Source organism: Bos javanicus, chromosome 17 (genome assembly GCF_032452875.1).
Source record: "Bos javanicus breed banteng chromosome 17, ARS-OSU_banteng_1.0, whole genome shotgun sequence".
Taxonomy (NCBI): domain Eukaryota; kingdom Metazoa; phylum Chordata; class Mammalia; order Artiodactyla; family Bovidae; genus Bos; species Bos javanicus.
In genome coordinates this window covers 23,537,438-23,825,795 of record NC_083884.1, presented here as the reverse complement: position 1 = coordinate 23,825,795, position 288,358 = coordinate 23,537,438, and positions in this window count along the sequence as shown.

Genomic DNA, 288,358 nt, shown 5'->3' with positions numbered 1-288,358 from the left:
GTTTTATTCTGTTAGCTTTTAAAAAGAAAGCATTAATGGCAAAATATACATTAATAGGTATTTGGAATTTAACCATAAAATATTATAGTTTATGTCACTGGTAAACATGCCATGAAGAAAAATTAAAGGCATTCACAAGAATTTTATTAAGTTAAATATCTGTTATAGAAAGGAAACACTATATATTGTACATCAGAATGATGAAAGTTCAGTCCTAGGCCAACTCTGTACTAAATTTTTAACTCTAAATCAACTTCAGTCTTATTTTAAGCATCATGTAATATATGTGAAACTATCTTATACAAAATAAAACACTATAAAATGTGCCAGAATTGCTCAGCCATCCACAAAGATTCATATTTTCTCTTTCATAGAACGGAATGCCTGTATTGCATGTCTTTCTTTCTTGTTCATCTAGTGTCGAATTCTCAACAATGATGAATGAAGTTTATAATGCCACCAGGGAAATCCATTAGGTTGGGCAAAGATACATCAAAATCCATAAAAAAATAAATTGGTTAAAACTTATGAAAATTAAAAACTTTCCATTTTCAAAATTAAGAAAATGAAAAGACAAGTCACCCTTTGGTGATAATGACATGTCAATGTAGGCTCATCAGTTGTAATTAACATACCACTCTTGGAGGATGTTGACTGTGGGAGAGAGAGGCTGGGCATGTGTGGGCAGAGGGGGCCTAGGGGTCTCTCTGTACTTTCTGCTCAAATTTGCTATGAACCTAAAACTGCTCTAAAAAGTAAAATAGTGTGTAGCTCCTCCATAAGTTGCACACTAAAAGAAAATATTTGCAAATCATATATGACAAAGGATTTGTACCTAAAACATATAAAGAAAGTTTACAGTCAATCCAGTATTTAAAATATACCCCCAAAATGAGCAAAAGATTTAAATAGATATTTCACTGAAGAGGATATAGGAATGGTTAATTAAGCACATGAAAAGATGCTGAACATCACTAGTCACTAGGGAAATGGAAATTTAAATCACAATGAGACACTACTATACATCCACCAGAATAGCTATAATAAAAAGACTAGACAATAGCAAGCACTGCTTACAATGTGGTGCAAAGGGATCTCATACAATGCTACTGGGAAGGTTAAGTAGTACAGACACTGGAAAACTATTTAGTAGTTTCTTAAGTTAAACACAAACTTAACATATGACCTAGAAATTTCTCTCCTAAGAACACACCCAAGAGATGAAAACATATATACCCACAAAGATTTATATATGAATGTTCATAGCATTATTCATAATAGTTAATACTGGAAACAATCCAAATGTCTAACAACCAAGCACTGGATAAACAAATTTGTGTATGTACTCAATGGGACACCATTTAGCACTAAAAAGGAATAAACTTATTCATGTGCCAACATGGAGGGATCTCAAAAGCACTAAGCTAAATGAAATTAAGCAGACTCAAAAGACAATACTGTATGATTCTATTTACATGCAATGTCTAGAAAAGGCAAATTTGTAAAGGCAAAAGCTGATCAATGTGGAGGTCCAAAGGTGAGACTGAGGATTAATCTGCAAATGGCAAAAGGAAAACTTTGGGTGACAAAAATGTTCTAAAGTAGGATTGTGGTAATGGTTGCATAATTGTATAAGTTTACTAAAACCACTTAATTCACTTAGAATGGGCAAATTTTATAGTATGTAAATTATGCCTTAATAAAGCTGTGAAAAAAGTTTCAAGAAATTCAAACAGCCTATCTACCTTCTACTCTTGACAAACGAAATCCTTAAAAATGACTAAACAAATAATTGCAGAGAATTATACCTACTACTTCAGACTTCAACTTATAAAAGTATCAGATCACTGTTCCACTGAGTGACTAATAACCTCAACCCCGCCTCCTGCCACACACACAAACATACCACAGCTAAAGATCACAAATCAGGCCATTGTGCCAAGTTAAAATACTGGAGTATTTGAAATGGAAACGGAAAACACAGCCAAGTTCAAGTTTTGTTTCCCTGTCACTGACTACAATCTTTTTAAATGATATAAAAATTCTGCCTCAGAAAAAAGAGGTCTCATACAGTATAGCAATTTAAGTCATCTAATATTATACCAATATTATACACCTACACTTACATATAGTCAAAGTTATCTGGCTTCTGCCTTGCTTATTTTTGCTGAAGGAAGATGTACACTGGTTTTAGTCATCTAGAAAATGTCTTTAACATTTTATTTTGTAAGTATTTTTAACAAAATATTTTTGCATATATCTATGAAACAGCCCTCAAATATGTGCTTTTACAGTTCAGAAACAAACTTCTAAAGTACTGAAAAGCCCTCTCTAATTGGCAAAGTAAATGCTTAAGAAAACATTTGGCTACTGAGATAAACACACATATGCACATTGTATATAAGCAAAAATACATACATTTTTTTCTCCTTCCTTAAAAGTTTACTTCAAATGTGTATGCTACCCAGAATGTATACTCTTCAAAATGCTTTTGTGATATAGAGATAACAAAATTCTGTATATCACACAAAGCATCATTTTAGAAGTTGTCTTACCTATTTCAATTTTATAATCATAAAATAAAGAAGTTTGAAAATATAAGGGAACATATTTCAGATGAATAAGAAGGCTCTATGCAGACACAGGAATAAATATTGTCACATTAATAGGACTCCCTAATTTTAGCTCTTGCCCTGTACATATTGACTTGATATTAAGCATGTATCAAGTTTTCATGTCCTTGTAGTGCTGGGTAAATCAATGAATAATTTATTCCTATCCATACTACTTTGGTGGATTCCTATACAACTCCTAGGCCTTCTATTTTCCAATAGCATCCATCAGGCATGAATTTGCAAACATCCTTGGTAACTTAACTGGGACTCTCCAATGGCAGCCTTTAGAGTGCCAAGATCTGCCTCTGCAAACTGAGTTGTATTTCAGGCAACAGACAAGCTGAGTTTCAGTATTCTGATGCCTTGCATAACAACACTCTTACAGAGTGAGAACTGGTTTCCTTTCCATCTATGTTCTAAGCAGTAAAGTGATCAAAGAATGCTGTTTTCTAGTCTACTTAAGAGTTCATAGAAATTTAGCTTAGATCCTGCAAAAATACAGAAATAAAAATATTGCTGAAAATTGCATATCAACACTTTGTTGTTCTGCTGCTGCTTTTTAAAAGAACCATATGTATTTCCAGCCTGGTTGGGTCTCTAAAGAGCCAAGGAATAGCCAGATGGTAAACCCATGCAGAGTGCCCCCCTTTAGATTGTTTAGCAGTGTTGCTAGATACTAATACTGGCTTTCATTCCGTATTTTTCTTATTTAAGGGGCCTCATTGTCTGTTCATGAAAAACATTCAGTTCTTTATTTCAGATCTTCATGTGTCTGAATCTTATATGTGAAATAGAATTTACATGTCTTCCCTCCTCCCACCTACCAAGGAGCCTTTTTGGAAAACTACTTTCACAGATAGTTAGCCAAAGGATGCTGCCTCTCTTCACTTGATGGATGAATCCAGTCTGGCCCAATCTGTATAATGTGTTATAAACATGGACATTACTATCTGCATTTGTTTTCCTGTTTCTTCTGAAAATATTTTAATATTTCATTGTTTTTTTTTTTTTTAAAGAAAGCTTATTTTCAGCTAATTTTCTTGAAATAGCTCATCCATCCCTAATGTTAGCTCTAATTTCATGGAGGGTGAGGATGAAATATGCACATCTCATGTGGAAATAATCTTTTTTCAGGAGTGAAACAAAATTAAAAGAAAAAAAAAAAGTATTTAAGTAACTACCCATGAGTGATAATCCTTTAATGCATTAACTAGCTGACAGTCACTCATGAGACACTACATCCTGCAAATCTTAAAAAGAGAATTTTTCCTTGTTTCTGTATTTTCCTTTTATCTTTATCCTGAATTTCAGTCTTTAGAAATTGATTTTAAAAGATACAAAGTGATACCTGAAGTCTAGAAGTTCAACATTTGAAAGGTTACTTTCTAATTATTAATGAACTGTGGTGCTTCTAAATATACAGATATAGAATAAAAATAGCAAAGAAGCAAAAAAGAAAATGCATTCAATTCTCAGGATTATCATCGTTTCAAATATATTGACATGCAAAAAAAATTCTCAGAGCATTCAGATAAAAAAACAACAACAATTTTTAAGTAGCAGTTCATTGAAAGGCCAGTTTTAGTTACTCAGTTTCACATTTTCAAAAACTCTTGACATTTATATATTGCCATAGTGGCAGCACGGTAAGTATCTCCAAAGGGAGACAGTGTCTCTTGTGATGCACTAAGTGTTATAAAGGACAGTCATTTCACAATTCCAGATTAAGTCAATAAGTATATTACCATGTAAGCAGTTTTCATGACAGAAACTCAATAATCACTTGCTAACCTGGAGTGCAGACTGTGGAATTGTCCAAGCCATATAACCTGTCTAGTAGGATGAGTAAGTTAAAATACATATCTAATATCCTTGTTTTTTATGGGAAATAATTCAGTTAGGAAATAATCCATATCTTATATCTGTTCAAATGAGAAAATATCTAGTAACCTTTTATGAGAAACAATACAGATAATATTTATTCTGATTGTGTATACAGAAGTAGATATTAAGGAAATTGGTAATTTTGTCAAGGATTTGCTACAGAGAAATGCTCAAGAAGGAAGACTTTTGTCCTATTACCAATAAATTGAATCTCCGGGAAATAAACTTTCTATACAAGATATCCTTACCTTTTATAAATGTTTATTGTCTTTTAAGTACACATCTGTATCTATTACCTCATTTACTTCTCACAGAAACCCTGTGAATTATTTTTGAAACAGCTTTATGGGGTTAAATCAGCAAGTCAAATTGTGGAGAAGTGGAATATTGTTTCTCAGGACTTGTTTTCCTCTGAAAGTGGATGTTTCTGTTGATAGGATGTTGTGCAGAAATGAGTACACACTCTAAATTTGGTCTGACAGATGAATTAAAGGAAAGTAAGGGTTTCTATCTTGCATGAGAATAAATTAAGACATTCTGTATCTTTTTGGGCTCCAAAATCCCTGCAGAAGGTGACTGCAGCCATGAAATTAAAAGACACTTAGTCCTTGGAAGAAAAGTTATGACCAATCTAGATAGCATATTGAAAAGCAGAGACATTACTTTGCCAACAAAGGTCCGTCTAGTCAAGGCTATGGTTTTTCCAGTGGTCATGTATGGATGCGAGAGTTGGACTGTGAAGAAAGCTGAGTGCCGAAGAATTGATACTTTTGAACTGTGGTGTTGGAGAAGACTCTTGAGAGTCCCTTGGACTGCAAGGAGATCCACCCAGTCCATTCTAAAGGAGATCAGCCCTGGGATTTCTTTGGAAGGAATGATGCTAAAGCTGAAACTCCAGTACTTTGGCCACCTCATGCGAAGAGTTGACTCATTGGAAAAGACTCTGATGCTGGGAGGGATTGGGGGCAGGAGGAGAAGGGGACGACAGAGGATGAGGTGGCTGGATAGCATCACTGACTCGATGGACGTGAGTCTGAGTGAACTCCGGGAGATGCTGATGGACAGGGAGGCCTGGTGTGCTGCAATTCATGGGGTTGCAAAGAGTCAGACAGGACTGAGTGACTGAACTGAACTGAACTGAACTGATGATTGCCCAACATATGTTGAGATGAGGTCTTTCAATGATAAATAGAGCATTTAAATGTAGACCAAATATCCTCTAATCACAAAAGTTATTTGGAATATTATCATGTTCCAAATTATCCAAAACATAACATTATTATATTCCAAATTATCAAAAAGAGGATATTCTCTCAAAAAAGCAATATGTTGGAAAATTTAACACATTATTTAATATTGGACATTTTTCCTAAGAGTTTTGAGGCTATTTTGATAAAAACAAACATTTTAAAAAGAACATTGTAAAAAATATTTTGAAACTGGGTATTAGAATCAATATCTAGTTTATTTCTACATTTTTTAAAATTTATTTTTTAATTGGAAGAAAATTGCTTTACAGTGTTGGGTTCTGTCATACAAATCTTGCCATAATCTATCTGTTTTACACATGATAGTATATATATATATATATCTCAATGCTACAAAAAGATGAGTCAAACTCTAATTTTTATTATGGTTGTTTAGAACCAAGAAAACACTGGTTCTGGCACATAGTCATAGAAAATTATTGTTATTTTTCGTAACTCACTTAAAATGTATATAAAAATTTAAATACTAATTAAAATACCTGAAAGAATGCTAGAACATGTTTAATTTTAGAGAAGATATTGATCATATTCAATAACTACTTCCATCCCTTGCATAATCATTGAAGTAAGAAAGCAAATCAAACTATAGACAACTATGAAACTATATGTAATGTGATTTTACCATTATAGGAGTTGCTGACAATTCCTATAATGACAATTACTATGATGATATTATGGAAAAAGAGTTATATAAACTATATTTATTTTATTTAATTACAAATGTATTGTACAATTTAATTCACCTGTTAAAGCTTGGGTCTAAAACAAAACACAACCATTAAGTTTTAGATCAATGATATTTATAAAATAATTTAAAATATATATAAAGAAAGGAGAAGCCATATTCTAAGAAATGTAACTATAGTAGAATTTAATATATTTATGAAATTCAGTGCAATATCTATCTAATGGAATATAGGCCATGTTAGTGTGTGTATTATTCTCAATGGTGGTAAAAATTTTAAGTAGCTAAATATACTTAGATGTTGAAATTTGAATCAAATAACCTATAACAAAAATATTAGCAAAACACCCTTTTAATGTGTGAGGCAAATTCAAAAACTTTGTGGAAATCTGCATACTTCAAACTATTCGTTCATCAAAGTCACTTCTAAGATACAGCCTGAAAGAATTAAACACATCCCTAATCACATCATTTTTGACAAAAGAATGACTTAAGCACCAGGTAGAAAATGTCCACCATTAATTTTCTATTTCCTTCAAGCAAAGTGTGGATATTTAAATGACATAAGTGTTGGCGATATAATTTTGGTGTCTTATCCTGTAATAAAAATACAAAAATCAATACCTTTAAGATTGAGAGACCCCTATCTTAAAATTTTATTGCCCATTAACCACTAATGTTTGCTTGTCAGTACATTTTAACATCTTGCCCTTGAACTCCTCTTTCATTTCTATTTCCTTTCCTATACACTCTGCTGCACCTAAATCCACCTCTAGTGTGACCTCATTGTTTTTCCTTGCTCTTGGTCACAGCATTATTGTCTTCCATGACTTTGCTCCCTTGAGAACATTTATTCACCCACTGTAATAACTCTCTTTTGGGTTAATATGGTTTACTAGTGATAAATAGATGAGTGAATAACTTTCAACTATTTTAACATACAGGGAAAACATGTTAAACCCTAAGCCTTGTTATTATGCCTTATCATCACACTACAAAAGTTAATATTTGTGGCTATGCACCAAGAGTTTGTGAAACTAATTTTATCCTTATGGTGATTACTAGAGTTATTGATTGATTTTTAAGTAACTTATGACAAAATATATTAATGACTATGGAAGCCAAAACATTTATAAATAAAACTGAAAATTACCTACAAGTAAAAAAGTAGACTCAGTCAAGAGACTGAGCCAGACATGCCTTGGAGTGTTTGAGTGTCTCCTGCGGAGGCACTGGGTCAGCAATGATGTGCTGCAGGGACAGGGGCTCTGGCTGTTGCAAACCTCGGGGTGCAGCTTGTGGCATAAGTCCTCTTGGAGGAGGTCGCCTTTAGTACCACCATAGAGCCACTGTGAAGATGACCAACAAACTGAAGAACAATTATACCAAAGAAGTTCTTGCATTGTTGCAAAAGTTCTAGGGCCAACAACAGATTTCCCAACCTGGGGATCCGGCAAAGGGACTGAGAACACCCAGGGAATTTGACTTTGGAGACCAGTGGGATTTGATTATAGAACTTCCGCAGGACTGGGAAAATGGACTCTTAGAGGGCACAAACAAAACCTTGTGTGCAACAGGACCCAGGAGAAAGGAGCAGTGACCTCTCAAAAGACTGAGCCAAACTTGCCTGTGAGTGTCCAGGAGTCCCTGGCAGAGGCATGGGTTGCAAGTGGTCTGCCACAGGGTTGGGGCACTGAATACAATAGTCCTGGAAGCTACAGGGTGTGCTGTCATAAGTCCTTTTGAAGGAGGCCAAACTACAAGGAGGGAACACAGCCTCACCCATCAGCAGAAAATTGGATTAAAGATTTATTGAGCATGGCCCTACCCATCAGAGCAAGACCAGGATATCCCCACAGTCAGTGCCTCCCATCAGGAAGCTTTCACAAACTTCTTATCCATCAGAGGGCTGTGGGTGTGCTTAGCCGCTTATTTGTGTCCAGCTATTTGCCACCCCATGGACTGTAGCCCACCAAGCTCCTCTGTCCATGGGGATTCTCCAGGAAAGAATACTGGAGTAGCTTGCAATATCCTTCTCCAGTGGATCTTCCCAACCTAGGGATTGAACCCAGGTCTGCTGCATTGATCCAGATACCTTACCATCTGAGCCTCCATCCATGAGAGGGCAGACAGAATGAAAACCACAATCACAGAACATTAAATAAACTGATCACATGGATCACAGCCTTGTCTAACTCAATGAAACTATGAGCCTTGCTATATAGGGCTACCCAAAATGGACGGGCCATGGTGGACAAAATGTGGCCCACTGGAGAAGGGAATGAAAACCACTTCAGTATTCTTGCCTTGAGGACCTCATGAACATAATGAAGAGGCAAAAAGATATGACACTGAAAGATGAACTCCCCAGGTCAGTAGCTGCCCAATATGCCACTGCAGAAAAGTGGAGAAATAACTCCAGAAAGAATGAAGAGGCTGAGCCTAAGCGAAAACAATGCCCAGCTGTGGATACATCTGATGATGAAAGTAAAGTCTGATGCTGTTAAGAATAAAATTGCATAGGGACCTGGAACAAAATTGCATAAGAACCTATGAAAATTTCATAGGAACCATGAATCAAGGTAAGTTGGGAGTGGTCAAACAGGAGATGGCTAGACTGAATACTGACATTTTAACAATCAGTGAACTAAAATGTACAAGAATGAGCGAATTTAATTCATATGACCATTATATCTACTAGTGTGGGCAAGAATCCCTTAGAAGAAATGGAGTAGCCCTCATAGTCAATTCACAGCCCTCAATTCATAGCCCTCAGAGTCTGAAATGCAGTACTTGGGTGCAATCTCAAAAACAACAGAAAGATTTCTGTTCATTTCCAATGAAACCATTCAGTATCACAGTAATCCAAGTCTATGCCTCAACCAATAATGCCAAAGAAGCTGAAGTTCAACAGCTCTATGAAGACATACAAGACATTCTAGAACTAACACCAAAAAAAAAAAAAAAAAGAGGTCTGTTTCATCATAGGGGACTGTAATGCAAAGGTAGCAAGTCATGAGGTAGCTGGAGTAAGAGGCAAGTGTGCTCTTGGTATACAAAATGAAGCAGGGCAAAGGCTAAAAGAGTTTTGCCAAGAAACACAATGGTCAGAGCAAATACCCTCTTTCAACAACACAAGAGATGATTCTACACATGGACATCCCCAGATCAAAATCAGATTGGTTATATTCTTTGCAGCCAAAGATGGAGAAGCTCTATACAGAGAGCAAAAAGAAGACTGGGATCTGACTGTGGCTCAAATCATGAAATCCTTGTTGTAAAATTCAGACTTAAGACAAAAGGGAAACCACTAGGCCATTCAGGATGACCTAAATCAAATCCCTTATGATAATACAGTGGAAGTGACAAATAGATTCAAGGGAGAGATATGATAGAAAGAATGCCAGAAGAACTATGGATGGAGGTTTGTAACATTGTACAGGAGGCTGTGATCAAAACCACCCCCAAGAAAAAGAAATGGAAAAAGCCAAAACTGCTGTCTGAGGAGGCCTTACAAATAGCTGTGCAAAGAAGAGAAGTGAAAAGCAAGGAGAAAAGGAAAGATATAAGCATCTGAATCCAAAGAATAGCAAGAAGGGATAAGAAAGCCTTCCTCAGCAATCATTGCAAAGAAATAGAGGAAAACAATACAATGGGAAAGACTAGAGAGCTCTTCAAGAAAATTAGAGATACCAAGGGAACATTTCATTCAAAGATGGGCACAATAAAGGACAAAAATGGTATGCAACTAAAAGAAGCAGAAAATATTAAGAGGTGGCAAGAATACACAGAAGAACTATACAAAAGTGATCTTCATGACCCAGATAACCACAATGAATGATCAATCACCTAGAGTCAGACATCCTGTAGTGCAAAGTCAAGTGGGTCTTAGGAAGCATCACTGTGACTAAAGCTAGTGGAGGTCTTGGAATTCCAGCTGAGGTATTTCAAATCCTAAAAGATGATGCTGTTAAAGTGATGCACTCAATAAGTCAGCAATTTTAAATACTCAGCAGTGGCCACAGGACTGGAAAAGGTGTTTTCATTCCAATCTCAAAGAAAGGCAAAGTCAAAGAATGTTCAAACTGCCACACAATTGCACTCATCTCACACGCTAGCAAAGTAATGCTCAAAATTCTCCAAAGTAGGCTTCAACAGTACATGAACCATAAACTTGCAGATGCTCAAGCTGGATTTATAAAAGACAGAGGAATCAGAAATCAAATTTCCAACATACGTTGGATCATAGAAAAAACAAGAGTTATAGAAAAGCATATACTTCTGCTTCATTGATTATGCTAAAGCCCTTGTGCATATCACAACAAACTTGAAAATTCTTAAAGAGATTGGGATACCAGACCACCTTACCTGCCTCCTGAGAAACCTGTATGCAGTTCAAGAAGCAATAGTTAGAACTGGACATGGAATAACAAACTGCTTCCAAATTGCAAAAGGAATATGTCAAGACTGTGTATTGTCACCCTGTTTATTTAACTTATATGCACAGTATATCATGCGAAATGCTGGGCTGGATGAAGCACAAGCTGGAATCAAGATTGCCAGGAGAAATATTAATAATCGCAGATATGCAGATGACACCACCCTTATGGCAGAAAGCAAAGAGGAACTAAAGCACCGCTTGATGAAAGTGAAAGAGGAGAGTGAAAAAGCTGGCTTAAAACTCAACATTCAAAAAACAAAGATCATTGCATCCAGTACATCAATTCATAACAAACAGATGGGGAAACAATGGAAACAGTGACAGATTTTATTTTCTTGGGCTCCAAAATCACTGTAGGTAGTGACTTCAGCAATGAAATTAAAAGACACGTAGCCCTTGGAAGAAAAACTATGACCAACCTAGATATATTAAATGACCAATCTCTGCATATTAAAAAGTAGAGACATTACTTTGGCAACAAAGGTCCATAAATAAAGTCTTTTGTTTTTCCCGTAGTCATGTATGGATGTGAGATCAACCATAAAGAAAACTGAGTGCAGAAGAATTGATGTTTTTGAACTGTGGTTTTGAAGAAGACTCTTGAGAGTCCTTTGGACTGCAAGATCAAACCAGTGAATCCTAAAGGAAATCAGTTCTGACTACTCATTGGAAGGACTGATGCTGAGGGTGAAATTCCAATACTTTGTGATGTGAACAGCTGACTCATTGGAAAAACCCTGGTGCTGGGAATGATTGAAGGTGGAATGAGAGGGGTCTGGCAGAGGATGAGATGGTCTGATGGTATCATCGAATGAATGGACGAAAGTTTGAGCAAGCTGTGGGGATTTGGTGGTGGACAGGGAAACATGGCATGCTGCAGTCCATGGGGTCACAAAGAGTTGGACACGACTTAGCGACAGAATTGAACAGAACTTTAAAAAGTGAAAACAGATTATAGAATTGACATTAACCCAAACTTTATTTTAGAAAAAGTGCTCAAAAATTTCCATCAACCTTCAGATTTTTAGATACCTTTTAAAACCAGTTTGAATCAGAGTTATTATCTCATCTATCTTTCACAATTATATAATTTACTTTTTATAATTATATGCTTTTACTTCCTAGTAAGACAGATCAATTGAAACAAAAGAACCACCTTAGAATAGGTGGTTCTAACCAACCTTAGAATAGGTTGAACACTACTCACTATGCTACTTAGAAAACACACAGCGTAACCCTTGTGGTGTTTTGAAGTATTTTCCTTCCTTCATAAATATTCTTTGTAGTAATTTGTTCCTATTTCAGTTTCCATTTTCATCAACATATATCCTTAAATAATGCATTCTCAAATCTGTTCTTGTTCACTATGTATCAGTTAGTTCCAAATACTCATAAAGAGAAGGGAGATTTTTTCAAATACAGTTATTTTTTAAAAATGGAACTTCTAAAGATTGCAGCCAGTTATTTTGGGTTTATTGTGAGCCCTATCTGATCTAGAAATTATTGCAGTAAAAAATCAATCTCAGTTTTTATGATGTTAAAATTAATCATGGTAGAAGCCAAAAAATAAGTTTTTTTTCCTATAATGAACATTTATTCATTCAATTTTGACAATTACTAGTTATGTATTCTATATTTTTATTAAAATAATATCAATCAGCTTAACTAATGCTATCAACTTGTTTATTCTACAAAATATCTGTCCTACTTATAAAAGGATGCTTTAAAGTCATGGGATTTGAATTCTTATATTTTAAATTATGGTTGTACGCACAGGTCAAGAAGCCTTGTCACTGGAAATCTCTCTTGTTGTCACCAAAGTTCTGTTACATCCTAAGACTTTTATAACGAAAACCTATACTGACAAGATAGAGAAGTGCATGATGTTTTCTAGTTAGAGCTGCTATACAGAACTGTGATCTATTATCCACCTGAGAGCCATAAAAATGCTCAAACAACTTTACCCCGCCATGTCCGATAATTATGTAATAAAAAAGCCAGGTTATTTCAGCACATAAAATGGTTTAACGTGATTAATTTTCTGAAAGCTTAAATTGAAAGTGCATGAGAATCATTAAGACCATGCTTGGCCTGGATTGTGAAAATCCATTACTGCCCTTCTCTGATACATCTCTTAAAATCTAGCACTTTTGTGCACTTTCTTTTTAATTATTAAGAACCATAGGTATGCCTATATATCCACATGAATATCCAACTCATCACATGAAATATATTTTTCCGTACAAATTTTTTTTCATAAATTCTGTTCTCTCAGAGCTACTCATACCTTTCTATGTATTTCCTCATTAGAAAGTAAGAAAAATGTTTCTTCAATGGTAAGTATAATGTTAAATCATCATGATTTATTTAACATTGCTGATATCACTAGACACTGTCTGAGATATTGTTAGAATATATCATCTGGGGTTTTTATTCTTCAACTTTTAGTTAGTTAAAAAGATTTATTGAGCCTGGAAGGTGGTGCTACTACCTGTTTCTCAACAGTAAACAGACTCTCAATCAATACACTGAGCTGTTGATGCCTGGCCTCTAGTCATACAGTTCTAAACGTTATCAGAACCTCCAGGCCTACATTCTCACGTTCTTCATTGCCCAAGGCAGCATTACTGGAAAGTATTGCTGTCTATACAGGTCATTACCAAATTTTGACTATTAAAGAAAACAATTACAACACACACAGAAAAAAATAAAAAAAACCTTCAAACTAAAAGTCTCATTTCTAAAGTCTTGCTGATCACACCATGATGGAAAATGGAAGGAGGCCCAAATGTCCACCAGGAGTGATCGTCCTTTGCTCTGACCTAACCCCACTTCCTGCCTGCCTTGCCTCACCTCAGCCTTCTCATCCTTACTTCTACTCTGTTTCCAAAGCATCAGCTGTCAAGCACCAATGTCCCACTTATATAATTTTACAGAGTAATTTAATTCTTATTTACCTATCTCCCATGTGCATGCCTGCTAGCTAATTTGCTTCAGTCGTGTCCAATTCTTTGTGACCCTATGGGCTGTAGCCCACCAGGTTTCTCTGTCCATGGGATTCTCCAGGCAGGAACACCGGAGTGAGTTGCCATGTACTCCTCCAGGGGGTCTTCCTGACCCTAGGGATTGAATCTGCATCTCCTGTGACTCCTGCACTGGAGGCAGATTCTTGACCACTGAGCCACCAGGGAAGCCCATCTCCCATGTAGATAATAGCAAAGGTGCCATGTGTCTCATCTTTGATCACCAAAGAGGCCAATCAAGATTATTTTCCTCCAGTAAAGATTAGAATGATGCTGCCACCCTCTCAGAGTGAGTCATTTCAATCATTTCAACTGCAAGCAACTTTTTAAAATAACTTTTTTTTTCTTTTCACTAACCTAGTCAGAGAGGAGCATTCATTCAATACCTGATATACACATTCATTAATATTGCATTGTCATGACACTGTACACCCTTTTCATACAATGAAAAGAATGATCTCATTAAAATGTGTCATTAGTTTTCTCTCAAAGCCACCCTTAAATGCTGCCTTTTTCTATTTTGGTAGAGGTACAAAGTCAATCTAAATGAAGTATTTCCACTATTTTAATATTATATATTCAGGGATATCACCATTTATATTTATATTGACATGTTACTTTAACTAGATCTATCAGTGAATTATAACTGATTTTGTGTGTGTTTGGTTAATAATATGAACTAACATTAAAATGAGACTTGAAATACATATTTAATAACACCTTAATAACATTTATATATAAAGTATTTTTTCTATAAAACAGATACTATCAGTTCAGTTCAGTTGCTCAGTTGTGTCTGACTCTTTGCAACCCCATTAATTGCAGCACACCAGGCCTCCCTGTCCAGCACCAACTCCCGGAGTTTACTCAAAACCATGTCCATTGAGTTGGTGATGCCATCCAGCCATCTCATCCTCTGTTGTCTCCTTCTCCTCCTGTCCCTAATCCCTCCCAGCATCAGGGTCTTTTCCAATGAGTCAACTCTTCGCATGAGGTAGCCAAAGTATTGGAGTTTCAGCTTCAGCATCAGTCCTTCCAAAGAACACTCAGGACTGAACTTCTTTAGAATGGACTGGTTGGATCTCCTTGCAGTCCAAGGGATTCTCAAGAGTCTTCTCCAACACCACAGTTCAAAAGCATTAATTCTTTGGCACTCAGCTTTCTTCACAGTCCAACTCTCACATCCATACTTGACCACTAGAAAAACCATAGCCTTGACTAGACGGACCTTTGTTGGCAAAGTAATGTCTCTGTTTTTAATATGCCATCTAGGTTGGTCATAACTTTCCTTCCAAGGAGTAAGCATCTTTTAATTTCATGGCTGCAGTCACCATCTACAGTGATTTTGGAGCACAGAAAAATAAAGTCTGCCACTGTTTCCAAGTTTCCCCATCTATTTCCCATGAAGTGATGGGACCAAACGCCATGATCTTAGTTTTCTGAATGTTGAGCTTTAAGCCAACTTTTTCACTCTCCTCTTTTACTTTCATCAAGAGGCTTTTGAGTTCCTCTTCACTTTCTGCCATAAGGGTGGTGTCATCTGCATATCTGAGGTTATTGATATTTCTCCGAGCAATCTTGATTCGAGCTTGTGCTTCTTCCAGCCCAGCGTTTCTCATGATGTACTCTGCATAGAAGTTAAATAAGCAAGGCGACAGTATATAGCCTTGATGTACTCCCTTTCCTATTTGGAACCAGTCTGTTCCATGTCCAGCTCTAACTATTGCTTCCTGACCTGCATAGAGATTTCTCAAGAGGCAGGTCAGGTGGTCTGGTATTCCCATCTCTTTCAGAATTTTCCACAGTTTATTGTGATCCACACAGTCAAAGGCTTTGGCATAGTCAATAAAGCAGAAATAGATGTTTTTTTATGGAACTCTCTTCCTTTGTCCATGATCTCTGGTTCCTCTGCCTTGTCTAAAACCAGCTTGAACATCAGGAAGTTCATGGTTTGCCTACTGCTGAAGCCTGGCTTGAAGAATTTTGAGCATTACTTTACTAGCGTGTGAGACAAGTGCAATTGTGTGCTAGTTTGAGCATTCCTTGGCATTGGCTTTCTTTGGGATTGGAATAAAACCTGATCTTTTCCGGTCCTGTGACCACTGCTGAGTTTTCCAAATTTGCTGATATATTGAGTGCAGCACTTTCACAGCATCATCCTTTAGGATTTGAAATAGCTCAACTGGAATTCCATCACCTCCACTAGCTTTGTTCATAGTGATGCTTTCTAAGGCCCACTTGACTTCACATTCCAGGATGTCTGGCTATAGGTGAGTGATCACACCATCATGATTATCTGGGTCGTGAAGATCTTTTTTGTACAGTTTTTCTGTGTATTCTTGCTACCTCTTCTTAATATCTTCTGCTTCTGTTAGATCCATACCATTTCTGTTCTTTATCGAGCCCATATTTGCCTGAAATGTCCCCTTGGTATCTCTAATTTTCTTGAAGAGATCTCTAGTCTTTCCCATTCTGTTGTTTTCCTCTATTTCTTTGCATTGATAGCTGAGGAAGGCTTTCTTATCTCTCCTTGCTCTTTTTTGGAACTCTGCATTCAGATGCTTATATCTTTCCTTTTCTCCCTTGCTTTTCGCTTCTCTTCTTTTCACAGCTATTTGTAAGGCCTCCTCAGACAGCTATTTTGCTTTTTTGCATTTCTTTTCCATGGGGATGGTCTTGATCCCTGTTTCCTGCAAAATGTCATGAACCTCCGTCCATAGTTTATCAGGCACTCTGTCTATCAGGTCTAGTCCCTTAAATCTATTTCTCACTTCCATTGTATAATCATAAGGGGTAAGAATTGATGCTTTTGATCTGTGGTGTTGGAGAAGACTCTTGAGAGGTCCTTGGACTGCAGGGAGATCCATCCAGTTCATTCTAAAGGAGATCAGCCCTGGGTATTCTTTGGAAGGAATGATGCTAAAGCTGAAACTCCAGTACTTTGGCCACCTCATGCAAAGAGTTGACTCACTGGAAAAGACGCTGATGCTGGGAGGGATTGGGGGCAGGAGGAGAAAGGGACGACAGAGGATGAGATGGCTGGATGGCATCACCGACTTTATGGACGTGTGTTTGAGTGAACTCCGGGAGATGGTGATGGACAGGGAGGCCTGGCGTGCTGTGATTCATGGGGTCGCACAGAGTCGGACATGACTCAGTGACTGAACTGAACTGAACTGAATGGTCTAGTTATTTTCCCTACTTTCTTCAATTTCAGTCTGAATTTGGCAATAAGGAGTTCATGGTCTGAGCCACAGTCAGCTCCCAGTCTCATTTTTGCTGACTGTACAGAGCTTGTCCACCTTTGCCTGCAAAGAATATAATCAATCTGACTTCGGTGTTGACCATCTGGTTATGTCCATGTGTAGAGTCTTCTCTTTTGTTGTTGGAAGAGGGTGTGCTATGACCAGTGTGTTCTCTTGGCAAAACTCTCTTAGCCTGTGCCCTTCTTCAGCCTGTAATCCAAGGAAATTTGCCTGTTACCCCAGGTGTTTCTTGACTTCCTTCTTGCATTCCAGTCCCCTCTAATGAAAACGACATCTTTTTTGGATGTTAGTTCTATAAGGTCTTGTAGTGCTGGGAACCGGCATATTGCATATTGAGTGCATATTGCATATTGCATATTGAGTGCAGCACTTTCCACAGCATCATCTTTCAGGATCTGGAATAGCTCAACTGGAATTCTATCACTGCCAGGAGCCAGCGTGAGGAGCTCCGCCCATGACAAAGGTCATGAGGAAGGAGGCTCGGCATATGCAAAGGCTGGATCGAGCTTCAGGAGTCCCCCTGGAAATTCTGGAGCATCTACCCCCAAAACCAGAGTCTGCCTACTTTCTGCTTTGTGCTTTCACCTACACCTCTGACTTTACGGGGGGCTGTCCCCCACTACCTCTCTGAAAAAAGAGTTAGCTTACAGCTCCAGTTAATAATTCCTGGGTGTGACAGTGTTTCAACCTACAAACTCCTTTGGAAATCCTCTAGCCTGCCTGAATAGGTTTTTCCAGCCACATGTGATTGCTCAGAGCCTCCCAACTGTGAGAGGCATGAGATGTTCTAAACTGTCTAAACACAGATTCCTTTGAGCAGTTAAAAGATTGATTAGAAATTGTATTGGTGAAGGATTTTCACTTGTTGGGCCAATGTTTGCTGCTAAGTTTCCATATCCCTTACCTGCTGTGTCCCTGGCAGTGGATTGATTAATATAATTGGTGTAAATAGTAGCTTTAATGTTTGTAACCTGGGACCCTTGAGTTAATTCTTTTTCTTGTTATAGCCCACCACACCTTTGCCCTATAGGAATGCAACTTTATCTAATGCTTTTGGAGGGTGGCGCTTGACTTATCACCTTTAGAGAAAAATAAGTTTTCTGAAGAAAGGGTCTTAAAATGTTAACAGGCCTCCAGGCCAGAAGATGATGCAAATCACCTAAGCTTTTGCATATGATAAGTTTGCAGGAAGAAAGCCTGGCTTGCTGCATGACTCTACCCCTTCCCCCATTATCCTCTATGCATAACTTAAGGTATAAAAACTACTTTGGAAAATAAAGTGTGGGCCTTGTTCACCGAAACTTGGTCTCCCCATGTCTTTCTTTCTCTTACCTTCTGGCTGAATTATTCAGCCTCTTTTCTTCACTGAATTTTCCTACTGAGCTATCCTTATTTCAGCCTCTTTTCTCCACTGAATTTCCTCACTGAGCTATCCTCATTCTATTACTCTTTATACCCTTAATTAAAGTTTAATTAAGCAGTTGTTTCCTGATCCTCGCTGACGCCGTTCCTGCTTCGAATTCCCTGGACCCACCGGGGCTGGACCCCGGCATTGTAGGTCTTCATAGAACCGTTCAATGTCAGATTCTTTAGCGTTATTGGTTAGTGCATAATGGGCTTGGATTACCATGATATTGAATGGTTTGCCTTGGGAATGAACAGAGATCATTCTGTCGTTTTTGAGACTCCATCCAAGTACTGCATTTCTGACTTTTAATATTTATCATAAATTTCATATGGGGGTTTTATTTGTTTATTCAGTCACAAATGTCAAGCACATTCCTAGCTTTCTTTTCTTCAGCTGAACTATTTAAGTGTTTGCAGAATAGTAGGATACTGTTAATGAAAATTCAGATAGCTTCATCATAACTTTAGTCTCCCATCTCTGGTTGTTGATTTTTGTCAATTTGTAGTTCTTTTTTAGTCTAACACTTGTGTTACTGATTGGAATCATCATATTCCAGTCAAATTTGAATTAAAATAAAGAGAGAATTATTCATAACAAATATCACAGAGATCATTAATTAATCCTGTTTTTAATAAACAAGCCAGACAAACAAGCAAGTTCACAGAAGATTGTACTAGTGGAGAGGTGTTAATTGAAAGATAACTCAAGGGATGGCAAATTTTAAGCATCAAAACTGAAAGAAGCAAAAAGTAATAGAATTCATGAAAAGAGTCATTATAGTTGAAGAGAAAAAGTATTTCATATATCAGAATCAAGTCAAATAATTGGAAAGAACAAATAAGTAGAAATGAGTCTTGAGAAAACAGATGTTCACTAATTTGCTACATAAAACTTTCCACATGGTTAAAATGTTTGTTGGGCTTCCTGGGTGGCACTGCTCAGAGGCTCAGCGAGTCCGACGCTGTGAATCCATGGACTATAGCCTGCCATGCTCCTCTGTCTGTGAGATTTACCAGGCAAAAATCCTGGAGTGGGTTGCCTTGTCCTTCTTCAGGGAATCTTCCCAAATCAGGAAACAAACCTGGGTCCCCTGAATTGCAGACAGATACTCTACCAACTGAGCCACCAAGGAAAAATCCACCTGCCAATGCAGAAAATTCAAGATCTTTGGGTCAGAAAGATCCCTTGGTGTAGGAGATGGCAATCCACTCCAGTATTCTTGCTTGGAAAATTCCATGGACAGAGGAGCCTGGCAGGCTACAGTTCAGGGGCTGCACAGTTGGACATGACTGAGTGACTAAACATGCATACACAGAATGTTTGATTCGAAGGATTCCTGTAAACCCAACTTTCCATTCAGTGTTCAAAATTTATATTGACACCATAAGTCTACACTTACTAGCATAGGGTTTAGTCATAACTAATACTCGGAATGAGTAAATTACAGTACTCCCCCCCCCCCTCCGTTTTCCCAGATAATTATAATACACTAAAGAGTTACACTAATTCATTAAGACATCGTGGGCTTTCCCCTGATCTAAGAAAACTGTCATTGTCCAAGAATATCATCTAAACTTTTATTTTCAAGTACAACAAAAGGAATTTCTGGTACCAGTAAAGGCTCCATCCTTCATCTATTAATATAAATAACATCAAGCCTTCTAATTATTAAGTAAAATTAAAAGGGAGAATTGGACATGTATTATGTGGCAAAGTTCCATGACCATTGTTTAGTCTTTGATTTTCTTTTATAAGAAAAGCAGGAGAATTTTTTCTATCTTGGGGAAAAAAAATCACATTTGAAGCAATAACCATATCTGGGGCAAAAATCTAGCATACATTTTAAATTTAAAAAGAGTGAAACCACGTTTATTGATATCATATTGAGTCCTAGCAAATATAAAATGTTGACACAGGTGGAATTATTTTACAAGTGAAAGTTTCAGTTTTCCCCCCTAAATGAGGGCAGTTAATTAACATTCTACCAAGCTGGTTTCAGTGATCTTCATTAGCTAACTTTCAATTGTCTGTATCAAGCCGGTCTTTCTGCTAAAGTTCTCTGTCAGCTGAGTAAGCCACTTAAAATAATTAGTATTCTGTTGGTGTAGAGCAAAGTGTGTAAAACAGAGATATAACTAGAGACTCATCAGCTAGATTGGGACTCTTTAAAAGTGAGTTTACCTGGTGTTCTCTGTTCAATGTATTTTGCATTTCAAACATTTCAGGTTAATAAATATAGTCACAGAGGCACAATATTATTTCTACATTCCCTATAAATGATTATATTTTTGTCTTGGTCATCCCACACTTTTAAAAAAGTACAGTCAAGTATCTTTTTTTTTTTTAGCTTCATAAGCCTTAAAAGAAATTCCCCAATAATTATATTTAAAGGACAATTTCTCTCATTTCTTCTATTTAGGAAATAGAAGTTTATTGAATGCCCATAGTGGATAAGATGCTGCTTTGTACCTTCATGCATGATCTCCTTTAACTGTGACAACAAATCCATGAGGTAGATATTGTTTATCTTCTTATTTCAAATTTCAAACTGTGTATGCAGCATGTCTCATTTAGTAAGTGAAGCATTTGTGATTTTGAATGATATTGTCTATTCAACAATTCAGAGATCTAGAAACTGTCATATATTATCTTTCTTTCTGTTATCTGATTTTACTGATTACTCAAAGTCCCACTGAAGAAAATGAAGGTATGACCTTCAGGGTTCTTTATACTCATTCAGTATTACCTTGTAAGATCCCAGAGGACTGAATCAGAAAGAGGCAATTCAGCATGTATTAATTCAACAAACATTTATTCAATTTCTATGTTATGCTCACTGTTCCTGACTGACTCTTGGGGAAATTAGTAACAAGAGCAAAAATTCAGGCCCTCATGAGCCTTACAATTTAAAGGAGGAGCCATTTTCCCTGCCTTTACTTGATCAGTCACCATATAGATTCAGTTGTACACATATCAGACATTTTGGGAGTGCTAATGATCAAGTGGCAAAGGTTTCTTCTCTCAAATTATAATCTAGTGGGATGAGAAAATAAAAAAAATAATCAAATTACTGGGGTAGGAAATCTGTTCATCTTGTTCATCATTGTATATTCAATGTCTAGATTAGGAAAAGAAAAGAACTAACCTACTGCAAATGATGTTTTAAAATTAGAAATTCTTATTAGATATTTTTATTCTCAGAAGTTTCTCTTCATTGTCATATGTCAAGTATTTCACCAAATAGATCTCTCACTCTTACTTTCTAATCATTTTTACTTCATATCACTAAGCTGGCATAATCATGTCTTAAAAAATAAACTGGTATAACACAGGTAAGAGAAGAGAACACATGGGAATTTCAGCTTCCAAGATAAACACCTGACAATTGTATTCACAGTGAAACTCTTTTTTGGGGGTGAGTGCTAGATGAGAAGAGGTATCGTTGTGACTGAAAAATATTTTGGTTATTCCAAAAAAAAGAAAAATATAGAACACGTATCTGGCACCTAAATCTCTTTTGACTCAGAAACCAATCTATTGCAATCTCATATTGGTGTTCTCAAAATTTTTGACCTCCAGGTCCCCTTTACAGTTTAAAAAAATTGCTAAACCAAAAGTTTTTTTTTTTTTAATTTGGTTATATTTATTGGCATTTATCAAATTAGAAATTAAAATTAAGAGACATTTAATACACAGTAATATGCAGACATTTCAAAACCTTCTGAGAAAAGACATTATTTCATGTTGTGCAGAATCTAAAGTCAGTAGTATATACTTTTAACATAAAAAGCTTAATTACTAAAATTAATCTAGAAATTTGATATTTCTTCCAGAATTAAATAGTCATCCAGCTTTGTAGTCCTTTCATATTTCTATGCCTATTATTGGTCCATTTTATTTCCATACACATTATTAAAACACATTGTTAATTTCTACAGAAAAAAAATCCTACTGGATTTAAAATTTAATATGTTCAATCTATAAATAAATTGATCCTTAACAATTCTGAATCTTCAAAGTCCTGAAGATTATTTAATCTATTTGTTTATGTTTAATTTAGTTTTTCCTACATATGCATTTCCAATGTAGAGCCATTATACATATTCCATTAGATTTATTCCTATAAATGTTTACTGCTATAGTAAAGAGTAAATTATTAGTATAATTTCTATGTTATCTATAATTGTTTAAAAATAACTGATTTGTATACGTTGATCATGAGAAATGCTGGACTGGAGGAAGCACAAGCTGAAGTCAAGATTGCCAGGAGAAATATCAATAACCTCAGGTATGCAGATGACACCACCCTTATGGCAGAAAGTGAAGAGGAACTAAAAAGCCTCTTAATGAAAGTGAAAGTGGAGAGTGAAAAAGCTGGCTTAAAGCTCAACATTCAGAAAACGAAGATCATGGCATCTGGTCCCATCACTTCATGGGAAATGGATGGGGAAACAGTGGAAACAGGAGCAGACTTTATTTTGGGGGGCTCCAAAATCACTACCGATGGTGACTGCAGCCATGAAATTAAAAGACGCTTACTCCTTGGAAGGAAAGTTATGACCAACCTAGATAGCATATTCAAAAGCAGAGACGTTACTTTGCCAACAAAGGTTCGTCTAGTCAAGGCTATGGTTTTTCCTGTGGTCATGTATGGATGTGAGAGTTGAACTGTGAAGAAAGCTGAGTGCCAAAGAATTGATGCTTTTGAACTGTGGTGTTGGAGAAGACTCTTGAGAGTCCCTTGACTGCAAGGAGATCCAACCAGTCCATTCTGAAGGAGATCAGCCCTGGGATTTCTTTGGAAGGAATGATGCTAAAGCTGAAACTCCAGTACTTTGGCCACCTCATGCGAAGAGTTGACTCGTTGGAAAAGACTCTGATGCTGGGAGGGATTGGGGGCAAGAGGAGAAGGGGACGACAGAGGATGAGATGGCTGGATAGCATCACTGACTTGATGGACGTGAGTCTGAGTGAACTCCGGGAGTTGGTGATGGACAGGGAGGCCTGGCGTGCTGTGATTTATGGGGTTGCAAAGAGTCGGACGTGACTGAGTGACTGATCTGATCTCATCTCATCTGATACGTTGAAATTGTATCCAGAAACTTTGCTAAAGTCACTCATTAATTCTATTAGTTTGTGTGATTTTTTTATGCCTTATAGTTATACAATCATGTTTTCAAGTAATAACATTTTTTTTCTCTTTTGATTCTTTTCAATTTTCTCACTTTTTTTTTTTAAGTGCCCTTGCTATTTTCATCAAGTTTGTTTGCTGTTCTTTTATAAACATCAATTTTCAACTTAAAAAAAAATATATGCACTAATACTACAGATTACTTTCTAAGCACATCTTAGGTACATGTCAAATGTTTAATACATTCTATTTTCGACCATCCAATGCCATTGCAGTCTTTATTTTGAAACTAGTCTGCTCATACATTTTGCAATGTCAAATCTATGCAGATTTTCCATTGATTTAATTTTCTTCCAGTTTTTGACAATCTATCTTTAAGTATGAAATAGAGAATATTTATGCCTGTTTCAGTGCAAATATATTTGCATTACTTTTGCCATCTTACTGAAGTGTTATTTACTCTGCTCATATTGTGCTTCTTTTTCATCTTCGTCCTTCTTTGCAATCTGTTGAAGTATTAAGTTTCCCTTTGTTGGGACTGTCTATTCCCCTTAACAAAACTCTAACAGAAATCAATATGTCTCTTTTCTTCCCCTAGAAATAATATTCCTAAAATTTTAAGTCATCTCACTTTCCCATCGTACTATCTTTGCTATCCACTATTTTTACTTCCTTGTTACTTTAAGCCCAATAATATATTATTATTATTTTACACGGTTGTTTAGGGAAGCATATTTAAATTTTTTCTAATTATCCATTCTTCTTGCTTCTTCTTTATCATCTTCCTGAAACACATTCCTCAAAAGGCCCTTTGATGGGTCTGTCAGTAGTAAAATCTTTCCATTTTTACATTTGAAATATATTTTCATTTATCCCTCATCCTTAAATCTTAGGCTATTGTACTTACAATTATAAACTTTATCACTTACAAGCCATTATTCCTTTGTGTATGGCTTAAATTGCTGCTGTTGGTAAATCAAAATAACTCACTTCTTTGGAAATAAACTCTTCATTCTCAATGTGTTTAGTGATTAAAAAGGTTGCTATGGTATTTCTTGATGTTGATTAATTTTTCTATAGCCACTGTGGGATTAATTGTACTTTCCAAGCCTGAAATTGTATGCTTTCATGTTGTCTTTAAATTCTCCAATGTTCTCAGCAAGTATCTTTGAAATATTATCTCTCCCATACTCTCTATTCCTTCCTTTGGAAAACTGGATTATTAACAGATATACATACAATGTCTTATCATGATTGTTTGTATCTTGATGCCTCTTTAATATACTTAAATTATATTACACATTTTATGTTTAAAATTTTTATTTTGTTTTTGTAAGAATACAACATGAGATTTACCCTGCATCTTAATTGCCATGTTGATTCCTCCTTTTTTCTCGCACACAACATAAAATCAACAATTAACCCTTTTCTTTATTGTCTCCTCTTACCACCCACTAATCCACCAACATCTCTCACCTGAACATTAGTAGTTTCCTGGTTGGGATTTCTGTTAACATTCTAAATCACTCCTCCCCCAAACTGTTTTCATCGTGATTATGTTGTTTACAATGAGTATGTCACTCATCTTAAAAATCCATCAATACCATTCACTTGTTCCCAGGACATAGTTGAGCATAACTCAAATGTGATATTAGAACGCAAATAATAACACTGTACTTTTACCTACCTCTTGGATATCTCCTCGTACTCTGGCTTTCTCGTATCCTGGGATGTGACAAGCTACTTCCTGCTCAGTGATTTTATAGACTCTGTTTCTTATGTCTGATTTAACCTTTTTTTTTTTTTTTAGTCTGGTAGACTCCTGCTTTCATTTTTATTCCTCTAAATATCACATAGTCTTCCTTGTTACACTCTATTTAGTTAGTCATTCCCTTTTCCCCATAATATTCATTGATTGAATCATAACTTTGATTTGTATTTCAATCATTATAGTGAATTTTGTATTTATTTGCTTAATGTTTGCCTGTCCTACAAAATTGTAAAGCTCCATGAAGAAAGAGTGATATTCATATATATCTATCTCTCTGCTTAAATCCCAGGTCTCAGCTAAATGACTCTTTTTTTTTTTATAAAACTAATCTTTATATTTTTGGACTTATAAATTTATATTGTCAATTATATGTTGAAGAATTGATGCTTAGAGACTCATAATCAACTATTTTAGTATGAGTTGGGAAACTAAAAGTAGCCTATTTCATGAGCAACTTAATCCTGTGAAAGATCAGTCTTCCCTTTGTTTAACAAATTAATTTCAGCTATTCATTGTAAATTTAACTATATTTACAAATGGCTGTTTCAATATGCTCACATAAAGAAACATTAATATTTAGCAATTTTCATTCTTAAGGGGATAAGCTTGAATTGTATCCTTATTTGATAGTATTAGTATTTTTTGGATTTTCATGTTTGTTTGGTTTTTTTTTTGCAGGGGGCAGGAGATGGTAAGTGTTATTCATTAGTATTTTTCTCATGTTTTTAATTCTTTTTTATAAATGACCATAAGCTTGAGGGAGGTCAATCATAAAACTCAAGTGAAAGAAATCAAGTCTAATTCTAAAGTACTTGCTTTTAGTATTTCTTTGATTTTATTATATACAATAAGGAGATTTGGAATGTGTACAGCAGGTACAAGGTCTAACTACAAGAAACAACTAGGGGAAAAAACATGCTTAAAGCAGTTATTAATACATTTACATGAATTTTCTCAAGAATGGCATGAAAATTTCTTCAATAAAATAAGCTTACTTAATTGTGTTTCCCATTTGTTGTTCAGTCACTTGGTCACTTGACACACTTGGTCGTGTCCAACTCTTTGGGATGCCATGGATTGCAGCACACCAGGATCTTCTGTTCTTCACTATCTCCTGTATTTTGCTCAAATTTATGCCCATTGAGTCAGCAGTGTTATCTAACCATCTCTTCCTCAGCTGACCCCTTCTCCTCCTGCCATCAATCTTTCCAGCATGAAGGTCTTGTCTAATAGGTTAGCTCTTTGCATCAGATGACCTAAGTATTGGAGCTTCAGCTTCAGCATCAATCCTTCCAATAAATATTCAGAGTTGATTTCCTTTAAGGTTAACTGGTTTGATCACAATGCAGTCCAAGGGATCTCAGGAGTCTTTTCTAGCACCACAATTCAAAAGCACTAATTCTTCAGCCATCAGCCATAAAGAAGTTATGGTCCAACCGTTCTCACATCCATACATGACTACTGGAAAACCCATGGCTTTAACTATACAGACCTTTGTTGGTAAAGTGATATCTGTGCTTTTTAATCTGTCCAGGTTTGTCATAGCTTTCCTTCCAAAGGAGCAAGCACCTTTCAATTTTATGGCTGCAGACACCAACGCAGTGATTTTGGAATCCAAGAAAATAAAATCTGTCACTCTCACCTGTTTCCTCTTATGTTTGACATGAAATCATGGGATCAGATGCCATGATCTTAGTTTCTTGAATGCTGAGTTTTAAGCCAGACTTTTCACTCTCCTCTTTCACCTTCATCAAGAGGCTCTTTAGTTTGTCTTTACTTTCTGCTATTAGAATGGTATCATCTGCACATCTGAGGTTGTTGTTATTTCTTCCAGCAATCTTGATTTCAGCTTGTGACTCATACAACCCAGCATTTTGCATGATGTATTCTGCATACAAGTTAAATCAGAAGGGTGACAATATACAGCCTTTCATACTCCTTTCCCAGTTTTGATCCAGTCAGTTGTTCCATGCCCAGTTCTAACTACTGCTTCTTGAGCTGCATACAGGTTTCTTAGGAGGTAGGTAAGGTATTCTGGTATTACAATCTCTTTAAGAATTCTCCAGTTCGTTGTGATCCTTACAGTCAAAGGCTTTAGTATAATCAATGAAGCAGAAGTAGATTGTTTTTTTCTGGAATTTCCTTGCTTTCTTCGTGATTCAACGAATGTTGTCAATTTGATCTCTGGGTCTTCTGACTCTCTGAAACCTAGCTTGTACATCTGGAAGTTTTTAGTTCACATACATTTGAAGCATGTCTTGAAGGATTTTGAGCATTACATCACAAGCACGTGAAATGAGTGCAACTGTGTGGTAGTTCAAACATTCTTTGTCATTGCCCTTCTTTGGAATTGAAAACTTCTCCAGTCCTGTGGCCACTGCTGAGTTTTCCAACTTCGCTGGCATATTGAGTGCAGCACTTTAACAGCATCATACTTGGGGATTTGAAAAAGCTCAGCTGGAATTCCATCACCTCCACTAGTTTTGTTCATAGAAATGCTTCCTAAGGCCCACTTGACTTCACACTCCAGGATATCTGGCTCTAGGTGATTGACCACACCATCATGGTTATCTGGGTCATTAAGATCTTTTTTGAATAGTTTTTCTGTGAATTCTTGATACCTACTCTTAATTTCCTCTGCTTCTGTCTGCTTCCGTACCATTTCTGTCCTTTATCTGCCATCTTTGCATGAAATATTCCATTGATATCTCCAATTTTCTTGAGGATATCTCTAGTCTTTCCCATCCAATTTTCTTTTTCCTCTATTTCTTTGCATTGTTCACTTAAGAAGGCTTTCTTATCTCTCCTTGCTATTCTCTGGAACTTTGCATTCAGTTGGGTATATCTTTCCCTTTCTCGCATGCCTTTTTTCCCTCAGCTATTTGTAAAACCTCCTCAGAAAACTACTGTGCCTTCTGGCATTTCTACTTTATGGGAAGATTTTGGTCACTGCCTCCTGTAGAGTGGTACAAACCTCTGTCAGTCACTCTGTCCACCAGATCTAATCCCTTGAGTCTATTTGTCACCTCCACTGTATGATCAGAAGGGATTTGATTTAGAATATACCTGAATGGTCTAGTGATTTTCCCTACTTTCTCAATTTAACCTCAGTTTTGCTATAAGGAGCTCATGATTGGAGCCACTGTCAGCTGCAGGTCTTGCTTTTGCTGACTGCATAGAGTTTCTCCATCTTTGCTGCAAAAAAATATAATCAGTCTTATTTTGGTGTTGACAATTTGATGATGTCTGGGTGTAGTGTAACCTCTTGTGTTATTGGAAGAGGGTGTTTGCTATTACCAGGGGGTTCCCTTGAAAAAAAACTCTGTTAGTCTTTGCCCTGCTTCATTCTGTATTCCAAGGTCAAACTTGCCTGTTACTCTGGGTATCTCTTGACTTCCTACTTTTGCATTCCAATCCATTATTGATGAAAAGGGCATCTTTTCTGATGTTAGTTCTAGAAGTTCTTACAGGTCTTCACAGAACCATTCAACTTCAGCTTGTTTGGCATTAGTGATTGGGGCATAGACTTGGATTACTGTGGTGTTGAATGATTTGCCTTTTAAACAAACTAAAATCATTCTGCTGTTTTTGAGACTGCACCCAAGTACTGTATTTGGACTGTTTTGTTGATGATAAGGGCTACTCCATTTCTTCTGAGAGATTCTTGTACATAGAGGTAGATCTGAATTAAGTTCTCCCTTTCCCATCCATTTTTGCTCACTGATTCCTAAGATGTAAATGTTTACTCTTGCCATCTCCTGCTTGACCACATCCAATTTACCTTGATTCATGTACCTAACATCCCAGATTCATATGCAATATTGTTCTTTACAGCATCAGACTTTACTTTCACCATGAGGCACTTCCACACCTAGGTAACATTTCTGCCTTGGCCCAGCCACTTCATTCTTTCTGGAGCTGTTAGTAATTGCCTTCCACTCTTTCCCAGTAGCATATTTCACACCTTCTAACCTATGGGGCTCATCTTTTGGTGCTATATCTTTCTCTCACTAGCAGCTGCCAAATTTTAGGTTGGGTTTCCCAGGTACCTCAGTGATAAAGAATCTGTCTGCCAAGCAGGAAACAGGGGCCTGATGGGTTACAGTCCATGGGGTTGCAAAGAGTCAGAGACAACTTAGTGACAAAACAAGAACAATTTTAGGCTACAATATATTGGGTATATCTATGTCTGCTGCTGCTGCTGCTAAGTCGCTTCAGTCGTGTCCGATTCTGGAAGACCCCATGGACTGCAGCCTACCAGGCTCCTCCGTGCATGGGATTTTCCAGGCAAGAGTACTGGAGTGGGGTGTCATTACCTTCTCCATATCTATGTCTATATAATTTCATATTACTGGACATAGGTTTTATCATATTTATTAATTTTTTGGTTTTTAAGTGTGATGGCTTGTTAACTTAGGGTACCACTTCATAAAATTAAAAATTAAAAATTTCCAATACAGTATAAGAAAATGGAAATTATTATGATTTTTTCCAATAAGATATTTAATATTTTCAAGAAAGATGTTAACATTATAAAGCAAATGCTTACTCAAAACAATGAAAATTTGAAAAATAAACCAAAATGGCAATGGTAACTTTGGATATCAGTCGCAGAATAATGGAATGACAAATACATGCAGAGACACGTGTGCTTAGTCACTAGGTGGTGCCTGACTCTTTGTGACCCCATGGACTGCAGTCCATCAGACTCCTGTTATCATGGCATTTTCCAGGCAAGAATGCTGTAGTGGGCTGCCATTTAAAAAAAAAAAGAAAAAGATCATTTTAAAACATAAAATAACTTTGATATACATACATTTTAGAGTAACAGACAATGAGCATAATAACATAGAATAATTTTATTAGTGCAAGCTATATGAGTGAAAAAATAAGTATACTTTACTAAACAGTGCCAACTGAGGAAATGGTTGGGATTATAATCTCAAATATGTTGTCAAAGGCTAAAATTTTTCATAAATTGCATTATATTCATTTAAATTATTTCAAGGAATATTTTTTTTTTCTTTTGGGGAGGAAAAAATTTTTGCCACTGCTTATTATAAAAACCACATAATAATACAAGTATCCCAGTTACAAATGATTTGTGTCCAGGAATTTTGAGCTAAATTTATGTGAATATTTTATGAGAAAGTTAAGGAAGACTTAGTTACTTACAGAAAAAATATAAGTGAAACATTTTTCTTTCTTGTTTAGATAGCTAGTTGACTACTTTGTCTGCAAATATTTATCTAAATACTTTTACACTTTTATAAAGTTTACCATATTTATTTTCATGTGTCAGCACAATACAGTTTTAAATCATTTAACCATCCAAAGATTAGTTAAAAATTTAGAAATGTAGAGTTAAGAAAGTATTTCTTCTTGCTACTTCTTTTATTAAAATTGTATCATAAGGATTTCTGAGCATTTCAAGCACATGTTGAAAATACCATTTAAGAGTTTGTAAACTTGTGGAAGCAAAGCGAAATAAATTTGGCCAGTCACAAATTATACAAATATATCCATTTCTAAGTGATAATTATAATACTGCAATTATGTCCTACAATCTGCTGAAACTGTACTATATATTCATTTATAACTGTTAGGATGATTATTATTCATATGAATAGCTAAAAAGAAGTCATAGGAGGAACTCAAAAAAGTATTTAGATGTAGCTATTGTCCGGAGGGTTTTTAAACTGTATAAAAAGGTGGTACTACAGAGGGAAACTCATGGACTGACATACATTTCTTGTGCAAACAAAAGGAATTTTCAGCACCTCTCAAGTTCACTTTTCTTAGTAGGCTCATCCTCCCAGTTTCTTGCCAAAACCAGAGAGTTCATGGTCCCATTAAACCTTGGGATATAGTCCTCAATGTTTCACTATGGTTTGCTTAGCATTGTCTAGGCTTCTGATTTCCTTGAGGGAAAAAAATAGCCATACAAAACACTAGTAAATTAAAACTCCCCAAACAATCTGCTTACTTGTATTGGCTTCAAAACTCTCACAGCAAGTAGCTTTAGAACTGTTTGTTGAATTAGTAGAAATCATTTATGTCTTATTTTCCACTTCAAAGATCTGCAAAGTTTTAGAAGCAATCATTTTCAGAAACAATCATTTTACCTAATAATATCCTCTCAACACAATCTTTAGGGAGTAAGATATACAATGAAAATTTGGCATACTGTCATGGAGAGGCATACCTTAGAGGTATTGAGAGTTCAGTTTCAAACCACAGCAATGAAGGTAAAGTAGCAATGAAGTGAGTCAGCTGAATTTTTTGGTTTCCCAATTTATATAAAATTTATATCCACATTCTACTGTAACTTATTAAATGTGTGATGCCATTACGTCTAAAAAGAGAATGTACTCTTTAAATGACTTTATTGCTAAATAACACTAGCCATCATGTAAGCCTTCTGCTGCTGCTGCTAAGTCGCTTCAGTCGTGTCCAACTCTGTGCGACCCCATAGACAGTAGCTCACCAGGCTCCCCCGTCCCTGGGATTCTCCAGGCAAGAACACTGGAGTGGGTTGCCATTTCCTTCTCCAATGCATGAAAGTGAAAAGTGAAAGTGAAGTCGCTCAGTCGTGTCCAACTCCCAGCGACCCCATGGACTGCAGCCCACCAGGCTTCTCCGTCCATGGGACCTTCCAGGCAAGAGTACTGGAGTGGGGTGCCATGTAAGCCTTCAGTGAGTCATAAACTTTTTGCAGGTTGTTGCTGTTGCTTAGTCAGTCAGTTGTGTCTGACTCTTTGCAACACGGTGGATTGCAGCCCACCTGATTCTTCATGGGGATTCTCCAGGCAACAATACTGGAGTGGGTGCCATGCCAGGCCACCTTTCCCAGGAGTCTAAAAACCTGGCCCACAGGTGGAGGGTCTTATTTTAATGTTGTTGACCGCTTACTAACTGGGCTGGTGGTTGCTGAAGGTGAGAGTGGCTGTGGCAATTTTTAAAAATAAGATAATAATGAAGTTGCCACATTGACTGATTCCTCATTTCACTAACAGTTTCTTTGTAGCGTGTGACACTGTTTAATGCTGTTTTACCCACAGAGTTTCTAAATTGGAGCCAATTCTCTCACACCCTGCCATTGCTTTATTAACTAAATTTATGTGATCTCTAAATCCTTTGTTGTCATTTCAAAAATATTCACAGCATCTTCACCAGGAGTAGATTCCATCTTAAAAAAACACTTTCCCCATCCTGGCAGATTCATGCTGATATATGGCAAAACCAACACAATATTGTAAAGTTAAAAAAAAAACAAAAAACACATTATTTGGCCATCCATATCTAAAATTCTAACATAAATTGGTATTCTGATTTATCCCCATGGTTTAAATTTCAGTACTAACCCTACATTTCAGATTGACAAATAGTACAGATAAATATTTTTTGAATTAAAAAAAAAGTGTCTTCAAATGTCAAAAGAAAATCTTAGAGAGATAGAGAATTTGAATTAATTATTTCAAACTGTCTTAAAAATTGGGCATATGTAGTTACACTATGTTATATAAAAAACAGACTAAGTTTGGGTGAAATTTAAAAAATTTTTAAATATCTTTATAATATATTTCATAAATAACATAAGAAACTAAAACAGTCTGTTGCAATAAAAAAAATAGACAGCACTTTAATAGTGAAAGTAAATTTTGAATCTCAATTAGAAAATATTTTGATACATTTAAAATTATAATTTTGAAGATTTAAAGCAATTAAAATAGCAAATTTCCATACTTTAAACAATAATTTTCTTTTAAAATCTCTTATATGACATTGTAGCAGGTATTATTCTTTTGTTCATTCAATACTTATTTCAGTGACTAATAATAGAGTCTCTCTTATGTTTCAAACAGTATTCTGGGGTCTGGAAAAAAAGGAGTGGGGATAAAATATCTCCTTAAGGTCTGGAACCTATATTTTTGTGATTCACTTAGATCAGTGACTCTTTAACATATTTATTTATCTGTATATATGTGCAAAAGACAGTATAAGTAATTTCCAAATAGTGATAACATCTTGACCTTTTATGAATGAAGTGTTATTATGGTTTTATTCTCTCGTTTATATGCTCTATAATACTTTGCTTTGTAGATATCTATTGGGTTGGTTAAAAAGTTCATTCAGGTTTTTCTGTAACATCTTTTGGAAAATCCAAACAAATTTTTTGGCAAACCCAATGCCTATTCAACTTGTATTTGGAGACATCATCTCAGACACAGAGTTGAGAGTAGTATTCTTGATGACAATATTAGAGCATTTGTCTGATGTGTGGAGATTGTCCCCAGAGCCTTGTAGTTGTAGGACTCACTTTTTTAACTTGTATGTTAGAGGATCAGCATTACCATCACCTTTTGCTCTCACTGTAGTTCATAGTTGATCTCACTACTCTAGTTATGACTCTACTCTTTAGTAGTTTATTCTCAACGCAAAATCCAGGGATCCTTTAAAAATACAACTGTCTTGCCCAAACCTCCAAAACATACTCCATTTTATTCAGAGTTAATGTCTATATCCTTAGAAGAGTCTACAATGACCTACCTGGGTCAAATTACATTGTACCCTGTTATGCCCTCATACTTATCTCTGATTTGCTCTACTATCCTCCCTCTCTCCCTACATTCCAGTCACACTGACCTCTTCATTTTCCTTGATTACAGGCAATGTTGGTATTCTACCCTTTCCCATTTCTTGGAAGGTTTTCCAAGATACAACTAACTGAGTGTTTACCTTCAAGTCTTTGCTGAAATCATCTACTTTCTCATAAAGGCTGCACTAACCAACTTATTGAATCTTGCAACCTTCCTTTCCAGTTCAAATGCCCACATTCTCTTTGTCCTGTTCTACATTTTTACTTTTCCATAGAATTGTTCAAAGTAATTTACTTATGCATGTGTCCTTGAATGCTCAATCGTTTCAATTTGTGTCCTCCTGTTTGCAACCACATGGAATATAGCCTGCCAGGCTTCTCTGTCCACGGGATTTCCAGTCAGAGGAAATCTGTTTTTTCTAGCAATCTATTTTTTCTAGCAAAAATACTAGAGTGGATTGCCATGACATCCTCCAGGGGCTCTTCCCGACCCAGGGATTGAACTCAGATCTCCTGCAATGCAGGAGATCTGAGCCAGTCAGTCGGTTCAGTCACTCAGTTTTGTCCGACTGTTTGCAACCCCATGAAATGCAGCACACCAGGCTTTCCTGTCCATCAGCAACTCTTGGACCTTGCTCAAACTCATATCCAGAGAGTCAGCAATGCCATCCAACCATCTTATCCTCTATAAGTTTATTAGTTGAATGTTCACATCAAAATACTCTCTAGCTCAAATTTATGAAAAACATAGAATTTCATATGAAAAGGCAAAATAGAAATAGGTAGATAAATAGGTAATAAGTAGGTAGGTACCTAGATGATAGATATTACAGATAGATGTGTACAGAATAAGTATATTAAAATATCATACCTTTGATCTTTGGTAGCTTTTCTGAATATGCATCAGCAAAGATGTATAATTTATGTCAATCTACCTTGACCTTACTATACATATTTCAAATGAATCTTGAATACAGCCTTTGGTATAAATCAATCCAATAATTATCTCAGTCATGCTTTAATCTTATTGACTTTAAAATGAATCATATTGCTCTTGTTTCTAATCTGTTAATCCTATCCAGTCTATTTTTCATCAAAGTCAAAACAATACAGTAGCTGTTATGTCTCCAAATAATCATTCCCAAATCCTTCAGTATATTCTTAAATGTCCTCAATAACCAGTTGTCCTTGTGAACAAGTTTGCTTCATCTTGCTTATCTTCAGCGTTACTGTAGTTGCTCTCTACCTTGCACTCCTTTCACTTTCTTGCCCCACTCCTCCAGGTGAACCCTTTCTGAGTCTTTAGCTTTTTCAAAATACGTTTATGTGTTTTAGAATACATATGTTTCTAAAAGAGTTTTTTTTTAAACTTTTGGAAATGATACATATTTTCTATATTTTGTCAACATTATATCACTAATAGGTGCATTTAGCTATCGTTCACTTGTAATATTTTATCATGTGGCTTTTCTACTGTTTGTCTCCATTTTCCATTGTGCAGAAATAAAGACTATTTCTATGGCATTTGAGTTAGCATTAAGTTTTTGGTATTATATATAGTACTACCATGAAATTTCTCAAACATATCTCATGGTGAATATGTCCAAGAGTTTCTTTCAGGTTTATTTATGAGTATGCTGAGTCGTATGGAATAGGCGTGATGAACTCTATACAATGCTGCCAAAGTATTTAATACAAATTTTACAAAGGTAAATTTAAAAAGGTTGTAAAGCATGAACAGAATGTTAATAGAAGAGACTCCAGTGGAAAAGAAGATAGTTCAGAAGAGTGTCCATGTATGAAGTATACATATAATAAATCTGTTTCAGGTAGATGCCTCCCATATCTGTCCAACAGACAGTGTTTTATTTCTTAAATCTTGCTCTGTGTTTCCCAATGCTGAAAATTAGATCTTGCTCAACCATCCCATCATTGTATCAGAGATTTAGTAGAGATGTCATTAGCTTTACTATATATTAAAAAATGTATACACTTGTGTTATGTGTATATATATACACATATCAATAAATAAATAATTATATATATATGCATATATACACATAAGTGTATATATACACGTAAATAAATATGTATATATATACATAAATAAATAATTGACTTATTTAATCCATCATGAGCAATACTAGTCTCATGCTAGTAAAATTAATAGATGAAATTATGGTTTAAAAATGTTATATCCCAAAGGCTGCAATTTTTCTATTCAAAAAGTAAATGTAGCGAAACTATAGTTTAAAGATAATGAAAAATATACTTTGTTAGAAAAGTTTGAGTAATATACAACAATTTAAAAATATTATTAAGTCTGCTTCGATTTACTGACAAAATAATATTAATTTGACATAAAATCAGATTATATGTCAAACAAAATTTAGGACAAGGCACCTTTTTTTGAATTTACTACAGGACTTTTTAATATATTTTGAGGCATTGATACATTATTAGGAGGCTTAACTAAGGTATATGTGCAATTATAATTGATAGTATGCAACTTAAATAGATGATTAATAACTTGTAAACTCATAACATTTTATTAAGATTATTGCAAGAGTAACACATTTTAATAAATTACTATAGTTACTATTTTTACAACATGTATAGAACATTCTTATTATTTCAGTTGCTCAAATTCTGGCTACAATAGCATCTTCATTGATGTTACAAAAATCTTTGGATATGAAGCACACAGTAAATTGTATTTTAAGAACAATTTTCCAAGAGCCATTTTCCATTACGAGAGTCAAACAAACCATAAAGAACACACAAAAACCAAAAATAATCAGTACGTAAATCTAATTTAAACTAAAGAATTTAAGAATAAATTCTGACCTGTGAATCAAAAACTAATTGCAAGAATTGATGCAAATGTCATTGTGCAGGGAAAAAAATTCAGATTCTGGTCCAAAGGAACTGTAAAAGTAACCTTTGACAATGATTTATTCCTGTATTTTAAATGGTCATGCTTTAAGGTTTTGAATTTAGTTTACAGTTACCGTATCAGCCAGGAAACTGAATACATGGTAAATATTTAAACAGAAGGCATTTCATTTGACAATAGGTTATGTGCCTATTACAGTACTGAGACCAGAACAAAAACAGAGTGAAGCCAGAGGTAGTTGCAGGGAGTAGCTATGAGCCCTTTTCCCCTTACAAGAGTCAAAACAAGCCATAAAGAACACAAAACCAACAAAAACAATCAGCACATAAAGCTAATTTAAACTGAAGAATTTTGTGTTCATCAGATTTCATAGGCTGCAGGTCACCGTGCTGCTGGCCTTTCTAGGTGGTGCAGTAACGCTGCTTCTAGGAATGCCAAAAGAAGCCAGAAGCTGAGGCCACCAAACTGCTGAGGAGATTTGTTGTGGGAGCAACAGCAAGCAAATAAGAAAGAGAACGTGTCTTCTATTATCCTTCCACTTTGTAGTCATTCTGTAAATCCCTTGTGTAAGCACAATTTAACCAGAAGTCAGCTTTCAAAGGAGATGTGTAGTTTGTAGAATCTCAGCCTCCAGCATTCACACAGCAGATCACAGAGATGAAATTGTGATTTAGAAGCAATAGTTAATCTATAATTTCAAGTAGGTTTCCATTGTATTATATTCCCATAGTTTATTTTCATCCAAATAAGGAGAAATTTATTGCTTCTTAAGGTTTGGTCTTTGTAGGTATTTGAATATTTGACTCCTCCAGACAAGTGTATCTCTACATTCTCATGTCTTGCCAATATCTCTCTTCTTTCTTCCACCCAACCATGTCCTTCACTATTTTCCAGGTAGGTTAAGTTCCAGAACCTGTCCTTTTGTTTTTCACATTGGTGCATTTGCACATCCTGCCTTTTCTGTGTGGCATTCTCCTCCCTCTTCTGCAGCTGGTAAACTCCTATATGTCCTTCAGAACTCTGCTTAGCTATCAGTATACTTGGCTTTGAAACAGGAGCCCCTCTTGACTATGATGACACTGTTGCCTTTCCTGTACTGTAGAATGAGTACACATACTATAATGGACTCATTTCCTAATGCTCTTTTTCAATAAACCATAAGCTGCTTGAATGCTGTGACCTCCTTCTATTCATCCTGCTTCTGGAAAACACAATATATTTAATATATATTTATTTGTTTTGAATCAGGAAATCATATGCACACCATAAGGACTAATATGGCCTCTGTGTTTGAGCACTAAATTTGTTTATAAGTTTTATGGAAAGGAAGGAAGAAAAGGCACCAAAATAAATTGAAGCTGGACTTTTATGTTTATTGTGAAGGGTAAGAAGTGTACCAATAAATATAAAGGCTTGAAAAATGTATTAAATATCAATGAGCAAGCTTATCAGAGTGCACAGGAATGCAGGAGCAAAAACAGAATCATAACTAAAATATATTATTAATGTCTATTTTTTTCTGTTTAATAGAACAGCTGTCAATTAAAAGTAATAAGAACAAAACATAAAGGGGAGTCAACCAAATGATCTCATAAGAAGAAATTACCAGCTGATTGTATAGCATACTTCTTTTAATATCTGAAACAAATGGCAATTAGTTTTGCATTTAGCTAAAAGAGAAATAAAAGATTGGGAAAATAAAAGAGCATAAGAAAGAAAGATGTAAAGTCAAAAGGGATCCTAAACATTAGAAAAAATAATGAAATATTGAAAGAAAGGAAAGGATGACCTGGCCTGTTTCAGATGGACCATAGTTTGTACAAATGCCAACTTGTGTGCTAAGTCCTTTCAGATTCTGGAGCATCTGAACAAATATGTCGTATCTGATTTTTATAAGTTCAACTTTAGCCAAATTGCCTTTTAGCCAATATTAGCTGTTACAGTATAATTATTTCTTAAACCATTTCACTTACCTTTTGCAAATGTCATATAAAATTTTAACTGCTAATAGTCTTTCATCTTGATTTACAACCTTCATTCCTCATGCAAAACAATAGACTTTACATTTAAAGAAATGTGTGATACCATTTTATTGACATAGGTCATAAAAAGAGCTCGTTTTTTCTATCCTAACAAAGAGAAAGGGAAGTAAAATTCTGTATCTGAGGAAGACTTATAAAAATTAGGATGACAGGCAGGTCCTATTCCTTGGAGACTAAGTAAGGATTTTTAGAGATAAGAACATTCTCAGGAACCTTGACCCTCTTTTTCTCTCTCTCATCTCTAATCCCAAACTGGCTATTTCACTTTCAAATATCCTGAGGCTAATTATTTCCTGATTGATCTTCTTAAATGAGCTTTTCACTGCCTCATCTATTGAATGTATGCCCCTCCTTAAATCTTTTGTCAAACTTGCTTATAGAAAGATCTATCCCCCAGATGTGACTTCAGTTTTCTGTTATATAGGTCAGCCTGAAACAGAATTGAGACCAAAAATTCAAAACTTCTATAGAATTAAAATTTGATGTTATATCTCTGTTACTATGATGTGTGTTTCAGAGAATGTGAATGAATATGAATATGGATTCCAGGGAAAAAGCAATACCAAATTACCTTAGGAGTTACTCTTGACAACAAGCAGGTTACTCAGGAATATAAATTTTGTAAGCAACAACATTTGAAATGGAATTTCTATACTAGTCATTAAATTAATGCAATGACCTTCAGTTACATAATGTATATATGCCTTTCTGAGCTTCATCTATTGATATTCTATCATTCATATTTCAAGACTGAGTTCAGAGAAAAAGTTTATAATATCCCACTTTCTGCTGAATTCTATTATACATTTGCATAAAGTTTTAATTTTATTCTTGGTTAGATACGGAAACTTTATTTCTAATTGTTGTATTAACCAATATGGAACACTGGACACGAGTACATGGTTTGCTAGACAAATACTACTTGAATTACATTGTGGAGATTCAATTCTCTCTCTTTTTGGCGGTGGTGGGGAGGGTGGATTTTTAGTGGAGTATAGTTGATGTACAATGTTTTGTTAGTTTCAGATGTGCAGCAAAGGGAATATATTTATTCACTGGTGGTTTTTTTAGACATTTTTTTCCCCATATAGGTCATTACTCAGTATTGAGTAGAGTTCCATGTGCTATATAGTAGGTCCTTATTAGTAATCCATTTTTATATGTAACAATGTGTATATGTCAACCCCAATCTCCCAATTTATCCATCCCATACCCCCGCTAGCCATAAGTTTGTTGTCTACATCGATGACTCTTCAATTGTGTTTAGTAAATAAGTTGGTTTGTACCTTTTTTTTTAGATTCCACATATAAGAGATATTATATGATAGTTGTCTTTCTGTGTCTGACTTCATTCAATATAGCAATCTCTAGATCCATTCATGTTGCTGCAAATGGCATTATTTTTTCTTTGTTGTGGCTGATTGATATTCCAAAACTAGATAAAGAGAAGTGTCAACCCCATACATGTAGAAATCAGGCTGGCTTTATAGGTATATGATCAATGCAGTTGCACAGGGTCCCATGCTCAAAAGGACTTCCATGTTTGGAATTAAATTCTCTGTTCACTATCTTAAAACTGTTAACAAATTTACCTATGAATTTGTTTTTCAAGTAAATTCCAATAGGATAATTAAATGTGTGCTAGGAGTTTGGCCACTTGGTTCACCATAGTCTCACCCACCTTCCAGCTCCTCATGTTGTCTTCCCAGGATGTGTACTTGGTATATTTCTTTACATCCCTTGATGTCCCAAGCCCTGCTTCCCCTCCACCCCATATTCTCTCTGTCCCATGATCGCTGTTACCCTGTACTCTTGACTTGTTTCTGCAAGGAAGAGGTAGAGGATTAGAGTAATTCTGTGGTCTACAATTCCTCAAAGAGACTTGTTAGACATAGTTAAACTATGGGGTGGGGAGATATTGTACTTACATATTCCATAGAATCTCAGGGAGGAGGTAGTATTATCCTTCCCCCAGACTGGCGGTGTTATAGTATGTTTGATGAACAATTTGAACTCTAGCCAACCATGATTCAAGTGTTGACAGGGAAGTTCCTGCACGAAGGTTACAATCACTTGGAGGTTACCCTTGCACTAAGGATTAAGGTGGAAAGAGAAAATTGATTCTTTAGCCCTCAAATAAGGCACTATTCTTCAGTCCAGAAGCTGGTAGGAAGAGGAGCCTAGCCACTGGTAGGTTACATGCATGCTTGGGTGAGTATTTCTGTAACTGAAGGACCATAGCATTAAATATTGAATAAACACTGCAAATACTACAAATAGACATGTAACGCTTTATTGTTGATGATCAAATGCAGTAGAAATCTGAATTCAATGTGAAAGACATATGTTACAAATACAAACAGTATTACAGTACTATTAATGTCAGAGCAATACCTTCTTATGGAAATTTCAAAGTAGGTGGCCAACAGTGTTAAGGTTTGAATAGAAAAGTGGAACCAGTATTATGAGCTATATATAATTTTTGAATGTATAAAATATGTATGAATTATATATATGTCATACATATTTTTTGAATTATTATAAAGATTAGACTTTATATAGTTGTGGAAGCTGGTAATGAAGTCTTTTTTTAATTTCACCTTTATTATTTTTAATTAATTAATTTGTTTTAATTGGAAGCTAATTATTTTACAGTATTGTAGTGGTTTTTGCCATAAATTGACATGGGTGTACATGAGTCCCCCATCCTGAACCCCCTTCCCACCTCCCTCCCCATTCCATCCGTCAAGGTCGTCCCAGTGCACTGATCCTGAGTACTCTGTCTCATGCATCAAACCTGGACCAGCAATCTATTTCACATATGGTAATATACATGTTTCAATGGTATTCTCTCAAATCATCCCATCCTCGCCTTCTCCCACAGAGTCCAAAAGACTGTTTTTTGCATCTGTGTATCTTTTGCTGTCTTGCATATAGGGTCATTGTTACTATCTTTCTAAATTCCATATATATGCATTAATATACTATATTTGTGTTTTTCTTTCTGGCTTACTTCACTCTGTATAATAGGATCCAGTTTCATCTGCCTCATTAGAACTGATTCAAATGCATTCTTTTTAATAGCTGAGTAATATTCCATTGTGTATATGTACCATAGCTTTCTTATCCATTTGTCTGCTGATGGACATCTAGGTTGCTTCCATGTCCCAGCTATTGTAAACAGTGCTGTGATGAACACTGAGGGTACACATGTCTCTTTCAATTCTGGTTTCCTCAGTGTGTATGCCCAGCAGTGGGATTGCTAGGTCATATGGCAGTTCTATTTCCATCTTTTTAAGGAATCTCCACAGTGTTCTCCATAGTGGCTGTACTAGTTTGCATTCCCATAAACAGTGTAAGAGGGTTCCTTTTTCTCTGCACCCTCTCCAGCATTTATTGTTTGTATACTTTTTGATAGCAGCCATTCTGAAATGTAAATTTGCTTTTGTCTAGAAACTTATTGTGGAAAGGCCTAACAAGAATGTCTCTAAAAATCTACATGCATTATCCTAAATGTAAGCTAAGTTTGTGCTAAGAAGAGGACGGAGGCCTAGTTTAGTGGAGCTAGTTGAACTATTCCCTTCCTTCCATATTCTTCAACTTGAGAGATTATCAAGAAATATGGTTACCAAGTGAAAAATAAAAACTGTTAATATGACTTCTGGCTATGAGTATTGATTACGTGTTCTGTAAACTTTACTTACTAAATTGAGAATATATTTGTAATTTAAATTGACTAGGACTCTGAACTGCTTACAGGTGACCAGAAAAGACATGAGCATGTCAAAGATTTTATGAATTGTGAGGGGAAGAACTACCAACTATGGTCCCCAGGAGTCTTATTTAGTTCACAATATTGACTGCATAAGTATGTCCCACAAATTAGAAATGAGTGACGACACTCCTGAAAATGAAAAGAAAAAGCATAAGATGTAAGTGCTTTTCTTAGGCAGAGTCTAAAATGGCACAGACTAAACACTAGACAAGACGAAACCAAGAAATATTTGACCTCAGATTGCACCTAGACCTGATCTCAGTAGGATTACTAGGAAAAGTTAAAAAAGTTGGCATAAAGAACATTAAAATTAAATTTTTGTCAAGAGGGTTTAATTCTTGGTCCCATTTTAGGGAAAAGGTGATGCATAAGCCTTATTTTTTCTTATAAATTCTTTTTTTCCTATAAAGAGAATAATATTTGACACATAACATATAAGATTTATAGCAGCTCCTTTTACCACTTATCCTACACACAATTTTCAGTCCATGACTTCTTTTGTTCTTTTATGTTTTCACAAGATACAGAGCTTTTAATTTGTTTTTATTTCTGTGAATAACATTCTGTATCCAAAGTACTTTGAGAAAAGCTGCTGTTTAGCAGGATTATAGCTTCAACATAAGAATTGATAAATAGACAACTCTTTTTTTTCCCCCACATTTGTGTCCAAATCTTCTTATATATTTTGATTCTCAGTTTTAAAATGCTTTTGTGTCCAAGTTTTTGCGATGCCATGGACTATACAGTCCATGGAATTCTCCAGGCCAGAATATTGGGTGGATAGCCTTTCCTTCTTCAGAGGATCTTCCCAACCCAGGGATTGAACCCAGGTCTCCCACATTGCAGGAGGATTCTTTACCAGGTGAGCCATAAGGGAAGCCCCAAAATACTGGAGTGGGTAGCATATCCTTTCTCCAGCAGATCTTTTCCACCCAGGAACTGAACCAGGGTCTCCTGCATTGCAGGCAGATTCTTTACCAACTGAGCTATCAGGGAAGCCCCTATACTGCTTATAATTTTTTTTATTTTTAAACTTTACAATATTGTATTAGTTTTGCCCAACATCGAAATGAATCCACCACAGGTATACCCGTGCTCCCCATCCTGAACCCTCCTCCCTCCCCATACCCTCCCTCTGGGCCATCCCAGTGCACCAGCCCCAAGCATCCAGCATCGTGCATCGAACCTGGACTGGCGACTCATCTCATACATGATATTATACATGCTTCAATGCCATTCTCCCAAATCTCCCCACCCTCTCCCTCTCCCACAGAGTCCACAAGACTGATCTATACATCAGTGTCTCTTTTGCTGTCTCGTACACAGGGTTATTGTTACCATCTTTCTAAATTCCATATATATGCGTTAGTATACTGTATTGGTGTTTTTCTTTCTGGCTTACTTCACTCTGTATAATAGGCTCCAGTTTCATCCACCTCATTAGAACTGATTCAAATGTATTCTTTTTAATGGCTGAGTAATACTACATTGTGTATATGTACCACTGCTTTCTTATCCATTCATCTGCTGATGGACATCTAGGTTGCTTCCATGTCCTGGCTATTATAAACAGTGCTGCGATGAACATTGGGGTACACGTGTCTCTTTCCCTTCTGGTTTCCTCAGCGTGTATGCCCAGCAGTGGGATTGCTGGATCATAAGGCAGTTCTATTTCCAGTATTTTAAGGAATCTTCACACTGTTCTCCATAGTGGCTGTACTAGTTTGCATTCCCACCAACAGTGTAAGAGGGTTCCCTTTTCTCCACACCCTCTCCAGTATTTATTGCTTGTAGACTTTTGGATCGCAGCCATTCTGACTGGCATGAAATGGTACCTCATAGTGGTTTTGATTTGCATTTCTCTGATAATGAGTGATGTTAAGCATCTTTTCATGTGTTTGTTAGCCATCTGTATGTAACCAGGCTTCTTTGCTAACTAAAACTTCTTGGGGGTCTGGACGGTCAACATCTGCCTGAGAAGGTGTGCTGGTGCTTATAATTTTTTAAAAATGGATTTTATGACTTAAAAGCAAAGCAGTGTTATAATATTTTTCAATTAGTATCAAATATTTCTCAAATCTTATTTTCACAAAGTGTGTGGTATGAGTAACCAAGACATGGCTGGTCACTTGACAGAAACACAGCTTAACTATAAACAAAGAGTCAGGACTGATCTGAAGGCCAGCTTCATAATCCTGGTCATGAACTGATAATAATGTCACCCAAGAAAATAAATTATTTGAATAGACATTTATTTCTTTAAGAACTACAGCTTATATTTTTGAGTTATCCAAGTTTAATACAGGGAATTATTCATGAAGATAAAGATAACATTTTTTTCAGGTTGAACGTATGATTATTATCCTTGATTATACTTTGGTCATATAGTTAAATTAATACATGTTTCTAGCAATTAATTTATAGTGTCATAAATTAACTTTTACATCACCAGTTTATGCCCTAAAGAGTAAGAAACCAAATGAAAACTCTTCTGAAGGCTATTAATAATAAAAAGGCAAAAAACAAAAGTAAATATTTAATTATGTCTTTTGCCAAAGAATAAGACTCATGTCTATATATTCTATCTTCCATATTACCAACCACTTCCTATTATAAACTCCCACACAAATGTAGGTCTGACTTTGCTTTTGCTATGAGAGAGAAAGAGCATAAAATGATCCTATTATTTTTAATATTCAATAAAAAGTGACATCAATTAAAAATATCTGGTAATATTTTACTATAATATACATAAAGGAGAAGAAAAAAGATCTTATACAGAGATATGTTTTTGTATTTGACACTGAGGTAATTTTTATTTTTAAAGTTTTATTTTTCAGAGCTGATTGTCAAAAATGTTTAAAGCCTTTTTCATTCTCTATGCAATCACTTATACTACCTTTGTTATACCTAAAATGAATATTTAATTTCTAATAATAATTAGTATATTTATAAATTCTGTTAAAATTTTTTCCTATTTATTCTGCCAGAAAATCCAGAATATAAAGATAAATAATCCACTGCTACATAATTTTGTGATCATGAATTTAAATATAGGAGAAATTATAATATGAGGAAACTGCAAATCACTTTGAAAATTATATCATTCTGTAGGATTTCAGAAGATAATCATTTTCCAAAGTGGAATTATGGGTGAATATTTGACTTTAAAGTTGCTCTATGAGTGATGCATAAAACAATGGACCAGATTTTACTAAATGGATACTGAGCATGCAGGGTAGAACAGATAGGATGTATAAAGCTGCAGAACGTTAACAAGTTAAAATTTATTGTATCATGAAAATCAAAAAGTCCAACTCTTTTAATCTTTATAATAAGTTTCAGGGAGTAGGGATGTAAGAGTCAGAAGATAGTTGGATAGGATTGTGAAGGTTTTAATTCATCAGGAAAAAGACATATATACTCATATACATAGATTAAAATTAATTATATATAATATATATTGATGGTATATATTTATATATATATATATAATCATCTAAGTAGGAGTATATAAAATGGATTTAGAGAAGAAAAGAAATCTACTGGGTAAGGAAACAAATTTGCCATTTATAGGCTACAGAAATATTTTTATATTAACTGGCTGTAGGGTAGGAGGAGGGGCGAATCCTACTAGAAGAGGAAGCATCTTTTTCTGCTCTGATTGCTGTGGCCAAAACTTCCAAAACTATGTTGAATAGTAATGGTGAAAGTGGGCACCCTTGTCTTGTTCCTGACTTTAGAGGAAATGCTTTCAATTTTTCACCATTGAGGATAATGTTTGCTGTGGGTTTGTCATACATAGCTTTTATTATGTTGAGGTATGTTCCTTCTATTCCTGCTTTCTGGAGAGTTTTTATCATAAATGGGTGTTGAATTTTGTCAAAGGCTTTCTCTGCATCTATTGAGATAATCATATGGTTTTTATTTTTCAATTTGTTAATGTGGTGTATTACATTGATTGATTTGCGGATATTGAAGAATCCTTGCATCCCTGGGATAAAGCCCACTTGGTCATGGTGTATGATCTTTTTAATGTGTTTTTGGATTCTGATTGCTAGAATTTTGTTAAGGATTTTTGCATCTATGTTCATCAGAGATATTGGCCTCTAGTTTTCTTTTTTTGTGGCATCTTTGTCAGGTTTTGGTATTAGGGTGACGGTGGCCTCATAGAATGAGTTTGGAAGTTTACCTTCCTCTGCAATTTTCTGGAAGAGTTTGAGCAGGATAGGTGTTAGCTCTTCTCTAAATTTTGGTAGAAATAAAAGGAATCCAAATTGGAAAAGAAGAAGTAAAACTCTCACTATTTGCAGATGACATGATCCTCTACATAGAAAACCTTAAAGACTCCACCAGAAAATTACTAGAACTAATCAATGACTATAGTAAAGTTGCAGGATATAAAATCAACACACAGAAATCCCTTGCATTCCTATACACTAATAATGAGAAAACAGAAAGAGAAATTAAGGAAACAATTCCATTCACCATTGCAACGGAAAGAATAAAATACTTAGGAATATATCTACCTAAAGAAACTAAAGACCTATATATAGAAAACTATAAAACACTGGTGAAAGAAATCAAAGAGGACACTAATAGATGGAGAAATATACCATGTTCATGGATTGGAAGAATCAATATAGTGAAAATGAGTATACTACCCAAAGCAATTTATAGATTCAATGCAATTCCTATCAAGCTACCAACAGTATTCTTCACAGAGCTAGAACAAATAATTTCACAATTTGTATGGAAATACAAAAAACCTCGAATAGCCAAAGTGATCCTGAGAAAGAAGAATGGAACTGGAAGAATCAACCTACCTGACTTCAGGCTCTACTACAAAGCCACAGTTATCAAGACAGTATGGTACTGGCACAAAGACAGAAATATAGATCAATGGAACAAAATAGAAAGCCCAGAGATAAATCCACACACATATGGACAGCTTATCTTTGACAAAGGAGGCAAAAATATACAATGGATTAAAGACAATCTCTTTAACAAGTGGTGCTGGGAAATCTGGTCAACCACTTGTAAAAGAAGGAAACTAGGACACTTTCTAACACCATACACAAAAATAAATTCAAAATGGATTAAAGATCTAAATGTAAGACCAGAAACTATAAAACTCCTAGAGAAGAACATAGGCAAAACACTCTCTAACATACATCACAGCAGGATCCTCTATGACCCACCTCCCAGAATATTGGAAATAAAAGCAAAAATAAACAAATGGGACCTAATTAACCTTAAAAGTTTCTGCACATCAAAGGAAACTATTAGCAAGGTGAAAAGACAGCCTTCAGAATGGGAGAAAATAATAGCAAATGAAGCAACTGACAAACAACTAATCTCAAAAATATACAAGCAACTCCTACAGCTCAACTCCAGAAAAATAAATGACCCAATCAAAAAATGGGCCAAAGAACTAAATAGACATTTCTCCAAAGAAGACATACAGATGGCTAACAAACACATGAAAAGATGCTCAACATCACTCATTATCAGAGAAATGCAAATCAAAACCACTATGAGGTACCATTTCACACCAGTCAGAATGGCTGCGATCCAAAAGTCTACAAATAGTAAATGCTGGAGAGGGTGTGGAGAAAAGGGAACCCTCTTACACTGTTGGTGGGAATGCAAACTAGTACAGCCACTATGGAGAACAGTGTGAAGATTCCTTAAAAAACTGGAAATAGAACTGCCTTATGATCCAGCAATCCCACTGCTGGGCATACACACTGAGGAAACCAGAAGGGAAAGAGACATGTGTACCCCAATGTTCATTGCAGTACTGTTTACAATAGCTGGGATATGGAAGCAACCTAGATGTCCATCAGTGGACAAATGGATAAGAAAGCAGTGGTACATATACACAATGGAGTATTACTCAGCCATTAAAAAGAATACATTTGAATCAGTTCTAATGAGGTGGATGAAACTGGAGCCTATTGTACAGAGTGAAGTAAGCCAGAAGGAAAAACACCAATATAGTATACTAACGCATATATATGGAATTTAGAAAGATGGTAACAATAACCCTGTGTACGAGACAGCAAAAGAGACACTGATGTATAGAACAGTCTTATGGACTCTGTAGGAGAGGGAGAGGGTGGGAAGATTTGGGAGAATGGCATTGAAACATGTAAAATATCATGTATGAAACGAGATGCCAGTCCAGGTTCGATGCACTATACTGGATGCTTGGGGCTAGTGCACTGGGATGACCCAGAGGGATGGTATGGGGAGGGAGGAGGGAGGAGGGTTCAGGATGGGGAATACATGTATACCTGTGGTGGATTCATTTTCATATTTGGCAAAACTAATACAATTGTGTAAAGTTTAAAAATATAATAAAATTTAAAAAAAAGAAGAGGAAGCATCTTATTTATGAAAATAGAAGATGATGATAAAGAGGTCATTTAATGTTGAAAGATCAGAGTTATGCTAGATTGAAAGCAAATGAGGATGGCCGAAAGATTGTTTTGCTGTAATCAAATTTCCCTTTTAATAATGACACAGTCTTTATAAGCATTTATGTGTATGGAAAGGTAGTTGCATGGGTCTTATGTTTGTTGTTTGTTGCTATTTCTGATGTTGCCGAAGATAAGTTGTAGAGAATGTACATTTAAAGACTATTGGGGGAAAATAAAAAAAGAAAGGAAGGAAAAAAGGAAGAAAAGGAAAAAGACTATTGGGATTAGATAACTGGTCAAAGTGATAGGATTTCATGGAAGTTTTGTTGAGAATAATTAGTTCTTATATGAAAATAGGGGCTTCTCAGGTCGCATTAGTTATAAAGAACCTGCCTGTCAATGCAGGAGACAGGGACGGATTCATCTCTAGATTGGGAAGATCACTTCAGAAATGACTGAAGCAACTTAGCATGCACACATATGAAGATATATTAACATTTAGTTCCTAAATATTGCTTTTTGTTGGTCACTTTTTACATGATTTGATGGCTTAATAAATAAGTTGTTTCTTAGAAGTTCATAATATTAAAAACATATACTCTTTATACTACTCTATATTTTCTCTACTTTTCGTGTGTGTGTGCCTACATGCTAAGTTGCTTCAGTCGTGTCCAACTCTTTGTGACCCTAGGCACTTTTTCTACCAGACTCCTCTCTCCATGGGATTTTCCAGGCAAGAATACTGGAGTGGGTTGCCATGCCTTCCTCCAGGGGATCTTCCCAACCTGGGGATTGAACCTGTGTCTCTTAAGACTGCATTGGCAGGCAGGTTCTTTAACCTAGCACCACCTGGGAAGTCTTTTTTAAGCCTCCATGAATCCTGCCTCTGCAAACTGAGATGTGACAAGAAATAGGTGGAAAGGAAGAAGTTCTATATTGTCCTGCCAACCCTCCCTTGTCAACCTGAGAACATCTGATTTCATATATTTCTGTAGTAAGTTTCTCTAAGTTTTCCTTGAACACAAGGATGTGTGAGCTAAAAAATAAACAGGCAAAACAAACTTTGAAAATTACTGCTTATATGGTTTCTTTATAGTAAAATTTTGAACCCCTCAAATATATTAGATAACAATCACTCTAGTAATATTGGGTACACATCATCCACATGAATGAGAGATGTTCAGAAAATAGGATAGTTTGAACCAAAAGAGGAGCAGAATAACTGAAAATTACTGATTGTTGGAACTGTTAGTAGAATTATGTCTGATCATTCTTTCATCCTAATCCAACAGTACTTTGGCACAAAGTTAGTACAAGGTGAGGACTATACAGAGGCACCCTGCCCATCAAGATAACTTAGAATGGCCAACACAGGTTGCTGTCTTTGGTGGTCTGCTCTCAAACTGCCCCCCAGAGCCGGTTACGCAACGGAGCTGATTCATGTGCACATCACTTCAAGGAGGCACTTGCTCATGATTACTCCTGGGCTCATAGTTTTATGCCACATTATAGAGTGAAAGCACAGCAGCTTCATAAAGAGATTTCTAAACTTGCTTCTACTGAGGCCTAATTAAAGATCACTGGCTGTACACAGGATATACCATAATATATATATATATATATATATATATATATATATATATATATATATGACTAGTGCCATGCACCCATGCATGAAAGCACTAAACTCACCACTCTAAATCTACATGTAAACTAATACCCCATGTCCAAGGGCAGTGAAGCCCCAGCAAGATGGTAGGCTCTGGAGTGTGGCTGTGCAGCACTGGAGTGACTTTGAGGTGATACCCCACATCCAAGGGCAAAGGAGAAGCCCTGGCAAGATGGCAGGATGGGTGAAATCACATTTAGAATCAAACCCCATACCCTCCAGAGACGCTCAGAGGGCTCAAACAAACCTTGTGCATACCAGGACCCAGAGACCACACAGAGCCTGAGACAGAAGTGTGTTTGAGTGTCTCCTGTGGAAGTATGGGCCAGCAGTGGACTGCTGCAGGGACAGGGGCTCTGGGTGCAGCAGACCTGGGTATGGCATAAGTCCTCTTGGAGGAGGTCGCCATGAACCCCAGCACAGAGCCGCCAGAACTTACACAGGACGGGGGAAACAGACTTTTGGAGGGCATAAACAGAACCTTGTGCACACCAGGACCCATGATAAAGGAGCAGTGACCCCACAAGAGACTGACCCAGACTTGCCTGGGAGTGTCCAGGAGTCTCCAGCTGAGGAGCGGGTCAACAGTGGCCTGCTGCAGGGTTGGGGGCACTTAGTGTAGCAGTCCCTGCATGGGACCTTTTATCTGCATTACCTCTACCATAGTTTGGCCTCAGGTAAATAACAGGGACGAAATAGAGCCCCACCCATCAACAGAAAATTGGATTAAAGATTTACTGAGCATGGTCCCACCGATCAGAACAATACCCAGTTTCCCCATCAGTCAGTCTCTCCCATCAGGAAGCTTCCATAAACCTCTTATCCTTCTACATCAGAGGGTAAACAGACTGAAAACCATAATCACAGAAAACTAACCAATTTAACCACATGGACCACTGCTGCTGCTAAGTCGCGTCAGTCGTGTCCAACTCTGTGCGACCCCATAGACGGCAGCCCACCAGGCTCTCCCGTCCCTGGAATTCTCCAGGCAAGAACACTGGAGTGGGTTGCCATTTCCTTCTCCAGTGCATGAAAGTGAAAAGTGAAAGAGAAGTCGCTCAGTCGTGCCTGACTCTTAGCGACCCCATGGACTGCAGCCTACCAGGCTCCTCTGTCCATGGGATTTTCCAGGCAAGAGTACCGGAGTGGGTTGCCATTGCCTTCTCCTTACAATATATAAATGTATCCAATTAGCACGTTACACACCTTAAATTTACACAATGTTGTTATGTCAAATATTTTAATAAAAACAAAAGTAAGAGAACCAACACTGGCACTTGTCGGTGTGAAAACCCTCAGCCAAGTTCAGCCTGTCCAGAGCCTGTCTCTGTAAAGCTCTATGAACCACAGCCAGCCCTGCTCGTTCACAAGCTGCGCGGCCGCTCTCACAGGGTGACAGCGGGGCAGAGGAGCTTCAACACGGAACACAACCCGCACAACCCCAGCTATTTCCTATTTTATAGGAAAGCTTTGTACACGCCTGGCTCTGGCTACACAGCTACATCACCCTATTTCTTGGGAGTAATGAAAGGCAGTATTAGAGGCCAAAAAACAACTTCATCACTGCCACCCAAGAAAATGTATTAAGCTATGAAAGTCCTTCAGCTGTCTACACAGGGCCAATCCACGTTACAGCTATTTAACACAAATTACTATGCAAAACGTCTGAAGGGGTCTTGATCTCAAAAATTCAAATCTATACCAGGGTAACACGTAGTTAATTCCTCCGTATCTTTACTTCTCTTTGAAAAACTGGCAATGCATTTGGATTAGTGATAAAATGAGTTTTTGCTATGTTTCAATACATGCTCAAACTGTGAGACTAAGAAACACAAGGCAGGCTCACTTTAAACAGTTGGAACCCCAGTGGCACTGCTAACTGCTTTCTGGGCAGCCTCTTTTGCTTGGTGGGCTTGGAATACAACTATAGCTTCATCAACTTTAGAACGAAGAGACCTCAATGAAACTATGAGACATGCCAACCAAGACGGACAGGTCATGGTGGAGAGTTCTGACAAAATGTGGCTCACTGGAGAGGGGAATGGCAAACCACTTCAGTATTCTTGCCTTGAGAACCCCATGGAAAGTATGAAGAGGCAAAAAGATAAGACACTGAAAGATGAACTCCCCAGGTCAGTAGGTGCCCAATATGCTACTGGAGATCAGTGGAGAAATAACTCCAGAAAGAATGAAGGGATGGAGACAAAGCAAAAATGTTACCCAGTTGTGGATGTGACTGGTGATGGAAGGAAAGTCTGAAGCTGTAAAGAGCAATATTGCATCGGAACCTGGAATGTTAGGTCCATGAATCAAGGCAAATTGAAAGTGGTCAAACAGGAGATGGCAAGAGTGAATGTCGACATTATAGGAATCAGCAAATTAAAATGGACTGGAATGGGTGAATTTAACTCAGATGGTCATTATATCTATTACTGTGGGCAAGAATCCCTTAGAAAAAATGGGATTAGCCATCATAGTCAACAAAATAGTCTGAAATGCAGTACCTGGATACAATCTCAAAAACGACAGAATGATCTCTGTCATTTCCAAGGCAAACCATTCAATATCATAGTAATCCAGTATGCCCCAAAGAGTAATGCTGAAGAAGCTGAAGTTGAAAGATTCTATGAAGACTTACAAGACCTTCTAGAATTAAAACCCCCAAAATATGTGCCTTTCATTATAGGGAACTGGAATGCAGAAGTAGGAAGTCAAGAAACACCTGGAGTAACAGGCTAATTTGGCCTTGGAGTACAGAATGAGGCAGGGCAAAGGCTAATAGAATTTTGCCAAGAGAACACACTAGTGATAGCAGACACCCTCTTCCAACAACACAAAAGAAGACTCTACACATGGACATTACCAGATGGTCAATACTGAAATCAGAGTGATTATATTCTTTGCAGTCAGAGGTGGACAAGCTGTATACAGTCAGTCAAAAAAGACCAGCAGCTGACTGTGGCTCAGATCATGATCTCCTCATTGCCAAATTCAGATTTAAATTGAAGAAAGTAGGGAAAACCACTAGACCATTCAGGTATGACCTAAATCAAATCCCTTATGATTATACAGTGGAAGTGAGAAAGAGATTAAAGGGATGAGATCTGATAGACAGAGTGCCTGAAAAACTCTGGAAGTAGGTTCGTGACATCATAGGAGGCAGGGATCAAGACCATCCCCCCAAAAAAAGAAATGCAAAAAGGCAAAATTGTTGTCTAGGGAGGCCTTACAAATAGCTGTGAAAAGAAGAGAAGTGAAAGGCAAAGGAGAAAAGGAAAGATATACACATTTGAATGCAGAGTACCAAAGCATAGCAAGGAAACATAAGAAAGCCTTCTTCAGTAATCAATGAAAAGAAATAGAGTAAAACAGTAGAATGGAAAAGACTAGAGATCTCTTCAAGAAAATTAGAGATACCGAGGGAATATTTCATGAAAAGATGGGCACAATAAAGTACACAATAAAGAAAACTAAAGTACAGATATGGCATGGACCTACCTGAAGTAGAAGATATTAAGAAAAGGCTGCAAGAATACACAGAAGAGCTATGCAAAAAAGATCTTCATGACCCAGATAATCACGATGGTGTGATCACTCACCTAGAGCCGGACATCCTGGAATGTGAAGTCAAATGGGCCTTAGGAAGCATCACTACGAACAAAGCTAGTGGAGGTGATGGAATTCCAGCTGAGCTATTTCAAATCCTAAAATATGATGCTGTGAAAGTGCTGCACTCAATATACTAGCAAATTTGGAAAACTCAGCAGTGGCCACAGGACTGGAAAGGGTGTTTTCATTCCAATCCCAAAGAAAGGCAATGCCAAGGAATGCTCAAACTACCTCACAATTGCACTCATCTCACACACTAGTAAAGTAATCCTCAAAATTCTCCAATCAGGCTTCAACAGTACATGAACCATGAAATTCCAGATGTTCAAGCTGGTTTTAGAAAAGGCAGGGGAACCAGAGATCAAATTTCCAATATCTGTTGGATCATCAAAAAAGCAAGAGAGTTCCAGAAAAACATCTATTTCTGCTTTATTGATTATGCCAAAGCCTTTGACTGTGTGGATCACAACATAATGTGGGAAATTCTTAAAAAGATGGGAACACCAGACCACGTCACCTGCCTCTTAAGAGATCTGTATTCAGGTTAGGAAGCAACAATTAGAACTGGACATGGAACAACAGACTGGTTCCAAAGAGGGAAAGGAATAGGTCAAGGCTGTATATTGTCACCCTGCTTACTTAAGTTATATGCAGAGTACATCATGAGAAATGCTGGGCTGAAAGAAGCACAAGCTGGAATCAAGATTGCCGGGAGAAATATCAATATCCTCAGATATGCAGATGACACCACTCATATAGCAGAAAGTGAAGAAGAACTAAAGAGCCTCTTGGTGAAAGTGAAAGAGGAGAGTGAAAAAGTTGGCTTAAAACTCAACATTCAGAAAACGAAGATTATGGTATCTTATCCCATCACTCCATGGCAAATAGATGGGGAAACAGTGGAAGCAGTAACAGACTTTATTTTTAGGTCTCCAAAAGCACTGCAGATGGTGATTGCAGCCATGGAATTAAAAGATGCTTGCTCTTTGGAAGAAAAGTTTTGACCAACCTGCTGCTAAGTCACTTCAGTCGTGTCCCACTCTGCATGACCCCATAGAAGGCAGCCCACCAGGCTCCGCCGTCCCTGGGATTCTCCAGGCAAGAACACTGGAGTGGGTTGCCATTTCCTTTTCCAATGCATGAAAGTGAAAAGTGAAAGTGAAATTGCTCAGTCGTGTCCGACTCTGTGCGACCCCATAGACAGCAGCCCACCAGGCTCCTCCGTCCATGGGATTTTCCAGGCAAGAGTACTGGAATGGGGTGCCATTGCCTTCTCCGTTGACCAACCTAGACATCATATTAAAAAGCAGAGACACTACTTTGCCATCAAAGGTCCGTCTAGTCAAACAAAGCTATGGTTTTTCCAGTAGTCATGTATGGATGTGAGAGTTGGATTATAAAGAAAGCCGAGCACTGAAGAATTGATGCTTTTGAACTGTGATGTTGGAGAAGACTCTTGAGAGTCCCTTGGACTGTAAGGATGTCCCACCAGTCCATCCTAAAGGAAATCAGTCCTGAATATTCATTGGAAGGACTGATGTTGAAGCTGAAACCAATACTTTGGCCACCTGATGTGAAGAGCTGACTCATTTGAAAAGACCCTGATGCTGGGAAAGTTTGAAGGCAGGAGAAGGCGACGACAGAGGATGAGATGGTTGGATGGTATCACCGACTCAATGGATATGAGTTTGAGTAAACTCCTGCAGTTGGTGATGGACAGACAGGCCTGGCATGCTGCAGCCCATTGGGTGGCAAAGAGTTAGACACAACTCAACAGTTGAACTTAACTGAGGGTTTTCTTATGAACCACCCCAAGGCTTTATGATTTTCAAAATTGATAAAAAATTATTTCTTCCTGTAACCTGTTCAAACATTTTTTGGCATTAAAATTATTTTCACAAATATACCAACTGTTATTTCTTCTTCTTTTTTAAAATAAGCTACCTAATGATTTTGGAATATTTTATCCTTTCTGAATTACCAATTTGGAATATATATTAAATCAATAATATATCTGGGAATCCTATAATTATCAGCAAAACTAAAGAGAAAGAAATGTTTGCATTGGAAAATCTAGAGAGACAAAGGATATCAATGTTATTTTATTAATGATGACTAGAAATTGGAGATATATGATTTAAGAATATGTTGAATATGAGACATAAAATCAAATGTAAGGGTTAGTTGCTCAGTCGTGTCCTACTCTTTGTGACCCCATGGACTGCAGCCCACGAGACTCCTCTGTCCATGGGATTTTCCAGTCAAGAATGCTGGAGTGGGTTGCCATTTCCTTCTCCAGGGATCTTCCTGACCCAGTGATCAAAACTCGGTCTCCAGCACTGCAGGCAAATTCTTTACTGACTGAGCTACAAATGGGCTTTTTGAAATATCAATATTTGGATTTACAGTGATAAGCATATGTCCACATTAGAAATTGATGTTCTGGTTTTGGTACTATTTTTTAAAGCTTATTTTGCTTAGAAGCAATACACCCCCCCACCTCCCCCACACACACTAAGCATCATTTTTAAATATAGTTTTAGACTAAATACATCTGTTCTTATAATTCTCCCATTACTCATAATTTATATAATATTTAGCACCATTTGTTTATTACACTATTTTCAAATTTGAAAATATCCCTCTCCTTTCAAATATGTACTACTGAATGTTCTCTTATGAACATCTGCACTACCATCTACTGGAAAGGTAAGTATATATCAGGAAGCATGTTCTTATCAGCCATTCAAAACAGAATATAACTAATTTGAAAAAATGTAAAACAATATTATTTTTGATAATCAAATTCTACCAGTTAATAATAATAATAATAGTAAAAATGGGGATTATGTAGCATACTGAAACATATATATGTACATTGTATTTATACTTTGTATTAGTTGCATGTGCATCCTGACAATACAATTTTTCGTTAAATTGAATGATTATTTAGTATTTATTGGTCACTAAATCTTTTTTATTAACTTCATAATTTCACTGTTATATTTTTATTTACTTTCTGATTTTACAAGTCAAATGAAGTTTCACCTGTCAACATTTATAGACTTTTCTTTCCTTAATGGCATTTTTTTTTTTCAAAGAAATAATACTCAAATTGTCCATAAGTGTCACATAAAGCATCTAGGTGAAACTCAGAAGTGTAAAACAGAGCACTATATTTGCAAGTAAGGCTAGGCAGAGGAAAGGCTCATTTTCATGGCCATTTAAGCTGCATGAATTCATGTTTGTGCACTATGATGGCTGCATGTCCATATGGGGAGAATAAGAAATGATGTGAAAGTGTGACATGTGCACAGATGTTGTGTTGTAAGAAGTCTGGGCTCATATTCTGACTCCTCCACTTGAAAACTGTTAAAATGAGTCATTTAAGTAGCGTTTCTGGTACTCAGAATCATATATACCAGGACTCTTGAGAACTTTAGAGATAATCAATATATGGTTCCCATTATTTTCTTTTATAATACACAAAAATTAGTATAAATGCTGGATGATAACAGTACAAATATTTCTCAAATACCTTTGGATTTACTTTACACTTGTTATGCTACCCCTTGGCCAGTACTCATCAGTCAGCCAACATATGCCAATAATCATGATAAAGTTCATAGTAGTACCTAAGTCAGCAATGAATTGGTTCGTTTGTTTGAAATAGAAAAAAAATCCAAATTTATCTTTTGTTCTCAATAAATGCATTCAGTGAGACCACGTACGTGCATTTTGTATACTCTGATGGTTTTGACAATAGGTAGTTTGAATAACATATTTAAATACAGAATCCACAAAAAAACCAGAGTGGATTTTACATACTTGGGAATTAATTTTAATAATTAAGAATTATATCCAATTAAGTGACAGAGCCACCAAGTCATATACAATATCACTGTTATTATTGTTAGTGTTTGTCTTTACTGTTTATTGTTAAATAAGATTTAGTACAATTCAAACATGCATTTGAATTTAGAATCAGCTGGCAAGACATTATTTCTTCTGGGCAAGTAGAAATGGATAGTTATTAGAATTGGCAAAATGGTAAAAGCAGCTATTTACTGTCAGGAGTATTTAAGCAGTTCATTATTTCTACTCAAGTACTTGCTAAGTATAGTTGGAAATCAACATCTAATGATTTTGGTTAAACATCAGAGTAAAACAGTGCACTCTCAAACTATAGAATCTGTATTTTGTTTTGCCAAGAGTGAAAATATGGGTAATAGAAAACAAAAACTTATTTTGCTATAAGGTTTAGCTACTGAGGTTTGCAAGTAATAAAATAAATATGTTGATTTAGAATGATTTACTAAAATAATGACATCCATATATCTACAGTCAGTATAATTTAATGAGCTTTTCTGATTGGTAGTGAAGGCTTTAAATGTGTTCTAATAAATTAAACAATCATGTTTATGTGTTATTCACAGTTATTTTATTATAATTTATAATAAATAAATCTTGAGAATACAAACTCTAAAAGGCAATTTTTATGACATTCCAAGAATCAATCAAGTTTTCAATTCATGTAAAACATTAAAGCAGTGTGAGATACATTACAAAAGAAAATGTAGAAAAATAAAATAAATATAAAATAATTAAATTTACAACAGTGTTTTAAACCTTGAAATAATCCTCCAAAAACCAGGGTTTATATAAGTGAAAATAAGAAATTATGTTTTTGAGAAAATTTATACATTACCTCCTGGGGTGTATGTTATTATAATGAATGACAAAATTTAGTAAGTACACTTTTGTAAAGCATGAGTCACCCAATTTTTATAATATCATTTATTTAAGAAGTACTATTTTAAGGACTCATGTGCTTTGTAAATATCCTTCTATAAGTCATTTAGTCATACATTTTGTGGTTGCCTGTAATCTGTCTTTTTTCTCTAATTCCTAATCATCTTTAACTTACATATCTAAAGGATGAAGAACAGCCATGATCAAGTGTGAGTAGCATGTCCATACAACATACTAATTGCCTTTCAATAATTCTAAACTTCACTTCCAAAGGGATACATGTGTGGGTTACATTTAGTTCTAAGCAGCTTTACAACTAAATAATATATCACATGCAAATAACTGAGCTGAGTTCCTATCTAACAGTAATTATGTTATTCATGTTACTTCTAGCCTGTCCATCCTAGCAGGAAATTATCTGTACATCTTGTTAAATTATTTAGGCAACTGTTATCTCCTCAAATTTGTCAGCACAACCCTGCCCCGCTTGTGGGTATACAAAAAGTATATTAAAAGAATGACAAATAGCCTGACATTTGGGAATCCTCTCAGGAAAATCAATGAAGAAATATGACAAACAGTAGGATTATAGTGAGACAGACATATACATACTTCCAGTGTTAAAATTATTCTTTCAGTTACAAAACCTCTTCATTTGGAAAATCAAAATCATATTGGTCCAGTTGTCATTGTTCAGCCACTCGGTTGTGTCTGACTCTTTGCGACCCTGTGGACTGCAGCACGCCAAGCTTCCCTGTCCTTTACCATTCCCCGAAGCTTGCTCAACTCATGTCCACTGAGTAAGTGACGCCATCCAAACATCATGTCCTCTGTTGTCTCCATCTCCTATGACTTCAATCTTTTCCAACATCAGGGTCTTTTCTAGTGAGTCAACTCTTTGCATTAGTTGACCAAAGTATTGGAGCTACAGTTTCAGCATCAGCCCTTCCAATGAATATTTAAGATTGATTTCCTTTAAGATTGACTGGTTTGATGTCTTTGCACTACAAGGGACCCTCAAGAGCCTTCTCTGACACCACAGTTTGAAGGCATCAACTCTTTCGTGTTCAGCCTTCTTTATGTTCCAACTCTCACATCCATACATGACAACTGGAAAAACCATAGCTTTGTGGGCAAAGTAATGTCTTCTTTTCAATATGCTCGCTATGTAGACCATAGCTTTTGTTCCAAGGAGCAAGTATTCCCAGTTAAACTAAGATTATCCTTGAATTTATATATACATCCCCAAGTTCAGTTCAGTTCAGTCGCTCAATCGTGTCTGATTCTTTGCGACCCCGTTAATCGCAGCACGCCAGGCCACCCTGTCCATCACCAACTCCTAGAATTCACTCAGACTCATGTTCATAGAGCCAGTGATGCCATCCAGCCATCTCATCCTCTGTCATCCCCTTCTCCTCTTGCCTCCAATCCCTCCCAGCATCAGAAACTTTTCCAATGAGTCAACTCTTCGCATGAGGTGGCCAAAGTACTGGAGTTTCAGGTTTAGCATCAGTACCTCCAATGAACACCCAGGACTGATCTCCTTTAGAATGGACCAGTTAGATCTCCTTGCAGTCCAAGGGACTCTTAAGAGTCGCTCCAACACCACAGTTCAAAAGCATCAAGTCTTTGGCACACAGCTTTCTTGACAGTCCAACTCTCACATCCATACATGACTACTAGAAAAACCATAGCCTTGACTAGACGGACCTTTGTTGACAATGTCTCTGCTTTTTAATATGCTGTCTATGTTGCTCATACTTTCCTTCCAAGGAGTAAACGTCTTTTAATTTCATGGCTGCAATCACCATTTGCAAATAACAAATAAAGTCTGCCACTGTTGCCACTGTTTCCCCATCTATTTCCCATGAAGTGATGGGACCAGATGCCACGATCTTAGTTTTCTGAATGTTGAGCTTTGAGCCAACTTTTCCACTCTCCTCTTTCACTTTCATCAAGAGGCTTTTTAGTTCCTCTTCACTTTCTGCCATAAGGGTGGTGTCATCTGAATATCTGAGGTGATTGATATTTCTCCCGGCAATCTTGATTCCAGCTTGTGCTTCTTTAGCATTTCTCATGATGTACTCTGCATATAAGTTAAATAAGCAGGGTGACAATATACAGCCTTAACGTACTCCTTTTCCTATTTGGAACCAGTCTGTTGTTCCATGTTCAGTTCTAACTGTTGCTTCCTGACCTGCATATAGGTTTCTTAAGAGGCAGGTCAGGTGGCCTGATATTCCCATCTCTTCCAGAATTTTCCACAGTTTATTGTGATCCACACAGTCAAAGGCTTTGGCATAGTCAATAAAGAAGAAATACAAGTTTTTCTGGAACTCTCTTGCTTTTTCCATGATCCAGTGGATGTTGGCAATTTGATCTCTGGTTCCTCTGCCTTTTCTAAAACCAGCTTAAACATCTGGAAGTTCACAGTTCACGTACTGCTGAAGCCTGGCTTGGAGAATTTTGAGCATTACTTTACTAGCATGTGAGATGAGTGCAATTGTGCGGTAGTTTGAGCATTGTTTGGCATTGCCTTTCTTTGGGATTGGAATGAAAACTGACCTTTTCCAGTCCTGTGGCGACTGCTGAGTTTTCCAAATTTGCTGGCATATTGTGTGCAGCACTTTCACAGCATCATCTCTCAGGATTTGAAATAGCTTTACTGGAATTCTATCATCTCCACTAGCTTTGTTCTTAGTGATGATTTCTTAAAGCCCACTTGACTTCACATTCCAAGATGTCTGGCTCTAGAGGAGTGATCACACCACCGTGATTATCTTGGTCATGAAGATTTTTTTGTACAGTTCTTCTCTGTATTCTTGCCACCTCTTCTTAATATCTTCAGCTTCTGTTAGGTCCATACCATTTCTGTCCTTTATCGAGCCCATCTTTGCATGAAATGTTCCCTTGATATCTCTTTTTTTCTTGAAGAGACCTCTAGTCTTTTCCATTGTGTTGTTTCCTCTATTTCTTTGCATTGATCACTGAGGAAGGCTTTCTTATCTCTCCTTGCTCTTCTTTGGAATTCTGCATTCAGATGCTTATATCTTTCCTTTTCTCCTTTGCTTTTTGCCTCTCTTCTATGAAGACCTACAAGACCTTTTAGAACTAACACCCCAAAAAAGATGTCCTTTTCATTATAGGGGACTGGAATGCAAAAGTAGGAAGTCAAGAAACACCTGGGGTAACAGGCAAATTTGGCCTTGGAATATGGAATGAAGCAGGACAAAGGCTAATAGAGTTTTGCCAAGATAACGCACTGGTCATAGCAAAGAACCTCTTCCAACAACACAAGAGAAGACTCTACACATGGACATCACCAGATGTTCAACACCAAAATCAGATTGATTATATTCTTTGCAGCCAAAGATGGTGAAGCTCTATACAGTCAGCAAAAACAAGACCAGGAGTTGACTGTAGCTCAGATCATGAACTCCTTACTTCCAAATTCAGACTTAAATTGAAGAAAGTAGGGAAAACCACTAGACCATTCAGGTATGACCTAAATCAAATCCCTTATGAATATACGGTGGAAGTGAGAAATAGATTTAAGGGACTAGATCTGATAGACAGAGTGCCTGATGAACTATGGACTGAGGTTTGTGACACTGTACAGGAATCAGGGATCAAAACCATCCCCATGGAAAAGAAATGCAGATAAATAAATAAAAAAATACATCCTCAAATTCAAGTAGGTTACAGAGTCCTGTCATATATTTACAGTCTTCTTTTTTGGGGGGAACCCAAGAAGGACTGACTCCTCAACCCATATAATTTTAATATATGTTCCATATTTTTCTAACACTGAAATCAAAGTAAAATAATCATAATAGCACTAAATCTGGTGCTTGATCATCTGTTTAGAATGATTAGCATGTGTTAGTGAGGATATATAACTTTTGTTTTCTTTTTATATTTGAATATTATCTTTGTTTTTTTCCAGTATGTAAATGGTAGTTTTATAACCAAGCATCCTTAATAAAAAGGATGTAAAGACAAAACAGCCACAAGTATTATCAAGTCCTTCTGTGAGCAAGTTATTTTCTGGTGATCACTTGTGAGAGGCAACGTCTTCTTCCAGAACACTAGGGTTCTCTATCAGTTACCTCCTATGATACCGTAAGAAACACTTAGATGTCTGATAGAGTTCATTTGTCTCTTGGGTACACCATAGTCAATGAAGCATCCTATAATATTATTAACCTGGGTTATAAATTCAGTAAAGCAGGACGCATCATCCCCAGTTCTATGTGACAAGTTCAGTTCAGTTCAGTTCAGTCGCTCAGTCATGTCCAACTCTTTGATGCCCCATGGACTGCAGCACACCAGGCCTCCCTGGTCATCACCAATTCCAGGAATTTCATGCCTATTGAGTTGGTGATGCCATCCAACCATCTCATCCTCTGTTGTCCCCTTCTCCTCCTGCCCTCAATCTTTCCCAGAATCAGGGTCTTTTCAAATGAGTACCCTCTTCACATCAGGTGGCCATAGTATTGAGTTTCAGCTTCAACATCAGTCCTTCCAATGAATATTCAGGGGTGGTTTCCTTTAGGATGGACTGGTTGGATCTTCTTGCTATTCAAGGGAATCCCAAGAGTCTTCTCCAACACCACAGCTCAAAAGCATCAATTCTTTGGGGCTCAGTTTTCTTTATAGTCCAACTCTCACATCCATACATGACTACTGGAAAAACCATAGCTTTGACTAGACAGAGCTTTGTTGGGAAAATACTGTCTCTGCTTTTTAGTATGCTCTCTAGGTTGGTCATAACTTTTCTTCCAAGGAGTAAGGGTATTTTAATTTTAAGGTTGCAGTCACCATCTGAAGTGATTTTGGAGCCCCCCAAAATAAAGTCTACCACTGTTTCCAATGTTTCCCCGTCTATTTGCTATGAAGTGATGGGACTGGATGCCGTGATCTTAGTTTTCTGAATGTTGAGTTTTAAGTTAACTTTCTCACTCTACTATTTCACTTTCATCAAGAGGCTCTTTTGTTCTTCTTTGCTTTTTGCCATAAAGGTGGTATTATCTACATATCTGAGGATATTGATATTTCTCCCAGGAAACTTGATTCCAGCTTGTGCTTCTTCAAGACCAGCATTTCTCATGATGTACTCTATATAAGTTAAATAAACAGGTAACAGTATATAGCCTTGACCTATTCCTTTCCCTCTTTGGAGCCACTATGTTGTTCCATGTCCAGTTCTAACTTTTGCTTCCTGACCTGCATACAGATTTCTCAAGAGTCAGGTCAGGTGGTCTTGTATTCCCATCTCTTTCAGAATTCTCCACAGTTTATTGTGAGCCACACAGTCAAAGACTTTGGCATAGTCAATAAAGCAGAAATAGATGTTTTCCTGGGACTCTCTTCCTTTTTCATTGATTCCGTGGATGTTGGCAATTTGATCTCTGGTTCCTCTGCCTTTTCTAAAACCAGCTTGAACATCTGGAAGTTCACGGTTCACCTATTGTTGAAACCTGGCTTGGAGAATTTTGAGCATTACTTTACTAGCATGTGAGATGAGTGCAATTGTGCAGTAGTTTGAGCATTCTTTGGCATCACCTTTCTTTGGGATTGAATGAACAGTGACTTTTTCCAAACCTGTGGCCACTGTTGAGTTTTCCAAATTTACTTTCATAGTGAGTGCAGCCCTTTCACAGCATCATCTTTCAGGATTTGAAATAGCTCAACTGGAATTCCATCACCTCCACTAGCTGTGCTCCTAGTTATGATTCCTAAGGTCCACATGACTTCACTTTCCAGGATGTCTGACTCTAGGTGAGTGATCACACCATCGTGATTATCTAGGTCATGAAGATCTTTTCTGTACATTTCTTTTCTGTATTCTTGCCACCTCTTCTTAATATCTTCTGCTTCTGTTAGGTCCATACCTTTTCTATCCTGTATCGAGCCCATCTTTGCATGATACGTTCCCTTGGTATCTCTAATTTTCTTGAAGAGCTCTCTAGTCTTTCCCATTCTATTGCTTTCCTCTATTTCTTTGCACTGATCAGTGAGAAATGCTTTCTTATCTCTCCTTTCTATTCTTTGGAACTCTGCATTCAAATGGCATATCTTTCCTTTTCTCCTTTACTTTTGTCTTCTCTTCTTTTCGCAGCTATTTTAAGGCCTCCTCAGACAGCCATTTTGCCCTTTTGCATTTCTTTTTCTATACTATGCATACCACCTAATTCACTGTAAAAAACTGTGCTTTTTGTGAGAATATTGTCCAAAAATATAACTTTGCAAGAACAAAGAAAATTATGAGTAATAATATTCAAAATTAAGGAATATATTAAAGTTTAAAAAGATCAATTTTATGTTATTCATTATTCATTTTTCTAGAACTTAATTTTATATACTTAGTTATTATATTTCTTTCTGTAAGCATTTGTTTCTGCTTTTTCTTAACTTGATAGCTTTTTCTTCTTTTTAAAAAATATATATTGTTGTTTTTACACTCCCTATAGCTGATTTTGTTTCCAACTGTCATTCACTTTTAATTCTTAGTTACAAAACAGGTAGAAAAACAGAAGAAAAACATTTTTTGGACCTGAATGCAGAGGAATAAAAGGCAATTAAAAAATTTCACATGAAGTGATTTTATTCATCAATTTCAAAAATATGTAATAAGTGGTACTTCCAAAGTATTTCTATGTATTGCAAGTTATTGTGGGGTCTTATCATGGATATCTGCATTTCCAACAAGCTCCCAGGTGAAGTTGCCACCTGAGGAGTAAATGGTGATTAAGAATCATGGAAATGAAAAAGAAGAAATTAGGTACTTAGAGACAGAGAAGAAGGAAAGGAATAAAGGAAAAGACAGGAGGAAGAGGAAGGCATTTGGAACACGGTTGTCGCTAGTTTTCCTTTGAGGTATAATTCCCAGGTTGTCTTAACACTGGTGTCTTCCACAACTTCATCAATAATATTGATAGTTTATTTTAGCTTTCATAAATATCTATAAATAATAAATTCTAGAACGAGTATGAACAAAAGGGAACTCTCTTTTGATGAGAATGCAAATTTGTGCAAACACTATGGAGAACAGTATAGAGTTTCCTTAAAAAGCTAAAAATAGAGCTAGCATTTGATCTAGCAATCCCAATCCTGGAGAAAACCATACTTCTAAATAATACATGTACCCCAACGTTCATAGCAGCACTATTTACAATAATCAAGATATGGAAGAAATCTAAATGTTCATCAATAGATTAATAGATAAAGAAGATAATAAATAAATAAAACTCTTTAAAAAGATTAAAAAAAAAATTAGGATTATACTAGAACACACTGTCCAGAGAAGCTGGAGGGCTTAATGAACATGAAAGACCCAGGATAGCCTGTTGGAAGCTGATCACAACAAGCAGTGTAATTCATGCTTCCATATGAGAACATTTGAAAAAGTGTTAATCAATACTTTATTGGAGAGGTAAGGAATCACCCATCATGCTACATCTTTTGTGTATCATATAGCAGTACACTGGACCACAAACACAGTTTAGATATTAACATGCTTTTGTTGAGCCCTAATTGGAGTTTTAAGGAAATAGATGAAACAATTAAATCTTTAGGCAGCAGTTTGTTAAAATTGATATCTATCTTTTGTTTGTGGATTATTGTGGGGTGGGATAAAGGGTGGGGTGTTTGGAGGGTACTCTTGCTTGGAGAATCCCATGGATGGAGGAGCCTAGAAGGCAGCAGTCCATGGGGTCACTGAGGGTTGGATACGACTCAGCGACTTCACTTTCACTTTTCACTTTCATGCATTGGAGAAGGAAATGGCAACCCACTCCAGTGTTCTTGCCTGGAGAATCCCAGGGATGGGGGAGCCTGGTGGGCTGCCGTCTATGGGGTCGCACAGTCGGACACGACTGAAGCGACTTAGCAGAAGCAGCATCAGCAGGGGAAGGAAATGAAAAAAGGAATATGGAGTTTTCTAAACCTTCATTACCATTAAGGCGCTATTCTAGGCTCTCAAGGACAGATGGATGAGGGGTTTTGTTTTTGTTTTTTCTTTCACAAATCCATTGTGAAGTTTAGCACCATTGAATATTGACTCTCAAAATGTCATCAAAGCAAACTATTAGTAACACAAAGCTAAGTTTATTGCTTAAATGGTAAGGGAATAAAGATATGTTCATATTTTATTTTATCCTGACAGTAAATACAAGGTTTCTGGATCAGAGGCAAATTGATTATTTCCTTAAAAACAGATCCTAGTATTAGTTGTCCATGCTGCATGTTCCTCCATGGGGCAGTCTGGTGAGGGCCAGTTGAACCCTGCGTATGGAGGGAAGGAGTAGAAAGGAATCCATACTATAGGAGAGGAAATCAACATTATAAACTAGAAACTTAATGTATAAATGTTGGCATATTACCCACCACTCCCCTCTAGGCATAGAGTTATTACTTTTATTCTGGAATGTAAACAAACCTCCTTATGGGAGAGAAGATGAGTGTCACCTAGGTTTTCAGAACCATTTGGAATATAATAAATAATTCTGGGTTTTATTGTCATTTGAAATGAAAACACAGGGTTCCAAAAAACTATCATCTTAGAAAATGAGAGGTATATGATTTTAGAAAAAAAGGAGAGGCTGTTTATCACTAGAGCATTGCTATTGTCTTTCAGTTCAGTTCAGTTGCTCAGTCGTGTCCGCCTCTTTGCAACCCCATGGACCACAGCACTACAGGCATCCCTGACCATCACCAACTCCCAGAGTTTACTCAAACTCAAGCCCATTGACTCCATGATGCCACCCAACCATCTCATCCTCTGTCTTTCCCTTCTCCTCCCGCCTTCAATCTTGCCCAGCATCATGGTCTTTTCAAATGAGTCAGCTCTGCACATTAAGTGGCCCAAGTATTGGAGTTTCAGTTTCAATTTTCTTTATCAGAAGGTAAATCTTTGATTGTACAGAAAAATAAAAGTAGTCTTAATAAGAGAACACTACCTTGACAGACACTGTGTTTCTGTGAATGAAGGGCAAACTCAGAGTATTTATTTAGATTCTGAAGTCTTGTTAGGTTGGGTCTTTTGGTGGAGGGGTTCAGTTAGGTTAGGGTAAGAATCATGATGTAACAGTTTAGGACTGGTTAAGAACAGCAATGCAAGGATTGGAGGCAAGGGATTTAAAATGTTCTAAGGCGTAAACTATGGTTGACACTTTTTATTGAAGTGTTCATGTACCTTTCAGGAAGTTCTTGGAATGAAATTATTTGTAACTTTTATCTTCCATGGCAAGAGTTTTCTAGCATTATAAAGTTACATCAATGAAGATAACAGATTAAAGTTATGTTCGTGTAAGTTGTAAGGTGTGTAACTGGCTTTGAATCTTACAGTGCTCTGTGTATTTTGGTAAGTGTGTGTGTGTGTGTGTTAGTAGCTCATATTGAACTTAGGTCTCCTGCATTGCAGGCATATTCTTACCATCTGAGCCACCAGAGAAGCCCAGAGTTAGCCACTTATACCTCAGGTCCCTCTTTCCCTTCACACTCAAGCATGATCCACCTATTGACAGTGTCTCTTAACTGGCTCTCTGCCTCTGGTAGAGCAGCTGATAGGTGGGATGGACAAGAAATCTGGATATGGAGGTTGGAACAGAAAATATAGGAGCTCAAGTATTCAGGAGACTTAACCGCACATGGGGAAGTTTCAAAATATTTAAGGTCAGTGCTGTAGGGGATGTCAGGGAACATTCTGAAGTCCTACATGACGTGGCAGAAACTAAAGCCTATCGTGATTTGAGAATTAATGTAAAATGATCTTATGCTTACCTATGGGCTATTGAGTCCTGGCATGTTTGGGTTTCATCACTGGTTTCTGAAGAAGAAATTAATTGTATCAGAATTCATATCTACATAAAACTGATCTAATTATTAACAAAATTTACAAAAGTTATTTTTTCTGCTAGTGAAACCTCAGTGTAATTTTGTGGAAATAATATTTTCTTATATATTTCCCAAATATTAGTAAGTAGAAATATGTCAACAAACAATATGCTATGAAATTATGCAAACAAATAGTAAGAAAATGTGTGTGTAGAAATGCTGTAGAAGAGAAAAGAAATACTTGTCAAGTATTTTTAAGTATAAACAAAAGAATCATATGAACATGTACAACATAATCACTTCATAATTCAGAGCATGATTAATTAGTTTTTTGTAAAACCTATTTGATTTGTAAATAAATTAGAATCATCAAGTTGTGAATCAGATTAGGATAATGAAAACAAATCAGTTAAATAGATGTTTCAGTAAAATTTTAAGCTTTTAAAAAAGTAGAAAGGATTTTTTTGAAGATAGCTCAACCTCTGTATTAGTACAGGATAGTGGGTTTTGCAAATCCCTAATCCTATAATATGCTCCTGAAAATAGGATTCAGGAAGACATAACTGTGAAAATCCTGCAATAAAGAAACCTCTCTCTAACCTTGTTTAACTCACTGTTTGCCAAACTTAATTAACCATTGAATGTTTTAGTTCATACATCTTTTAATACAGAAGAACTAAGGCAAATGCTTTACACAGTATGTCAAATTAATCTGTACTGTGAAAAAGCTCTATCATGAATATGAATAGCAGTTCCTTCCTGTGCAAAATGTGGACCAGCGGCATTAGAATCACCTGAGACATTGTTAGAAATACAAAGTTTATCACCTCGAAAAGCTGAATAAGAATTTGAATTTTATAAGGTCCCTAAGTGATCCACAAGCATATTAAAATGAGAAGCCATAAGTACAGAGCACTGGTACTCAAACATGGCTGAACATTAGTATAATGTGGAAATCTTTTTCTAATACCAAAGTCCTGGTGCCACACTAAAAAAAAAAGCTTCATCTGTAAGTTTTCAGAAAAGAAATATAAGCATTTTGTGGAAAGCTCACTAGATGGTTCTAATTTGCAGCCAGATTTTAACTGTATGTAAAGAATAACCTTGCCTCTTAAGAAATTCTGTCTCAGTTATAGCAGCTGCGTATTTATAATACTTCAAGTCAAAAATTTGGAGTCTTTCATATATTTTTCACACACTGCATTCAATCCATTAGAAATCATAAGCAGTGGACTTCCACTTTTAGCCAAGGTAGAGTGTCAGGAACCAGGTTTAACCTCACACTCATAAAAACCAAATTACACCCCCCAAAAAAGAACCAAAACATGAAACAGATTTCAAGACACTAAACATCAAGTAAATAAGGACAATAATCCCTGAGAAATGGGAAACAAATGAAGTAAAACCTGCAATTACCCTGAATGACTTATGGATGTTTCCAGGTGTCATCTCAGGGAGTCAAACTCTTTTGTTGCTGTTATTATTGATATATAACTAAAATATAACAATACAATTGGCCTTTGGACAGCATGGATTTGAACTTTACAAGTCCATTTATACAAGGATTTTTTTCAGTAGTGACTATTACAGTACTACATGATCCAAGATTGAATCCACAGATGTAGAAATGGGAATATGGAGGTCTGATTAGAAGCAATACTCAAATATTTTACTTCAAAGAGTGTAGGGGCTTCCACTCCTTTTAAAAATTTATTTATTTATTCTTGCTGTAGACTGTCTATTAGTTCCAAGATTATAATGTGAAGATTTGATATTTGTACGTACTGAGAAATGAGCATCAAAATTACTCCACTTAATGTACATCACTACACAGTTACAACTTTTTTTTTCTTGTAAAAAGATTGTAACAAGGACTTTGAAGATTTAGTCCCTTAACATCTTTCAAATATGCAAAACAGTATTATTAACTAGTCATCATTCTCTACATTATATCCCCTGGGTTTACTTTATAACTGGAAGTTGGTACATTTCATCCACTTTCACCCATTTCACCAACCCATACCCACCCCCTGCTGGCAACCATCAATCTCTTCTCTGTATGTATGAGTTCTGTTTCATCTGTTTTTTAGATTTTATTATAAATATATATGAAATCATATGGCATCTGTCTTTCTCTGACTGATTCATAATCTTGTATTGAGTTTTCTAAAATTTTGATCTGCTGCTGCTAAGTAGCTTCAGTCGTGTCCAACTCTGTGCGACCCCATAGACGGCAGCCCACCAGGCTGCCCCGTCTCTGGGATTCTCTAGGCAAGAACATTGGACTGGGTTGCCATTTCTTTCTCCAATGCATGAAAGTGAAAAGTCAAAGTGAAGTCGCTCAGTTGTGTCCAACTCTTAGCAACCCCATGGACTGCAGCCTACCAGGCTCCTCCATCCATGGGATTTTCCAGGCAAGAGTATTGGAATGGGGTGCCATTGCCTTCTCCAAAAATTTTGATCTAGACTTGCTTAATTTTCTTTCACATATCAACCTTTTGTAAAACAAGTTCTGGTTCTATTATAGAAATCTCATCTCACTTCCATGTATCCAAATCCATCAGAAATGCTTCCTCCTTGTACTTAACTCTGGACGCTTTCCACATTTCTGTATGCTTCCCTTTCTTTAATCTGTCTTCTCTCAGCTTTCTTGATATCAGAAACTTTGACAATTTTTTTTCTCATGACTTCTCTTTGAAGGCTCAAATAAAATACTTAAAATCTCTATCCAACCATTCAACTAAACTGAACTGATCCAACCTTTCAAACTAGTGATCCTCACTTTTATTGATGACTTCAGTTCTACATATCCAGAGATGATTGTCTAATGTATATTTCCAGCCTAGTTCTGCCTTTTTTTAAAATTTCATACTAGATTTTAGATATTTCAAGCTTACCATGTTTATAAGCAAAAATAAAACTCTTTTCCAAACATGACGTTTTCATTGTTTTCATGAAGGGAACTCACATATATCCACTTAACTGTATAACTTATAAATCATGATTGATTTCTGTTGGCTTTACTTCTTAATTATTTTAAAAATTCATCTTCATGAAGAGATTCTTCAGAAAAGTAAGAAAAGTTAAACATTATTTTATTACATTTAGATGACACTACAAAAGTTCAAAGTGTTATCACTTACTGTCAATTTACCAGTTTGAAATTTTAACACTAACTAGTCTCAAATTCATATTTCTTCCATCCCTACAGAGTCCATGTTCTTAACTTCTAAATAAATATAGCTTTATTCTTGGGTAAATACTTACTTTTCAAAAAGAAGTATGATTCATATCTGCATTTCTCATACCACTTAACACACTGTATCATTCAGCAAGTGCTAAATATTTAAATTACTGCTTGAAATTAATATAAATAGCAAGATTAGGCCCCAAAATAAATTAAATATTGTTTAAGCCAGATACTACTTTTTAAAAACTGCTGTTATGCTTTTATTAAATTGCAATATGCTCTCTGTGTGCATGCGTGCTCAGCCACTCCAGTCCTGTCCAACTCTGTCACCCCATGGATCGTAGCCCACCAGGCTACTCTGTCCATGGGATTTTCCAGGTGAGAATACTGGAATGCATTGCCATGCCCTTCTACAGGGGATCTTCCCAACCCTGGGATTGAACCCACATCTCCTGCATTGGCAGATGGGTTCTTAATCACTGAGCCACCAGGGAAGCCCGATATACTATCTACATCTATGTATTTATGGAGGAATCATTTCTATTAATATTTTTACTAATGTTTTCAGTGCTATTTTACAAAATAAGTACAAGAATTATCAGCCTTGCTGTGATTTAAAAACATTAGTTTTAAAACATATTTATCAGACATGTTTCTAGAAACTATCAATTTCAGAAAATGGACACAGTCTAATGTTTTAAAATATTTTCCAACTTTATTATTATTTCTAAAATTTGTCTCTCTTCAAATTGACCAAACTTCTTCCGTTAACAAAACTGCATCTAGAATAAATAAAATCATTGAAACTTGTAAGTATTATATTTCTAAACCAGCATAGGTGAGCACTTCTTCAATTAGATTAAGAATATAGTGCTAATTTTCTAGGGGGAAAATGCCGCTTGTCAGTAATTGTCAAAACAAAATTAATGATCTCAAGTCAATCTCAGTCTGCAATAAATATGTAGATATTGATAACAACAAATTGGGTCAGTCTTTTCATGTAAATAGTTCTTGTTCATTTCTTAATTAGAAATACTAGTCCATGTACCAGTTGTGGTAATCCTTGTGCTGTTGATACTAAAAGAAAAACTTGAAGACTAATAGATTCCCTGTTTTTCATGTTACCCTGTTATAGGTCTTCTTTCCTGGACACTAGTATCCACCTGGTAATGTTGCTGCCAAAGTTAACTAAATTGCAAGTCTCTCAGGGATGTGCTTTAGTTTGACTCTTCTTTTGCTCTGAAAAACTGACTTTAAAGAGTTTGAATGACAATGTGACCTCTCCAGCCTATGGATATATCCCATGGTGATAACAAGGAGAAAAATGTTTGTTTGTATTTTAACAATAGTATTTTTTTCAAAGGAAAACTTGAACTTTTTAGGTCCTATTGCTGGTCACAGAGACAGCAATATTGCTGTATCAGGGACACAATACCATAGATTTGCAGTGTCAGAACTCAGAACTTTTCCTGTGGCAGGAGTAAAAGTCCATGAGAGGCCAATCATTGCATTTTTGTTTAGACACAGACGATATAAAGCCATCTCTTTATATTGACTATTCTCAATTTATATCATACACAATGCATTCTTGCATCATTGCACATAACTTATACTGAATTTAATTTAAAGGAGAGAATTGCATGACATAATCTTAGAGTTATCCCGAAGGTCTTTGAAGAAGTTCTAAATTATGAAGTACCATAGCTCATGGGCTAATTTTCATTTTAACCAAGCATGACATGAAATAAACATGCAAATGGCAAACAGAAAGCTGCTAATTTGTGTGAGAAGTTAAAATGAAGAAAATCAGAGGATAAAAGCAGTTAGTTCGTGCTACTACAACATAGAATCTACAATTCACATCCTGGGGGAGTGACAAACCAGTCATTTAATGCTATGTCAACACATGTATCTTGTCTTTCATTAGTAAACTCTCCTGCTGGTTTGCACACTGTCAGAAGTAGACCTCCTACTGACATTCATAGAGGTGTGGAGACTGGGATGGTTTAATAATTCTGTTTTGTTTAGCTTTCTTCCTTATCCTATTTGAAACCAATTTTTCCCTTCACTTTTAGAACAAGTACATATTAGTTTCACTTATGAAGGAAATGTTTAAAATGTTTATGATTCAAATGACCTACTTTCCTCTTAATTCCTTCGAGCACTTTGAATATCCTAGCCAATTGAGGGTTACATCTGCTTGTAAATTACCCATGCTTTCTCTCTGCACACAGTCTGCCCGCATCATCTGTGAATAAATAACCATAAAAAATAAATGGAGAGGAAAGACGACAACATCCATCTCCCTTTCCTTCAGAAAACTGTTCTATAGAGATATTGGTTAATGATCTAAGCAGTACTATCGATTCTAAATATTTTCTATTCCTCCAGTCTATGTCTGTTTCCATAAACCTGTTCAATTTAACTCATCTGTTTTTAAATAATATTCTTCATTGACTGTGGATAAGCAAGTAAATGTTTAAATAGCTATCTATAAAATTCATGTAGAACAATCATATAAATCTAGGAAATTCAAAGATAACTAGATTAAGAGTTTTTAAATATAATTTCTTCAAATATTTCCCAAGCACAGTCAAGAGTCAGAGAGTTTCATTTTAACTAACAACACCATATTTAAGTAATGTTATTTATAAAATTAATTTCTGGGATAATTTTGCAATAACATAAATCATCATGACTTTTTTTTACACTTAGAAACAGAATGCTTAACTATTGTTGTAAGGCCATTTGTGTTGTAAATAATAATGTCCATCAGCTAAAAATTCAAATGACTATTTCACACAAATGTATTATACTTACTTAAATTGATAATCCATCTTTTTAATCAGTGTTTATTTAAGCTACTGTGTTGCCTTCTTGGAATTACCTCAAAATTCTCGAATTTTTTACCTGCAACATTTAATACATGTGAGAATGTTCACTTCTAAAGCACCACTACTCTAGTTTTGTCATTAATTCTTATTAACACTGAATCTGTAAAAATGCATTTTAACAAATTTAGTCACGGTTTTTTTCACAATTTTATTTTACAGATTTTAAACATACACTTTTTGGGAGTTTTTTTTTTGTATATTTGTTTTGTTTGTTTTTCTTCCTGCTTTTTTTTTTTTTTTTTTATCATGGGAAGTTTTGTCTTTTTTTGCAGAGATTATTTAAATTGATTTTTGACTTCCCATCAGAAACATATTGTATAAAGTCATGATGATAATAGTTTAGGGTGATCATGTTTCTTCAGCAAGAAGTAATACAACTATGTGACTGTGACTGTGTGTGTGTGCGTGTATTGATTTCAGCCCTTAAAAGACTAGGAAGTATCAAATACCTTTAAAAATTGCCATCAGAAGACCTGTCAAAATGCACCCAGGAACATTTCTTAGAGGACCACAACTCGATTTTTCACTTAATATATCTGGTTTTGGTTGACTAGAAGATGTCTATAACAGAGCATTAACAAACACTGTAATTTGCTGGGGTCAGCCAGGTCTGTAGCTTTGAGATTGAAAGTCATCTTAAATTATGCTATCAGCTTTCCAAACCTCATTAGGCTTAACCCATTTAGGCGCCACTGACTTCTCGGAATCACCAATAGAACCCTAATCAGAAAACCACAGAGCAGCCAGGCTTCTGCTATCAGAAACCTCAGTACAATTTTGTATATTAATATTTCAGAAAGTTTGTAGGAATACATGCTCCCTGCTGAGCACTACAAGCAGTGCGGACACTGCTACAGTCAGTCAAGCTGGCCAGAGTGCCTGGCAGCTCCCTGTCTGTCTATGGCCCTGACAACCAGAGAAAGAAAAGGCAGAGGAAAACGAAATGAACTAAATGCCTCCATTTGATTTACGATTAATAAATTCCTATTATTGGAGAGTCAGGTAGCCAGTAAATAGAATAATATATGGTTACAGGAAAATGCTGATCTTATTCTGTAATGAAGCCATAGAATTTTGAATACAATATTACTAATTTTTCCAGGAGAAGCAATCATTGAAAAGATTTTGAGAACATTAGTTTTATCTAATGTTCTTCAAAACATTTAATCTAATTTTCACGATGTATTGGTCAAAATAAAGTCTAAGAGATATCCAACAAAGAAGTGCAATTAAAAATGAAACATAGAAAAATCAATTTAGTAATGAAAACCCATGTGGAGTTTAAGACTTTTAGAAATGTATGCAACAGAGAGAAATATAATTTCTTTGATGACAAGCAGTGACCAAAGTTCAATATAATACAGTAAAGCTAAGTTTAAAAAACATAAACCTAACAGTAAATACAACTTTAAAGAATGCCTGAATAAAAAAAAAAGTACTATAAATAATGAGAATTATATACATAATTGATTTGTTTGTATATAAACAGGAAATACCTGATGATATTTAAATTTACTTTCTATACAATGACACATATTTACAGGTGCCCCAGAGAGAAAATATTTACAGAAACTACTAACTGAACTGAACTGAACTAACATGTTAGGGTTTCTTAAGTTTAAATCAAACAAAAGGTTTAGAAATGAAATTACACTAAAACAAAAATGTATGCTTTTTAAACTAATATTTTAAAAAATATCTTATTATCTAAAGTGAACGACTAGGTCACTGAAATGGTGAGCAGGATATGTTCTTTTTTCATTTCATTTTTCTTTAACAAATTATTATGACAAATATATTTTCCACACTGCATGAACCTGAATATGGTACTTTCCTAAATTTATGTAATTAGAAGTAGAAAGATTTAAAACATCTGTCACATTGTATGAAACAGTCCTTTGGTACTTGAATAATATGTATAATTTAGCTGTTTATAACAGCCTGGAAACACATAGTCCCTATTAAGGAGTGAAAGTCTGTAATAATGCCAGGTCTGCAATGAGCTATATATGGATAGTATATATATATCCATATGTACATGGATATATGTATATATAAATATATATATGGACAGTATTGACAAGTAGTAAGCTTCTCACCTTTAGTGTGAACTTATATCTGTGATTCCTCACAATCCTAGTGTTGCATGACTACATCAAAATCTTACAAGTGCAGGCTCATACACATTGATATAATATTTTCTACTATCCAAATCTATGTGTATATAATTCATGTAAATCTTCAAAGGCATTTTATTTTAAATGCTATGGTTTCTATAAGAATATGATCACATGACAATCTTTGTCAGTTCTGATTTTATTTTAGTATATTTTGTTTTATTTGTTTTACTGTATTGTGGTAAGAACAGTTATGGAGATCTATCCTCTTAGCAGATTTTAAGTGTGCATTATATTTTTACTATAGGTGAGCCTTCCCAGGTGGTGCTAGTAATAAAGAACACACCTGCCAAAGCAGGAGGCATAAGAGATGCAGATTCAATCCCTGGGTTGAGAAGATCCCCTGGAGGAAAGCATGGCAACCCACTCCAGAATTCTTACCTAGAGAATTCCATGGACAGAGGAGCCTGGCATGCTGCAGTCCATGGGGCACAAAGAGTCAGACACCACTGAAGCGACTTGGCATGCACACATACACAGTGCTGTACAGCAGATCTCTAGAGCTTATTAATTTCATTTAACTGAAATGTGCCTCTTGATTAATAACTCCCCATTTCCTACTACTCCCAAAACCCTGGTAACCACTATTCTAGTAATTGATTTTATGAATTTGACTACTTTAGGTAATTAGGTACCTCACTTAGGTGGAATTATTCAGTACTTTATTTGTCTGGTTTATTTCACTAGGTATAATATTCTCCAGGTACATCCATGCTGTTATATGTTGCCCAATTTTTTTTTTAAAGCTGAATAATATCCCATTGTATGTGCATGTTTGAGTGCTCAGTCGCTTCAGTTGTGTCCAACTCTTTGCAACCCCATGGACTGTAGCCCCACAGACTCCTCTGTCCATGGGATTCTCCAGGCAAGAATAGTGGCGTGGTTTGCCATTTCATCCTTCAGGACATCTTCCCAACCCAGAGATTAAACCCATGTCTCCTGTGTCTCCTGCATTGGGAGGTGGATTCTTTACCCACTAAGCAATCTGGGAACCCCTTGGATGTGCATACATTTTCTTTATCCATTCACATGTTTTTAAGTTATTTGCATATCTTGGTTCTTGTGAATACTGCTTCAATGAATGGAGTGCTATTATCTTTGAGGTTCTGATTTTACTTCTTTTGAATGTATATACAAAAGTGAAATTGCTGGATCAATTATTCTATTTTTAGTTTAATGAGGAAACTCAGTACTGTCTTTCAGAGTGCCTGCCTCATTTTTCATCCTTAAAAGGAGTGTTCAAGAGTTTTAATTTCTTCACATCCTCACCAACAATTGTTGTCTATGTTGCTTTGATAAGAGCCATCCTGACAGATGCGAGGTGATATTTCTTTGTGGTTTTGATTTTCATTTCTCTGAAAATTAGTGATGATGAATATTTTTAAATATAGCTGTTGGTATTTTGTATGTCCTCTTTGGAAAAATGTCTATTTAAGTTCTTAGCTTATCTTTAATTGGGTTACTAGTTTTTCTCTTATTAAGCTGTATGGGTTTCTTACGTATTTTGGATATTAACCTTTTATCAAATAGATTGTTTACAACATTTCCTCCCATTCTGTAGATTGCATTTACACAGTGTTGAATGTTTCCTTCCATGTGCAAAAACATAAAGTTTGATACAATCCCAAGTGTTTATTTTTACTTTTGTTGCATTTGATTTTGGTGTCATACCATGAAATCACTGCCAAGACCACTGCTATGAAGCTATTCCCTATGTTGTCTTCTGAGAGTTTTACAGTTTCAGATCCTACATTTAAGTCTTTAATCCATCTTGGGTTGGTTTTTGTGTATGGTGTAAAATGAAAGCCCAATTTCGTTCTTTTGCATGTGGATTTCCAGTTTCCCAACATCATTTATTGAAGATCAGTTCACAATACATGCCTGAATTTATTACTCCCCTCTTCATTCTGTTCAGCAGTTAATATGCCTACCTTTATGCCAGTCACATTGAGTTTCAATTACTGTAGTTTTATAATATATTTAGAAATCAGGAAGTGTAATGCCTCCTTCTTTATTTTTTCCTCTTAAAATTACATTCAGCTATTCATGAGCTTTTGTGATTTTTTAAATATATAAATTGTAGAATTATGTTTTCTATATATGTAAAAATGTCTTTGGAATTTTGATAAAATTGCATCAAATCTCTAGATTACTAAAAGAAATAGGATGAAATAAATTACTTCTAATGCTTACTGATAATCTCCATCTTGCCATAAAAATATGTAGCAAATATGTTCTTCAGTAATAATGTACTTTCAATGTAACTCTGCAAAAATAGCTACATGTATAGACATAAGGTTATTTTTAGGTTATATAAGGTTATTTTTAGCTTTGGTACTTGCTATGTGAAAGTGAAAGTGTTCATCACTCAGTCAGGTTCGATTCTTCATGATCCCATGGACTGTAGCCTGCCAGGCTTCTCTGTCCATTCTCCAGGCAAGAATACTGGACTGGGTTTCCCTTCCCTTCTCCAATAGAAGGCAGTACAGAATCTGCCTCAATATCAATTGTATGTGTAAAAGAACTGAGTACATGGGGTTAACTTGGGATATATTGAGAACATTTCACTGAATGAGAATGAAAATGATCACTAAGGAAAAAAGATGCTCTAAAAAAGGTGTACATGGAACTTCATATTGTAACTTCTCAATGCTGAATTTTAAGTAAAAAAGACTGAAATTTCTCAGAGAAACAAATATATGAATTCAGTCTACAAATTTTTCAGTCTAGTCTCTCAATTTTAGTTTTTTTGAAATGAGCAGAAAAGTATAAGACCTAAATACATTCTGTAGTATTTTGGAAAATATGACTCTTTTGAAAGTAAAAAGGAGAGTGAAAAAGTTGGCTTAAAACTCAATATTCAGAAAACGAAGATCATGGCATCTGGTCCCATCACTTCATGGCAAATAGATGGGGAAACAGTGCAAACAGTGGCTGATTTTATTTTTCTATATTCCAAAATTACTGCAGATGGTGATTTCAGCCATGAAATTAAAAGATGCTTACTCCTTGGAAGGAAAGTTATGACCAACCTAGACAGCGTATTGAAAAGCAGAGACATTACTTTGTCAGCTAAGGTCTGTCTAGTCAAGGCTATGGTTTTTCCAGTGGTCATGAATGGATGAAAGAGTTGGACTTTAAAGAAAGCTGAACGCTGAAGAATTGATGCTTTTGAACTGTGGTGTTGGAGAAGACTCTTGAGAGTCCCTTGGGCTGCAAGGAGATCCAACTGGTCCATCCTAAACGAGATCAGTCCTGGGTGTTCATTGGAAGGACTGATGTTGAAGCTCCAATACTTTGGCCACCTGATGCGAAGAGCTGACTCATTTGAAAAGACCCTGATGCTGGGAAAGATTGAGGGCAGGAGGAGAAGGGGACGACAGAGGATGAGATGGTTGGATGGCATCACTGACTCAATGGACATGGGTTTGGGTGCACTCTGGGAGTTGGTGATGGACAGGGAGGCCTGTCGTGCTGCAGTTCTTGGGGCCTCACAGAGTCGGACATGACTGAGTGACTGAACTGAACTGAAAGAGTACATGTTATAAATTCAAATACCAGATATTATAATGATAGACCACTAAATTATTGTTCCCTGAGTGCTTAAAGGTGTAATATTTTCATGGCAATAGCTTTTCTTTTTGATATATACTTATTATCTTTCTATATTTCTCAAACCAAGTTGTTTCTGTTTAAGACAGTTTTATTTCCTTTAGAAAATGCATCTGTAAAATGTTAACATTTGCCTAACTTTCCACAACAGATGTACCTCAGAGAAGTTGTGAAAAAAATGTTATCCTGTTTTGCCATAAAATTGCATTATGATTATAGAAGCATGTTACCTTCATTTACGATATATCTTCAGTTAACAGCACTTCCTAACATTTTGTATGTATTTTCTGTTGCTATAGTAGGATAATCAAGTAGTTTATTATCTAAACTAGGCATTCTCAAATCTGTCTGAACTGTTACCAGGAGGTGCTTTTAAAAATTACTGATAACAAGTCTCCAAGAAAATTCACTTCTTTATAGTGAAATTCATGTATTTGTATATATGAAACACTTTCCAGTTCTTTCCAATCTTCAGATGAGATCTAAAATAATTAAAGAAACACGGGTATAAATAAAATTATTTTTTTAATTCATAAATAGAAATTACTTGGAAACAGATGGTTAAATTTTTTGCATTAAGTATAGAGTTTTCATATTGACTCTCTTCCTCCTTCCCTTCCTTCCTTCCTTTCTTTCCTCTTTCCCTCTTTCTTTCTGAAATGGTTTTAGACTTAGTGAAGTTGTAAAAAGTGATCCCCACATTCCTTTCGCTTGTGCTTAGTCACGCAGTCATGTCCGACCCTGTGTAACCCCATAGACTGTAGCCCACTAGGCTCCTCTCTCCATGGGATTCTCCAGGCAAGAATACTGGAGTGGGTTGCCATGCCATGCCAATACTGGAGTGAGTTTCCTCCTCCTCCTTTTGTCTAGCTTCTAGTAATGTTAACATCTTGTACAACCACAGTACAATGATCAAAACTAAGAACTTAATACTGGTACAGTACTCTAAGCCAAAGTTCAGACTTTATGTTTTTCTGTTTATATCCTTTTTCTATTCCAGTATCCAATCCAATCCAATATCCCACATTTCAATTAGTCATTATATTTCCTTCGGTTTCTCCATTTGTGCCAACTCTCTAGTCTTTCCTTATTTTTTATGACCTTGAAATTTTAGAATAGTTCTGATTAGTTGTTGGTAGAATATTTCTCAATTTCAGTTTTGCCTAATGTTTCCTCATGACTATATGAAGGTTACATGTTTTTTTAGAAGGAAACACAGAAGTGATGCTGTTCCTTGTCCTAAATCCAATGTAGAATATTGGTGGCAGGGAAAGGGGAACTGGTTCATGTGATGTTACTATGTCTTAGTATTACTGATATAACCTTGACTCTCTTTGTTTAGGTTTCTCCAATTATTATTTTTCCTTTTATAATTAATAAATACTTGATTGAGGGACTTTAAAATATCCAATTTGAAACTGTATGAAAATACCCAATTTCTTTGGAACTTTCACCACAAACTTTTCATCCCCTGAAATGTTAGAGGAAATATAGTCTATAAGACTACCGTTACTTCTAATACCAACTGCAAGTTTGGGGGTCCCAAGATTATCCTTACATTTCATAATTTTCTATAAGGACTCACAGAACTTACTGGAAATAATATATATTACTCTTATAATGAACTTTGTTACAGCTGAAAAAATGTACAGATTAAATTCAGCCAGAAAAAAGTACATAGAGCAGAATTCAGGAAAGTTTCAAGTGCTGGGCTATTTGTCCAGTCATTGTACAGTCATGGACAGCTTTAGTTTCCTGCATTAATGTGTGACAATACACATGGAGCATTGCTCACCAGGGAAACTCGCCTACATGTTGTACCCAGAGTCATTACTGTGACTCCATCACGTAACCCCAGTCAGCCATCTGAATGGACTGCCTCACTCTCCAGCCTCTCCAGAGGTCAAACTATCAGGATGTGACCTCAAACTCCCCTCTAAGTTGTATTGTTAGGTTCTCTGGCTGGCTTGACTAGCTCCCACTCTAAATCATTTTGTTAGAACTATCAGTTACGATAGAGTGAGGCACTCTCCGTCCCCCTTCTAATGTCTATGTCAGAAGCTTTCTCTGTCTTTTTTCCCTGCAATTCATCAAGATGGTGGAGTGGAAGGCCGTGTGCTCATCTTCTACTGTAAGAATTCCAAAATTGCAACTCAGTACTGAACAACCATCAACAGGAGGATGTTGGATCCAAACAAAAAAAGATACCCCATGTCCAAGGGCAAAGGAGAAGTTCCAATAAGATGGTAAGAGGGGCGAAACTGCATCTAGAAACAAACCCCATACCCACCAGAGATGCTCACAGGCCTCAAACAAATCCTTGTATGCACCAGGATGCAGAGACCCCACAAGAGACTGAGAAAAACCTACAGTTGAGTGTTTGCATGTCCCCTGCAGAGGCACAGGTCAACAGAGGGGGGCAGGGGCTCTGGCTGCAACAGACCTAGGAAGAGTGGCTTGTTGCATAAATCCTCTTGGAAGACGTCTCCATTAGCCCCACCATACAGCTGCTGAGCAGACAACCCACAAACTGGAGAACAATTATATCAAAGAAGTTCTCACACTGTTCCAAAAGTTCTAGGGCCCACAACAGATTCCCCAACCTGGGGATCTGGCAAAGGGACTGAGAACCTCCAGGGAATTTAATTTTGAAGACCAGTGGGATGTGATTACAGAACTTTCACAGGACTGGGGAAACAGACTCTTGCAGGGCAAAGTCAAAACCCTGTGTGCACCAGGACCCAGGAGAAAGAAACAGTGACACCAAAAGAAATTGATCCCAAATGGCCTGTGAGACTCTGGGAGTCTCTGGCAGAGGCATGTGTTGATAGTGGCCTGCTGTGGGATCAGGGGCACTGACTACAACAGTCGTGGGAACCCCTGGCATAAGTCCTTTTGAACGAGGTCACCATTACCACCATTACCCCTACCACAGTTTCAGTTCAGTTCAGTCGCTCAGTTGTGTCTGATTCTTTGCAACCCCATGGACTGAAGCACGCCTGGCTTCCCTGTCCACTACCAACTCCCAGAGCCTACTCAAACATATGCCCATTGAGTCAGTGATGCCATACAACCATCTCATCCTCTGTCTTCCCCTTTTCCTCCTGGCTTCAATCTTTCCAAACATCTCCTTAAGAATTTTCCAAGGTTTGTTGTGATCTGCACAGTCAAACACTTTGACGTAGTCAATAAAGCAGAAGTAGATGTTATTGTGGAACTCTCTTGCTTTTCTGATGATCCAATAAAAGTTGACAGTTTGATCTCTGGTTCCTCTGCATTTTCTAAATCCAGCGTGAACATCTTGAAGTTCACGGTTCATGTACTGTTGAAGCTGTGCTTGGAGAATTTTGAGCATTACTTTACTAGTGTGTGTTCACTTCAGTTCATACCAGTTCATACCAGTGGTCTGGTGTTCCCATCTCTTTCAGTCACTCTCATGTCCGACTCTGTGACCCCATGAACTGCAGCATGTCAAGCCTCCCTGTCCATCACCAAATCTTGGAGTCCACCCAAACCCATGTCCTTTGAGTTGGTGATGCCGTCCAGCCATCTCATCCTCTGTCATCCACTTCTCCTCTTGCCCTCAAATCTTTCCCAGTATCAGGGTCTTTTCAAATGAGTCAGCTCTTCACATCAAGTGGCCAAAATATTGGAGTTTCAGCCTCAAAACCAGTCTGACCAGTGAAGAGTCAGGACTGACCTCCTTTAGGATGGACTGGTTTGTATCTCCTTGCAGCCTAAGGGACTCTCAAGAGTCTTCTACAACACCACAGTTCAAAAGCATCAATTCTTTGGCGCTCAGCTTTCTTTATAATCCAAATCTCACATCCATACATGACCACTGGAAAAACCATAGCCTTGACTAGACGGACCTTCGTTGGCAAAGTAATGTCTCTGCTTTTCAATATGCTGTCTAGGTTGGTCATAACTTTCCTTCCAAGGAGTAAGCGTCTTTTAATTTCATGGCTGCAGTCACCATCTGCAGTGATTCGGAGGCCCAGAAAAATAAAGTCAGCCACTGTTTGCACTGTTTCCCCATCTATTTGCCATAAAGTGATGGGACCAGATGCCATGATCTTCGTTTTCTGAATGTTGAGCTTTAAGCCAACTTTTCCACTCTCCTCTTTCACTTTCATCAAGAGGATCTTTAGTTCCTTTTCACTTTCTGCCTTAAGGGTGGTGTCATCTGCATATCTGAGGTTATTGATATTTCTCCCAGCAATCTTGATTCCAGCTTGTGCTTCTTCCAGCCCAGCGTTTCTCATGATGTACTCTGCATAGAAGTTAAATAAGCAGGATGACAATATACAGCCTTGACGTACTCCTTTTCCTATTTGGAACCAGTCTGTTGTTCCATGTCCAGTTCTAACTGTTGCTTCCTGACCTGCATACAGATTTCTCAAGAGGCAGGTCAGGTGGTCTTGTACTCCCATCTCTTTCAGAATTTTCCACATTTTATTGTGATCCATATGGTCAACAGCTTTGGCATAGCCAGTAAAGCAGAAATAGATATTTTTCTGGAACTCTCTTGCTTTTTCTATGATCCAGCGGATGTTGGCAATTTGATATGTGGTTCCCCTGCCTTTTCTAAAACCAGCTTGAACATGTGTAAACTCATGGTTCAAAATGGGCTCAATAAAGGACAGAAATGGTACGGACCTAACAGAAGCAGAAGATATTAAGAAGAGGTGGCAAGAATACACAGAAGAACTGTACAAAAAAGATCTTCATGACCCAGATAATCACAATAGTGTGATCACTCACCTAGAGCCAGACATTCTAGAATGTGAAGTCAAGTGGGCCTTAGGAAGTGGGCCTACTTCATACAGTAGTAAAGTAATGCTCAAAATTCTCCAAGCCAGGCTTCAGCAATATGTGAACCTTGAACTAGTGTGTGAGATGAGTGCAGTTGTGTGGTAATTTGAACATTCTTTAGCATTGCCTTTCTTTGGGACTAGAATGAAAACTGACCTTTTTTAGTCCTGTGGCCACTGCTGAGTTTTCCAAATTTACTGGCATATTGAGTGGAACACTTTCATAGCATCGTCCATTAGGATTTGAAATAGCTCAACTGGAATTCCATCACCTCCACTAGCTTTGTTCCTAGTGATGCTTCCTAAGGCCCATATGACTGCACAGTCCAGAATGTCTGGCTCTACATGAGTGACCACACCATCGTGGTTATATGGGTCATGAAGATCTTTTTGTATAGTTCTCCTGTGTATTCTTGCCACCTCTTCTTAATATCTTCTTCTTCTGTTAAAACTACAGAGAGGGAAAGCAGCCCTATCCATCAGTAGAAAATTGTATTAATTTACTGATCATGGCCCTTCCCTTCAGAGCAAGACCCAGATTACCCCACAACCAGTCCCTCCCATCAGGAAGCTTCAACAAGCCTCTCCTCCTTATCCATCAGAGGACAGACAGAATGGAAACCACAATCACAGAAAACTAATCAAACTGATAACATGGACCACAGCCTTGTCTAACTCAATGAAACTATGAGCCATGCTGCATAGGGTCACTCAAGATGGATGGGTCATGTTGGAGAGTTCTGACAAAACATGGTTACCTGGAGAAGGGAATGGCAAACCACTTCAGTATTCTTGATTTGAGAACCCCGTGAACAGTATGAAAAGGCAAAAAGATAGGACACTGAAAAATGAACTTCCCAGATTGGTAGATGCCCAATATGCTCCTTGAGAAAAGCAGGGAAATAGCTCCAGAAGGAATGAAGAGGCTCAGCCAAAGCAAAAACAATGCCCTGTTGTGGATGTGACTGGTGATGGAAGTAAATGCTATACTGTAAAGAACAATAAAGCATAGGAACCTGGAATGTTAGGTCCATGAATCAAGGTAAATTTGAAGTGGTTGAACAGGAGATGGCTAGAGTTAACACTGACAATATAGGAATCAGTGAAGTAAAATGGACCAGCATGGGTAAATTTAAATCAGATGACCATTATACCTACTACTGTGGGCAAGAATCCCTTGGAAGAAATACGGTAGCACTCATAGTCAACAAAAGAGTCTGACATGTATTACTTGGGTGCAATCTCAAAAAGGACAAAAATATCTCTGTTTGTTTCCAAGGAAAACCACTCAGTATTGCAGTAATCCAAGTCTATGCCCTGACCAGTAATGCTGAAGAAGCTGAAGTTGAACAGTTCTATGAAGACCTACAAGAGCTTCTAGAACTAACATCAATAAAGATGTTCTTTTCATCATAGGGGACTGGAATGCAAAAGTAGGAAGTCAAGAGGTACCTGGTGTAACAGGCAAGTTTGCTCTTGGAGTACAAAATGAAACAGGGGAAAAGTCAACAGAATTTTGCTAAGAGAACTCACTAGTCATAGCAAACACCCTCTTCCAACAACACCAGAGATGACTCTACACATGGACATCACCAGTTGATAAATACTGAAATCAGAGAGATTATATTCTTTGCAGCCAAAGATGCAGAAGCTCTGTACAGTCAGCAAAACAAGAGTGGGAGCTAACTGTAGCTCAGATCATGAGTTCTAATTGCCAAATTCAGACTTAAAGAAAGTAGGGAAAACCACTAGACCATTCAGGTATGACCTAAATCAAATTTCTTATGGTTATAAAGTGGAAGTGGCAATAGATTCAAGGGAGTGGATCTGCTAGACAGATTGCCTAAAGAACTATGGATGGGGGTTCATATCCTTGTACAGGAGGTGGTGATCAAAACTATCCCTAAGAAAAAGAAATGCAAAAATGCAAAATGGTTGTCTGAGGAGACATTACAAGTAGCTGAAGAAATAAGAGAAGCAAAAGGTACAGGAGAAAAGGAAAAATATACCATCTGAATGCAGAGTTACAAAAAAATAGCAAGTAGAGATAAGACAGCCTTCCTAAGTGATCAATGTAAAGAAATAGAGAAAATAATAGGATGGGAAAGACTAGACATCTCTTCAAGTAAATTAGAGCTACCAAGGAAAATTTCATGCAAATATGGGCACAATTAAGGACATAAATGGTGTGGACTTAACAGAAGCAACAGATATTAAGAAAATGTGGCAAGAATACACAGAAGAACTATACTAAAAAGATCTTCATGAACCACATAGCTATGATGGTCTGATCACTCACCAGAGCCACACACCCTGGAGTGCAAAGTCAAGTGGGTTTTAGGAAGTATCACTATGATCAAAGCTAGTGGAGGTGATGGAATTCCAGCTGAGCTACTTCAAATCCTAAAAGATGATGCTGTGAAAGTGCTGTACTCAATATCCCAGCAAATTTGAAAAACACAATAGTGGCCACAGGATTGGAAAAGGTCGGTTTTCATTCCAATCCCAAAGAAAGGCATTGCCAAAGAATGATCAAACTACTGCACAATTGCACTCACTTCACATGCTAGTAAAGTAATGCTCAAAATTCTCCAAGCTGGGCTTCAACAGTACATGAACCAAGAACATCCAGATATTCAAGCTGGGTTTAGAAAAAGCAGAGGAACCAGAGGTCAAATTGCCAACATCAGTAGGATCATTGGAAAAAAAAAAAAAAAGAGAGAGTTCCAGAAAAAACATCTACTTCTGTTTCATTGATTGTGCTAAAGCCTTTGATTTTATGGATCACAACAAACTGAAAAATTATTAAAGAGATGGGAATACCAGACCACCTTACCTGTCTCTTGAGAAATCTATTTGCAGGTCAAGAAGCGAACAGTTAGAATGAGACATGGAACAACAGACTGGTTCCACGCTGGGGAAAGAGTATGTCAAGGCTGTATATTGTCACCCTCCTTATTTAACCTATATGCGGAGTATATCAAGTGAAATCAGGGCTGAGTGAAGCACAAGCTGGAATCAAGATTGCTGGGAGAAATCTCAATAACCTCAGATATGCAAATGACACCACCCTTATGCCAGAAATTGAAGAGAAACTAAAGAGCTTTTTGATGAAAATGAAAGAAGAGTGTGAAGAGATAGCCTAAAACTCAACAATCAGAAAACTAAGATCATGGCATACGTTTTCTTCACTTCATGGCAAATAGAAGGGGAGACAATGGAAACAGTGACACTTTATTTTCTTGGGCTCCAAAATCACTTGCAGATGGTGACTGTTGTCATGAAATTAAAGGAGGCTCCTTGTAAGAAAATCTATGACCAACATAGACAGCATATGAAAAAGCAGAGGCATTATTTTGTTGACAAAGGTCCATATAGTAAAAGCTAGGGTTTTACCAGTAGTTATGTATAGATATGAGATTGACCATAATGAAAGCTGAGTGCAGAAGAATTGATGCTTTTGAACTGTGGTGTTAGAGAAGACTCTTGAGAGTCCCTTGGACTGCAAGGAGATCCAGCCAGTCAATCCTAAAAGAAATCAGTCCTGAATATTCATTGAAAGGACTAATTCTGAAGCTGAAACTCCAATACTTTGGCCACCTGATGCAAAGAAGCTGACTCATTTGAAAAGACCCTGATGCTGAGAAAGACCGAAGGCAGGAGGAGAAGGGGACAACAGAGCATGAGACGGTTGGATGGCATCACCGACTTTATGTACATGAGTTTGAGCAAGCTCCAGGAGTTGGTGATGCACAGGGAAGTCTAGTGTGTTACAGTCTATGAGGTTTCAAGGAGTCAGACAAAACTCTCAACTGAACTGAACTTATATCTTGAATCTAGGCTCCTGGGCAAACATAGACATTCCTATCAGGGATGACATTTTAAAGGGTTAGAGATTTCCTTCCAGAAGCCAAGGGCAATGGCCAGACCTCTCTGGTTAAAATTAAGTTATTCACTACAAGTCCTTGTTTGAACCCAACTCCTGTAGTTAAACAATCTCTCTTTTCTCTTCCTATACTTTTTTCATGCAAATGGCCAGATACTATGTATCAGTATTTTCTTAAACCTAATATCTTTCATAATTGGTAGGATAGTGGGGTTTACAAAAGGGTTGCTTTTGAAGCTGAACAACAGTAATGCAGGACAGAAAGCTCCAGCACACACTGTATTTCTGAAAATCATTCTGTATCATTTCATATATAGAAATCTTTCTCCTCTGGTTTTTACTGCTGCATAGTTCTTCATTGTATGAATGCCCTGCATCTTACCATTTTTAGCTGGAAAATATGGAAGATAACCTATGTGATCATACAGGGAGGAGCAGCTGAATAAATTATGGTACATCATAACCTTGCGTGGATGCATACTAAGTCGCTTCAGTAGCGTCTGACTCTTTTCAACCCTGTGGACTCTAGCCCACCAGGCTCCTCTGTCCACAGGATTCTCCAGGCAAGAATACTGGAATAGTTTGCCATTCCCTTTTCCAGGGGATTTCCCTGACCCAGGGATCGAACTCATGTCTCCTGAGGTTCCTATATTGCATGCAGATTCTTCACCACTGAGCTACCAGGAAAGCCCTTTAATAATAAACTTAAGTATCTGTATATTGCTACTTTTGGTGTTATATCTTCCAAGCTGATGCCTGGAATGGGATTTGAGGATAAATATATGTGTCTATGCAGGTTACGTTTTGCTCAGTATTGTGAAACTCGAGAATGAAAAACTACAGAAAACACCAGAAAATGCAAAATAATAATGTAGAATTTGTTACTTAATGCAAATATGAGGTTGCATTGAGTGTGAACATGATAGGAAAAGACATTTCAGGAGATGCTGAAAGCAATGACATGCAGAGTCTTTGTGATATGACAGAGAGGAAAATTAAGGTACCTGATAGAAAGGAATTAGATGCCGATTAAGAAGGCTGTGGGCCTTCTTTGGAGGCTCAGATAGTAAGAATCTACTCCAGTATCCTTGCCTGGAGAATTCCACGGACAGACAAGCCTGGTGGGCTATAGCCTGGGGGGTCACAAGGAGTCAGACAAAACAACTGAGCCACTAACACTTTCACTTTATTATGCTTTCCTGGTGGCTCAGATGGTGAAGAATCTGCCTGAAATGTGGGAAACCTGGGTTCAATCCTGGGGTCGGAAAGATCCCCTGAAGAAGGGAATGGCAACCCACTCCAGTATTCTTGCCTGGAGAATTCCATGGGCAGAGGAGCTTGGTGGGCTTAGTTCATGCGGTCACAAAGAGTGAGACCTGACTGAGCAACTAACATGCAAGAAGGCTATTAAGATCAGAGAGGAATGAGTTCTAGAAGCAAAGGATGAAGATCCAATCTCAAAGACCAGTGTGAAGAAATAGAATGTGCAACCCTAAAAAGACTATGTATGGATGTAAGGAGAGGCTCCTTCCTCAGAGAAAGTTAGGCCAAGAAGTAAGGATTTGAGACACAGATTTAAATGGAGAGAAAGCAAATGTCTAGTAGATTCTAAAACTGGAGTAGAAAATGAAATACTGGTTAGAAACAAGAAAAAATAAATGTCAAGTTTAAATAGAGTTAAAAATACATTGCAGAGACAGCAGCAACATAGATATCTAAATGTTGAATATATTCTTAGGAATTATCTAGTTTTTCATCTTCATTTTTCAAAGGTTAGATCCAGAAATGTGCTTGAACCTGAAAGTTGAAGTTTAACTTTCTCTAGTTTGCAGTTATGAAAAATAACAAGCCATGGCAGGCAAGGGACTAACGTTCATCTATATTAATACTGTGATTAAAATAATACTGATTATTAATGGAAACTTTTACTTAGATATATAAAACATACAACCTATTATTTTAGTATATCAATTACTATCACTCAAAGCTCTGTATTTATCTCTATTTACTGAACTGTTTTCCATTTTCAGTAAAACTAGATGTCTGTGGATATACCAACATCACAATTTCAGGAATTTATAGAATCCCTGTTGTTACTTATCATCTACAAATAACTGTAAAGCAAAAAAACCCACTGGAAGTTTTTAGTTTAAAATTTTCTCACTAGAAGCAAAAATATCTGGGAATCATTTTCTTCTAGAAATACTTAGCATACTGTATGATATTCTACACAAATTTGGGGTGTCAGAACAACTATAGTTCATTTATTTTTTTCTGCTAAGCCAAGGCTAGATTTCTTTTTTTTTTAATATATATTTATTTTATTTTTTAAATTTTATTTTATTTTTAAACTTTACAATATTGTATTAGTTTTGCCAAATATCAAAATGAATCCGCCACAGGTATACCTGTGTTCCCCATCCTGAACCCTCCTCCCTCCTCCCTCCCCATACCCTCCCTCTGGGTCATCCCAGTGCACCAGCCCCAAGCATCCAGTATCGTGCATCGAATCTGGACTGGCAACTCGTTTCATACATGATATTATACATGTTTCAGTGCCATTCTCCCAAATCTCCCCACCCTCTCTCTCTCTTCCACAGAGTCCATAAGACTGATCTATACATCAATGTCTCTTTTGCTGTCTCGTACACAGGGTTATTGTTACCATCTTTCTAAATTCCATATATATGCGTTAGTATACTGTATTGGTGTTTTTCTTTCTGGCTTACTTCAGTCTGTATAATAGGTTCCAGTTTCATCCATCTCATTAGAACTGATTCAAATGTATTCTTTTTAATGGCTGAGTAATACTCCATTGTGTATATGTACCACAGCTGTCTTATCCATTCATCTGCTGATGGGCATCTAGGTTGCTTCCATGTCCTGGCTATTATAAACAGTGCTGCGATGAACATTGGGGTACACGTGTCTCTTTCCCTTCTGGTTTCCTCAGCGTGTATGCCCAGCAGTGGGATTGCTGGATCATAAGGCAGTTCTATTTCCAGTTTTTTAAGGAATCTCCACACTGTTCTCCATAGTGGCTGTACTAATTTGCATTCCCACCAACAGTGTAAGAGACTTCCCTTTCCTCCACACCCTCTCCAGCATTTATTGCTTGTAGACTTTTGGATCACAGCCATTCTGACTGGTGTGAAATGGTACCTCATAGTGGTTTTGATTTGCATTTCTCTGATAATGAGTGATGTTAAGCATCTTTTCATGTGTTTGTTAGCCATCTGTACGTCTTCTTTGGAGAAATGTCTATAGTTCTTTGGGCCATTTTTTGATTGGGTCATTTATTTTTCTGGAGTTGAGCTGTAGGAGTTGCTTGTATATTTTTGAGATTAGTTGTTTGTCAGTTGCTTCATTTGCTATTATTTTCTCCCATTCTGAAGGCTGCCTTTTCACCTTGCTAATAGTTTCCTTTGTTGTGCAGAAGCTTTTAAATTTAATTAGGTCCCATTTGTTTATTTTTGCTTTTATTTCCAATATTCTGGGAGGTGGTGGTGACAAGACAGCCCAGTTCAGTTCAGTCATGTCCAACTCAGTTGTGTCCAATTCTTTGCGACCCCATGGACTGCAGCAGGCCAGGCTTCCCTTTCCATCACGACTCCAGGAGTTTATTCAAACTCACGTCCATTGATTCGGTGAGGCCATCCAACCATCCTCTGTCGTCCCCTCTCCTCCAGCCTTCTATCTTCCCCAGCATCAGGGTTTTTTCAAATCAGTCAGTGCTTCGCATTGGGTGGCCAAAGTACTAGAGTTTCAGCTTCAGCATTGGTCCTTCCTTCCAATGAACACCCAGGACTGATCTCCTTCAGAATGGACTGGTTGGATCTCCTTGCAGTCCAAGGGACTCTCAAGAGTCTTCTCGAACACCACAGTTCAAAAGCATCGATTCTTTGGCACTCAGCTTTCTTTATAGTCCAACTCTCACATTCATACATGACCACTGGAAAAACCATAGCTTTGTTGGCAAAGACAGACCTTTGTTGGCAAAGTAATGCTTCTGCTTTCTAATATGCTGTCTAGGTTGGTCACAACTTTTCTTCCAAGGAGCAAGTGTCTTTTAATTTCACGGATGCAATCACCATCTGCAGTGATTTTGGAGCCCCCAAAAATAAAGTCTGTCCCTGTTTCTATTTGCCATGAAATGATGAGAACAGATGCCACATTCTTGGTTTTCTGACTGTTGAGCTTTAAATCAACTTTTCATTGTCCTCTTTTACTTTCATCAAGAGGCTCTTTAGTTCTTCTTTGCTTTCTACCATAAGGGTGGTGTCATCTGCGTATCTGAGGTTATTGATATTTCTCCTGGCAATTTTGATTCCAGCTTGTGCTTCTTCCAGCCCAGCATTTCTCATGATGTACTCTGCATAGAAGTTAAATGAGCAGGGTGACAATATACAGCCTTGACATACTCCTTTTCCTATTTGGAATCAGTCTGTTGTTCCATGTCCAGTTCTAACTGTTGCTTCCTGACCTGCATACAGATTTCTCAGGTGGTCTAGTATTCCCATCTCTTTCAGAATTTTCCACATTTTATTGTGATCCACACAGTCAAAGATTTTGGCATAGTCAATAAAGCAGAAATACATATATTTCTAGAATTCTCTTGCTTTTTCGATGAGCCAGCGAATGTTGGCAATTTGATCTCTGGTTCCTCTGCCTTTTCTAAAACCAGCTTGAACATCTGGAATTTCATGGTTCATGTATTGCTGAAGCCTGGGCTTGGAGAATTTTGAGCATTACTTTACTAGCGTGTGAGATGAGTGCAGTTGTGCGATAGTTTAAGCATTCTTTGGCATTGCCTTTCTTTGGGATTGCAATGAAAACTGACCTTTTCCAGTCCTGTGGCCACTGCTGAGTTTTCCAAATTTGCTGGGATATTGAGTGCAGCACTTTCACAGCATCATCTTTTAGGATTTGAAAGAGCGCATCTGGAATTCCATCACCTCCGTTGGCTTTGTTTGTAGTGATGCTTCCTAAGGCCCACTTGACGTCTCACTCCATATGTTCCCAGCATCTCCCTTTTCAGATTTCTGAAATTCAGGGTATAGCTCTATTTATGCCATATATATATATATATATATATATATATATATATATATACACACACACACATATATATATATATGCTGCTGCTAAGTCGCTTCAGTCGTGTCCGACTCTGTGCGACCCCATAGACGGCAGCCCACCAGGCTTCCCCTTCCCTGGGATTATCCAGGCAAGAACACTGGAGTGGGTTGCCATTTCCTTCTCCAATGCATGAAAGTGAAAAGTGAAAGTGAAGTCGCTGAGTCATGTTCGACTCCCAGCGACCCCATGGACTGCAGCCCACCAGGCTCCTCCTTCCATGGGATTTTCCAGGCAAGAGTACTGGAGCGGGGTGCCATTGCCTTCTCCATATATATGGCTTCCCTGGTGGCTCAGAGGTTAAAGCGTCTGCCTGCAATGCGGGAGACCTGGTTCGATCCCTGGGTCGGGAAGATCCCCTGAAGAAGGAAATGGCAACCCACTCCGGTATTGTTGCCTGGAGAATCCAATGGACGGAGGAGCCCGGTGGGTTACAGTCCACGGGGTCACAAAGAGTTGGACACGACTGAGCGACTTCACTTTCACTTTCTTTCATATATATATAGAAATATATATATATATATATATATTTTTTTTTTTTTCTGTGAGTGGACACCTGAAGATAGAGTAACATTCTGAAATTCACCTCTTTCTTCTCCTTGTTCTCTTTCTTGCATTAAATACATATATTTCTCTTTGCATCTTCAAGTGTTGAAGAATCAGATCTAGAGTTTGTGAAAAGCCGAATATGTCTGTTTAAATCAGGACTGCAATATAAAAAATTTGATTTAGTACTGGTGTGTCTATTAATACCAGATGAAGTAGATTATATTCAATGTATTTTAATTAGGTATTTTAATAGGAAGTAACGAGGGAAAACTCCCAATGATAAAATAGCAACTTTTATAGGAAATTCACCAGTTCTTTCATTCCTTCAACAAACTATTTGGTTTTATACATATGTGTATGGCTTTTGAGGATCAAGAAATGAAGAACTAGCCTTACCAGCCCTAGATGATGTAGCACAGGCCACCTGTGTCATTAGCAAGCACATTTAGAGATTATGAACATTCTTTGGCTAATTGAGCCAGGTCCATTCTTTGGCTATTTGATCCAGATGTCTTCATGGAAAAGATGACGTCTTGGTTTTGCTGCCCACTGAATATTAGTGAAAATCTTGAATTAAATTTCTAGAACTAGGTGTGGTAGGAAAAAAAAATCACAATGCCAAATTTGTATTTTTTATCTCTTTTTTCCCTTAATTAGTGTATCTAGAAGTTAATCAACTTTATTGATCTTATCAAACAAACAACTTTGGTTTTTTTTTATCTATTGTTCCTAGGATTTTATTTTTAGATTTCTACTATTATTATTTATTATTGTAATAACTAGTAATATTATTAATTGCTATTTCCTTCCTTCTGACACTCCATGTTTAGTTATTTTCCTTTATTTGGCTTCTAAAGGTAAAACCTTTTATAATTGAGTTTAAATATGTCCCTCGACACAGTAATATAAAGCTATACTCTTTCACCTAAGGACTGTTTTACTGTATCTCATAGGTTTTGAAACATTTTTATTATCATTTTCTGATTTTCTTCATGGTTTCTTTCCTTGGGCTTTGGGTCTTTTAATTTTCTGAGTCATTTAGGAGGGTGTGGGTGTGATTAATTTCTGAATATTGAGGAGATTACAGAAATCTTGATGTCTCATATCTTTAAAACTCATTGGTATTTGTTTTTATATTCCAATATATGGTCTGCTTTATCAGTGTTTAATGTGCCATTGACAAAGAATGTGCATTCTTTAGTTCTTGGATGTAATATTCAATAAATATCAGGTCAAGGTGTTTTTTGTAGTTAAACTTCATACATTATTGAGAGAGGGATATTAAAATATTCACTTATGACTTGAATATGTCTGTTTCTACTAAAGCTTTCATTAGTCTTGGCTATTTATAGTTTGAAACCATTATTAAGTATATTTATGTATTTAGACTGTTTTCATCTCCTGATAAATTCACAATTTAATCATTAGGAAATTACCTGTTTATACCCTATAATACTCTTTGTATCTGCTATTAATGCTCTTATGCTTTCTGTTTGTATAGTATATGTATTTCTATTTACTTTTAACTTATCTGTGTTTTTACATTTGAAATGTACCTCTTAAAGAGAACAAAAAGATGAGTATTTTTTTTAATCTAGTCTAAAAACCTGTGCACTATTAGTCCATTTAAACTTAAATTTATTTATATGGTATGTTTGAGTTTATCATTTTGCTAAAATTTTCACTTTTTCATTTACTTCCATCACTCCTTTTTTCCTTTCCCTGTATTCTACCTCTCTTTTAAAATGATTTCTATAATTAAAAAAAAATATATATATATATATATGCATTGAGATAAATGTCATGATCCAGTAGATTTTAAAAGTTCTTACCACTCCCCACACCCAAGAAACTATTTGAGATTTTGGCTATATTAACTAACATTATTGTGGTAATCATTTTGGAATATATACACCTATCAAATCATTATACTGTACACCATAAATATGCACAATGTTATATGTTAATTATATTTCAGTATAGCTTGAAAGAGAAAGAAACCACAGAAACTGACCACGGAGAAATCCTCAATAAATCTCTAAAAGAAAACAGTACTGATGACATTGATTTCAATGTGATGAAACTAGAATTTAAAGACCGCATTGGAAAACAAACAAATAAGTAAAAAAAGAAATAAAAGTATTTAAATAGAATTTAGTGCATAAGGGAGAGAAGTGAGGGGAGACATTAAAATGGAACCTTTTTTTACTACTAGAAACATGTCATAAGAATATTTTTAGGCACGCTTCTGCCTGACATTATCAAAAAAACCAGGGAAAAATATTATATTGATTTAAATTATTTGATAACGTCATTATGTTTCATAAAATGTGTTTGATTCACTAGAGTCCATTATATGTGTTCATGATGCAAAATCTAATTTTAAATTCTGTTATATTAAATCTCTATATCATTGTAGGATCCTGGAAATAGTGACAAATATGATCTCTTTATACAGCAGTCAACTTTAAGAGATAGTTCACATAAATGTGAAGACTAAAGACTGAATAACAGGTGCTGTAAATTACTCCAGAAAATTAGAAAAAAAAGAAAGAAAAAATAGGAATGGGTGTGTAGTTATGATTTCCATACATCAATGTATTCATTTATGTTCCAGCTGATAATTTAAAGGCTAGTTTCAGGCTTGATTTGAAAGAGTGAGAACTTTCCTAAGCAATTCATTAGTTTGTGAAATTATAATAAGATTTATTTAAAATCACATTCCTATCTGAACTAATACTCTGTATTACAGACAGAGAATATGGTAATATGTTATCTGCCATGAATTGCATTTACAATGTAGACCTCACTAAATGTGGCCATCTTTTTTTTTTTTCACCTCTCCCTGATTAATTCATTGCAAGTTGTGGAACCTAAATAAGAATCTTAGAAAACTGTAATAAGTGGTTGGTTTGGTGTGAGATTAGTTAGTGACATTTTATGAAATATTTTCTTCTCTTGCTTGATGAAACTTTGACTCCAGTTTGAATTATAGCACAAAAAGGATTTCAAGACTCATACTTTAATGTAAAAGAAAATCACCTGGATTATTTGTCTTATTCAAATTTGACAGATAAATTCAAATGTTGACTTTCTTAATTCATATAAGTAAAGCAATTTATTTTCTTCTACTTTGGAGTAATTTACTCATTTCAGATGTTGAAACACTACAGAAATATACTATAATATATTGGTATGTAGCTTTTTTTTTTTTTTAACCTATGCTCTGATTTATAGCACAGACTATAAGTCTCCAAAAAGATTGCTTACTTGAGAGCTAGCACTTTTTCATTTTCTTTGCTGGTCTATATTCTTGTTTGATTTTTGGGTCCATGGAAAGGACATGGTACCCTCCACAAAGATCAGGCCCAATCAGTGATGCTGAAATTACAATAAAGCAGTGGTGTTGGCTTGATAAAGGAATGCTGTTTTATGTCAGGTGCACATGCTCTATCCTTGCTATCACACGTCCTCTCTCCTCTTCCACTGTTTACTATGTAAGACTGAAACATAGTCAACTTATGGACTTCAGCAGGAAGACTGTGAGGCCGCCTTATTACTGGACATCCATACACACCATTATCCTATGTGGATCTACTCTTCATCTTACCCATAGCTCCTTGGTCCACCAATTACCTAAACTTGTGTATAGCTTCAAAATATTTTATTGGTTCTTCCCTCAAACCCAGTCAATTGATTCTCCTCATATAAACTAAATGTTTTTCTTTTAAAAAACAAATCAGAGTATGTCTTTTATGCATAAAAGTTTCCACTATCTCTAATTATACTCAGAATAAAATCCAAACTTCTCCAGGTGCCAGGCTCTATAGAAAAGGCTCCTGTCTAACTTTTACATCTTGCTTTGAACTCCACTCCTCCTTGCTAATTATTCCTGAGCCATTGTGGTCTTTGTTTTCACTCAGTGTTCCAAATTTCTTCCCATATTAGGCTTTGAACTTGTTATCATTTCTGCCTGAAACATCCATCTTTGAGCATTGCATGCCTGGTTCTCTTTCTTTTCAGATCTGAGCACAATTACTCCACCCTCACCAAGTAACCTCAAATATTCTGTTGTATCACCTTGTTTGTGTCTGTTTTTAAAAAGCACTTTAAAATTCTTGGAAATATTTTATTTATTTTATAGGATTACATTCTTTATCAGCTTACTAGAATATAAATTACAATAGGCATGAGACATAATTTTTCTTTTGTGCTATACTCCAAAACACTGCAGATGGTGACTGCAGCCATGAAATTAAAAGACACTTGCTCCTTGGAAGACAAGTTATGACCAACCTAGACAGCATATTAAAAAGCAGAGACACTCTTTTGCCAACAAAGGTCCATCTAGTCAAAGCTATGGTTTTTCCAGTAGTCATGTATGGATCTGAGAGTTGGACTATAAAGAAAGCTGAGTGCTGAAGAATTGATGCTTTTAAACTGTGGTGTTGGAGAAGACTCTTGAGAGTCCCTTGGACAGCAAGGAGATCCAACCAGTCCATCCTAAAGGAAACCAGTCCTGAATATTCATTGGAAGGAATGATGCTGAAGCTGAAACTCCAATACTTTAGCCACCTGATGCAGAGAACTGACTGATTTGAAAAGACCCTGATGCTGAGAAGGATTGAAGGTGGGAGGAGAAGGGGACGACAGGATGAGATGATTGGATGGAATCACTGACTCAATGGACATGAGTTTGAGTAAATTCTCTGAGTTTTTGATGCACAGGAAGGCCTGGCGTGCTGCAGTCCATGGGATCATAATGAGTCTGACATGACTGAGTGACTGAACTGAACTGATACTCTCTCCTTAGCCTACTAAATCAAAAAATATTGAATGAAAAGTTAAATTGAAAAATAGAGGTGCTCCTTTGTTTTATTCTTAATGATTTACTTTCATGTGGTAAGGGAACTAGTTACAAGGGTCCTTCTCTCAGTTGTGTTATTCTGTTTTTGCTGCTGCTGCTGCTAAGTCACATCAGTCGTGTCCGACTCTGTGCAACCCCACAGACGGGTGCCCACCAGGCTCCCCCATCCCTGGGATTCTCCAGGCAAGAACACTGGATTGGGTTGCCATTTTCTTCTCCAATGCATGAAAGTGAAAAGTCAAAGTGAAATCGCTCAGTCGTGTCTGACTCTTAGCGATCCCATGGACTGCAGCCCACCAGGCTCCTCCATCCATGGGAGTTTCCAGTCAAGAGTACTGCAGTGGGTTGCCAGTGCCTTCTCTGATTCTGTTCTTACCAACAGCTTAAACTATCTACTTGTGAATGTGGAGTAGATTCTCCACGTGAGTGAGTGACTTAATTAAAATGAGAAATACCTGAGTACAAAACTGAGCCTTACCCTCTACCAGTGTGGAAATCAAAACTGAATCATCTGAGAAACTTAGAGAGTTAAGACAGTATATTTTCTCAGATTCAAGAATTAAACCGTCTGGGTTTATGTAAGCTATTTGCTAGTGCTGTTACTTTGAACACATTGTTACAGCATCTTCTCTGCATGCTTATGTTTTTGTACACTTGGGTGAACACAATGATAGCTACCTCATAGAGTGGTTATAATAAAATGAGATACCTTATGTCAGACTCCAAGAACGGGATTTGAAGAATTCATTAAGGTTTAGCTATTATTGCTTTGCTGCTCCATATACCCCTACAATCTGGGCTGTGAATAGCTAAATTGAAAGGGCCATGCAGAGCAGAAACAGTACAAGCTACCAGTTCAGTTGCTCAATATGGAAATCCAGCTCTACAGTGGAGGAACTCCCCATTCTTAAGTACTGATATACTTTGATAGAAGTGTATCTTGTATCCATTAAGAAGAGAAAGTAAACAGCTCTTCAGGATGTCAGTATGTGTTAGTTTCGTCTGTGCATAGAAAGATCGAGGACAAGGACATGATTACTGGTAGATTATTTGGAATGTGCAGGAATTTCCAGCAAGAGGTGGGGAAGTAAGGCAGGTAAGGGAAGGTGACCAATGGACACACTCGTAATTCAACCAAAATGGCAGACAAATGGAGCTCACTGTCACAGAGAAATTCTGAGACTTTGTGTAAAATATCTCAGAAATATATCCCTGAAGAGGATAGGGAGCTGGGATATTTATACTCATTGACATAAGGATCCTGGAGTAGGAAATGGCAACCTACTCCAGTATTCTTTCCTGGAGAATTCCATGAACTTAGGAGCTTAGTGGGCTATGGTTCATGGGGTTGCAAAGAGTCAGACCTGACTGAGCACACCCACCCACTGAAGGGTACTCCTGGGGAAATGTTGATTTCCTGGCATTAAAGGTCTTATCATGTGGGAGTCAGAGTAGCTTTATATAGCTCCAGGGGAAAAAAAAATAAAAACAAGGGATGCAGATAAGAGAGGGAGTGATTAGCTGTAGGATACATAAAGGTCCAAGGAATAGGGGCAGTCATTATGGGGAAAAAATGCTACAAAGACGTAGAAAAGCATATATTGTCAGAGCTGGGCTCTAGAGGACTCTCTTAATGGTTCCAAAGGACCTGAATGGGGAGGAGTTTCCAGTGATCGCTTGCCACAGTGCAAGTGTTGGACTGGAATGAGGCTCTCCCATCTCAGCACTAGCAAACTAGTCTTAGGTACCGTGACAGGAATCTCTCTGACTACACATTTGGGAATGAGTAGTTTATTAGTAGGTCCCAATCAAGCCAAGACAAAAACATTTATGCCTTTTGGAGCCAGCACTTGCCTCTGATGCACCTGTATTAGTCAGCTCAGACTACTGTAACAAAACCCCACGTATTGGGCTGCTTGAAAAATAGACACATTTTTCTCATGATTCTTGAGGCTGGGAAATCCTACATTGACTTTAGCTTTTTCAGTTGAGGTGAAGGCCTTCTCCTGGCTTGCAGACAGCTAGCTACCCTCTTGCTGTGGCCTCACCTGGCAGAAAGAGATCAATCTCTCACTCTTCCTTTCTTATAAAGCCACTCATTCCATCATGAAGACCTTACCCTCATGCTTCCATCTCACCCTAATTACATCCCAAAGGCCCCATCTCCAAATATAGTCACACTGAGGGTTAAGGTTTCAATATATGAGTTTCTGGGATTCAATCCATAGCAGTCCCTGGAAGGGAATATTCCCCCACGAGCTGTTCAATCATTAGTTGATGAAAGGCTTACAACCCTTTTGTATCTCTAGATAGCAAGGTTATTGATGCTGTTGAGGGTCTTATTGCATACAAGTGGCTCTTTACTCATAATCAAGTATGCAAGGGCAGCTTAAAATAATCACCCATTCCATTGTGTACTAGAAATAAATCCATATGTACAGTTCAGTTCAGTTCAGTTGCTCAGTTGTGTCTGACTCTTTGCAACCCCACAGCACTCCAGGCCTCCCTGTCCATCACCAACTCCTGGAGTCCACCCAAACCATGTTCATCGAGTCGGTGATGCCATCCAACCATCTCATTCTCTGTCGTCTCCTTCTCCTCCTGACCTCAATCTTTCCCAGCATCAGGGTCTTTTCAAATGAGTCAGGTCTTCCCATCAAGTGGCCAAAGTATTGGAGTTTCAGCTTCAACATCAGTCCTTCCAATGAACATCCAGGACTGATCTCCTTTAGGATGAACTGCTTGGATTTCCTTGCAGTCCAAGGGACTCTCAAGAGTCTTCTCCAACACCACAGTTTAAAAGCATCAACTCTTCAGCACTCAGCTTTCTTTATAGTCCAACTCTCAATCCACACATGACTACTGGAAAAACTGTAGCCTTGACTAGATGAACCTTTGTTGGCAAAGTAATGTCTCTGCTTTTTAATATGCTGTCTAGGTTGGTCATAACTTTTCTTCCAAGGAGAAAGAGTCTTTTAATTTCATGGCTGCAATCACCATCTGCAGTGATTTTGGAGCCCAGAAAAATAAAGTCAGCCACTGTTTCCATTGTTTCCCCATCTATATGCCATGAAGTGATGGGACCAGATGCCACGATCTTAGTTTTCTGAACTTAGTTTTTTTCAACATTTTTACTCTCCTCTGTCACCTTCATCAAGAGGCTTTTTAGTTCTTATTCACTTTCTGCCATGAGGGTGGTGTCATCTGCATATCTGAGGGTATTGATATTTCTCCCAGCAATCTTGATTCCAGCTTGTGCTTCTTCCAGACCAGCGTTTCTCATGATGTACTCTGCATATAAGTTAAATAAGCAGGGTGACAATATACCGCCTTGATGTACTCCTTTTCCCATTTGGTACCAGTCTGTTGTTTCATGTCCAGTTCTAACTGTTGCTTCCTGATCTGCATACAGTTTTCTCAAGAGGCAGGTCAAGTGGTCTGATATTCCCATCTCTTTCAGAATTTTCCACAGTTTGTTGTGATCCACACAGTCAAAAGCTTTGGCATAGTCAATAAAGCAGAAATAGATGTTTTTCTGGAACTCTCTTGCTTTTTCCATGATCCATCGGATATTGGCAGTTTGATCTCTGGTTCCTCTGCCTTTTCTAAATCCAGCTTGAACATCTGGAATTTCATGGTTCACTTATTGTTGAAGCCTGGCTTGGAGAATTTTGAGCATTACTTTACTAGCGTGTGAGATGAGTGCAATTGTGTGGTAGTTTGAGCATTCTTTGGCATTGCCTTTCTTTGGGATTGGAATGAAAACTGACCTTTTCTAGTCCTGTGGCCACTGATGAGTTTTCCAAATTTGCTGGCCTATTGAGTGCAGCACTTTCACAGCATCATCCTTTAGGATTTGAAATAGTTCAATTGGAATTCCATCTCCTTCACTGGCTTTGTTCGTACTGATGCTTCCTAAGGCCCACTTGACTTCACATTCCAGGATGTCTGACTCTAGATGAGTGATCACACCATTGTGATTATCTGGTTCGTGAAGATCTTTTTTGTACAGTTCTGCTGTGTATTCTTGCTACCTCTTCTTAATATCTTCTGTTTCTGTTAGGTCCCTACCATTTCTATCCTTTATTGAGCCCATCTTTGCATAAAATGTTTCCTTGGTATCTCTAATTTTCTTGAGGAGATCTCTAATCTTTCCCATTCTATTGTTTTCCTCCATTTTTTTTTGCATTGATTGCTGAGGAAGGCTTTCTTATCTCTTGCTATTCTTTGGAACTCTGCATTCAGATGCTTATATCTTTCATTTTCTCCTTTGCTTTTCACTTCCCTTCTTTTCATAGCTATTTGTAAGGCCTCCTCAGACAGCCATTTTGCTTTTTTGCATTTCTTTTTCTTGGTGATGGTCTTGATTCCTGACTCCTGTACAATGTCATGAATCCATCCATAATTCATCCATAATTCATCAGGCACTCTATCAGATCTAGTCCCTTAAATCTATTTCTCACTTTCACTGTATAATCATATGCACAGTGATTAGAATAAATAAATTCCTATTATCACTTCAGTATTTTCCCTTTGTAATAATATTTCTGACTTTTCATAAAATTAATTGTGCTTTTATTACTATTTTACAGCATTTTATTTTATTAACTTTTTGGACATTTGTTTATTGCTTCATTCAATAACTTTGTTTAGTTTCCAGTGGGTTTAAATTTATAAGCAGAATATTAATTAACAAATATGGTATGGAAAGAGTCCCAGCACCATCACAAGCAATCAAAATCCATGTGTAGGTGTTTAAATTTGGCAGATTAGTATGACTGAGATAATGTTTGTGCTCTATTATATGCTGAAACAACTGCAAAGAGTTGAACTTTAATTGGCTAAAAAGTCTTAAATCTTAAACATTTCTAACAGTATTGAAATTATTTGTCTATGTAAGTACATGTGAAGTTAATTCATCACAAAGTTATAAAGAGAATTTATTTTTATTCCAGCAGCACGAGTAACATTCTTAATATTTGTAACATAAATGTAATGGATTGATATGTCTTATGGTCTATATAAAGACATGGAATCATTCTTACTTAGGCATGTTAAGCTAGAGATGCATGTTAGTAAGACAGTGGGTTTTATATTTTATCTCCCTAAAACGTTTAGAAACCAGTTGAGCACTGAAAGTATTCTGATGGCCATGGGTTTATACTGAGGACATTTCACAAGGAATCTAAAGACTGAAGTAGAATCTACACATTAAAACTAATGGATTAGTTGACACCACTTTTCAGCCATACCAGTGCTCATATATTTCATGTGCTCAGTCACTGGCTGTGTTTGACTTTTGCAGCCCCATGAACTGCAGCCCACCATACTCCTCTGCCCATGGAATTCTTGGGGCAAGAATACTGGAGTGGGTTGCCATTTCCTTCTCCAGGGGATCTTCCAGACCCAGGGATCAAATCAGTGTTTCTTGCATCAGCAGGTGGATTCTTTACCAGTAGTGCCACCTAGGAAGTCCACACACATGCTCTTGTGATTTTAAACATACAAACCATGGGCACCTCAGATTTTCTAGTTTTTTGGTGAATAAGTGGTAGAAAATATCCAGATGCCTATAAATTTGAAACACAAGTTTTACAGTGAAAAGTTTACTGCCAGAATGAGGTGTGAGGAGAGAAAGAGGAAGTAGCTTTTTGGCCAGGCCCCTTTCTTGTAACTTGTAATCAAACTTTGTTAAGTTCTAGATAAAGGTCTTCTTTTCTTTTTCTCTAAATTTTATGGTTATTGTGTTAAGAACACTTAACATGAGACCTACCCTCTTGACAAATTCTGAGAGTACAATCCAATATTGTTAACTGTGGCCACAATGTTGTACAGCAGATCTCCTGAACTTATTCATCTTGCATACTGAAACTTTTTGCCTGGTGATGAATAACTCCCCATTTTCACCTCCCCCAGCCCTTGGCAACCGCAACCACTCCACTCTCAGATTCTATGAGTTTAACTATTTTGACTATTTTAGATACCTCTTATATAAGGGGAAGCAGGCTGTATTTGTTTTTCTGTGAATGAATTATTTCATTTAGCCTCAAGGTTCATCAGTGTTAACACTTATTGCAGAACATCCTTCTTTTGAAAAGCTGAAGAATACGCCATTGTGTTCATATACCACAGACATTCTTCAGACATTCATCTGTCGGTGGGTATTTGGGCTGTTCCACACCTTGGCTATTGTGAACAGTGCTGCAATAGAGAAAAGCAACCCAGCAGCTAAAGAGGACTGCTTTTCTCTTCTCCTTTTAACAGCTGTGATTCGATGTTTATTTGAGAGTGGAACTAGAGAATTCTTTCTCTTAGACTACTGATTTTAGATATAAGATTTTTTTTTTTTAATTTCATAAGCAGTGTCAACCCTTCAGGAAATCCCACTTGTTTTCACTAAAAGATAAATTGTTTTAAACAAGTCTTTTTCTACCAGAACTATTCTCTAAATAGCTAATTAGGAAAAAGTAATGAATCCATGTCACAGTAAAACTTTCATTTATTTAAAAATTCCAATTGTAAACAAAATGAGATTATGATCTGCTTTAGTGAGTCTTGAGCCATCATTTTTAAGGGAGCAGACATGTTTGTAAAATGTAAAACCTGAGTTCTGTTCACAGAGCCGAAGATTGACTTCTACAAACTCACAAACACTCGCATGGGCAGAATTTACTTTAGAGGATAGAGATACAAAACTCTCAGCATAGAAACTGAAAGGGGGTGAAGTTAGGGATTACAGCAGTCTTTACTAGTATTGATTTTTACATTTTTGGTTGGCTCATGACTTTAATATTGACCAATCAATTTGAATGTTGCAATTTACAGTTTGTTATTTTTAGGGCTTTCTTTTGGTTCCAAGTTTCTCAGTTTCCTCAGACATCATGACGCCATCCTTCAACTCTTTGTCAAGACCCCAGACCATTATTTAGGGACCAGGTGTATGTTTAAGAGTTAATGGTCCACCTGGAATTCCTCTCCTTGATAAACTGTACAGAAGTTAATGATTGTCCTGTCCTGGGACTGAATGTTTTATGACTTACCAGACCAGTAAGGGATTCCTCTGAATGCCTGTAAATTAGAACCAAGACTTTAGCTTTAGGTTAAATAAGTGAGATGCTTATTTGACAAGAAAAAAAAAATTGAAATTAAAAAAAAGAAATTGAGATCTCAGAGTCCTATACTATCTAAAAATTTCTGCCTCATTTGGATATAGATATTGAAGTGAGAAATTACTTCTTACTACAAAGTGATATTCTTAAATATAACCTCAATGCTCTAATAAGACATTTTTTCTTTTTGTCTCAGGGAAAAATTTCAACCAGAAAAATCACATATGCCTATAGAAAAATCCTGAAATTTTTACTAGATGTCTGCTTTCCAGGAAGCTTTTATGGATTACTGTGTGGGAGGCTGACAGACACAAGTATGTTCATGTCAATCAGACACTCCCTTAGAAACTCTTGACATTTCTAGGATCGAACAGCTGCCTCACAGGCTGATCAACTGAGGGCAAGTGTAGGGTTCATGGCCATGCCCAGAGGCCTGCCTCCAAGTTCCCAGGGTTACCAAGCTATCCTTGTGATGTAAAGGGACCAAGCCATGCCTCACATGCTTCCTACTCTCTATATGCTCCAGAGAGGAAAGTGTTGGAATGTGTATGCATGTAAAGGTGTATAGAGTGGGGATTGAAAAAAAAAAAAAGTAGAATATTTGTTTGAATTACTATACCTCCTCGTGATTTAGTGTAAACTTCCTTAGGTTCAAAACACAGATATCTTAAATTTCAAATTTTAAATTCAGATGTTAGTATAAGATTTCAATGGGAATCCTAAACTCAATTGTCCATCATGTTTCATATGTAGTTCAATTTTAGCCTTTGTTACTGACAAAGTTAGTTCTAAAAGGTCTTGTAGGTCTTCATAGACCGCTCCACTTCAGCTTCTTCCAGTTACTGGTTGGGGCATAGACTTGGATTATTGTGCTATTGAATGGTTTGCCTTGGAAATTAACAGAGATCATTCTGTCGTTTTTGAGATTGAATCTAAGTACTGCATTTTGGACTCTTTTGTTGACCATAATGGCTACTCCATTTCTTCTAAGGGATTCCTGCCTGCAGCAGTAGATATAATGGTCATCTGAGTTAAATTCACCCATTCCAGTCCATTTTAGTTAGCTGATTCCTAGAATGTCGATGTTCACTCTTGCCATCTCCTGTTTGACCACTTCCAATTTGCCTTGACTCATGGACCTAACATTCCAGGTTCCTATGCAATATTGCTCTTTACAGCATCGGATCTTGCTTCTATCACCAGTCACATCCACAACTGGGTATTGTTTTTGCTTTGGCGCCATCCCTTCATTCTTTCTGGAGTTATTTCTCCACTGTTCTCAAGTAGCATATTGGGCACCTGCTGACCTGGGGAGTTCCTCTTTCAGTATCCTATCATTTTGCCTTTTCATACTGTTCATGGGGTTCTCGAGGCAAGAATACTGAAGTAGTTTGCCATTCCCTTCTCCAGTGGACCACATTCCGTCAGACCTCTCCATCATGACCCGCCTGTCTTGGGTGGCCCCACATGGCATGGCTTAGTTTCATTGAGTTAGACAAGGCTGTGGTCTGTGTGATTAAATTGACTAGTTTTCTGTGATTATGGTTTCAGTGTGTCTGCCCTCTGATGCCCTCTCACAGCACCTAACGTCTTACTTGGGTTTCTCTTACCTTGGACGTGGGACATCTCTTCATGGCTGCTCCAGCAAAGCGCAGCCACTGCTCCTTACCTTGGACGAGGGGTATCTCCTCACTACCGCCCCTCCTGACCTTGAATGTGGAGTAGCTCCTCTCAGCCCTCCTGCGCCCGTGCAGCTGCCACTCCTTGGACGTGGAGTTGCTCCTCTTGGCTGCTGCCCTTGGCCTCAGGTGTGGAGTAGCTCCTCCCTGCCGTCACCCCTGACCTTGGACGTGGGGTAGCTCCTCTCCGCCACTGAAGTTGAACAGTTCTATGAAGACCTACAAGACCTTTTAGAATTAACACCCCCAAAAGATGTCCTTTTCATTATAGGGGACTGGAATGCAAAAGTAGGAAGTCAAGAAATACCTGGAGTAACAGGCAAATTTAGCCTTGGAATACAGAATGAAGCAGGTCAAAGGCTAATAGAGTTTTGCCAAGAGAACGCACTGTCATAGCAAACACCCTCTTCCAACAACACAAGAGAAGACTCTATACATGGACATCACCAGATGGTCAATACTGAAATCAGATTGATTATATTCTTTGCAGCCAAAGATGGACAAGCTCTAAACAGTCAGCAAAAACAAGACTAAGAGCTGTCTGTGGCTCAGATCATGAACTCCTATTGCCAGACTCAGACTTAAATTGAAGAAAGTAGGGAAAACCACTAGGCTATTCAGGTATGACCTAAATCAAGTCCCTTACAATTATACAGTGGAAGTGAGAAACAGATTTAAGGGACTAGATCTGGTAGATAGAGTGCCTGATGAACTATGGATGGAGGTTCGTGACATTGTAGAGGAGACAGGGCCCAAGACCATGTCCATGGAAAAGAAATGCAAAAAAGCAAAATGACCATCTGGGGAGGCCTTAAAAATAGCTGTGAAAAGAAGAGAAATGAAAAGCAAAGGAGAAAAAGAAAGATATAAACATCTGAATGCAGAGTTCCAAAGAATAGCAGGAAGAGATAAGAAAGCCTTCCTCAGCAATCAATGCAAAGAAATAGAGGAAAACAACAGAATGGGAAAGACTAGACATCTCTTCAAGAAAATTAGAGATACCAAGGGAATATTTCATGCAAAGATGGGCTCGATAAAGGACAGAAATGATATGTATCTAACAGAAGCAGAAGATATTAAGAAGAGATAGCAAAAATACACAGAAGAACTGTACAAAAAAACATCTTCATGAACAAGATAATCATGATGGTGTTATCACTCACGTAGAGCCAGACATCCTGGAATGTGAAGTCAAGTGGGCCTTAGAAAGCATCACTATGAACAAAGCTAGTAGAGGTGATGGAATTCCAGTTGAGCTATTTCAAATCCTGAAAGATGATGCTGTGAAAGTGCTGCACTCAATATGCCAGCAAATTTGGAAAACTCAGCAGTGGCCACAGGACTGGAAAAGGCCAGTTTCCATTCCAATCCCCAAAAAAGGCAATGCCAAAGAATGCTCACACTGCCGCACAATTGCACTCATCTCACATGCTAGGAAAGTAATGCTCAAAATTCTCCAAGCCAGGCCTCAGAAATACGTGAACCATGAACTTTCAGATGTTCAAGCTGGTTTTAGAAAAGGCAGAGGAACCAGAGATCAATTGCCAACATCCACTGGACCATCAAAAAAGCAAGAGAGTTCCAGAAAAACATCTCTTTCTGCTTTATTGACTATGCCAAAGCGTTTGACCATGTGGATCACAATAAACTGGAAAATTCTGAAAGAGATGGGAATACCAGACAACCTGACCTGCCTCTTGAGAAACCTATATGCAGGTCAGGAAGCAACAGTTAGAACTGGACATGAAACAACAGACTGGTTCCAAATAGGACAAGGAGTACGTCAAGGCTCTATACTGTCACCCTGCTTATTGAACTTATATGCAGAGTACATCATGAGTAACCCTGGGCTGGAAGAAGCACAATCTGGAATCAAGATTGCTGGGAGATATATCAATAACCTCAGATATGCAGATGACACCATCCTTATGACAGAAAGTGAAGAGGAACTAAAAAGCCTCTTGATGAAAATGAAAGAGGAGAATGAAAAAGTTGGCTTAAAGCTCAACATTCAGAAAACTAGGATCACGGCATCTGGTCCCATCATTCCATAGGAAATAGATGGTGAAACAATGGAAACAGTGGCAGACTTTATTTTTTTGAGCTGCAAATTCACTGCAGATGGTGATTGCAACCATGAAATTAAAAGACACTTACTCCTTGGAAGGAAAGTTATGATCAACCTAGTCGGCATATTGAAAAGCAGAGACATTACTTTGCCAACAAAGGTCCATGTAGTCAAAGCTATGGTTTTTCCAGTAGTCATGTATGGATGTGAGAGTTGGACTTGAAGAAAGCTGAGTGCTGAAGAATTGATGCTTTTGAACTGTGGTGTTGGAGAAGACTCTTGAGAGTCCCTTGGACTGCAAGGAGATCCAACCAGTCCATTCTAAAGGAGATCAGCCCTGGATGTTCTTTGGAAGGAATGATGCTAAAGCTGAAACTCCAGTTCTTTGGCCACCTCATGCGAAGTGTTGACTCAATGAAAAAGACTCTGATGCTGGGAGGGATTAGAGGCAGGAGGAGAGAGGATGACAGAGGATGAGATGGCTGGATGGACGTGAGTTTAAGTGAACTCCGGGAGTTGTTGATGGACAGGGAGGCCTGGTGTGCTGCAATTCATGGGATGGGAAAGAGTCAGACACAACTGAGGGACTGAACTCAACTGAACTGATTAAGTAACTTTCCCATATATGAATGTTATTATGTGTATGATAGTTTGCATTTTACAGCTTGACATGGCATAACTGATGCTCCTATTTTGATAGTACACCTATAAACACATACAGTCATTATCTATATGTTAATTCTTTTTAATGAAAAATAATTTATAAAGGAAAATAATTGTTTAGAACACAAATGAAAACCAGGGAACTGCAAAAATGTTTTCTGATTGGATGGCAAAGAAAGACTGATTTGAATGATGGATTGATTGATGGATGTGAACAGATGTGATTGGTTTAACAAAAAAAATCACCTTTTATTTTCTAGCCATTATGTTGTGTATTGAGGTAGTTTCCCCTGTAACTGAAAGTATAAATAAATACATAATTAAGTATATTATATATGATTAGAGCTATAATTAGTGTATGATTCACATATAAACATTTGAAACAAGTCTCTTATTTTCCAAATAGGTTATATACTATATAGGACTTTGAAAGACAGAGAAACATACTGAAATAATTAATTTTCTGAGGCTCTTGTGCAGCAATCACTATTTAAAAAATGATACAATCATTTCTAAAAGGTGTTATTCCATACTTATCTCAAGAAAATATTTGAAATTAAATACCTGGTTCTTCAAACTTGGGACAGTAGATTGCCATTTCTATTCATAAAAATGTGTAAATATTTAAAATATAATTTTTTTAAGATACGGAGACACATATCTATTTTATAAAACTTGAAATAGGAAATGGCTATTTTCAACTTCTTTTTTAATGGCTCCTTTATTTGGAGAATAATAAGGCCCATAGATATATAATGACTAATAATTATACTCCTGAAGCAGTTCAAATATTTATAGTCACACAAACATCACTCAAGCCCATACTGTATATCATGTAGTGTACCTCATCCTAAATATTTGGTGATGAACAGAAGTAAACAAGACAGATAAAACCCTTGGCATTATCAGATTTACACTGGGATTTATGATGACATAAAATCTTTAAGTGCGATGTACTTTATTGATGATGATGATGATGATGATACCCATGTAGCTCTTGATACAAGATAGGTACTTTATGAGCTGTATGTAAATGAACTCTAATATTGTTGGTCAGATATTGTAAGTGCTATGGAGAAACATCTGACAGGGTAAAGGAAAAGGAAGTATGCACGTTAGAGGCATCTACTGTGGAAAGAGGATGGCCAGGGAGGTCCTCAATGAGATGGAGACTATTCTGATACCTGGGAATTTTCCAGATAAAACTTTCAAATATCTGCATAGTCAAAAGCCTGGTGTTTTCATGGAGCATCAACAAACCCTTGATTGGAAAAAAGAGAGAGGGCATAAATGGGAAAAAAGATGGAGTTGGTTCAGAGCATATATGAATTTATGTTGCATTAGCAGAACTATGGCATTTATGTACAACATAGTGGGGAATTATTGAAGGTCTTTTCAAGAAAGTGGTGTAGAAATTCTTTTCTGATCACTTCTTTTTTCTCAATGAAATAGGAAGAGAATTCATTAGACAAGAATGAGGGTGGAGATGTAGAAATTTTAAGGATGGAGAGGAAGGTACAAAGCAATTGTCTAAGTATGAGAAGTGAACAAACAGAAAATACAGTGGTGTTAATTGTAGGATAAGCATTTACTGCAGATGTTGCTAAATGACTAAAACTGAATGCAGTCAGCAGGAATAAAGTGAAAACCAATTAAGTGCAGAGTTGATGGTAGGATTTAACCAAATTGTTTTGTATTTGTTTTCATCTTTTTCCAGCAAAGAATGGTGGAGTTAAAAAGATCAAAGGAATTTAATAATTGATTATATTGAGGTGCTGGGATCTAATATGATTAAACAAGGAAATGAGGATATTAGGTTTTCCTACCTCATACTTTCACATACTGATGCTGTCTTCTAAACATAGCTGCATGGAATAAATCCTTCTTACAGTATCTTTCACCAAGACTCAAGATATTGTACAGAAGTTACACCATAATTTTAAGGAAATCCAAAAAGTATACTTTAAAATATACTGTACTTATACTTATTTTTAAGGGAACCATATAACCTAACCCCAGAAAAGTCATAAAAACCTGCAGTTTGTCAAACTGTAGAAAGCTCATTTGATATATCCAGCTGACATTAAAGAAACTTTTATTATTAAGTCTCTGGGTAAACAGATACATTTTTCTTGAGGATTCAGAGACATTTCATCAACATTTTCCCCCAAAAAAGTTGATCTGTGACACTTACATCAAAAAGTTTTTCTGTTTTGACATTTATTTTATATTTCTGATATTCCCTTGTATATCTGTGCTTTACTTGTATACAGAGAACCTATTTTATTTAAGTATCTACTCAGATTCTCTCTTCGTTCCTTGCCTGTATGGAACTGAGTCAAGTTTGGAACATCTATTGGCATCAAAGCAAACAGTAATTGCCTAACTCAAAAACAGTCCTAAGTAGGAATCAGTAGATACTAACATTAAAGCAAAGAAGAAAAATGAACAGGGATTTAATAATTTTCCCACAGATTTCAAGGCATTGTTATGAATACTCAAGATATGCTTTATTATTAAGATAGTAAAGTACTCTGAAAGATTTGTACAGGATTACTCTTCATTATTGGGCTTCCCAGGTGGCACTAGTGGCAAAGAACCCACCTGCCAATTAAGGAGACATAAGAAACACAGATTGAATCCCTGGGTTGGGAAGATTCCCCTGAAGGAGGGCATGGCGACTCACTGCAGTATTCTTGCCTGGAGAATCCCAGGAACAGAGGAGCTGGCGGGCTACAGTCCATAGAGTTGCAAAGAGTCGGACACGACTGTCGTGACTTAGTGCACACACGTTCTTCATTATTAGCTATGTTCTATCACTACCACAGACGCTGTGGAGATTCTTTTTCTTTCTTTTTTTTTTTTTTTGGTTCACAAAAGTTTTATTTACAAATGTCATCATGCAGAATCCTCAAAATCCAATCAATTCAGTCCAGTTCAGTCACTCAGTCGTGTCTGACTCTTTGTGACCCATGAACTGCAGTACGCCAGGCCTCCCTGTCCATCACCAACTCCCGGAGTTCACCCAAACTCATGTCCATTGAGAAGGTGATCCCATCCAACCATCTTATCCTTTGTTGTCCCCTTCTCCTCCCGCCCCCAATCTTTCCCAGCATCAGGGTCTTTTCAAATGAGTCAGCTCTTCACATCAGGTACCCAAAGTATTGGAGTTCAGCTTTAGCATCAGTCCTTCCAATGAACACCCAGGAATAATTTCACAATTTGTATGGAAATACAAAAAACCTCGAATAGCCAAAGCGATCTTGAGAAAGAAGAATGGAACTGGAGGAATCAACCTACCTGACTTCAGGCTCTACTACAAAGCCACAGTTATCAAGACAGTATGGTACTGGCACAAAGACAGAAATATAGATCAATGGAACAAAATAGAAAGCCTAGAGATTCTTTTCTTTCCTTTAATTCTCTTCAGCACCCATCATTCATGGTATGTTATCAAACCATATTCACACACAGAAGGTGATGAGAGATATGTTGATATAAATTCATAGTTTACTGATTCCTGGTTAAACTGATATTACCAAAATATTATGGGTTGTTTTTTCATACTATAGCCTGATCCATACTAAGTAATGGAATTTGCTTATCTCCAGATTCAGTTTTGTTTATTCAGTGTCAGTTTGCCAACACACTGAGTATCTGCCTATTCAGTGTTTGTTAGTTTAATTTAACATTTTTTATGCCTCATTTCCTTAGCATGTTTTTGTTGCTGTTCTGATTGGAGAATTTCTCTTAAACAAGGTAACTGCATTCTTCTGTATTGTTGCTGTTGTTCAGTCCCTAAGTCCTGTCTGACTCTTTGTGACCCCATGGATTGGAGCCCTCTAGGTGCCTCTGTTCTTCACTGTCTCCCAGGGTTTGCTCAAATTCTTATCCATTGAGTCTGTAATGTTATCTAATCATTTCACCCTCTGCTGCCCCGTTCTCCTTCAATCTTTCCCAGCATCATGGTCTTTTTCAATGAGTCAGTTCTTTGCATCAGGTGACCAAAGTACTGGAGCTTCAGCTTCAGCATCCGTTCTTCCATTAAATATTCAGGGTTGATATCCTTTAGGATTGACTTATTTGATCTCCATTCTATCCAAGGGACTATAATGAGTCTCCTCTAGCACCACAACTCAAAGGCATCAATTCTTTGGTGCTCAACCTTCTTCATGGTCCAACTCTCACTTCCATACATGACTACTTTGATTCTCTGGACCTTTATTGGCAAAGTGATGTCTCTACTTTTTAATATGCTGTCTAGGTTTGTCATAGCTTTTCTTCAAGGAGCAAGCATCTTTTAATTTTGTGCCTGCAGTCACTGTTTGCAGTGATTTTGGAGCCCCAAAATAAAACAAAAGGAAGAAACAAAAATCTGAAAACAAAATTAAAAAAGAAAAGAGACTCTGTCACCGCATCGACTTTTCCTCCATTTTTTGCCATGAAGTGATGGGACTGGATACCATGATCTTAGTTTTTTGAATGTTGAATTTTAAGCCAGCTTTTTCACTCTCCTCTTTCACACTTATCAAGAGGCTCTTTAGTTCCTCTTCACTTTCTGCAATATACTTGAATAAGTTACAAGAAAGTAAATGATATTGTGCAGAATTTTCACACATAATTCAATTTTTCAACTTGTCTTGTTTGCTCATATCTAATATAAATGCCATCATTCTCACTGTCTGTGATTAAACTTAATAGCACAATAAAAGTTCATGAGAGGAACATCTCAAACAAATATTTCACTGGATTTTAACACAACCCATCAATTGTGGGGGGAGAAAAAAGGCACACACTGACATTAGTGCAGCCCAGATGATCTTTTATAAGTAACAGTTATGAACCATCTTCTACCTATTACACCACATTTATTATACTGCATTAAAATATATTTGTTTTCGCTCATTAAACAGTACTAAAGTACATGATCATGTGCTTTGATTACCATTGAATTTTTTTTTTATTTAAAAAAGAATCATGAAGTAATGGGGGAATATGGATTTGGAAAGAAATTTCCATTATTTCTATAGAAACTTGTACATTTTACTGAGTATTGTTCTTCTATTTCTTATATTCATGTTCCTAAGGCAATCTTTTGTGTGCTTGCTCAGTTGTTTCTGACTCTATGACTCCATGGACTGTAGCCCACCAGGCTCCTCTGTCCACGGGATTTTCCAGGTAAGAATACTGGAATGGGTTGCCATCCCCTTCTCCAAGGAATCTTCCTAATCCAGGAATCGAACCTGCATGTCCTGCATCTCCTGCTTTGGTAGACATATTCTTTCACTGAGCCAAATGTGAAGCCCTATTATTTCTAAAGAAACCTTTGTGAGGCAATAGGAAAGATATAAAATGACCCATACTGTTGGGCAGTAACTTTCCACTATGTATTAACTTCCTGTTGTGAGTATATAACAAACTAGCACAAACTTAGTGGCTTGAAAGAGCATAAATTTGCTATCAGGTTAGAAGTCTGACACAGGTCATGCTAGATAAAACTAAGGTGTCAATGGAGTTATGTTCTTTTCTGGAGAGACTGGAAACATTCTGTTTTCTTGCCTTTTCTAACATGTAGAGAGCACCTCCCTTCCGTAGCGCATAGCTCCCTTCTATCTTCAAGGTCAGCAAAGCTGCTTCTCTCTGACCATTCTTCCCTTGTTATATGTTTCTCTGACCACAGCCCCACATGTTGTTTTTAAGTACCCATGTGATTAGACTAAAATCATTTGATGAATGCAGGCTAATCTCAGTCCTCAAATTCTTTGATTTAGACACTTCTCTGACGTCACTTTGGCCATGTGCAGTAACATGCAGGTTTGGATGATGGAACTGTGAACGTCTTTGCTGGGTAACTTTCCTGTACATCCCACTCTCTATTTAAGAAAGGCATGCAGATGTCAGCATCAGATTTACCAACAAATTGACAGAAATAAAAATGTCTAAATCATAATGTGTTCTTAAAGAAGTATAATTTAAAGGAACTCAATAGATAATGATTTTATAATCAAATAAGCCCTTTCATTTCTCAAGATGAATGGTAAACAGGAATGGGAATTACTAAAAAGGAAATGTTTTTCTTTCCCTTCCTTTCTCTTTCCCTCCTCCTCTTTCTTCCTCCTCCCTCCTCACTCCCTCTCTCCCTCCCTTTCTTTTTCCTTCCTCCCTCTTTTCTTATCCAGAAATAATACATTTGTGTTTGGAATATAAGCAAAAATATTTTGTTGTTTCATAATCAATTTATGACAATGTCTTACAACTTTTATTAGTTTAATATAAATTTAGCCAATTTCAACTTTTTATTTTCTGAATGTGTGTGATTCTATCACTTCCTATTTGTCCAGCTGACACAATGTGAAGATTTGTGCCTTAAACACATATCTTGTAACAAAATGCCTTCAAACAATTTTTCATGTAGTATTTTTAGCATGTCACATTGAGGCCAGAAAAAAAGATTCATGCTATCATGAGTTAAACTTGCTTGAATAAAATAGGTATATTTTATTTTCTTAAATGTTACAAAATCATAATAATTATTGAGAAATCAAGGTCATAGGAGAAGGTCAACTGTAAGAATAGATAAAATGATATTTGAACATTGATTATTCAATTACGATTCACTAGTTAAATATTTTTTTTCCTTCCTTCTTTTACAATACCCTCTTTTCACCATTCAACCATTCAGCTAATGAGGCAATGCAGTAATTTTGATGTAAGATAAACCCTGATTTGCTGCTGTTGGTTTTAATAGTTTTAAACTCTGAGCAGTTTCACTGCACAGTGTTAAATACTTGATTGATATACTCTGATGTCATTCCCTATTTCCTTTAGCTGCCTTAATTCTCCTATCACTTGTCATCATTTCAGAAAAGTAGTTGTTCATTTCTGAGTGCCACATAAGGTACATGATGAAAGGCAATTTTTCTCTTTTGTTCACCACTTTGTCCCTAGTGCCTATAGGTACTGGTGTATGGTTCAGTTCAGTTGCTCAGTCATGTCCGACTCTTTGCGACCCCGTGAACCACAGCACAGGCCTCCCTGTCCATCACCAACTCCCAGAGTCCACCCAAACCCATGTCCATTGAGTCAGTGACGCCATCCAGCCATCTCATCCTCTGTCGTATCTTCTCCTCCCACCTTCAGTCCTTCCCAGCATCAGGGTCTTTTCAAATAAGTCAGCTCTTCACATCAGGTGGCCAAAGTATTGGAGTTTCAGCTTCAACATCATTTCTTCCAATGGACACCCAGGACTGGTCTCCTTTAGAATGGACTGGTTGGATGTCCTTGCAGTTCAAGGGACTCTCAAGAGTGGTCTCCAACACCACAGTTCAAAAGCATCAATTCTTTGGCACTCAGCTTTCCTCACAGTCCAACTCTCACATCCATACATGACTACTGGAAAAACCATAGCTTTACTAGATGGACCTATGTTGGCAAAGTAATGTCTCTGCTTTTGAATATGCTATCTAGGTTGGTCATAACTTTCCTTCCAAGGAGTAAGCTGTCTTTTAATTTCATGGCTGCAATCACCATCTGCAGTGATTGTGGAGCTCCAAAATCAGTCTGACACTGTTTCCCCTGTTTCCCCATCTATTTGCCATGAAGTGATGCAACTGGATACCATGATCTTAGTTTTCTGAATGTTGAGCTTTAAGTCAACTTTTCCCCTCTCCTCTTTCACTTTCATCAAGAGACTCTTTAGTTCTTCTTCACTTTCTGCCATAAGGGTGGTGTCATCTGCATATCTGAGGTTTTTGAGATTTCTCCCGGCAATCTTGATTCCAGCTTGTGCTTCTTCCAGACCAGCGTTTTTCATGATGTACTCTGCATATAAGTTAAATAAGCAGGGTGACAATATACAGCCTTGATGTACTTATATTAGGGGCTTAAAAATATTTCATTAATGATTACCCATATCCTTAAGCAAACATAGTCAGTTTCTACATCACAAAAGTTTTAAGAGAGTTTATTACAAGGACCACACCAATTTTATGTTTATATTGCCTGAAAAATATCTACCTTTTGCATTGTGTATTTAAAACCTACTTGCAGAATAAACATGTCCATTAATATGTGGTTTTCACGTATTTTCTGTGAAGTAATGACTTTGTTAACTGAATATCTTGCATGTCAATGCCATATTGAATTCACATTTCTATGCTTTCAAGCTGCATATTTATATGTGAATTCCAGTTTATTGCAATTATTCTTTGAAAAGTCCTTCATAGAAAACCAAATACTTTCTACTTGTTAGCAGATTATCTTGTGTTTTATTTAAGTAATCCCTAATGTTTCCCATAGATTTCCTACCACTTGCTAGTAAATTACAATCCTACAAAATTTCAATCTATATAATTATATTAGTATAAGTTGATCCATGATTACTATAAAATCAGGTATTGGACATTAGGCACCAGGCATAAGATTATGTTAAAATCATACAAAGCTTATGCGCTTGAATTTTCATTTAAAAAGTAGCCATTCTGTATAATGTACTTTTGACAGTTAAGACCAGAAAAAATAGCAATGCAGATAAATTTATTTTAATGAAAATTAGATATGCATATTCAAAAATTCAACTTTCTGAAGTAAAAATCACACAATGAAAATGACTTGAAAATGTTAGCATCTTTTTGTGAAGGAAAACAATTTTATTATAGTTTAACTTTACTCAAACTTTTGGAAACTTATACATACATATGGTACATATCTATCTTAACAGTAAATACTTTGAAAACTTAAAATGATTCAGTCTTGCCACATACTTCTCTTAACTTTGCACATTGATAGTATGTAAAGATCAAATTTCTAAATTTATATTTATTTTGTAAAGCTATGACATGCCTTTAACAATAAACAATATTTGATACTGAAAGCACTTTCAGCTCCATCTTATTAAGCAGTTTCATAAAATTATTTTATAGGCAAGATATATATTTTGGGGTAGCATATATATTGCATTTTGATATGGGTTTGATCCCTAGGTCAGGAAGTTTCCCTGGAGAAATAAGTGGCAACCCTCTCTAGTATTCTTGCCTGGGAAACCCCATGGGCAGAGAAGCCTGGAGGACTACAATCTAAGATGTTGCAGAGTTAGACATAACTGAGCAACTAAACAACAACAACAGAATGCATTGTATGTATGTATATTATATTTGGCCATGTATTTGTATGTTACTGTGGGAGTTGCCAACTTAAAAAAAAAAATGTCCTCAATATTTCCACTTTTGTTAGAACATTTTTGAGATTTCCTACCTGATTTTCAAAAGACAACCTTTTACTTTGCTTTCTTCCTATCTCCTATCTTTCTCCAGAGCCTGCGCCCACATATCCATCTCACTCATGTTACTTTATATGTCTTTGAGAAATGAAAATTCTTCATTTTTTTTCATTTTTCTTTCATCAGATATAATGTACCTATAGAGACTCCTTCTTTCTTCTCTCAGAATGAAGGAAACCACTATCTTTGTAAAAATCCTTTCCACACCTGGGATTACCACTCTGGATGCCATCACTCTCTCTTTCCACAGTCCTTGTTTCTCCCACATCATTAGTGCACACATTTTATGAAATCATTTCTAACAACATTAGTATTTTATTTAATATTGTCTCATAAGAAAATCTCTCATGAGCACAAATTGTTCTCCAAATACTTTACTACTTCTCTTCACAAAATTTTCAAAAGGTAAACTAGATATATTGACTCTATATGCTTTGGTGGATTTATTTTTTCTACCCACTATGATTTTATGTCTTAAAACTCCACTGATGTGAATTTTGCCATATTTGTCAATAATTCAAGTGCCATATTTAATTTACACTTTCTTATACACTTACATGGTGATGGGCAAGTTGGAGAGATATTTAGCTTGCTGACTTGTATGAGACAGACTAGATAGAATGTATCATTTGTTACTTTTGGACAAATGTGTGTGCTCAGCTGTGTCCAACTCTTTGTGGCTCCATGGAGAGTAGCCTGCCAAGCTCCTCTATCCATGAGATTTTCCAGGCAAAGAATCCTGGAGTGGGTAGCCATTTCATACTCTAGGGGATCTTCCTTATCCAGGGATTGAAACTGTGTCTCCTGCATCTCCTGTGTCTCCTGCACTGGCAGGCAGATTCTTTATCACTGCACACCTGTTTTCTTGGATGGGTGATACAGATTATATTTTACCTAGAATTTTGTATTGACATTCATTAGTGAAATCAATCTATGATTTACTTTCTTTTTATCCTCTTATACTATTTTTTTCTTTAAGTTACAGCTGTGTTTACTTGAAAGAATGTATAGAGGAAATTTTGATCATTCCTTGTCATAAGGAAAAGTTTAAATAACTTTGGGACTGTCAGGGAAGTGTGTAATTTCCTCGGTTCTGTCTTGCCACAACATAAATTTGAAATGGCGGACCAGTGTTATAGCTCAGTTACAGCTCAGTTGAAATGGTGGACCAGTGTTACAGCTCTGTTACAGCTCAGTTTTATTTGCCATGCAAAAGAAAACATATCCTCGAGGGGTGAGGGTGGGCCAAAAGAAAGAGAGGGGCTCGATTTTGGCTCCTCTTTTTCTATGTTTTTTTCTCCTTCGCCTGAGCCTGCCTTGTGTAAATAGGATAGACAGGAGGGCTGTTTGTTTCATCTGAGGTTCTCATGCTAGTTCTCAGACCTTCCTTTGTTCCATTTTTATGGGCTTCTCCCTTCTTTGTCTTTTCGCCATCGTCATTTTGGACTCGTTTTTCCTATTCTATCTACCTAACAGAACTATCTGTTCTTTATAATTAGGTAGAAATTAGAAAAAAAAAAATCTGTTCCTAGTACCAGTTTTAATAGAGCTCTTTCATCTTTTTAAAACTATACTTGTTTTTGTAATTTGTTTCAAGCACTCTCCTATTGGATAATTTGTGGTAATTTATATTTTGCTGGAAATCTTACATGTGAAAGCACATATATCTAATCTGTAGTGGTTCATGCTTGGTAAGAAAAGTTGTAATTATTTAATGATTTAACTTATTTAGTGTATTTTTATGATGTGATTTCTTCATTTAAATATGTCTCCATTTATTAATTTAAATATATTTATCATATATATATTATTTGTGATATATTTAGCTAGGTTCTGAAGAAATAAATAAGAATGGGTGGGCCCTGCCTCTTAAGAGATTGCAGGAAAAATTCTAAAGACAGTTACTGAAGAAACAATTCATCTGTCTACATGATTCAAAGTGGAAAAAATAATATTATGTATAGTACAAACTTTAGATTACTGATGTTTAATTACAGGAAAAAAATTTTCCTTAAATTTAATTAATATTTATTGTTACATGCTCCAAAGATGTAAAGCAAAATAATTTTTAAAATAATTAATAGAAGAACACTGAAATATGACTCAGTTAATACAGTAGTTCAAATGTTTGGAAAACTAATCATGTCAGTGATATCAACTTCTTCAACCTCTGATTTTCTATCAAAATCAAAATCAAATTTTTTTACAAAAGAAGTAGATGCTCATCATAGAAAAAATGTAAAAATCTATTTAAAGTTGTAAGTCATTTTTGATCCTACATCTTAGATATAATCATGGCTAACTTAGTTTATACTTTCTATTATTTGAGGATTTAACATAGGTAAACATGTCTATGTATATGTTTAAAAATGAACACATTTAATACATTCCTTTTTTAATATTTTCTTAAATTTATAAGAAAGGTATGCATTTACTTCTACAGATTAACTAAATAAAACTTTAAGGAAAGACTTCTATTCCTTCCTCACACCTCTAGAGAAGTATCTACAGTGGTCCTCACATTCCTACAAGACAGACTTTAAAGGCTAAGAACAGTTTACAGGTTTAAAAGACTTTGTTAATTAACAATATATCATTAAATCTTTTCATGGCAATATTATAAGCATCAATTTTAATCATTTGTTTTTCATTATTTTTAATATATTTCTCTATTCACTATTTTTGGACTTTCCTGGTGGCTCAAAGGATAAAGCCTCTGCCTACAATGCAGAAACCTGGGTTCAATTCCTGGGTCAGGAAGATCCCCTGGAGAAGGAAATTGCAACCCACTCCGGTACTCTTGCCTGGAGAATCCCATGGATGGAGGAGCCTGGTGGGCTACAGTCCATGGGGTCGCAAAGAGTTGGACATGACTGAGTGACTTCACTTTCACTTTTCATTCACTATTTTACAAACTTAAATTACAAAAAATACCAAAAGTCACCCATAATAAGAAAAATGCAAATTCATACTATGAAATACTAATTCTCAGTTATCAATTCAGTTCAGTTCAGTCGCTCAGTCGTGTCCAACTCTTTACAACCCCATGAACCTCAGCATGCCAGGCCTCCCTGTCCATCACCAACTCCCGGAGTCCACCCAAACCCATGTCGGTTGAGTTGGTGATGCCGTCCAACCGTCTTATCTTCTGTCTTCCTCTTCTCCTCCTGCCCTCAGTCTTTCCGAGCATCAGGGTCTTTTCCAATGAGTCATCTCTTCGCATCAGGTGGCCAAAGTATTGGAGTTTCTGCTTCAACACCAGTCATTCCAATGAACACCCAGGACTGATCTCATTTAGGATGGACTGGTTGGATCTCCTTGCAGTCCAAGGGACTCTCAAGAGTCTTCTCCAACACCACAGTTCAAAAGCATCAATTCTTCAGAACTCAGCTTTCTTTATAGTCCAACTCTCACATCCATACATGACCACTGGAAAAACCATAGCCTTGACTAGATGAACCTTTGTTGGCAAAGTAATGTCTCTGCTTTTTAACATGCTGTCTACGTTGGTCATAACTTTCCTTCCAAGGAGCAAGCGTCTTTTAATTTCATGGCTGCAATTACCACCTTCAGTGATTTTTGGAGCCCAGAAAAATAAAGTCAGACATTGTTTCCACTGTTTCCCCATCTATTTGCCATGAGGTGATGGGACCGGATGCCATGATCTCAGTTATCAAATTATTACAAATCCAGAAATTGAACTGAACATTCTTGTGGGAGTCTGTGGGAATTCAAAATCATACAATTCCTGCAGAGATGAACTTGACATCTAACAGGATTATCTTTTAGTCTCTCTATATATCAATTTACAATTTGACCCAGCAATACTACTAATAATCTTCCTTGAATTTACACACCTGCAGATACAAAATTGTTCTGTATAGATAAATATTGTAAACAGATCAAAGTCCCATAATAAATAAAATTTAAATAAAAGGTAGCGTATCTCTACAGAATGGAATACTGAGTGTAACATATGAGGTGAAATTAAATAGAACCTATAAACTGAAATAAAATGATTCCAAGGATTTTTCATTTAAAAATAGACACATCTGGGTACATATTTTAATATCTGAGTATAATATATCATTATATATATATATATATATATTTGCTTATTTTTGCAAATAAATGCTGTAAGGAGTAAAGAAATATTATCACAAATTGTTATCAGTAAGAAATAGAAGGTAGTTAGGACACAGGATAAAAGAGAATTCCCAGAGCATACATTTTTGTGAAGAGCATATTTTATGTCTCATAAGTGTTTTATGTATTTTTTAATAAAATTAAAAATGACACTTTATGTGTCAATTTAAAGTAAAATGGAGAAGAAAGGTTTTTCAGTTTAGTGAGGCAAATAGAACAAATGCAACATTTTTTCTCCTCTTTAGTCCAATTAAAATATTGTGGGAGAAAACCTGAAGAAGATCCAGTCTGAGAAATATTCTAAGAGGGCATAAGCCAGCAGAGAGCAAACCTATCTGCATTTTTCCAAAAGATCCATTCTGGAAGAACGCATATATTATATATAGAGAAAATGGAGACACACAGTGGTAGGAGGGAATGCGGAGGCTTTGGGGAGTTTGTTGAATGTCTGCATTGTAGAACAGCTTAATCCCATATCAGAAAAGAATGCAACGTCCTTTTGTTTACAAATTGACTCAGTTATCAAACTAGAACCAGGTCAGATCCTTTGAGTGTTGTTGTTGTTCAGTCGCTCAACAGCAGTTCAGTTATTCAATCATGTCCGACTCTTTGTGACCCTATGGACTGCACGCCCAACTTCCCTGTCAATAATCAGCTCCTGGAGTTTACTCAAACTGATGTCCATCAAGTCGGTGATGCCATCCAACCATCTTATCCTCTGTTGTCCCCTTCTCCTCCTGCTTTCAATCTTTTCCAGAATCAGGGTCTTTTCCAATGACTCAGTTCTTCGCATCAACTGGCCAAAATATTAGACCTTCCAATGAATATTCAGGGTTGGTTTCCTTTAAGATTGGCTGGTTTGATCTCCTTGCTGTCCAAAAGACTCTTAAGAGTCTTCTCCAACATCACATCTCAAAAGCATCAATTCTTTGGTGCTCAGCTTTCTTTATGATCCAACTCTCACATCCATACATGACTACTGGAAAAACCATAGCTTTGACTAGATGGATCTTTGTTGGCAAAGTAAAGTCTCTGCTTTTTAATATGCTGTCTATGTTGGTTATAGCTTCTCTTGGAAGGAGCAAGCCCTCAGTCATGTTCAACTCTTTGCAACCCCATGGAATGCAGCACTTCAGTCTTCCCTGTCCTTCACCATCTCCTGGAGCTCGCTCAAACTCATGTCCATTGAGTTGGTGATGCCATCCAACCATCTCACCCTCTGTCATTTCCTTCTCCTCCTGCCTTCAATCTTTCCCAGCGTCAGAGTCTTTTCTAAAGAGTCAGCTCTTCGCATCAGGTGGCCAAAGCCGTATCTTTGACTGTATGGATCTTTGTTAGCAAAGTAACGTCTTTGCTTTTTAATACACTGTCCTCTTATCTTCATCAAGAGGCTCTTTAGTTTCTCTTCACTTTCTGCCATAAGGGTGGTGTCATTTGCATATTTGAGGTTGTTGATATTTCTCCCAGCAAACTTGATTCCAGCTTGTGCTTCATCCAGCCTGGCATTTCACATGATGTACTCTGCATATAAGTAAAATAAGCAGAGTGATGCTATACAGCCTTGAGGTACTCCTTTCCCAATTTGTAACCAGTTCCTTTTTCCATGTCTGGTTCTAACTGTTGTCTCTTGGCTTGCATACAGGTTTCTCAGGAGACAGGTAAGGTGGTTTCATATTCCCATCTCTTTCAGAATTTTCCACAGTTTTTTGTGATCCACATCATCAAAGGCTTTAGCATAGTCAATGAAACAGAAGTACATGTCTTTCTGGAATTCTCTTGCTTTTTCTATGGTCCAATGGATGTTGGCAATTTGATCTCTACCTTTTCTAAATCTAGCTTGAACATTTGGGAATTCTCAGTTCACATAATGTTGAAGCCTAGCTTGGAGAATTTTGAGTGTTTAGATACTAAAAAAAAAAAAAGAGGAAAAGAAAGTTATGGTTTATATTTAAACAAACTAAATCACAGCATGCTTGTCAGTGATTAGAGGAGTATAAGGAAAAATAATCTATTCAATTTGACATTAGAAAGCTTTTCCTTGAGTAGATTAGTGAGTGGTTCAGAAATGGACCTTGAGAATGAAATTTTGTAATAAAACTTAGTGCAACAATAAATGATATTTGTATTATAAAATGATTTTATGTTGTTTATTAATTTTTAACTTTTGTAACTTTAAAGATATCAATAAATGACAGAATATTATCATAAAATGGTGTCAACTGACAGTATAAAAGTTTCTTCCTTCCCTTTCCTTCCTCCCTTCCTCTCTTTCTTTTGCTTTTTCTTTCTTTCCTTAAAGTAGAAAACTAGAATGCAAAAAGAGAGATGCAAGGAAAGGCAACCATACTTTCACTGTTATTCTAAAAAATAAGGAGGGAATCATATTTTTATGATTTCTAGCAGAAACAATGGAAATTCTTGTATGTGGTCTCACATTTGAGATGTGGTCATTGCAAACACAGTGACTTCATAAACATAGAGGTAATGTTAAAAAATAACATCTAACTCTGATAAATCAAAAAAATTTTACATATTATTTAAAGATGAAATGACAACCCAAGGTGTTAAGAACAGAAATATATAACTAAATGTGCTGCTTCCAAACATTAAGACTAAAGTAGAGTAAAGGGAAGAAACAGTTGTCTTACTGATTTAAATGTTTAAACTCTATTTAAATATTACTTTTATAATTTGCTCAAAATTTTGATTATACAGGGTTCAATAATGTAAAAAACAATACAGTAGAGTAGTAAATTTGAATACAATATATAAGTTTAAATCTCATACCAAATATACAGTTTATTTTATTCAGGATAATTTCTAATCAGTATTATAAATGTTTAGACAGCTATCTGCCCAAACATGTATGTAATGATTATGAGGTTTAGGGAGAAATTCTATGTGGTTATCTACCAGCAGGATAAAAATTATCAAGAAGAAGTAATTGTCATCTGAGAAATAAATGGCAAGTTCTAGCATATGTCCGTTGACATTTTATCACCTTGTCTTACTGTTCTGTTTTGCCCTACATTGAATTCTAAAAGTGCTTGCATCTCCACATGCCTTTTCTCCACTTAGTCTTATTTTTCAATAACATGGAAAACAAGCTGCTAGCAGGGTGCATTTTTACTTTGAGAATGTCTAAGTCTTTAGTGCCCTTCTATTATTTATGTTTCCTGTGATGCCAATATATATCAATAAAGGGCATGAGAAGATGACTTCTGCAGAGACATTTATGTTTCCAGTATTGCCAGTGTGTTAAAAGCCCATGGTACTTAAAAAAAAAAAAAAAAAGAATGTGAGTTGTTCTTTTGTAGTATCAGTTCAAAAAAGAAATAATCACTTGGGAAATTTTACTCTGTATATGATGCAAAGATATCCAGCAGAGAAGAAAGACTTGCAGAACCATAGAAGGCAGTAAATGTCAGAAAAGGTGGGTCATTCTTGCTTGTAACCATAAGGGCATTTCACTTATACTCAAGCTTATTGTTATTCTTAGTCAACTATAACCTTATGTCAAGCTGATCTTTGCTCCCTGGAAGTCTGGAAGTAGCTACAGGTAACAAACTTTGAAATAATATACTGCCCCCAATTTAAACTAGAACTTTGCAGTAGTTTAACACTAAATAAACTTTAATTGCAGTTAAAGTATAACAATATTAATGACTTCTTAGAGTTCCTTGATTTATAAATTTTATTAACTGAATGTTTCACATGCTTTTTTGACTTTAATTAATATTTTGTTAAATTTTACAAATTCAAGAGTTTATATATATTCTGGTATAGTAAACAAATCTAAGTAACTCTTAAATCTAACACATTTTCAATTGCAAAGTATCAAAGTGTGTTTATCTACAATAGAGCATAGCAATGAAAATGAAAAACTGTGAAAATCTAATAGGAACAAGAAAATGTACTGTTTGTTTTGAAAAATGTTTTCTTTAATTTTCTTAATTCCATGAAAAGGTCAGCATTTGATAAACAACAATTTAAGTGAAGTAACAAAAATATAAGGTGAAATATATAAAAGTTTTCATTTTGTTTTACTGAATCTGAATCAATAATTGTAAGGCAAACTAGATTTAGTTTAAATGTAAAAGTTGCTCAGAAAATACAGACATCAGGACCTCTCTAGAATGTGAAACTAAATCATATTGTTGGATATATCATCCGGTGACCTAACAATGAATTTGTAGAGTTATGTGAATCAAACAACAATTTGATTGAATTCAAGAAAGTCTTGGAGGAATGGAATGAGAACAAATGATGTGAACAGTTCTTTCAAGGAATTTTCCTTGAAGAGAATCAGAAAATAAGTGTGGTAGCTGAATGAAGAACAGAACTATCTGTACATATATCTATACACAGAAGAACTGTATCCTGTAAGTATGACAAAAATAATAAATCGTTTGAAATGATTCTACCATTTGCAACAACTTTAATATGCTAACTAATCTGCTGGCAATGCAGGAGACCCATGTTCAATCCCTGGGTCAAGAAGATCCCCTGGAGAAGGAAATGGCAACCCACTCCAGTATTCTTGCCTGGAGAATTCCATAGACAGAGTTGCCTGGTGGGCTATAATACATGGGGTCACAAAGAATTGGACACAACTAAGCGACTAACACACACACACAGAAAAAAGTTAAAATGGAGATTTTGAGTATACGAAATCTATTTTATGCCTATTAATTAATGAAATTGGTATGCATAATGAAGTTTGTATACAAAAGATTTATGATATTATTTCTATTTGATTAATCTTCAAATTACTAATGAATTTTGAAAAGTAATTAATTTACTTCCACTAAAACTCAGATATGCAGAGGAAATGTTTAAGTTTTTATGTTATTTTCCATCGGACTTGGTTCATCCTTTTCAAAAACTGACACTAGGTAGAAAATTCAAAACAATTTGAATTTAGGTAGAATTCAAAACAATATGGCATTGGATCAGATGAGGGAACCCTTAATCCATTGTGGTTCCCATTCAAAAATTAAACAATCTACTTTCTATAAGAATCTTTAGTCTTTCTGGTATCTGATCTCCAGTACAATGTGACCTTTTCAAGATAGTTTCTGAGTGTGAGGTAGGAGTAGGTTTGCTGGCTTACTGTGACTTGTGAGTTTTCTACTGTTCTCTAGTTAAAACTCTCATAGATGATGTTCTTTAGAATAACATAAGGGTACTGTCTTTGCACTGTGAAAATAGTACTTGTTTTACTCAGTTGATAGTTGCTCACTGTACTGATGACAGTGGCTAAGTTCTATGGCTGATATGACCTTCATCTTGTCTATCTCTCAACTTGGTCAGTTATTGGTGGGTACTGTGTGATTAACCTGAACTCATCTAGGTTATCACTGTAGATGTAAACACTAGGGTTTTGCTAGGTATGCTTCAGGAACCCTGGACTGGGAGAGCTATCCTAACCATCTGTGCTCTTGGGGCATCTCTCATCTTAGAAGAGAAGAGCAGTCCTCCTGGCACTCAGTCCAGTTGCCTCCAAAGTACCCCCTGTAATACTCTAATTCATCTCTTACACAAAGTAAAATATATGAACCTTGCTACCTTGTTATTTAAACTGTAGAAGCAGACTACCATTCTTGGCAATATCTGAGCTCTTTTTAGAAAAGCAGAAACTCAATCTCTCTCCACATAGCTACTGTTATAATGTCTGTATCATAATATGGTGTGTTGACACTAACCTAGAGCATTAACCCTATATCTTAGAGTACCAACTCTAGACTGTCTTTGACATGCTGAATAGAATTCAAAGAGACTATTGCACCCCTTAGGCAGACTGTGAAGAATATAGTTAAGCCTGGGTAAAATATCTCATGAATGAATCTAAATAAGAAGCCAGAATGAAACAATTTAGTGTGAACAATAGAATGCATTTGTTTAATATTTATTGAACATTTATAAAATATTAAAATCATTAAAGTTATTTCACAATATAGGAATGCTATAATGCAGCTTTCAGACAGTCAGCATCCTAATTCATTGCTCAATATCAGCATCATTTTTTGTTGATTATTCTAATGTACGTGACTCCTTATGTGGTGAAAGATGAATTCTACAATTTATCTGTAAAATATTTTAACCAAAAGTACATACCTTCAACGGTCAGAGTCTGTTGAACTAATTTCTCATTTATAGGAGATCAAGAGGATAGAAAATAACTAAAGAACACTATAAAGAAGCTACAAAAACAATCCAGAAGACAGTAACTGCCTGAAATTATTTGAAAAGTCAGTGAAGCAGAATAAAAATAAGAGGTGGCTGGGGGTCAGGGAGAGGGCTTTATAAGATTAAAAGAGACAAAAGCTCAGCTCAGTGATTTATAACTATTCTCCTTATTCACATTTAAGCTAAATAAAACCATTTCTAACAGACACAATTTTTAAAAAAGATGAAATACGTCTAATAAAGCAGGAAGAGAAAACGTTACCAATCTCTGACTCACATATACTTCTTTGGAGATGGATGTGGTTCACAGAAAGTCTGGTGTTACCTTCTATCCTAAAGTTCAATTGATCTAATGGCCATGATTCTTAAATTTAAAAATATTTTTTACAAGTTTATTGACCCATACTAATCAAGTATGTTCTCTCTTGCTTTCTCTCACTAGATCCTATTTAGACACGATTAGCATTCTAATAAAACACAAATGGACGACAGGGTGATCAAAAGACACTTGGTGTCATTTTACTTAAGAAGTAAATAGATTAGAGTTTTCTTCTAACTAGTACTTAACTAATGACTTCTGACTAGTGTTTCTAACTAGTATTGACTGATATGAAACTATCTTTATTTAACTCACTAAATATTTTTATTACTATAATAGTGTAATATAATTTGAAATAGGGCATGTGATGCCTCCAGCTTTGTTCTTTATTCTCAGAATTGCTTTGGCTATTCAAGGTATTTTGTGGTTTCATATAAACTTACTTTCTCCTTAGAAAAAAAGTTATGACAAACCTAGACAGAATGTTAAAAAGCAGAGATGTTACTCTTCCAACAAAGGTCTGTCTAGTCAAAGCTATGGTTTTCCCATTAGTCATGTATGGGTATGAGAATTGGACAATAAAGAAGGCTGACCAAAAAATTGATGCTTTCAAATTGTGGTGTTGGAGGAGACTCTTGAGATTCCCTTGGACTGCAAGATGATCAAACTAGTCAATCCTAAAGGAAATCAACCATGCATATTCACTGGAAGGATGGATGCTGAAGTTGAAGCTCCAATACTTTGGCCATCTGATGTGAAGAGCTGACTCACTGGCAAAGACCTTGATGCTGGGTAAGATAGAAGGCAGGAGGAGAAGGGGATGACAGAAGATAAGATGGTTGGGTAGCATCATTGACTCATGGACATGAGTTTGAACAAGCTCTCAGAGATGGTAAAGGACAGGGAAGCCTGACATGCTACAGTCCATGGGGTCATGAAAAGTTGGACATGACTGAGTGACTGAACAACAAAATAAACTGGAGAGATTATTCTATTTCTGTGAAAAATGTCATTGGGATTTTGATAGGGATTGCATTTCTAGATTTTAGAATAAATTTAGATTTGTAGAAAAGTTACAAAGATAGCTAAGAGATTTCTCATGCATGCCATGTCCACTTCCCCTACTTTTAACTTACTAATTTATAACATTCATCATAATTAAGTGTTAGTCGCTCAGTTGTGTCCAACTCTTTGTGACCCCATGTACTATAGTCCACCAGGCTCCTCTGTCCATGGGTTTCTCCAGGAAAGAATACTGGAGTGGGTTGCCATTTCCTTCTCCAGCATCACTGATATCTATACATTATTATTATCTAAAGTCTATATTCAGATTTCCTAAGATTTTTCTTTTTTTCTAAGATTTTTTTTTAATCTTCTTTTTCTGTTCTATTTCCATCCAGGATAATGCTTTACATTTATTAGTCATGTCTCAGTAGACTTCCCCTTGTTTTTCAGTCTCTTCTTGTTTTTGAAGACTTTAATTGTTTTGAAGAGATAAGTCAGATATTTTATAGACTGTCTCTTAATTGGGTGTGCTCGATATTTTTCTCATGATTAGACTGGGTTTTGGAGTTTTGGAGAGGAGACAATAAAAGTAAACAGCCGTTTTCATCACATTATGTCAAGAGTACATGCTATCAACATGGCGTATCCCTGTTAATGATATCCTTAATCACCTGACTGAGAAAGTATTTGTCAGATTTCTCCACTATAAAGATACTCTTTTCCCCTTATTCTATATTATACTCTTTGAAAAGAAGCCATTATGTATGGCTCACACTTAAGAATGAGAAATTATATCCCACTTCCTTGAGGGCAGTGTGTATACATAAAGTATTTTAAATTCTTCTGCATGAGATATTTGTCTATCCTTCTCACTGATTTATATATTTAGTCATCTAAAAGTTTTTCTTTTTCAAATTAAATTTGAACATTTTTAGAAGAATTGTCCAATACTAATGGATTCAAGAAAGGGAATAATACACTTTTCAATAGAAAGAAGATGATTTATTTAACTAATGTCCCATTTTTAGATATTTGCTTTCATTTATACACAATTATATACAATTATCTAGGAAATTTATCACACTTATTTTTATTCTCATAGAATTAATTATGGGAATAAATTCTTGCATTCAATTGCTGTTACAAAATTTAGGAAATGTTGCAAATGTTGTTTCACTGTAGAAATCTATAAGTTCAATTCCACTCTAGAAAGGACAAAGAAACTACTATCCTATAAGAAGTCATCTAAATATAAGTACCTGTTCTTATATACAATCTCTTTAACAGAAAGTATAGATTGTCTACCTATTAGCCATTTACTCTTTTTCCTCATTACAGTAATTCTTGAGTCTGTTCAAGTAAACTGTCCTCAACCACAGGTCAAGAACCCTAAACTGTCATTTTCAATCAGTTCAATAGTGATACCTCTGGCTACTGATTGGTCTGGGTCGAGCACACGACTCGGTTCTATTAAGACATAAGGGAAAGTTTGATGTGGCACTTCTGGGAAAAGTCTTTTTCTCTTAAAAAAAAAAAGAGAGAGAGAGAGAGACTTTCTGGGAAAGAGGAGACTTTTATGATAAACATTCATTTGTTTTTGGTTTTTGTTGGTCTATTACTGATCTGTATTTTAAATACAGCTCATTGAAATGGCTACAACCATTTTACAGGAAAAAATAGGCCAAAACAATCAAAGAAGTTTAATGAAGTTTCCTGGAATCAAACTTCACAACCCAGCCCTTAGAACTGGCTAAATCCAGACATATGTTTTGTATGAAGTCATTAAATGAATTTATCTGTGTAGTTGCTATTATTTCAGTATTCTGTCACACTTAGCGCAAAACAGCAGAACCATTAAACATTAAATACTAACCAAGGATAGCTTGGTACATGTTTATGAGAGAAAGTTAATTAGAAAAATATAGTTGTTAGAAAATATGAGATATCGCTGGTATTTCTGACTATTTTATGCTATGTCACAGTGGCATACACTTTTGTAAACACACTCAATTCAGAAAGGATCTTCTGTGTACATATAATATGTATAGTCAAGATATTTGAATGATAGATTCAAAATATTTGGAGTTCCCTCTTCAATCATTGTTCAGCTGCAGGGTCAAGAGAACACCATATATTAGGTTCTCTCCCTTTACTGTCTTGGACATACACTTCCATTAGCTAGTGTATTAGGCCAGCATCTTGTGCTTGGTGTACCCATATGGTACTTTCAGAGACCCATCTCCAGGCCCTCCTGACTGCAATCTTCATGATACCACTGTCCCCATTACTCCTGTCCTTAATACATCTAATCAAATAATTTAAAGTTCTTGTCTTATGATTATTTTTTCTAGTAATTTTGCCAGGCATGGAAAATAAGATAATCTCATTATTATCATTAGAGAACCAGAAAGCTGCTGTTCTTAAAATATTTCTATGACATTTGCCATTGCTAAGGTAATGGCAAAGCTTGTAAACCATCATCTTAGAGACTTGCTGATATGGATGACTGAAATAATAAGCAATTAAAACTGATTTTTTATTCCTACAAAACTTAAGTATATCTGTTAAAAACCTAAATATCATAGAATACGGATAAAGACAGAGATATATTTGAATCCAGAAAATAGAATTTTTAAAAAACATTTAGAATAGAAAAATTTAAGGTAAGTTTAAGTGTTAATAATATTAGAGCTTTCTTAGTTCATACTATTTTTAGACAAAACTTGTCTAGATTAGGATAAGAAAAAAGCTGATTTATCTATAAATAACATCTTTGTTAAATTAATGTAAACAATATCTGGTTATATTTTAAACAAATAATGGTATGTTTACATAAAAACATGACTACTTTCTAAATAAAATTCTGGCTAAGTGTCACAGACCTTACCAGGGGAGAAAACAAGGACAAGATACAGTAATGTGTATTTCAAATGTGCAGCTTTCCTTAGTGCAAGAGTAACTTGATGATATTGAACCTTCCTTAAAATAAAATGCTGACATGGTAGAAAATGCTCTTATCTCTTAGGATTAATTTGTGTCTTTTAAAGAAGAGCAGGATAAATCAAATTAATTTCAAGACTAAGCCTAAAAGCTTGAGTCTTTACTGCATACTGATGGGAAGGAACTGGCTCTCATCTAGCCTGTCATACAGACAAGTGCATTAAACCTCAGACTGATCCAGCATGGCAAATCTCTCACAATGTGTCTCCTTGCACTGATAGTAGCTTTCTCAGGTCTCCATATGTTAGCTTCCTTTACTTTTCTTTACATCCAGAACACCAAATTGACCATATAACATCTGTTGTTACCCTATTGTAGCTTTTTTTTTTTTTTTTACTTTCTTTCAGCTGTTAGCTATTTTTAATACACATTATGATTGTGTTTCTGATGGCATCAATTTGGTCTTGGACAGTTTGGGTTTGTTCAGTTAGATACTGTTAGGATTGCATCAACAAAGATAATCTGTAATTTTGAATGACCTCTACGTCCAGACATTTATTCTGTAGTTAATCAGGCAAGTTTATATTCAAAGAGACATAGCTTATTAGGGCAACATAATGGGATTAAAATAAACATTTAGAATTATGTTAATATTTTCACTTGTTCTTTTATGTTATAAAGAATCAAAAAGGCTTACTTTCATTATTATAATTTAAAAATTAATGATTCTCCAAAAAAAATGAATGATACTCCAAAGAAACTTGGTTAAGTCACTCTGACACTTAAGCCTGAGCTTTATCACTGGTAAACTGCATATGGCTGAGATAAAAATGTCTGTATTTTCCTTCTTATCTAGTTTCTAATATAAATAAAGGGATTCTTGGCTAGTGAAAATAAACAAGATCTTCCAAGCATACTTTTTAGATTTTACATTAAATACCTTCTATCCTTAGAGATGAAAGACTTACAGGTTTATTAAATTTATATAGAAATAGAGGTCATGTACATGTGGGATAGCTCTCACTACTCTATTTTATAAACAACATTCCTAAAAGAATTTTTAGAATTAAGAAAAATAGCGAGTCATTGAATATAAACACAGAGAAGATATAACCAATATTTCAGGAACTCCTATTACTAGTATTCCTATGGGAGGCATACATATTTGCCTGATTTTCTTTATGACTTTATTCCCCAATGTCTAGCTGAATAGATGGCACATGGTGTTCATTTATCTATTATTTGTCACATAAATGTGTGATGTATACCAAGTAGATTGCTTGTGAAAAATATATGATGTAGCAGATGAAAAATCTGCTATCTGGAGGTTAAGGAAGTCTGAAAGTCTTTGTCCAGCATTCAAATCCACAGCTGACTTCAAGAATCTAACTCAGAACAATTATGTAAATAAAATTGTGAATTACTGGGAAGCTGTCTCACCCACTTCACTACCACTCTTAACTTTCCATGAGCATAAAAGGCTACTTTCTGCCAATTCCCATTTCAGTATGACCCACAGGAAGGGTAACTTGGTTCTAACATCTCTATATCTTTTCCGAAATTATCTCCAAATTCTTCATCTTCCCAGCACATACTCTCTTCTCCAGCATTCTGTCTACTTTGTGTATTTAAATATTGCATTATGTGTTAATGCTTGTTACTTATAGAGGGTAAATAATTTGGATAATATTAATGAAATAATGATTTTTAATGTACATCACATGTGATCTACAAAATGCCCAAGATATCTACATGTAATGATTTACTCTCATTAATACTACCAACTAAAACTTTATATTATTTGTCTTCTTCTAACAGGTAAGTAAAACCCTTTTGCTATCTTGTTCATAAAAACACATGCTTTGCTATAGATATCAAGGTCCAAGTGAAAGAATATCATATATAATAAGCAGAATTGAGAAACAAGTTTATTCCCTTTGTTTAAAATTTCAACAAGTCTGCCATAAACTAACAGAGCACTCAATCCTCCTGAGCTCAAACTCAGGGTACAGTAGATCACAGGATATGAAATTCCATCCTTACACACTAATGTAACCATTTCAGCATTACTGAAGCATTTCAGATTGGGCACCCTTCCTGTTAAATTCCATAGCTGTGTAAAGCAGATGTTGAAGGAGACTTAAAGTTGATGATCTGTTCTGTGTCTCTCAGCCCTATCCAACTCTGCAACCCCCTGGACCATAGCCTGCTAAGCTCCTCTGTCCATAGGGATTATCCAGGCAAGAATACTCGAGTGAGCTGCCGTGCCCTCCTCCAGGGGATCTTCCGACCTAGGGATTGAACCCAGGTCTCCCACATTGCAGGCAGATTCTTCACCATCTGAGCCACGAGGGATGCCCAAGAATATTGGAGTGGTTAGTCTATCCTTTCTCCATTGGATCTTCCTGACCCAGGGATCAAACCAGGGTCTCCTGAATTATGGGTGGATTCTTTACCAGCTGAGCTACCAGGGAAGGCTACTACAACTTTTTAATATAAATAAATAGATTATTTATTTATTTATTTATTTGTTGCACTGGGTCTTCGTTGCTGCACACTGTCTTTCTGTAGTTGGGAGCGAGGGGCTACTCTGTTGTGGTGCAGGAGCTTCACATTTCAGTGGCTTCTGTTTTTGCAGAGCAAGGTCTCAAGATTCGTAGGCCTCGTAGTTACAGCACACAAGCTCAGTAGTTGCAGTGTGCAGCTCTACAATCAAAACCATGTCCCCTGCATTAGCAGGTGGATTCCTATCCACTGTGCCACCAGGGAAGTTCAGGCTACTAAAATTTCTAATGTGAAATCTTCAAATATGGGAGTTTTACCTTTAATATACTGTTTATATGAAACTAAAATTTTGTTAGATACAAGTTGAAGAACTAAAATCTTAATAATTCTGTGCAGTTTAATGTTGAATGGTGACAAGCTGTGGAAGTTGTATGCTTCAGCACAATAGAAAAAAATTCAATAAAACCCTTTATATATTTTATCTTAGTTCATCATGGAATTTCAAGGGACACTTGGACAGAGATATCTACAAATATATTGCACTCAATATTTTCATTCTTATAAAACTAACCAACATATTCTCTGTTTCAAAATAGTATGTTTTACTAGAAAATTCTCAACTCAAAAGTTTAAATTATTTGTGCAGATTAAATATTCAATAGTGAGCATAGCATTCCTAACCAAGTTCCTCCTTTTAGAATTACACAAATCATATAAAGTACAGTAGAACTCAACATTAATTGAAGAAATGTTTGAATGACAGTTTAGTAAATGAAGATAAAAATACTTATTTTACAAGCTCACTATTCCACTTTTAATAGGCAAAGAACAAGTTTTTGTAAAAAATTAAAATACATTTTAGTTCTGCAAAACAGCTAGAAATAGAACAGCAAAAACATAGTAAACTCATTTTATCTCTTCTGGAATTTAAATATCAAAATATTCTTAACAGTATGTATACAACTGTACTTTAATTTCCATTTCATTACTTTTCTGCTGCTATGAAATTTCAAACACCATATATTCCTGTTGCAAATATTGAATCTGAAATCCTTTGAGATAACGATTCTTTTTAGCTCTCTTGGTACTTTGAGAAACTGAATTTAAAAAATAATAATCTGGCGGTTTTAATCGTACTTTATAACATATGATGACTACAGTGCCTTCTAATGTTTGCTTGTATCAATAATTCTGAGGCAGATAAAAAACATTTTTATCCATCAGGAGCAATCTATATTTGATTTCATTTACTGTTACTGCATTTTCCATTTAATATTCAAAGAGATCATAATAATTTTGTGTAGTGTCTATTCAAACAGATGTTTAACAATTTAAGTTTAATTACAGGATAATCAGCAATTATAATTCAGCACTCAATATCTTCTTATGCATTCTTCTCTGTATTCCTTAAACTGAAGTATAGAATTATTTTTTTCTGTATACATAATGCATGAAGTATCTTCCTCAAATTAACACTAAATATCTTAGCCATAACTCTGGTGGAATCATATACTATTCATTCTTGATCTAGCTTTGCATGAGGTAGAAACATGTACATTCTCGAGGTCTCTAGAATGCCATTAGATTTCTAAATATTCATGCCAGCAATGCAGTTTTGACAGTAATTTTGAGTGTTTGTAATTTTTGTATCTCTTCTGTAGGGAGTCTTCAATGAGAGGTTGAGGTCACTTCATTAATTCACAGTAAGACACTGGGTTTTCTGAGGGCTAAATGCAGTTTGCTTCTCAAGGGTTTAATATGAGAAATGAAGTATTAATTTACATTAGGAAATCAGAATTTTATTTGAACATTAATAAAAGACAGAAATGTGCCTTTACAAAGAGTAAAAAAAAAAAAAGTGCTTAAGTTGCTAATGTTCTACACAGTTAATTTAAATTTAAACAAAGAAAATTTTCAGTTTGTTCAACTAACAAATATTTTCCAGTACAGTGCTTAAGTAAGCAGACAGAGAGAAGTATGAATCTCTTCTGTTTATTTATGAAGAAAGACTTATACTGATACAGACATGAAATTTTCAATAACTTGTGATGTTACTTATTTAAAATTCTTTCTTTGTTAACTGTATTGAAAATTCAGTCATTTCAGTGCAGTTACTCAGGCGTGTCTGACTCTTTGCGACCCCATGAACCACAGCACACCAGGCCTCCCTGTCCATCACCAACTCCTGGAGTTCACCCAAGCCCATGTCCATTAAGTTAGTGATGCCATCCAACCATCTCATCCTCTGTCATCCCCTTCTCCTCCTACCCTCAATCTTTCCCAGCATCAGGGTCTTTTCAAATGATTCAGCTCTTCCCATCAGGTGGCCAAGGTATTGGATTTTCAGCTTTAGCATCAGTCCTTCCAATGAATATACAGGACTGATTTCCTTTAGGATGGACTGGTTGGATCTCCTTGCGGTCCAAAGCACTCTCAAGAGTCTTCTCCAACACCACAGTTCAAAGCATGATTTCTTTAGCACTCAGCTTGCTTTATAGTCCAACCCTCCTATCTATACACGACCACTGGAAAAGCCATAGCCTTGACTAGTCAAACCTTTGTTGGCAAAGTAATGTCTCTGCTTTTGAATATGCTATCTAGGTTGGTCATAACTTTCCTTCCAAGAAGTAAGCATCTTTTAATTTCATGGCTGCAGTCACCATCCGCAGTGATTTTGGAGCCCAAACAAATAAAGTCAGCCACTGTTTCCACTGTTTCCCCATCTATTTGCCATGAAGTGATGGGACTGGATGGAATGATCTTAGTTTTCTGAATGTTGAGCTCTAAGCCAACTTTTTCACTCTCCTCTTTCACCTTCCTCAAGAGGCTCTTTAGTTCTTCTTCACTTTCTGCCTTAAGGGTGGTGTCATCTGCATATCTGAGGTTACTGATATTTCTCCCAGCAACCTTGATTCCAGCCTGTGCTGCCTCCAGCGTATAAGTTAAATAAGCAGGGTGATACAGCCTTGATGTACTCTTTTTCCTATTTGGAACCAGTCTGTTTTCCCATGTCCAGTTCTAACTGTTGCTTCCTGACCTTCATAGAAGTTTCTCAAGAGGCAGGTGAGATGATCTGGTATTCCCATCACTTTTAGAATTTTCCAGTGTATTATGATCCACACAGTCAAAGGCTTTGGCATAGTAAATAAAGCAGAAATAGATGTTTTTCTGGAACTCTTGCTTTTTTGATGATCCATCGAATGTTGATAATTTGATCTCTGGTTCCTCTGCCTTTTCTAAAACCAGCTTGAACATCTGAAAGTTCACGGTTCACAAATTGCTGAAGCCTGGCTTGGAGAATTTTGAGCATTACTTTACTAGTATGTGAGATGAGTGCAATTGTGCAGTAGTTTGAGCATTCTTTGGCACTGCCTTTCTTTGGGATTGGAATGAAAACTGACCTTTTCCAGTCCTGTGGCCACTGCTGAGTTTTCGAAATTTGCTGGCATATTGAGTGCATGTGTGAAGCACTTGCACATGATTATCTTTTAGGATTTGAAATAGCTCAACTGGAATTCCATCACGTCCACTAGTTTTGTTCATAGTGATGCTTCCTTAGGCCCATTTGACTTCACATTCCACGTTATCTGGCTCTAGGTGAGTGACCACACCATCATGATTATCTGGGTCATGAAGATATTTTTTGTACAGTTCTTCTGTGTATTTTTGCCACCTCTTCTTAATATCTTCTGCTTCTGTTAGGTTCATACCATTTCTGTCCTTTATCAAGCCCATCTTTGCATGAAATGTTCCCTTGGTATCTCTAATTTTCTTGAAGAGATGTCTAGTCTTTCCCATTCTGTTGTTTTCCTCTATTTCTTTGCCTTGATCACTGAGGAAGTCTTTCTTCTTTCTCCTTGCTGTTCTTTGGAACTCTGCATTCAGATGCTTATATCTTTCCTTTTCTCCTTTGCTTTTCACTTCTCTTCTTTTCACAGCTATTTGTACGGCCTCCTCAGACAGCCATTTTGCTTTTTTGCATTTCTTGGAGATGGTCTTGATTACTATTTCATATACAGTGTCACGAACCTCTGTCCATAGTTCATCAGGCACTCTGTCTATTAGATCTAGGCCCTTAAATCTATTTCTCACTTCCACTGTATAGTCATAAGGGATTTGATTTAGGTCACAGCTTAATGGTCTAGTGGTTTTCTCCACTTTCTTCAATTTAAGTCTGAATTTGGCAATAAGGAGTTCATGATCTGAGCCACCGTCAGCTCCCAGTCTTGGTTTTGTTGACTGTATGGAGCTTCTCCATCTTTGGCTACAAAGAATATAATCGATCTGATTTTTGTGTCAACCATCTGGTGATTCCATGTGTAGAGTCTTCTCTTGTGTTGTTGGAAGAGGGTGTTTGCTCTGACCAGTGTGTTCTCTTGGCAGACCTCTATTAGCCTTTGCCCTGATTAGTTCTGTACTCCAAGGCCAAATTTGCTTGTTACTCCATATGTTTCTTAACATCCTCCTTTTGCATTCCAGTCCCATGTAATCTTTTATTAAAAAGACTGTAAGTCAAGAAACTAAATTTCACTGCCACAATTCTTATTTTATTTACTTTGCTTTTTAGGATATTGAATAACTAGTAATCACTTTGTCAGAAATACACACTGTTCTCAGTTGCTTCAATGATAGTGAAAATGTTTGTTTCACTTAACAAAACAAATGCATAAAATTGAGCCAGTTATTCAAATAAAATTTATGATATTGGATACTTTCTGCTCTTTTAAGCAATTACTCTGGATGAAATTTATGATTATGTCCATATTCACACATGCACACACTAAGGGTGTTTTCCATAAGTACTGCATTTCTGAAAATCCTCTCCTACAACTTCCTAGTATGGAACACCAATGACTACTGATCTCAAAAATTTGTCCTGATATGGGGCAAACTACATGCCTGCTTTATCATTCAAATGACCTGTTTTATAAATGCATTTATTTTGTTTTTTTTTTTCAGCTTGAGATACAAACATGCACTCATAGATTCATAAGTACATGGATTCCATTGGGCTCCTGGAGACTGTTTACACCATTTTAATGGGTCATAAGGTATTGTTAGATAAGAAAGCTATTTGAGAATAAAATGTTCTCAATCTATTTTATGAAAATGACCTAATATCACCATTACTATTATTACATAATAGTAATACTATAATTTAACTCAGAATTAAGCTGAAATTCTCATCACATTATCTCATTTAAAGCATCTAATAGTATTAGTATGGAATATAGAACATTGATTGGAGAAGGCAATGGCAACCCACTCCAGTACTCTTGTCTGGAAAATCCCATGGATGGAGGAGCCTGGTGGGCTGTGGTCCATGGGGTTGCGAAGAGTCGGACACGACTGAGTGACTTCACTTTCACTTTTAACTTTCATGCATTGGAGAAGGAAATGGCAACCCACTCCAGTGTTCTTGCTTGGAGAACCCAAAGGATGGGGGAGCCTGGTGGGCTGCCGTCTATGGGGTCGCACAGAGTCGGACACGACTGAAGCGACTTAGCAGCAGCAGCAGCAGACAACATTGAACACCAAGCAGTGATTACAGACTCTCTTAACTGTGGCTTTTCTTCTTGATTGGAGAATAAGCAATTACAAGAATCTTCCCTTCCCTTTATTTATAATAGCATTCTGTTAAAATTGTGTCTGCAGCTAAATATATTTACATTGAATATATACCATTACGGCTGGGGAGTTTAAGCAATTTCTTTCTTACTTAAGATGACTGAAAAGCATTGTATCAAAAACAACTCTTGGTATCTTGGTATAGAATTTAAAACATGACTTTTCCTTTTTTTTTTATAAGTTCTGGGTATACATTTTGGTCTTACAAATTATAAAGCTATTAATCCTGAGCATATTATTCAAATTTATATGTCTCAGTCATATTTATTTAATACAGCATACAAAGTACATATTGGGAACTTATGGTGGTGATTTAATAAACATATTAGTATTTATCATATGCTATTGACTCCATAACTGGTATTTATTACTTTTCTTGATTTTCTAGAACATCTAAAAGCCAAGCTCAAAAAATCAAGGATGAAAGCAGGCAGAAAATAATCAGAAATTTAAAGAGCAGTCTCCAGGATATAAGAAGGTAGAGTAATCCAGTAACAAATTATATATCTCCAAAATCTCAGCCCCAGTTGCCCACCCTGGCCTCAGCCACCTGTGCTTCTTCCTTGATGGCAGAGCCACCATGATGGCTTACTCTGTGTCCCGTGGCGGTAAAGTCTAGCTGCCACATATGTTGCCTCATCTCTGAACATTGCCAATTGTTTAACGTTCCCTACCAAAATGTATGGCTTTGACATAACATCTACTGGGCCATTCCCAATAGGAGAAGAGTAGCTTCCACCACAGATCTGATTTTCCTAGTAAAACAGAAACTCTGGCTTTGTTCAGACTCTGTTCATAAGGGCCTGTTAATGTCTTTCAGAATTGTTGGTAAATTAATTTCCCATGAGACAGACTTAGGAGCCAGGAGATTGGAGAAGAGCTGGGGAAAAATTTTCTCATTCCTGCTATTGTCATTAACTTTTCTAAAATGTTTTGGCGTCATAGGGCCTTTCTAAGGATGGTTTGTGTCACTGAAGCAGCTTTTTCTCCTTCCTCTGCCTCATTTTCCTTTTTTAATTGAATTTTGCTTCACTAGGGTTGCACTTCTACTCCAAGTAAGTAATGGTTCATAAACATTGCCTCTGGCAATTTTTTTTTAAATTGTTTTAGTTAACCTGAATTAAGAAAAGAAAAAAAAAAAAGAAACCTTGGCTTAATTCAAAAATTAAAGTTAATGTTAATGTGTCACATTTTTTTAATATTTATTTTGTTTATTTTCAGCTGTGCTGGGTCTTCATTGCTGTACCGGCTTTCCCTAGTTTCTGAGAATGGGGACTACATTTCAGTTGTGCACAGGCTTCTCATTGTGGTAGCTTCTCTTGTTGTGGAGCACAGGCTCTATGGCATACAGGCTTCAGTAGTTGAAACTCAAAGACTCCAGAGCACAGATTCAATAGTAGAGGTACACACACTTAATTGCCCCGGGGCATGTGGGATCTTCTCAGACCAGGGATCAAACTGGTGTCCACTGTATTGCAAGGCAGACTGTTAACCGCTGAACCACCAGGGAAGCCCAAGAGTACCACAATTATATGGCTAACTTTTCTAACAAGTTTATGGAAGTGGATTGAACAATCTTGATACATAAGAGATATGTTTATTTTAAAAGACAAATATCAGATTTAAAAGATATCAAGTTGCAAATATTTGTTTCTGATTCTAATACGTAATCTTCTGGATACATTTTCCCACAAAATAATACACATAATGATTAAGCCACCAGATGATCCAAGATAAAAGCAAATCTATTTTTGTGGTAATTTTATTGGGGACATCAATAATTTGAGATGGAAAGGAAATCAACTCTTTACAAACACAATAAAAAAGCAGGACTTCTCTCTTTATGATCCATTTTAATTGCCAGCCAGTAGATCATGAATTTATCATGATCTCATAGATCATAATTTCCCCAAGGCTGTGATAGATTGAGCAATGATTTATAAAGAAATTATAAGCATCATAATCTACTAGACTTGCAAAAAATAAAACATATTAGAATATTTGTTTCAATTTCTTGGATATCTGTTTTACATACAGTTGTTAATATATATGTACATAAAAATATTTAATGTGCAAACATTGTTTAATAACATATAATAATGTGCATACTAGTATCATCTGTAGACTAAAATATATATATTACTACGTTGTGCAGCCTAATCTATTTTTTTTTTGTTTTGTTTTGTTTGTACATAGCATATGGAATAAAAAAGACAAGAGTTTATATATTCATTATGTAGGAGATCTTGGGCCAAACATTTCCAAAGAAACTGCAGTCATAAAATTTCTAACAACTGGATTATTGATGCCAGTGGTTACCACTGGGTTGAAGCCAAAAATATTTAAGTGGGCTCTAGCTTCTTTAGTGAGACACAATTGACAATGACGTTAAGCCCTATTTTTTATTTGTTGTTTGTTCTGGCTTTCATGGAAGAAAGGATTTTGTAGGAATATATAGTAGATGAATAGAACACACTGAAGGCAGGTTAGCAACATGAGTATACCAGATAACAAGCTTTGGGTTTATAGGACAACATTCCACCCAATATCTGCTTTTTAAATATTTTATGCAAAGAAAGAACAGAAAAAAAGTTAATAGCGTATTCACAACTATCTTCCTTCTGCAAAGCAAACTGATATTGTAGGTAGCCCCCAGAAAGCCATCTGAAAACCAGTCCCACAAGTAATATATGTATATAATCCTTGAAAAGCCTTTGTCAAACATATTGTCCTTGAGATTTCTATTCGAACAGAAGAAGAAAAAAGCTCATTTGTATCAGTCCACTAGAGGCACGGATTGCATTCACCAGATTTATCTTGATAAGCTCCACCGGTTTTAGGTTGACAGATATTTAAAACTGCTTTGGGACCATTTATTGAAGAACATTTTAGGAGGAGATATCTTATGCAGCCCATATATTCAGTTTATGACTGTATAGTTACATATTCTGATTCTTTGAGCAAAGCGAATTAAAATATTTAAGCTGCTTTGCATTTCCATCTCATCTACCAGGTGTTTAGGCATCCTGCAGGGGTTTGAGGACTCTACTTGTATGTGTTATAAAGTTTAAGAATTATACAGCTGTGGATTCATTTGTTTTCTTCTTACTCATTCAACTAGATTTCTATCCTTTTCTTAAATGCAGTAATTGCATCAGGCAGAAAGAATATAAGGACTAGAACTTTGAATGAAGCAATACTCTGTATATTTGTGAATGTAAAACAGATGTGCAGTAAATATTGTGAGCTTTGAACCAGAAGGACACTACATAAATACAATGGAATGAAAGAAGAGATATAATTTGTCAGGGATTTTTGCTAAGTATCTCATCAGTAATGGAAAAGCAGCAGCTTCCTTACAGGACTTAATAAATAGAGAATGTGAAAGTGGGAATGTTCTAGAAATTCAAAGGCTGGGTTATAAGAAGATTGTGGTTTAACCTTAGTCTCTTAGAGCATTTTCTGAGAGTCTTAATCCATGGTATAATAAGTCCAGTTATCTCCAAGTTACTAAACCTGAAAGGACATGTGTAAGTGTTTTGCACAGGAGTTCCAGGTAGGCCAGAGACCTACCTGGCTAGAGTTCCTGCCTAAAGACCAGACATTTGAATGAAACCATCTTGGACACACCAGAAGAGACCATAGGTCAGCTGAATAGCATTGAGTGACCTTTACTATTGATGCTACATGAAACAGAAGAATCATACTACTGAACCCTGACCGTATCCTAATTCATTAAATTGTGACACATAGGAACATTGCTAAAAACAAACATTTTTACATTGTTATAGAGCAATAGAAAACAGAAATGTATTTGGGTAGCAGAAGAAGAATGCTTTTTAATGAACTTTAAAAATAATGTAAAATTGTCTCTGGGACCCAGTAGTAGGAAAAAGCTAAAACACTTTGAAGGAATTATAAGTAAAGATGAGTATGTCAAGAAGACTGATAGTGAAAGATGAAAAATTACCACAGACACTATTAGAAATGTTGATATAAAAAAATTATTATTCATAGCCCTACCCTTCAAAAAAGTTGAATCTAAAGAGCTGATGGATTTGGCAAAGGAGATATTCAAGCCGTAGGGTTTAATGTATTTTTAAGATATGTGTGAAAATTTATGAAAAAAGATGATATTAAAATTGGACAATTCAACTTTAAATCAGAATTTAGAAAATAAATGAAATAGGACTTAGTAGATTTAATGAAGAAAAGGCTTTCTTATTTTCAAATTATTGATATGGCAAAAAAAAACACAGAATAAGAACTAGATTTAAGCTAAAATCATGTCAAAAGTGTTGTTTCAAAAACTCTTTATTAAGACCTCAAAAAATGTAAAAGACTATAGACACTATACATAAATGGAGAATAAAGTATTTTATGGTCATTCACTGTGCCATAATAATCTAATTCTTCATCTTACCTAGAAAAAGACCTATGTCAAAGAGATCTGTGGAAGTTTCTTTATCTAACTGAATGAAATCCTATAAGATTCAGAGTAATTCTCTATGTTTTTAAGAGAATTTCATTGGCAAAAGTACCATCAATTTTTACTGAGTCAGAAACACTTCAAAGTTAAAAGCGGCACTAAGGCCCCCAAACATCTAAAGACAGGAAGCAATCTAAGAGGTCTACTCAGCTACAAGCATGAGTTATTTCTTTTGGAGAAAAATAAGAATATCTTAGAAAACAGAACAAAGAACCCAAACAATGGAGTCAAAAAGCTTGAAGAATTATTCCCAGAGTGCCTTAGTAAAGTAACTGGCATCATGTGCTCAACAGACTTTCAAAATTGCTGTGTATCAGTAGCAGTTATATGACTACTATTTCCCCACTTTTGAGTCATATATCAGTGAAAGCCATCATCTCCTGTGTGATAATTCCATGTTATAGCCACGAATGCAGCTGGAGATAGGGTGCAGGTAATTGGTCTCTTTACTTAATAGGTCAGAGGAGTAAGAGGACTTGTACTTGAGAAAGTGTGGCCATGGATCATCTCATTTATATCTGGATCTGACCTGATTTAGATGCTTAGATACAGGATTTTGAGCAAATGCTCTAATAGAATGAAAGACTCTGTGCTTTGCAAAAGGTGAAATTTGCATGTGAAAGTGAAACTGTTTATCTCTCAGTCATGTCCATCTCTTTGCGACCCCATGGACTGTAGCCCACCAGGCTCCTCTGGCCATGGAATTCTCCAAGCAAGAATACTGGAGCCATTCCCTTCTCCAGAGGATCTTCCCAACCAAGGAACTTAACCAAGGAATTTAACTTAACCAAGATGTCCTGCACTGCAGAAGAATTCTTTACCATCTGAGCCACCAGGGAAGCCACAAAAGGTGAAGTTTATGTGTGAGAGAAATGTAAATATTTTATGTCAGGCTTAATATAGCTATAATATGGTTAATGGTAACTCAACATTTTGATGCTCTTCCCATTGAGAGGTCGAGTCTCATTCTCCCCTTGAATCTCACTTGGCTTAAGAAACTTGTTTTTACCAAGAACTGTTGCAGATATTATGTTTTGGAACTTCAAAGGCATATATCTCAAGAAGATTTTCATGTTCTAAATGGATTTCTTGACACTCTCAGCCTCAGATCAAAACAGATGTCCAACTACTCTGAGAGTGCCATGTGTGAATGGGCATGTTTAGACTTCCTTCTATATATACACGTACATCCTTCCTTAGGATTTCAGGTCAGACCATCAGCCAGATAGACTTCACCGTGTGACTTTCAAAGCTGTCACATGGAACAAAAGCCTCATGCAGGAGAGCTTTGCCCATATTCCTGACTCACAACTCCAAATACTGACAGATAATAGAATAGCTATTGCTTTCAAGTACTAAATTTTGGAGTAGCTGATTATCCAGATATAGTGAATCAGAAAAACTTAGAACAATGACAGCCTTATTTGTGATTTGTACATTTCTAACTGCTCCTACAGTACATATAATAGTACACACATTTATATTTAACTCAAGCTTCAGGTGGAGTCTCCTGCATTGCAGGCAGATTCTTTACCAGCTGAGCTACCAGGGAAGTCCTCTTTCTATACTAATTCACCCTAAAGAGCATCATGTGATTAACATTCTTGAGCATAAACTGACCAATGTTCTTTGCTTAAACATATTTATTTGTTCTCTATTTCTATATGAGTAAGTAATGCCCTTGACCTGAATTAACACACATTCTCTAACCAACCATTCTGAAATGTTTCCAGTATCACAAGGTAACACATGAATTTGACATTCTGTGTAAAATGACATAGATATTATTCCCTGATTAAGTCTTTTCTTATTGCCTTTAAATTATTTCTGGATCAAATTTCTATATAGCTCTTCTACTGAATCATCACTACTTAATTTTCCTCTCTGCTTTTTCTGGCTTATTTTGTCAAATTATGTATTCTAAATTTATCAAGTTTTACTATAGTTTTAAAATGGGATAATATATACCCATATTGACTTTAAGCTTGAGTTAAATATAAATGTATGTACTATTATATGTACTGTAGGAGCAGTTAGAAATGTACAAATCACAAATAAGGCTGTCATTGTTCTAAGTTTTTCTGATTCACTATATCTGGATAATCAGCTACTCCAAAATTTAGTACTTGAAAGCAATAGCTATTCTATTATCTGTCAGTATTTGGAGTTGTGAGTCAGGAATATGGGCAAAGCTCTCCTGCATGAGGCTTTTGTTCCATGTGACAGCTTTGAAAGTCACACGGTGAAGTCTATCTGGCTGATGGTCTGACCTGAAATCCTAAGGAAGGATGTACGTGTATATATAGAAGGAAGTCTAAACATGCCCATTCACACATGGCACTCTCAGAGTAGTTGGACATCTGTTTTGATCTGAGGCTGAGAGTGTCAAGAAATCCATTTAGAACATGAAAATCTTCTTGAGATATATGCCTTTGAAGTTCCAAAACATAATATCTGCAACAGTTCTTGGTAAAAACAAGTTTCTTAAGCCAAGTGAGATTCAAGGGGAGAATGAGACTCGACCTCTCAATGGGAAGAGCATCAAAATGTTGAGTTACCATTAACCATATTATAGCTATATTAAGCCTGACATAAAATATTTACATTTCTCTCACACATAAACTTCACCTTTTGTGGCTTCCCTGGTGGCTCAGATGGTAAAGAATTCTTCTGCAGTGCAGGACATCTTGGTTAAGTTAAATTCCTTGGTTAAGTTCCTTGGTTGGGAAGATCCTCTGGAGAAGGGAATGGCTCCAGTATTCTTGCTTGGAGAATTCCATGGCCAGAGGAGCCTGGTGGGCTACAGTCCATGGGGTCGCAAAGAGATGGACATGACTGAGAGATAAACAGTTTCACTTTCACATGCAAATTTCACCTTTTGCAAAGCACAGAGTCTTTCATTCTATTAGAGCATTTGCTCAAAATCCTGTATCTAAGCATCTAAATCAGGTCAGATCCAGATATAAATGAGATGATCCATGGCCACACTTTCTCAAGTACAAGTCCTCTTACTCCTCTGACCTATTAAGTAAAGAGACCAATTACCTGCACCCTATCTCCAGCTGCATTCGTGGCTATAACATGGAATTATCACACAGGAGATGATGGCTTTCACTGATATATGACTCAAAAGTGGGGAAATAGTAGTCATATAACTGCTACTGATACACAGCAATTTTGAAAGTCTGTTGAGCACATGATGCCAGTTACTTTACTAAGGCACTCTGGGAATAATTCTTCAAGCTTTTTGACTCCATTGTTTGGGTTCTTTGTTCTGTTTTCTAAGATATTCTTATTTTTCTCCAAAAGAAATAACTCATGCTTGTAGCTGAGTAGACCTCTTAGATTGCTTCCTGTCTTTAGATGTTTGGGGGCCTTAGTGCCGCTTTTAACTTTGAAGTGTTTCTGACTCAGTAAAAATTGATGGTACTTTTGCCAATGAAATTCTCTTAAAAACATAGAGAATTACTCTGAATCTTATAGGATTTCATTCAGTTAGATAAAGAAACTTCCACAGATCTCTTTGACATAGGTCTTTTTCTAGGTAAGATGAAGAATTAGATTATTATGGCACAGTGAATGACCATAAAATACTTTATTCTCCATTTATGTATAGTGTCTATAGTCTTTTACATTTTTTGAGGTCTTAATAAAGAGTTTTTGAAACAACACTTTTGACATGATTTTAGCTTAAATCTAGTTCTTATTCTGTGTTTTTTTTTGCCATATCAATAATTTGAAAATAAGAAAGCCTTTTCTTCATTAAATCTACTAAGTCCTATTTCATTTATTTTCTAAATTCTGATTTAAAGTTGAATTGTCCAATTTTAATATCATCTTTTTTCATAAATTTTCACACTTAGCTTAAAAATACATTAAACCCTACAGCTTGAATATCTCCTTTGCCAAATCCACCAGCTCTTCAGATTCAACTTTTTTGAAGGGTAGGGCTATGAATAATAATTTTTTATATCAACATTTCTAATAGTGTCTGTGGTAATTTTTCATCTTTCACTATCAGTCTTCTTGACATACTCATCTTTACTTATAATTCCTTCAAAGTGTTTTAGCTTATTCCTACTACTGGGTCCCAGAGACAATTTTACATTACTTTTAAAGTTCATTAAAAAGCATTCTTCTTCTGCTACCCAAATACATTTCTGTTTTCTATTGCTCTATAACAATGTAAAAATGTTTGTTTTTAGCAATGTTCCTATGTGTCACAATTTAATGAATTAGGATACGGTCAGGGTTCAGTAGTATGATTCTTCTGTTTCATGTAGCATCAATAGTAAAGGTCACTCAATGCTATTCAGCTGACCTATGGTCTCTTCTGGTGTGTCCAAGATGGTTTCATTCAAATGTCTGGTCTCTAGGCAGGAAAACACAGCTGGCTGGCCTACCTGGAACTCCTGTGCAAAACACTTACACATGTCCTTTCAGGTTTAGTAACTTGGAGATAATTGGACTTATTATACCATGGATTAAGACTCTCAAAGAATGCTCTAAGAGACTAAGGTTAAACCACAATCTTCTTATAACTCAGCCTTTGAATTTCTAGAACATTCCCACTTTCACATTCTCTTGTTCAAGCAAGTAATGAACTTTTGCCAGGAAGCAAGAGAATGGAATTACAATCTACCTCTCAATTAAGACAGGTCATAAAGATTTGCTGCCAACTTTAATCTACAATGTAAGCTATGGTTCAAATACTTGAAAACTTTTTATTGCTCTTCACATAGTCTCTCTGGTTGAAATCCCCAAGAATCAGATTATGAGATGAAAATAGAACGAGTATTAGGGAGTTCTTTTGGAATAAAATTCCATGAAAGAAAAAGAAGGAAGCAAAAATTAGCAGCTAGAAAAGTTGAACTGTGATGTAACTTCATTTTACATCTCAGCTAGCTGACTCTATGGGATTTCAGAAAATGGGTTGAGTATATAGACTGTGTGAGTTGAGGAAACAAAGTCAAGGATTATCTTTCAGAAGCCCTTCTGGTAACAGTGGTAATAAGCTATTCATTCCTGAAGAATCACGATCTACCATATGTTCACATTCAGAACATGTCAACCACATAATTCTTCTACAGAGACAAAAGTGCTACCTTATAGAACACTCGGCAACCATGAGTGAACAGGTAATAACAGACCAGGTATGCAGGTATTAAAAAAAGCACTGTCTTTTTTATTTTTCACCCCCTGTGGGCTTACCTTCGTAGTTCAACGATAAAGAATTCACCTGAGATGTAGGAGATGTGGGTTACATCCCTGGATCAGGAAGATCCCCTGAAAAAGGAAAAGGGTACCCACTTCAGTATATTCTTGCTGGGAAATCTCATGGACAGAGGAGCCTGGTGGGCTACAGTCTGTGGGATTGCAAAGAATAGGACACAAGTTAACGACTGTAACAACAATGATCTTTTTTCTAAATAAGTAAAATGAAAAATAAAAAGTTAAGATTTATAGATTCAAATGCCAAAATTTACTAACTGTAACCATGTGCTTGACTTGCTTCTCAATCTATCATACAAGTTGTAATCAGTTACCATAATGTACCTAATCCATCAAAACTCCTTTATTTATGAATTTTAAGTAAGGAATATTGGATTATTTCTCTTTGTTTTATAAAACTACATTAAGAATGACTCTATATTTATTTTGCTAATTCATTTTCTAGAATATAAAGATACTGACAAGAATATAAATAAAAAAACATTCTTAATACATTCCTTGTGCTCAGCCATGTCTTACTCTTTGCTACACTACTGAAGTGGGGTGCTATTTTCTCCTCCAGAGAATCTTCCCAACCCAGATGCCTAACCCATATCTCTTGCATCAGTGGCATTGGCAGACAGATTCTTTACCATTAACATCACATAGGAAGCCCCATCTTAATACATTATTTGCTTTATATATAATTTCTATTCATCAAGTTAGTGTTCTGCAGTGTGAAGTTGCTAGACAGTAAACAAATAACATGAAATGTGAAAGACAACAGTAGATGAACTGTCATATTGATCAATTTGTATGGTATCTGAGGAAAAAGAATAGGTTTAGTTGTTAAACTGCATATATGCATGCCACAAATTCCTGGAAAAATAAGGTTACAATATGGAAATTACATTATCATTTTTCATTTTAGAGAAATAGTTAATTTTTTAAAGAAAAGTACTAGCATAATATCATATTTAACTTTACTGCAGCCAAAGTCTCTTCGTTACAAATTTATATAAAAGACTGAAATAAATTTTGGGCAAGGAAACTTTTTAAAAAATTCAATATGATATACTTCTTGCAAAGGAATAAAAAATAACTTGATTTACGCAATCAAATAGTAATTTCCTTTTTATGAATCTGTGTATGTGTGTGTTAAAATTAGAAGGCAAGGGTATTTTAAAATACTAGAAATGTTATAACTAATCAACTAGTTTTTCTTTACCATATCATTTTTTAATGTTTTCCATTTTCAAATGCAATCAATTTGTTAATGTCATTATACATGTTAATTTTCACTATGATAACTGATTTAATGTTAAAAATACACAAAAGTATGTTGTGGTTAGATCCAGAGAGAAATATACCTGAAACATCTGAGTCATTCTCTTCAAAAAGAGAGACAGAGACTGATGGATGGAATACTGGACTTTAATTTACATCCAACTAGAACCACTGGGCCCTTACTCTTCCCTCCACCCTACCCTCTCTAGGCAACTTGCTCTGCTTCATTGCAAAGTGGATCATTTCATTTGTGTAAAGATTCGGCCACCAATTCCACCACTGTTCTACAAATCTAGGAGAACATATTCCTAGAGCTAAGTAAAAAGAGAGACCATGGTGTGCACCATGGCTGGTTGAGAACTCTTGGAGGACACTCTGACTTCCCTAAAGTTGCCAAAACGGGTCAGAACAAGAATCTTGAAATTCATGAAATTAGCAACTTGCAGAGACACCCACAGTGAGATTCTGCATTCATGAAGGAGTCAGAAGATGCTTTTCTTATCCTTCCTGCTGCTGCTGCTGCTAAGTCGCTTCAGTCGTGTCCGACTCTGTGTGACCCCATAGACGGTAGCCCACCAGGCTCCCCGGTCCCTGGGATTCTCCAGGCAAGAATACTGGAGTGGGTTGCCATTTCCTTCTCCAATGGATGAAAGTGAAAAGTGAAAGTGAAGTCGCTCAGTCGAGTCCGACTCTTAGCGACCCCATGGACTGCAGCCTACCAGGCTCCTCTGTCCATGGGATTTTCCAGGCAAGAGTACTGGAGTGGGGTGCCATTGCCTTCTCTACTTCCAACCAAATATTTGGAGATTCAGGGATATTACGTGGTCTAGATGGAGATATCATCTGACATGACCTAACACAGATGGTGTTTTGTGAAGTTGTGGCCAGTTCACTAGCTTGTCACCTTGTTTTTTAATTTTTCTCCTTCACTGGTTCAGTTCCATTTTTTCCCTGGTTCAGTCCCATGCTCACCTATTGTCTTGGGAACCCAGACTAACAGAGGAGAATAATCAGAATATTTATATATTAATGAAAATGACTCATTTAGGGTAAAATAGTCCTTAAAATTTTTAAATTTTGACTTTTTAAAAAATATTGACTTAAAAAATGTTGCCATTTCCTTGCAGCAATACTTAATATATATGAAAATTTGTACTGTATTAAATAGCAAGTGCACATTTCAAGCTTTCTCAGTTTTCAAAACAAATTCCTAATAATAATTTTATAATAATTATTGTGAGATCTAAAATAAGAAATTATCTTCATTACATACAGGAAACTAAATATTTACAAGAATAACAAAAGTGTTAGTTGCTCAGTCATGTCCAAACCTTTGCTACCCCATGGGCCTCAGCCTGCCAGGCTCCTCTGTCCTTGGAATTCCCCAGGCAAGAATACTGGACTGGGTTGCCATTTCCTTCTCCAGGGGATCTTCCTGATACAGGGATCAAACCTGGATCTCCTGCATTACAGGTGGATACTTTACTGTCTGAGCTCTTTAATTTGTGATTGAAACCAACATGTATGGATTTCTAACCCACATGAGGATAGAGAAACTGTTTATTTTAGTCACTCTCTTTAATGTTTAATGTGTTTGTCATTAGGAGAGACAATACATTAAATCAATAAACTGAGCATCTTAAAGATTTTATATCAAATCAATGAATTCAGTTCTCATTCCTATTAGTCAAAATTCTGTTCTGAAAAGTCAAAACAAATTATTTCTCTGTAATTCTCAGTTTTGTAGGTGGGTAATTTATATTAAGGTTAATAGAAATGTGAAATACATTGAATAGGCTAATCACAACACACTAATCACATACTTACAATACTGATTTTTAAAATAGTAGTATTACTAATTTCTATAAAATTAGTCCCTCTGTGCTAAGGAATGCCACACCCAGGCTAGTTACTTTCTTGGATTTTTGCTCCTATATTCCAATACTCCTACTCAATCCTGAATTTGTGACTTTTTATAAACAAGGTCACTAAAATACTTAACATGCATTTATCACCATGTTTAATGATACTTAGCTTTTTCTCAAATTAAAAGTGAATATAACTGATCTAAATTTAAGTATGTTTTATAAAATATGACTTTTTAACCTAGCTGTTTAATAAAGGATAGTGAAAAAAGAAGCATGTATTTTTATTTCCCCAAACAATGCACTGACACTTTTATGTTTAATATCTTAATATATTGTTATTCGATATGACTCAACTTCTGTATTGAATATATACCTGTAAAATAGAGAGCAAATTTAGGCAAAAAGTATAATTCATATATATTAAAAATTTTCAGTGTTAATGTTACTTCATAGTTTGGAAAACAATTGCTTTTTCATGAATGTTACTAAGAATCATTCTTTAAATTTGTATTCCATTAAATAAATGGAATTATATGTAGATAGCATACACAAAAAATCATCTTTAGTTGTAACACATAAAATATTTCATTTACGCTCAAGATTATTTATAAGGTATGTGAAATTATTACAAGGATTCACTTTTTAAGTGAAAATCACTGAGCAAAAGGAAATAATAAATGACAATCTCCATCTGAAGATATTATTTTCTTGAAACTTATTATGATCCTGTTTTTAATATTTTATTAAAGAAATTTATGAAACAGAGCAAATTATATATATTTGTGACTTATCCTGCCTACACCATTAAAACAAAAGTAAAGGTTATTAACTTTTTAAGAGAGAATTGTAAAACCTACAAGAACAAAGGGAATGAGAAAAGAGACCTGATCAGACAATGAATGTCAATAAATTTTATAGAAGACAAATATCAGCTAGAGGATGGTTAATTGGTAGCAGAGTTTAGGTACTTACAACTCAATACAAAGATTTGTTCTTGAGAAAGAATTATTTTAGCCTAAATGGAATACTGAAAGGCACAAATAGAACTTAAAGTAATGGGACCAGAGATATTTCGGAACCTGGTAGTGAAGTTTGAATTTGAGGAATTTAGTAAAAGTAATTTTGCAGAGTGTCTACAACAGCTGATCCTTCTGGTCCCAGAGACTAATGAACTGGTATTCTCTGCAAAACAAAGGGCTGGACTAACTCTTCTGTGTGTTAGTTTCACTCTTCTGTGAAACCACATGCACCGTTGTGTGGGTGAAGCATAGGGCTACAGAGAGGGATGACTGAAAATTGATATACTTCTCCGTGGGTTCACCTCTGTCAGTTGATCTTTCCTATTTCCAGAATATTGACAGCCAGAGACATTCCTTCCACAAAGAAGTTATTAAGCCTCAGTTATAAAAAGATATTCAGATGCCTACTTACCTTTGAGGATGTGGGGCACACAGCAAAATGGCCTGCTTGCTATCTGATTATTATTACATTCAAAAAAGTTACACCAAAGGCAAGGATTGTGTAGAGATTATTCAACTTGCATATTAATCATTAAAATGTTTCTTTAGAAACTGTAGTACGTATTATATGATAATGCTCTCTTCCCATCATTGTTCAACTCTATATTATCCTGCTTTATTCTTTTAAGTTTGCACAAAAATCTGAAATTGTTTTTCTTATTCATTTGATCACTAGTTCATTGTCTCTACCTCAATGTGATAAAACATCCATGAGGTAAGGGGCTCCGTCTGCCTTGTTCAATGCAATAGTATCAGATGGAGTTCACCTGGGGTGGAGAGGACATAGTTTATTATGGAGTTTCTAGGTTTTTTCAGTAGTCATGTATGGATGTGAGAGTTGGACCATAAAGAAAGCTGAGCACCAAAGAATTGATGCTTTTGAACTGTGGTATTAGTGAAGACTCTTGAGAGTTCCTTGAACAGCAAGGAGACCAAACCAGTCAATCCTAAAGGAAATCAAACTTGAATATTCATTGGAAGGACTGATGCTGAAGCTGAAGTTCCAATACTTTGGCCACCTGATGCATAGAGCCAATTCATTAGAAAAGACCCTGATGCTGGGAAAGACTGAAGGCAGGAGGAGAAGGGGATGACAGAGGACAAGATGGTTGTATGGCATCACCAACTCAATGGACATGGGTTTGAGCAAGCTCCAGGAGATGGTGAAGGACAGGGCAGCCTGGTGTGTTGCAGTCCATGGGGTCACAATGAGTCGGACACAACTGAGTGACTAAACAACAACAGCAAGATGAAACATTCTAGATGTAATATGAATGAAGAAGAGGGTCTGGTCTTGTAGCAGAGGATTCAGGAATAAAAAGGAGAGTAAATGCAAATGTTCTGTTCTGGGGCATGATTTATGAGATAAAAGGATTGTGCAGCTGACATAAATTGAAGAAAGTAGAAAATAGTGGGAAGCAAGTAGAAGAGAGGGAACCATAGCCCATGGAATCTGGGAAGAAATTTCATGACACCAGAAGTCTTCAAGATTGACCTAGTTTATTCCCATTTCCTTAAAAAATATTTCCTTAAAAAATATTATATTATTACAGGTATCATTATGTTTGTTACAGCACTTGGCATGTCTTGATTATACATCTAAATAATCCAGAAAATCACCTTCCAGCTTCATTTAAGAAAGTAAGCATAGGATTTTCCCTATAGCCTTTGCTTTTGTTCCCCTCCAAGCTTGCAGTGTGTTCTACCCCCTCTTCTAACATCTCTCGTCATAAAATAAATTAGCAATAACAACATACTATCAAGAGGTTATTATCTCATTGAGGAAGCACCAATAACAAATGTGTCCCTCTCTAATTTTTAATAATATCAATAATTAGTTAGTTCAGTTCAGTCACTCATTCACATCGAACTCTTTGCAACCCAGTGGACTGCAGCAAGCCGGGCTTCCCTATCCATCATCAACTCCCAGAGCTTGCTCAAACTCATGTCCATTGAGTTCCTAATGCCATCCAACCATCTAATCCTCTGCTGTCCCTTTCTCCTCCTGCCTTCAATCTTTTCACCATCAGGGTCTTTTCCAATGAGTCAGTTCTTTACATCATGTGGCCAAAGTATTGGAGTTTCAGCTTCAGCATCAGCCCTTCCAATGGTATTTCAGAGTTGATTTCCTTCAGGATTGACTGGTTTGATCTCCTTGCTGTCCAGCGGACTCTCAAGAGTCTTGTCCAAAACCACAGTTCAAAAACATCAGTTTTTGGCACTCAGCTTTCTTTATGGTTCAACGCTCACATGCATACCTGACTACTGGAAAAACCATAGCTTTCACTAGACTGACCTTTGTTGGCAAAGTAATGTCTGCTTTTTCGTATTCTATCTAGGTTGATCATAGCTTTTCCTCCAAGGAGCAAGCGTCTTTTAATTTCACGCCCACAGTCACCATCTGCAGTGATTTTGGAGCCCAAGAAAATAAAGGGTGTCAGTATTTCCATTGTTTCCCCATCCATTTGCCATGAAATGATGGGATCAGTTGCTATAATTTTTGTTGTTTGGATGTTGATTTAAGCCAGCTTTTCCACTCTCCTTTTGCACTTTCATTAAGAAGCTCTTCAGTTCCTCTTCTTTTTGCCATAAAGGTGGTGTCATCTGCATATCAGAGGCTACTGATATCAGTTCAGTTCAGTTCAGTTCAGTCACCAGTTGTGTCCGACTCTTTGTGACCCCATGAATCGCAGCACGCCAGGCCTCCCTGTCCATCACCATCTCCTGGAGTTCACTCAAACTCACGTCCATTGAGTCGGTGATGCCATCCAGCCATTTCATCCTCTGTTGTCCCCTTCTCCTTCTGCCCCCAATCCCTCCCAGCATCAGAGTCTTTTCCAATGAGTCAACTATTCGCATAAGGTGGCCAAAGTATTGGAGTTTCAGCTTTAGCATCATTCCTCCCAAAGAAATCCCAGAGCTGATCTCCTTCAGAATGGACTGGTTGGATCTCCTTGGAGTCCAAGGGACTCTCAAGAGTCTTCTCCAACACCACACTTCAAAAGCATCAATTCCTCAGCACTCAGCTTTCTTCACAGTCCAAGTCTCACATCCATACACGACCACTGGAAAAACCATAGCCTTGACTAGATGGACCTTTGTTAGCAAAGTAATGTCTCTGCTTTTCAAGGTATGCTATCTAGGTTCATCATAACTTTTCTTCCAAGGAGTAAGTATCTTTTAATTTCATGGCTGCAGTCACCATCTGCAATTATTTTGGAGCCCAAAAAGATAAAGTCTGACACTGTTTCCACTGTTTCCCCATCTATTTCCCATGAAGTTATGGGACCACATGCCATGATCTTAGTTTTCTGAATGTTGAGCTTTAAGCCCACTTGTTCACTCTCCTCTGTCACTTTCATCAAAAGGCTTTTGAGTTCCTCTTCAGTTTCTGCCATAAAGGTGGTATCATCTGCATATCTGAGGTTACTGATATTTCTCCTGGCAATCTTGATTCCAGCTTGTGTTTCTTCCAGTCCAGCGTTTCTCACGATGTATTCTGCATAGAAGTTAAATAAGCAGGGTGACAATATACAGCCTTGATGTACTCCTTTTCCTATTTGGAACCAGTGTGTTGTTCCATGTCCAGTTCTAACTGTTATATCTCCTGGCAATTTTGATTCCAGCCTGTGCTTCATACAGCCCAGCATTTCACATGATGTACTCTACATATAAGCTTAATAAGCAGGGTGACAGTATACAGCCGTGACATACTCCTTTTCCAATTTGGAACCAGTTTGTTGTTTCAGGTCCAGTTCTAACTGTTGTTTCTTTACCTGCATACAGATTTCTCCGGAGGCAGGTCAAGTGGTCTGGTATTTGCATCTCTTTAAGAATTTTCCATAGTTTGTTGTGATCCACACAGTCAGAGGCTTTGGCATAGTCAATGAAGCAGAAATAGATGTTTTTCTGGAACTCTCTTGCCTTTTCTATGATCTATTGATGTTGGCAATTTGATCTCTGGTTCCTCTGCCTTTTCTAAATCCGGCTTGAACATCTGGAAGTTCTCAGTTCAGGCACTGTTGGAACCTGGCTTGGAGAATTTTCAGCATTACTTTGCTAGAATGTGAGATGAATGCAATTGTGCAGTAGTTTGAACATTCCAGAACATTCTAGCCAAAGAACATTGGCATTGTTTTTCTTAGTATTGGATTGAAAAATTGACCTTTTCCAGTCTTGTGGTCACTGCTGAGTTTTCCAAATTTGCTGCCTTATTGAGTACAGCATTTTAACAGCATCATCTTCTTGGGCTTCATTTAGGTCCATACTGTTCCTGTTCTTTATTGTGCCCGTCTTTGCATGAAATGTTCCCTTAGTATCTCTAATTTTCTTGAAGAGATCTCCAGTCTTTCCCATTCTGTTGTTTTCCTCTATTTCTTTGTATTGATCACATAGGAAGTCTTTCTTATCTCTCCTTGCTGTTCTTTCAGTTCAGTTCAATTCAGTCGCTCAGTCATGTCCGACTCTTTGCGACCCCATGAATCGCAGCACACCAGGCCTCTCTGTCCATCGCCAACTCCCGGAGTTTACTCAAAGTCATGTCCATCTAGTAGGTGATACTATCCAGCCATCTCATCCTCTGTTGTCCCCTTCTTCTCCTGCCCCCAATCCCTCCCAGCATCAGTCTTTTCCAAGGAGTCAACTCTTCACATGAGGTGGCCAAAGTATTGGAGTTTCAGCTTCAACATAAGTCCTTTCAATGAACACCCAGGACTGATCTCCTTTAGGATGGACTGGTTGGATCTCCTTGCAGTCCAAGGGACTCACGAGAGTCTTCTCCAACACCACAGTTCAAAAGCATCAGTTCTTCGGCCCTCAGCTTTCTTCACTGTTATTATTTAGAATTTTGCATATAGATGGATATATCTTTCCTTCTCTCCTTTGCCCTTTTCACTTCTCTTCTCAGCTATTTTCAAGGCCTCCTCAGACAGCCATTTTGCCTTTTTGCATTTCTTCATCTTGGGGATGGTTTTCATCACCATCTCATGTACACTGTTATTAACCTCTGTCCATAGTTCTTCAGGCACTTTGTCTATCAGATCTAATCCCTTGAATCTATTTCTCACTTCCACTGTAAAATCATAAGGGATTTGATTTAGGTCATACCTAAATGGTCTAGTGGTTTTCCCCACTTTCTTCAATTTAAGTGTGAATTTGGCAACAAGGAGTTGATGATATGAGCCACAGTCAGCTCCTGGTCTTGTTTTTGCTGACTGTATAGAGTTTATCCATCTTCAGCTGCAAAGAATATCTAATTTTGGTGTTGACCATCTGGTAATGTCCAAGAGTCATCTCTCGTACTTTAAAAGAGAGTGTTTGCTATGTGCAGTGCATTCTCTTGGCAAAACCTGTTAGCATTTGTCCTGCTTCATTTTGTACTCCAAAGTCAAACATGCCTGTTACTCCTCCAGGTATCTCTGGACTTGCTACTTCTGCATTCTAGTCCCCTATGATAGGAAGGACATCTTTTTGTGTGTTAGTTCTAAAAGGTTTTGTAGGCTTTCATAGAACCATTCAACTTCACCTTCTTTCGCATTATTGTTTGGGGCATAGACTCTGATTTCTGTGATATTGAATAGCAAACACATACTTTTTGAACAAAATGTACTACTGTAATTTACCAAGATTTATAAGATTCTATTTGTTCCAACAACATAAAATTTACACTTAAAGGGATATGCACACACACAGTGAATATCTACATGGGACTTATGAACACTGGCAGTTTATATTTGCATTTGTTTTTCTAAAGAGGGAGAACATAATTAAACATATCATGGCTGTGAAGGAGTCTACAAGTTTATAAAGCTAAATATAGCCAATGGCCATCTCGGCCAATAAATTGCCATTGTCTGCAGTGTGATGATTAGATATGGTTATCATGATAACATTTTGTGTATTGTACTAAACTACAGCTTATAGATTCTTATTGTAGTAATAAAAGTGAGTCTACAGAGTATGCTGTAAACTTTACCTGAAACTAGGAATCCGGAAATATCACTCGAGGACAGAACTTCTGTGTCCAGTGCTCACACCTAAAGTCCAATCATTACTCTGATATACAGCATGTTGATCTCTAGAGCAGAATCTGCCCTGAAGGCAATAAGCATAATAGTTTCATTTTGTTGCATCTCTCTGGAGCCAAATTTTAGCAATTCCTAATGTGCAATTCCACAGACTCAAGTACTGAAAAGGTTGACAAAGTGACAGGAAATAAAAGAGCTCACATCAAAGCCCTTATCTGATGATTTGAGCTTTACCCTGAGGACTTGCTTGCCTTCAAGGTAGAACACCAGAGCAGCTGGAAGATTTTTTTGAGGTGTACTGTAATGAAAGTAAGAGACTGATCTACATCAGTGCAATGCTTGGGTTTTTTACTTGGTGAATCCTTTTGCTAACACTGCATACTAATGTACAACTTTGTCCAGATTACAATTTTCCCATTAAACATTTTTACGCTAGTTGGAAATTTATAAAATGGATTTTGATTTGTGGAAGTAGCTCCCTTATGCAAATTTTGATTTTAGAAACTGAGCTAGAAGGAAAAAAAAGTGCTTCATGGCTGAGTTGTCCACTTTCAACAATAAAAATCTTAGTCTATCTATTCATTTCAGAATTTGAAATTTTTAGTTTCCTTACCTTAAATGAAATCTTTCAAAAATAGAATACTATGGAGGGCAACTCACAAGCGTTTCTAGGTTGAAAAGTCAAATCTCAATCAACTAAAACTGACCATTTATGATAGTACTATATTTATTCATTTAATAACTAAGAACTTCATAAAATGAATACTATGTTCTCAACTCTGGTTGTTGTTTAGTTGCTAAAGTCCTGTCTGACAGTTTTGTGACCCCAGGCTCCTCTGTCCATGGGATTTTCCAGGTAAGGGTACTGGAATGGGTTGCCATTTCCTTCTCCAGGTGATTGTCCCACCTCAGGAATTGAACCTGCATTTTGTGCTTTGGCAGGCATATTCTTTACCACTGAGCCACCAGGGAAGCCCCTCTCAACTCTTAAGGAACTGATAAATTAAATAAATAAAGAGTATTAGTATTTATCCAAATAATTGCAAAACATAATGGAAAAAGATAGCAGTAAAAGAAATACAATGCAGACCTATGACTTTCCAGTATTTTTACACATTATTTGACCGAGAGAATGAGAGACAGTTTATGAAATATGTAGACAATGAGTTAATCATTAAGCAAAGCCATTACTAACTTTAAAGCGCTACACACATAAGCAGATAAGCAATGAAGCTCATATGTGGCCAATGCAATTCAGTTGAGTATATTTCCCTATCTCTGTTGAAACTTGCATAGTAGTTAGCTTGTATGTTTACTTTGCAATAGTGTAAGGTATAGAATAGGTACTCAATATTTGTTTAGTGAATATGTATGTACACATCTTCCCCCACTCCTGTTCCTCTATTTTTTTTTTCTTTTGTTCTTGAATTTTCCACTTTTTAGTTTTGTCCATGCATAAAAGACCTTTTCTTTTCCACAATACAAGTTTTGGTAAGAGTATCAGTTGAAAATTCTTTTTAAACAATGAAACCTGAGAAGGCAAATAAACCAAATGTGAAGCTGATGAATGAGTTCTACACCTATCCCTGAACTGTGAAATGTTCACAACAGTACAAGAGAATGGTCTTTGCCATCAAGCATACTAGGTATGGATTTTACTTTTGTGTATGATTTGGAAAGTTGTACTCTTTGAAATTCTGTCTCACATATGAAAATTGAAAAGTGTATAATAACACCTTTACCAGCTGTGAGAATCAAATGAATTAACTTACATGAAAGGGTATATCAAAAAGCTTTTGACATATAGTTGATATTTAATAAATATTTCCTTCTTTCTTTCCCCTTTTGCCTTACTCCCTCAGGCTAATTAAAATTCAAAACTCAACTAGAGTCAGAATTCTAATTTGCATTAGGCCTATAGGGTGATGCTGAATAAGTCTGAAGGTAAACCATTTTGCCTTGGGCTTCCCAGGCCAGTATCACTTTAAATGATTGCCTTAGAAATGTTGGGAGTGTAAATACAACTGGTAGAGTGGATGTTCATTAAATTACTTTCTATATCTTAATTTAAGAAAGTTAATTGATTTGAGGACAGACAAGATACTCTTTGAATGTCTGGTTCTAGAAGATATAATGCAGGTATAAAATGCTTAAAGAAATTATCAATAACCTTGAACTTTCAAATTTATTTTACACAATAAAAAATATATTTTCAGAAATTCCCTGGTAGACCAGTGATTAGGAATCAGTGTTTACACTGCCAGGACCTGGGTAGACTAAGGTAGAGTCCCTAGTAGGGGAACAAAATGCTGCAGCCATATGTGGCCAAATGTGAGCTTGTAAGTATATATAAATATATATAATATATTATATAATTATATAATATTAATAATATTAATGAATAATATTATATCAATTAATAATTATAGTTATATATAATTATATATATTATATATAAATTATTTTATAGTTTTCCATATGTTTAAATATATTGCATTTTTATTTTAGTCTAGATTTTTCTTTTTCTTTCTTTTTTGTTAATCAGTTTTAAAAGACATTTATCCATTCTTCATATCAAAGGATGTACTTTAGGGTCTATTTATAATTCAAATTCAGTTATTTATTTTCTATTTCATTAATTTAAGCTTTTATTTCTATTGTTTTCCTTTCTTACTTTTAGTTTTCTCTACTTGTTATTTGTTTTTGTTGAATTTATTAAGATGCACAATAAGATCTTCCCTTTAACAATGTGTTGAAATAAAATTAAAAACCATGTCTCCTTACAACTTAGAAAGCATGTCCACAGAAGTAAAAGAGAAAGAAAATAACTTTGTTATTGAATATGCATTAAACCAGAATGTGCTGCACATCAAAAGCAATGTGCTAAGGGACTACCAAAATAAAGATCTTACACCAAGTCAGCAGATAGGACCCATGACATACCAGTTCTTAACAAAACTAGTCGTGCCCGACTCTTTGCAACCCCATAGGCTGCAGCCCACCAGGCTCCTCTGTCCATGAGATTTTCCAGGCAAAGATACTGGAGTGGGTTGCCATTTCCTCCTACAGGGGATCTTCCCAACTCAGGGATCAAACCCGGGTCTTCTGCACTGCAGGCAGATTCTTTATGGACTGAGCAACAAGGGAAGCCCCAAACATTAACTAGATGAACTCTCAGAACACAGTAGTATGGATTTACTGGCCCTTCTATTTTCCCAGCATTATTAGAATGGACCCATGGGAAAGAGGAAATGTGATACAAATTACAATTGTGGAAAAGACCAGGAAAGATTTTATAGAGTTATCATTAAAACAAAAGACATATGGACATGCCCCATAATCTAATATACTGGGTAAGTGGAGAACTCAGTTCAGTTCAGTCGCTCAGTCGTATCCGATTCTTTGTGACCCCATGGACTGTAGCACACCAGGCTTCCCTGTCCATCACCAACTCCCAGAGCTTGCTCTAACTCATGTCCATCGAGTTGCTGATGCCATCCAATCATTTCATCCTCTGTCGTCCCCTTCTCCTACTGCCTTCGGTCTTTCTCAGCATCAGTGTCTGGGACCAAGAAGGTCAAGAACCAAGGAGTCAGTTCATCAGGTAGCCAAAGTATTGGAGTTTCAGCTTCAGCATTAGTCCTTCTAATGAGTATTCAGGACTGATTTCCTTTAGGATTGACTGGTTTGATCTCTTTGCAGTCCAAGGGACTCTCAAGAGGCTTCTCCAACACCACAGTTCAAAACATCAGTTCTTCAGCACTCAACTTTCTTTATATTCCAACTGTAACATCCATACCTGACTACTGGAAAAACCATAGCTTTGACTAGATGGACCTTTGTTAGCAAAGCAATGTCTGCTTTTTAAAATGCTGTCTAGGTTGTTCATAGCATTTCTTCCAAGAAGAAAGTGTCTTTTAATTTCATGGCTACAGTCATCATCTGCAGTGATTCAGGAGACGCCCCCAAAATAAAGTTTGTAACTGTTGCCATTGTTTCCCCATCTATTTCTCATGAAGTGATGAGACTGGATGCCATAATCTTCATTTTTGAATCTTGAAGCTGGCTTGAATGAGTTTAAGCCAGATTTTTTACTCTCCTCTTTCAGTTTTATGAAGAGGCTCTTTAGTTCTTCTTCACTTTCTGCCATAAGGGTGGAGTCCTCTGCATATCTGAGATGATGTATTGTTGATATTTCTCCCAGGAATTTTGATTCCAGCTTGTGGTTCATCCAGCCCGGCATTTCACATGATGTACTCTACATATAAGTTAAATAAGCAGGGTGACAATATACAGCCTTTACATACTCCTTTCCCGATTTGGAACCAGTCTGTTGCTCCATGTCCAGTTCTAACTTGCTTCTTGAACTGAATATATATTTCTCAGGAGGCAGGTAAGGTGGTCTGGTATGTCCATCTCTTGAAGACTTTTCCACAGTTTGTTGTAATCTACACAGTCAAAGGCTTTGGCATAGTCAATAAAGCAGAAGTAGATGTTTTTCTGGAATTTTCTTGCTTTTCTGATGATCCAGCGGATGTTGGCAATTTGATCTCTGGTTCCTCTACCTTTTCTAAATCCAGCTTGAACTTCTGAAAGTTCACAGTTCCATGTACTGTTGACTCCTAGCTTGGAGAATTTTGTCCGTTACTTTACTAGCATGTGAGATGCAATTGTGTGATGGTGCAGTGCAATTGTACCAGGCAATTGTGTGGTAGTTTGAACATCCTTTGACATTGCCTTTCTTTGGGATTGGAATGAAAACTGACCTTTTCTATTCCTGTGGCCACTGCTGAATTTTCCAAATTTGCTGGCATATTGAGTGCAGCACTTTAACAGCATGATCTTTTAGCATTTGAAATAGCTCAACTGGAATTCCATCACCTCCACTAGCTGTGTTCCTAGTGATGCTTCCTAAGGGCCTCTTGACTTTGCATTCCAGGATGTCTGGCTCTAGGTGATTGATGACATCATCGTGGTTATCTGTGTTATGAAGATTTTTTGGGGGGGGGAAGTATAGTTTTTTGTATTGTATAGGGGACAGCTGGTATTTGAATTTTTAAGAAATTGGTGGATTCTCATACAAGTGTTCTGAGGTACACACTTTGAGAAATACTCCATAAAACCACTGAGAACCTGGGGAAAATTAAATGTGAAAAACTATCTCAGAGATATTAATCTGCTAGCTGAACATGCACACAATACTGAAATGAAAAGGCAAATTTGATGCTAAAGCAAGAAAAATTTAGATTTAAAAGCTGGTAAAATATGCACAAGTCCATGGCCTAAAAGAATCAAAAATGTGATAAAATGACCCATATAAAAATTTAACCCTCTTTATCTCTGTAGCATTTGACAGGGCTTAATATAATTTCCCCAACTTTGAATTCTTTAATGATGTATTTACCTTTTCATAATTTTTCCAGTATATTTGGGCTTTTAAAATTACTTTGTTTTTAGTCCTTGTCCAGAAACATAGGGACCGATGATTGCCCCTCTCCCCCCACCAAGATTAACTGGCTTCTTCTATTCTCCTTCTAAATTTCATCCTAAGAATGATAATATCCAGTCATAAGTTAATTTCTCACCAATAACTTTTATGGTGCCTTTCACCAATGCCCTTGTCATTAGTGTCAGATGTCATCTGTTCTTTTAACTCCAGCTAATAATGCACAATGGTGATTCAAGAAGTAATGCTATTATCCATTATAATATACATTATACATTAAAATAGCATTACTTCTTGAATCACCATTGTGCATTATTATCTGTATAATATCATATATGAAATGAGGCGCCAGTCCAGGTTTGATGCACGATACTGGATGCTTGGGGCTGGTGCACTGGGACGACCCAGAGGGATGGTATGGGGAGGGAGGAAGGAGGAGGGTTCAGGATGGGGAACATGTGTATGCCTGTGGTGGATTCATTTTGATATATGGCAGAACCAATACAATATTGTAAAGTTTAAAAATAAAATAAAATTTAAAAAAAATAAAAAAAAAGAAACACCACCAGTAGATATAACACAAAAATAAATGTAAATGATAAAATAATACATTAAAAGAAAAGTCTTCAGCTATAAAAAAAAAAAAAAAAAAAAGTAATGCTCAGGTAGGCAAATATATCAATGGTGTAGGACTGGGAGAGGATTGAATGAGAACACCCAAAACCTTGGTGAAGTGAAAACTAATGTGAGTTGATTTCAGAGGTGCTTTCAAGCACTGAGGAAGAAAATGTGTCCTAGACTAGGGATTCAAGAGAAAAGTCACAGAAGAGAGGATATTGCATGGGAGGGAAATATGAATAATGTAAGAAAGCAGGAGTCTGGAAGTTCAAATACCAAAGCTTTTCAGTGCCTAAACTGCAAGGAGGTGACCTGTAACTTGTCATTTGATAAGGCTTAGACCAGATATTTACAAAGTTTTATACAGCAGCAACAAATCCTATGAAATCAAAAAAATCTTACTAACAGAGACTTTTGTTTATTTCCTGAAGGCATGTAAATCTTAATATTAATAATTTAATTTACATTTACTATATTGTGTAGATTCTGAATTTGATTATGCCCACACAGTTGTAACTTGAAATGATTCTATATATATGGAAGAATGGTAATATTTTACCACCTACTTTCAACACCGATTCTCTGGGAGTCAGTGCCCCAGAATGAAGCAGAACAGTATTTTCCCATTGCCCCATCATGGTTCTTACATAGCGGGAGCACAGAATAAAGCATTCAGGTGAACCAAGGTTCACATTTTAACTTTTGTACTAACTTTAAAAAGTACATATTGCAAATGCCTATGGCTAGATCTGAAAAAGAACTTATTCTATTTTTCTATTTTAATCACAATATGATCAATAAATGATTATAGTGTTGGCTCATCTGCCTGCTTGCTTTTACTTTGGTCTCTTTGTTCTTTTATTCTCTCTCCACTCCTTTATCTTCATGTGAAATTTACTTAGAAACTGATAAATTTCAGTTTCTACACTAATGAAATCTTCCATTTTTTAGTATGCCATTAGCACAACTCAGCACATGAATGCTTTCAATCTGTCCCAGAAAAAAGAAACCACTGGAAGAAAAATCATTTTGCAGTTTTCAAAATATATGATACTTTAGGATACTGTGCTATGTTGTGAGAAAAGATAGAGGAGGGCTTGGTTAAGGAAGAGAAAAAAACTGTGTTATCAGTACCTAGAATTTGTATTGTCCTTGAGGTAATTTGGGTGCTAATGTGATGATCAGGACCTAAACCACAATTACTGTAAATAAGGCAAGTGGGTATCTGTCTTAGTGATTGGTACTTGTATCAGAAGAGAATGACAATGTGAAAAAATGTGTATTCAAATAAGCAAAGCAAATATAAAATTAAATCTGTACTTTGATTACAGAAAACTTTCTGTTAAATCAAAGGCAAGGAATATGAGGACTTGCAAACAATTGTTTTTGAATGGTTTTAGATTGCTGCTGCTGCTGCTAAGTCTCTTCAGTCGTGTCCAACTCTGTGCGACCGCATAGACAGCAGCCCACCAGGCTCCCCTGTCCCTGGGATTCTCCAGGCAAGAATACTGGAGTGGGTTGCCATTTCCCTCTCCGGTTTTAGATTGGGCCTCTCTATTTGCTTTTGCTGTTTATTCTCAGTACAAAAAGAAACTTATGGCACTTTATAAACCATGTCAGTATAAGCATTTGACTCTCTTTTTCTTTTGGTAACCTGAGTCACCATTTTTGAGGACTGTTAATATTCAGTCCTTTATTTCCCCCCTGCCTTGCCACTCTTTAATGTTACTCTGTGTTCCTATTTTCACACTTTAACTTTTCCTCTGTTCAACAGAAAGCACTTTAATCTTCCAATATGCCTTAAATTAGCATGAGTAATTCATTTATTATTTCATAAATATTTATTGAACTTTTTCTCTGCACCAGTTCTTGTGCTAAGTGGTGAGGATACAGATTGAGCAAGACTAACCTGATCTCTGCTCTCAGAAGCTTTGAGTTCTTTAGAAAATAGATAATATTAAGCTATAATAGTCATAAAGTGTGATGCATATCAGGATGAAGAAAGTACATGCATCTTTGTGAGACACAGCATGAAGGCCTCATCTTGTTAAGAAGTCAAGGAAAGCCTCCTGAAAAAAGTAAATGTTTAAGGTGAGATATTAAAGATACATTGGACAAAAGATGTGGAAAAGAGGAATAAGTGTAGAAAACCTACGAAAATGCCTTCCAATGAGGCATTTCAATTAGTTTAGTATATTTAATGATTTAAAATAAGAGTGATTGCACTTTATTCTAAAACAGATAAGAAGCTGTTAACTGTTAACAATTAAAATGCAGATAGAAACCAATATGTTGCAGATCCTCATGTAACATCTGCATACACATACCTCAAGTTCTTGCTCACACTGACTTTTAGATCACTGCTCTCCCAGCCTCTTGTGACTCTGAAACAATTTCTTAGAAATTTAAGGTATTGCCTATATGTCTTTACAACCCTTTTCATTCATATTGCCTACCCACTTTCAATCCCTTAATTTCAGTGAGACTTCACACGTGCCAGTCTTCTTCCCAGTTACAAATTCTGCCATTGTTCCATGTGACATCAACATCCACACAGGGATCCAAACGACACCCTAGTCACCAAGCATGTAGAGCTACACTTCCTCCAGAATGCTCCTCCATCCTCCTGAGACACTCCGATATTGTAGTAGGTTTTAAAATTGTTCCCAAACTACAAAATCTCACATCTTAACCACAATATTTCATAATTCTCTTGTAACCATGGAAGAAAAGACTAAGCAAGCTGTTGTGATGTCTTAATGAAGAAGGAGGACTTCCCCAGTGGTGCTAGTAGTAAAGAATCCACCTGCCGATAGAGGATGCACAAGAGACATGGGTTCAGTCCCTGGGTTGGGAAGATCCCCTGGAGTAGAAAATGGCCACCTGCTCCAGTATAGTTGCCTGGAAAATTCCACGGACAGTGGAGCCTGGCAGACTATAGTCGGATATGAATGAGTGACTGAGTATACTCACAAAGTGGTAAAAATAAAGCAATTATATACTGAACAATGCAAGCATTATTACTTTTAATCCTGATGGAAAACAAATGTAATAAACATATTTTTACCTTCTTTTGACATATTTGAAAAATGGTTTAGGGAGGGTTAAATAATAACCCTAAGGTCATATGAACAGATCATAACAAATTTGAGTTTTGAAGCCAAGTTGTCCAGAATGCAGAGATCAAGACTTTAACCACTATTGTTTACCCAGAAGCTAGGTTATCTGCACAGAAAAATAAGTTCTATTCTTCCAATAAAGAGAAATATAATAATAAAACCTCAAATATATATTATAAATCAGTGAACTTATTGCTTATATGACATTTATTTTTATATGACTCCAATCTTCCAACACAATAAAATTAAAGGAAATATCTCAAGATAGAATTTAAAAGGAAACACATATAATGTATAACTTGGTAGTGACAGAGAATGGAGGTCAAAACTTAACAAATAAAGACATTTTGAATATATTTCTTAGTTTGATTTACCATCTCTTTATACCTCTACAGAAGATACAGGTTTTTGCTAACTGCAGTTGGTCATCTACAACCTCCTGGACTTGTCTGCAACAGTTATCAATATTAATCCTTTTCCTTCTTGAAAATCTCCTCCCATTGAATTCAATGTTAATGAATTCTGTGAGTTTGTTTACCTTTCTGATTATACTTTCTCCAATCTTTTTTTCTCACTCTATATTTGACACAACTTCTGTTTTCAAAACTTTCATTAATTTAACTTTGTGGGAAAGTACAGCATAATAATATCATTGAAAGTGAAGTCACTCAGTCATGTCCAACTCTGCGACCCCGTGGACTGTAGCCCACCAGGCTCCTCCATCCATGAGATTCTCCAGGCAAGAATACTGGAGTGGGTTGCCATTTCCCTCTCCAGGGGATCTTCCCAACCCAGGGATTGAACCCAAGTCTCCCTCATTGCAGGCAGACGCTTTAACCTCTGAGCCACCAGAGAAGCCCCAATAGCATTAACTGACAAAAAAAAATATTGATCCCTTCATTAGAATAATGTACATCTGATTATTTGCATAAATGTTACGTATTGGTTCTGGAATCCGTGGATAGAATTGAGTCTATATATGAATGCCTATAAAGTCAGCCATCCTAGGTTAAAAACACCAAATTTATTATTTCCCTTGAGATTACTTTGGTTTCACCTAACATGATCCACACTGCATTGGGCACTGCAAGACAGGCTTTGTCTCTAGTCCATCTCTGGCATAGTGCCTACATTATATAGTACAAAAGGCAGTCATTAAAAGTTGTTAACTGAAAATAAATGATTTTTGTTTTAAAATAATGATTTTCCTAATTGCTCGTGTCTTCTTAGCTCTAGTTCTGTATCACAACTATATTTCTCTATCATGCTGAATTTGAAAATTAGTGTGTTTGTAATTAATTATAGAAGAATAGATTCTAGAAAAATTTTTTTTAATTTTTGTTTTCTTAAAATAACCTAGACCTGATACTTCAGAATCACCTTCTCATCTTATTCTCTCTGCTATTCTCATTCCAGGCCTCCTTAATCTAATTCAAGAACATTTCATTACTTCTGTAACCTGTTTTGCTTTGATTCTTCCCATAATATGGAATGTTGTAGTCCATATTTATTAATATATTACTAATTTAAAGAATTTTATGTTTCTCATGCTCAAAAAAAAATCTTGATGTGTTAAAAGTTAGATACAGGATGAATAAAATATTTAAAGTATAATTGAAGATATATAATCTAACCATATCTATTCAGCAACATCCAAAAAATGTTTAGTACTTTTTTATGTTTTAAGATCTGAATATTTCTCCATGTTTTAGCTTTTACTTTCCCACTACTTGAAATTCTCTCCTTATTTCACCTCTGCATATCTAAATAGAGCTTAACTTTACACACAGCACTCAAATACTGCCTTATACCAGATTCTGAAAACCAGCATATGATATGATAAAATTAAATTAGTAAGAGAAAAATATAATTACATGCAGAGTATTTTGAAGAAGTTCTTCAAGAAATCACTGAAAAACAATATAGCTGTTAATAAGAGGAATATAACAAAAATAGAGAGAATACTATACATATATTTAATGTTTTCAGTAACTCTGTCCTTCACTCTGAGTTTTAGAGAATTGCTTCAGTAAATACGAAATAAAAATCAAATCAATGGATATACAAAATTAAAACATTCAGTCTGAATAGATGTTAGAATATTAGAAACATCTAGTTATTTTGCTTATTTGAATTGTAAAAGATCTTAAATAAGGAAAAAAATACAGAACTGGATTAAGTGCTTACATTTTTGAGACTGAAAATAAAGTGAGGGAACAGAGGAAATAAGAAGATGGTGTTTGGATTGTTAGGAAAACACAATGAGGAAATTCAAGGAAACTTTAAAAAGATGAAAAATCTAATACAAACCACACAGTCTAACCAAAATCATAGTTAATTCATTTTTGTAGGAAAAAACTGAGTGACTGTTGTCAGGTTTTGCATGTTAGTGAGGCCAGGATGCCTTAAAGTTGATCCTTAGCACAGTAAAACATTTATTTTGGCTGAGATGAAATGGTTTTCTGAATTTCTGCAACAGACATTAGTAGCTCTGGAAAACTGCTGAGACATATGTATGTGTGTGTGTGTGTGTGTGTGTGTATGTATATGTATATATATATATATATAATAGATGTATCTACTCCAATCCCAAAGAAAGGCAATGCCAAAGAATGCTCAAACTGCCACACAATTGCACTGAACTCACACACTAGTAAAGTAATGCTCAAAATTCTCCAAGCCAGGCGTCAGCAATACATGAACCATGAACTTCCAGATGTTCAAGCTGGTTTTAGAAAAGGCAGAGGAACCAGAGATCAAATTGCCAACATTCGCTGGATCATGGAAAAAGCAAGAGAGTTCCAGAAAAACATCTATTTCTGCTTTATCGACTATGCCAAAGCCTTTGGCTGTGTGGATCACAATAAACTGTGGAAAATTCTGAAGGACATGGGAATACCAGACCACCTGACCTGCCTCTTGAGAAACCTCTATACAAGTCAGGAAGCAACAGTTAGAACTGGACATGGAACAACAGACTGGTTTCAAATAGGAAAAGGAGTACATCAAGTCTGTATATTGTCACCCTGCTTATCTAACTTCTATGCAGAGTACATCATGAGAAATGCTGGGTTGGAAGAAGCACAAGCTGGAATCAAGATTGCCGGGAGAAATATCAATAAACTCAGATATGCAGATGACACCAGCCTTATGGCAGAAAGTGAAGAGGAACTAAAAAGCCTCTTGATGAAAGTGAAAGAGGAGAGTGATAATTTAGCTTAAAGCTCAACATTCAGAAAACGAAGATCATGGCATCTGGTCCCATCACTACATGGGAAATAGATGGGGAAATAGTGGAAACAGTGTCAGACTTTATTTTGGGGGGCTCCACAAATCACTGCAGATGGTGATTGAAGCCATGAAATTAAAAGAGGCTTACTCCTTGGAAGAAAAGTTATGACCAACCCAGACAGCATATTAAAAAGCAAAGATAGCTTGGGGCTAGTGCACTGGGATGACCCAGAGGGATGGTATGGGGAAGGAGGAGGGAGGAGGGTTCAGGATGGGGAGCACATGTATACCTGTGATGGATTCATTTTGATATTTGGCAAAACTAATACAATTATGTAAAGTTTAAAAATAAAAAAAAAAAAATTTGGTTCAAAAAAAAAAAAAGGAAAAAAAAAAAAAGCAAAGATATTACTTTGCCAACAAAGGTCTGTCTAGTCAAGACGGTCATGTTTTTCTAGTGGTCATGTATGGATGTGAGAATTGGACCGTGAAGAAAGCTGAGTGCTGAAGAATTGATGCTTTTGAACTGTGGTGTTGGAGAAAACTCTTGAGAGTCCTTTGGACTGCAAGGAGATCCAACCAGTCCATCCTAAAGGAGATCAGGCCTGGGTGTTCGTTCAACTCATGCGAAGAGTTGACTCATTGGAAAAGACTCTGATGCTGGGAGGGATTGGGGGCAGGAGGAGAAGAGGAAGACAGAGGATGAGATGGCTGGATGGCATCACCAGCTCGATGGACATGAGTTTGATTAAGCTCTGGGAGTTGGTGATTGACAGGGGGCCTGGCGTGCTGCATTTCATGGGGTCACAAAGAGCTGGACATGACTGAGTGACTGAACTGAACTGAACTGATAATATATATAATTATACTAAAATAAAGCTATATATTATATATGCATGCACATTTTTAAGTCAAATTTTTAAAATATTTTTTACATGTGAATACATCTTAATTATGGCAAGGTAAACTAATATTGTTTTGTTTGTGACCAGGAAAAACTTGCTAAATAATTTTTAAAAAATAAATTGAAATTTTGAAAATAATAATAGTATAGTTATTTGAAAGACTCTTTAAAATATATTCTATAAGCCATTTAATATTTTATGTTGTTTTTAAGACTATCAGAGATGTTTAAAGATATTGCAACTTACTTTTTTGTATGAGGAAATGCTATAAAATAATAGACATTTCTAGAAGTTCTTTAGTAGTTAAGCATAATCAAATAATTCACTGTACTAGGATACATTTCAGAAAAAAAGTCTGGAGAAGCTTTCTATCTTATAAATTTATTCTAATGCCTTTTTTCGGAAGTGTTCGCTAATTTTGAAGGCTGTCGGCAGTTAAAACACTTGAAAAAATTTAAACATGAGAATTCACAATGTAATCATGGCTACTTAAAATCTTGTATAATCATGCTGTCAATCATCACAACAAATACTCATTTCAGGAGATTTTAATACCAGAGCCTTGAGGGAAGAATTAGTCTAATTTTCCTCTTTACCACCAGATATAAATAACAATCCACACAAATCTAGGAGAGAGAAGAAATCTCAAGTACTTCCTCTTGATAGTCTCTTGAGCTAGATTTCTCTTGGCAACCACTCAAGGTGACAAAAAGAGGAGTGGGGTTCTGTCTTTAAGAAAAATTCTCAATTGTCAGTCTTATATTATTAGTAGGTTTTGGTATGAAACATTGTAAATGGAAAACATTTCAAAATAAAGAAATGAAATAGAGACATACAGGTTGCATTAGAATGTTTGTGTGGGATGAACCATTCTATAAAGGTCATTTATTTGATTAAGCATATGTCTTAACATCACTTTCACAGAGCAGTGGTATTAATTGTTTAGATCCAAAGAGGTTATAAATGAAAAACTAAATTTACAATAAATGCAATGATAGACCAATTTGTTAGAGAAATCTATATGGTTCTGAATGTATCCCACACATATTTATTCAGCATCTGCTATCAGATTCTGTACTATATGCTGAGAAAAAAATTAAACAATTACAAATATGTGTATATAATATAAATTGCAATCAAGATTGCTGGGAGAAATCACAACCTCAGGTAGGCAGATAATACCTCTTTAATGGCAGACAGTGAAGAGGAATTAAAGAGCCTCTTGACGAAGGTGAAAGAGGAGAATGAAAAAACTGGCTTAAAACTCAGCATTCAAAAAACTAAGATCATGGCATTTGGTCCTATCACTTCATGGCAAATAGAAGGGTAAAATGTAGAAACAGTGTCAGATTTCATTTTCTTGGGCTCCAAAATCAAGGCAGACTGATGGTGACTGCAGCCATGAAATTAAGACACTTGCTCCTTGGAAGAATAGCTATGTTAAACCTAGACAATGTTTTAAAAAGCAGATATATTACTTTGCCAACAAAGGTCTGTATAGTCAAAGCTATGGTTTTTCCAGTAGTCATGTATGGACATGAGAGTTGGACCATAAAGTAGGCTGAGCACCAAAGAATTGATGCTTTCAAACTGTGGTGTTAAAGACCCCTGAGAGTCCCTTGGACAGCAAGGAGTTCAAAGCAGTCAATTATAAAGGAAATCAACCCTGAATATTCATTGGAAGGACTGATGCTGAAGCTGAAGCTCTAATATTTTGGTCACCTGATGCGAAGAGCTGACTCACTGGAAAAGACCCTGATGCTGGGAAAATTTGAGAGCAAGAGGAGATGGGGGAGACAGAGGATGAGATGCTTGTTTGGCATCACTGACTCAATGGACATGAGTTTGAACAAACTCAGGGAGATAGTGATAGACAGAGAAGCCTGGTATGCTGTAGTTCATGGGGTCACAAAGAGTTAGACATGACTTAGTGACTGAACCACAAAAACAATATATTCATAGGTAAATTATATTTATATATACGTAAAATATCTAAGATATGTTTGTAAAAAGCCTCCAGAAGTTTCAATATTATGGTAATTTTCAATACCATAGTTATAACACTCATGTGCACACACACAAATTTGTGACCAAGGATAACACATGACCATTTACTTTCAAGTCAAAATGTGACTGGTGTACTTATTTGTATTAGTCCTTTATTATGATATAACCCATTCGTGATGGATCCTATAAGCAAACAATAAAAATAAAATTATTATTCTCAAATGGCTCACCCAGCACCTCTCTTCTACTGTATCTCCCTGTTAGTAAAATCTGGACAGGTAATACAAAACAGCAAAGCATGCATAAATATATATGCTGCTGCTGCTAAGTCACTTCAGTTGTGTCCGACTCTGTGCGACCCCAAAGACGGCAGCCCACCAGACTCCCCTGTCCCTGGGATTCTCCAGGCAAGAACACTGGACTGAGTTGCCATTTCCTTCTCCAATGCACGAAAGTGAAAAGTGAAAGTGAAGTTGCTCAGTCGTGTCCGACTGTTTGCGACCCCACGGACTGCAGCCTACCAGGCTCCTCCATCCACGGGATTTTCCAGGCAAGAGTACTGGAGTGGGGTGCCATTGCCTTCTCCGATTTATATATATATATATACACTCATATATAAAATAGGGAAAGCTTGGGAAAAAAAGCTTTTTTTTTTTTTGTCAGATGCATGTGTAGCTAGGATTTTGGATGTAATTAGCCTTTTATATTGATGCACTTGTAGAAAATCCAGACAGAAAGTGAGGTCTTCTTCCTGCTCCTTCTGCTGGCACTGCTAGCAAAACTGTTACAGAGTCCTGACATGTTTGAAAGCAGTGTCCCCTCTTGAGCTTCCTGAATGACCAAGAGTTGTTCTGCTGAGGACAACAAGCAGTTTTCCCAATTTTAATTGTCTTCTTATCAAGAATTTGTGATAAGTCTAACAGAAACAGCTTCTTAATTCTTGAATCACAACTTCTGCAGTGTATCCTTGAAATCAGTTATACATGCTTCTCCCTTGGGCCCATTCTAAAGAGCCGTCTTTAAGCCCTTGTAATAAATTGTTATGTACAAAATTACCAATGTCAAGTCAGTTGCTAATTAAGGTAGTTGAGATTGGTGCAGTTTTCTTTATCTTGCTTTACCTGATAAACCAACCATCCAATAAACATTCTTCAATGTGTGCAATAATTCAAATACTGACAAAATGTATCCCCAATCATGGTTTAACTAGTGATTTAAGAAGAGAATTAAAAATGAAAAGCTTGACTTAGATGTTCTGAATATAGAAATGTCAGATTACACAAATGAGCAATGGTTTAGCTTTTTATGTTCAGAGGGGAAAAAAGATTGCCAACTCAATAAATGCAAAAAAAAGGAAAACCTTAAAAACAAAAACCTGTCTCATGAATTTACTCTTGACAACTTATCTTTGAAATTTAGTAAAATTAAGTATTCAAAGACAGCATGTTATTTTAATAGCATCCTAGGAACTCTATTGATATAGATATTGATATAAACATTTATATATATTCCAGTCCTATGGCTTAAAATTCCATCTGCATGCCAAATGTATAACTTAAGCTTCAAACTCTCCTCCAAGTGCCAGACTTGCTTATTCCAATGTCTGTTTGACATCTCCTTGGATGTTTGGTTCAGTTCAGTTTAGTTCAGTTCAGTTCAGTCCCTCAGTCATGTCCGACTCTTTGCGACCCCATGAGTTGCAGCACACCAGGCCTCCCTGTCCATCACCAACTCCCGGAGTTCACTCAAACTCATGTCTATCAAGTCGGTGATGCCATCCAGCCATCTCATCCTCTGTCGTCCCCTTCTCCTCCTGCCTCCAATTCCTCCCAGCATCAGAGTCTTTTCCAAGGAGTCAACTCTTCGCATGAGGTGGCCAAAGTACTGTATGTTTGGTAGGCATCTCAAATTTATCTAAAGCAACTATGCATCCCTGATTCTTCTGCCTCCCACATGGTCTCTACTCCAGGAAATATCACTACCATTTGCCATCTGGAGTCATCCTCCTTTTTATTTTGCCTCTTTTATTCTCACCAGAAACATCCATCTTAGAAAAATATATGTTCATATATATTCTAAATTTATGCACATTTAGTCATATTCACTGTTATTACTCTTACCTAAGCATCATAATCTCTCTCTTGAATATTTCCCAAACCTCCTAAATAACCTCTCTACTTTTGCTCTTTACCTTGACAAATCTAACCTCCTTGCAGAAACTGGAACAATTCCTGCAAGGAGGTTATTTGCAGAATAACTAATAATCACAGAATAAATAATGTGATCTGAAATATAAACCACATCACATTATTTCTCTGATCAATAATCTCCAATCACTAGGAATGAAATAACACTTGAAATATAATTCGACAGCCTTCCTGTGACCTGCAGGATCCATCTGCTTTGCTAATGATAAATAAAGTTGAACATATTTTCATATCCTTAGTTATCATGTTACATACTCTTGGGTGAGCTATTTGTTCAGATCTTTTGCCTATTTTTTATTTGGGTTGTTTATTTACTTAATGTTGAGTTTTAAGCATTCTTGTTTAAATTCTGGATCCAAGTCCTTTAGCAAAATTTTTGCGAATACTTCTTTTTTTGCCAGCCTGCATCTTGTCTTTTCATTCTTCTTTCACAGGGAAAAACACTTTAATTTTAATAAAGTCCAACATAGCAGGTTTTTATTTCATGGATATTTCTGATGTAACGGAAAAATCATTAATCCTAAGGACACAAAACATCTGTTCTATGTTGTCGTCTATCTAGTCCAAAGTTTTGTATTGATATTTAGGTTTATGAACCATTTAGAGTTAATTTTGTAAAAATTGTAAATTCTATATTTAGATTTATTTCTTTTTGCAGCACCATTTGTTAAAAAGACTTTACCTCCATTAAATTACCTTTGTGTCTTTGACAAAATATGTTTGACTATATTTGTATGGATCTACTTCTGGGCGGTCTACCACATTCCATTGATCTATGTGCCTGTTTTTTTTAATACTTTGGTGTCATAATTACTTTATAGTAAATTCTGAAATTAGATGGATCGAGCCTTCCACCTTTTCTTCTTCCTTGTTTTAATGGCTATTCTAGGTCTTTTTTCTTTCCCAAAAAACTTTAGAATCAGTTTGTTGATTAGGTCTTTATTAATCAAACATGAGATATGTATGTAAATGTTATTACAAGTTGTTATATGGATCAGTCATTTCACACACAAAGATTCATTTTCAGATTGCTAACTTAAAACTTTCAGTGTTTGTAATTACGGCATCTTGAGAAAAGGTATCTAGTTTATCACCATTAAGTAGGATGTTAACTGTATATTTTTGGAGATGTTGAAGCTGAAACTCCAATACTTTGGACACCTGATGAGAAGAGCTGACTCATTTGAAAAGAACCTGATGATGGGAAAGATTGAGGGCAGAAGGAGAAGGAGATGGCAGAGGATGAGATGGTTGGATGGCATCATCACCTCAATGGACATGGGTTTGAGTGAACTCCAGGAGTTGGTGATGGACAGGGAGGCCTGGTATGCTGCAGTTTATGGGGTTGCAAAGAGTCGGACATGACTGAGTGAACTGAACTGAACTGAACTCTTTATCAAAAAGTTTTCTTAAACATGGCCAAACAACACAGATCACAAACTATATTGATAAAAGGGCTATTTTAAAGTCAAAAATATGTGTTAATTAAGAGATTAAAAACAAGTCCAGAGTATAGAAGATATTTGCAAAATATATCAAGCATATATAAAAATCCTATAAGTCAATAAGAGAAAGACAGATACTGTGATAGAAAATACGTGTGGCAGGGGCAGATATGAATAGCATGGGGAAGTTGTGAAATCTGCATTGATATTAGAACCACAGCCTACAGAAAGCGCATTGCAACTTCCAGCTGAACTGCTTCCTAATTAAAAAAAAAAAAAAGTTTTCAATAAGATTTAGATAAAACTAATAGACACAAAACAAATATGCAAAACGTGCTAAACACAAACATAACTGATGAACTGCCACAGAAACAAATGACTTTTTAGAAATGAGGGAGCTGTTGTATGGATTGTGTATAATTTAAGATGCATCTTGATTATTTCCTCGTAACATACAGCTCATCATGTCAAAACTCTAGATAAGATTGTTTGTATCATTGTTGTTTATAAAACTTTTAGATAATGTTTTGATAATGTTACACATCAGGTCATTTTTCCCTCCAAATCTTCCCTTTCTTTCTCATCTCTCCTTAGTTCATATTCTTCCAGGTTTTTTCAGATGAACCAAATTATTTCTCATATCTTCATTTTTGAGCATGGTATGATTCCTGATGGAATCATTATTTATGTTACCTCCCAGATCAATATTGCATAGGAACCTGGAATGTCAGGTCCATGAATCAAGGCAAATTGGAAGTGGTCAAACAAGAGATGGCAAGAGTGAATATCGACATTCTAGGAATCAGCGAACTGAAATGGACTGGAATGGGTGAATTTAACTCAGATGACCATTATATCTACTACTGCGGGCAGGAATCCCTCAGAAGAAATGGAGTGGCCATCATGGTCAACAAAAGAGTCCGAAATGCAGTACTTGGATGAATCTCAAAAATGACAGAATGATCTCTGTTCGTTTCCAAGGCAAACCATTCAATATCACAGTAATCCAAGTCTATGCCCCAACCAGTAACGCTGAAGAAGCTGAAGTTGAACGGTTCTATGAAGACCCACCAGACCTTTTAGAACTAACACCCAAAAAAGATGTCCTTTTCACTATAGGGGACTGGAATGCAAAAGTAGGAAGTCAAGAAACACCTGGAGTAACAGGCAAATTTGGCCTTGAAATACGGAATGAAGCAGGGCAAAGACTAATAGAGTTCTGCCAAGAAAATGCACTGGTCATAACAAACACCCTCTTCCAACAACACAAGAGAAGACTCTATACATGGACATCACCAGATGGTCAACACCGAAATCAGACTGATTATATTCTTTGCAGCCAAAGATGGAGAACTTCTATACAGTCAGCAAAAACAAGACCAGGAGCTGACTGTGGCTCAGACCATGAACTCCTTATTGCCAAGTTCAGACTTAAATTGAAGAAAGTAGGGAAAACCACTAGACCATTCAGGTATGACCTAAATCAAATCCCTTATGATTATACAGTGGAAATGAGAAATAGATTTAAGGGCCTAGATCTGATAGATAGAGTGCCTGATGCACTATGGAATGAGGTTCGTGACACTGTACAGGAGACAGGGATCAAGACCATTCCCATAGAAAAGAAATGCACAAAAGCAAAATGGCTGTCTGGGGAGGCCTTACAAATAGCTGTGAAAGGAAGAGAAGTGAAAAGCAAAGGAGAAAAGGAAAGATATAAACATCTGAATGCAGAGTTCCAAAGACTAGCAAGAAGAGATAAGAAAGCCTTCTTCAGTGATCAATGCAAAGAAATAGAGGAAAACAACAGAATGGGAAAGACTAGGGATCTGTTCAAGAAAATGAGAGATACCAAAGGAACATTTCATGCAAAGATGAGCTCAATAAAGGACAGAAATGGTATGGACCTAACAGAAGCAGAAGATATTAAGAAGAGGTGGCAAGAATACACAGAAAAACTGTACAAAAAAGATCTTCACGACCCAGATGATCATGATGGTGTGATCACTGACCTAGAGCCAGACATCCTGGAATGCGAAGTCAAGTGGGCCTTAGAAAGCATCACTACGAAGAAAGCTAGTGGAGGTGATGGAATTCCAGTTGAGCTATTCCAAATTCTGAAAGATGATGCTGTGAAAGTGCTGCACTCAATATGCCAGTGAATTTGGAAAACTCAGCAGTGGCCACAGGACTGGAAATGGTCAGTTTTCATTCCAATCTCAAAGAAAGGCAATGCCAAAGAATGCTCAAACTACCGCACAATTGCACTCATCTCACACACTAGTAAAGTAATGCTCAAAATTCTCCAAGCCAGGCTTTAGCAATATGTGAACCATGAACTTCCTGATGTTCAAGCTGGTTTTAGAAAAGGCAGAGGAACCAGAGATGAAATTACCAACATCCATTGGATCATAGAAAAAGCAAGAGAGTTCCAGAAAAATATCTATTTCTTCTTTATTGACTATGCCAAAGCCTTTGACTGTGTGGATCACAATAAACTGTGGAAAATTCTTCAAGAGATGGGAATACCAGACCACTTGATCTACCTCTTGAGAAATTTGTATGCAGGTCAGGAAGCAACAGTTAGAACTGGACATGGAACAATAGACTAGTTCCAAATAGGAAAAGGAGTTCATCAAGGCTGTATATTGTCATCCTGTTTATTTAACATATATGCAGAGTACATCATGAGAAATGCTGGACTGGAAGAAACAAAAGATGGAATAAAGATTGCCGGGAGAAATATCAAGAACCTCAGATATGCAGATGATACCACCCTTATGGCAGAAAGTGAGGAGGAACTCAAAAGCCTCTTGATGAAAGTGAAACTGGAGAGTGAAAAAGTTGGCTTAAAGGTCAACATTCAGAAAACGAAGATCATGGCATCCGGTCCCACCACTTCATGGGAAATAGATGGGGAAACAGTGGAACAGTGTCAGCCTTTATTTTTCTGGGCTCCAAAATCAGTACAGATGGTGACTGCAGCCATGAAATTAAAAGACGCTTACTCCTTGGAAGGAAAGTTATGACCAACCTAGATAACATATTCAAAAACAGAGACATTACTTTGCCAGCAAAGGTCCGTCTAGTCAAGGCTATGGTTTTTCCTGTGGTCATGTATGGATGTGAGAGTTGGACTGTGAAGAAAGCTGAGCGCTGAAGAATTGATGCTTTTGAACTGTGGTGTTGGAGAAGACTCTTGAGAGTCCCTTGGACTGCAAGGAGATCCAACCAGTCCATGCTGAAGGAGATCAGCCCTGGAATTTCTTTGGAAGGAATGATGCTAAAGCTGAAACTCCAGTACTTTGGCCACCTCATGCGAAGAGTTGAATCATTGGAAAAGACTCTAATGCTGAGAGTGATTAGGGGCAGGTGGAGAAGGGGACGACAGAGGATGAGATGGCTGGATGGCCTCACTGACTCGATGGACATGGATCTAAGTGAACTTCGGGAGCTGGTGATGGACAGGGAGGCCTAGCGTGCTGCAATTCATGGCGTCACAAAAAGTTGGACACGACTGAGCGACTGATCTGATCTGAAATCTTCTAGTAATTCCCCTCCTCCTCTCTTGTTTGTCCATCTACTTTCCTGTAATTCTTCTTAGACATCATTCTTATAGACAATGTTTAGGGACCCATTCTAGACCAGTCTTAGCTACCACTTTCTGCACATTCACAGTGGATAACATGGACTTCCCTGGTGGCTCAGATGCCTGCAATGCAGGAAACCCGAGTTCAGTCTCTGGGTTGAAAGATACCCTGAAGATAGGAATGACTGCCCACACCAGTATTCTTGCCTCAAGAATTCCATGAACAGAGGAGCCTGGTGGGCTATACAGTCCATGGGGTTGCAAAGAGTCAGACACCACTGAGCAACTAACACATTAATGGATAATATACTTCCATTTTGGAGAAGGAAATGGCAACCCACTCCAGTATTCTTGCCTAGAGAATCCTGTGGAGGGAGAAGCCTGGTGGGCTGCTGTCCATCGGGTCGCACAGAGTCGGACAAGACTGAAGCAACTTAGCATGCATGCATGCGTTGGAGAGGGAAATGGCAACCTACTCCAGTTTTCTTGCCTGGAGAATCCCAGGGGCAGAGGAGCCTAGTGGGCTGCCATCTATGGGGTTGCACAGAGTTAGACACGACTGAAGCGACATAGCAGCAGCAGCAGACTTGCATTTCATCCTGATAGCATAGTGTTAGACACATAATAGCCATGTAATCAGTAAATAAATGATCAAGAAGCAGAAATAATAATCCCAATTGCCAACATTTAAACTATTTTAGAAGCAGATTTTATGATGTATAAATAGAAATAATAATGTGATGTATTACCCATTTTAATATGTTTTCTGAACATAGATATAACGACAGCCTGTTGCAGATGTTGGGAAAGCAGAGCAGAATTGCCTGCTCTGCTTCACTTAAAATTTATTTTAAAATTCAATTTTTATCATTGAAAGGTAAACACATTTGACCTTATATTCCAGAGATTTTAAAATGTCCATTGTCAGCTTTCAATACGAAACATTATTTCTCTTATTTTCTAAAGAATTCCAAGGTTATTAAAACGTTAAAAGATATAGCATGTTTGTTTGTAAAATGCTATAGGCCAAGATTATTCATATTAAGAAAGGCTGTTTTAAAGAAATGATAAATTTTCACTTAGAGGAAGTGTCAAAAACTCAAAGATCAATACATAAACTTTTCTCCAAGAGTTAGCAATTCATATTGTGGCTTATAGAGTCTTCATTATTTTTAAAACTAATGATAGAAATACTGAATCATACTTACAGAAAACATCAAGTGAAAGAAAATGCAAGATAAATTTTGAATACTTGTGATGCTAAGAAATCAGTTATACTTGTTAAGTAAAAACATTATGTAGATAAATGAACATATTTTTTCAAAAGGTTTTATATCCATAAGGTACCATTTGTACCTCATTTATTCTTAACTCTCCCAAATCTTAATTTGCTAATTTTTTCATCATTTCAGAGGTTAAATTTCTTTATGCTATTTTATTCTGCCTCTTTTCTCTGTTGCTTCATCAGATATAGCCTAGAAAATCATGTTCAAATATTTTATCTTTATCATCCAGTTAAAATTATTTACATAAATGCTACAGTATGTTGCTTTTGGTTTAAATATTCTTTAATTCTGTGATTTTACAATATGTTTCCTAATTTGCAAAACCTCACAAAACACATGTGCACACATGCAAATTAATAATAACAGAAAAATGACAAAATTATTTTTCTTTGCATTGGTGATTTACCCTTCTTTGCTGGCATAATTTTCACATAGCTGTAAGGGAGATTTACATAGCTATGATAAGTCAAAACTGTTACATTTGAGTTAATGGATAGAATCATGATAGGATGAAAAACAGTACTTATGAAAGCTAAGTTCAAAACACAGGATTTATAAACCAAGAGCCGCATATTTCATAGCCCCAAAGTACCATGGAAATCAGAGCATAATGAAGGGCAAAGATTACCAGAAACTAGTATTACTTATGAGTCTCTCTTCATTCCTGATTTTTCCTTTTCACCATGTGGGAAGCTTCTTTCACCTTCACCAATTTTCTTCCCAGTTAATTAGCATCATCACTCTTTTGCATGCTTGTGTTTGCTCAGTCACTCTCATGTCTGACTCCTTGTGACCCTATGCGCTGTAGTCTACCAGGCTCCTCTGTCCATGAGATTTCCCAGGCAGGAATACTGGAGTGGGTTGCCATTTCTACTACAGGGGATCTTCCTGACCCAGGGATCCAACATATGGGTACTGCATCTCCTGCTTTGCAGGTGGAATCTTGACTGCTGAGACACTGGGGAAGCCATTTGCATGCTTAGCAAACAGAAATAAAGAGACACCTTGTTTGTTTGTTTGTTTTCCCAAAAAACAATTTTAAAAGTGTACCCCAATGTTCATTGCAGCACTGTTTATAATAGCCAGGACATGGAAGCAACCTAGATGTCCATCAGCAGATGAATGGCTAAGAAAGCTGTGGTACATATACACAATGGAGTATTACTCAGCCATTAAAAAGAATACATTTGAATCAGTTCTAATGAGGTGGATGAAACTGGAGCCTATTATACAGAGTGAAGTAAGCCAGAAGGAAAAACATAAATACAGTATACTAACGCATATATATGGAATTTAGAAAGATGGTAACGATAACCCTGTATACGAGACAGCAAAAGAGACACTGATGTATAGAACAGTCTTATGGACTCTGTGGGAGAGGGAGAGGGTGGGAAGATTTGGGAGAATGGCATTGAAACATGTGAAATGTCATGTATGAAACGAGATGCCAGTCCAGGTTCAGTGCACGATGCTGGATGCTTGGGGCTGGTGTGCTGGGACGGCCCAGGGGGATGGTATGGGGAGGGGGGAGGGAGGAGGGTTCAGGATGGGGAGCACGTGTATACCTGAAATTGAAAAGAATAAAAAAAATAAAAAATAAAACATAAAAAATAAAAAAAAAAAAAGTGCAAGAGAAAGACTATAATTTCTTAGCTTTGATTTTTTTTTCACCTTTTAGCAGAATGAGAGTGAAGGTTTATCAACTTTCACTGTACTTCTAGTTGCAGGTACAGAGTTTGAACAAACAGAAGGAAGTAATAGGTTCTGGGAAGAGCAAAACAATAAACATCAATTTTTGAATTAAATAAAAGGATAAAGAGTGTTGACTGCTCATCTTCTAACGTGTAGTTAAAATCGCAAATCCTCATATTAAGAAAAGTAATACAAAAAAAGATGTGTGTGTTTTGTTTAGAATATATATTTTTAATGTTAAATTTACCAGTAACTCCCCTGGTTTAGTCTGCCCTCTTTATCCATGAAAACTTGTGTAGCACATAACTGGCACTCTGCAATGGATGCTATTCTTTTTGCTAAACTATTCATACATCTTTCTGAAATTTCTAAACTAGAAAACATCACAAAATTTAATCATCTTGAGATTATAGTCATTGTTATTATGCAAACTTTGATACAAAGAAACAGAAATTTTCAGTTGTATCATATTTCAAAATATAGAGCTAGCTATATTCTAGCTCCCTGGAGAGAAGGGAATGGTAACCCACTCCAGTGTTCTTGCCTGGAAAATCCCATGGATGGAGGAGCCTGGTGGGTCCCAATCCATGGGGTCACAAAGAGTCGGCCACAACTGAGGGACTAACAGACTCATACACATCTTCTAGCTATCGTCTAATTTTAGGCAGATTTTTGCAATGTTAGCCCTTAAGGTGTGCCTTCTCTTCTTACAAAGCTTCTGAGAAAGGAAAATTGACAACTGTACATCTTGGAAAAGAGATTGGGCCCATATAGTGCCTTTTCCCTGCTTTGTTTCATAAAGATTTCTGATATGGTAAATACTGAAATCCTTGTTGACTGTGCAAAGTCTGTGACTCTACTATTTTATGTGTCTTTAGAATCATTCCTGTTTATTTAGTTGCTTCTTTACCATAAAGGTAACCTGAGATAGCTTTATGTTAAATGAAACTTTCAATGTTTTTTAAATATTTTGTAAATAAAAATGAATGTATTGAAATAACTATTGGGGAAAATATTACATTTAGAAATATAAAAAGAAAGATTAGGATTAGATTGACTGGCATAATAAAGATGTTTTTAATTAATGGAAGTCATGGCTTTACATTATAAGGTAAACAGGCAAAGTGGAATTTTTCAAAGGAGAGAGATGAGTCAAAGAAAAAGAAACTACAAAAATAAAGGTGAAGCTGTATAGAAACAGGAAAATATTTTTGTCACAAGAAATATAGTAGTTCTAGTAGATTAAGTGAAGACACAGATTAAAAAAATAGAAAAGGACACATTGTTACTATATAACATCTTCTTGAGTACAATTTACTAAGTTCTACAAAAACTTTGCTGTTCATTGAAAATATATTATTTATTGACACTATATAAAATTGTTGATGAAAAATAAAATGCCAAAAATAAAAAAGAAAGAAAGAAAAAGAAAATGCCATAGTTAAGCTACTTGCCAAAATAATCACTTTTTGATGGAATACAGAGTCGGACATGACTGAGGGACTTCACTTTCACTTTTCACTTTCATGCACTGGAGAAGGAAATGGAAACCCACTTCAGTGTTCTTGCCTGGAGAATCCCAGGGACAGGGGAGCCTGGTGGGCTGCCATCTATGGGGTCGCACAGAGTTGGACACAACTGAAGCAACTTAGCAGCAGCAGCAGCAGCAGAGATACCTAGAATATTCATTTATTTTTGTATTTATTTGTAAATGTTTGAGTTCATTTATTTATTCTTTCAATAAATATTCATACGATTCATACAATGTGCTTGGGATTATACTGAGATTAATACCAGGGTTACTGGAATAGCAGTAAAAATAATTTACACAAATTTCAGGCATTATAAAGTTTATAATCACTCAAAAAGGGACTCAATAAAATATACAGAATATGAAATATTAATAAGTACTGTGGTAAAAGATAGATGAGCAGCAAGAAATAGCATTTGTGACAGTTTTGTAAATTAAATGGGGAGATCAGTGAAGACCTCATGGATAAGGTTGAAATATCAATAAGAACTGGAGATTGTAGGGGTAAAAACATCCAAGGCAGAGAGACTTCTTTCTGCAAAAGTCCTGAGGCAGAATTACCCAGGAAGGCCAGAGTTACCCAGAGCAGCTTCAAGTTTTACTCTAGAAAAACTTGAAAAGGAAAGTTAAAAAACTTGAAAGGAAGTAGTTAAAGGATTTATAACAATGGAGTGGCATGATCTAAATTATATTTAAATGTAAAGAAAGAGTAAAAGCAAGGAGATCACTTAAAAGGCTATTCACAACAATCCAGTTTAGTGTGATTTATGGTATTAAAAAAGGTTATGAAAAGTAGTCAAATTTCGGAGAAATTTTGAAGTTATATCAGCATAAGTCCCTGACCATTTGGATATACTGGCAATTGAGGAAGAGATTATTTTGAAAAGCAGAGAAGTGCTTTTATTTTGAAAAGCAACATGGATGCACACAATATTGTCTATTGAATGCTTGGTGATAAATAAAAAACATAAATATAGAAATTTATATAAAATTAAGAGACATGTTGCAGATAGGAAAAGTAAATACTTTAATGAAGCATAAAAGTGTTAAGTTCTAGAAGAAACAAGACAGCCTGATTCTAAAAGTTATATGGAAGGAAAGAAGAGAATGAAAGTCAACATATTTGAAAAGTTAGATATATGGTGAAATACACTGAAAGATATCAAGACATAAGGTAAAATTATAGAAATTAATAGGAAGGGGTATTAATACATGAATATAACATATACTAACATAACAAATATATATGACTATTGGGAATTTTGAGATAGAACTGGTATCTAATCTAAGTAGGGAATTCAGTAACAACAGACAGATGGTCTGTGGGAATCATTTATAGAAAAGCAAATTAAATTGTATTCCTCCTTTGTACCAGATGCAAAGCTCAATTAAAATTTAAATAAGAAAATCAAGCTAGGTCAATATATCTTTACTTAGGTTAGGAAATGTTTTATTTTAAATTTATTTCCGTTCAGTCGCTCAGTCATGTCCGACTCTTTGCGACCCCATGAATCGCAGCACGCCAGGCCTCCCTGTCCATCACCAACTCCCGGAGTTCACTGATACTCACGTCCATAGAGTCAGTGATGCCATCCGGCCATTTCATCCTCTGTCGTCCCCTTCTCCTCCTGCCCCCAATGCTTCCCAGCATCAGAGTCTTTTCTAATGAGTCAACTTTTTGCATGAGGTGGCCCAAAGTACTGGAGTTTCAGCTTTAGCATCATTCCTTCCAGGGACAATCTCCTTCAGAATGGACTGGTTGGATCCCCTTACAGTCCAAGGAACTCTCAAAAGTCTTCTCCAACACCACAGTTCAAAAGCATCAATTCTTCAGCGCTCAGCCTTCTTCACAGTCCAACACTCACATCCATACATGACCACAGGAAAAACCATAGCCTTGACTAGACAGACCTTTGTTGGCAAAGTAACATCTCTGCTTTTCAATATGCTATCTAGGTTGGTCATAACTTTCCTTCCAAGGAGTAAGCGTCTTTTAATGTCATGGCTGCAGTCACCATCTGCAGTGATTTTGGAGCCCCAAAAATAAAGTCTGACACTGTTTCCACTGTTTCTCCATCTATTTCCCATGAATTTATGGGACCGGATGCCATGATCTTCGTTTTCTGAATGTTGACCTTTAAGCCAACTTTTTCACTCTCCACTTTCACTTTCATCAAGAGGCTTTTTAGTTCCTCTTCACTTTCTGCCTTAAGGGTGGTGTCATCTGCATATCTGAGGTTATTGATATTTCTCCCAGCAATCTTGATTCCAGCTTGTGCTTGATTCCAGCTTATTTTAAATTAAGATCAAAAAAAAAAATAGTAAAACCATAAAAGAAATGATGAATTCCACTACATTCGAATTTAAAATATATGCTTATCAAGAAAATATAATAAAATCATCAGACAAATCAAAAAATAAAGAAGATATCTGAAATAAAAATAATTCACACAGAATTAATATTCAATTTATATAAAGAACAACAACAAAAAAAGAGAAGACAACAACTTAATATAATGGAATCATGGTCAAGAGAAATGAACAGGTGATTGAGACATGACAGCATGACAGGCCAGTAGATATATTAAAAGATGTTTCATCTCATTCAGTTCAGTTCAGTTCAGTCGCTCAGTTGTGTCAAACTCTTTGAAACCCCATGCATGCCAGGCGTCCCTGTCCATCACCAACTAATAGAGTTGATTCAAACTCAAGTCTATTGAGACGGTGATGCCATCCAACCATCTTATCCTCTGTAGTCCCCTTCTTCTCCTGCCCTCAATATTTCCTAGTATCAGGGTCTTTTCAAATCAGGTGGCCAAAATATTGGAATTTCAGCTTCAACATCAGTCCTTCGAATGAATATTCAGGACTGATTTCCTTTATCTATACATGACTACTGGGAAAACCATAGCCTTGACTAGATGGACCTTTGTTGGCAAAGTAATGTCTCTGCTTTTTAATAAACTGTCTAGTTTGATCATAACTTTCTGTCCAAGGAGTAAGCATCTTTTAATTTCATGGCTGCAGTCACCATCTGCAGTGATTTCAGAGCCCAGAAAAATAAAGTCAAGTACTGTTTCCTCATTTATTTGCCATGAAATGATGGGGCAGGATACCATGATCTTCATTTTCTGAATGTTGAAGTTTAAGCCAAATTTTTCACTCTCCTCTTTCACTTTCATCAAGAGGTTCTTTAGTTCTTCTTCACTTTCTGCCAAAGGATGGTGTCATATGCATATCTGAGGTTATTGATATTTCTCTAGGAGATCTTGATTCCAACTTGTGCTTCATCCAGCCCAGCGTTTCTCATGATGTACTCTGCATATAAGTTAAATAAACAGGGTGACGATATACAGCCTTGACATACTCCTTTTCCTATTTGGAACCAATCTGTTGTTCCATGTCCAGTTCTAACTGTTGCTTCCTGACTTACATACAGATTTCTCAGGGGCAGGTCAGGTGGTCTAGTATTCCCATCTCTTTCAAAATTTTCCAGTTTGTTGTGATTCACACAGTTAAAGACTTTGCCATAGTCAATTAAGCAGAAATAGATGATTTTTTGGAACTCTCTTTTTTTTTTTCAATGATCCAAATGATGTTGGCAATTTGATCTCTGGTTCCTCTGCCTTTTCTGAATCCAGCTTGAGCATCTGGAATTTCATGGTTCACATACTGTTGAAGCCTGGCTTGGAGAATTTTGAGCATTACTCTACTAGTGTGTGAGATGAGTGCAATTGTGCGTTAGTTTGAGCATTCTTTGGCATTGCCTTTCTTTGGGATTGGAATGAAAACTGACCTTTTCTAGTCCTGTGGCCACTGCTGAGTTTTCCAAATTCACTGGCATATTGAGTGTAGCACTTTCATGTTAGGAAGCATTTAACAGGAGGCTTCCTGTGAGCTGTTTTGGATCTGTCAGGAATCCTCTGTTCCTTATTAATTCCTCAATATTCAGGAGCTAAGAGGAGAGGCAAGCCTCTCCTGAGGCTGAGAAATCCAGGCATTTCCTTCGTTAGTTTTTCAATACATTGATAAGTACCCTCTTCCTTCTTGTGAACCTTACGGTAAAAGTGACTGTTAACAACTCTCTCTCTCTTTAATATGGATCGCCTATGTTTGTAAGTCTGGAATTTTAATCTTTACTTTTGCTGAGAATAACTACCTTGTAAGACAGTATATATGCCCACACCATGTTGATTAAAACACCTTTGCTCCATCAGAGCTTTGGTTCCCATGTCTTTTCTCTCCCTCTCTTTCTCTCTCTCTCTCTCAGGCTATTTCTTTGGAGCTCAGAGAACCTCTGGGTTCACTTTCCTGCCCAGGCTTCTAAGACTCTCTCGAGAAGGTGCTCTGCGCCTTCACCCCATCAAGAGGGTGCCCGAGGCCTTTGTGAACAGATCAAGCCCCCTGTCAGGGACTTTATTGGTTTTCTGCATAAACCAAGGAATATTAGCCTCTTTCTCTCTCCTTTACTTTCTTATCGTCGACTCCAGACCACCAGGTTCTGGTCCATTAAAGGACCTCAGCACTTTCACAGTATCATCTTTTAGGATTTGAAATAGCTCAACTGGAATTCCATCACCTCCACTAGCTGTGTTCCTAGTAATGCTTCCTAAGGCCCACTTGAATTCACATTCCAGGATGTCTGGCTCTAGGTGAGTGATCACACCATCGTGGTTATCTGGGTCATTAAGATCTTTTTTGTATAGTCCTTCTGTGTATTCTTGCCACCTCTTCATATAAATCTTCTGCTTCTGTTATGTCCATTTCATTTCTGTCCTTTATTCGGTCCATCTTTGCATGAAATACTCCCTTGGTATCTCTAATTTTCTTGAAGAGATCTCTAGTCTTTCCCATTCTATTATTTTTCTCTATTTCTCTGCACTGATAACCGAGGAAGGCTTTTTTATCTCTCCTTGCTATTCTTTGGAACTCTGTATTCAAATGGGCATATTTTTCCTTTTCTCCTTTGCTTTTCACTTCTCTTCTTCTCACAGCTATTTTTAAGGCCTCCTCAGACAGCCATTTTGCTTTTATGCATTTCTTTTTCTTGGGGATGGTCTTGATCCCTATCACCTGTACAATGTCATGAACCTCCATCCATAGTTCATTAGGCACTCTGTCTATCATATCTAGTCCCTTAAATCTATTTCTCACTTTCATTGTATAATCATAAAGGATTTGATTTTGGTCATACCTGAATGATTTAGTCGTTTTCCCTACTTTCTTCAATTTAATCTGAATTTGGCAACAAGGAGTTCATGATCTGAGCCACAGTCATCTTCGGGTCTTGTTTTTACTGACTGTATAGAGCTTCTCCATCCACGTTGGTGAGGAGATATCCCAAGTTGAAGCTCAGAGAAACCCCAGTAAGATGGTAGGTGCTGGAAAGACTGTGAGGAGATACTCCATGCCAAAGGACAAAGGAGAAGCCCTAGTAAGATGGTACGATGGGCAAATTCGTGTTTAGAATCAAACCCCATACCAGTCAGAGACACTCAGAGGGCTCAAACAAACCTTGTGCAAACCAGAACCCAGGACCCCACAGAGACTAAGACAAAACTGTTGTTGAGCATCTCCTGTGGAGGTACAGTTCATCAGTGGACTGTCACAGGGACAGGGGCTCTGGGTGTAGCAGACTTGGTTATAGCATAAGCTCTCTTGGAGGAGGTCGTCATTAAACCCACCAGAGAGCTGCCAGAACTTACACAGGACTGCGAAATAGACTCTTGGGAGGCACAAACCAAACCTTGTGTGCACCAAGATCCCAGAGAATGGAGCAATGACTCCACAAGAAACTGATCCAGACTTGTCTGTGAGTCTTTAGGAGTCTCCAGTGGAGGCATGCATTGGTGGTGACCTGGTGCAGGGTTGGGGGCAGTAAGTGTACCAGCACATGCATGGGATCTTTTGAAGGAGGTCACCATTATCTTCATTACCTCCACTATAGTTTGGCACAAGATAAACAGCAGGTAAAGTAATGCTCAAAATTCTCCAAGCCAGGCTTCAGCAATACGTGAACCATGAACTTCCTGATGTTCAAGGTGGTTTTAGAAATGGCAGAGGAATCAGAGATCAAATTGCCAACATCTGCTGGATCATCAAAAAAGCAAGAGAGTTCCAGAAAAAAATCTATTTCTGCTTTTTTGACTATGCCAAAGCCTTTGACTGTGTGGATCACAATAAACTGTGGAAAATTCTTCAAGAGATGGGAATACCAGACCACCTGACCTGACTCTTGAGAAATCTGTATGCAGATCAGGAAGCAACAGTTAGAACTGGACGTGGAACAACAGACTGGTTCCAAATAGGAAAAAGAGTATGTCAAGGCTGTATATTGTCACCCTGCTTATTTAACTTCTATGCAGAGTACATCATGAGAAACGCTGGACTGTAAGAAACACAAGATGGAATCAAGATTGCCAGGAGAAATATCAATAACCTCAGATATTCAGATGACACCACCCTTATGGTAGGAAGTGATCAGATCAGATCAGTCACTCAGTCATGTCCGACTCTTTGCAACCCCATGAATCACAGCACGCCAGGCCTGCCTGTCTATCACCAACTCCCGGAGTTCACTCAGACTCACGACCATCGAGTCAGTGATGCCATCCAGCGATCTCATCCTCTGTCGTCCCCTTCTCCTCCTGCCCCTAATCCCTCCCAGCATCAGAGCCTTTTCCAATGAGTCAACTCTTCACATGAGGTGCCCAAAGTACTGGAGCTTCAGCTTTAGCATCATTCCTTCCAAAGAATACCCAGGGCTAATCTCCTTCAAATGGACTGATTGGATCTCCTTGCAGTCCAAGGAACTCTCAGGAGTCTTCTCCAACACCACAGTTCAAAAGCATCAATTCTTCGGTGCTCAGCTTTCTTCACAGTCCAACTCTCGCATCCATACATGACCACTGGAAAAACCATAGCCTTGACTAGACGGACCTTTGTTGGCAAAGTAATGTCTCTGCTTTTGAATATGCTATCTAGGTTGGTCATAACTTTCCTTCCAAGGAGTAAGCATCTTTTAATTTCATGGCTGCAGTCACCATCTGTACAGATTTTGGAGCCCAGAAAAATAAAGTCTGACACTGTTTCCCCTGTTTCCCCATCTATTTCCCATGAAGTGGTGGGACCGGATGCCATGATCTTTGTTTTCTGAATGTTGAGCTTTAAGCCAACTTTTTCACTCTCCAGTTTCACTTTCATCAAGAGGCTTTTGAGTTCCTCTTCACTTTCTGCCATAAGGGTGGTATCATCTTCATATCTGAGGTTCTTGATATTTCTCCCGGCAATCTTGATTCCAGCTTGTGTTTCTTCCAGTCCAGCATTTCTCATGATGTACTCTGCATAGAAGTTAAATAAACAGGGTGACAATATACAGCCTTGACGTACTCCTTTTCCTATTTGGAACCAGTCTGTTGTTCCATGTCCAGTTCTAACTGTTGCTTCCTGACCTGCATACAAATTTCTCAAGAGGCAGATCAGTTAGTCTGGTATTCCCATCTCTTGAAGAATTTTCCACAGTTTATTGTGATCCACACAGTCAAAGGCTTTGGCATAGTCAAAAAAGCAGAAATAGATGTTTTTTTGGAACTCTCTTGCTTTTTCTATGATCCAGCGGATGTTGGCAATTTGATCTCTGGTTCCTCTGCCTTTTCTAAAACCAGCTTGAACATCAGGAAGTTCACGGTTCACATATTGCTAAAGCCTGGCTTGGAGAATTTTGAGCATTACTTTACTAGTGTGTGAGATGAGTGCAATTGTGCGGTAGTTTGAGCATTTTTGGCATTGCCTTTCTTTGAGATTGGAATGAAAACTGACCTTTTCCAGTCCTGTGGCCACTGCTCAGCTTTCCAAATTTGCTGGCATATTGAGTGCAGCAATTTCACAGCATCATCTTTCAGAATTTGGAATAGCTTAACTGGAATTCCATCACCTCCACTATCTTTGTTCGTAGTTATGCTATCTAAGGCCCACTTGCCTTCATATTCCAGGATATCTGGTTCTAGGTCAGCGATCACACCATTGTGATTATCTGGGTCCTGATGATCTTTTTTGTACAGTTCTTCTGTGTATTCTTGCCATCTCTTCTTAATATCTTCTGCTTCTATTAGATCCATACCATTTCTGTCCTTTATCGAGCTCATCTTTGCATGAAATGTTCTTTGGTATCTTTCATTTTCTTGAACAGACCCCTAGTCTTTCCCACTCTGTTGTTTTCCTCTATTTTTTGCATTGATCGCTGAAGAAGGCTTTCTTATCTCTTCTTGCTATTCTTTGGAACTCTGCATTCAGATGTTTATATCTTTCCTTTTCTACTTTGCTTTTCGCTTCTCTTCTTTTCACAGCTATTTATAAGGCCTCCCCAGACAGCCATTTTGCTTTTTTGCATTTCTTTTCTATGGGAATGGTCTTGATCCCTGTCTTCTGTACAGTGTCACAAACCTCATTCCATAGTGCATCAGGCACTCTATCTATCAGATCTAGGCCCTTAAATCTATTTCTCATTTCCACTGTATAATCATAAGGGATTTGATTTAGGTCATACCTGAATGGTCTAGTGGTTTTCCCTACTTTCTTCAATTTAAGTCTGAATTTGGCAATAAGGAGTTCATGGTCTGAGCCACAGTCAGCTCCTGGTCTTGTTTTTGCTAACTGTATAGAAGTTCTCCATCTTTGGCTGCAAAGAATATAATCAATCTGATTTTGGTGTTGACCATCTGGTGATATCCATGTATAGAGTCTTCTCTTGTGTTGTTGGAAGAGGGTGTTTGTTATGACCAGTGCATTTTCTTGGCAAAACTCTTTGCTCTGCTTCATTCCGTATTCCAAGGCCAAATTTGCCTGTTACCCCAGGTGTTTCTTGACTTCCTACTTTTGCATTCCAGTCCCCTATAGTGAAAAGGACATCTTTTTTGGGTGTTAGTTCTAAAAGGTCTTGTAGGTCTTCATAGAACCGTTCAAGTTCAGCTTCTTCAGCATTACTGGTTGGGGCATAGACTTGGATTACTGTGATATTGAATGGTTTGCCTTGGAAACGAACAGAGATCATTCTGTTGTTTTTGAGATTCATCCAAGTACTGCATTTCGGACTCTTTTGTTGACCATGATGGCTACTCCATTTCTTCTGAGGGATTCCTGCCCGCAGTAGTAGATATAATGGTCATCTGAGTTAAATTCACCCATTCCAGTCCATTTCAGTTCGCTGATTCCTAGAATGTCGACATTCACTCTTGCCATCTCTTGTTTGACCACTTCCAATTTGCCTTGATTCATGGACCTGACATTCCAAGTTCCTATGAAATATTTCTCTTTACAGTATTGGACCTTGCTTCTATCACCAGTCACATCCACAGCTGGGTATTGTTTTATTTTGGCTCCATCCCTTCATTCTTTCTGGTGTTATTTCTCCAGTGATCTCCAGTAGCATATTGGGCACATACTGACCTGGGGAGTTCCTCTTTCAGTATCCTATCATTTTGCCTTTTCATACTGTTCATGGGGTTCTCAAGGCAAGAATACTGACGTGGCTTGCTATTCCCTTCTCCAGTGGACCACATTCTGTCAAATCTCTCCACCATGACCCGCCCCTCTTGGGTTGCCCCGTGGGCATGGCTTAGTTTCATTGAGTTAGACAAGGCTGTGGTCCTAGTGTGATTAGATTGACTAGTTTTCTGTGAGTATGGTTTTAGTGTGTTTGCCCTCTGATGCCCTCTTGCAACACCTACCGTCTTATTTGGGTTTCTCTTACCTTGGGCATGGGGTATCTCTTCACGCCTGCTCTAGCAAAGCGCAGCCATTGCTCCTTACCTTGGACGAGCAGTATCTCCTCACCGCCACCCTTCCTGACCTTCAATGTGGGATAGCTCCTCTAGGCCCTCCTGGCCCACGCAGCCACAGCTCCGGCTTAACTCTTTGTCGCCACCCCCTGGCCTCAGGCGTGGGTTGCTCCTCCCTGCCGTCGCCCCTGGCCTCGGGCTAAGGGGCGTGGGGTATCTCCTCTCGGCTACCCCCCCTGACCTCGGATGCGGGGTAGCTCCTCTCAGCCGTTTCTGCACTGTCCCAGTCTGGTACTCTCAGCCGCTGCCCCTGACCTCAGATGTGGGGTAACTCCTCTTGGCTGCCACCCATCAGGCATGGTGTCCTCCCGGCTTCTGCCCCTGACCTCAGACGCGGGGTGGCTCCTCTCGGCCTCTGCCTGTGCTATGACGCGCCCGTCGCAGCCGCCTGCGCTATGGCGGTAGAAAGTGAAGAGGAACTAAAAAGCCTCTTGATGAAAGTGAAAGTGGAGAGTGAAAAAGTTGGCTTAAAGCTCAACATTCAGAAAATGAAGATTATGGCGTCTGGTCCCATCACTTCATGGGAAACAGATGGGGAAACAATGGCAGACTTTATTTTTGGGGCTCCAAAATCACTGCAGATGGTGATTGCAGCCATGAAATTAAAAGACGCTTACTCCTTGGAAGGAAAGTTATGACCAACCTAGATAGCATATTCAAAAGCAGAGACATTACTTTGCCAACAAAGGTCCGTCTAGTCAAGGCTATGGTTTTTCCAGTGGTCATGTATGGATGTGAGAGTTGGACCGTGAAGAAAGCTGAGTGCCGAAGAATTGATGCTTTTGAACTGTGGTGTTGGAGAAGACTCTTGAGAGTTCCTTGGACTGCAAGGAGATCCGACCAGTCCATTCTGAAGGAGATCGGCCCTGGAATTTCTTTGGAAGGAATGATGCTAAAGCTGAAACTCCAGTACTTTGGCCACCTCATGCGAAGAGTTGACTCATTGGAAAAGACTCTGATGCTGGGAGTGATTGGGGGCAGGAGGAGAAGGGGACGACAGAGGATGAGATGGCTGGATGGCATCACTGACTCGATGGACATGAGTCTGAGTGAACTCCAGGAGCTGGTGATGGACAGGGAGGCCTGGCGTGCTGTGATTCATGGGGTCGCAAAGAGTCGGACACGACTGAGTGACTGAATCGAACTGAAACAGCATGGAGGTAACACAGCTCCTCCCATCAACAGAAAATTAGATTAAAGATTTACTGAGCATGGCCTCACTCATCAGAATAAACCTAGTTTTCCCCTCAATCAGTCTCCTATCAGGAGGCTTCCATAAGCATCTTATCTTTCTCCATCAGAGGGCAGACAGAATGAAAACCACAATCACAGAAAACTAACCAATCTAATCACATGGACCACAGCCTTGTCTAACTCAATGAAACTATGGGCCATGCCTTGTAGGGCCACCCAAGATGGATGGGCCATGGTGGAGAGTTCTGACAAAATGTGGTCCACTGGAGAATGGAATGCAAATCACTTCAGTATTGCCTTGAGAACACCATGAAGAGTATGAAAAGGCAAAAAGATAGAACAATGTAAGATGACCTAACATTCCTGGACCTAACATTCCAGGTTCCTTTGCAATATTTCTCTTTACAGCATCGAACCTTCCCTCCATCACCAGTCACATCCACAACTAGGTGATGATTTTGCTTCAGCTCTGTCTCCATTCTTTCTGGAGTTATATATCCACTGATCTCCAGTAGCATATGGGGCACCTACCGACCTGGGGACCGATTGGAATCTAGTAAAAATGAAAACACATGTTAAATAAATATACCATATTTTAAACTATCATTTGCATGTATATTAAAAATGTATTAGATGTGAAAATAGCAAAACAACAACAAAAGCGAAATTTGGAAAAATACTGTAAAGAATTAAATGCCCACAAATGTCATAAATTAGAAAATGAATTCTTACACAACTATCAAAAATGAATAAACTAGAGCAGGTGTTAGCAAACTTTCTCTGTAAAGGGCCCAAAAGCAAGAATTTTAGTTTCGAGAACCTCATGTTTTCTGCTGCATATACTTTTTAAAATAAATCCTTTTGCACCACCTGTGAAGCCCTTAAAATATATTAAAAGACAAAAAGGTTTTTAGCTTATGGGCTTAAAAAAAAAAAAAAAAAACAGGTACCAGATTTATTCCATTGGCCATAGTTTTCTGAGTCCTGAACTAAAGATATAAAAGACAGGAAAGTGAATTCCAGAATCCCAGAAATGTATCTGAGAGACCAACAAAGCAAGTCAATGATATCAGAATAAATGTTGTAATATATTTGGTATATTGTATACAATGTATACTGTAAATATTGCATAGTATAAAAATAAATATAATAACATTTAAAGTTGAGAAATAAGTAATCCTAAGTGAATTATTGCCTAGGATTCCATAGACATAGATCTCTTTTAAAAAGTCATATCAATGATAAACAAAATTTAAAACAAAGCATACCTCCGAAGAGAAAAATGCAGTTGTCTTTAGAGGTGGCACCCAGAACATTTTTAGCAGCACTAGAAATGTTCCTTTTGTAGGGGGATCTTTTCAGTACATAGGTATGCATCTTCAGTTCAGTTCAGTCGCTCAGTCGTGTCCGACTCTTTGCGACCCCATGAATCGCAGCACGCCAGGCCTCCCTATCCATCACCAACTCCTGGAGTTCACTCGGACTCATGTCCATCGTGTCAGTGATGCCATCCAGCCATCTCATCCTCTGTCATCCCCTTCTCCTCCTGCCCCCAATCCCTCCCAGCATCAGAGTCTTTTCCAATGAGTCAACCCTTCGCATGAGGTGGCCAAAGTATGCATCTTACTTATATATTAAAAGCATTATATAGAAATTTTGTGGTTTTGTATGTGTTTAATATTTAGCTTAATAAAATGTTCATGTAAATTTGAATGGGAAATGGTTGATAAATATCAGAAATACTATAGCTTAGAAACAGATATTTACAAATGATTGGACTATTTGAGTCCCTCCTCTGCCCTTTGATCCTGGGCTTCCCTGGTAGCTGTTAGTAAAGAACCCACCTGCAATGCAGGAGACCCAGGTTTGATTCCTAGGTCTGGAAGATCCTCTGGAGAAGGGATAGGCTACCCACTCCAATATTCTTGGGCTTCCCTGGTGGCTCAGATGGTGAAGAATCTGCAGGCAAAATGGAGACCTGGGTTCGATCCCTGGGTTGGGAAGATCCTCTGGAGGATGGCATGGCAACCGGCTTCAGTATTCTTGCCCAGAGAATCCTCTGGCTGGTTACAGTGCTGCTGCTGCTGCTGCTTCTAAGTCACTTCAGTTGTGTCCGACTCTGTGCGACCCCAGAGACGGCAGCCCACCAGGTTCCCCCGTCCCTGGGGTTCTCCAGGCAAGAACACTGGAGTAGGTTGCCATTTCCTTCTCCAATGTATGAAAGTGAAAGGTGAAAGTGAAGTCGCTCAGTCGTGCCTGACTCTTAGCGACCCCATGGACTGCAGCCTACCAGGCTCCTCCGTCCATGGGATTTTCCAGGCAAGAGTACTGGAGTCGGGTGCCTTTGCCTTCTCTGGGTTACAGTGCATGGGGTCGCAAAGAGTCTGGACACGACTGAGCGACTAAGCACAGCACACCTTAGCCACATATGAATGGAAACTAATATGCAAATATACTCAGATCTCCACATTCAAGAAAAGTGTGTAATTTAGAAGAAATTTAGAAGAAACATACAATTAATGCTTCCAACTAGTCTGACATTTAGAATTGTGATCAAACAACCAAGGATCATGAGATATTTGAGAATAACAACATTAAAGAGATAATGCATTAAAGACAAAAACTAATGAGAAGAAAAATCTGACAGTGTAGAAACATTCTTTTGTTACATTGAGAGCATTTGAGAGGAAATTTCAGTTCTAAATACAGAATAGATTTGCTATGAGAATGAAATAATCAGAAAATTTACTATTTTTATTGAAATTTAAGCTATTATATTAATAAATGGATTTGACTATAGATTTAGGATTTTAGAGGAAGATAAAATTGATTACTTTTTTATTGTAGAGGCAAAATATCATTGAGATGAAAACCATTTGAGAAAAATTGGGTTCTAGCTAAGGAGGTGCTCATTTTCATTTTATTTTTTCATTTTTATTTTTTTCTCCTTTACTCAGTGAAGGTATTAAGCATGATATATTTATTCATTTTCATTTTATAGCAGTGTTAGTAGCAGAGGAAAAAGACAACGGATGGGGGGAATTATCTAGGATATAATTAAGAATAATTTCAATTCCCAATTCATATTTTTTTTTGGTCATGGTGACCTGATTTCCCTTTGGAAGAGTCTACTGTAATTGTTAATCACGATGACAGGCCCCTCCAACTCAGGCTGGTGTTAGATATATGATTTAAAGAAAGCTAATTAAGTATTTCTCCTGTTTTTAAGTAGTTCAGTTTTTAAGCCTTCCTTTATACCCTGTGAGTTGCTAAGTATCCACTGTGCTGTGTATAGTCCCTCAGTTGTGTCTGACTGTTTGCAATCCCATGGACTGTAGCCTACCAGCCTCCTCTGTCCATGGAATTTTCCAGGCAAGAATACTGGAGTGGGTAGCCGTTCCCTTCTCCAGGGGATCTTCCCAACCCAGGGATTGAACCCAGGTCCCCAGCATTGCAGGCATATTCTTTAATGTCTGAGCCACCAGGGAAGCCCATGGTTACTGTTTTGTTTTGGTTTTTTATTTTTTCCTTTTGAGTAAGTTCAGTACTTAACATTATTGAAGAATATCTTTAGGGAATTTTCTTCAAAAAATAATTATTTGAAATGGGACAATATGTATGTATTCTAACAAAGGCCAAAGAACCTCATCTTCATAGTAACACTGGTTTTCACAGTACTCTCTCAGATTGTATTCTAAGATCAGCTGTTTTAATATGGAAAGAAATTATTATTCAGGGGATTTAAGCTTTCCATTAATGTAAAAAGTGGCTCATTTACCTAGATTCATCCCGATTATCTTGCTGAAAGTGAAAGTAAAGTCACTCAGTCCTATCCGACTCTTTGCAACCCCATGGACTGTAGCCTACCAGGCTCCTCAGTCCATGGAATTTTCCAGGCAAGAGTACTGGAATGGGTTGCCATTTCCTTCTCCAAGGGATCTTCCCAACCTAGGGATCAAACCCGGGTCTCCTGCACTGCAGGCAGACGCTTTACCGTCTGAGATTATCCTGCTAGCTCCACAATAATTCTCAGTCTCTGTATTTGTTGCAGTTACAAGTATATGGCTAGCATTATCCATCATTTCCTTGATCTCAAATGAGTGTTTGGTTGGATCTCTTTTTTTTAGTTCCATCAACTGTCCATATGATCTCGTTTAGTCACATACTTTGAATAGCATATATGCATTTATGAAAACTAAATTCCATCCTCAGATTATACCTTTCCTCTGAACTTAGACTGAATCTCAGATGCAGACTTGAGACTCTACTTATGAAATATATAATGAGCATCCACACTCCATATGTCTAAAATCAAACTGCTGGTTTCTCTTCTTTCAAAGCTGAAATCAACCACTCTCTTATTTTTTAGTTGTTCTGCCCAAATCTTGGAGTTCCTCTTGACTTCAGTGTTTCTTCTCCATCTTCACATCTTGCATACATCAAACCCTATACACACAGCCATAAGCCACCATTTTCACACTCTTAGGTACCATCATATCTTGCCAGAATTTTTAAAAAGCTGATCTTCCTGCTTCTAACTCTGCCTTGCCAGTTACAATACAGCAGATAGGTGATATTTTAAAAATATAACAAGATCTTGTTATTCAAGAGCTTAAAACTCACCACTAGCTTCACATTAAAAAAAAAAAAAAAAAGTTTTTACAATGGCAATTAAACCCCAAAGGATTTGCCCACTACTTCCATTACCTACCATTTTTGCCTACGCATACTCTGCTCTAGGCACAGGGTTCTTTATTCTTTTACTACTTTTGACCTAAGACTTTGAGTCTGCTTTATCTTCTATAATCCCTTTACTATGGCTACCTTTATGGATAACTCCGTCACTTTTGAAAATTCTCTCCTCAAATACTTTGCTTTCAATGATCATTAGAAAATAGTAATAACTTCCACCTCCTTTTCCAGGAGGTCTCCAAACCCTTTACCTCCAAAACCCTTATTATTGTTTATTTAATGTATAATTACTCACTTTCTTTTTGATTATCTGTTTTCTCATTCTAAAGTTCAATTTTTAAATTGGGTTGAATTTTTGTCTGTTCTATTCATTGTTCTTTCTGGACATTTAATACAACCACTTCATTGTGGAATGAATAGTGTAAGAATAGGTAGGTTGCTCTATCATTTTTTTTCATTATCTGCATTTTAGTCTGTCAGAAATAATAAATAAAAGTTTAAATTTACAATACTATCTTTTCCATAAAAGAACTGAAAAATTGCATCATTGTAATAATAAATGTATATTTTAATGGTCAACTGTTTATAAGCATTAGTAGATTACTTAAAAACATAGGTGAAGTTTTTTATGCAAAATAAAAAAAAACAAGGCAATTTTTTATAAATGAAAAATGCATGGAAATTCAATACAACCTCATAACAAAATTCATTACAAGCTGTGATTTTTATCTGAGTTACAGGACCTTAGTCAGTGCTATTTAATGATATAGATTTTCAGTTTGAAAATTAATTCATATTTTTATCTAATTACTGACTCCCTGAGAGATCCTGATCATTTTATTTAGCCTAGTCATTATCAGATTTATCATGCACAAAGACAGTTAATTTTTCTTCCAAAATGTAATATATAAATGATGATATTATATGTTCTTGAGATATATAGATTTTTTTTTTTTTTTTTTGGTCTCTAAATAAATTTGAAGAAAGATGACTGGACATATGTTCTAGCAAAAAAAAACAGGCTTGTCACAACTCCGTACAGGAGGACAAGGTCCTGACTTTCCCAAGTCAGCGCTCTTCCAAAACATCATTTTAGCTCCTGTCACCAGAGGCTTCCCTTGTGGCTCAGCTGGTAAAGAATCTGCCTGCAATGCAGGAGACCTGGGTTCAATCCCTGGGTTGGGAAGATCCCCTGGAGAAGGGAAGGGCTCTCCACTCCAGTATTCTGGCCTGGAGAATTCCATGGACTATGTAGTCCATGGGGTTGCAAAGTGCCAGGCATGACAGGGCAACTTTCACTTTATTTCACTATTGTCACTGAGCAACCCCTAAATAAGTGACTGCAGTTGAGTAGTAAGATAAGAAATGCACACCCTTCTATGTCTCCTGTTTTCCCTGTGCAACTTGTTGCCTAGAATTCAACACACACAAATCCCACAATCAGTCTAAAAAGACAGAGATCCAGACTATTTTTTAAAAAGTCATAAGTGAAGAAGCAAATTTAGTTGCTATTTTTTTGTTGTCTCATTATTTAAAATTGGTGTGGAAAATAATAATTAATATTCAGTCCCATGAGCCTATAACACTTTCCCAAGTCATTATTACTAGAGAAATAAAATAATTTTATCTCTTTCATAAAAATGGCTATTTTAATACTACAAATAATGATAGTATTAATACTAGAATAAAATGAATTAAATAGTATGAATATAAAGAATAATGTAACTATTTAAAGTGATCACAAGTCCATTACTACAAATAAATTTAGTAATAATTGGTCCTAGTCATAACATTTCTTAAACTAAACCTGGTAACTGGCAATATTTTCCACAAGGAAAAATAAAATATTAAAAAAATATGCCTCTAAATATAAACAGTTAAGTGAAAAATTCAGATGATTCTGGAATACTTCTAATGTGTTTTAAAGTCTATATTCTCTTTATTGTGGAGCCTTTTGCCACAATGGACTACATAACAGAGCATTTAAGTTTATTTTATGTGAAACTCACATTGTTTGAATAAATATATAAATGATAGCCTAACCATACTGATAGGCCAGAAATATTTTGATTATCTGGCTGAAGCTATAAAACTTCAACATTACAAAAATGTCATTAAGTAGAGAAGCAAGAAAAATACTTTCATCTATGTTTTCTTCAACTATTCATGAGTTTCTTCAAGTGGATTCTGGAGGAAAGACCCATAATTTTACTTGAGGACACAAAGCCTCAGTCAGTATACTATACTTCTAGTTCAAAGAATGCAAGAAAACCAAACCAGCAAAGCAAAGTTATTTGATGTTGCTTTGTGTTAGGATCCAGGAAAAATAACTGCTTTGATCAATTTGGTGCCTTGAAAATATCCTCTAGTCAAACCACTGAAGAACAATCTTTGATTACAATTGCATAGTATATGTGCCCATCCACAGCTGAATTTGGTGTATAGGTTTTCAAAAAGGAAAACAAGATGGAATTGCTCAATATGTATATATTAATTTCTATCTCATTAAATAAGGAAAAGTTTTTTCCCTTTTGTCTCATGACCCCAATTGAAAATAATTGTAATATTTACTCAGACTCATAAAAGAAATATGTGAAAGGAATATAAGTTTTTAAAAATGCAAAATATGGCCCAACTGATGAAAGAATGTGGCCTGAAGTTAAACAACTTCATTATGTATCATACACTGAGAAAGAAATGTTTATGTCAAACACTTCTTTGCAATTGTAATATAATACCTGTCTTATAATCATTAAAGAACAAGTATATGGATTCAAAAGCAATTTTTTTAATATATATTAACAGGGAAGGATGTGAAAATTATTCTCTTAAGATATTATTTATTGTGTGTCCATTCCATTTTAATACTCTTATTAAAAATACTTTTAATTAATCCTCAAGTAAGTTGAGAAGTAGATATTATTATTCTAGTTATACAAATGAGAGAAATGATTTTCAGAGATTCTAGAGAACAGTCAAAAGGCTAGCAAGTGACTGGTGAAATTTGAAACTATATCTTTAGCACAAAGGATATCACATAAAAATATAGCACCTTGTTATTCATGGGTGACCCTCTCCCCAAAATAGATTCTATGATGTAGAAAATAGAATGATAACTTGGAGGTAACACCAACAACTGCATCTTACTTACACTGAGTTTTAGATAATAAAATTATCCAAAGTCATCTCGCCCAATACTAGAGACACTTCTACAGTATAACAGTAGGAATCAGACTCAATCTTGAAGTTTTGAAAACAAAACACAGAGCAATGTGTATTACCAAACCAGTGCCCTGTAATTTTGCTGAATGTATGTAAACACTGATGCCCAAATACACAATGTTGTTTTTTTTTGTTTTTGTTTTGCTTGTATAGATGTTATCTAACTTCCAGATAAGTATACATTCATGAAAAATAGACATTCAAAAGCCTTTTACAAAATGTACAACTAATTTTCATAACAATAAAGTTTTCAAACAATTCAGTGTGATTGTTAAGAAAAAATATCTCTTTTTCACCATTTGTATGAAATTGTACTTTTAGTATAGAAGGAAAATGCAATCTTTTAAACTCTCTCATGTTACTAAAATGCAAGTCAATTACTTTTATGCCTTCTTAAAATATCTTCTTATTTCATGCTAATAGTATTTCAGTATATTTGAAAAGATAAAGTGTATTTGAAAACTAAAAATGCAAATGTCTTCATTTCAAAACCTGTTCAAAATGGCACAGAGTAATGTTTTAGTTTATATCCATCAAGTACAATTTTACATCTTTGTTCAATATGGATTATTAACTATCTTTGACTTCTATAAGAGAGTTTTGTAGGATATTTAAAAAAACTAATGTGGAAAAGATGCCAAGCATATTTGCCAGAAATCTCCTATAATGTCAGCTGCAAAATATACAACTAATAATAATCACAATTTCTATTGACAGAGTTTTTTAAATTGGTGCATAAGTTAGTATTTATCCTAACTTCTCTTGAGATCATTAAAACCACCAGTACTATATAAACTCTATTTAAAAATGGGCTAAATGAAAAAAATTCTTTGAGTAAACTTTAAAGACCTTTGGAAAACTTTGTATGCTCAAAGTAATTACCTAAAGGTATTTATAAACAACATTCCATAAGATTGTCTCCAAAACTTTCACTTTAAAATGCAAATTACCCTATCCAATGTTCAATTGTATAGATTAAAAAAAAAAAAAAAAGACACAACAGGCTTTCATCACCCTTAACTAACATTGTCTCAAAATTTATATCACCCTTTCACTGATTTTGGTTCATGTTTTACACTTTATTGAAGTAGAATGAGGAAGTATATGAAAAAGTTTCAAAGAACATAGTAGGATAATCATGATTCTAAATAGACAGTAGATTTTCCTATTGGAAAATATCAGGAAACTTCGGATGGAAAGAAAATTAGAAGAATCAAAGTTAGCTGATTCAGTATGTGACTGAAGTTGAGCAGCATTATAGAAGCAAAAAAAGAGTCATATTTTCATCAATATTTTATTTATTACATTTAACATGTTATTGATAATAAAGTGTATTTTTAGACTTAAATCATACCCAATATATGTATTTGGTTTATTTTATTGACTTTTTAATTCTAGGTAACTCTGAATATAGTGGGAAAATGTACAAAATTTAGCAGAGAATTATGGTATGTGTAAAAAGTAGTGAATTCCACTTAGTGGTCTAAAGAAGAAAATTTTGAGAGATCATGTTGCTTACACAAAGGTACGTTGTCTGCAAGTACACTTTGAGTGAATTTGTAGTAATATTAAAGCATCATCAAATGTAAAGATTCAAGTAAAGTAATAATTTAATAAAATGCAATTATTATATTCAACAAGGTGAAATTTTATCCAATAAATATTAAAGTTTGGGGCACAGAAGCTCTAATTTCCCATTGCCTAGCTCTCTAAAAATGGGCACAAAGTTATTTCGCTCTCCTAGATCTCAGTTTACAAATATTTTAAAATCAAAGTTGTAGACTAAGATTTGCAAACATGCCTCAATGCCTACAGGTGCAGACAAGGGGTGTTTATAGTGAAGCCACCACGTTGCACCTGTGTTAGTGGTACGGACTGTACAGAGTATGCCTTTTCCTGAGATAAAGGAGGAAGCTGGCACTCAAGCCCCTGTCAGTCACTCACTTATGGAAATGCATGTCCTATGTAGCCAGAATCTTTGATGTTAGGAGATAATCTAGAAATTGCCATTAAACATAATGCCCAAATTATTAAACATTGTATCAAAAAACAGAAGTTATTGTTCATCCAACTCTTTGTGACCCCATGTACTGCAGCATGCCAGGCTTCCCTGTCTTTCACCATCTGTTGGAGTCTGCTCAAATTCATGTATATTGTGTCAATGATGCTGTCAAAACATCAACATGGCCAACAAATAAGGGTCAAACAAATCACAGAAAAGGGCCTATTGGGAAGCAGATTAAAAACTTCTGCCCAAGAATGCCTTTTAAAAGAATATAAGAGGAGCATCTTCCTCCAGATCTGTCTTTATTAATGGTTTATAACAAAGGATAATTCAGGAAATATGTTTGGATAAGTGGGATGAGTTTATAGGGCTTGAAACTGAAATCTTCCCACTTATATGAAAGTATTCTTTTATTATTTCCACATACATAAATTCAAATCTTTCCTCAAATCTTCTTTTCTACTACAAAAGGTCAGGACTTGCAAGCTGGGATTTGAAACTTTGGAGAAAATAGTGAAAAACAAAACAAAACAAAAAAAATCATGAGTGTGAAGATGCTTGCATGTAAGTGAGAAGCCATGAAAAATTACAGAAATCCAATATCCTGCTTAGAAACAAATCTAAAAACTTTGTCATTTTATTGCAATTTTACTATCCTTATAAAATTAATTTTAATCACAGTATTACTGCCATGCATTTCTTTTAATTGTATGTTTGGGGGCTTCCCTGATAGCTCAGTTGGTAAAGAATCCACCTGTACTGAAGCAGACCTGGGTGTGATTCCTGGGAAGATCCACTGGAGAAGGGATAGGCTACCCACTCCAGTATTCTTGGGCTTCCATTTTGGCTCAATTGGTAAAGAATCTGCCGGCAATGCAGGAGACCCTAGTTTGATTCCTGGATTGGGAAGATCCACTGGAGAAAGGAAAGGTTACCCAGTCCAGTATTTTGGCCTGGAGAATTCCATGGATTATAGAGCATGGGGTCATAAAGAGTCAAACATGACTGAGTGACTTTTGCTTTCGCTTCAAAAAATAAGCCACTTTCTTAAATCTGAATTATTTGTTTTGGTAGCTATATTAACTTTCCAAAAGAACATTATGTTTATTTCATAAGAAATGTGTTTTCTTTAAATATCTTACAAAAAGTTATTTGAATATGTTTATATCGTTTCTCAGAATCTTTTCTTTTGAAACCCAAGGAAGGTCACCTAGAGACCTCGAAAGCATCATGGAAGGCTGATGGAGGAGGCAAGTCTGAGAAAGAGAATACCAGATTCCTATCCCCATCAGAGCCAGGATACAGCTTGAAAAACGGTGGTTTGTAGTTATTTAACTTTTATTCATAATCTTCTTATTATTTCTCCATAGTTTGAACAAGATGATTTTTAAAGAAATATTCAGAGAATAAAAACAACTCCTGGGGGAAAATTGTATCAGATATTTATTAAAAGTTTACTAGAAATTTAAATTGAAAGATATAATTATTTATGCCACAGAAAGAAGCAAACTAAATAAAAAGGTAGTGGTAAAAACAGTGTCCACAGTTAAAAGTCAGTAAATAATACCTAAAATTGCAAAGCCAAAAAAGGAAGGATCTAAAACTGCCATTTAGTATCACTTAGGTAAGTGAGGATAAACAAGAAATATCATAAAATAATTTTTGAAATAATATCCTCCGGGGAAGTGGAAATAGTCCAGACAGTAGTGTGTTTGTAATTAAGAAGTCACACAGAATTATTTAATGTGATTTAGAAACATCCTTAAAAACATAACCCCTAAAAATAAAAACAAATGCGAACCAAGTTAGATTTAGAACTATTAACATCAGAATGCTATTCATTCCTCTAGTTTATATCTTTATATTATTTATTGAGCATTTACTATATCCTAGACATATTCTGGAATTTGTGAAAACAACCAGCCCACAAATTTGCCTTCATGGGACTTATAATCCAATATAAGGATTAAAGAATATACATGTTAGTAAAATACATTGCATTTTAATGAAGGTAGGTGGGCCGAAAGAAGACAAAGCAGGACTGGAGAATAACAAGCAAGCAGAGGCTTCGGACACGAAGTTTATGATTTTCTGCAATAGTTTCTAATGTTAGCATTATTTCACCACTTCTCATATATAGCTTATCTCTGTCTGTGCACTTATTTTCTGACTACTAAAATGGCCACCCTTTGCTGTGTGTTTTCTTTACATAATTGCTTCTGCTTCTTGAAATCTGATTTAGTCAGTACTTTGGATATTACCTGTTCCTTATGGGTTTCTACTTCATGACTTTGGCAGTTTAATCTTCACTGAGAAATCTGCAATAGTACCCATTCAAATTTTTAAGAGTAATATTCAAAATGGCCCTGCTGCTCACTGTTCTTTCAAAGCTATTCAAACTAGATTTCTCTTTAGTGATGATTTCATGCTTTATGGACTGGCTGCCCTTGGGTCAAGTGTCCTTCCATGAGCAAATCAAATGTGGCTGTGGCACATGTACAATTTATTATTAATAAGACTGTGCCTCAACAGGCTCACAGACAAATAGGATTACTACATGGCATGACTGTATGGCACGGATTACTGCAGGGTCTATATGGCAGTTTGATACTCAAATAGAGTCTTAAAAGAAAATGGATTGAAAGCAGAAAATCTTATGCTTGGAATATAAATCAGCATTAATATAGAGATAAATTTACATATTTATCTTACTCTGGTGCTAATTTTTGGTTTTTCGAAGTAAAATCAAACCAATTGTGAACATAACATCTGAAGATTTTCCTGCATAAACTCAATATAGATTGTTAAAACATTTCCACTTAGAAATTGTTTAAGCTGAAATTAATTTCACCTTTCTCTTAGCTTTTTCCCTCCCCACCCCCCAATCTCTCCCTCCCTTTCTCTCTCTCTCTCTGATTGGTGTGAATTTATTACATATTCCTACTTCTTGATCAGTTTTATTTTAATTTCTTTTTTACTAAAAAGAGATAAGTTTACAAAATTACTTACTTACTTTTCATATGATTTAATGCTTCATTGCTCAAAATACTTAAAAGTTGTTTCACAAAATAACAGTTCATGATGCTTTTTGAAATGGATATTCTAGAAAATGGATAGATAGAGAAGTATTCATAAAAAGCAGCCTAACCCAATTACTTACACTGCTGATAAATCTTAATACTTCACCCTGTTTTCATGATAATAGTAATCTTTCCTTTAAAACAGGGTTCAATAACTATCATAAACTAGTAAGAGTGTGAATTTGGCCCTGCTGGGATAAATCATAGTGAATATATCAGAAATTCTATGCATTTTCCCCTCAAATAATAGTCCCAGAAAGTGTTTCAACTACTTTAAATATATTTTATAAAAACATACTTTTATAGCTACATTGTGTTAGAAATGAACCAATTTTATGTAAATGAACATTCTGCATTCTGCAGATAAAACATGCTAATTTTACCAATTTCAGACATCTGTGACAGAATTTCTAACCTACCCAACTGGATTAAGCTGACAAATATGAAAAAGTAATACATGGTTAGTCACCTTTTAATTCTTACATTTACATTAAACTACCACTTCAAAGGGCAAGGGTAATTTCACACTTTTAAAGTTTTAAATAGCTTTTATTTCAACTTAAACAAAATATGCCAATATTAAAACACAGTTATAATGACTGTTTTATTCTCTTTTATGACTTCTATTTAAAATATATTGAATAATATAACTTCCTCCTCCCAAATAACTAACATCCATACAGTTCTGTGAACATTATTGTCTTATAATTCTTTATTTCCAAGATTTTCTATGTGGGAAATGTGTACATCTAGGAGCAGATTTTCAATGCTATACCTATAAGCTTTCCCTAAATTTATTGTTTTTGGTCTATAATGCCTAATTACATAAAATTTGCATATTTGAACATATAATTATGCTGTGCACTCGAGTCATAGAATAATAAGAATACAGTAGTCACATGTTTATAACATTCTATTACGTGCTAGACCTTTTGGAAACAGTTTTTGCATATGTGAAATCATTTAGCCCTCACCACCACTCTATGAATTAGATCCTATTCACTTCACATTTAATTTACAGTAAATAAACAGATGGAGAAGGCAATGGCACCCCACTCCAGCACTCTTGCCTGGAAAAATCCCATGGACGGAGGAGCCTGGTGGGCTACAGTCCATGGGGTCGCTAAGAGTCGGACACGACTGAGCGACTTCACTTTGACTTTTCACTTTCATGCATTGGAGAAGGAAATGGCAACCCACTCCAGCGTTCTTGCCTGGAGAATCCCAGGGACGGGGGAGCCTGGTGGGCTGCCGTCTATGGGGTCGCACAGAGTCGGACATGACTGAAGCGAGGAATGGGCTTCTCTGGTGGCTCAGTGGTAAAGAATCCAACTGCAATGCAGGAGACTCAGGTTCATTGTCTGGGTCAGGAAGATCCCCTGGGGAAGGAAATGGCAACACACTCCAGTATTTTTGACTGGGAAATCCCATGGACAGAGGAGCCTGGTGAGCTACAGCCCACGGTGTCCCAAAAGAGGGGACACAACTAACTAAACAACAAGAATAAACAGAGGAACAAAGCTTATGTTATTTATTAAGTTCCCCCAATTTATATGCTTTCAAAGGTTCAAGACAGTCTGCTGTCAAAATCTTATAATATAGATGCTTTAGGAACACTAAAGTAAGGCATTTTGTAATAACAAGTTTTACATTTCAGTTCAGGTCTTGCAGTTTGTGGTGTATTTGAATATTAATATTAAGAATGATTCAGGTAATATTAACTTTTTCTTTTACATGTGACATTTCAGCATCATTATGTCTATGCCTTAAGAGAAAATTATTTCCCTTTATAGACAGCTCTCAAGTATTATTATTGAAAGTCAATGCCAAAATAGATTTAAAATATTTACCTTCAGTATCATACATAATGATTTGTACTATTTGGTACAATGAATCTTAAACAGAAAACGAGATCTATCGCAGAAGCTATTTTCCATTAAGTTCAAAAGACTTTCCTTTCCTTTATAGATATATATATAGTCAATGACTGATTTCATTTCACAAACTCCCGCACGTTTGTCCACTTGAATAACAAGCTTAATTTCCAGCTTTCTAGTTAGTGTTGGTAGTGTCAGCACTTGAAGGATACTGCTTTCTTGCCCCTAGTTACCATAGGGAAACTGTAGAACTGGCTGGGGTGCACGGATTTTAGGAAGTAAAAATATTAGTCTATGAGAACATCTTTTAGCCATTCATACCAGCCAGAAATAGCTGAGAGAGAAGCAAAACCTTACAACTAGACCCACTGTAATGAACTCTAAGAACAACAAATACAAGGAGTGCACTCCTTAAAATATTAATAACACAAAATAAAAGAGTAAACTCCCTAGAAACAAAAGTGTATCATTTAAAATTTTTAAGAATCAAATTTATATTAAGCTGTTCAACAGTATTGCTAGATGCATACAAGACCACAATTTTTATTTAGTTATGTACCCTGTAAAGACATTGGCAAAAAAGATTGCTAGGTGTCTCCAATAGAATACTATGAACTGATTCAAGGCCATCCTTTGTGATTAACTGATTCTAGACTTTGATTGCCTTTAATTTACAACTTGTAATCTGTAGGTAACTGAAAGTTATGCAAAGTAATTCTGATCTTTGAAAATGCAAATGAGTTTTGTTCAGTAGAGATTCAATTGATTTTCTCTCTCTACCTCCTTCCCTGCTACTCTTGAAAAAAGCCAGTTTTTAGTCCATTTGTAAATTCCTTTCAATATTATTTACTCAAAATAAAGTTATGTTTCTTTGAATTCTCTTTTTAACTGACTGCAAAAGCTCCCTGGCTGCTTCTTTAATACTGAGTTAAATAAATTTTTTTTTTTTTTGAATTTTTGAAGTTTGATTTTATTTATTATTTTTTTTTCTAATTTTATTTTATTTTTAAACTTTACATAATTGTATTAGTTTTGCCAAATATCAAAATGAATCCGCCACAGGTATACATGTGTTCCCCATCCCGAACCCTCCTCCCTCCTCCCTCCTCCCTCCTCCCTCCCCATACCATCCCTCTGGGCCGTCCCAGTGCACCAGCCCCAAGCAAGAGTTCATCATCTATATCTGTATGAGAGTCATAATTTTATTTTATTTTTTTGGAAATATAGTTTTAAAAAATTTTAGAAGTCTGCCACTGAGATGCCCAGTGGATTAATTCACCTGCTAGAACTAGATTGCCTCCTATGGGCTACTAAGCTGAGACATTTTGACTCCTTGAGGTGAATCCAAATAGTGACAGAATTTGTTGTTTCTCCAATTTCCGTTTTCTTTACCATGTATTTCTCTCTCTCTCTCTCTCTCTTATTTTTATGGTCAGTAAGTCACAAGCAGTGATTAGGAATCTGGGTCTATAGCTTTCTCATTTTATGATTTCTGTAAAAATGTGTTAGTGGTTTATAGAGATCTATTACGTGCTTGATAGAAGTGGGAGAGAATTGGCTTATTAACCCTTTTTGTTGGGCTAATAGACTCAAACATGTCCAGTTTGAGTTCAAATCTGTCAAAAATTTTGATTACTGTGGGCTATAGTCCATGGGGTTGCAAAAGAGTCAGACATGACTTAGCAACTAAACAACAACAAAAAATAAAAATGAACATTTTTTTCATATCTTAATTGGTGAACATCTGTGTTTTTGTGCTTGCTATTGTCTCAAGGCTGAAAATATAAAATTACAACTATATGTTTATCTTTGTGTCTGTAAGCATCTCTGTAATTCAGAAAGATTTTAGCATCTCATAGTGTAAATATGTAATACTTTCTTATGTCTGGAAAGTATTAAGCAGCTAGCCTATATGTTCTCTTAAAGTAAAGGAGAGCTGTCCTAATGGACTTACCAAGAAAAATAAGCACTCATATAAGGATTACACTTCTAAATTTGCAGATGATGAAATTCTACTTCTACAGTATAAAAATATACTATAATTAAAAGATAAAGAAAGAATTTTTATATAAACTAACCCAGAAATCTTAAGGACTGCAAATTCATCTTCCCAACCCAGGACTCAAACCAGGGTGTTCTGCATTGCAGGCAGATTCTTTACTAGCTGAACTACCAGGGAGGCCCCAAATTGGGTAAAACTGACCAAAAAATGTACTAACTCCAGCTTAATAAAAATAACTATGCCTTCTATAATTAATTAGTTCAGGGTAAAAACACTTTTTATTCTACTTAATATGATTATTCTAGGTGGATGTGGTTTTACTAAATGTATACAGGTTTACTGATCAAATAAGTAACATTATTCTTATAAACTCCCTTTTACGAGAATGTGGGGGAATACCATTTCCCTGTACTTCTTGGTGCTCCTAAAAGTGCCCTAGACTCCTGAAACATGAAATGTGTATGATATGAAGCTAGAGAATGCTTGCTTTCACTTCTCCCAGAAATATTTTCATGTTCATATACCATGAGAGATTAGATCTTTAGTCATTAATCTCTGATTTGTCTTTTATGCTCTGTCTATGATCTGTCATTTATGATCTGTCTATGCTCTGATAGGAAAGGATAATAAACTTCTGTTATATCCCCTAGACAGTCCTGTGATGACAACTTGTACTAGGTCTTAAGTTAAGGCCCAAGAAGACTGAAACACATAGATACTTACATCTCAGAAGGGATGAAGCTCAGAATTAGGAATCTGTAACTTGGAAAATCTTGTTATAGTCCTATTTACCTGGATCTTAGAAAGATTTATTTACATATCTTAAAAAGAATAGGGTGAAAATCCTTTCCTCCGAGCATCAAACAGTAGTAGCTCTGGGTTTTTGTTTGTTTATTGGTTTGGTTTGGTTTTCTCCATCTCCTTTTGAAAGTAGTGCCTGTCCTAGTCCTGAGTTGTGTCTGGCTCTTTGCAACCTCATGGATTGTAGCCTGCCAGGTTCCTCTGCCCATGGGATTATCCCATCAAGAATACTGGAGTGGGTTGTCATTTTCCCCTCCAGGGGATCTTCCGCACCCAGAAATCGAATCCCTGTCCCTTGTGTCTCCTGCATTGGCAAGCAGACTCTTTATCACTGCTCCCTGGAGGGGCAGAAATCTCTCTTCTGTATAAAAATAGAGAGGAGGTTTTCAGTCCCTCATCTTCATCTTGTAATCCTCTCATACATGACCTTTGGAACTAAGGGGTGGGGGACTGAGGCCATTGTGTCACTAGGCTGCTGATCTGCTTGAATCAATAAATAACTTTTTTCTCCAGCTATAGCTGTGCAAGTAGGATAATATATCACACCCTTCACTATTACTAACAAAACACGGAAATTCTCAGAAACCATCAGTGTTCATAATCTTTCTGTTTAGTAGTCTTGGTGGTTAGTTGCTTGATTTTAGAGAATGAGTCAAATGCTACCAGACATAATATCAGTTGTTATTAAAAATGATATCTTGATCTCAACCTTATTTTTTAATTTAAATTTAGCCTTTTCTAAGCTAGTTCTTTCTCATTAGGAATGCAGGTCTAAATTGTCTATAATATTTTATAAAAATTCAGGTCTTTGGGTTCTTATCCAGACTTACTGAATCACTTTTGATATTTTCTTGGTGTATTCTCTCTCTTTTTTTTTTTTGTTGTGTTCTTGATATTTATATTTTTAATGCTTCAGGATTATTTTACATTATATGTCAACAATTTTCCTCTCCATTGAAATATTCATTGACTTTGAAAATACATTTAATCATTGCCCTTAATGATATCTTGTCAAATTTTGAGGAAGTCACTTATTTTACCTTATTTTGCATGCTACAGAAACACCCATTTCCTTGTCATTTGCCTTATTTTTGTTTTGAAGATTTTTCATAATGTTCACAAAAAAATTGTCAGTGATTAGCAATGACTATTTAACATCTGCCATTTACACATGGATTTTATCTTACTCTGATGCTAACTAAAGGCCCTGCAATCAACTACAGACCAGAGTTTCTTTCTTCATCAAAGAAAGACCATGTCAAAGCCCTGTGAAAAGAACCCTATCAGGTACCTTAAACCAAGACATTTCAAAGAATAGATTCTGGATATACACTCCTGATGTTACTGCTTAGACAGCATTCAGATCATGCCACTATGCTGTCAGGATTTCCAACTCTCTTTAGAGTTAATGTTAACCCAAGATCCAAGAATCAGTCACATAGTCTAATGAACTGATGAATACAATTTGATTATGTAATTTATTTGGAATAGTTTTGGCATTGTTTTAAGGTTCTGTTAGGTAGGTAGAATAGGGAAAAGGAGTCCAAAATGACGGTGGCTAAAAGACAAGGAAGGTCCGAGGACCAGAGTGAAGACTTCAGGCAGAACAAAAAGCACTCCTGGCTAAGCCCAATTTGCATAGAGCAGGCCCAGGTGGAGGAAAACACATATAAAAGGAGGAGCCAAAGCCCTTTCTCACGGACTCTCTCTCCCACATGCATGCGCTCTCTCTCACTCTCTCGCTCTCTCTCTCTCCTGCTATCTCCTAAATAAAATAGCAGGTGGGCTGCTGTCTATGGGGTCCCCCAGAGCCAGACACGACTGAAGCGACTTAGCAGCAGCAGCAGCAGCAGCAGACAAACCCTACAGCTAGCATCATGTTTAATGGTGAGAAACTTGAAGCTTTCCACTAAGATAGGTACAAGACAAGGATGTCTCCTTTTATTCCTATATGAACATCGTGCTGCTGCTGCTGCTGCTGCTAAGTCACTTCAGTCGTGTCCGACTCTGTGCGACCCCATAGGTGGCAGCCCACTAGGCTCCCCCATCCCTGGGATTCTCCAGGCAAGAACACTGGAGTGGGTTGCCATTTCCTTCTCCAATGCATGAAAGTGAAAAGTGAAAGTGAAGTTGCTCAGTCACATCCGACTTTCAGCGACCCCTTGGACTGCAGCCCACCAGGCTCCTCCATTCATGGGATTTTCCAGGCAAGAGTACTGGAGTGGGGTGCCATTGCCTTCTCTAGCACCAAAAATAAAAGAATAAATAATTAGACATACATCTAACAAAATATGTTTAAAATCTGTAGTGGAAAAATTGCAGAATTCTGATGAACAAAATTTAAAAACAGGTACTCTATGTCCATGGACAGGAAGACTAAGTATTGTCAAAATGTTCATTTTTCCCAATTTTATCTATAAATTTAATGACATCCTTAACAAGATCCCAGAAAGTTAATTTACCAATATTGATAAACTGATTCTAAATTTTATAGAGAGAGAAGGAAGACCCAGAAAGACCAACACAATATTGAAGGAGGATAACAAAGTTGGAGGACAGAAACTGCTTGACTTCAAGACTTACAATAAAGCTGAAGTAACCAAAATAGTTTGGTACTGATGAAAAGAAAGACAAATAGATATGGAACAGAAGAGAGAAAGCAAAAATATGCCAAAAATATTGTCTGCTGATCTTTGACAAAGGAGCAAAGGCAATATAATGGAACATAATCTCTTGCACAAATGGTGCTAAAACAAATGGACATCAACAGGCAAAAAAATAATAATAATAATAATAATAAATCTAGGCACAGACCTTGCATCCTTTCCCCAAATTAACTCAAGTTGGATCATAGATCTAAATGTAAATGCAAAACTACAAAACTCCTAGAAGTTAAGAGAAAACCTAGATAATCTGGGTATGGTGATCCTTTCTACCAAAAATGTAAATCATTAAGTAAGATAATTGATAAGCTGCTGCTGCTCAGTAGTATCTGATTTTTTGTGACCCCAGGGACCACAGCCCATCAGGCTGCTCTGTCCATGGGATTTCCAAGACAAGAATACTGGAGTGGGTTGCCATATTCTCCTCCAGCAGATTTCCCCAACCCAGGATTGACCCTCTGAACCACCTGGGAAACCCGTTAAATAGGATGCATAAAGATTATGTATAGCAATAACTGGTACTCCCACATCCTAAAAAAAAGTATATAGAGAAGCCATTGGAGGTCATGTGGGATTTCAACAATATGTACAAATTAGGTACATTCATAGGTTGAGATCTTCATACAAGGACCTTGATAACAATGAAGGCAAACATGAAAGTTTATTCAATGGTCTGTTGGTTTTTCTTGTCTGTTGTTATTGTTTAATCACTAAGTTGTGTCTGACTCTTTTGTGACCCCGTGAACTATAGCCCACCCACCAGGCTCCTCTGTCCATGAAATTTTTCAGGCAAGAATATGGGAGTGGGGGCCAATTTCCTTCACCAATTGATAAGATGGATATCATCAAAATTAATTTCTTTTTTTTTTTTTTTTGTCCTGCAAAGACATTGTCAAGAGCATAAGACAAGTCACACTGGGAGAAAATATTTGCAAAAGACATATCCAATAAAGGGCTTCCCTGGTAGCTCAGATGGTAAAGAATGTGGCTTCAATGCAGGAGACCCAGGTCAGGAAGATCCCCTGAAGAAGGGAATGGCAACCCACTCCAGTATTCTTGCCTGGAGAATCTCACAGACAGACCATGGGGTCGCAAAGAGTTGGATGGCTGAGCAGTTTTCACTATCCAATAAAAGACTGTTATTCAAAATAACTCTTAAAACCCAGCAATAATAAGACAAATAACTAAAAATAAATAAATAAAGAGCCAAAATTTTTAACACACAATTTATCAAATAGATACACAGATGGAAAATAAATAAGTGAAAAGATGTTCCACATTATATATCATCAAGCATATGCAAATTAAAGATTCTCAGCCTTGTAGATGGTAAGAGAGATTACTTCCTGGCAAGTAAGGATCTTAAGAACATTTTTGAGGTTTCAAGAAAGGAGAGATTTACACAAATTATAAACCCTGCAGGTGAAATCTGAAGTCTATTGAGCTTGGCTTCCTAGTTTTGTGAAAGCAAATAGAGGTTTTTAAAAGTCAAACATGAGAGCCCTTATGAAAACATTCAGTATAGCAATTATAAGGCACACAGGTAAATTAATGCTCTTGCTGCATCTATTTAAATATGCAGTACATGCATAATAAAGCCTTATTTATTTTGCAATCAAGAATAATATTTGTTTGGAATTATTTTGGTTTTAAAAAAAGAGGAAATACTGTTAAGACAGAATAAACAAAAAAGTAGCAGGGGAGACGGGAGGGGGTAGTTTGGAGCTATCTGATTACTCAGTTGCTTTTGAGCTATTTTACAATGGTGTGAATTGTAGATAACCAAAAGCAATACAAAATAATTCTCGTTTATACACATGCCAATGACAGAGGAGCTTCAGTTGACACTTCTCTTCACAAGAGGAAAGCCTCTCTTGCATCCACCTGTGAATTTATTTCAACACAACTGTTCTTCTCCTTTAAAATGTAATCATCTATGTCCATTTGTTACTTGTGTATCAGTTAGTGAGTTGGAGTGTTTTTCCTTTCCACTTTTTCCTTCTATTTGTGTTAGTTGTTTTATTTGATACCGCAGAACATACGCAGTTTACTGTTATTATTACTTGTCCTAAACTTTGCTTTACTCTTACATTTTTAAGATTATGTATTCAAAGTTTATCACAAATTATTTACCAAAAATTCTTCAGTCAGCTCTGGCTTGGATAAAGTTTATTCTCTCATAGATTCCCCAGGAATTGCTCGTTTGTTACTCCTGAGTTGTCCCATGATTAAATAATGATTTTTGTATTTAGTATTGAATTTTGAAAAGCTCCTTGACTGAATATAAAATCACAGCTCACACATTCTTCTCGTCACTCTCTGGAAAGTATTGTTCCATTGTTGTTACTATCTGTTCTTTATGAAAATGTTTATCTCAGATTAATATTGTTTAAATTATAAGTGAACTCCATTAATTTGCCTGGGTGTTTGGAAAAGGAAATACATATCTTTATATTGAAAAGAAAAAAAAAATCTCTCAATATATGCTCTTATCAAGGGAGAGAAAAAAGATAGACAGTTTTCAAACATTATTTAGTTTTCATTTTAGGAATGCCAATTATATAATGATGAATATCTACCTTCTCAATGATTTTCTCACAGATAATCTTTACCTATTTATTTTGTTTTTGTAAAACTCTCTACCTTTTGTATATTTGCTATGTGCTTAATGTGCTTAGCCACTCAGTAGTGTCTGACTCTTGCAACCCCATAGACTGTAGCCTGCCAGGTTCCTCTGTCCATGGGATTCTCCAGGCAAGAATACTGGAATGGGCTTCCATTTACTACTCTAGGGGATCTTCCCGACCCAAGGATCAAGCCCAGGTCTCCTGCATTGCTGTCAGACTCTTTACCAACTGAGCTATGAGGGCATATTTGCAATTATATCTAATTATCTTTAACTTCTTGCATTAATTTTTTGAAATTTTTATTGGAGTATAGTTGCTTTATAATGTTGTGTCAGTTTTACAGGAAAGTAAATCGGTTATATGTATGCATATATCTACTCTTTTTTAGATTTCCTTCCCATTTAGATCACCACAGGTCACTGATTAGGGTTCCCATTGCTAAACTTAGGTTCTCACTAGGTATCTATTTTATGCATAAAAGTGTTAGTTGCTAAGTTGTGTCTGACTCTGCGACCCCATGGACTTTCGCCACCAGGGTCCTTTGTCCATGGAATTCTCCAGGCAAGAATATTGGAATGGGTATCCATTTCTTTCTCAAGGGAATCTTCCTGACACAGGAATTGAACCTGTGTGTCCCACATTACAGATAGATCCTTTACCATCTGAGACCAGGGAAGCCCATTTTATGTATATGTATGTATATATGTCAGTCTCTTAATTCATCCTACGCTCCTGTTGTACTTAGTTTTAATTTCTGAGAGAACTTTTGTCTTTTTCTTCAGTTCTTTAAATTTAATAAATTTATTCATCAATTTCAAATTTTTGTTCATTTGTCTATAAATTTGAATTTCAAATTAGAATTAGTCTCTACCTACAAATGCTAATTTTAGTAGCATTTAATTCATGATCAATATTAGGTTTTTGAGGAGGATTACTTCATTAATTCAGACTTTATTTTTTTGGGCTCCAAAATCACTGTAGATGGTGACTGCAGCCATGAAATTAAAAGACACTTGCTCCTTGGAAGAAAAGTTATGACCAACCTAGATAGCATATTGAAAAGCAGAGACATTACTTTGCCAACAAAGGTCTGTCTAGTCAAGGCTATGGTTTTCCCAGTGGTCATGTGTGGATGTGAGAGTTGGACTGTGAAGAAAGCTGAGCACCGAAGAATTGATGCTTTTGAACTGTGGTGTTGCAGAAGACTCTTGAGAGTCCCTTGGACTGCAAGGAGATCCAACCAGACCATTCTAAAGGAGATCAGCCCTGGGATTTCTTTGGAAGGAATGATGCTAAAGCTGAAACTCCAGTACTCTGGCCACCTCATGCGAAGAGTTGACTCATTGGAGAAGAGTCTGATGCAGGGAGGGATTGGGGGCGGGAGGAGAAGAGGACAACAGAGTATAAGATGGCTTGATGGCATCACTGATTCAATGGGCATGAGTTTGAGTGAACTCTGGGAGATGGTGAAGGACAGGGAGGCCTCGCATGTTGCGATTCAAGGGGTCGCAAAGAGTTGGACACGACTGAGCGACTGAACTGAACTGAACTGAACTGAACTTCATTAACTGAATTATTTTAATTTAAATTTTCATTTAAGACTAGAATATATGGTTAATGCCTGATTTTTTCTCCTGTTTATTTTGAAATATCGGAGTTTTCCTAGGTCATCAAAACACTTGTTTCTGTGTAAAAGGCTTGGGGGTTTGGGAGGATTTCTATATTTCAAAGTTTCAAAGTACTTTTTTTTTTTTAATTTATGGACAAGACGTGCAAAATGTAAAGGCTTTGGGGGTACTTCTTGATTTTAAGATTCTCTTTTTGTTTCTTTTCATTCTTATTTTTTGGTGGTTAATGGACCTTTATTGTTCTTAATATGGTGGCCTCTTCTGGTTTACTTGGCAAAAGTCGGAGAAATTACTTTTCCATGACTAAATAATAGGTAAACTGTAACAGGCAGTTAGAGATGATAACCTTTAAGATCAAGAAAGGTAAATTGACTCAGCACTTAAGAAATGACAAATCCAGGGGCTTCCTAGGTGGCTCAGTAGTAAAGAATCTGCGTGCCAATGCAGGAGACATGGTTCAAGCCGTGATCAGAGAAGATCCCACATACCTTGGAGTAACTAAGCCTATGTGCCACAACTATTGAGCCTGTGCTCTAGAGCCCAGGAGCCACAATTACTGAGCCCATGTGCTGCAACTGCTGAAGCCCACTTGCCTTACAGCATGTCATCTGCAACAAGAGAAACCACCACAATGAAAAGTCCACGCACTGCAGCTACAAAATAGCTCCCGCTCACGGCAACTAGAGAAGGTCCAAGCAGCAACGAAGTCTCAGCACAGCCAAAAATAAATAAATAAATGACAGATCTAAACATAACTGTAAGTAATGCCCAGGATTGCTTTTTTTGGACTTTAATAAACATTTGTGTTTATCTTTTACTTATACCAATACCAAGTTTTCAAAAGGTGCTCCTCAGAAAGAGGAGACTCTCTCAAAGTAAAACTGTTTCAGTAAAAGAGGGTGTGAGAGGATGGTCCTGTTCCAGTTCTCGGATGTGTCCCTGGGACGGCCACCAAGTGAGGGTCCTGACTCTGCACAGGAAATAATTCACCAGCAGCCATAGTAAAGCAAAAGCAGGTTTATTTAAAGAGATACCCACTCAGAGAGTAGATCTTCTCAGAAAGCAAAAGGCCACGGGGTGCAGGGTTGTCAGTTTTTATGGACTGGATACTTTCATAGGCTAACAACTGGAGGATTATTCCAACTATTTTGGTTAAGTGGCAGGGATTTTCACTTTCCACTTTTGGCCTTTTATGATCGTGGCATCTGTGGGTGCATCATTTAGCATATACTAATGTATTATAATAAATGCATAATAAGGCTCAAGGACTACTGGGAAGTGAATCTTCTGCCATTTTGAGCCTAGCGAGTTCTAAGCAGTTTTGTGTTCTGTTCTTCTTAAGGGGTGGGTGTTTCATTCTTTTACGGTTATACTCTGCCCTCTTTTTTCCTACCTCCAAAGCAGTGCCTTCCCAAGGCTCTTCCTCTGCTTCTGTACATTTTAAAACTCTTTCCAATTTAAATTTATTTATTTTAATTGGAGGCTAATTACTTTACAATATTGTATTGTGTGATACCTACATCAAAAATAAATAAAATAAAAAAATAAAATTCTTTCCGTTTGATTTCCATCATGACAGTGCTCAAATGAGACTTTCTTCAGTTAGGTGAGTGCCTTGCTTTCTGGCAATGATTTTGTGTTTCCTAACTTTGTACCCTATCCTGGTTTTCACTCAACTTTCACTGAACTTCCAACTGATGCTGCTGATTTCAGGTATTTACTTGCAAACTTTGTATGTAAATTGAGATTTTTAAGCGTGTTTTATTACTCTTTATGCTGTAGCCAGGGGGTATGACACAGCCTTATTTGCCATACTTATTTGCTTTTTCTTTTTGCTTATCTGCATAATTGTCAGAAAAGATGTGGAAAATAGACATGTAAGATGCTACAATTATTTTATAGAAATTTCCATGTTAAATGTTAATAATATTGATAAATTTGAGTATCAGTATAAGATTGCCCATAATTTTCAATTTTATCTTATGTAGAGGCATCTTATTGAGAAAATAATTATTTTAACATATGTAAGTTTACTCTTATGGCTATTTCAGGTAATGGGCCAATTATAATTACTTATTTGATAAAGAAAATAAACATCTTACTTATTCCTGAAAATAAAATGAAGCACATTTGTAAGAGAAAGATTTCAATATATAGCTTCTGTCTTCTTGGTCGGAGAAGGCGATGGCAAGCCACTCCAGTACTCTTGCCTAGAAAATCCCAGGGATGGAGCAGTCTGGTGGGCTGCAGTCCATGGGGTCGCTACGAGTCGGTTGCAACTGAGCGACTCCACTTTCACTTTTCACTTTCACGCAATGGAGAAGGAAATGGCAACCCACTCCAGTGTTCTTGCCCGGAGAATCCCAGGGACCGCAGAGCCTGGTGGGCTGCTGTCTATGGGGTCGCACAGAATGGGACATGACTGAAGCAACTTAGCAGCAGCAGTAGCAGCAGCAGTCTTCTTAGTAAGTATAGCTAATATCAGTTCAGTTTAGTCGCTCAGTCGTGTCCGATTCTTTGCAACCCCATGACGGAAGCGCAGCACACCAGGGCTCCCTGTCCATCACCAACTCCCAGAGTTCACTAAGACTCACGTCCATCTAGTCAGTGATGCCATCCAGCCATCTCATCCTCTGTCGTCCCCTTCTCCTCTGCCCCCAATCCCTCCCAGCATCAGAGTCTTTCCAATGAGTCAACTCTTCGCATGAGGTGGCCAAAGTACTGGAGTTTCAGTTTCAGCATTATTCCTTCCAAAGAAATCCCAGGGCTGATCACCTTCAGAATGGACTGGTTGGATCTCCTTGCAGTCCAAGGGACTCTCAAGAGTCTTCTCCAAAACCATAGTTCAAAAGCATCAGTTCTTCAGTGCTCAGCTTTCTTCACAGTCCAACTCTCACACCATACACGACCACTGGAAAAACCATAGCCTTGAGTAGACAGACCTTTGTTGGCAAAGTAGTGTCTCTGCTTTTCAATATGTTTTCTAGGTTGGTCATAACTTTCCTTCCAAGGAGCAAGCGTCTTTTAATTTCATGGCTGCAGTCACCATCTGCAGTGATTTTGGAGCCCCAAAAATTAAGTCTGCCACTGTTTCCACTGTTTCCCCATCTATTTCCCATTAAGTGATGGGACCAGATGCCATGATCTTAGTTTTTGGAATGTTGAGCTTTAAACCAACTTTTTCACTCTCCTCTTTCACTTTCATCAAGAGGCTTTTTAGTTCCTCTTCACTTTCTGCCATAAGGGTGGTGTCATCTGCATATCTGAGGTTATTGATATTTCTCCTGGCAATCTTGATTCCAGCTTGTGTTTCTTCCAGCCCAGCATTTCTCATGATGTACTCTGCATATAAATTAAATAAGCAGGGTGACAATATACAGCCTTGACATATTCCTTTTCCTATTTGGAACCAGTCTGTTGTTCCATGTCCAGTTCTAACTATTGCTTCCTGACCACATAGAGGTTTCTCAAGAGGCAGGTCAGGTGGTCTGGTATTCCCATTTCTTGAAGAATTTTCCACAGTTTATTATAATCCACACAGTCAAAGGCTTTGGCATAGTCAATAAAGCAGAAATGGATGTTTTTCTGGAACTCTCTTGCTTTTTCGACCATCCAGTGGATGTTGGCAGTTTGATCTCTGGTTCCTCTGACTTTTATAAAATCAGATTGAACATCTGAAAGTTCACGGTTCATGTATTACTGAAGCCTGGTTTGGAGAATTTTGAGCATTACTTTACTAGCATGTGAGATGAGTGCAATTGTACGGTAGTTTGAGCATTCTTTGGCATTGCCTTTCTTTGGGATTGGAATGAAAACTGACCTTTTCCAGTCCTGTGGCCAGTGCTGAGTTTTCCAAATTTGCTAGCATATTGAGTGCAACACGTTCACATCATCATCTTTCAGGATTTGAAATAGCTCCACTGGAATTCCATTACCTCCACTAGCTTTGTTCGTAGTTATGCTATCTAAGGCCCACTTGCCTTCACATTCCAGGATGTCTGGCTCTAGGTGAGTGATCATACCATAGCAGCATATCAGTCAAGTCTATTTATTATTTCTACAGATACATTTTAAAAATAAATTTTATTTATTTATTTGTTTATACTTGGCTGTGCTTGGTCCTCACTACTGTGTACAAGCTTTCTCTAGTTGCAGCGAGTGAGAGCTACTCTCTAGTTGCACTGTGCAGGCTTCTCATTGTCTTGGCTTCTCGTTGCAGAGGGAAGACTCTAGGGTGCACAGGCTTCAGTAGGTGTGGTGCACAGGCTCAGATGTTACTACTGTCAGGCTCTAGAACGTGGGGTTAGTAGATGTAGTGCATGGGCTTAGCTGCTGTGTGGTATATGGAATTTTCCTGGACCAGGGATCAATCTTGTGTCCCCTGCATTGGTCAGCAGATTCTAAGCCACTGGACCATCAGGGAAGTCCTCTGCAGACATATTAATCTTTATTGTAAACAAATTTTGAAAGTGACAAGAATATAAAAAAATTCCCCCTGAATTTTTATCTCTTCCCAAAGAGAAAAAAAAACACATATATTTCTCTGACACATTCTTATTCATTCCAGAAAATAATTTAAGCTGTAATTAAATTAGTCTAATGTTATTACTCAATGCAGTCACAGTGAAAGTAGTGAAATTTGCTTCTTTTCTTCTCTCTGGCCCAACTTCTAAGGAAACTAGCCTTTCCCTTCTTGAAAACTCTGGAACACCTCTCCTAAGACTATTGCCTGCCAATGGATCACCCATCTTCCCCAATATTCACTTCATCTCCTCATTGCCTCCAGGCTTGTAACCACAGTATTCTTGCCCGGAGAATCCCCTGGCTGGTTACAGTGCTGCTGCTGCTGCTGCTAAGTCGCTTCAGTCGTGTCCGACTCTGTGCGACCCCATAGACGGTGGCCCACCAGGCTCTGCCGTCTCTGGGATTCACCAGGCAAGAACACTGGAGTGGGTTGCCATTTCCTTCTCCAGTACATCAAAGTGAAAAGCGAAAGTGAAGTCGCTCAGTAGTGTCTGACTTTTGGCCACCCCATGGACTGCAGCCTACCAGGCTCCTCCGTCCATGGATTTTCCAGGCAAGAGTACTAGAGTGGGGTGCCATTGCCTTCTCCGATGTCAACTGTTCTAGTCTGTTAAAATATGAAGCATGAAGTTAGTGATTACCTAGACAAACTGTTAAACAATACTCCTGCCAATTTCATTAGTGATGTCATGATATTTTCACGTGGTAAGTAGTTGTAGAGGAAGTAAGTGAGATATTTTAGAGAAACATGTAAATGCTAAGGGTTAAACTTAAAACCTCAAAATTTAGGGGTTTTTTACAATAGTGAATTCCATTTAATGGCTGAGTACAGTGCTTCTTAATCCCAAAGGTACATGCACACAACTCATATGAAGATTTTGTAAACAGGCATATCGTGACCCAATAGGTTTGCAGTCGGGCTTGAGATGGCTTTCCAGGTGGTTCAGTGGTAAAGAATCCACCTGCCATGAAGGAGACATAGGTTTTGATCCCTGGATGGGAAAGATGCCCTGGAGGAGGGAATGGCAACCCATACCAGTATTCTTGTCTGGAAAATCCCATGGACAGAGGGGCATGGCAGACTACAGTCCATGGAGTCCAAAAGCATCAGACATACTGAGTGACTAAACAACAAGCACCTGAAATATTGCATTATTCACAAACTTCTAGGTCATGCTGGTGCTGCATTTGGTGAACCATACTTTTCGGAGGAAGGGGCTACATTCTAAATTTGAAAATATTTGACTGCATCTTGCACTAGTTACCAATTATAAGTACAAGGTTAGTTAAGGAAGCCTTTCAAGACTTTGAAAGCAAAATGTATCATATGTAGGTGGGCTTCTTCAAACAATTCACCCAGTAACTTGAGAGGTTCCTAGGATTGTCAAAAATCAAAGAAGCTGTGTACCAAATCCAGGCTGCAGTGCAAACTTCCTGTCATGTAGACCATAAGTACAGCATAGCCAGTGGTATCCTGCATGTCTCTGGAGAGTACAAAGTAACAGTCAACTCTTAAGAGGAGAATCAGAGCACACAACACACGAGTTTTTATGTAATTTGTTCCCTTGATGATAAGTAATCTCCTTTGGCATCATCCTGGGGCCTTATTAATGATTTTAGGATTTATTTGGGACTCCAAATGATATTTGATCAAAGCAGTCTCTAATGAGCTGCCTCCGTTTTCTTCTACAAACCTGGATATGAATGACAGCTTTACATTCTGAGATGCAGGTGAGGTTGTACACAAACAGGGTTTAAATAAATTTTGAGCAGATGACTCAGACTCTCACAACAACACCTGCTGGTGCAGAGCTGCCCTTGTCTTTTCCCACACTACTACTTCATGAACTGTTCACTATGAACAGTTGAGAGAAGTGACATATTTCATGCATCAGTATGAAACCCTGGAATTGGACATAAATGGGCTGTTTCCACTCTTCAGCCTCTCTCATGTCTGGCCCTGAAGGATAATAATAAGGGAAAATACTTCTGTAGGCATGATTTTAGCAGGCTATTCAGTTGTACGTTTCATGAGGAAAGAGAAACGATTAGAGCTTAAAATTTATACTAAATAATGTGCAATGCCTAGTGACTTGGCTAGTTTTACTGGTAAGGGACTAGAAAGAAAATCATTGTAAGCTTGGTAAGAGGATAAGGTAAAGGGCTCTGTGGTTGGGTCTTTTAGACTGAGCACCAAGTGTGAAGAGATTTGTGGCCCTTGTGAAAGTTCATATACATTTCTCCATTGCAGAGGGATCCATAAGTTTCTAGGTGGGCAACATGGTTGACTTATTTTGGATATTAACCAGCTTTCATCATCAGCCTTCTTGGTGCTTATCCAGTGAATCCAGGTACAATGGTTGCAGAGTTTGAGGTTAGACATTAGTTCAACCAACAAGAGTTGCCCACATCAAGATCTGCTTTACTGCCCCGGCAGAATGCCAAACTTGCTAAAAGCAGAAGCCAGATCTATGTTCTACTATGGCACCATTTTTCTGAAGATCATTCATCCACCTGGTGGCAAGTTGATTATGCCGAACTCTTTCTATTGGGTGTTTTCCATCATGCAAGAAGCAATCACTTTTCCTGTCTACAATAGGCATCTATTTTAGTAAGTATTTTCATGCCCTGATATCAATGATTCTGTCAGCATTTCCATATAAGCTTTATTGAATGTCTTGTACATTGTTGTGATTTTCTGTACATGTTTCCAAACAAAGAAAAGATTTCAAAACACTATGCATCTTTTTCACAGCACCCTGTGAGTTTTGAACTAGGCTCCAGTTATAACATTCAGAATTCCTGAAATGACCTATGGTAAAACTAGTTATAAAAATTATGTAAATTCAAGGATCACACTGTTATCTTAAGCCCTATATAATATTGTAACTTCCTTACAGCTATCCCTGAGTTTGGGTTAAAATACTGGATGATTTTCCCACTGACAATGGAGAATGGTTTGTTCATTGTATAGTGTCTGATGAAGAACATTACTATGTTAATTTTGCAATATACTGTGTTTGCTGGTGCTATTTTTATACAGTGAAGCAACAGCCTTACAGGAAAATTGAGTTTAATAATAACATATTTAACTTTCTTATGTAAAAAAAAAAATTCATAGCAAAAGAGGGATAGCAGTGTACTCATGCCCATGGAATTCACTGCTCACAAAACACATTTCAATGGTTATTTACATCACACTGGAGTGAATGGAGATGAAAAAGCTTCATAAAGTTAAAGATATCATAAAAAGTTTGGAATAAGAAAACAAACAAAAGCTGAAGATCTGTTTCTTTTTCTTTTTTTTGCATATATACCCCTAAGTTGTAATTGGTTCATTGACATTTTATTCTTGAATTACCAGTATTACAGAAAAGATCTTTCAGGAATACTAGTATTTATTTGGGTTACTTTTACATATCTAATTAATTTCATAAGAAAATTAGACCAGGCTAAGACTTTATTTTTGGGGGCTCCAAAATCACTGCAGATGGTGGTTGCAACCATGAAATTAAAAGACACTTACTCCTTGGAAGGAAAGTTATGACCAATCAAGATAGCATATTAAAAAGCAGAGACATTACTTTGCCAACAAAGGTCGTCTAGTCAAGGCTATGGTTTTTCCAGTGGTCATGTATGGATGTGAGAGTTGGACTGTGAAGAAGGCTGAGCACCGAAGAATTGATGCTTTTGAACTGGGGTGTTGGAGAAGACTCTTGAGAGTCCCTTGGACTGCAAGGAGATCCAACCAGTCCATTCTGAAGGTGATCAGCCCTGGGTGTTCATTGGAAGGACTGATGCTGAAGCTGAAACTCCAGTATTTTGGCCACCTCATGCAAAGAATTGACTCATTGGAAAAGACCCTGATGCTGGGAGGGATTGGGGGCAGGAGGAGAAGGGGACAACAGAGGATGAGATGGCTGGATGGCTTCACCAACTCGATGGACATGAGTTTGGGTGAATTCTGGGAGTTGGTGATGGACAGGGAGGCCTGGCGTGCTGTGATTCATGGGGTCGCAAAAAGTCGGACACAACTGAGTGACTGAACTGAACTGAACTGAACTGGAGAGGTAAGAGTAGTCATGTATGGATGTGACAGTTGGACTATAAAGAAAGCTAAGCACTGAAAAATTGATGCTTTTGAACTGTGGTGTTGGAGAAGACCCTTGAGAGTCCCTTGGACTGCAAGGAGATCCAACAAGTCAATCCTAAAGGAAATCAGTCCTGAATATTCATTGGAAGGACTGATGCTGCAGCTGAAACTCCAATTCTTTGGCCACCTGATGTGAAGAACTGACTCATTTGAAAAGACCCTGATTCTGGGAAAGATTGAAGGCAGGAGAAGGGGACAACAGAGAATGAGATGGATGGATGGCATCACCGACACAATGGACATGAGTTTGAGTAGGCTTCAGGAGTTGGTGATGAATAGGGAAGCCTGGAGTGCTGCAGTCCATGGGGTCGCAAACATTCAGACATGACTGAACAACTGAACTGAACTGAAGAGGTGGTGGTTAAGAGGTGAACCTTTGCAGTACAAAACATACAGATTAATGAACTCAAGTTCTTTTAATTACTGATAGTATGTAAGAGGGGCTTCCTTTATGGCTTAGATGGTAAAGAATCTGCCTGCAATGCAGGAGACTCAGGTTCAGTCCCTGGGTCGAGAAGATCCCCTGGAGAAGGAAATGGAGTCCATTCCAGTATTCTTGCCTGGAGAACTCCATGGAGAGAGGAGCCTGGCAGGCTACAGCCCATGGAATTGCAAGTAGTCAGACATGACTGAGCAACAGCACATAAAAGCATAATGCAGTTCATTATGCATATTAATTTTTTATATCTATAAATGTCTCCTCAGGATTCAAATGTGGAAATAGTGACATAATTTATGCCATTCACTAAATCATTAAAAACATTTATTAATGTCCACATTGAGGCAGTATTTTGCTCAATGTTGGATATGCAAATTAACACAAATTATTAAGCTCAAATTTATTACCTTGACTCTTATTTCCTAGTCAGCACTCTTCTCAAATGTAGTTCACTGACAGTACTGTCAATATTTCCTAGAATTGTAAATATCAATACCACAATAATCACAGACAGCCATAAAACACTGATCATTTTTTCTGGTCATCAATAACAAACTCAGAGACCAAATATACATAAGAATCTCATTATCATCATTCTTTTGTGATATTAAGATAGTTTCCTTTTAAAGATATTTGAAATGCATTGCTTTACATTATATTCACTATATCTTATCTATTAAAAAAAAAAAAAACCCAAAAACCTCTTTGCTGATCCTATTCATGATTTGTTCACCAAAGCAGAGTCCTCACTTTATGAGGGTTCCTTAGTGTTTATCTTGTTTTCCCTACTTTTTTACTACATACACGTGGCATTTGATCTGTTATCAAACTTTCCAGGTGATTTTTTTAAAGCACTAACAGTATTGTTTAACTTTCATTGTGAATTTATTTTGTTTGTTATGCTTTCTAATCAGGTCATAATTATTTGATGTCCTCAATCATCATAGTTACCGCCAGAAAATGCAGAACTATTAAAATTTTAAAAATAAATTTAAAAGGTAAGAAAAAAGAGAGTTAAACCACTATGTCTTTTGTTGTCTCATTATAATCTCTTTTTGGACTATGTGGCTGTTAACCTTGCCAATTATACCACTTTTCTTTTTTTTTCTTTTCTTTTCTCTTCATTATGATCATAAGCAATATAAAAAAGCACTCGCAATTTGTCAGCTAATAGCGGCAGAGCCTTTCCTGAGATGTTTCATTTGCTTTTCTCTCTAGTTTTCTTAGTCAGCAGGTATTTTCTTTGCATTGTTCCAGGTCTACTCTCCACCCTTGATCGATTAAATGATCTTTCTATGGCACAGTCTATGGCTAATGTGAGTCACCTCTGGAGTCCTCCTGCCATTTTTCCCTTCATATCTGTAAACCCTCTTGTGTACCCTAACCGTTTGTAGTTCTTTGAAGCTTTCTCATTTTGTTGCTAACTAACTCAATTCATGGAGCTAACATGGTGGGGAAGGTAGAGGTTTCTACTTCAGTTTGAACCTTTCTTTGAGAATAAATTTTCGATCTTTTTCCTAGATCTGTGCTAATTGCAATCTAGAGGGGATCACAGAAAAGAATGTTAGTGTTTAAATTGTCTGCTAATGCCACTGAAATGGTTTTTACTTACCTAACTCATATTACATACTTGGGTGTTTTTGTGATGAAGAATTATATTTTTAAGTTTCCAATGCTAGTAGCCAGAAGATACTTTAAATTAGGGAAAAAAAATTCATTCTTTATATAAATATGTAACCTCTTTTAGGACTAATACTTTACATAAAAATAGTAATAAACAGATTAAGTGAAATACCGTATCTATTTATTTCTATAAGATATTGATGTGCAACCTCTCAATAGAAAACATAAGACTACATTTTAAATGATCTTAGTCTGTTTACTATGTATAAATATATAAACAGGTATTGATAATTCTACAAATTCAATTAAACCGTGTGCTTATGTAAAGAAATTTGAATGTTGGGAAAGTAACTAAACATGAAGATATTTTAAACTTCTGATTAAAATATATATAATTACAATAATGATAAATTACCATATCTTCCTTAAATGTCTCCATGGTATTTTATATGTAGATATATACATGAAGTGAAGTGAAGTCCCTCAGTCATGTCCAACTTTTTGTGACCCCATGGACGGTAGTCTACCAGGCTCCTCCATCCATGGGATTTTCCAGGCAAGAGCACTGGAGTGGGTTGCCATTTCCTTCTCCAGGTGATCTTCGTCACCTAGGGATCGAACCCAGGTCTCCCACATTTTAGGCAGATGCTTTACCACCTGCGCCACCAGGGAAGTCAGATATATATGTGTGTGTGTGTGTGTGTGTGTGTGTGTGTGTATGCATCTTTCAAATGATTTACAGCTGTTCTATTTATTGATGCCTCTTCATTTAAAAAAGATCAAATGCAAATTTCTACCTTCTTATCCTTTGGAAATATTTCTTTGCAAAAACAGATTTCTCTCTAATCCCACATCAAAACGCAGTACTAAAAGATCTTCTCAGTTCAGTTCAGTCACTCAGTCATGTCCGACTCTTTGCGATCCTATGAATCACAGCACACCAGGACTCCCTGTCCAACACCAATTCCCGGAGTTTACCCAAACTCATGTACATCGAGTCAGTGATGCCATCCAGCCATCTTATCCTCTGACGTCCCCTTCCCTTCCTGCCCACAATCCCTCCTAGCATCAGGGACTTTTCCAATGAGTCAACTCTTCTCATGAGGTGGCCAAATTATTGAAGTTTCAGCTTTACCATCAGTCCTTCAAATGAACACCCAGGCCTGATCCCTTTAGGATGGACTGGTTGGATCTCCTTGCAGCCCAAAGGACTCTCAAGAGTCTTCTCCAACACCACAGTTCAAAAGCATCAATTCTTCGGTGCCCAGCTTTCTTCACAGTCCAACTCTAACATCCATACATGACCATAGGAAAAACCATAGCCTTAACTAGAAGGACCTTTGTTGGCAAAGTAATGTCTCTGCTTTTGAATATGCGGATTCATTTCGATATTTGGCAAAACTAATACAATATTGTAAAGTTTAAAAATAAAATAAAATTTAAAAAAATAAACAAAACAAAAAAAATAAGTTGATCATAACTTTCCGGAGAAGTCAGTGGCACCCCACTCCAGTACTCTTGCCAAGAAAATCACATGGACGGAGGAGCCTGGTGGGCTGCAGTCCATGGGGTCGCTAAGGGTCAGACACGACTGAGAAACTTCACTTTCATGCATTGGAGAAGGAAATGGCAACCCACTCCAGTGTTCTTGCCTGGAGAATCCCAGGGACGGGGTGGGGTAAGGCCCCTGTGGGCTGCCATCTATGGGGTCATGCAGAGTCGGCTATGACTGAAGTGACTTGGCCGCAGTAGCAGCAGCATAACTTTCCTTCCAAGGAGTAAGTGTCTTTTAATTTCATGGCTCTAATCACCATTAGCAGTGATTTTGGAGTCCAAGAAAATAAAGTCTGACACTGTTTCCACTGTTTCCCCATCTATTTCCCATGAACTGATGGGACCAGATGCCATGATCTTTGTTTTCTGGATGTTGAGCTTTAAACCAATTTTTTCACTCTCCTCTTTCACTTTCATCAAGAGGCTTTTTAGTTCCTCCTCACTTTCTGCCAGAAGGGTGGTGTCATCTGCATATTTGAGGTTATTGATATCTCTCTCAGCAGTCTTGATTCCAGCTTGTGCTTCTTCCAGTCCAGTGTTTCTCATAATATAGTCTGTACATAAGTTAAATAAGCAGGGTGACAATATACAGCCTTGACGTACTCCTTTTCCTATTTGGAACCAGTCTGTTGTTCCATGTCCAGTTCTAACTTGCTTCCTGACATGCATGTAGGTTTCTCAAGAGGCAGGACAGGTGGTCTGGTATTCCCATCTCTTTCAGAATTTTCCACAGTTTATTGTGATATACACAGTCAAAGGCTTTGGCATAGTCAATAAAGCAGAAATAGATGTTTTTCTGGAACTCTCTTCTTTTTTCGATGATCCAGCGGATATTGGCAATATGATCTCTGGTTCCTCTGCCTTTTCTAAAACCAGCTTGAGCATCTGGAAGTTCACAGTTCATGTACTGCTGAAGCCTGGCTTGGAGAATTTTGAGCATTACTTTACTAGTGTGTGAGATGAGTGCAATTGTGCTCAAAAGTTTGAGCATTCTTTTGGCATTGCCTTTCTTTGGGATTGGAATGAAAACTGACCTTTTCCAGTCCTATGGCCACTGCTGAGTTTTCCAAATTTGCTGGCTTATTGAATGCAGCAATTTCACAGCATCATCTTTGAGGATTTGAAATAGCTTGACTGGAATTCCATCACCTCCACTAGCTTTGTTCATAGTGATGCTTTCTAAGGTCCACTTGACTACACATTCCAGGATGTCTGGCTCTAGGTGAATGATCACACCATTGTAATTATCTGGGTCATGAAGCTCTTTTTTGTACAGTTCTTCTGTGTTTTCTTGCCACCTCTTCTTAATATCTTCCGCTTCTGTTAGGTCCATACCATTTCTGTTCTTTATTGAGCCTGTATTTGCCTGAAATGTCCCCTTGGTATCTCTGATTTTCTTGAAGAGATCTCTAGTCTTTCCCATTCTGTTGTTTTCCTCTATTTCTTTGCATTGATCACTGAGGAAGGCTTTCTTATCTCTCCTTGCTATTCTTTGGAACTCTGCATTCAGATACATATATCATTCCTTTTCTCCTTGGCTTTTCACTTCTCTTCTATTCACAGCTATTTGTAAGGCCTCCTCAGACAGCCATTTTGCTTTTTTTGCATTTCTTTTCCATGGGGATGGTCTTGATCCCTGTCTCCTGTACAATGTCACGAACCTTCGTCCATAGTTCATCAGGCACTCTATCAGATCTAGTCCCTTAAATCTATTTCTCACTTCCACTGTATAATAATAAGGGATTTGATTTAGGTCATTACTGAATGGTCTAGTGGTTTTCATTACTTTCTTCATTTTCAGTCTCAATTTGGCAATAAGGAGTTCATGATCTGAGCTACAGTCAACTGCCAGTCTTGTTTTTGCTGATTGTATAGAGCTCCTCCATCTTTGGCTGCAAAGAATATAATCAATCTGATTTTGGTGTTGATCATCTGGTGATGTCCATGTGTAGAGTCTTCTCTTGTGTTGTTGGAAGAGGGTGTTTGCTATGACCGGTGTGTTCTTGTGGCAAAACTCTATTAGCCTTTGCCCTGCTTCATTCCGTACTCCAAGGCCAAATTTGCCTGTTACTCCAAGTGTTTCTTGACTTCCCACTTTTGCATTCCAGTCTCCTATAATGAAAAGGACATCTTTTTTGGGTGTTAGTTCTAAAAGGTCTTGTAGGTCTTCATAGAACCGTTCAAGTTCAGCTTCTTCTGGGTTACTGGTTGGGGCATAGGCTTGGACTACCATGATATTGAATAGTTTGCCTTGGAAACAGAGATTATTCTGTCGTTTTTGAGATTGCATCCAAGTACTGAATTTCGGACTCTTTTGTTGACCATGATGGCAACTCCATTTCTTCTAAAGGATTCCTGCCCACAGTAGTAGATACAATAGTCATCTGAGTTAAATTCACCCATTCCAGTCCATTTTAGTTCGCTGATTCCTAGAATGTTGATGTTCACTCTTGCCATCTCCTGTTTGACCACTTCCAATTTGCCTTGATTCATGGACCTAACATTCCAGGTTCCTATGCAATATTGCTCTTTACAGCATTGGACCTTGCTTCTATCACCAGTCACATCCACAACTGGTTATTGTTTTTGCTTTGGCTCCATCCCTTCATTCTTTCTGGAGTTATTTCTCCACTGAACTCCAGTAGCATATTGGGCACCTACTGTCCTGGGGAGTTCCTCTTTCAGTATCCTATCATTTTGCCTTTTCATACTGTTCATGGGGTTCTCAAGGCAAGAATACTGAAGTGGCTTGCCATTCCCTCCTCCAGTGGACCACATTCTCTCAGACCTCTCCACCATGACCCACCAGTCCTGGGTGGCCCCAACTGGCATTGCTTAGTTTCATTGAGTTAGACAAGGCTGTGGTCCGTGTGATCAGATTGGCTAGTTTTCCATGATGATGGTTTCAGTGTGTCTGTCCTCTGATACCCTCTCACAACACCTACCGTCTTACTTGGGTTTCTCTTACCTTGGATGAGTGGTATCTCTTAACGGCTGCTTCAGCAAAGCACAGCCACTGCTCTTTACCTTGAGTGAGGTGTATTTCCTCATGGCAGCCCCTCCTGACCTTGAATGTAGAGTAGCTCCTCTCAGGGCCCTCCTGCACCCATGGACTTTCCTCACTTCAATTATTAGGAGAGATTCTAAGAGAGCTAATTCTTAGGTAGAAGGAAGGGGTCCAGGACCTTCAAGTAGAGATTTTCTAGCACTGTTTTATTCACTGAATTCTAAACTCATAAACTTAAATGAGCACTTAATATCTTTATCTAGACATTTAAAATACTTTTAAAACTTAATAGGACCAAAGATAACTCCTGGTTTCTCCTGACAAGGTATTATTCCTTAGTTATCCCCATATGAGTAATTGAAGCCATCATATACCAAATTGCTCACAATATCCTACATCTTCTGCCCTTAATTCATCTGCTCTACTTGTTGGTCTTGTTTCTAAAGACATGTCAAATGTGTGCATTGTTTATTTCCACTACTTGCTCAAATTATCTGCACAATTTACATCAACTATTATATCAGACTGACAGGTCTCTGTGCTTTCTTTCCTGCCCCCTATAGTTTATTCTTCTTAAGGTGGCCAGAATGCTTTTTAAAATATAAGTAACACATGCACTATTCTGCTTGAAACAAATCAGTGATTTTCCATGGTAAGTAGAAACATATAATTGTAATTTGGCCTGAAAAAAAAAACCCATAAATGAATTGGAGTCAGCTCACCTCCATGACTTTATTTGGCTCCATACTCCTGTGTTCTTTATATCCACAGTGGCTTTTTTCTTCATTTAGAACATGTCAGTTTTTCTTTCCCTTCCACATTACTCTAGATTTGCACCCTGATTCAGACACCATGCTTTGTCTATTAACCATTTGAATGAGCAAATCTTGGAAAATTATCCAGATAATCAAGAACTTCCTTAAAATCAGATATTTAATTGTATTGTTCCGTAATAGTTGAATTATCTAGGCTGTTGAAGAGAATAGTAATCTATCTGCAATGAGTATAAAATTCTATAAAATGCTCAAATATAGTTCAGTGTATAAATAAAGATGATGTTGGCCAACAAGTAAAGGCAGATATCAATATATTCTTAGAAAATTCTATGCACCAGTTAATCTGCTTGACACTCAAACAGCAACATTAGCACAATACATAAGTGTTAGTCGCTGAGTTGTGCCCGACTCTTTGCAACCCCATAGACTGCAGCCCACCAGGCTCCTCTGTCCATGAGATTTTCCAGGCAAGGATACTGAAATGGGTTGCCATTTCCTTCCCAACCCAGGGATTGAACCCGGGTCTCCTGCACTACAGGCAGATTCTTTACCGAATGAGCTACAAGGGAAGCAATTCTTTAATTAAATACAATATCATATTCTGTTACATATTTCTTGATTTTTCTGATTGAATGTTTGAGTTATGAATATAATTTCTTACAAGTTCTTAGTATTACTACATATGCACCAATCATATATTTCATTCTCCACTCCTCTCACAGAAACTTGCCAGTCAGTGTGTACTTTGGTGGCTCACTTCCCTTTAGTTTCTGTCATGGTCCTGTGTTCTGTTGCCCTTTCACCAGTTTTTTAGAGCTGTTCATTTTAAAATATGCATTCCAAGCAGATAGCATAATCTGTTATCACCAGATCCCAGATCATCACCAAAATAATTCTAATTTTATCTTAAACGTGACTATTATAGTTCTATCTCTGTCTCTTGCATAAAATGGAAGGTCATTTAGAACCTTTAACTCAATCATATCCTTTGTCAGCATTTCCTCTTTCTACAGTTCCCCTCTATGTCCTCTGTCCTTTTTTTTTTTTTTAAACACCATAAACATTTTGCATTGGGGGTCACAAAAAGTCAGATATAACTAACACACACACATAGCTGCTTAACAATATTATGGTAGTTTCAGGTGAACACCAAAGGGATTCAGCCATACATATACATGTATCAATTCTCCCCCAAATGCTCTCCCATCCAGGCGGGCCCATTGCATTGAACATAGTTCTATGTGCTATACAATAGGTCTTTGTTGGTTATCCATTTTAAACAGCACATATGACCTTCCCAATGTCCTCTGTCATTTTACAATCAATGTGTTATTCTGGTGTAGATAGAGAACAAGCCCCCTTTCTTTTAACTTTTTTATTTTCACATGCACTTTCTGAATTTCAAACAATCTTACAGCCCAGGATATTTTGTTTGATACATGCTCAGGCTAAAGTCTATACAGTTGCAAAGTCAGACATGAATGGAGTGACTTAGCATATGTGTGCAAATAAATATTATCTGACCTAGACTTCAATACCTAGGAAATCTTACTTGTTAACTTTCTGTGTCTCTAATACCACAGACAGTTTTATTGCATCTTAGATTAATTCTCTAATAAATTGGAAAGAAGCTTGACCTTTACAGTCATTGCTAATCAAGCAAAACAAATTATCTGTATAGTTCCTTGTGTAAATTGCAGTTATGCTGCAGTTAATTCCCATGTTGCTCAAAGTTCTATCTCTCTCTCTCTCTGCCTCTTCAGAGTTAAAATTGTTTTGATTTCCAAATACCTGAAATCTCTGTCTTCTTATTAAGAAATGAATCTTCTATTAAATGAAAAGTATCAAAGTTAAATAAATAAATAATTAGGTTAAACATAGGTCTGGCACCTAGGAATTATGGCTTTGGATTATTTAATAATAAACTTCTACTTTTTTCTCTATTATATTTTATAACCATTTCCTGCCATACACTTTCATGATGGTGGTGAAATACTTTGCATTCTGTAGCACAACTGTTAGTATCTTAAACATATTTTTAATTTTTGTCAAATTTATTAGAATCTAGCAAGACTTTTACATTTATATTTATTTTTACTTACTTTGAACATAGATGTATTTCTTGTAGTTTCAGTGACAATGAAGAAATATTTATTTAAATTTTATTTTATTTAGCCCAATCCTCTCACTGTCCTGAAGAGCAAAATAAATCTGAATTCTCTCAAATTTCTAGCTATAAAGCTGAAATGTAGCTTTTTATGAGTTGTAATGACATATGAGATTGTGGGGTCATCTTACTTTAGAAATAAATGAAACAAAGCCACTTAAATAACATAGTTCTAAAATTACTACAAATTTATATAAGGTAGTTTAAAAATCCATTTCATTAATAAAAATGATATACCTTATATAACTAGTTCAGTTCAGTCGCTCAGTCCTGTCCAACTCTTTGCGACCCCATGAATCGCAGCACGCCAGGCCTCCTTGTCCATCACCAACTCCCAGAGTTCACTTAGACTCACGTCCATAGAGTCAGTGATGCCATCCAGCCAGCTCATCCTCTGTCGTCCCCTTCTCCTTCTGCCCCCAATCCCTCCCAGCATCAGAGTCTTTTCCAATGAGTCAACTCTTCGCATGAGGTGGCTAAAGTATTGGAGTTTCAGCTTCAGCATCATTCCTTCCAAAGAACACCCAGGGCTGATTTCCTTTAGAATGGTCTGGTTGGATCTCCTTGCAGTCCAAGGGACTCTTAAGAGTCTTCTCCAACACCACAGTTCAAAAGCATCAATTCTTCGTTGCTCAGCTTTCTTCACAGTCCAACTCTCACATACATACATGACCACTGGAAAAACCATAGCCTTGAGTAGACAGACCTTTGTTGGCAAAGTAATGTCTCTGCTTATATAACTAAGGGATGCACAAGTTTTAAGAATACTTAGCAATAAAATTTATAATTTCAGTTTCTATATTTCTATTAAGATTTAGGATCAACCTCTTTTTTCTAAGGGGAAATATTTCTACAAACCCTTTTAGAAAACATTGATATGGCATTATTTTACTGCTCACTGATCCTTTAGGATATATGAATGTTTGGTAGCATGCTAAATTTATGATCAAATATGTTTCTTCATGTAAATTTAAACTAAATCATAACCCTGATTTTGTATGATTTTATGCATCTAATATTACACTCCTGTGTACACACATACATGGGTAAGTTTCTATTTTGGTTTGCAAATTGCTTCAATTTTTAATATTTATGTATTGTGAATCATTTAACTATTATAAGCATTTACATTTTATGGGTGAAAATAAGCCTCAACTATTAGCTGGATGACTACTCGAACCACAGAAATGATTCTGCAGTTAGAAGCTCAGTTTCATAATTGTTTTAAAATCTATATTTTATGACTAAATCATAAATCATACAGTCAATAAAGAAGTGTAGGATAACTGCTTGCATTTCTTCCAACTATCATTACTTTGCTTGTTAAACAAATTTGACCATAATTTCCTTTATGATTAGCTACTAGTGAATAAAAATATACTCACATAAAATTTTGAATTGGTAAAATGATTTAGCAGAAGCTCCAATGATTAATCTTGAGTAAAATTTAGCCATTAAAATATTTTTGACATTTGTAATTCTTAATTTTGTAGAATAATATGAACATATTTAAAGAAAATGCCTTAATTAATCTCTGAATACAGAAAATACCATTATTTATCAGACTAAATTTTAAAATATAACACTAAAACTAATTTATTTTTAAATCATTTAAATGAGAAATATATTTCAAATTACATTAAAAATAAAATTAGAATGATATGAGTACTGTATGTACAAAGTTAAAATTTTATTTTTTGACACCTATATTAATGTATCTTGACAGTTATAAATCTACTCATTATTTTCTGTAATTAGTATTATATAAAACTTATTAAGGAAAATTTTGATGAAGTCTTTATATTAAAGAAGCATCTTGCTAGTGTATATAGGTAACCTTCTCCTACATATGGTGACTTATTTATGAAGTAACAGAGCCTTCTGGAAAAAAATCCACATTTCATCAGCAAAGCTAAGAATATGGGTGTCATATATGGTTTGAATATTAAAAATAAATAAATAAATAATATGACTTTATCAAAAGAAACAGTACTTTTCATCAAAATAGTAATAGTAAGCTGAATAAGGCTTGCTCTCAAATTCAAATTGTATGCCCTTAAAATAATTATATTTTACATTTTATCCAGAAATGTGTCATAGTTTCTAATAACAATGTGTCTTGGGTGTCAAATAATTCATTAATTTTAAGATGTCTATGAAATAGGACAATTCTTATTTTACTTCAGTGGAACATGAGGTTCATAAAAGTTAAGTAAAATCTAAGACAAGTTTAGGAGTGGTAGAGTCAGGATCAGAATCCAGATGTGACTGGTTCCAAAGTCCATGTGCTTTTTATTAGTTATTTCTTTGTCATTCACTGCTCTGAACTCTACCTCAGAATCACAAAATAAGCTTGCTTACATTTTAAGCAATATTTGAAAATATCAGCTTCTCTAACTCTACTCAACTGTTTCCATCATCTTCACTGGTGAGCAGCAGTACAGATGTCAGTTAAGTTCAGTTCAGTCTCAGTCCTGTCTGGCTCTTAGCAACCCCATGGACTGCAGCAGGCCAGGTTTCCCTGTCCATTACCACCTCCTGGATTTTACTCAAACTCATGTCCATTGAGTCAGTGGTGCCATCCAACCATCTCATCCTCTGTCATCCCCTTCTCATCCCACCTTCAATCTTTCCCAGCATCAGGGTCTTTTCAAATGAGTTAGTTCTTTGCATCAGGTGATCAAAGTATTGGAGTTTCAGCTTCAGCATCAGTCCTTCCAATGAATATCCGGGACTGATCTCCTTTAGGATGGACTGGTTGAATCTCCTTGCAGTCCAAGGGACTCTCAAGAGTCTTCTCCAACACCACAGTTCAAAAGCATCAGTTCTTTGATGCTCAGCTTTCTTTATAGTCCAACTCTCACATCTATACGTGACTGCTGGACAAACCATAGCTTTGACTAGATGGAACATTGTTGGCAAAGTAATGTCTTTGCTTTTGAATATGCTGTCTAGGTTGGTCATAATTTTTCTTCAAGGAGCAGGTGTCTTTTAATTTCATGGCTGCAGCCACAATCTGAAGTGATTTTGGAGCCCCAAAAGTTAATGTCTATCATTGTTTTCACTGTTTCCCCATTTATTTGCCATGAAGTGATGGGACCGAATGCCGTGATCTTAGTTTTCTGAATGTGGAGTTTTAAGCCAGCTTTTTCATTCTTCTCTTTCACATTTATCAAGAGGCTCTTTAGTTCTTTGTTGTCTGCCATAGGAGTGGTGTCATCTGCATATCTGAGGTTATTGATGTTTCTCCCAGCAAACTTGATTCCAGCTTGTCTTCAACCAGCCCAGCATTTCTCATGATGTACTCTGCATATAGGTTAAATAAGCAGGGTGACAATATACGGCCATATCTGTTGTTCCATGTCTGGTTCTAACTGTTGCTTCCTGACCTGCATACAGATTTCTCTGGAGCCTAGTCAGGTCATCTTGTATTCCCATCTCTTGATGAATTTTCCACAGTTTGTTGTGATCCACACAGTCAAGGCTTTTGCAGAGTCAATAAAGTAGGAGTAGATGTTTTTCTTTAACTCTCTTTCTTTTTTGATGAGCCAGCAGATGTTGGCAATTTGATCTCTGGTTCCTCTGCCTTTTCTAAATCCAGCTTGAACATCTGGAAATTCACAGTTCACATACTGTTGAAGCTTGGCTTGGAGAATTTTGAGCATTACTTTTTTAGCATTTGAGATGAGTGCAATTGTGAGGTAGTTTGAGCATTCTTTGGCGTTGCATTTCTTTGGGATTGGAATGAAAACTGAGCTTTCCCAGTCTTGTGGCCACTGCCGAGTTTTCCAAATTTGCTGCCATATTGAGTGCAGCACTTTTACAGCCTCATCTTTTAGGATTTGAAATAGCTCTGCTGGAATTCCATCAACCACTACCTTTGTTGGTAGTGATGCTTCCTAAGGCCCACTTGACTTCACATTCCAGGATGTCTGACTCTAGGTGAGTGACCACACCATTGTGGTTATCTGAGTCATGAGGACTTTTTTGCATAATTCTTCTGTGTATTCTTGCCACCTCTTCTTAATATCTTCTGCTTTTGTTACGTCCATACAATTTCTGTCCTTTATTGACACCATCTTTGCATAAAATGTTCCCTTGGTATCTCTAATTTTCTTGAAGATATCTCGTCTTTCCTATTTATTTTTTCCCTTTATTTCTTTGCATTGATCATTGAGGAAGGCTTTCTTATCTCTCCTTGTTATTCTTTGGATCTCTGCATTCAAATGGGTATGTTTTTCCTTTTCTCCTTTGCTTTTTGCTTCTCTTCTTTTCACAGCTATTTGTAAGGCCTCCTGAGACAACATTTTTTCCCTTTTGCATTTCTTTTTCTTGAGGATGGTCCTGATCACTGCCTCCTGTACAATGTCGTGAACCTCTGTCCATTGTTCTTCAGGCATTCTATCAGATCTAATCCACTGAATCTATTTCTCACTTCCACTGTATAATCATAAGGGATTTGATTTAGATCGTACCAGAATAGTCTAGTGGTTTTTCCTACTTTCTTCAATTAAGTCTGTTTTTAGCAATAAAGAGTTCATGATCTGAGCCATAGTTCAGCTCCTGAACTTGTTTTTGCTGACTGTATAGAGCTTTCCATCTTTGACTGCAAAGAATATTGTCAATCTGATTTCAGTATTGACCGTCTGGTGATGTCCATATGAGGAGATAACCCATGTCCAAGGGCAAAGGAGAAGCCCCAGCAAGACACTAGGAGTGGTGAAAGTGCGTTTAGAATCAAACCCCATACCTGCCAGAGAGGCTCAGATGGCTCAAACATACCTGTGTGCACCAGGACCCAGAGACCCCACAGGGACTGAGACAGGATTGTGTTTGAGTTCTCCTGTGGAGGTATGGGTCAGCAGTGGACTGCTTCAGGGGCATAGGATCTGGGTGCAGTGGACCTCCGTATGGCATAAGTCCTCTTGGAGGAGGTCACCATTAACCATCATAGAGCCACCAGAACTTACACAGGATTGGGAAACAGACTCCTGGAGGGCACAAACAAAACCCTGTGCGCACCTGAACCCAGGAGAAAGGAGCCAAAGCAAAAACAACACCCAGTTGTGGATGTGCCTGGTGATTGAAATAAAGTCCAATGCTGTAAAGAGCAATATTGCATAGGAACCTGGAATGTTAGGTCCATGAATCAAGGCAAATTGGAAGTGGTCAAACAGGAGATGGCAAGAGTGAACATTGACATTTTAGGAATCAGCCAACTAAAATGGACTGGAATGGGTGAATTCAGATGATCATTATATCTACTATTGTGGGCAGGAATCCCTTAGAAGAAATGGAGTAGCCATCATAGTCAACAAAAGAATCTGAAATGCAGTATTTGGATGCAGTCTCAAAAATAACAGAATTATCTCTGTTTGTTTCCAAGGCAAACCATTCAATATTACAGTCATCCAAGTCTATGCTCTGACCAGTAACGCTGAAGAAGCTGAAGTTGAATTGCTCTATGAAAACCTACAAGACCTTCTAGAACTAGCATCCAAAAAAGATGTCTTTTTCATTATAGGGGACTGGAATGCAGAAGTAGGAAGTCAAGAAATACCTGGGGTAACAGGCAAATTTGGCCTTGGAGTACAGAATGAAGAAGGGAAAAGGCTAACAGAGTTTTGCCAAGAGAATGCACTGGTCATAACAAACACCCTCCTCCAACACAAGTACAGATGTCAGCAGCAACAAAAAACAACCAAATATAAAATCAGATATTTACCAAGTGATTACTATAGTCTACCACTGTTCTAATTCCAATGCATATGACTTTGATATTCTGAGGGAGATACTACTCTATCATTATTTTAGAAATAAAAAAAAATTTAGACACAGAATGTTAATATATCCCAAATTACACAATAAATTAAAAACAAATTTTAATGTCATAGGTGGCTTTGGAGTTCATCTAATTCAATGTAATTATGGAATAATAGCATAAATTGAGATGACAAAACTCACAGACTATAAAATAGATAATAACTGTATTAATTTTAAATTCGAGATAATAATACAAACATATATTTTTACATTGTTGGCAAATATGCATATTTAATTATGATATAAAAAATAAAATAATGATTTTAGATCATAAAAACATCCCATCCATTTCTTCATATGGAAATCAATTTCTCAAAGATTCAGTAAACAGCTTAAAGAAAAACATTGAGGTTGTACCAGAGTAGGTGTTAAAATTACTTTTTCAACTTCCAGTTGCTTTTATTTTTTTCCTTTCTATATAATACCTCATTTTAAAACACATATAATTATTGATATTTTCTTATTGTTTTTTTCTTCTTATCTAAAAAAACACACTTATTGTGTACTGATTGCCATACTAAATGGTAAATTTTGTCATTTTCTTTTTACTGTAATGCAGTGCAAATGTTATTATCCTAATTATTAAAACAGAGAAATTAAAATCTTGCCCAAAGTCCATAGAATTAAAACTATAAAATCTGTGGTTTCAGTGTTAATGTTGTATTACTTCTTCCTGTATAAATTATTTTACTAACAAGGGAATTTTAAGTAGGTCATTGGTATCTTCTCAACTGGTTTCTGTTTGCCATTTGAATCAATATTTAAATACATATCATTTTAAAAATGACTGACTTTCATCAATCTTTGAAACTCTCCCCCTATTCCTCTTCTCTTTCTTTTCCTTGTTTACATTAGTTTTCTTTCTTGTTTTTCTTCTCCTCCTCTTCCTTCTCCTCTTTCTCCTTGCATTTAATTTCTTTAGTCTCCTCCAGCTTATTATTTTATCCTCCTTCTACCACTTTCTCTTCTTTTCTCTCTTGAGATTCTTTCCACCCATCTCTTGGAATTAGTAGCTGCAGGAGTTTCTGCACATTGCATTTTCTAAACACCATTCACATATAGAAATATTGAGAATTTTAAAAAACATACCATAGAATGAACCTGTGTCATTGATTGGGGACAGAAAAAATAACATTTTCGCTCTTTTATCTCATGAATGGACAACATGACAGTGTAAACAAATGAATTTTCTTCCCAGGTATACTCCAGAGAAAACTTCTTTTATCAGCTTCCAACATGCACCTGAGAAGTTTCCAAATTAAGTATGTATTCCAATATGTTTAGTAGAAAATATACAAACTAGTGTTCTAAGAGAAAATCATGACTTTAATTCAATTCAGAAATATTAATTGAACAACTTCAACTTATGAAAAAACTGTTACAGTTGGAATATATGATTTTAAGATTGATTTTAAACATTGTCATATTTAAATCAAATTGATTGAACTTACAAGCAATCTTATTTCCTTATTAAGAGAAGATGTAAGTTTTAGCTGAGTATTCAGCTTTGAAACTGAATGTTGCTGTCTTCTCTCTCACCATTTTGCTAAGTTATATTTTTCTGAAGATGAAAATGGAATTCTTTTTCCGAGTATCAGTTCATAAATACTTCTTCCCTTATAACAGACTTATAAATAAAAAGTACTTAGGATGAGAAACAGATGTTTATTCCAAAATGAATAAGAAATACATATTCTGTGTTTTTTTCAAATCATCCATACACGCACATATATGACATGAATCTATCTACTCTCTATCTGTCTATCATCTACCAATTTATCTATCTATCAAATTCAACCTTTAGCTATATAATGTGTAAATCTTTGTAACTTGTACACATTTATAAAAGCACCATTTTACTATTTTATGGTATTCTAACATTGCTTTATATTTCATCATGTCAACATTGAAATCCACAATTTTAGATACATTTAAACACCCACATAGTGCAGAGATTTGTTTGTAAAAAGTGATAGCCATCATACATGATATACATGTTTATGAAGGAACATCAGTGTGAAACCTTGTTATGTGTGGTGTTAGAGCAGTAGTGTAATATGCCAAGTACAGAAATTGATTTGAAAGTAAAAATAAAAATGTTAGACATTTGCTTGAATTTTTAGCACCTGCTTGTTGGCAGGCTCCAAATGGAGCCCCTTATTGTTTTCCTCTAATTCATTCTGGCGCTGACAGAGGTGCAAGTTACAAGTCCCAGCTTGCATATCATGCCTTAGAATGACAAAGCTCAATAAAAACAATTATCTCAAAACCCGTATCTCATCCATTATTAAATATATGAAAAGAGTTTTAATTTCCTGTGCAATTACATAGTGAAATGTCATACTCTGGATGAAGAAAGATTAATTGCTTTTGATAAAATACTGTGTATTTTTGTTTGACTTTTTGGACATCCATTTAATGTAGAAATATCATTTCAATCTAATGTGCTTCATATCACACAGAACTATTGTAATTTTGCAGAGGAAATATTGTTTAATTATTTTCTTTTCTCATAAAGGAGTAAGAATAAAATATTAATTCTTCTTGGCTCAAGAGTACCACAAGCCACATTTTATTTTTTATATCACATTGGAGACTCTTACAAATGAGCAATAGAAAAATATGATTAATGTGTTTCACAAAAGATTCATAAGATTACCTCAAGGAACATTTGTATGTCATGTGTAGGCACAAATTACAATTTCCATCATTTGTATTTGTTTTCTATTTACCAATGATTATTAAGTAATCCATAAAAATGACCAGTCACTTTCTTCCTGTCATATAATATAACATCAATTTATTCTCTCATCAAGACTCAACTAATAGCAAATGAATCTTCAGGAAAATAAACTTTCCAAATACTGTTAGCCATACTTTACATAGTGACAGAACCAGGAAGCCTCTATGAGAGTGAAAATAGCATTTCGTAAATACTGGACTAGCAGGTAGGGACTAGCAGGTAGCCATGACATTTTGACCTGTTTCATCTAATACACTAAAGACTTGGCTATTATAGAATTTAATTGTTTTTCTGAAAAAAAAAAATACTGGAGCAGGCGTTTGATAGAAAATTAATATTTTAACAATTTCACCTTTGTACAGAGAAAATATAAGTTTATATTGGGTAGTGTTCACTTTTCAAGTGCCTATTTATTCATTTATGTTAAATAGCTAGCAATAAATATAAAGCATAACATATAAGACAACACTCAAAATAATTATAATACAGGGAAGAGACAACGTTTTATTTGTAGCCATTTACTATGATTGACAGTCTGGGTCCTGGCAAAATGTGTTGTAGGTCAGGAATGAATTTGATGGGCACATATGTTTTGGAAAGCTTACAGAGGACCCCATCTATCAAAAACTAATATGGAAAATTGTAACCCTTAAAATTAGTTCATTAATTTTTTTCCAGAATTACAAGTCAACTACAGTCATTTCATATCCAATATTTTCTTTCCTTTGCTGATTTGTGGAAAAGTTGGAAAAAGGTATACAGTAGAAGATTGGGTTTTCAGGACTGATAAGGGAAAAAATGTTTCAGAGAAAGCATATTGAGCATCAGAAATTAAATTTCCACATTCGCTTATAATTCTGAACTACCTGTTTAGGTAAAATGTGAAAAGGAAATTTTCGCATCACATTACTTTTCATATCAGTCATTATTTGTCAGTAATAAAATACTGGTCATCTCTCCATTGCTGCAATTTAAGGAAATGTCAGTAAACCTATATCTACCCTGAAATGTGAACTGGAAAACTACACATTCAATTTGATATTTATGAAAATTTAATCCTTCAACTCATAGTGTAAATATAAAAGATGTAAACTTAGGTAACTTCTAAATAATACATTCAAATCTTCATGTGATTAATAGACTCCTGCAACAAATATTATATACTTATTAATTGATAGGCTATAGTTCAGATATCTGAGTTCATTTTAATACAATATTGAAAAGCTTTTAACATGCAATTATTCATGAGTACAAAGAATGAAATATAAGTATTTTACTATCTTGTCTATCTCCAAGACATTTCTGTATAGACACATGCTAAATCTAATCTTACTTAAAACACTTCCATAAATCAATAGTTTCTTAATTTTAAGCATACAGAAATATAATAAATATATCAAGACATATCATACAATTGCTATTTAATTGTATACCTTATGACTGGCAATTTGCTTAGTCCTTAGGAGACGTCTCTGTAAATACTAAGAATGAAAGAATTAAAGAAAACATGAAATTTCAACAAATGCACATTATTCTTAAAGTCAACCCCCACCCCTGCCTAATGGTCTACAAGACATTACATGATCAAATGATGCCATCTTTCCATTTTATTCCTACAATTGTCCCTCTTTCTCATTAGATACATCCACACTAAATTTTTTGATGTTCTTCATAAATTCCAAATTCATTTTTTAATTAAGAGCTTTATGTTAGCTGCTAAGTCTGCTGCTAAGTCGCTTCAGTCGTGTCCGACTCTGTGCGACCCCATAGACGGCAGCCCACCAGGCCCCGCCGTCCCTGGGATTCTCCAGGCAACAACACTGGAGTGGGTTGCCATTTCCTCCTCCAATGCATGAAAGTGAAAAGTGAAAGTGAAGTCGCTCAGTCGTGTCCGACTCTTAGCGACCCCATGGACTGCAACCTACCAGGCTCCTCTGTCCATGGGATTTTCCAGGCAAGAGTGCTGGAGTGGGGTGCCATTGCCTTCTCCCTTATGTTAGCTGTTGACTGTCAAATATACTACCAGTATGATCATTTTCAGCCTGAAAAATAGGCAGGTGAAACAGTATCAGTTCAGTTCAGTTCATTTCAGTCGCTCAGTCGTGTCCGACTCTGCGACCCCATGAATCCCAGCACACCAGGCCTCCCTGTCCATCACCAACTCCAGGAGTTCACTCAGACTCATGTCCATCGAGTCAGTGATGCCATCCAGCCATCTCATCCTCTGTCATCCCCTTCTCCTTCTGCCCCCAATCCCTCCTAGCATTAGAGTCTTTTCCAATGAGTCAACCCTTCGCATGAGGTGGCCAAAGTACTGGAGTTTCAGCTTTAGCATCATTCCTTCCAAAGAAATCCCAGGGCTGATCTTCAGAATGGACTGGTTGGATCTCCTTGCAGTCCAAGGGACTCTCAAGAGTCTTCTCCAACACCACAGTTCAAAAGCATCAGTTCTTTGGGGCTCAGCCTTCTTCACAGTCCAACTCTCACATCCATACATGACCACAGGAAAAACCATAGCCTTGACTAGCAGGACCTTGTTGGCAAAATAATGTCTCTGCTTTTCAATATGCTATCTAGGTTGGACATAACTTTGTATACTGTGAAACAGTATAGATGAAATGAATTAAATTCACCGACCCTTCAGTTTGCAATTCTGAAAATTTATGGAGTATGTGCGAAATAAATGTATAGCTTAATCTAGATATAGCTAGCATGGTTCATATGCTAATTCCATGAAAACTATCCTCTCAACAAGATCATTACTAAGAAATCCTAATTTTATATGTTTTTAAATCCTATTAGAGCATCTGCAACATTTAAAAATATGAACAACTCTTCCCTTCTTGTGTAGGCTTCTCTGTTTCTTCCTATTTCCAAAGTTAGCAAGTATTCCCAGACCACGACAGTATGTAGGTAAAAATGAAAGAACAGCAATAGTGAGACTCAATATCACTGACTTACAAACTATATTAATTGTTTAAGAGAATCTAGTTTAAGCTAGTTTATGCAAAGAGAAAAGGAATAAATTGGCTTATGTGAAAGAAAAGCCTGACTGTGACACCAGTAACAGATTTCAGTTGGATCTCAATAGCTGAATGCCATCAGGATATTGTCATTTAGACTCCATTCTTGTCCATCTTTTAGTTTTTCCTTTCTTGTGTGTTATCTTTATCCTCAGGGTATTCCTCTTGCTAGGAAGATGGTTACTAGTACTCCAAGCTTATGAGGTCCTATAATTTCTGGCACTTAATCAATTATTTTAAAAAATTGAGAAGAGAGAAAAAAAAAGTAAAAATAAAAAAAAAAAAAAAAAAGATTGAGAGAGACCTCAGTAGATAGAAAGGGAAGAGAATTGGAACTCTTACCAGTTAAGAGAATAGTTCTAAAATATATTCAGCTAAACATTAATCCATAGCTTTATTGTAATGCTTTAAAATTCTACTTAGCAAAGTATCATTATCCCAGATGAAACCAAATATGTTCTTTTATTATACCATGGGGGACAACCCAAAATCTGTCTAATCACTATACCAAGCTCCAATCACAGGATTTCTGAATGTTGTGCATTCCTATTTATGAGCTCTGGATATACTTCCTTGTTATTCTGCTACTTACTCAAAGTGGTAAATTATATGACATCAGCAACATCCTATAATTGTGTAAGAGGTATAATTATTTGAAAATTACCCAAATCATTTTCACAGATGGAGAAATAAACCTCATTTTCAAAAAAAAAAGAAGTCAGGAAATCCTAAGTGTGACAGTGCAATCAGTCAGTAAGGCAATCTGTCTGCTCTCAGCTTTGTTTCTGGAAGATTATTTTTGCTAATGCCAATTTGTATGATGACTCTTGGAGAGGATTTTCTTTAACCTGTGAATTGCCTCAAATAGCTTCAAAGGTTGACCTTAATTCACCAGTTTAGGTGTATAGCGGCTTCAAGTTAAGCTGTGGTCAACTAGCATTTCTTTGAGTTAGGAACACTAAACATATATTTTCATATCATGCCTCTTAAAATTAGGCCTTGTGCTTGAAGTCTGTGTCTGGGTAGTAGGCTTCAGGGCCAGAGGGAGATTTATGATGATGGTGTGGAGCATCCTACTGCCCCAGGCTAGTTCCCTGGGGGTTGATAATCAATTCTGACAGAGTTAAGTGTCTAAACTGGACCTGGAACAACAGACTGGTTCCAAATAGGAAAAGGAATATGTCAAGGCTATATATTGTCACCCTGCTTATTTAACTTATATGCAGAGTACATCATGAGAAACTGGGCTGGAGGAAGCACAAGCCAGAATCAAGATTGCTGGGGGAGAAACATCAATAACCCCAGATATGCAGATGATACCACCCTTATGGCAGAAAGTGAAGAGGAACTAAAAAGCCTCATGATGAAGGTGAAAAAGAAGAGTGAAAAAGTTGGCTTAAAGCTCAACATTCAGAAAATGGCATCTGGTCCCATCACTTCATGGCAAATAGATGGGGAAACAGTGGAAACAGCGTCAGACTTTATTTTTGGGGGCTCCAAAATCACTGCAGATGGTGATTGCAGCCATGAAATTAAAAGACTCTTACTCCTTGGAAGGAAAGTTATGACCAACGTAGATAGCATATTCAAAAGCAGAGACATTACTTTGCCAACAAAGGTCTGTCTAGTTAAGGCTATGGTTTTCCCAGTGGTCATGTATCGATGTGAGAGTTGGATTATAAAGAAAGCTGAGTGCTGAAGAATTGATGCTTTTGAACTGTGGCGTTGGAGAAGACCCTTGAGAGTCCCTTGGACTCCAAGGAGATCCAACCAGTCCATCCTAAAGGAGATCAGTCCTGGGTGTTCATTGGTAGGACTGATTTTGAAACTGAAACTCCAATACTTTGGCCACCTGATGTGAAGAGCTGACTCATTTGAAAAGACCCTGATGCTGGGAAAGTTTGAGGGCAGGAGGAGAAGGGGATGACAGGGAATGAGATGGCTGGATGGCATCACCGACTCGATGGACATGAGTTTGAGTGAACTCCAGGAATTGGTGATGGACAGGGAGGCCTGGCATGTTGCAGTTCATGGGGTCCCAAAGAGTCAGACGTGACTGAGGGACTGAACAATACTGAAGTGTCTAATTTCTTGTCCAGCTAGATCTCCTGCCTCCCTGCTTATGCTCAGATTGTATTTGAGCAGAGAATATGGCTTTTATATACTCTCAAAGTTCATGACTGTCTGATGACTCCTGCCATACGTATACTATATATTTGCTGCTAATAATGGGCGTAGCCTAGGAAGGCTGCACTTTTTGGTTGAGACTTAATTAATACAACATATCTGTTGGATGGCCACAAGAGGGAGCCAACAAAATCCAACATCCTTAAAATTTGTATCAATCTCAATGTGCTCATTATTTTAGTCCCTAAATATAAAGTACCCCTCTTAACAAGGTGTGTGCCATCCCAAAATACAGATTGACATATTCCAAGCTAAGGAATGGATTATAGTCCCTACATTGTTGTCCCACCTTGACTCAATCAGTCCTGTGTGTATGTGAAGTTGCTCAGTCGTGTCAGACTCTTTGTGACCCCATGGACTGTAGCCCACCAGGCTCCTCTGTCCATAGGAATCTCCAGGCAAGAATACTGGAATGGGTTGCCATTTCCTTCTCCAAGGGATTTTCCCAACCCAGTGATCGAAACCGGGTCTCCTGCATTGCAGGCAGATGCTTTATCTACTGAGCCACCAGGAAAGCCAAACAATACCTCCAGTGCTTCATAATTTTTCTACTGATTGTGATTTCTTCATGTGCAAAAGACAAAAACTCATGACCAACTTTCTTTAGCCCAAAATTGCAATTGTACTTTCATCCTGAATTAGACAGCATGAAGTTGAAGTGGTTCTGCTCTTTCCACTGTTTTTCTGGAAATCTCTCTCATTCATTCTGTCTCTCAGAACTCAGTTTTACAACAAATGTGTTGCCTTTATTTTCAGATAGCTTTTCTGTACCTGGTAACTAAGATGAGCAATCGTTCCATGCCATACACTTTCTGGAAGGAAATGTTGACCCTTGGGTAATGCAAATTGGCAGCTGATTAGGCACTGAAGATTAGGCAGAGAACAGAAAGGTACAAATTCATGACCAAAAGGAGCTGAAGTTCCCAGGGAAGTAAGACAAACACTAAATAAATGCTTGTGTATAATGTGTAGCATTTCATATGATGATAAATATAGCACATTATCAAATACTCTGTAGAGTAGGGAATGCTCATAGGGAGTATCAAGTGTAACATTAAAAAAAAAAGAGCTTAAATTCTAGTAAGAGGAGACAACAGTCAATCGATAAATGGGGAAATCTTACGTATTGTTTCAGTTGTGATTAGTTCTATACAAGAGAAGATTTAAAGCATGTTTGTATAGAAAGAAAGCTCTTAAGGAGTGCTGGTGGTAACACTAGAAGGAAATAAATTATCTTTCTCAAGACATAAATTAGTTCCGATATTTGTTCTGGACCAACAGTTGTCTCTCAGGAAAAGATTATTCTGTTTATCCCGCCACCATTTCTGATGGAAAACAGTGTTCCTTGAATACCTGTCATTCAAGGAAGGATGAGGGAGGGAGAAAAAGTCTGTTCCTAAAGGAAAAGATAACTTTTGTTTCTACACCGAATGGTCTAGGATTCTGGCCAGAAAAGACTAAAAGAAGTTCCATACCAACTATGTCCTTAGAATCATTTAAGAGTGGTACTTCTCAAGACCTTTTCATTCTATTGATATTAGGCAACACTGCATCTGTATTGAATTAGTTTCAAAATTCTCCTAATGCTGCAAACACTTATGATGACAAAATAATGCTGCAACTTCATTGAGCTCGTTAGTCTTTATTTCATCAAAAAGGCTATAAATCCTTATTGTCCAAGATCTCTGTTATACTTCCTCATTTGGAACTTGAAGTAGAGCATGTCTTTATTTTTGTTCTTGTTGTTCAGTCTCTAAATCATGGACTGAAGAGTGCCAGGGTCTTCTATCCTCCACTATCTCCTGCAGTTTGCTCAAATTCATGTCCACTGAGTCAGTGATGCTATCTAACCATCTTATTCTCTGCCATCCCCTTTGACTTTAGCCTTTAATCTTTCTCAGCATCAGGGTCTTTTCCAATGAGTCAATTCTTTACATCAGGTGGCCAAAGTATAGGAGCTTCAGGTTCAGCATCAGTCCTTCCAATGAATGTTCAAGGCTGATTTCCCTTAAGATTGTCCTGTTTGATCACCTTGCTGTCCAAGGGGCTCTGTTGAGTCTTCTCCAGCACCACAGTTTGAAAGCATCAATTCTTCAGTGCTCAGCCTTCATTATGATCCAACACTCACATCCATACATGACTGCTGAAAAAATCATAGTTTTGACTACATGGCTGTTTGTCAGCAAACTGATGTCTCTGCTTTTTAATATGCTGTCTAGGTTTGTCATAGCTTTTCTTTCATGGAGTAAATTGCTTTTAATTTCATGGCTACAACCACCATCTGAAGTAATTTTGGAGCCCATGAAAATAAAATCTGCCACTGTTTTCTACATTTTCCCCTTCTATTTGCATAAAGTGATGGAACTGGATACTATGATCTTAATTTTTTTATTAATTATATATATATATATATATTTTTGTAGCTCAAACAGGCAATATTTTATTAACCAGGCAGCAGGCTGCTTTTGTAATGAAACTAGTTACAGATCAAGCAGGAAGCAGGCAGTAGGCAGCAGGCAGCCGGCTCCCAAAATACAAGGACAGGCCGACCCTCAAAGTGGCCAATCATAGTTTTCTGAATATTGAATTTCAAGCCAACTTTTTCACTCTCATCATTCACCAACATCAAGAGGCTCTTTAGTTCCTCTTCACTTCTGCCATTAGAGTGGTATCATCTGCATATCTGAGATTGTTGGTATTTCTCCCTGTAATCTTGATTCCAGTTTGGAATTCATTCAGCCAGGATTTTGCATGATGTACTCTGCATAGAAGTTAAATAAACAAAGTGACAAAATACAGCCTTGCCATATTCCTTTACCAATTTTGAACCAGTCATTTGTTCCATGTCTGGTTTTAACTGTTGCTTCTTAACATGCAAAACAGGTTTCTCATGAGACAGGTTGGGTGGTCTGGTATTCCCATCTCTTTTGAGCTTTCCATAGTTTGTTGTGATCCACAAAGTCAAAGGCTTTAGTTTAGTCAGTGAGGCCTAAGTGGATATTTTTCTGGAACTCTCTTGCTTTTTCCATGATATTGCAAATGTTGACAATTTGATCTCTGGTTCCTCTGCCTCTTCAAAACTCAGCTTGTATGTCTGGAAGTTCTTGGTTCACATACTGCTAACACCTAGCTTGAAGGATTTTGAGTATAACCTTGCTAGCATATGAAATGAACACAATTGTATGGTAGTTTGAACATTTTTTGGTATTCTGGTATTTGGGATTGGAATAAAAACTGATCTTTTCCAGTTCTAAGGCTGCTTCTGAGTTTTCCAAATTTGTTACCATACTGAATGCAACACTTTCACAGCATCATCTCTTAAGATTTGAAATAGCTCAGCTGGAATTCCATCACCTCCACTAGCTTTGTTCATCTTCACGACCTGGGCCTTAGGAAACATTATTATGAACAAAGCTAGTGGAGGTGATGGAATTCCAGCTGAGCTATTTCAAATCCTAAGAGATGGGCTGGATGAAGCACAAGCTGGAATCAAGATTGCCAGGAGAAATATCATAACCTCAGATATGCAGATTACACCACCCTTATGGCAGAAAGCGAAGAGGAACTAAAAAGCCTCTTGATGAAAGTGAAAGAGGAGACTGAAAAAGTTGGCTTAAAGCTCAATATTCAGAAAACGAAGATCATGGCATCTGGTCCCATCATTTCATGGGAAATAGACGGGGAAACAGTGGAAACAGTGTCAGACTTTATTTTGGGGGGCTCCAAAATCACTGCAGATGGTTATTGCAGCCATGAAATTAAAAGACACTTATTCCTTGGAAGAAAAGTTATGACCAACCTAGATAGCATATTCAAAAGCAGAGACTTTACTTTGCCAACAAAAGTCCATCTAGTCAAGGCTATGGTTTTTCCAGTGGTCATGTATGGATGTGAGAGTTGGACTATGAAGAAAGCTGAGCGATGAAGACTTGATGCTTTTGAACTGTGGTGTTGGAGAAGACTCTTGAGAGTTCCTTGGACTTCAAGGAGATCCAACCAGTCCATTCTAAAGGAGATCAGCCCTGGGTGTTCTTTGGAAGGAATGATGCTAAAGCTGAAACTCCAGTACTTTGGCCACCTCATGGGAAGAGTTGACTCATTGGAAAAGACTCTGATGCTGGGAGGGATTGGGGGCAGGAGGAAAAGGGGACAACAGAGGATGAGATGGCTGGATGGCATCACCGGATGGATGTGAGTTTGAGTGAAAAACCGGGAGTTGGTGATGGACAGGGAGGCCTGGCGTGCTGCGATTCATGGGGTCACAAAGAGTCGGACACAACTGAGTGACTGAACTGAACTGAACTGAAGGCCCAGGTGACTTCATATTCCAGGATGTCTGACTCTAGATGACTGACCACACCATCATGGTTATCCCAGTCATTAAGACTTTTTTGTATAGTTCTGTGTATTCTTGCCACCTTTTTTAATCTCTCCTACTTCTCTTAGGGCCTTATCATTTTTGTCTTTTATCATGCCCATCCTTGCATGAAATGTTCCCTTGACACTTCTGATTTCTTGAAGATGTCTCTTGTCTCTCCTGTTCTATTTTTTCCCCTCTATTTCTTTGCATTGTTTATTTAAGAAGGCCTTCTTATCTCTCCTTGCTTTTCTCTGAAACTCTATGTTCAGTTTGGTATATCTTCTCTCTTGCTTTTTGTTTCTCTTTTTTTCACAGCTATTTGTAAAGTCTCTTCAGACAACCTCTTTGCCTTCTTGCATTGCTTTTTCTTTGCAATGATTTTGGTCACTGTTTCCTGTACAATGTTAGGAACTTCCATTCATTGTTCTTCAGACACTCTATCAGATCTCATCCCTTGCGTCTATTTGTCACCTCCAGTGTACGATCATGAGGGATTTGATTTAGGTCATACCAGAATGGCCTACTGGTTTTCCCTCCTTGCTTCAATTTAAGCCTGAATTTTGCAGTAAGGAATTCATGATCTGAGCCACAGTCAGCTCCAGTTCTTGTTTTTGCTGACTGCATAGTGCTTCTCCATCTTTGGCTGCAAAGAATATAAACAATCTGGTGATGTCCATGTGTAGAGTCATCTCTTTGGTTGTTGGAAAAGGATGTTTGCTATGACCAGGACAACACTCTGTTGGTCATTGCCCTGCTCCATTTTGCACTACTAGGCCAAACTTGCCTGTTATTCCAGATTTCTCTTGACTTCCTAGCTTTGCATTCCAGTCCCCTATGATGAAAGGGACATCTTTTTTGGTGTTAGTTCTAGAAGGTTTTTTTGGTCTTCATACAACCATTCTTCACGTGATGCTTATTCAACATCAATGGTTGGGGCATAGACTAGGATTCTGTGATGTTGAGTGATTTGCCTTGGAATCAAACTGAGATAATTCTGTCATTTTTGAAACTGAACTCAAGTGTTGAATTTCAGACTCTTGTTGACTATGAGGGCTACTCCATTTATTCTAAGGGATTTTTGCCCAAAGTAGTAGATATAGCGGTCATCTGTATTAAATTCGCCCATTCTCATCTGTTTTAGTTTACTAATTCCTAAGATGTCAGTGTTCACTCTTGCCCTCTCCTACTTGACCACATCCAGTTTACCTTGATTCTGGACCTAAAACTTTATTTTCCTATGTAATATTGTTCTTTACAGCATTGGACTTTACTTTCATCACCCCACACATCCTCAATTGAGCATCATTTCTGCTTTGACTCAGCCACTTTGCAGTGCTATTTGTAGCACTTCATTCTTTGTAGAGCTATTTTTAATTCCCCTCTGCTCTTCCCCAGTAGCAAACTGGATACCTTCCAATCTTGGGGGCTCATCTTCCGGTGTTGTATGTTTACTGTAACCCATCTATTTTTGTTGGCCTTGTGTGGTGTGAGGCCCATAGATTCATTGAGTTATGCAAGCCCCTTTGTCATGACAAAGCTGTGATCCATGAAGGGGAAGCTTATCTTACCCCATAACATAGATGATAGTCACTTTAGTTTCTATCTCTTTTTCTCCATAGGACTCACATTTATGAGTCATGTCAGAGAATAAATGCATGTTGTCCTCAAAACCCTAAAGTCATTTCCCTAAGACTGGCATTCATTTAAAGGGAAGTAAATTTTCATTTTAGGCTGTGTCCTCAACATGAACCAACTCAAGCCAAAATTGATTATGGGTTCTGGACACATGATTGCTACTGAATCAAACTTTAGGGCTTTCTCAGCCATTTCTGCCTCCCTAATTAAAATCTTCTTTTCATCTCTCTCATCATACTATTTCTAGATGATTTCAGAAACTTCCATGGCCTCAGTAAAAAAAATAATAATAATTTTCTGATTCTTAAAATAATTATTTTTCTTCATCGTTTACGAAAATCTTATGGCTTTCCATTTCTATTGATGGTTGAAAACTAGTCAACTTTTGTCTAAACAGATCTGTTTCTGATTATACTTTATTTTATATGACTCATAATAAGAAATTATCACAATTATCTTACTCTTTCATTCCCTAAAAGTTCTCATGGAGCATTGTTGCTGAATATTTGACTATGAAATAAAAAGACTTTTCTATTTCTTTGCTATCTGCAATTAAATGTTAACCCAGTCACTCTTGCTTCCTCTTTTCCTCTTTCTTTCCCTTTCTTTTCTTTCTTTCTTTCTTTTCTTCAATACCCTCTTTTCTTTCTTCTAGTTTTCTATGAGATAATTTCATTTACCATAGAATTTCTATATTATTCAGAATAGCATTAGGGCTGAAACAATTTATTTTCATATCTTGAATAATATAATAACATAAAATTTTTTTTTTATTTGCTCATATTAAACTGGATGATTTACAAGCTGGAATAAGATAGACAGGAGAAACATCAGCAACCTCATTTAGGCAGATGATATCACTCTAATGGCAGAAAGCAAAGAGGAACTAAAGAGACTCTTGATGAGGCTGAAGGAGGAGATTGAAAGAGCCAGCTTAAAACTAAATATTAAAAAAAACCAAGATCATGTCATCTGACCCCATTACTTCATGGCAAATAGAAGGGTAAAAGTGGATGTAGTGACAGATTTCCACTTCTAGGGCTCTAAAATCACTGCAGATGGTGACTGCAGCTGTGAAATCAGAAGACAATTGCTGCTAAGCAGGAAAGCTATGACAAACCTAGAGAGTGTGTTGAAAAGCAGAGGTATCACTCTATCAACAAAGGTCCTTATAGTCAAGGCTATGGTCTTCTCAGTGGTCATATATGGTAGTGAGAGCTGGACTGTAAATAATGCAGTGCACCAAAAAATTGATGCCTTCGAACAGTGGTGCTGGAGAAGACTTCTGAGAGTCCCTTGGACAGCAAGGAGATCAAACCAGTCAATCTTAAGGGAAATCAACACTGAATACTCATTGAAATGACTGATGCTGAAGCTCCAGTATTTTGGTCATCTGATAGGAACAGCTGACTCATTGGAAAAGTCCCTAATGATGGGAACGATTGAGGGCAGAAGGAGAAGAGGGGATCAGAGGATGAGATTGCTGGATAGCATCACTAATGGAATTGACATAAACTTTGGCAAACTTTGGGAGATGGTGAGGGACAGAGAGGCCTGGTGTGCTGCAGTCCATGGGGTTGTAAAGAGTCAAACACTACTGGGCAACTGAACAACAATATTAAAGTGCAGTATAGGTTAGCTGATGGTGTGGGGGAGGCTACTGCTTAATGCAATTATACAGAATGGAGGCTTCTTCTATCTTGTCCCTCCTTAGAATCCTCTCTACTAAGCTAATGTATGGAGAAGTGAGTCATAGTGATAGTTAGGGATTTACATTTTATAATCCAATCATGAAAGTAGCATGTCTACACCACTGACCAGAACTTAGCCACAAGTTCATACCTAACTGCAGGGGTAGTCTTGTTACCTATGGTTCACAACAAACTACCCCAAAATTAGTAATTAGAAGTAATTTTGTTTTACTCGCAATTTTGTGGATCAAAAATCTGGGCAGGGATTATGTGTCTCTCTATTCGTGTTCCACACAGTATCAGCTGATATAGGGGCTCACCCTCCCTAATAGCTCAATCAATAGCTGATAAATTGGTCCTGGCAGTCTCCTGGTAGGTCAGTAGCACAGTTGGATGGAGACCCCATTCCTTCTCCATTTGGTCCTTTCAATGGTGCCTCTTGGGATCCCTCTGAAGATGGTGGCTGACTTCCAGGAAAGCTGTTTCAAGATACTAATGTAGAAGTTACAAGGTCCTAATTAATACAGTCTCAGAATTACACAGATTCATTTCTGACACTATTTGTCAAGCACGTCACTAAGACCAGTCCTTTTTTGACAGGATGGGGAGTAGTTTGAGAAGTAGCAAAACATGCTTATTTTAACCACAGAAGTGTACAAATATAGTTTGGCAGTATTCTCAAGGATGAAATAAAAACGTGAATCTTGGTGAACACAGCTAGGATGAAGAAAAAAGAAACTTACCTTCATCTAGTTACACATATTCTACAATGCCTACTTGGTATATACACTTAAAAAATCAAAAGGAGCTACTCAATATGTATAAATCTTGAATTTCCTTGGTGTGCCTTATTTCAAAAAAAATCAATCACTGTATTGCAAAGCCAGAGAACTGAGAGCCATCCTTGACTACTCACTTTTCTTAATTCTCCACGTCTAGTCCGGTTTCAAAAACTGATAATATTATTGCTTTGAGTCTTACATCTTTCATACTTTATGGCTCTCTTCTCTTGAGTCTATTTATGCTAAAGTTAAATTTTATACAAGTCAAAATAAAAGATTTATCCTGGATTATCAGAAAAACCTCCCAACTGATGTATAAATGTTCTGATTTCTCTTATTCTAATCGATTCCACAAACTAGAACTGCCTTCAGAATGATTTTTCTAAAATTCAGTTCAGTGTGTTGAAAGCCTATTTTAAAATATTCCAATAGCTCCTCTGGAGAAGGCAATGGCACCCCACTCCAGCACTCTTGCCTGGAAAATCCCATGGATGGAGGAGCCTGGTGGGCTGCCGTCTATGGGGTCACACAGAGTCGGACAGGACTGAAGTGACTTAGCAGCAGCAGCAGCAGCAATAGCTCCTCATTGCTATGAAAATAAAACAAAAACTACTAAACCTGGCCTAGGTCTTTCTTGATCTTGTCTCTTTACTCTCCCAGGCTCCATGATATAATACTCCCCCTAGGAACTCTGAACTTCCTCCATACTTACCTCCATCACTTTTTTTTTTTTTTAATTTTATTTTATTTTTTAAACTTTACATAATTGTATTAGTTTTGCCAAACATCACTTATATTAAGTTCTGTCATCTTTCTTGTTGCTGTCCTTTGCACATTCTTCTTCTGCCTGGTTTATTCTCCCCATGTTTCCTATGATTTACTCCCATGCATGCTCAGCACTCAGTTGTGTCCGACTCTTTGTTACCCCATGAACTGTAGCACCCCCAGGCTCCTCTGTCTTTGGAATTGTCCAGGCAAGAATACTGGAATGTGTTGTCATTTCCTCCTCCAGGAGACCTTCCTGACCCAGAGATCAAACCCCTGTCTCCTGCATCTCCTACACCACTGAGCCACTTGGGAAGCCCATGATTCTGTTAAAGTATTTATACTGTTTTTACTGCTTCTAAAAGTTAACTCTAAGCTTTATGTGATCAAGAACATTACCATGTTTGCTGTAGTAATCTTCCATCTTCTGTATTCTGATTAACACATGGAAAAACCTCAATAAGTATTGGAAAATATGTGAATGAATGAGGAAATATAATCCTCCTAGTGAAACCATGTTTACCTTGCTTCAAGTCAATGGTAATTAATTTCAGATTTTCAGGGTTATTGTAAAATTCTTTATTTGAAAATAAGTCCTAACTAATAGGTGAGTTTCAAAAGTACAAATATTGCAGAATTGAGCATATATATGTTAAAATTTTGAGAAGATTGAGACTCACTGATTTATACAAGTGAAATTCCATTTCAAGGTCTGGTTTCCAGTAATACAATTTCCAGGACCTGTTTTCTTGCTTATTGCTTAAGAAAATATCCACTAGGCTTTCAAATAGTGTGATAAGACTGTATTATATTTATTACTATCTTACAACAACATCTGCAGCTTAATCATATAATAACATTTGATTGTCTGTAAGTAAATAATTTTTTACCTAGTTTTATCTGCAATCCTATGTATACTGAACCAGTATACAAAAGTTCAACAGTCTTGAACTTTTAGTATTTTGTTGCTTAAAAAAAAATAAACCTCCCACTTATATTTCTTGATGATTGTTTCCAAATTTTAAGTGAGGAGATATCTTTTATTTCCTAAGATTTTTTTTTGTTGTTGTTGTTTTAAATGATTCTGTAACTTGAAGTTCAGGCATTTCACAGATTCTTAACTGATTGTATCTTATTGACATTTAACTGTATAAGTATCAGTTCAGTTCAATTCAGTCACTCAGTTGTGTCCGACTCTTTGTGACCCCATGAATTGCAGCACGCCAGGGCCCCCTGTCCATCACCAACTCCTGGAGTTCAGTCAGACTCACGTCCATTGAGTCAGTGATGCCATCCAGCCATCTCATCCTCTGTCATCCCCTTCAGAATGGACTGGTTGGATCTCCTTGCAGTCCAAGGGACTCTCAAGAGTCTTCTCCAACACCACAGTTCAAAAGCATCAATTCTTCAACACTCAGCCTTCTTCACAGTCCAACTCTCACATCCATACATGACCACAGGAAAAACCATAGCCTTGACTAGACAGACCTTTGTTGGCAAAGTAATGTCTCTGCTTTTGAATATGCTATCTAGGTTGGTCATAACTTTCTTCCAAGGAGTAAGCGTCTTTTAATTTCATGGCTGCAGTCACCATCTGCAGTGATTTTGTAGCCCAAACAAATAAAGTCTGACACTGTTTCCACTGTTTCCCCATCTATTTCCCATGAAGTAATGGGACCGGATGCCATGATCTTCGTTTTCTGAATGTTGAGCTTTAAGCCAACTTTTTTACTCTCCTCTTTCACTTTCATCAAGAGGCTTTTGAGTTCCTCTTCACTTTCTGCCATAAGGGTGGTGTCATCTGCATATCTGAGGTTATTGATATTTCTCCCGCCAATCTTGATTCCAGCTTGTGCTTCTTCCAGCCCAGCATTTCTCATACATATAAGTTAAATAAGCAGGGTGACAATATACAGCCTTGACGTACTCCTTTTCCTATTTGGACCCAGTCTGTTGTTCCATGTCCAGTTTTAACTGTTGCTTCCTGACCTGCATACAGATTTCTCAAGAGGTAGGTCAGGTGGTCTGGTATTCCCATCTCTTTCATAATCTTCCACAGTTTATTGTGATCCACACAGTATAAGTATGGTTATATAGAAATTAACAAGAAAGAAGACAAGTACATTATATTTTTTCTTTATCCATTCATGGAGCAATTTTCAGTTAATATGTGCAGAATTAATAACTATGAGAACAAATGAATGTATGGATAGATGATTGAAGCAAACTCAAATTTCCAAAGAATAATTCATAGATATGGAACTTATCTCAGGAACAGCACAGAGAATATTCAAGATTTGCTTTTCCCTTAAACGTGAGGGCTTCCCTGGTGGCTCAGATAGTAAAGAATTTGCCTGCAATGCATGAGACCTGGGTTCGATACCTAGTTTGGGAAGATCCCCTTGAGAAGGGAATGGCACCCCACTCCAGTATTCTTGCCTGGATAATTCCATGGACAGAGGAGCCTGGTGGGCTACAGTCCATATGGTCACAAAGAGTTGGACACAACTGAGCAGCTAACACCTTTAAAGTGAAATTCAGCTCCATGGATTAATAACTTGATTTATGAAACACTAATCAATCCCTTTTTATGCTGCAAGGTTCTCTCTTTTGAAAACCAACAGATAACTTATAACTTATTTTTTCCATAATATCATTAGATAGGGAATTTTATTTCCTGCAATATTCTTGCCAACATTATTTAGAATAATTTATAATAGTCTGGTATTACAAAATCTTTAACCAAAAATTTATCATTTTCTAGAAAAATTCTATGTATTCTTTAAACATACAGTCTTCTTCTGGTTATATTTTACTTAAGATAAAAGTTGTGTGCTTAGAAATTTCAAGGAAACTCTTTGACTTTCAATGTCACATGTGATTGACTTTCTTTTTCCCTTAACTTTTATTAAAAAGAATACATTTGAATCAGTTCTAATGAGGTGGATGAAACTGGAGCCTATTATACAGAGTGAAGTAAGCCAGAAAGAAAAACACCAATACAGTATACTAACGCATATATATGGAATTTAGATAGATGGTAACAATAACCCTGTGTATGAGACAGCAAAAGAGATCTATACATCTATAGATGTATATGTATAGATCTATGTATGTATATGTATAGATCTATATGTATACATACATACATGTATATGTATAGATCTATGTATGTATATGTATAGATCTATATGTATAGATCTATACATCTATAACTGATGTATAGATCAATCTTATGGACTCTGTGGGAGAGGGAGAGGGTGGGGAGATTTGGGAGAATGGCATTGAAACATGTATAATATCATGTATGAAATGAGTCACCAGTCCAGGTTCGATGCACGATACTGGATGCTTGGGGCTGGTGCACTGGGACGACCCAGAGGGAGGGTACGGGGAGGGAGGAGGGAGGAGGGTTCAGGATGGGGAGCACAGGTATACCTGTGGCAGATTCATTTTGATGTTTGGCAAAACTAATACAATATTGTAAAGTTTAAAAATAAAATAAAATTAAAAAAAAAAGTAGTCAGTTTAACACATACGCTTTCCAGTGGGTAACTTTATGCATCTTTTCAGGTTAAAAAAATTATGAAAATCAAATACTTGATGTTTAGTAAAAGTGGGACTTTAATTTACCCCACTAATTAGAATATATTTTTTTCTTTTATTTTTATAAAAAGTGTTAGCATCTTGCGCCAAGTTTTATGTAGTTGAGAAAAGGAAAATGTTTAGTGTTGGAGTATACTTGATTAGAGGAAAATATATTTCACATGGACAGTGGCTTAGTCATCAAAATGGCTCACCCAGACTCTACAGTAATTCACGTACTTATGAGTGTGTGTGCTAAGTCACTCCAGTCCCGTCGAACTCTTAACAACCCTATGGACTGTAGCCTACCAGGCTCTTTTGTCCATGGGATTCTCCAGGCAAGAATACTGGAATGGATTGTCATGCCCTTCTCCAGGGAATCTTCTTGATCTAGGGATCAAACCCATATTTCATATATCTCCTGGTTTGGCAGGCAGGTTCTTTACCACTAGTGCCACCTGGGAAGCCTCACCTACTCATGAGGTCCAAATCCGATTCCTCATGTGGATACAGAGTAAGAAGTGTAGATTATGAACATGACTGAAATACAACACAACAGTTGTTCAAGTTTCACAAATTATTCAGAGTCTTTGAGTCCATTTGACATTGATTAAATATCATTAGTGTTCTTGGATTTTTACAATTAGTAATTTTCTGTTTACCTTATTATTACCCAGATTTCTCAGATCCAAACTCCCTATCAAATAGGATAAACTGATGTGCTTCTGATTAACATTTCTAATGACCTGGAGGAAGGTAATATAGATAGACTCCTCTGCTTGGAAAGGTGGTAAATCCTTGTTGCTTGTCTATTTTATGTGTCCATGTGTGAGTACTCAATCACTCTGTAGTGTCCAACTCTGTGCCACCCCCATGGACTGTAGACCACCTGGCACATCTGTCCTTGAATTTTCCAGACAAGAATACTGAAGTGGGTTGCCATTTCCTATTCTAGGGGATCTTCCCAACACAGGAATAGAACCTGCATCTCCTGAATTAGCAGATGGATTCTTTACCACTGAGTCACCTGGGAAGCCCCATTTTATGCATAATGGCTTATTAAGCTCATACTCCTCATTTACCCCTCCTCCTTCCCTTTCCCCTTTGGTAACTGTAAGTTTGGTTTCTATGTTTGTGATATGATTTTGGTTCTGTGTATAGATTCATTTGTATTATTTTTAGATTCCACATATGCGCAATATTATATAATGTTTGTCTTTCTCTGACTTCCTTCAGTGAGGGTGATAGTCTCTAAGTCCATCCGTACTGCTGCAAATGACAGTGTTTCCTTTTTTATGGCTGAGTAAATCCAAAATCACTGCAGATGGTGACTGCAGCCATGAAATTAAAAGACGCTACTCCTTGGAAGAAAAGTTATGAACAACCTAGATAGCAAATTGAAAAGCAGAGACATTACTTTGCCAACAAAGGTTCGTCTAGTCAAGGCTATGGTTTTTCCTGTGGTCATGTATGGATGTGAGAGTTGGACTGTGAAGAAAGCTGAGTGCTGAAGAATTGATGCTTTTGAACTGTGGTTTTGGAGAAGACTCTTGAGAGTCCCTTGGACTGCAAGGAGATCCAACCAGTCCATTCTGAAGGAGATCAGCCCTGGGATTTCTTTGGAAGGAATGATGCTAAAGCTGAAACTCCAATACTTTGGCCACCTCATGCGAAGAGTTGACTCATTGGAAAAGACTCTGATGCTCAGAGGGATTGGGGGCAGGAGAAAAAGGGGATGACAGAGGATGAGATGGCTGGATGGCATCACCAACTCGATGGATGTGAGTTTGAGTGAATTCCGGGAGTTTGTGATGGACAGGGAGGCCTGGCATGTTGCGATTCATGGGGTCGCAAAGAGTCGGACACGACTGAGCGACTGAACTGAACTGAACTGAAATTCCATTTTATACACACACACACACACACACACACACACACCTAATATTGTTTCCTTTATTAAACTCAAGTCATTTGATATTTGTTGAATATTTAAAATTCTGTTTTATTATCACATTTAACTTTCATCCCATTTCCATTCCATGTATAAAATTTAGAAATATATTTAAAGTAAAAAAAATCTGAGACTTGACTCCCCAGATCTGCTGTCCAATTTGCTCCACACAATTTCCTTCTCCAAATAAGTTAGAAATTTAAATAATATCAGAGTTTTATACTTTTAAAAATTAAAAAAAAACTCTTTAATAGCTTCTCTTTATACTTTAACATAAATTCTAAATAGTTTGTCAGATAGGCCTTTAGAAAAAATTCTAGATATTCAAAGCTCAGAGCTTTACACATGTGGTTTACTCTACTGGTAACTTTTCCCCTCTCTTTCCAAAACTATAAGTTTCCATTATTCAGATTTAAATTTAAAAAATACTTCCTCACAAAGTCTGTCATAGTACTTATGTTTATTCAACCACCATGTGCCCAGATTTCATATCATTGCCTGACACATAGACATTCATTAAATACTTTCAAGTTGTTACATTTACATGCAAGCATGAACCTCCCAAGAGTAGGGAAATGGGAACCATTTTCCTAAGTGCAGACAGTAAGTGGGAACAGAATCTGCATATGGCTTAAAAATAATAATAAAACTAACTTGTTATAACCATATTACATAAGTAACTCTAAGCAATTTTGATGATAGAATTCTCCTGCATGGGAAAGTTTTCTAATGATTAAAGTTGCAGGTAAATGCTGTAGTTACTGTTGAATTTTAATATTATTTTTATAACCTCAAATTAGTAATGTTTATTGTCCTTAAATAAACTTTGCATTCTAGAGTAGTTAATTTGTAGAATTCCAATTATATAGTCATCCTAATACACCAAGAGTCAGCTACAGACATTTAATTCAAGAGTAAGTTTGTAATGATTTAGAACATTCAAATTCATGTTGAGTACCTGTCATGTTTCCAGACTCTATGGTACTTTAGTAGTCTTGAAATAAATGCAGAGAATGTGTATATGTATATGATACTTCAATTCTCTTACTCTGTGTGACAATTAGAATTTGTACTAATGTTTAATATTTAAAATGGAAAAGATGAAAGAAAACACTTTTTCTTAAAAAAGTAAAAATTAAGTGATAGAAGATGTTATTTGATTCCTTTTTCCCTTTGTATCATCAATTTTGTTTTATTTTTACTTAAAAGTAGTGGCTGTTATACATACAAAGTTCAAGAAAAAGAATTTGCACCGTTTGCATTTATTTTCAGGCTGTTATTAATATTAATCATTTACTTTTATTACAACAAAAACTCTATCCATAGAGAAATTAGATGTTTAAAATGATGTGCTCTGAATTTTACTATTATTATACCTTGGGGATGGCATTTAATGTTTGCTCCTCATATTATCATCTGTACAATGTGGCTACAGAATATTTTGCCTTCTTTCCAGAACTGTTGTGGAAATCAGTCAAATCAAAGAATTCTTCAAAGCTATGTAAATGCCATCCATTAAATGTATTTAATAAATTTAGGAACTCTTAGCCCTACCTACATCAATGGGCACACAAGCATGTTAAATTGTATGTACTTCCGTCCTGATAATGGAGGATACAGCCATATCTATTGATTGTATGTGTAAATATTATTCTGCTTTATTTAAGGGAATTATTGGGTGAATTAAAATCTGGATGCAGAATTTCATGTTGTTTAAGATGTGTGTTTCTTATTAAAAAAAAAAAAAAAGCAAACCTGTTTTTGCTACTGTCTCTCTCTTTACCCACTAGCATTGAAACAGAGAGATTTTATCTAACACTTTTTGTCTCTATATCCCCATTTACCTAGGGAGATATAAATAATACTTACCTTGTATGGTTGCTTTGATGATTAGATAAGCCCAGGCATATAAAGTATTGATGTAAAATGACAAATCATAAATGATTCATATGATTTTTCATTTTCAACAATGGTTGTCATTATCAACATAATTTAAAAAAAAAAGAAAACTTGTTAAGGAAAGTTTGATACCAAAACCAGCATATATAAGAAAGTAAATTAGTCTGAATCATAGGCAACAAGAGTCCAACATGCAGTACTTGGGTGCAATTTAAAAAGCAACAGAATGATCTCTGTTCATTTCCAAGGCAAACCATTCAGTATCACAGTAATCCAAGTCTATGCTTCAACCACAAATGCTGAAGAAGCTGAAGTTGAATGGTTTTATGAAGACCTACAAGACCTTCTAGAACTAACACCAAAAAAAAAAAAAAAAAAAAAGATGTCCTTTTGATCATAGGGGACTGGAATGCAAAAGTAGGAAGTCAAGAGATATCTGGAGTAACAGGAAAGTTTGGCCTTGGAATACAAAATGAAGCAGGACAAAGTCTAAAAGTGTTTTGCCAAGAAAATGCATTGGTCATAGCAAACACCCTCTTTCAACAACACAAATGACAACTCTATACACATGGACATCACCAGATGGGAAATACCAAAGTCAGATTGGTTATATTCTTTGCAGTCAGACATAAAAAAAAAAAAAAGAAAAGAAAGTAGGGAAACCACTAAGCTATTCAGGTATGACCTAAATCAAATCCTTTATGATTAAACAACAGAAGTGACAAACAGATTCAAGGAATTAGATCTGATAAACAGAGTGCCTGAAGAACTGTAGACGGAGGTTCTTAACATTGTACAAGAGATGGTGATCAAAACCATCCTCAAGAAAAATAAATGGGAAAAGGAGAAATGGTTGACTGAGGAGGCCTTACAAATAGATGAGAAAAGAATAGAAGCAAAAGGCAAAGGAGAGAAGGAACGATATATACATATGAATACAAAATTGCAAAGAATAGCATGAGAGATAAGAAAGCTTTCTTAAGTGAACAATGCAGAAAAATAGAGGAAAACAATAGAATGGGAATGACTGGAGATCACTTCAAGAAAATTAGAGATACTGAGGGAATATTTCATGCAAAGATCAGCAACAGTATGGACCTAATAGAAGCAGAAGAGATTAAGAAGAGGTTGCAAGAATACCCAGAAGAACTATACACAAGGGTGACCTAGATAACCACGATGGTGTGTTCCCTCACCTAGAGCCAGACATCCTGGAAGGAGAAGTCAAGTGGGCCTTAGGAAGCATCACTATGAACAAAGCTAGTGCAGGTGATGGAATTCCAGTTGAGCTATTTCAAATCCTGAAAGATGATGCTGTGAAAATGCTGCACTCAATATGCCAGCAAATTTGGAAAACTCAGCAGTGGCCACAGGACTGGAAAAGGTCAGTTTTCATTCCAATCCCAAAGAAAGGCAATGCCAAAATATGTTCAAACTACCACAAAATTGCACTCATTTCACATGCTAGCAAAGTAATGCTCAAAATTCACCAAGCTATGTTTCAATAGTACGTGAACTGAGAACTTCCAGATGTTCAAGCTGGATTTCGAAAAGGCAGAGGAACCAGAGATCAAATTGCCAACATCTGTTGGATCATTGAAAAAGCAAGCAATTCCAGAAAAACACCTACTTCTGCTTCACTGACAATGCTGAAGCTACTTTGACTGTTTAGATCACAACTACCTGTGGAAAATTCTTAATGAGGTGGAAATACTAGACCACCTTTCCTGCCTCCTGAGAAACCTGTATGTAGGCCTAGAAACAACAATTAGAACTGGACATGGAACAATGAGCTGGTTCCAAATTGGGAAAGGAGTATGTCAAGGCTTTATATTGTCACCTTGTTTATTTAACTTATATGCAAAGTACATCATGCAAAATGCCAGGCTGGATGAAGCAAAAACTGGAATCAAGGGAAATATCAATAACCTCAGATATACAAATGACACCACCCTAATGGCAGAAAGTGAAGAACTAAAGAGCCTCTTGATGAAGGTGAAAGGGAACAGTGAAAAAGCTGGCTTAAAAGTCAACATTCAAAAAACTAAGATCATGCCATCTGGCCCCTACATCTCATGACAAATAGATGGGGAAACAATGGAAACAGTAACAGACTTTATTTTCTTCTGCTCCAGAATCGCTGTGAATGGTAACTGCAGCTATGAAATTAAAGGATGTGTTCTCCTTGGAAGGAAAGCTATGAGAAACCTAGACAGCATATTAAAAAGTAGAGACGTCACTTTGCCAACAAAGGTCCAAATAGTCATCCAGTGATTTTTTTTTTCAATAGTTACGTACAGATGCGAGAGTTGGACCATGAAAAAGGCTGAGCAACAAAGAATTGATGCTTTCAAACTGTGGTGCTAGAGAAGACTTGAGAGTCCCTTAGACAGCAAGGACATCACACAGGTCAATCCTAAAGGAGATAAACCCTGAATATTTTTGGCAAGGACTGTTGCTGCAGCTGAAGTTCCAATACTTTGGGCACCTGATATAAAGAGTCGACTTATTGAAAAAGACCCTGATGCTGGGAAAGATTGAGGGCCAGAAGAGAAGGGAGAGACAGAGGACAAGATAGCTGGATGGCATCATCAACTCAATGGACATGAGTTTGAGCATTCTCTGGGAGATAGTGAAGGACAGGGAAGCCTGGTGTGCTGCAGTCCATGGGGTTGCAAAGAGTCAGACTTGACTGAGTGACTGAACAACAATTGGTGTTACTCTAAACCTATAATGATTGCATTTCAACTAAAAGGAAACTTGAAGGAAAAAATGCATAGAGTGAATCATAAATTTATTCTATTCTAGTATTTTTTTTCTATTCAGAATTATTTTTAGATAGCTGTGAATGTAAGATTGTGCACAAATTTGGCTATTAAAAGGAATACATATGAATATATGTACATTTCACTTTCATTTATAGGTATGAAAAGAATATTTAAATTTAAAATATATATTATTGCACTAGCTTTTCAGGAATTATTAACATAGAATAATTTTATCTTATGAGTAACTAAGATGAACCAAATTGTAATACATAAGTTTAGAATTTTTGTTTCTAGAATGGGAGAAACCTATAGTTTATTCAGAGATCATATGACATTACTTTTTAGCTTAGTGTAATATTATTGAATGTAAAACACAGTGGTTCATGGAAGATAAGTCTGTAAAATTAGTTTGGGTTTCTTGTAAAATTTGGAAGTATGTACAGAGAATATAATCAAAAAGGCTATGATTAACTTTTGAACTTAAACATATAAACTCTTGGGAAATCAGTGTTTGATTTTGTAAAATGGATATAACCATCTTTTCTAATTTCTTAGAAAGACTCGAAGCAAGTAAAATATTTTTAAACTATTTAGTGAGGTTAAAAGGGCAACCAAACCCTAGTGTTAATATTACTAGGCAAATAATAATAAGGAAATTTAAAAATCGCTGAATTTGCAAGCTAAGCATCACCTTTTTTTTTTTACTTCATTATTCACATTATCATGCTGTAAATACAAAGAGTAATAAAAATAACCTGCAGATTTTTAAATTGCAAAATTAGCCCTTGCCTGTCATGCTTTTTCTAAGTGAGTAGGTGTCTTGGAGATGGCTATTGACATACGACAGGGCAAGTTATAAAACTTTAAGGTGTTTCATGCATTTGTTGATAACTGATTAATTTATCTCACTTGGCTCTTGATCCACTCCCTCTAATAAAGTCACATGTAATGCTTTGCAGTGTGGACAACCACATAAAGATGCTGTAGAACATCTCAGCAGCATCTGTTGTTATTATGAGCCAGAGAGCAGAAATAAAAGTTCAGCAGCAGGCCTAATAGAAGCCAGCATTTTGTATTTAGCAATGATAACTGATAATAAAAGTAAAAATGTGTTTGAAATCATCATAGGTTGTTACTCAGAGACTTTCAGTCAGGGGTTTGTGTGTGGGTTTGGGTCATGGATTTCTGGTCCACTTTGCTGTACTTGGCAAGTGAATTATTTTAGCATCTGAATACTAAAAGCTCCACGAAATGCACAGAGGTGCCTACAAGAGGGAGGCAGTGTTTTAGGACAATGCATTTGTGATCATGTATAGATTATAAACAGAAATGAAAAACTTCACAATTTTAAACATTCTCTGAAGTGTATTCTAGATCTGGCTAAAGTATTTCATTATTCAGATTAGTAATCCTGGACACATTAAACAATTTTGCTAAAATGATAATATATATTTGAGATGAAAAAGTGATTATATGGTAGGATAAACTTTATGGAATGAATTGTTTCAGGTATAATTTAGTAGCACTGTTTAGACACATTTAACCTAATGTTTAACAACTTTATACACCTTTGCATCTAGAATATCTAGTTAAGCATTTTTAAAAGCATAAGGATGATAGTTATGAAAATCCCTCTTCATTGTTGGAAATAAATTGCTTACTTTTCCACACAGGGTCATATGTCCTTATGCATGCATTCATTTTTATTCTCTGGGGACAGAAGATGAATCTTTCTTCTCATGGATTTGACCTGTATTTTCTTTTCACTCCTTTTATGTTAGAAGTGCATGTAGTGTGAAATCAAGCATTCAATGATTTCCTAACATATTCATTTAGTAATTGAACATAGAAAAAAGTGTTTGCTCATTAGTCAATAATAAAAAAAAAAAAATTGAGTTTAGTGGGAGCCAAGGAAATATATGATTTCCTAGGAATAATTTACTTAAAGAAAGTACATATTCACCCATAATATCCCTCAAATGTCAAGTCTGTGTATATGCAATGTATGGGAAAAAATATGTTTGCCCCATTATGTGGCAAAAATCAGTGTGATGTGCTTTTCTTTAGGATACTTATACTATTTCACTTTTCAAATAGCTGAGCCACATCTCCAAATGATTGCTCTTGAAAAATCCAAGCAGATTCAATAAAACATCTCAAAATGTTCCCTCTTCAGCTGCTAGCAAGAAACTCAAAGATATCTTTAGTCAGGATGCAAAATAAGTAATGATATGCCTTATTCTATGGAGGGTTCTCTGTACACCTATAGAAGGGCAAACTTATGGGAGAGAGGTCTCCCTGACTGTAAGAATTCTCTGCAGTGAGAAGTCGGTGGAATTCTATTAATATTTAACTCCACAGATGGACACACAGTGGATCTATAGGGGAGAGAGGCTCGCAGAGGTCTCATTGTGAGAATTTCCTAATAGGGCTACTTCAGTAATACACAACAAAACCTGGTCTCATGAACAGCAGGAAAGTATTATTTTATATTTCCAACGCCTAATTTTAAAGACAGATGTGTTTTATTCCATATTTCTTATGGAAATTGTCTCACTCAGTATTTTATAGTTTTGTCATATACCCTCCTCCCCCAATCTGGGAACCTTATATGATAAGGTTAACTGTTGTCATCTTCTTGGGAAGCTGAAGGGAAGACTTGAAATTGGACTCTTACAAGAAATATTTTTTTAATCTCTTATGGATGATACTAATGTTCAAATTTCTTTAGAAAATAAAAGTATTTCATATATTAATATTAATTATTCCAGAAATGCTTTTCCTATCAGTCCTTTCCCCTGAGTCTGCCTGTTCTTCTTTCCCACTGTTAAATTGCCTTGCATGTGTTTGGCAGAGATGCTTGCAAGTGAAAGATCATGATGATGCCTGACAAAGATGAGGAAATTGAAAGCTTTCAAAGCTCAGTGTTTATTAGCTCAATATATGTAGTTTTTCAATTAGTACTTTAGTGCTATTACTGATAGCAATGATATCACTTCACGAACACTCTAAAACAAATACTGTTAGAATTTTAAAATTATAGTTTCTTATTTTTTATACATGCTTTCTTTTCATGAACATAGTTCTTCCAAATAATTATTGTTTTCCAATCATACCAGTTATAGAGATATATCTTGAATATTAATCACAATCAAAATTATTTTTTCTACAAAAAATGTATTTTTTCAAGTTTTAGAAATATGTGGCCTTTTCAGTTTATCTTATGTTTTTCACACATAAAGATATATGAGAAGCCATGTCCTGGTCTGATATTCAATTAAGAAAAAACTCTGAAATAAGTTATTGAAGCATGGCTAAAATTTTCTTTTTATAAATATAGGTATTTATAGGTATGGATGCCAGCTATAAATCCTAGTCCTACACCTGCAGCAGCCCATAGGTCTATCAAAGACAAGAAATCTATACATCAGTGTCTCTTTTGCTGTCTTGTACAACAGTCTTATGGACTCTGTGGGAGAGGGAGAGGGTGGGAAGATGTGGGAGAATGGCAATGAAACATGTAAAGTATCATGTAGGAAATGAGTTGCCAGTCCAGGTTCAATGCATGATGCTGGATGCTTGGGGCTGGTGCACTGGGACGGCCCAGAGGGATGGTATGGGGAGGGAGGAGGGAGGAGGGTTCGGGATGGGGAACACATGTATACCTGTGGCGGATTCATTTTGATATTTGGCAAAACTAATACAATTATGTAAAGTTTAAAAATAAAATAAAATTGGAAGAAAAAAAAAAAAAAAAAAAAAAAAGAAAAAAATTAAAACAAACATGTACAAACACATTTGTGTATCATAAAGATTATGAAATAGCTTCATTAAAAAAGCAAGAAAAAAAAAAAAAAGAAATCTAGGCTCTGTGTACCTCCAACCTAGTAGAATCTTCACTTTGCTAGATATTTTGAGGATTTACCATTTCTGACCTCTATGTCCTTTGTGACTCAAAGGTGGACTCAAAGCAGTGATATCCACCTACATTGTTATTCATAGTCACAAGAGATCAAACACCCATATTCTAATTTAGGCTTCTGTACAGAGCAAAGGCTGATAGAGTTTTGCCAAGAGAATGCGCTGGTCATCGCAAACACCCTCTTCCAACAACACAAGAGAAGACTCTACACAGGGACCTCAACAGATGGTCAACATTGAAATCAGATGGATTATATTCTTTGTGGTCAAAGGTGGAGAAGCTCTATACAGTCAGCAAAAACAAGACTGGCAGCTGACTGTGGCTCAGATCATGAGCTCCTTATTGCCAAATTGAGACTGAAATTGAAGAAAGTAGGGAAAGCCACTAGACTATTAAGGTATGACCCAAATCAAATCCATTACGATTATACAATGGAAGTGAGAAATAGATTCAAGGGACTAGATCTGATAGAGTGCCTAATGGCACTATGGATGGAGGTTCATGACGTTGTACAGGAGACAGGAATCAAGACCATCCCCAGGAAAAAGAAATACAAAAAGCAAAATGGCTGTCTGAGGAGGCCTTAAAAATAGCTTTGATAGAAGAGAAGTGAAAAGCAAAGGAGAAAAGGAAAGATATACCCACTTGAATGCAGAGTTCCAAAGAATAGTAAGGAGAGATAAGAAAGCCTTCCTCAGTGATTAGCGCAAAGAAATAGGAGAAAACAATAGAATGGGAAAGGCTAGAGATCTCTTCAAGAAAATTAGAGATAACAAGGGAATATTTCATGCAAAGATGAATAAAGGACAGAAATGTTATGGACCTAACAGAAGCAGAAGATATTAAGAAGAGGTGGCAAGAATACAAAGAACTGTACAAAAGGGATCTTCCTCACCCAGATAATCACAAAGGTGTGATCACTCACCTAGAGCCAGAGATCCTGCAATATGAAGTCAAGTGGGCCTTAGGAAGCATCACTACAAACAAAGCTAGTGGAGGTGATAGAATTCCAGTTAGCTATTTCAAATCATAAAAGATGATGCTGTGAAAGTGCTGCACTCAATATGCCAGCAAATCTGGAAAACTCAGCAGTGGCCACAGGACTGGAAAATGTCAGTTTTCATTTCAATCCCTAAGAAAGACAGTGCCAAAGAATGTTCAAACTACTGCACAATTGCACTCATCTCACACGCTAGTAAAGTAATGCCCAAAATACTCCAAGTCAGGCTTCAACAATATGAAACCATGAAATTCTAGATGTTCAAGCTGGTTTTAGAAATGGCAGAGGAACCAAAGATCAAATTGCCAACATCCACTGGATCATCAAAAAAGCAAGAGAGTCCCAGAAAAACATCTCTTTCTGCTCTATTGACTATGTCAAAGCCTTTGACTGTGTGGATCACAATAAACTGTGGAAAATTCTGAAAGAGATGGGAATGCCAGACCACCTGACCTGCCTCTTGAGAAATCTGTACGCAGGTCAGGAAGCACAGTTAGAACTGGACATAGAACAACAGACTGGTTCCAAATGGGAAAAGGAGTACATCAAGGCTGTATATTGTCACCCTGCTTATTTAACTTCTATGCAGAGTACATCATGAGAAACTCTGGGCTGGAAGAAGTACAAGCTGGAATCAAGATTACTGAGAGAAATGTCAATAACCTCAGATATGCAGATGACACCACCCTTATGGCAGAAAGTGAAGAAGAATTAAAAAGCCTCTTGATAAAGGTGAAAGAGGAGAGTGAAAAAGTTGGCTTAAAGCTCAACATTCAGAAAACTAAGATCATGGCATCTGGTCCCATCACTTCATGGCAAATAGATGGTGAAACAGTGGAAACAGTGGCAGACTATTTTTGGGTGGCTCTAAAATCACTGCAGAATGTGACTGCAGTGATGAAATTAAAAGACTCTTAGTCTTTGGCAGGAAAGTTATGACCAACCTAGACAGTATATTAAAAAGCAGAGACATTACTTTGCCAACAGAGGTCCATCTAGTCAAGGCTATGGTTTTTCCAGTAGTCATGTATCGATGTGAGAGTTGGACTATAAAGAAAGCTGAGGGCCAAACAATTGATGCTTTTGAAATGTGGTGTTGGAGAAGACTCTTGAGAGTCCCTTGGACTGCAAAGAGATCCAACCAGTCCATTCTAAAGGATATCAGTTCTGAGTGTTCACTGGAAGGACTGATGTTGAAGCTGAAACTCCAATACTTTGGCCACCTGATACGAACAAGTGACTCCTTTGAAAATACCCTGATTCTAGGAAAGTTTGAACATGGGAGAAGAATTGGACGACAGAGAATGAGATGGTTGAATGTCATCACTGACTCAGTGGACATGAGTTTGTTTAAACTCCGGGAGCTTGTGAGGGACAGGGAGGCCTGGCATGCTGCAGTCCATGGGGTCGCCAAGAGTTGGACACAACTGAGTGACTGAACTGAACTGAAACTTAAACCATATAAAATCTGCACTTTGCTAGGTATTTTGAATATATGTCATTTTTGAAAAGATATTTCTATTGTGACCAATAGACTCAAAGCAATGATATCCACCTAACTTCTAATTTTTCTTAGTTGTAGGAAACTAATAGCTAGTGTAATTTAGGAGACATTAAGACTCTACGTTCTTAAGTTCTCTGTATATGATATGTGATAGAGCATACTACATTACTGATGAGTTAGGAACAAAAATGTTTGTCCCTCTAGTCTTGAGTATTATTTCAGTTCCAGCCACAATAAAATTGTAAGGATGGTGCTAGAACAAGAGAAGCATTTCATAAATCTCTTTTCATCTATAAATCTGTCTAATTTGATGGAAGCATCTCTAAATATTAATTTTAGTAACAGAAAAGGGAGTGGGCTTCCCTCATAGCTCAGTGGTAAAGAATTCACCTGAAATACAGGAGCAACAGGAGATGCAGGTTTGAGCCCTGGATCAGGAGGAGCTCTTGGAGGAGGGCATGGCAATCCACTCCAGTATTCTTGCCTGGACAATTCCATGGACAGAGAAGCCTGGAGGACTATAGTACATAAGGTTGCAAAGAGCAGGACAGGACAGGACTGAAGCAGCTTAGCACACAGGCAGAAAAGAGGGCATTAAAGCACCACAATATGGTAGTTAGAGATAATGATAGTTTCTCAGTTATGCCTGACTCTTTGCAACCCCATGGACTGTAGCCTGCCTGGCTCCTCTGTCCATGGAATTCTCCCAGCAAGATTACTGGGGTAGGTTGCCGTTTCCTTCTCCAGGGGATCTTCCTGACCCAGAGATCCTGCATTGCAGGAGAGTCTTTATCATCTGAGCCACCAGGGAAGCCTACTATTAAGAGACATTTCTAAGTGTAAAGACAGGTCAACTTAAAAAGTATCAGCAGATACATACTTGACCTTATCTTATAATTTATAGACAATAAATTAGAATATGTAATGAGTCCATACACCTTTTCCAAAAGAAACCCAAGACAGAAGTAGCAACAAAGTTATAAATGATAGTCATCAATCAAATAAAATAATTTAGATGAACCTTTTCTCTCTTGAAGAGATGGGGACTGGTTAAGTTGTCAGGAAGGAAACACAATGTGCTTTTAACTTTGTGTGAAAAATAATGTTCAGTTCCACATTGCTGAACATAGTTCTGTTTTTGCCAAATAACAATGGTAGTTAGGGATGGGGCAAATAATTTAGCTTAAGAAATCTGAAAGCCACATCTGGGCTATGTCTTAATCAGACTCCATGTTTAACCAGTGCTCCCTTTGGACTTCTAAAGAGGGAAGAGAGAACACTAGTTTTGGATGAGATAATGTCTTTATTTTTCTCTCCAGCTGCCAGTCTTATGAAATTGATTTTTATTTGGCAAATAGCAAAGAAAAGTTGATTTTTGTAATTCATCACTCAGAACAAATGACATGTCTGATTTTTTTTTATTAGAAACTGTTGTAATATATTAAGAATAAAGTTTTATACAATTGAGTATATGTTTCCAAGGAGAATATCAGGTAAGTTTAATTCTTTTTAAACAGTAAAATCTGGTTACTTTTTTCCTGTGACTGAAAGGGAACTGCTATAAAATGAAAATGAAACTACATGCTTCAGAAACTTGGATTTAACAAGGAGTGCTAAAATTCAACCTTGCATTAGTCATTATAATTTTTTGACACTGTCTTAATGTGTGAAGGAAGAATTGAACTATAGAGTTAGAAAGGGCATCGTTAAAAGACAAGATTGCCTTTCTGTATGACAGATATTAATATTAGATCATTTGCTTGGCTAGGAGCAGATCTTACGAGGTGTATGGAGGCCAGACAAATTTGGTTGAGATTGAAAACCTTTCCTGCTATATTTCTTCCTCCTTCCTCTATACTTTAGCAATAAATTAAAAGAAATATGACCTGGGATTAATTGGTTTTGCTGCTGTATTTCACATATGTTACAGAAAAAGATATTCCATTGAAATGCTTGATTCAAATAGGAGTGTTCTGCCTTATCCTGAAGGCTTTGAAGACAAAATATTTTGTTTTATGCTTTAAGAAAACCCAACTTTTATAGAACCTGAGAAATTCCCTTATTTACAATGCCTCTTTTCCACAAATATATACACCAGCCAGACATAATTCAAACCAGCCAGTTATTTTCCTTCCAGGTAAAAGAAGACAGCTTCTGATTTTGTGTATTATTTTAACCATCACAATATAAGTTTAATTAAATTGAGAATTGAAATGAGGCAGCTCAGAAAAATATACACATTTTCTTTTCCAAGTACAGTTAAGAAAAAAAATGAGGAAATAAATAAGGAGAGAGGAGTGATTTTAAGCAAATATGTGGTCACTAGCTCATCACAGTCCCTGTACATAGATAGAGGACAATTCCAGTTGAGACTAGGGAAGACAGAACCCAACTTCCTGGGTTCAAAACCTGGTTCTACTCCTTGTTAGACACGTGGCCTGGCACAAGTTATATATTAATACTACTTCTGTGCTTCATTTTGTTTTTCTGTTAGATGGAATAATAGTAGTTCCTCTCTTCTAGAGTTATATGAAGTTGAACGAACATTTCTATAGCACCCAATACTACACAACTTTTTAAGTATGAATAACTGTTCCTGTTGTGTCACGTACAGGTTGATTTATGGTTTTTTGTAACTTTCCTAGCTTCTAAGGTCATTTGAGTTTATGATTTCTAAAGTAAATGCTGACTTGAAATGGTATAGACCTTGATATCAAATAAAGACATTTTTCTTAATACTGCTGACTTTTATTGGGAGATAGTTCTTTATGGTCAATATCATTTTTTGAGTCAAAAGCCTGGAAGTAGGGGGTGGATGTTATATGTTTGAAGAAAGACAGAGATTTAAAACCAGCAATTTCTGATGTCAAATCTAGAAGCAACAGCTTATCAGAAGCACTGACTACAGTTAGCTATCTATAAGTTATGCAGAAAAATATCAAAGAATATGCAAATGTTTGATTTTATCTGTCTAATCAGTGCTATGAGGTACAAATACACCAAGTTCTCTCTACTGCTGCTAAGTCACTTCAGTTGTGTCCAACATTGTGCGACCCCATAGATGGCAGCCCACCAGGCTCCCCCGTCCCTGGGATTCTCCAGGCAAGAACAGTGGAATGGGTTGCCATTTCCTTCTCCAATGCATGAAAGTGGAAGGTGAAAGTGAAGTCGCTCAGTCATGTCCGAGTCTTAGCAACTACATGGACTGCAGCCTACCAGGCACCTCTGTCCATGGGATTTTCCAGGTAAGAGTCCTGGAGTGGGGTGCCATTGCCTTCTCAGAAGTTCTCTCTACTTCTGGCCAAATATTCACTTTCCACACAGAATGATAGACACAAAGCAGAAGATTCTAAGGAGGTAATTGCCACCTGGTTTATCTGATCCTGATCTTCAAAAATTAAGCATCCAGGTGTTTAAATGATTTTAACAGTTAATTGTCATTTAGGTAGATCCCAATACAATTGTTGAATGCATTTTTGAATTATCTATAACTAAGGCTCTACTGGGCTTCCATTTTGGCTCATCTGGTAAAGAATCTGCCTGTAATAAGGGAGACCTGGGTTCGATCCCTGGGTTGGGAAGATCCTCTGGAGAAGGGAAAGGCTACCCACTCCAGTATTCTGGTCTGGAGAATTCCGTGGACTGTATAGTCCATGGGGTCATTTCATGCAATGATGGGCACAATGAAGGACAGAAATGGTATAGACCTAACAGAAGCAGAGGATATTAAGAGGAGGTGGTAAGAATACACAGAAGAACTATACAAAAAGATCTTCATGACCCAGATAACCATGATGGTGTGATCACTGACCTAGAGAAGGCATCCTGGAATGGGAAGTCAAGTGGGCCTTAGGAAGCATCACTACGAACAATGTTAGTGGAGGTGATAGAATTCCAGCAGAGCTATTTCAAATCCTAAAAGATGATGCTGTGAAAGTGCTACACTCAATATGCCAGCAAATTTGGAAAATTCTAATTTTACACATTGGAAAACTGTGGAAACTCAGCAGTACCCACAGGACTGGAAAAGGTCAGTTTTCATTTCAATCCCAAAGAAGAGCAATGCTAAAGAATGTTCAAACTACCACATAATTGCACTTATCTCACATGCTAGCGAAGTAATAC